Here is a 288358-nt window from a genome sequence, read left to right as displayed (position 1 = left end):
TGCAAAGAGTGCAAGTTCGAGGAATGAAGTCAAACCTATTCAAAATTTCACAAGTTTAATGTAAAATACAATCAATGCAAATTTGGAAAATGTCACGGGATGTAGTGGAAAATATGTCATGACATTTTTAGTTTCATTATTTCCTGTTCGCATTACCATCCATGAGCATCAACAATCAATAGTAATGGTTAGTTATGGAAAAGTTCAGGGTTATTCTGTCCGTCACTGCAGGTACCCAGCATCATTATCTGATTGAGACCTTCAATGAAGGAAAACGCTACCATAAGCTCTGTTTCCAATTCAATCACAAATGGACAATCGTTGTTAGGTCCAATGCTCCAGTGTGCCCGTTGATGCTCGTTATTGGACAACGTTGATGTCCAAGACTGCCATCGAGGAGTGCCAAATCATTCCCATTTGTACTGCTTCTCTATGGTTACGGTTCCCATTCATCTTGGTCGTACGTCGAAACAACGCCGGTTGGATGACACGCGACACCGTCCTCCATACATATGTATGTGTAGGTGGATGGCGGTGATTAGTGACGATGATAACGGTTCTAGGTCGCGATATAATTGTTTCGCATCTGTTGGATCGTTTGTGTCATTCGAGGAGGTGGGAAGCCAGCAGCCATATGATACGTTGGACACAGACAGTAGGGAATGACATTGTTACCGTTCTACTAACGATGCCTGGAGAGTGAAACACTAATGATTTGTAAGGTTCCCCCGAAACGAAATGCTAAATTTTAACAGAAGTTTTGGTACTTTTCAGAAATTTATTCTACTTATCAACATCGTATTACGTTAGAAATGTGAAAGTTTGATTCAAAAATCTGATAATATTATAATTATCACACAACCAAGACTGTATGACATGCATTACAACAAAAAACATTGATTATTTCATCTATTCTCCAGCAAAAGATAAACAGTCTCTTTCAAAGAATATGCGCTCGTCAAAGAAATTCAGAGGGAAGAACTTCTTGAAAAAGGCAATAACACCTAGTGGCGTCGTGGAGGTTACTCCAAGTTACTAACTGAGTAACCGGCTCTTGAGGAAAAAAAAAACAAAATTTATTTCCTACCAATATGTGCGTCTATGGATAACTCCACGAAATTCCCCAGAAAATCTATCAAAGATAAATACATGCAAAGATTGCCTCAGAAATTTATCCATGATCATGAATTTCTTTAGAAATCCTTTGAAAGAATCCTCCAGACATATGTGAAAGGATGCATTTGGAGAACAATACAAGGATATCTTCAGACCAGGGATGCCACATGATTTTTTGAAAAATCTGTATCACTCTTTTCAAAAATCTGTATCCCATACAAAAATAAAATGGCCCCTCTAGTTCAAAAATCTGTATTTCATATAAAAAGAAATCTGTACGGGTGCTCAAAAATCTGTATAATACAGAAAAATCTGTATATATGGCATCCCTGCTTCAGACATTACTCCATAGATTCCTTTAAAAAAATCCTTCCCAAAGCGATTCCTTCAGAAAATTTTCCAGATAATTTAATTTAAAAAAAATGCTTCGGAAATTTCTTCTTTGATTCCATTAGAAAACATTTTTACTAAAATTCTTTCAGAAAGTCTTACTGATTCTTTTTGAAAGTTTTATTTAGAACATCTGTCATGGACTTCTTCAGAAATTGCTCAAGAATTTCATTAAGTATTACCATTGAAGGTTCTCCAAAAAAATTTCCAAAAACCTTTCTATAAATCCTTCTATGGGTTTTCTCAGAAATTCCACTATCAATTCTTTCGAATTTCCGTACGAGAATTCTTTCAGGAAATCATCCTCGGATTTGTTCAGGAATACTTTCAGCTTTTCCTTCATAAAATCAAAAGTTCAGAACTCCTCAGGAAATAGCCTTTACAGAAGCTTATCTAGGTGTTTCTTTTCTCAAATATTTTTTACAGGACATATTTCAGAAAAAAGTTCACAAATTGCTTCAGGGACACATTTAGAAATTCTTTCAACAATTTCTACACATAATCAAAAGCTCAAAATTCGTCCTGAAATTTTTCCATGGATTTCTTTAGAAAATCTTCGACAGATTCCGTTAAGGAATTTTATTAATAAAGTCCTTCGGAAATTTTTCTAAGGATTACTTATTAATACTTACTTCTTCAGAGATCCCGCCCAAGGCTTTTCCGGGAAATTTCTCCAGATACCAAACTTTCTTGCTGGGATTTCTTAAAAAAATTCCCAAAGATTTTTTCAGATATTCTTCTGAAGAAGCATGTGAAAGTTCTTTCTTGAATTTTTACAAAACTTTTACTGGAGATTTCTTCAAATAATCCCACAGATATTTTTTAGAAATTCCCGCTCGGATTTCTTCTGATATTGTGTCAGGGACTCATTCGAATGTATCTTCAAAGATTTCTTCAGAATTCAAGGCATTTCTCCAATAGTTCTTTCGTGGAAATTTACAGAAATTCATCGAAAAGTTTCTTGAAAAATTCCTACACAGATTGTTTTGAAAATTCTTCTAAGGAATCCTCCAAGAATTCCATGAGAAATTATTGCGAAAGACATCTTGGAAGGAAATTCTAAAGAAATCCCTGGCTGATTGCCTGAAGGAATCCCTTTTTTTAAACTCCTTGTTATAGCTTTGAAGTTTCCTAGAAGATACTCCTCAAGATACCTCCTTAATTCCTGAAGAAACTCCTCAAGATACCTCCTTATTACTAGAAAAATCAAGAGAAGCTTCTAGAGGATCTCTGAAAGTGATTTCAAGAAAAAAAAAACTCAATATATTTCTGAGAGGAGTCCTGCAGATGTACGTAAATATATTTCTGAAAGAATCTATTTGAAAGTGTCTGCAAAAATTCCTACAGAAATTGCCTAAAATTACTGGTGGAATTCTTCTATAAATCCATCAATAAATTTCTGAGAGGTCCCTGGAAGAATTTCTGAAGGATCTAAAAAAATTTTTGAGAGTAATCCGGAGTAATTTCTGAAAGAATATCAGAATGAGTTATTGCACGAAAACTTGAAAAAAAAAAACACTGGAAAAAATTAAGAAACCATTGGAGATGCTTCTGACAGAAAATCTTCGGAAGAACCTCTGAAATCTTCTCTGGAAAAATTAATCAATAAAATCCTAGACTGCTGAAGGAATGTTTAATTAAAGGAACTCTTAGAAGCTGTTCAGGAGCAATCCCCCAAGAAATTTTGAGGTAAATTTTTGGAAAAAAATCTTAAGGAATCACTGGAAGAATTTTCGGAAGAGTTTGTAAAGGAATTCCTGGAGTATTTTATTAATAGTATTTTTAAGTAGTATTTTTTTTTTGAATAGTAAGAATCTTTCCAAGAATTTTTAAAGCAATCCATGAAAAAAAAATAACATTTTTCTAATAAATCCTTCGAGAAACTTTTGGAGAAATTTCTAGGAATAACTTCTAACAGAACATATAGAAAATTTTCTGAAAGAATAATAGGAGATTTTCAAATAACTCAACGTACATATATACATATGGGTAAATGGGTATGGATATGGGCTTGTCAAGGGTTGATAAGTGATGGATCGTTTGATTCGAAATTTTCCAAATCATGCGTAGTATCAAGCCAAGTGCAAAGCACGGAGACAAGTACCGAGAGAGTGCATACAACAGATAGTGAGGGACAGGAGAGCTCCAGCACGCGGCAAAGTAAGCGAGCAACACACAACCGATTGCACGTACTAGTCTTCTTCTGGTTTGTTGTGCTGTCTCGTAGCAGTGTGTGCGGCACGCAAAGAGTTTTGAGTCGCACCCTATCCCTGATGCCGAGTCATTAATTGATTCGGTAGCTTAGTTGGTAAAGCACTTGTCTAGCGAATAAGGGTCGTGAGTTCAAATCTCACCTGAGCTGTGAATTTTTTCGGAATTTCACTGATAATTTATCCATCTTTTACACATATATGTATATTTTGAGTTTCATTAAATATCATTATTTGACCACACGGATTAGTATTACCGAAAATTTGCACTTTGAGTGAATCCTAGGAGAGTTTCTGGGAGTCCATATAACATTTAAGATGAAACACATTAAAGGGTTTCAATCCTTGGAGGATGGATGAGAAAATGACAATATCCCTGGAAGAATTTCTGATAACACCAGAAGGCATTTCTATAGAAATTCATATTTTCCAAAGGAACTGCTTATATCCAAAGGAATTTCTTATATTAAAATAAATTTTTCCGAAAAAATCCCTTGAGAGTTTACTGAAAAAACTCGTGAAGGGATTTCTGAAGTTTTCTAGAGAAATTTTCATAATAATTCCTGGCGATATACAGGGAACTTTTTAATTGAAAGCCTCATAAACAAAGACAAATAATAATAATCCGTGGAAGATTTTTTAAAAGGGAATAAATTAAATCAATTAAAATTAATTTAAAAAATCAACGTAACAATTTTAGAAGCAATCATTGGTAGGTTTTCTAAAAACGCTATTGGTTTTAATTCTGGAAAAATGGCTAAAGAAACTTGTGAGGGGTTTTCTGTGGTAGTTCATCAATGTAGAACTTTCTCAAGAAGTCTCTAAAAAAATTCAAAAGAAAACTTTGGACGAATTTTCAAAAAAACGTATGGTGGATTATTGAATCCAAAGCATTTTATAAGCAATATTTAAAGGAGTCCCTGGACTAATTGCTTAAGGAATCCCTGGAAGATTTTTTGACGGAATATGTGGTAGAATTGTTGAATAAAAACGTATGAATTTCTGAAGGATTTACTCAAGCAATTCATAGAGGACTAAGTAAAGAAATCCATGGTAGGTTTATTGAATAAATCCACAGGAAACTCTCTGAAAGAAACTCTGAGGATTTTTAAAAACAAATTCAGAATGAATTTTGGATTGCTTTTTAGCTGAAAGATTTTTTGAAGAAATTTCTGGAGGAATCATCAAACTTATTGTAGAAGAAATCCTCTGAAAACTTTTTGGAAGGAGGGATTTCTGAAAAATATCTGTAGAATTTTCTAAATAATCTCAGGAAATTCCTTAAACAACTTTTTAGGAACCTATTGAGAAATTTTAAGAAAGGAGTCCCTGGAAGAATTTCTGAAACAATCTATGCAAGATTTGCTGAAAGAATTATTTTGTGGAATACCTGGGGAATTTAAGAAAGCCCTGAAACATTTTTTAACCTTTTTCGTGCATTAGCTGACGATCACCAAGCTGAGGTGCTCAGCATGTATGTCTGGGTTATCACAATAGATCTGAAAAAAGGTCCAGTGATAAGATGCCCAACAAAAAAAAATCCCTGTGTGGATCATCATAAGCCCAATGCACGACTAGGGTTGAACAATCTTGCATTTTTTGGAAGATTTTTTGAAGGCACCCGTGAATCCTTCTGGAGGAATTCTTGGTCGGAAGAATGAATCTCAAAAGGAACTTCTGAAATATTTTCTGAATACTCTGTGGAAGAATTCCTAAAGGCATATCTGAAGGATTTTCTCAAATAGTCGCTGCATAGGTTTCTGCAAAAAATATGCAATAAATCTTTGAACGAAATCCTGAAGCAATCCAGAACCCCTAGTGAAATTGCTGGAGAAATTCTAGAAGTTTTTTGAACAATACCCAAAGAAAATTTCCGAATAAATTTGAAGATTAAAAACACCGGGGAGGGATTTCTTGTAGAATATCTGGATGAGGTCTTGGACAAGTTTCTGAAGGAATCCATAGAAGAATTCTTGAAGGAATTTTTGGGTTTTTTTTAAGCAGCAATATTCTAAAATTCAAATACATTTAATGGGAGTAATTTTTGTTTACCATAATTGTTGAAGATCAAATGGTGGTCTAGTGGCTACTGCTTTTGAATCATATGGGGATATTTTTTTATTATCGAACAAATTTGTATGAAGGTTTTCAGAATTTAATGAATTTTTTTATAGGTAAAATTGAAAAAATAAATCAGGGTCTGGAAAACTCCAGTTGAAAACAAACATTTTCCACAGACACCACCTACTTTGAAAAATCATAACTCAAGAATGAAGCATCGTAGACGCAATTTTACTTTTAATGAGAAATTTTTAGTTTTACCGGTACATTTTTAATGAAGTATGGAACGTTTTCAATTATTTATGGGTAACATTGCACATTTTTATGGAACATATGTTCATTCTTTTTTATGTAGCGCTTTTGATTTTGGAGCTTTGATGGAGCTTTTCTATTTGTTTATGGGTGCAATCCTCTGTCAACCAAGTCCCACCAACACTCCGACATTCGCATGAATTTGTGCTGACGCAGAGGAATATTCGGTCAGATGTGGATACAAACAATTGCAATCATCACTTCCTTATCCTTCCTCACTAGAGTGGGTCATCGTTTATATGGAAAACTGAAAAAATCAATGGTATCCCATCAGATCAAAGCTGTTTTGATCCCATTTCAGGACCCAAATAATTGTGCAAAATTTGGGCACGATCGGTTATGTCTAAGTTTTGCGCATCGCGTTTTAAGTTTGTATGGGATTTTACATGGGAAAACACACTTTTTTGCATTTCTTTCATGACAAGCACGATTTTTTCTAAAACCATGTATCCGATAAAGAGAAAACATAGCCTAGGGTGTCCTGAAAAACTTTGTCGAAGACCGCGAAGTGATCTGATGGTTATGAAAAAAGTTATAGCGTTGGCATTGCTTGGCGAAACAGCATGATTTTGTTGCTATTGTTATTCTTTTACATGTTAAAACATAAACACATGCATGCGGTTCGTTGGTTATAACTATTTTCACAAGCATCGGATCGCTTTGCGGTCTTCTACAAAGTTTTTCAGAACAACCTAGGCTATCATTTTACAGTATCGGTTAAAAAGTTTCAGACAAACTTTTTCAACTTATGACAAAAATGCAAAAAAGTATGTTTTCTCATACAAAATCCCATACAAATTTCAATTGCAATGCGCAAAGTGTAGACGCAACCGATCGGGCTACACAGATACTCAGGACCCAAAAGGGAACCAAAAAAGCTTTGATCTGAGAAAACGGTTCCGATGACCCACGCTATTCCTCACATTGACCTGCAAGCTGACGTGGCAGGCGCCATTGTCGCCTAAAAATAGAAGATCCCCAACGATCACACACTGAAGACACCTTCTAGTCCCCGGCAGATATATCTCATTGATTCCTTGTGTACCTGTACCTGATCTGGAATAGCATCTACAGGCGGTCAATCAAGCTCAAGCTTGTAAAAGATCAAATCAGTAACAAATTTTGGAAACGACGTATAATCAATGCTACACCATTGATTATACGTCGTTTACAAAATTTGTTACTGAAATATCATTCGCTACCTAACGAGTACTAAAGGGTTAAATACCAGGCAATCATTCTCATACTCTCAATAGCGATTGCACATCATTCAATCCACCTCTGACGTTTTTGAAATATATTTTTTTTTGTGACACCTTATAACTATTGAATTCCTCATACTCTTCAAGAAATAACTAACCATTCCCATTGATGAATAAGATGTACATCGAACGCATCCATATGTATCCCTGGCTGCATCTGCTCTCTATCATCCATCCATAATACGACCACCGACGACGTCGTCTCCATTCCCCATTCGAAGGCGATGGCATCTGTCACATTCAATTTTCCTTTTTTCCCCGTCGAAGAGAATCCACATTCTTACGATGAACCCGGGTGGGCCATCTTCTTCCGTAGGGGATTGCGTGTGTGTGTGTGTGTGTGTATGTGTGTGAGTGGAGGAAAAATGGAAAACACCACGATTATTTGACGCAAATCCAACGGAATTTATTCCACCACCTTCACCGAACCGGTGCGGTGTGCTGGTATCTATAAACCGACAACGACCGAACTTCCGAGCGGCGGAAGTGGATTTGAACTTTTCTGGCAGCACAGCAGAGGTATTATTGGAAGTGGATGGGCGTATCGTATGGTTGCGGCGGTTTGGGTACAGTGGTGGGTAGAATCGAATGGAAATTAAAAAAAATTGTTCTTTGGTTTCTTAACTGATTCAAAAACATTTTCATTTTTTTTCAATTGGAAAAACGGTCGACGTTATCATGTCACGTGTCGGAAGTAACGTGCGATATTTACGTACGGGTATTTGATAATCCCCCGGAGGTATCTGATGAGGATCTGTCGTCGGTCCTGGGAAAATATGGCAAAATCGAAAGTGTGATCCGTGAAAATTTGCCGCCGAACCATATGATCAACGTATAAGTTGTTGCATAAGATGTTAAAGTGGAGGCGATATGCGTACATTTTGCTTGCGCCGAAATGGAGGCATGCACGCATATGACCTCCAATTTATCATCTTATGCAACGTTTTATACGATTACTGGTTGTCTGAGTTCTGTGCCAACAGGAGGGGTACCGTAGACTCAAAAGGCAAAAGGAGTGGAAGCTGTTTCTAGTAGCTGTGCTAATGCCGTCATGCACGGTAATGCAACACTAGATCAACAGGAAGTTTTTTTTTTCATTCGTTTATTTTTGGCTCATATGTTTAATAAAAAAAAAAACTTTACGGAACCGAGAATCATGATGAACAATTGCTTATTCTAAAAATTCAATACAAACTAATAAAAAGTTTTTCTTGCGCACTTTTTCTTCGGGCGTGAACTTGATCCGGAACTAGAGTGAGAGGCCACAAATTGAGCTCGTCGCTGGTCAGCCTGAGGGTTTCTCATCAACTCCTGAATTGCTTTGGCCGCTTTCTCCACTGTTTCCGCAGTTAACTTACAACTCGTTCTTCCTTGAGAAACACTCGTTCTTAGCTGCTCCTGATCCTCATCTGATGCATTCGATTCCTGCTCGCTTACTTCTTCTTCAGTTATCACTTCAATGATGTCGTTTTCGAATGAATCCAGCGGGATGTCGACCTCTGGTTAACTTATCTTTCTTGCCACTACATTAGCATACGAGGAATCCACTGGTATTTTCTACTGTTCCTTTTGGTGTTTCTTCCGCGCTGGGCGTTGCGGACAAGAATCCTTGAGGTGTCCCTCTCCATGGCACAAAAAGCACGTATTCCTGAGTCCATCATAAAATACTCTTTCTTCTTGTCCAACGACATTGATTGTCGGCGGAATGCTTTTTTTAACATCCATATACACGCCGCGTATGCCAGTGTGCATATGGGCAAGTCCCGAGTCCACTGGAAACTTCTCTCGGATCACACGTTCGACTTTCCCATTATCTTCAAGCACCAGTAATAACCTGTCATCCTCCAGTTCCGGCGACAAGTCGAAAATACGGACGAACCGCATATTTTCACCGGCGATTGACATCCGAACGTCTATCATTTTTCCACTTGAATAGATGAACTTTCGTGAGTCCATATTCTTCTCCTAAGATACTTTCAAAGCATCACTAGAGACAAATTTAATGAACAACGACCGACTATGGACCGTTTTGTATGCCGTTTACATGGTCATAACACCCGTCAATTGCTTTAGAAATCTTGCGGTTTCTATCCAGGTGGGATTTGGACTACCCACAGGGAATCGGAATTGGACCGTATTAATAACATCTCGTTCATAACGATGATAAAATGTTATTTTTTGAGATCAAAATGCAGTACCAAACAATCTACACCCTTAAACGAAAGTCACAGCGAATGAGTAACTTGCGAAAAGACAAAGGATTTTTCACTCATATTTGCGTACGACTGGATCAGCACAAAAAATGTGCTGATCCGGTGTTACACAAATTTGCGTAAAATTCCACACAAGTTTGCATGAAATCTTTTGTCTTTTTGATCGCTGCGTGAAAGTTACTCCTTGCTCTGTGTACATCGATCTTTCCGTGTATTACGCTGCCGACCGAAAAAAAAGCAAGAGCGCGCGACACGAGCACCGGCTGAAACAAAAACTACCTAAAGAGCAAGCGTATTTGCTCGACTACTCCCGACGGCTGTAGCGACTGAACTGTGCAACAGGAAGTTGTAAATGAAGAAAAGCAAATCGTCGAACACGAACAATTGGAGGATGGCGAAGCGGAAAAGGAGAAATAATTGGAAATGACGGAGCCGGCTGAGTATCGAAGCGAATATAAGAAAACTTTGGCGGAAAATTGGGCGAAGCACGACGCGGAGAAGCGTAAAAGACAGGAAGAATTCCGAACATAGGAGAACTCAATGCAGCGGCGATATCAAGAGGATTTACAGGCGAAAGAGAAGGAGCAAAAGGAGCGGTGGGAGAGTATGAAACGGAGCGAAGAAGTAGGCAGGAGAAATATAATCGGGAATCATCTCAAAAGCAGCAAGTACTGGAAAGCAATCTACAGTCTCCACCCAAGAAGATCGCTCACAAGCAGTGATGAAGTTTTTTTTTCTTATGTTATTAAATTATTGATTGTATTTGTATTAATTTACTGATTTCGGCTCCGTTATGCTTCAGAGCGCTTGAGCCTTCCAAAATAAACGAAATAAAAAAAAAAAACCTAGCGTGATTTCTTAACTGATTTCTTCCGGTTTTCTAGGGATTCCATTAGTGATTTTCTGGCAGGATCTTTTCTGGGATTTTTCCCTTGATTATTCATGAATTTGCTTCATGGATTTCTCCTTGGTTCCTGTAGAGCATAGGTTCCCAAACTTTCAGGTCGCGCGACCCTTTTATGCCAGCAGACGTAGTTTTCGCGACCCCCCATAGAAATTCCCTCATTTGTTGTCTGTTACAGTAAAATATTTTACTGTCCCTCGCGACCCCCTGGATATAGGCCGGCGACCCCCCCTGGGGGGTCGCGACCCACAGTTTGGGAATCCATGCTGTAGAGATTCATTCTTCCCTGGATTCTGTCAAAGATTCTATTAGGATTTATTGCTCGAGTTTCGTTAAGAATTTCCGCCAGGATTCTATCATTGATTTCTCCCGGATTCCTTTAGGGATTCTTGTCGGAATCGCCTGATGGATATACTCCAGCATTCCGTCAATTAATGCATTTCTCCATTATTCAATCCAAGAATTAATTTCGCATTGTTTAACGAATTATTACCGGGATTCCCCGAAGGATTGCTTCAGGATTCTAGGATTTGCACCCTGAATTCCTTAAACTATTTCTTCCGGATTTTCATTGACAGTACTCCTAGAATTCTAGCATGGATAACTCCCGGGATTTTTTCATTGATTTTTACCGGATTTCTTTTAAGGATTCTCCTTAAGATTCGCTTAGGTATTCTTTCCGGGATTTTTTCTAACATTACTTCATTGATTTCTTCCGGATGTTTTTTAGGTAATTTCCGAAATCTCATTAGGGATTTCTTCTGGGCTTAGGGGAATTATTCCGGGATTCAGTCATGAATATTTCCTGGAATTTCATCAGTGATTCTCCTGGAAACTCTCCATTGATTTCTCCCGGGATGTATTTAAAGTTTTTTACTGGGACGCCTTTAGGGATTTTCTCGGGCTATCACTGAGGGATCCCTGATAACCTGGAACCCCTGCATCGATTTCCCCGGGAATTCTTTTAGGGATTTTTCTGGGCTTCCTAGAAGGATTTCTTTCGCGATACCTTCAGAAACTCATTCAGGAATTCTTACAATGATTCCTTCAGGAAATTCTGCTAGGCTTCTTTCAACAGGTATTTCCTATCATTACATCAGATATCCCTTCCAGGATTCCTTCAATAACTGATCCTAAAGATTTTTCAAGTTTTATTTTGTCGTTTCGTTCGCCAGGGATTTTCCTAAATATTTTTAGGTTTTTCTGTGGGATTCTTCCTGAAACCTTTCATGGATACCTTTGAACATGTTTGATTCATTTTCGTTTGAATCAGTATTCCCTCGGGATTCCCCTCAGCTTCACCGACAAACGTATTGGAATCTCAGTTTCACATTGCACAAAAGTCTCGAGTGCATAAATTTTATGATGTAAACAACTAACGATGATGGTTTTTCATTTTGTTCTTGTTCACTTGTCATGATCTTCAAACAAGAAGATCCAGTTAACGTTTTTATGAAATATATGCGCTTGATAATGTGTAGGTGTAGGTTTAAGGTCGGCCATTGTTGCGGTCATCTTGGGATTCTAACGAGCTTGTTCTTAACTATTCCTTCGGGGATCCTTTAATTCCTCCTGGACTCTTTTAGGGATTTCAAATGTGAGTTCTTCTGAGACTTCGTCAGGGGTTCCTATTGAGATTCCTATCAGGATTTTCTTAGAGTTTCTTCGGGGATTCTTCCTATGATTTCTACAAGGATTCCTTCTGAGACTCCTTCAGAGTTTCCTTCCGGGATTCCTTTCGGATTTTTTGCTAGGAAATTCTATATTAATTCATTTCAATTCCTTGGAATTCCTCTAGGATTCTTTCAGAGATCTTTCCCGGGATTCCTTCAGGGGCGGCTCCAGAGGCACGCTTTGGGACTTTTGTTTCTTTTGTGTTAAATAATTCCTTCAGATACTTCTAGACCAACATGTGGAAAAGGCGGAACAACCATTGCATACGTCCGGCGTATTTTAAATTATTCTCCCAGGTATGTTTTTTATCTGTATTAACGAGCCCTGGGCTAGTTCATCTCGGGACCCACGCTTTACTTCTCTTCCGAAGGAAGAACTCACATTTTTGTGAGTTTGTCGGGAGTGGGATTCGATCCCAGGTCATCGGTGTGATAGTCAAATATTCTAACCATCACACCAGGTCCGCTCCACTAGGTATATTTTAATTTTTTTGTTCCGTTAGCAGACAGAGGGGAGTCAGCTCTATCTATAACGGGTTAGAAATTTCATGAAAAATTAGAAATGCGCCTAGGAGAAACGGAAGAAGCAGGAGCTCGCAATCGCTGTTACGCCCTTTCCACACGTTATTCTAGACTTCCTCCATGGATTCCTCATGGGATTGCTTCAGAAATTACTTTCGAAATTCCTTCAGAGATTTTTTTTAATTTCTTTGTATTCATGTATTTTAACTTAGAGTTAATTCTTCAACTTCTGGAAGTCCTCCCGAGAGTATTCCGTTGATTCTTCCTTTAAGGAGTGTTTCTAATAACTCTTTAGCATTTAACTGTAATGTAATTCATTTTAAATGTTTTCGGGTCCGTTATACCTAGCGTAAATGAGCCTGCCAAATAAAGACATGGTAAAAAAATTCTCCGGGAATTTGCCAAGAAGATTTCTTCCGGATTATTTTAAGGATTCCTTCAGAGATTTCTACATCATGGTGTTTCCTCTCGGAAATCTTTCGTAAATTTCACTTGGGATTCTTCCAGGATTCTCTGGAGGATTCCTTTTGAGATATGTTTTCAGGGATTACTCCAGGATTCCTTCAGTGATTCGTCTAGGGGATCCCTTCGGCAATCGCTCCGGGCTGGCTTCCCGATTCTCTTCCAGGAAGTACTGGTGAGTCGTTAGGTAAAGGCTGGGTATGCTGCGCAATTCAGATCCCATTGTGATCCACTAGCCTCTGCCCAGTAACTCCTATCCCTACCTCCACGCGGTACCGGCCGGAAACTATGAGCAACCTTAGGGAAGATCGGGTAACCAACCCCGGTGGGAACTTTGGTCGTAGGCTGACAGGGAAGGGGGGGTTTGCTTCGGCAAACCTGAGCGTCTGTTCTCCAGGAGGAGCGGCTCACAACAGCGTCTGATCCCCATGTTAGGGGCGGCTGATTTACGTCCGAGTGCCAGGGAAGGACTCTAAGCTCAACTGTGCACTATGGCCCTCCGGAAAGTAGGGGGTTGGTGTCAGGCCCTACGAGCCAGCCGTAAAAAAACATTGTAACGGAAAATCAGCAACAGAATAATACGAACCGAGACCAACGGCAACGACCCCAGCGAACAAAAAGGACTTGCGATTGGAAACTCGGTACGTGGAACTGCCGATCTCTCAACTTCATTGGGAGCACCCGCATACTCGCCGATCTACTGAAGGACCGCGGGTTCGGCATCGTAGCGCTGCAGGAGGTGTGTTGGACAGGATCCATGGTGCGAACGTTTAGAGGTAATCATACCATCTACCAGAGCTGCGGCAACACACGCGAGCTGGGAACAGCTTTCATCGTGATGGGTGATATCGTGATATGCAGAGGCGCGTGATCGGTTGGTGGCCGATCGACGAAAGATTGTGCAGGTTGAGGATCAAGGGCCGATTCTTCAACTTCAGCATAATAAACGTGCACAGCCCACACTCCGGAAGTACTGATGATGACAAGGACGCATTTTACGCGTAGCTCGAACGCGAGTACGACCGCTGCCCAAGCCACGACGTCAAGATCATCATAGGAGATTTGAACGCTCAGGTAGGCCAGGAGGAGGAATTTAGACCGACGATTGGTAAGTTCAGCGCCCACCAGCAGACGAACGAAAACGGCCTACGACTCATTGATTTCGCCGCCTACAAAAATATGGCCATACGTAGCACTTTTTTCCAACACAGCCTCCCTTATCGTTACACCTGGAGATCACCACAGCAGACGGAATCTCAAATCGACCACGTTCTGATTGACGGACGGCACTTCTCCGACATTATCGACGTCAGGACCTATCGTGGCGCCAACATCGACTCCGACCACTATCTGGTGATGGTCAAACTGCGCCCAAAACTCTCCGTCATCAACAATGTGCGGTACCGGCGACCGCCACGGTACAACCTAGAGCGACTGAAGCAACCGGATGTCGCCTCAGCATACGCGCAGAATCTCGAAGCCGCGTTGCCAGACGAGGGCGAGCTCGATGAGGCACCTCTAGAGGACTGCTGGAGTACAGTGAAAGCAGCCATCAACGACGCAGCCGAGAGCACCATCGGGTACGTGGAACGGAATCGACGGAACGAATGGTTCGACGAAGAGTGCAGAACGGTTTTGGAGGAGAAGAACGCAGCGAGGGCGGTAATGCTGCAGCAAGGGACTCGACAGAACGTGGAACGTTATAAACAGAAGCGGAAACAGCATACCCGCCTCTTTCGGGAGAAAAAGCGCCGCCTGGAAGAAGCGGAGTGTGAAGAAATGGAGCTGCTGTGCCGTTCCCAAGAAACACGGAAGTTCTATCAGAAGCTCAACGCATCCCGCAACGGCTTCGTGCCGCGAGCCGAAATATGCAGGGATAAAGACGGAGGCCTCTTGACGGACGGACGTGAGGTGATCGAAAGGTGGAAGCAGCACTTCGATCAGCACCTGAACGGCGTGGAGAACGTAGGCACGGGAGCCCACGGCAACGGAAGGAACGACGACGCCAGTGCAGCGGAGGACGGAAATGAACCAACTCCCACGCTGAGGGAAGTTAAGGATGCCATTCACCAGCTCAAAACCAACAAAGCAGCTGGTAAGGATGGTATCGCAGCTGAACTCATCAAGATGGGCCCAGAAAAGTTGGCCACCTGTCTGCATCGGCTGATAGTCAGGATCTGGGAAACCGAACAGCTACCGGAGGAGTGGAAGGAAGGGGTAATCTGCCCCATACACAAGAAAGGCGACCATTTGGAATGTGAGAACTTTAGGGCGATCACTATTTTGAATGCTGCCTACAAAGTGCTATCCCAGATCATCTTCCTTCGTCTGTCACCTAAAACAAATGAGTTCGTGGGAAGTTATCAAGCCGGCTTCATCGACGGCCGGTCGACAACGGACCAGATCTTTACCGAACGGCAAATCCTCCAGAAATGCCGTGAATACCAGGTCCCAACGCACCACCTGTTCATCGACTTCAAAGCGGCATACGATAGTATCGACCGCGCAGAGCTATGGAGAATCATGGACGAAAACGGCTTTCCTGGGAAGCTGACTAGACTGATTAAAGCAACGATGGACGGTGTGCAAAACTGCGTAAGGGTTTCGGGTGAACTATCCAGTTCATTCGTATCTCGCCGGGGACTGCGATAAGGTGACGGACTCTCATGTCTACTCTTCAACATCGCGCTGGAAGGTGTGATGCGACGAGCCGGGCTCAACAGCCGGGGAACGATCTTCACAAAATCCGGTCAATTTGTGTGCTTTGCGGACGACATGGACATTATCGCTAGAACATTTGGAACGGTGGCAGAACTGTACACCCGCCTGAAACGCGAAGCAGCAAAGATCGGACTGGTGGTGAATGCCTCAAAAACAAAGTACATGCTGGTAGGTGGAACTGAACACGACCGGATCCGTCTGGGTAGTAATGTTACGATAGACGGGGATACTTTCGAGGTGGTGGAGGAATTCGTCTACCTCGGATCCTTACTGACGGCTGACAACAACGTGAGCCGTGAAATTCGGAGGCGCATCATCAGCGGAAGTCGGGCCTACTACGGGCTCCAGAAGAAACTGCGGTCGAAAAAGATTCACCCACGCACCAAATGCACCATGCACAAAACGCTAATAAGACCGGTGATCCTCTACGGGCACGAGACATGGACCATGCTCGAGGAGGACCTACAAGCACTCGGAGTTTTCGAGCGACGCGTGCTAAGAACGATCTTCGGCGGTGTGCAGGAGAACGGTGTGTGGCGGAGAAGAATGAACCACGAGCTCGCTGCACTTTACGGCGAACCCAGCATCCAGAAGGTGGCCAAAGCCGGAAGGATACGGTGGGCAGGGCATGTTGCAAGAATGTCGGACAACAACCCTGCAAAGCTGGTGTTTGCAACTGATCCGGTTGGCACAAGAAGGCGTGGAGCGCAGAGAGCACGATGGGCGGACCAGGTGGAGCGTGACTTGGCGAGCATTGGGCGCGACCGAGGATGGAGAGCGGCAGCCACAAACCGAGTATTGTGGCGTACTATTGTTGATTATGTCTTGTCTTAATGATGTAGAACAAATAAATGTATGTATGGTGAGTCGTTATTTATCCTCTTTTTGGGCCTAGTGTACACCTGAAATCAAAATGAAAAGGATTTTCTATCAAACTCTTTTTATTCGTGAATTTTAACGTACATACTAATTCTTCACAACGGGATTAAAGGGATACATTACCAGCAGTTTCGCTTTAATACATAGCAGGTTCGAAACGTACTACTTCAGTACACTTCAGAGTTTTGAAAAGTAATACTTTTCGGTACATTTGCTCAAGTATGGAAAAGTAGACTATTTCACTACCTTTTAAACTATGGGAAAATAAGCTTAAAAACATAATTTTGTTCACCACTGTGCGCTGTTGAAAAGATGGTTTCTTTCAAAAGTATGAAAGGATTTGGCACATGTTGATTGAGTGTGCTTTTGCAATTCGAGCTGGCTACGTATGGTAGATATTGAGGTGTATCCAGCCAAAGTGAGTGCGTTTACGTAAGCGCGGAGTGCTGATGGATGTGACAGTACTTTACCGGAATGTGTGTTTTGCTTTGGTGGAAAAAGATAAACTGACAACTGTTAGATGTTGAATAGTAAAATTGAATGTACCATTCAATGGTTCTTGAAAGTGCAATCGAATCCATGGAAGTTATTTTACCATGAAATATTGGTACTTGTGGTACCCTGTGAAACGTTCATATGACTTAAATGGCTAAAGGTTAATACAGTGTGGATTCGATTAAGAGTATTGTACACATTTAAGCATTACTTTGTAGTTAACTCTGCACTTAGGCGTGCGTAGTTGTTGTTTATTTGAAAAGCGCCAAGCTCTGAGCAAAAACCTGTCTTATATCGAGTTACAAAACTTCAGAATAAACTTTATTTAACGATATGCTTCACGGAGAGGATTCCATCAACATCCACATAAATTTACTTACCCAACAAGTCCTTCTCAACGTTGTGTCAGGACCAGCATTAGCACCATAAAGTACCAACATCCATTCTTCCACATTTGGGCTAATGGCCAAAACAGGACCAAATGCAAATTTATGCTGTATTAAACCTTCTAATAGTGACAAATTTACACTTCCATTCCCAGTATACGTGTGAGGAAACGCTACCGCCTGGATGGAGTGGAGATGTGATGGCAGCCGGAAAACTCACCCGGACATGAGGTTGCTAACTTTTTCCTCCACTTTGAGTGCAAAACAAAAGTTCCCCTGCATCAGGAAAACCCCAAAACCCTTTCAGATAACAAATAACGCTCGAGCGGGCGGGCGGTCGGTCGTTCGTTCGTCTCGCTACCAAGAGCAATCCATTTCGCTTTGCATATTTTCCATTTCTCGGTTTTGGGTGGTAAAGTTGTTTCTCAGATCGGTTTTTCATATGCTCTGTGAAACGATACAACAAGTTGAGCCTTTGGCTTTCCGTTCCGCCGGCATCAGTTAACCGCCACAAATGCCAAGCAACCCTCACATCTATGCTTGCTTGCCTTCCCGGAAATAAATGCTCTTTGTGGAGGATGGGGTTTTGGATTTCTAAAGGGCACGGTTCCACACACAAACAGTCAATTGGAGTCCATTTTAGTTTGGTTGACGGTACAGATTATAGTCATGGTGTCAGCCAAGTCGATTGACCGTAGTGTGTAGATGAATGTGCAAAAAATAGGAGTTAGTAGATAAACCCAATGTGGTTTTGTTCACACTTTTCCAGGCATCTTTGACAATTCTTCAGCAGTAAATGCTTTTCAAGTCTGACAGAGCACTTTTTACAGCACAAAACTTACTGAAGCATCAGTTCAACGCGTTTGTGAACAATGCAAGTGTTCAGTGAATCATTATACATATCATTTTATTACAAAAAAAAAAACAGATTAATCCACCTAGTGGTGATAGTGCCTTTCTCGTCGAATACTCATGATCTTTCCGTCGACGTCAGCCAAAATGTTCCTGAGTCCTTCATATAGAAAAGCAACAATTTTAACAAAGTCATCATCGATTTGGAAAACTTATTGGTGGTACATATTCCGATGTTATGTTCAATAGCAAAACTGAGCTAAAAAATATTGCAAAATGCATTTTGATCATTGTGACCCCATTCTATTCACTACGGCAGCGGGGTGAGCGTCAGCTAATGCATGAAGAATGTTAACTTCATTTACTATCACAGATCACATTGTGATCTTTGACAAAGTTTTTTAGCACACTTTAGGCTATATTTTATGTATTATCATTGGTAACACGATCCATGTGAAATTTGACCTCCTTACGAGAAAAATGCAGAAAATGAACATTTTCCATTCAAATTTCAATCGCAATTAAAAGAGCAAGGGCTCAACCAGCCGCACCCAAATTGTGAGCTGTAATTTTAGAAGCAATAGGAGGTTGAGGATTGAAAAAACTTTATTCGGTGTTGATACGATCAAATTATAATTTTTCCATAAAACGTTGATCAATTCTACTATATATTTACACCACAGGAATCTGAAATGGTGTGATTTGATGAGATCGCTTTGGTCACGATTTTGTTCTCTTGCATATATGAAGACTTTCACAATTTCTCAACTTATAATCTTACCCAACGTTTATCGCTTTCACGTTTATTTTGTTCACTTTTATAATTCCAATATTTGATGTGCAGCTTGCATGGGGTTTGTTCTATTTTACGTTTGACCACTTCCGATGGGACCGATTCCGGTTATCTCAAATATGGTCTGACACTATGTTCTTGTCAACTGTCATCGGGTTATCTAAAAAGCCGAATATTATTGTGATCTGAGGCTATTCATTTGCTAACCGTTCGGCAATTTTTATAAAAAGCCACGATTTTAAGAGTCGCATGCATGATTTTGGTTCACTTCTGTTTGATCACTTCCAATGGAACACTCGCAACTGATTCCGAAATACTATTACTAGTTCTAGATGTGGCCTGACAATATTTTCTTGTTGATCGTTCATCAGATTATCAAAAACGCCGCTCTGGTTTGGTCTATATTTTACCACTTCCGGCGGGTTACTCGTCTCATCACCAGCTCTGGAACACTACCATATATGGTCTGTGATTATTTGCTGGCTAACCGTTTATCATGTTACTAAATAAGTCATTGATATGTCGCATGTATTGATTCTCTTTTACATTTGACCATTTCTGGCGGGACACCCGGAATCGGTTCTGTAACACACTGATATGGCTTGCGTCAATTTTTTTTTTTTTTGCAGCTGTTCATCATGTTACCTAAAAAGTCACGATACCTAAATGCATGGGTTTGGTTTGAGCCTATTTGCTTGCTAAGTTTATTAGGCTATCAAAAAAGCCTCGCTTTGCTGTTTCGCATGCAGGGTTTTGTTCAATTTTATATTTAGCCGCTTTAAGTGGAAAACTCGGAACTAGTTTCGGCACTACTGGCAGTCCCTAATGTGGTCTTAGCCTACTTCCTTGATAAGCGGTCATCAAGATGTCGGAAATGTCGTGATTTGATGTACCGCATGCATAAGTTTTGTTCACTTTTATATACGGCCACTTCCAGCGGGACATCCGGAACCGGTTCCGAAACACTACTGGTCCAGATATGGTCTGAGTCTTTTTTAATGCCAACCTTTCATTATCATAAAAGCCGCGCCTTGATATGGCTTATGCATGGATTTGGTTTACTTTTATATTTGGCCACTTCCAGCGGGACATCCGAAACCGGTTTCGGAACATTACCGGTTCAGATACGGTCTGAGACTATACTTGTCAGCTTTCATTAGGTTATCAAAAAAGCCCCGCTTTGATATGTTGCATGCATGGATTATTCTTCCGGCGCGACACCAGGAACCGGTTCCGGAACACAACCGGTTCAGATATGGTCTGAGACTGTTTTCTTGCTAACTGTTCATCAAGTTATCGAAAATGCCGCAGTTTGATGTGTCGCATGCAGTTTTGGATCACTTTTATATTTGGCCACTTCCAGCGGGACATCCGGAACCGGTTCCGGAACATTACCGGCTCAGATATGGTCTGAGATTGTTTTCTTCCAGAGCGTTAATGATTAATCATATATTTAATCGTGATTAATGATTAATGATTAAGATTAATCAAAAATCATCAATCATAATCACAAAAAAATATCGTTTAATCATTAATCATCAATCTTAATCACGTTGCTTTCGCAATTAAATCAGTAATCAGTAATCATAATCATAAGATTTTTTTTAATCAATCATTAATCATTCACCATAAAAATGATTCACCATATAATATATATGATCTAATTTGAATTAGTTTAAATGCTGATCATAATACTTGGGTATTTGTGCCTATCTTAGTCTCATTAAGGATGTGCAACATGAAAAATCACTCACAGCGCAATGTATACGCTTCAAACTTAATGATACAAACCTTTAACACACGTGCTCACTTCCACTGTTGATCCTACGATGCACTAGAGTGGGATTTATCTCCAATATTTGATTTAATTGCGATCACAAATCGCGAGCCACTCGCACCTATCTTCAGCACACTGTAAAATTTTCATCTCATCGCGGTCCACCGGGTGGCCCCTTTTTCATCTCAACAGTATTTACAGCAAATCCACAACCACTCTCACATTTTCTCATCGTAGAGCATTCTGCACTCACCCACTAACGCACTCCCTTTCCCTAGCAGGTGACAGTTTCACTGTGATTGTTTTTCTCTCTCGCAAAGGACAAGTCACAACAATGTGCGGCGCGACGAGTCGTCTATGCTCGCTCCCCACGTTTTGCACTCGCATACAATCACAGCTGATTGGCAAATCAGTGCTGCCGAACTGGATGATAGTTCGTAAAGCTTGAGCGGTAGTGGCATGTTTAGATGAAAACCAAACCAAATATTTTGAAAGAAATGGCGTTGGAAAATGAAATTATAGATCGATTTGCGTAGAAGTTCGATTACCAAGATGTTAAACCAAGAAACGACCATATTCTGATTAAAAAAACATCGTATTTGTAGTGACCAAATCTCATTCAATTAACTACTTGTTTCTTGATGTCTGGCACCGCTGTGATGCTTGCTTTGGTGCTTCGGCAGAGATGTGCGCCGCGGTTAAAACATCATTTTTGGTCGTCGGCGGCGGCGGCGTTAAAAATGAGATTTCAATATTTCGCTCTTTTACATCTCATATAGCGAAACATTTTAACAAACTATACTTTGCATATGAGAATGTAAATACACTAAAACCTCAATTTATGCATGTTATTTTTATGTACCTTTTTTATGACCTGCATAAATTAAGGGAAAGCTACTCAGAACCAATATTGTGCATAAGAATATTTAATAATGACGGTAACTATTGCAACGGCGGCTAAAGGGTGTTTATAAGGATGAGCAAATGGAAGTCACAGGAGAGTTTCAGGGGGTTCCCAGGGGTTTCCGCGAGGTACCAGGAGATCTCCGGGGGGTTTTCGGGGGTCTGAGGGAGTTTTCGAAAGCATTGCAGAGAGTTTCAGAGGATTTTCGACGGGGTTTGGAGGCGTTACAGGTACGTTTTCGGAGATTTCCGAGGACCTCACGTGCGTTAAACGGATGCAAGTGGGTCTTAGATGGATTCGGAGGCGTTAGGCAGGCGTTTTTGGGGGTTCAGATGCGTTACATTGGGTCCGAGGGGATTTTAGAGGGATTTTGGAGGCATTTCAGGATGTTTCAGAGCATTTTTGGCGGGATTCAGAGGCCTTACGGAGGCGTTTTCGGGGGTTTCGGAGCGTCTTATTAAGAGGAATTTTGGGGTTTGGGATTCAGAGGCGTTACGGAGGAGATTTCGGGGGTTTTGGAGCGTCGCAGGTGCGTTACATGGGGTCCGAGGGGGTTTTAGGAGGATTTTCGAGGCATTTCAGGAAGTTTCAGAGCATTTTCGGCGGGATTGAGAGGCGTTACGGAAGCGTTATGGAGGAGTTTTTTTATGCACAAATTTTCCTCATTTTATGCCTTTTTTAATTTATGCACTTCCAGCCATGTGCATACATTGAGGAGTGTAGTAACTTGTAATTGCGCACTCGTATATAGTGCGGCAGACAATTAAACGTTCTATAATAAATAAAAAAAATCCATAAGGCGCAGTCCACAAATTACGTAACGCTCTTGGAGGAGGGGGGTAGTATGGTCAAGCGTTACGGCCCATACAAAAATTTTTGGATTTCCATACAAAAAAGCGTTACGGAGGGGGAGGGGGGTCGCGAAAATATCAATTTTAGCGTTACGTAATAAATGGATGCTGCCTAAATAATTCTTAAGTTATGGCATGAATTGAATTATTAGGACCTGAATTCTTCAGATTTCAAGCTTTCAGGAACTTTTTTAAGATTTTTTTTACGATGATTAAAAAAAACTTATAATAAATCGGAGAAAATTGGGTTGATTTTGAAATTCCTCACAGTTTGTATGTATGTATTGTGGATTTACCGGCTACTTGTATTCTACCGGTTACTTGAGTAGCCGTTTTCATATAAAAATCAACTTGATTGTCAAAAAATGAATATCGCTGAATAGCTCGTGGCAACGAGGAATAGCGCATACAATAAAAATGTTTAAAAACATTTTTTAAGTTGCTCTTTTTATAAAACGGCTACTTCGGATGCCATACTGAAGCGACCGGTAGAATACAAGTAGCCGGTAAATCCACAATAATGAAAATTGACGAAAAATTTCAAACCTCATTTACTCGAAAGTGGGTTTTTGTCACTCACACCCCTTTGCTTCTAACCCCCTCAATTATAAACGAACGTCGTTATGACGTCACGCGGGGAAAAGCATGCATGCTGTCATTGCATGCTTTATACACCATGTGTGAAGAATATGATATTTGCTAGGATTTTTATATGATGATATATAAGTGACTAAAAAGTAACTAAAATCTCAACAGGATCATTGAACGAAATATTTTGTTTATTCGGCAATGAATGCCATGCATTCATTTTGGGAGCGTTTAAACTTAATTCGATTATTTTCTGAAGATTATTGAGGAAATTCCAAGTTCGGCGGCGTGATGAGTTTTAAGCTGGCGGCGTGCTAGAAAATCAAAACATCCGGCGGCGTGAAGTAATAAATCTCGACGGCGCACATCTCTAGTCTTTGAGACAAAATGAGATGAATATAGGTACTAGGCCGAAGAAGGGGGCTTTTACCCTACAACCCTTTTTACGCAGATTATTTCTATGCAATTTCAGTTTATGCATCTTTTTTATGCCCTGTAATGTTGTGTATACAAATGTAATAATGACTATAGCAACGGCGGCTAGGGGGCGTTTATACGCCCAAGCAAAGGTTGATTGCAGGGGGTTAAAAGGGGTTTCAGCGGGGTACCAGGAGATAGCAGGAGTGTTTCAAGGAGGTACCAGGAGATCTCAGGAGCGTTTGAAGAGGTTTTAGAGTCCCATCAAGGGGCTTCAGGGATTCTAGGAGGTCTCAGGAGTGCTTCAGTTGGTCTTAGAGGGATCTAGGGGAGTTTTAACGGGTCTCAGGGCCGTTTCTGGGGCATTCCATGGGGAACCAGAAGGTCTTAGGGGCATTTTAAGGGGGACTCAAGGGGTTTGAAGGGGTCTCATGGGTGTTTCGAAAGATTCAGGGGGTTTCTGGGGGTACTTTGAGGGTAAGGTCATTTTAGGGGGTTCTAGGGGCTTTCACGGAGTCTCAAGGGCGTTTTAGGAGGTCTTAGAAGCGTTTCAGGAGATCCAAAGGGGTTTCAGGGGAGTACCTGGAGGTCACGCTGGGGTTATTGATATTTGGAGCAGGTCTTAGGGGCGTTTCCGGGGTCATTTCAGGAAATACCAAAAGATTTTTGGGGGGGGGGGGGTTCAGAAGTGGATTCAAGGGAATTTCGGAGGCATTTCAGAAAGTTTCAGAGGTTTTGCGGTGGGTTTCAAAGGCATTACGCAGGCACTATCGGGGGTTTCGGAGTGTCTCAGGTACGTTACATGAGGCCGACGGGGTTTCAGGGGATTTCGGGGGCTTTTCAGGAAATTTCAGGTTATTTTTTGCGACTTTTGAAGGCATAACGAAGGTATTTTCGATGCGGGTCTCAGGTGCGTTACATGGGGTTCATCGGCTTTTTAGGTGCTTCGGGGGGTCTCTGATGCGTTACATGGAGACCGAGGGGATTTTATGAGATTTCTGATTATTTTGCTTCCGGACGGTCTGAAACGCCCTTGAAATCTTCATAATTAACTTGAATAAACCCTTAACCCCCTTTGAACGCCTCTGAAACTCTCTGCAATGTTCTTTATACTATTGAAATGCCCATAAACGCCCTTAAAACGCTCCTGAAATCGACTAAAACAACCCAATGAAACACCCCTGAAGACCCTTGGAACTTCCTGGCCCCATTTCAAATTTTCAGGAGAAAGAGCTGTTCTGGCGAAGTACATTCGCTCATAAAAGTCCTGACTTAAGTTATGCACAAATAACCTCTTTTTATGCCCGTTTTAATTTATGCACCCCCAGCCAATACAGAGATACATTTTTAAAGCTAGTTCCTATTTTTACGACCTAAACAAAAAGATAGAACAAGTAATGGGCAAGTATGTAATGATTCCACTTCAAAATAACTTGAGTAGTTCGCAGGCGACAAGCATAGTGTAACATTTGTAATATCTCCCATGCAATTCAAATGGAGCTGTCACTTTTCTTTACGAAAAATAGTCCATTATTCTGTCTATTATTCCGTAAGGAAAAGTAATGTTTCAGTTATCAAAAATACTTGCGGAAAAAGAAGGAACTCTACTTGAGCGCTTTACTTGGGAACAGGAAACTATTTATTTGAAATTTCAAATATATTTTGAATAATTCAGATGTATTTTTTTTTTTCCGAAAAAAAAATACTTTCTCAGTCTTGGACTTTTTAAAACGGCTCGTTTTGCTTTGCCCGACGTTTCGGCTCTTTAATTGGACCTTTTTCAAGGGGATACTATAGATGTAGTGCATGTCGTTGATAATTGCAATAGTGTCTCAGTGTCCCAAAATTGTTAAATTCATGTTCAAAATTGTAAGTCCAGACAAGTTAGAGAAATTTTTATACTTTCACTTTATAAATGTTAATTCATAGGTATATAAGAAGCTCTCCCTCTCAAATTCGGCAAATTTCAATGTAACGAGGAACGGTTAACAGTGTAAGAATGTTATCTGTGTTATATGTTGTGCGATTAGCCTTTTAAAATGTTCTATATTTGTAGTATCCCCTTGAAAAAGGCCCAATAAAAGAGCCGAAACGTCGGGCAAAGCAAAACGAGCCGTTTTGAAAAGTCCAAGACTGAGAAAGCCAGTTTTTTTTTTCGGAATAACAAACACACCAGTTGTACTAATCCAGTTTAATTTTTTAGTTAATCATTTACAGTTTTCTGTGCTTGATTAATCATGACTAATCATGATTTTTAATTAATTATCCATTTTTAATCATTAATCATAATCACTAATCACAGATAGAAGAAAATTTAATCATTAATCTTAATTATTATTCACAGAAATTGAAATTTTAATCATCAATGATTAAGCATGATTAAATTTTTCGTTAATCATGAACGCTCTGTCTTCCTACCTGTTTATCAGGTAATCGAAAACGCCGCAGTTTGATATGGTCGCATGCATGTTTGGCCACTTCCAGTGGGACACCCGGAACCGGTTCCGAAATACTACCGGTTCAAATATGGTCTGAGACTGTTTCCTTGCTACCTGTTTACTAGGTTATCGAAAATGCCGCAGTTTGTTGTGTCCCATGTATGTGCTTGTTACATTTTTATGTATGGCCCCTTCCAAGGGTACTGGTCCGGAACACCTAAATGGCCATAACTCCGGAACGGCTGGACCGATCCGAACCATTTTCAATAGGAAACAATGGGACCAGATTCCGCGTCGAATGAACCATCGGTCATTAAAATCGGTTGAGGTTTCCTGCCAAAAAGTGATGTGAGTTTTTTGTAAACACATACAGACACACATACACACGCACACACATACATACACACATACGTACATACACACACAGACATCACCTCAATTCGTCGAGCTAAGTCGATTGGTATATGTGATTTGACCCTCCGGGCCTTCTATCAAAAAGTAATTTTTGGAGTGAACATATAGCCTTTCCAGTACACTTAGTGTACGAGAAAGGCAAAAAGTGGAAGAAGAAGAAGCTCATTTGAAAATTTGTATAGGACAATATTGATACGGATCATACTGAACAATTTTGTAATGATTCATAACACTATTACGCCAGAAACTCGGTTTGCGGCTACCGCTCTCCATCCTCGATCATGCCCGACGCTCGTTATATTTTCATGAAAGTTTTCATGTCCCCTGCATCAACTTGTCATTATAGTTTTTCTTAAAAGACTGTCATCTTTTGTGCGAACTTTACCACTCTGAGATCAGCTGTCCCGAACAGCAGTCGGTGGTACAAATTACCATTAATGAAGATCATTTACCCAGAAATTTAATTAATATTGCCATCATCAGTCCGCCTCCTTGCCAGCCGCAATCGTCCATTCGGAAAGCCAGATTTTCCATTTTCAGCATAACCCCACAGAGTAGCGGTGCGGTGGTGGCGAGAACGACTTTGATGATAAACCAATCGATTCCCCAATGACATCGATATTTCAGCAATTGCACAGCCTCTCGCCTACCGCTGGCTGGCTGCTTGACGTTGCGTTGGCTGGGCTGCTCGGTGTGCTGCGCAGTCCTCTCCGATTCTCGGAACCATGAATGCAAATCCGACATGCCAAATGGAAATCTGACAGTCCCCCAGATGGAAGCTCCTGGCCGCATATTCATGACCTATCCGGTAGAACACCACTGTTAGGACCCACCCACACCGCACACTCGCACACAGTCAGTGTCGAACAGAACCAGATGTCGAGCTGTAATCAAATTAAGATTTACCGGCATTGGAGGTATTGTCTCTGTCGGTTAGATTCCTTTCTCGTACGGCCCAACTCGAGATTGCACAGGGAGACGTACCTAGGTGGTCATGGTGATAAAATGCCATAACGGGGTTGAATCAGAATCGACATTTGTCTGCTATTTCCCAAACCCGATGAGAGTTTTGCTGGGTTTCTCGTAGGAAGGTGTGTACGACGAACGAAAGGTTTGGAGTAATCACAGGAACTTGGGCGACTGAGAATGCCATTGCTGTGATATATTTCAGGATCAATACGATGTCCGTTAACCAAGCTTTAGTTCGTGAAAAATATTCAGTTATTTCTGAAAATAAAGAGGAAAAATATCCTGAGAAATAAAAATATTGGACTGTTGAGTTAGGCCCTAATAGCCGAAGTGACTATCGCGCGGAGTAAGTCCAAGCTAAGGGTGACGGGGTTGATTTCTGGTTAGTCCAAGAACTTTTTATAATGAAGATCCACGTCATCTTCAGCCAACTTTGCAGGAAGTTGGGTTTGCCGTAGAGTACCGCGAACTCGTGGATTATCCTTCTCCGTCACACACAATTTTCCTGCACACCGCTGAAGATCATCCTTAGCACGCATCGCTCGAAAACTCCGAGTGCTTGCAGGTCCTCTTCGAGCACAATCCAGTCTTGTGTCCGTAGAGGAACAGCACCGGTTTTATTGGCGTTTTGTACATGGTGCATTCGGTGCGAGCGTGAATCTTTTTGGACCGCAGCTTCTTCTGGAGCCCGTAGTAGGAATAATAATGCGTCTTCGAATTTCATGACTGACGTTTTTGTTGGCAGTCGTCAGTTGGAATCTGAGGAAGACGAATTTCTCCACCCCCTCGTAGATATTCGCTTCTATCCTTACACTACAACCTAGATGAATTCGACCGTATTCTGTTCTACCTACTAGCATGATCTTTGTTTTGACGTATAAATCCGACCTTGGCCGCTTCACGTTTTAGCCGATTGTACAGTTCTGCCACCACACCGTTTTAAATTTTGGCGATAATATGCGAGTCGTCCTCAAAGCACACAAATCAACCAGATTTTGTGAAAATCGTACCCCGGCTGTTGAGCTCGGCTAGTCGCATTACACAATTCCAAAGCGAACAGGTTTTACTCTTTGGTTTCCAAGAGTTTCAATTTCTAGGACTTTCAGGGGAGCCTTAAAGTAGAGAGCTATAGGAGATTTCTGGGATATTTTGGGGGATTTGGATCTCCTGGGCCGCACTTTAAAAACCGCATGAAATTCTCTGAGGCCCATTGAAATTACCTGAATCGCCCTGAAGTATTTACTCTTAAGAGACCTTGAAACGCGCCTTCAACGTGAAAAATTTATTTGCATTTCATGAGAATTCCTTAAACGCTTCTGAAATCCACCGGAACTCCCTTGAACACCTAAAAAAAAAAAAGACGCGGACACCGTCTTCAGCCAGAGGCTGTATAGACTGAATGGAACTTAACAAACTAGACAAGGGACACACGGAGCATGCACCAGTGGATACACGGAGAAGAAACTATTCTCACGAAATGTTTCATCGTCCGGAGCGGGAATCGAACCCTCACCTCATAGCATGGTGCGATTAGAAGCTTGGTGACCCTAACCGCACGGCTACGAGGCTCCACAAAACCTTAGATGCACTCAAAAACACTCTGAAAATCCCGTGAACCTCTTGAGAGTCTGAGACCTCCTTCAACGGCCCTGAAATCATCCTAAATTAAAGATTTCCTAAAATACCCTTGATAACCCTCTGAGATGCTCGTGGCCGTGCGGTTTAGGGCGTGGGTAGTTCGGAAAGTGGATTCGATTCCCGCACCAGTCAGTGTAAACTTTTCGTCAAGCGGAAAATCCTCCACTAGACCACTGAGTGTTACGTGTGTTGGGGAGAGCGTTCATAAATAACGTCACGCAAAAATAGCCAATTTTCAACCCCCATACCCCTATGTCACACTTTTTGTATGAGACCTCTGAAATTTTTGTATGGGTTGTCACACTTTACTGACCCCCCCTCACTCCCCCTAAAAGCATGACGTAATTTATGGACGTTCCCTTGTCCGTCGTCTCATATTTGTGATTGTTCAGTCAGGACAATCTCATGTTGAAAACGGTGAAGTGTTTTTTTCTTAGAAACGCTCTGGTAATATTTTGAAAACCTTCTGAGTTCGGCCTAAAAGCGTACCTAAAACCCAATGAAATACTACAATACGTTCCCTAAACGCTACTTAAACCCATCTAAAAAATTTTGAAGCGCTGGGTTTTGACTAGGTTTTACCCTGAAACGCCTTTAAATCTCCAAAATTTCCTTGAGAACTCCTGAGCTCTTCTTGAACCCCTGTTTAGGGAGAAACATCGGAGCATACAAATATGGCTGCAACAATGGCCGACTTGGACCCCTACTCACGTTTTTAAGAGCACCAATCATATCATGAAAATTCGTTAAAAAATGCGGTCGATTTGGAGAAGCTGCCTCTTTTTTTCAAGTGAGCAAAGCCAGGATAAACAAGTGTGACTTGATGTGAGGCTTCGTTCGTCAGATTTGTGCCTCTAAAGTTGAAATGCAAAATAGCTATGGGATTTCTTGATGTTCACCTTAAAAACCCTCTGCATTTGCCTGAGACCTCCTGAGATTGCCTGAAACAGCCAGGAAACCTCTTTAACCGTTTAGAAACATCCAGATTATGCTATAACCTTAAGATTTGCTTGAACACCCCCACATGCTCTCTCCGAAGTCCCTCGAAAACTGGTAAGAAACTCCTTGGGACCTCCTAAAACTCCCTTGAAACGCTACGTAATCCCTCTCAAACGCCCTGAGCTGCCCAAAAACACTCCTGAAAACCCCTAGAATCTCCCTGACCCCCTCTGCAACGCCCCAGAAATGCCTCTGAATTCCCTAGACACCACCCATGACCTCCTGAGATGCTCTTGAAATACTATGAAACGCCTTGAGGCCTGGGTTACGAAGTTTCAACATCAACCGAAATTTAAAGCTAAAATTAGTTCTCCTTTGCTTGAGCACAACGATTATGTACTGGCCACTATTTTTAGCATAAACATGTTTGTTTGACGATTCTCGTTATATCGCACAAGCCCATTGCTCATACCGACGTCAGATTGACAGTTCATGGAGCCTGCGGGACTCATGATCTTCGGTGGGAGCGCCGAGAATCCGTCCGCAATTTGGCCCGAGTTTAATGCGTTATTTCTGATTTTTTTTTATCAGACGGAATTTCGCATTCAATTAAAAAAAAAAAAACCCAGATTGATCCACCTAGTGGTGATAGTGCCTTTCTCGTCGAATATGTACTCGTGATCTTTACGTCAACATTAGCCGATCCTGAGAACACTTATACGCTTAATACGATTCATGCAAAATTTGACCTTCTTGTGCAAAGTAATTTTAGACGCAAAAGGAGATAGGAAAAAAAATATTTAGTGTTGATGCGATCAAATTATAATTTTCCCATAACACGTTGATCCATCCTACTTTTTATTGACACCGCAGGAATTTAAAATGGTTTGATTTGATTAGATTGCTTTAGTCATGATTTCGTTTTCTTGTATATATGAAGATTTTGACCAGTTGCAAATCCATGATCTGAAATACGATGTTGAATTCGGAATTACAAGAACACGAGAGGAGCTAGACCTTTGATGTCAAAGAACGAATTGTAGAACGGAATAGGGGCCACAAATTTGCCTAAGAGAATATTCAAATTTATTACGCATTTTTCAAAGATAATTTACAAAAACAAATAAAAAACAATACCTTGGAGCTTATTTGCTTTAGAAATCTAAGTTGATCCTTTTTGGATAGAAAATTTAATAATCTTTCGAATGAGGGTTAAAAAGCTGTGATAAGATTGACCATTTTCAAGTTATAGCCAGTTTAAGCATGAGCATAGATGACCGCACAATTCGTAGTTGCTACTCCGTGATTGACCAAAGCAATCGAAATTGTACAAGGAACCAATGAATAGGCTTTCAAGCTATAGCCAGTTTGAGGCATGCAAGTCAAAAACATGTTAAGTTCTTCAGAGAGATTTGACCATATGCGTAGAAATTTTGTTTCACCATTTATGATCCTCTATCACTCCTTTAAAAGTTTGCATTCACGAGCCTACCACCCTGTATAATCTGAACCTTGTTTGCTGACGTTCATAAGGTTTATCAAAAAATCCGCGCTTTGCTGTGTCGCATGCATAAGTTTGGTTCAATTTTATATTTGGCCGCTTTTGGAGGGACACCCGGTTCTAGTTCCGGCACTAGCGGCAGTCCCTAATGTGATCTTATCTTACTTCCTTGATAACCAATCATTAAGCCGTTATTCGTTGTATCGCATACATGGGATTGGTTCTCTTTTATATTAGGCTATTTCCGGTGAGACACCCGGTAACAGTTCCGGAACAAGACCGGATCAGATATGGTCTGAGACTATTTTGTTGCTAACCATTAATAAGGATATCGGAAAAGCCGCATGCATGGACTTGGTTCACTATTATATTCGGACTCTTCCGACGGGACATCCGGAACCGGTTCCGGAACACTACCGGTTCAGATATGGTCGGAGTCTAGTTTCTTGCTAACCTTTCATTAGGTTACAAAAAAGCCGCGATTTTATGTGTCGTATGCATGAGTTTGGTTCACTTTTATTATATTTGGCCATTTCCGTCGAGACACGCGGAACTGGTTCCGGAATACAACCGGCAGTCACCAATGTGGTCTGAGCCTACTTCCTTAATAACCGGCTATCAGGTTATTGGAAAAGCCGTGCTTTGATATATCGCATGCTTGGGTTTGGTTTACTTTTATATTTGGCCACTTCCGTCGGGACCCCCGCCGGAACCGGATCCGGAACATTACCGGTTCAGATATGGTCTGACACTAGTTTCCTGCTAACTGTTCATCAGGTTACCGAAAATGCCGCTGCTTGATGTGTTGCATGAATGGGTTATGTTCAGTTTTATATTTGGCAACTTCCGGCGGGACACCCAGAACCGGTTCCGGAACTCTACAAGTTCAGATATGGTCTGAGATCATTTTCCTGCTTACCGTTCATCAGATAATCGGAAATGCCGTGGTTTGATGGGTCGCATGCATGGGTTTGTTGCATTTTCATGTCTGGCCCCTTCCATGGGTACCGATCCGGAACACCTAAATGGCCATAACTCCGGAACGGCTGGACCGATCTGAACCATTTTCAATAGGAAACAATGGGACCAGATTCCGCGTCGAATGAACCATCGGTCATTAAAATCGGTTGAGGTTTACTGCCAAAAAGTGATGTGAGTTTTTTGTACACACACATACACACACACATACACACACACAGACATCACCTCAATTCGTCGAGCTGAGTCGATTGGTATATGTGACTCGACCCTCCGGGCCTTCTATCAGAAAGTCATTTTTGGAGTGAATATATAGCCTTCCCAGTACACTTAGTGTACGAGAAAGGCAAAAATGATTCCATTTGATGGGTACTGTCGTTGGGGGTGAGAATGGGTTGTAACCAGTGGTGTGTTGAAGTGTCCAAGATTTGTGAGATTTTCGTGATTTTGTGTTTCGTTGTTTTGTTATGTAAATCCAAGGAAGTCCTTAAATGTCTAAACTGGACACTACCCAACACCCACTGTGAGGTAACGCAGCCAATAGTTCCGCTACTCACCACCAGGCGTCGCAGAAGGACATGTTGGACGGCCATAGTGGGTGGTGTAAGGGGGGCCATGATGGGGCGAAATTGATGGGCGGATTACAGCACGGTCGAAGGCTTGGAGAATGAACCGCCATCGCTAACCCAGACAATTACGTTGATAATCTCGAGTAGTCAAGACGTGAATTAGCGAAGCTAAATTAAAAAGTGAAATCGTGCTTAAGCAAAGATTTAGGAAGTGACTTTGTTATAAGTCGTGCAGTGGAAGAAGCGATAACAAAATAGCATCCAGGTAATCCAAGATCTACCAAATTACGACCAAGCCCATCATTGACCGCCAAAATCCCCCCCCCCCCTACAGGACCCCTGTGCTAAAGTTTAAAAGCCAGTGCTTACCTGCGAATAGCGCTGTGCCTACTTACCCGCGTATTCTTCCAAGTTTACCCGGAGGATTGCTGGAAGTACGCCTGAACCCTGTGAGAACCAATCGTGGTCCGGAGTTTGGCCCAAACGTTCAAAGCGCCGCTCCGTCGACCGAATAGACCATCGTTGGCCATTCAGACGCCACACAATAGAGGCGCGGCCATTTTGGAAGCGTGTCCTGGAGTTCACGCGCACAACCAACCGTCGCGACTCGGACTGCACCGAACGGCCGCCCAACTCAACGCAACGGAAGACGAGAAGCAGCGAAGTACACAACAGGAGAGACGGAAGAGAAGGTGTAGTAGCGGAACCAGAAGAAGGGGCCCCGCCAAAAGTGAAAAGAAGAGAGAGTAAGGTAGGAGGTAGACAGTAAGAAAGTGGGTGGAAAAGTAGTTAAATAAAGGTACCTGTAGTGCGAAAGTTGAATAAAGTGGGTTTGTGTAAACGTAAAGTGTTTCAGTGTTTCCTTGGCCGCGATAGTCAAGCGCGTACGCCGACCCTGAGGCAGTTGAAGGAGGGGGGTCTCACCAGTGCTGGGCAGGGATCGCCCACTAGTTACACTTGGCGCCCAACTGAAATTTGCGTAGACTATCAGAGCCCGGGTACACTTGAATAGCGATTGCGTGTCTTTGCGGAAGTCTCTGGGAAAACTTCCAGACTTCGCGGACGAACTTGACCAAAGCACACAAAACAGGTAACCGATTGATGAATGGGAGTCAATATAATCGATTCTAAAAGAGGGGTCTTGGATGTGAGTGAACGGTCTGACTAGCTACCAACAATTGAGCAAAACTTAATAAAAGCATACGAACGAAGTCGGAGAGTTTTCGCGGTGAATTCCGGAATCTCGAACAGTGTTGTGTGGTTTTCAGACTGTGAAACAAAACGCCAAACAAGAACGAAACGTTTATTTCAAATAAGCGAGTTAAAACTAGGATTTTTTAAATTATTTGCTTCAATAGGGAGCGTGAACAAATTTTAGTTTTTTTTCAATTTTTTACAGCTTTCAAACTAACGGAAGCATTTTCTAATTAGGATTTTCAAATTTGGTTCAGTGGAGACCCCACTTGAACACCGTTTTAGTTTCTTTTTAAATTTTATTCTGATTTTCTTTGTGGAATGGCATTCGAAGAGATGGCTATGCCCCAGTTCGTGGCGTGGTACCACGCGATGAATCCTGGGCATCTCACCCTCGATGAGCTGGAGCACGAGATGAAAATCAGGGACATTCCTCTGGACGTCTCTCGTAGCGCAGCTGAGCGGACACTGCGTAGCCATCTGAAAGAGGAGAAAGGCAAATCTGATGTTAGAAAGCGGTTTGTAAGTGAATCTGTAGTTGCTGAGTTAGAGGTTTGTGACGATAAGCTAAATGGGATAAAAAACCACCTGGACAAGCGAGTGTCTAAAAAGGCACCAGACCAGCTGTTCAAAACCAGGTTAATTCATATTCTCTTCCGAATGCAGGCATTGAAAGACCACGCAGAGAAGGAAGAGGATTTGAACAGCCTTGCAGTGATTGCTGGTGAGTGTGTGAAACTGCTCAATGTGTACTATTCCGCCACCTCTCACCTCTCAGAAGTGCGAGACGCCGAATTAGCGATTATTAACGAGAGTTTGAACCACATTAGGCGTGAGCATGAGTCAGGTGAGGGCAATGAAGAAGAGAATGACGCGAATGGTAGGACAGATGAAAGGCCGACCGACGAAAGCGTGGTCGAACCTAACAGTAGGAATGCAGAAACGGATAGGGAGAATGCAGGTGGTCAACCCGAGAAAACGACAGATAGTGAGAAAGAGGGATTAGCAGCTGAGATCCGACAATTGACGGCGGTAGTGACTCAACTACTGCAACGCATCACAATTCTTGAGGCTGGTCAACCCGTTGCTCAGTCTCAGAATGTACATGCAGGTACCGCTAACAGCACTCAGATTGAGAAACACGTAGTCGATGAGAGAGATGTAGAAGAGGTTCAGGGAAAATCAGTGGATTTCTTAGGCTGGTTAAAACAGAGGAACGAGTCAATTGAAACGCTGAAAAACTCAGATGAGGGTGAGGTTGTAGGAAACAGACTGAAAGGGAAGAGTGAAAATAGCAGGTCATTGAAGAGTGGGAGCAAGTTTCCCATTCATAAGTGGTCTGTAAGGTATGACGGAATGGATAACGGTAGGAGGTTGAATGAATTCCTGAAGGAGGTGGAATTCAACGCTCGCTCGGAAGGATTTTCTGAAGCGGAGCTGTTGCAGGGTGCTCACCATCTGTTTACGCAGAAGGCGAGATCCTGGTTTATGGAGGTTAGTGGAGAGATAGGGTCGTGGAACGAGCTTGTTAGTGAGTTGAAGAAGGAGTTCTTACCGGTCGACATTGACTATGTCTATGAACGGCAGGCGAATAACCGGAAGCAGGGTCCCAGAGAGAAGTTCCAGGACTTTTACTTGGACATGGTCCGGATCTTCCGCAGCATGTCGAGCCCCTGGGACGAAAAACGAAAGTTTGACGTCCTTTTCCGGAACACTCGTGAAGACTGTAGGATCGCGATGCTGGCAGCCAATGTGAACACGATACCTAAAATGAAAGATTTTGGTAAGCGTTTCGATTCTATAAATTGGCAAATGTATCAACGGAAAGAAAATAGGTTTTCGCGTAGAGAGATAGTTGAAATCGACGAAGTTAGAGGACAGCAGCGGTTTAGAGACAGTCAAGACAGGTATAAGAACCGAACTGAGGATAGAGAGGATTGGAAGAGTAGGAAACAGTTTCGACAAGACACTCAGCAGTTCCCAAAACGTCCTTGGAAGCAACAGCAACCCAACAGCCAGAAATCCGATGAGAAGCAGAAAGAACATGAGAAACCCAAACCAAAGCCTGACAATGCACAACGGCAAAACAACCCAGCTCCTGGAACCAGTGGAACGAACACGCTTCAGCGAATAGTGAACGCGTATGTTCCTCCCGGGAAAAATGTTTGTTTAAATTGCCATGAAAGTGGGCATAGCTTCGAGGATTGCAATAAGCTTGATTCGGAGCGTAAATTGTTTTGTTTCCGTTGTGGGTTTCCAGGTTTCAAAACTAAAAACTGTCCATATTGCCAGTCAAAAAACTTGCCCAAGACTGCCTAGAGAGGCAAGACAGTCTTGCAATGATCTCCACAAGACCTCACACAGAGCCGGCAGTTCCAGACTCTCTCGAACAGCTGGGTTACTCGCGAGTGAGTGGAGATACTGCTGATGAGGCCGAGCTAGCAACAATCCTCGTGACTCTCAGCGATGACCCCAGACCATTCGTGAGAGTGGAAATGCTGGGGATCCCAATAATTGGACTGCTAGACAGTGGAGCAGCTAAAACAGTTTTAGGCATAGGCTGTAAGAAACTAATTAACGCCTTGAAATTAAAATTGAGACCCACGAGAATTGACTTGAAAACCGCTGGAGGGCAAAGTTTAGAGGTTTCTGGGACAACTGACGTTCCAATAACGTTTAACGGAGAAACCAAACTCTTACCAGTTCTGGTCGCTCCAAATCTGAGTCGTCGCTGCATTCTCGGCTACGATTTCTGGCAGGCTTTCGGGATCCGTCCTACGGTATCTCAACATATCGATGCGATCGACGAAGCTGAAAGAGAACCATTAGAGAAATTGAGTGAGTTGAGCGAAGATCAAAAAAGGCAGCTGGAAGAAGTTAAAAGTATGTTTCTCCCAGCAAGTCCAGGCCATTTGGGCAAAACAGGTCTGATTGAGCACCAGATCGAGCTGAAGGACGAATTTGTAAAGGCCGATCCTGTTCGGAAGAACCCGTACCCGTGGAGTCCCGAGATCCAGAAAAAGATCCACCGTGCGTTGGACAATATGATCAGGGACGGAGTAGTCGAACCTTCGAACTCGGATTGGGCTTTACCGGTCGTTCCCGTCAAGAAGCGGGACAGCGATGACGTACGACTGTGTCTCGATGCTCGAAAGCTCAATGAGCGAACAAAGAGAGATGCATATCCTCTCCCACATCAAAATCGCATCCTCAGTCAACTTGGTCCATTCAGGTTCTTAACCACCATTGACCTTTCGCAGGCTTTTCTGCAAGTACCGTTGAACCGTGCATCGAGAAGGTTTACTGCTTTCTCGGTACCGGGGAAAGGTCTCTTTCAGTTTACTAGGTTGCCTTTCGGACTAGTAAATAGCCCGGCAACTCTGAGTAAACTCATGGACAGGGTACTGGGACATGGCGAACTTGAGCCCGCTATATTCGTGTACCTTGACGATATAGTAGTGGCGAGCCACACTTTTGAGGAGCATATCGCGAAGTTGAGGGAATTAGCGCGCAGGTTGAAAGAGGCAAATCTCTTTATCAACCTAGAGAAATCAAAATTCTGCTGCCACGAATTGCCTTATCTGGGATACATCCTTTCCGAGAAAGGATTACGGCCTAACCCGGATCGTGTCCAAGCGATCCTGGGCTTTGAGGCACCCAAATCGATAAGGTCTTTGAGAAGATTCCTCGGTATGGTGAACTATTACCGCAGGTTTATCGCCAAATTCAGTGAACTCACCGCACCTTTGACGGATCTGTTGAAAAACAAACCCAAGAAAGTGCGGTGGAATGAGGCAGCAGAAAACGCGTTCATAGCCATCAAAGAAAAGTTAATTACTGCCCCCGTGATGGCTAACCCTGACTTCGGCGTACCGTTCTGCGTGCAGACGGACGCAAGCGATACGGCACTCGCAGGTGTGCTCACTCAGGTCCACAATGGCGTGGAAAGAGTGATTGCATACCACTCAGAGAAGCTAAAAGGTGCCGAGCTTAATTACCATGCGGCGGAGAAGGAAGGTTTAGCAGCCCTCCGCTGCATCGAAAAATTTCGATGTTACATCGAAGGCACACGCTTCACTCTCGTCACGGATTCGTCGGCACTCTCATTTATCATGAGAGCCAAGTGGAGATCGTCGTCTCGCTTGAGCCGATGGAGCATCACCCTACAGCATTTCGACATGGAAATAAAGCACCGGAAAGGGAAGGAAAATATCGTCCCTGATGCTTTATCCCGGTCTATTGAAGCGCTGGAGGTAGTGGAGTCGGACAAATGGTACCGGAATTTATTTGAATCGGTTGAGAACGATCCCGAAAAATTTATTGATTTCCGGATTCAGGACGGAAAGCTGTTCAAATTTGTAGCCGCACAGTCAGATGTGTTGGACTACAGATTTGAATGGAAAGAGTGTGTACCAGAGTCCGAACGCCAGCGCATCATTAGACAGGAGCACGACGAAATGATGCACATTGGGTTCGAAAAGTGCATCGAAAAGGTCAAGCGTAGGTACTATTGGCCCAGAATGAGTGCTGACGTTAAAAAGCACATTGCAAAGTGTGAGACTTGCAAAGAAAGCAAGCACTCCACCATATCCACTGCGCCGGAGATGGGAAACCAACGGATAGCCAGCAGACCATTCCAGATTGTGTGCATGGACTATATCCAATCACTTCCTCGAAGCAAGCAGGGCAATGCCCACTTATTAGTCGTCTTAGACATCTTTTCTAAGTACTGCCTGCTTGCTCCGGTGAAGAAGATTGCGTCTGGAAACCTGTGCACAACCCTGGAGGAAAGATGGTTCCGTAAGTTGTCCGTTCCGCAGTATGTCATCACCGACAATGCGACGACCTTCCTATCAAAAGAATTTCAGGATTTGTTGAAGAGGTACGAAATTCAACACTGGGCTAATGCACGACACAGAAGCCAAGCCAATCCCGCAGAGCGATTGAACAGGACCATAAATTCGATGATTCGAACGTACGTCCGCACTGATCAAAAGCTCTGGGATACTAAAATTTCAGAAATCGAATTCGTCCTCAACAACACAGTACATGGGTCAACAAAGTTCTCACCTCATAGAATCATCTTCGGGCACGAGATGGTCACCCGTGGTTCGGACCATCGCAGAGAGGCAGAGAGTGAGCTCTCAGGGGATGATCGTGCTGAAATGCTGAAGGGTATCAGCAAAAAGAACTTCGACCTCGTCAAAGAAAACCTAAAAAGAGCATATGAGAACACCAAAAACCAATACAACCTACGTCACAAACGCTACTCACCTACATTTACTGTCGGACAGCGAGTTTTCAAGCGTAGTTTCACTTTGTCCGAAGCAGGTAAAAACTTCAACGCGAAGTTAGGCCCGCAGTACAAGCCGTGCGTCATCGTCGCTAGGAAGGGCAACAGTTCCTATGAAGTAGCCGACATGAACGGCCGGTCGCTGGGAGTGTTCTCCGCAGCAGATCTCAAAGCCTGAAAGAGAATTTTTCATGAATCATAATTGATTCCATTAAAAGCTAGCCTGATTCTTGAGTGAGGGAAGGTCAATTGAGAGGAAAGTGACTGATCCGTAAAAACTCCATTTGGATCAGTCTACTTGAATCCTATTGCGTAATTTCCGCATCGAGGATGGAATCAGGACTAGAATAGGGGATAGGTGTCTGCAGTAAACCTCCCTGAACTAAATGCATTCAACTGAGAAAAAGAAAATCATGTTTTAATGTGTTATGTTAAATTGTTTTGAGAATTTTGTTTCGTGTATAAATGTCCAATCATTTTTTAAGATTTCTATTACATCATTATGCACATTATGCAGTTCACTGACTTGCATGCAATATCGTCATTGATCATTTGAAATTGCATGAGGAGCAGTCGACGATGCAGTGTATGATAGGGTGTGAGAGTGTGAGTGTGCATTGATTAATGAATGGCCTAATCGTAATCAAGACCAAATCCGCACGTACAATATCCATGTAAATCACTTAGTTTTAGCCGGTCCAGGTACATAATTTGTGTCACGTATAAGTTTTAGACACTGTCACCACCATTTTGTACTTACCTTTAGAACATACATGCAATTTTCGTGTTTGATGAACTTTTAGCTAAAATCATTAAGAAATAGGCGATTTTGAGAAAAGAACTATCAAAATGATCAACTGGCCAAATTGTTTTCTTCGACGCGTCATCAAAATGATATTAAATTTCCAAAATACACCTAATTTTAACCGATTTTAACCACAAAGTCATCAAACTAATCCGCACCATACCACGTTTCACCATATTGTAAACACAATAGATTTGACAGTTTGGTTATTCATAGTCATTCGTACGCACACACTGATAAGACCGATAATGTCATCAAAGCCACAGTTGATTTCACTGATGGGCTCTGACTCCGACATAGTGCAACGAAACGTTAGTGAAATATTTCATACCGTACTCTAGAGTAAATTTGTAAATGTTGTAAATATTATTCCGGAATTCTTTTTTTTTAATACCATGGTAGATTTAAGCTTTGCATGATCATTAAAAATGATAAATGCATGTTTCAAAATGTTAGTTTATTTTTTTTAATTTGTTATTATAGTATGTTCGTATATATTTTAATTCGTTTTGCTTCAATGTTGGTCCAAAATTTATGTACAGTTTAATGGGTTCGCTGGAGACCGGAATCGTAAGATGTTGATGGTCAGTAGGAGGCCAAAGCCTCGAAACAGAGTGGAGTTGGAATACCAACGATGAAAACTTATGACCCCGACCCAAAATATGACTGATACTAGTAAAACGCTACTTTTTCCCTAGCTTACAACTTTGATTCGTTATTTTTGAATAGGTTTGAGATTTTCAGGAGTCAATTAGTGTTAAAAAAAGAGTGTGTGAGTAAGTTTTGTTCTGTTTGTGAAGACCCTGGTTCAGAGGTACGCGTCACAAAGTTGTTGTTCTTGTGTATGAAAACAAAAAAAAAAAAATTCGGCTTCACCGAATTTTTTTAACCCGAGCGGGGGGAGAGTGTAACCAGTGGTGTGTTGAAGTGTCCAAGATTTGTGAGATTTTCGTGATTTTGTGTTTCGTTGTTTTGTTATGTAAATCCAAGGAAGTCCTTAAATGTCTAAACTGGACACTACCCAACACCCACTGTGAGGTAACGCAGCCAATAGTTCCGCTACTCACCACCAGGCGTCGCAGAAGGACATGTTGGACGGCCATAGTGGGTGGTGTAAGGGGGGCCATGATGGGGCGAAATTGATGGGCGGATTACAGCACGGTCGAAGGCTTGGAGAATGAACCGCCATCGCTAACCCAGACAATTACGTTGATAATCTCGAGTAGTCAAGACGTGAATTAGCGAAGCTAAATTAAAAAGTGAAATCGTGCTTAAGCAAAGATTTAGGAAGTGACTTTGTTATAAGTCGTGCAGTGGAAGAAGCGATAACAAAATAGCATCCAGGTAATCCAAGATCTACCAAATTACGACCAAGCCCATCATTGACCGCCAAAATCCCCCCCCCCCCCCCCCTACAGGACCCCTGTGCTAAAGTTTAAAAGCCAGTGCTTACCTGCGAATAGCGCTGTGCCTACTTACCCGCGTATTCTTCCAAGTTTACCCGGAGGATTGCTGGAAGTACGCCTGAACCCTGTGAGAACCAATCGTGGTCCGGAGTTTGGCCCAAACGTTCAAAGCGCCGCTCCGTCGACCGAATAGACCATCGTTGGCCATTCAGACGCCACACAATAGAGGCGCGGCCATTTTGGAAGCGTGTCCTGGAGTTCACGCGCACAACCAACCGTCGCGACTCGGACTGCACCGAACGGCCGCCCAACTCAACGCAACGGAAGACGAGAAGCAGCGAAGTACACAACAGGAAAGACGGAAGAGAAGGTGTAGTAGCGGAACCAGAAGAAGGGGCCCCGCCAAAAGTGAAAAGAAGAGAGAGTAAGGTAGGAGGTAGACAGTAAGAAAGTGGGTGGAAAAGTAGTTAAATAAAGGTACCTGTAGTGCGAAAGTTGAATAAAGTGGGTTTGTGTAAACGTAAAGTGTTTCAGTGTTTCCTTGGCCGCGATAGTCAAGCGCGTACGCCGACCCTGAGGCAGTTGAAGGAGGGGGGTCTCACCAGTGCTGGGCAGGGATCGCCCACTAGTTACAGGGTCAAAAAAGAAAACTCCAAGATTATTTGTAAGATAGGGGTAGGCGGGGCATTATGGACACCCGGGGCAGAATGGACACCCTCAATATTTTGAAATATGCGAACTTTTTTGAACTTTTAATGAATGGAGAATATAGTCCATTTGTCTAAAACGTAGTTTCAGGAAATAAACATCCGAAATTCAAATTATACTTGATTTTACACGAAAAAGTTGCGTCCTCCGGTTTTTGTGCATGGAAATTATAATTTTCACACCATCCAAAATAAGATTTAGTGATTAATTTATTGCAGGTCGATTAAAACCTGATATCTCTAGAACACATGTAAGTAGTTTTGCTGTATCTAGATGCTTAACATGTTTATATTTTCTTCTTCATTATATCAGAAATCAAGTTTGGAAATATCTTCTGCTGGCGGGGCAAAATGGACACTCACCTTTTTGAAAGAAGCGTCAAGGGAAAAATATAATCTAAATCACAAACCAACCAAATTCTTCGATTTCAGTATATTTTCGGTTAAATGTTCACAATAGTAGACATAGGGTGAAACAAATTGGTCAAAAAACGTCAGAAGTGGAAAATAGTTGTTCTAGGCACAGCTGTACATGCCGACAAAAACGAAGCTTTATCCAAAACAGCCTGAATTTAAATTAACTGAACAAAAATGAACTACTTCGGCGTATTATTCATCCATAATAGTTGTTTTGTAATGAAATGACTTGATAGGTGTAGATAATGTACGAAATTCGTAAAAGTCTCATGGTGTCCATATTGCCCCATGGGGGTGTCCATTCTGCCCCGTATGCTTGAAGACGGTCATGAAAAACCAACATTTTTAAAAACATTTTTTGAAGTGGATAAATCATTTTTCTTTGTAAGCATTCTTATGCAATAGATGCTAAATAGACTTTAAAAGGATACATGTATCAAAAAACTAAACTTGCTGACATCTTGCCAGGTAAAGTTGGCAAAAACCTTAGGGTGTCCATATTGCCCCGCCTACCCCTAACAATGGCAATTGAAGCCAGAATGTTTTTTTATTTGTTAGGCATACTCTTCTATGTTGTAATGACAGTTTAACGGGAAAGTGCCACATTATATGATTTTTTTAATGATAAACTACACTTACTTGAAATTTGATTCAGTATCACCCCTTAGAGGGGGTGAGAATGAGTCAAAGTATTAGAAGTCGCTTATCTAAGAAGATAAACTAATTATTTTGATCATAGCGAGTAAACATACTTGCAATACAATGTTACCAAGACGAACAAACACTAAGATGATTCTAGAAGATGACTAATCTACCTAGCAGGACTAATGCATTCGAAAAATTATTGAAAATTCGTAACATAGTTTGTGAATATTGTTTGTCATTTTTAGCAATTCATGGTCCTAAAAGATCATAAATTAAAGTTCTTACCTCCTTAAAGGAGGGTGGGGTGGTTTGAAATCTCAATGAAGAGGGGGGAGGTGTTCTTGAGAGATTTCCTAAATGGAAGCATGTTTGGACAAATCCTTACGGTATGAACACTTACGTAGAAAATGATTGGACTTTATATTGCCAAAATAAGTCACTCCGTTTTAAGACAGAGGGTTGTTTAAATATCATGCAACACGCCATTTCACATTTTTAGACCCTCTTTCATAATAGCTTTAAAACGAATTTTTAAATTGATTTTTGTATGAACCGTGGCACTGCAGGAGAACTCTCCTTCCTCCTTTAATGATATGTATTTTATGAATGACCGCTATATGGAATTCTCAATTCATAAAAGTAAAATTCAATATTCAGTAAGCAATCTCGCATGCTTTCCCATTTGCCATTCCACGTTTAATCACTTTCCATATTTATTCATTGATGGCTCACTTGACCCAATCTCACCCCCAATCTTAATGTTAAGACAAAGGTTCGAAAATATTGAATTTTCAAATTAAAAACCAATTGACAGCCATCAATTTTTGATGCATCAACTAGTTAATACCTATAGCATAGCACTTACAAGAAAATTTATGGTATGTTAGTTGTGTGACACATTCCGGAAGACAAATTTTTCCAGTGAGATTCGCTAGTGGGGTCATCATCTATGTTTAGCCATGTATGTAATAAAAACTATTTTTGCTTAAAATATTATGTTGCACTATGACGTGTAAAAATACGTCCACTTTCAAATAAGGTATCCCGGGGCAAGTGAGAATTCGGGGCAAGTGAGACCTACGGCTATAATTTTTTTTATTTTTTATTTTTAAGGCAAACATTCTTCATAGAAAACATAGGTATCACACCAACGGATACTTTGAATTCAAAAATTGCTATTGTTCTCACCATAAAGAGACCATTTATGTTATTGTTGATCATATGTAATTTTCAATTCACTAAGTGAGATTAACGTACGTCGTTTAAAAATAAAATAACAAATAAAGCAAAACTTTTTCGATTTCAGGATAATCTTAAGAGTGCTTGCAAATTATTTTAAGCGAAAAAGCTGTATTTTATTTTCATTTATTACCTTTAGCTAACTGCTCTCACTTGCCCCAGTGCATTTTAGCATCTGGGGCAAGTGAGACCTATGAGAGTAAACAAACACAACTTCATAGTTTGATCTCGCTTTGTTCAGCCTAAGTCGAAATTTACACAAAAGTGAAGTAAAAATCGGCATCTTAAGTAAACAATCGTTGAATTACACTTAATTACTTCTATTCTGATGATGAAGCTATTGTTTAAAATGGTAAAGTCTTGGGTAGAACCGAAATCATCTATTTTTCATATTTTTTTCAAATTCTATTATTTTTTTCGTTTTTTTGCTGCATAATGAGTTTTAATGAATATTAAGGAACCGGTCATAGAGTATGAAAAAAATGGAAAACGACTTATTCAAAGTACACGATTTAAAAATATTTATTTAATGATCATAAAATTATGTTAGGGTAAACATAACATCTGTAAATCTTGAAAAATCTTTTGGCGAGTTTCATCAACTACGTAATATGAAAAGCAAGGTTGAAATCTTTCGGCATTTAACCTTAGGGCGCTTTTTGTATAAATAAAATCAAAACAAAGCACGAGCTGCTGGAGTTTAATCATTTTTTTTCTCAGTGATTCGTTATTATACGTGTTACGTAATTTATGCACGATACCACAAAACTTTTCCAATATAAATTGCTAAACATAGTTATTCGCATAATATATATATATATATATAATTTATGCTACATTACATATATGCAGCAACTTTGCGGGACCTATTCGGAATTTTTGTACAAATGGCTTATTGTACAAAAATTCCGAATAGGTCCCACTTACCCCGTGATACGGTGTAAATGAAGATCTGCTCCACTTTTCATCATATGCATAATATACAGAATTTAAAAATTTTGAAACAGTTTCAATGCCCGTTAATAAGAAGAAATATACCAACAATGTCTTTCAGAACCATTGGAATTATAAAATTATTTATGTTTAGAATTTTTTGGCTTGACAAAACTAAACTAGCATTTTTTTAGGTCCCACTTGCCCCGGGGTACCTTAATATAAAGTTTTCAATAATAATTTACGATGTTTGATTAGATATGTCAAATTTTATGTTTCTCAGTTTTGACCCAATCTCACCCCCCTGGAAACCCACAACTCCTGGAACAACCTGGAACACCTCTGAACACTCTTTGATTCCTGAAATTACCTGAGACCTCTTGAAACACCCCTGAATATCCCCCAAGACTCTCTGTGGCCTCCTGAAACCCCCTGAAATTTTCCGGGGCCTATGAAATCACCTGCAATAATTCTCTTGAGAATATCAGAAATGGCTCTGAAATCAATTGAAACGCTCTAAAACGTCTCTAAAAATGTGCCTGGCCCCTCAGAAAGCCATTGAAATTCCTTGGAACCATTTGAGACCTCCTGAAATGCTCCTGGAAATTTCTTGCATGAATTACTTGCATTATAGTTTAAATGTTCTTTTGAAATAAATGATGTCAAAAAGGAATGTGGTTTAAAACATATTAACATATTTACAATATATTCCTGCAGATTGAAAGAAATTGAGCCATTTTTGTGACTACTTAATGTTTTTTTGAATGAACTTCTGTTTTATAATAAACAGGATACAAAAAATCCGATTCTTCTTGCAGTTCCTTCCCTTTAAAGTCTTTTCAATCATTCAAAACTTCTAGTATTATACATTTATACTACAGAGGCATTGAGATGCACCTTTATACCAACACAGAACTGTTATTTTAAACTTTATCAACCGTATTTTGTTGTTTAACCAACCGAAAACCCAAATACTTAATTTTCTCATGACATTTTACGCAATTACTAAACTATTGCCAACTATTATTATGTGTAATTTTTTTTTTTTCAAAACAACCACTATAGCTGACATTTGAGTGTTTACGATACATAGTTTCCTTGAAGAAATGTATTTATCTCCTTATTGGGACAATTTTATGTCATATTTATCTGAATTAGGAATAAAGTCAATTAATCTTGATAACATGTCATAAACCAGCGTTTCTCAAACTATGGGTCGCGACCCACCGGTGGGTCGCGGGTGGATTTTTGGTGGGTCGCGAAGGCTTGGGCAATATTGCAATAAATGTCTTAATTAACTTATGGCAAATAAAAAGAAAATCGGGTTAAGTACGGTTCCTTTGAATTCCACTAAGAATTTGCATCCTTTGACAGATACGTATTTCGACCTCAACTGTAAGGTCGTCTTCAGTGTCTTGTACTTGACTCGTCAAGTCGAGTCAAGTACAAGACACTGAAGACGACCTTACAGTTGAGGTCGAAATACGTATCTGTCAAAGGATGCAAATTCTTAGTGGAATTCAAAGGAACCGTACTTAACCCGATTTTCTTTTTATTTACAGATATTCCCCTAACAAGCCCAGGTTAATCATCATTATGGCAAATGATATTGCTAGCCATTTTATAATTCACAAATACTCCCTTGGAGAATCAGCGCAGTTATTTCTAGCAATTTGGTTCCTCGTCAATTCTATTGAAAATGTTGTATTATAAGTCTAAGTGTGGAGTATATTGAATATTGAAACTAATGTCTGCATTCGATTCTGAAACTATGAGTCTTTAATCAAAACATTTAGGATTAGGGTAAAATTTTAAATTCCCCATTTGTGTTGTCAAATACTGAGTTCAAGTTGAAGCTTGCAGCTTGCATTTTCAGTTAGATTTACACGCCAAGTTGAGCAGTTTAAATATATAAAATAGAAATACCAATAAATAACAAAAATTTACCAAACTTCGACAAGAAACCATCCATTTACCGAATTTCAGTTTAGCTTTACTTTACTTTACTTTACTTTGTTAAACTTTTGTGGAATTTCGATAAACTTTAATTTTACGGAATTCAGAACAGCTGAAGTGATTTCAATAAAAACAGAAATAAAATGTGTGTATGAAGCATATGACTAGAAAATTCAAAAGGATTCAGCTGACTACCTAGCAGTACTATAATTCTAAAAATTCAATTTGATATTCACCCACTCGTTGTAATCCGATCGTTCATTTCAAAGTAGATTTTAATGTTCTACAGAATCTTAAAATTGCCACTACGAATAACTTGTATGCTTTTCGTTTATTTCTAGAATATGTGATACTTAAAACCTGAAACTTATTTCAATTTTTTTAGACTAAGAGTGCTGAATACTCGGAAACCTTAGCCTTACTTAGTAAATTTCCAAAAAACATTAAGAGCAATATTAAAGATTGCTTTAATTATTTTTTTAATTATTAATTAAAGCAATATTATTAAACCTAAAAAAAACTTTTTTTAGGTTTGCTGCCTAACGTAAGTGTATTAAAACCTAAGAAAGCAAAAATAGTTATTTATGCAACAAGTTGCAAAATGATGATTTTTTCAGCACGAGTCGTACATTTATCCAACGAAGCTTGCCGAGTTGGATAAATACGACGAGTGCTGAAAAAATTGAGTTTTGCAACGAGTTGCATACAACATTTTTTGTAATTACGAATAATACCCATTCAGTATGATCTTTTATCGGTACACAAACATGCATCAGGAGGAACCACGTGCGACCATCCATGCTCGGCAGTGCAGTTTTTTTTTCGATCAGGTAGGCTATGGTATGGTGTGGCCTATGAACGAGATCCCGTTGTCAAACAGTAGTGTGTGAGGTTCGGCAAAAGTCGGAAAAGTAGCTTCAGCAGCTGCTTTTTCGCCCGATTTGCACTCCGGTTAGGAATAAAAACCGTCCAAATTGGGATTCCAGCTGGTCAACTGACGCAATAGCAAGTAGCTGAATCTACGAAGGACACTCAAGTTTGTAAAGTGTGAGCTGGCAAAGGTGCCGAAAAGTGCTACTTTTCAGCACTCTTAAGAGTGCCGAAAAGAATTACTTTTCGGCACACTTGTATTAGTAGTGAGAAGTAGGCCATTTCTGCACACTTCAGGCAATTGAAAAGTGAAACTTTTTACAACGTAATTACAAAAAATGTATTTATTTAAACGATCGTCCAAGTTTAAAAAACATGATGTTTTTTATAAAAAAAAAAAACGTGCTGGTGGGTCGCCAAACTCTATAGAAATCAAAAGTGGGTCGCAAGCTTGAAAAGTTTGAGAACCCCTGTCATAAACTAAACGTCTTGGTGTATATGCTCGAAAAATACTCACAAAATTGCAATAATTCTATAGAAAATTAAATTTTCAGTTACCTCGGCGAATGTCTAGGAAAAAAATGACATTTAAAGGATTTTTACCTTCGTTTTTGTTTCAGTGTATATGTAAGTGTGAAGTATCACCTTCTCATAAAACTGTATTAGATATACTATTACTACGATAAAAGTTTTATCATAAAAACTTTTGTATGGATTTTCTGACACTTTTTTGAATTTTTTTGAGCTTCGGCTAAACGAATGTCTATCGCTGTATGTGTGTATGTACATATGTATATCTGTGCTAAAAAAGAGTTCACTCACTTTTTAGGCACTTCCCATTTGCATATTTTTCGGATTTTAACACGACCTGAGCCAGAATTTCACCGCATTGTTTGCTATTAAAAATGGTCCAGGTCGGTCAAGGCGTTCCGGAGTTATGTCCATTTCAGTGATCCGGACCAACACCGCACAGTGGGAAAAATTGAACCCGAAACACGACTTAATTCATTTTCTCAGCTGGGTAACAGGTTCTGCCAACGGCTGAGACCATTTTCGCTTGGAAAAAGTGTGCTGAATCGATTGGTGGGGGTCTCATTGGCCGGAGGCCTCACCCTGGCCAGCTAGAGGGCCGGAATCAACCCGAGTTCCTTACGGAAAGAAAATCATTGTCATCCAAGAGTACTTTCGCACCAGATATTTATTCTGAAGCCGCAAATCAGAAGTCAACCGCACTCCGGATAATATCAGTTGCATATTATGGTCCAATTGTGGTTCCGGAACAATCCGGGACAACCCGGAACAATGCCAGATAAACGATATGATTTCTGGTGCCATGTAATAGATTTTTGTTAAACGTATAAAAGTGCGATTTTCATCAACATGTCACTTGAGTTTTGTTGAAATGGGTTTTCGAAGGCACGAGAAAGGCGCCATCACCGATAAGTGAATTAATTAGGTTTTTTTTTCTTGGCACGACGTCCTCACTGGGACAAAGCCAGCTTCTCAGCTAAGTGTTCTTTGAGCATTTCCTCATTTATTGCCTGAGAATTTCCTCTGCCAAGGAAGTCAAGGATACTTCCGCTGCGAAAAGTTCCTGGACCGACCGGGAATCGAATCCGTTTCGCTCAGCATGGTCTTGCTGAATACCTGCTGCGGCTATATAAATCTTGACTTAGCCGTGCTAACACATACTCATTTTTTACCGAATAAAAGGAGAACTTTTGGACATGGACAAATTCTTTGAAATTTTACTTACCTGCCATTTCTTCACAGGACATTTCGGACCCGTTTCAGCGAGATTAAAAAGACACAAACAAGCGATCCATTCAATTTCATCCATCCATTCGGAGTGCTCCCTCCAAAGGTGTGTACTTTTATTTAGCATTTTTTTTCTGTTTTTTGTTATCCTCTGTTCTAAACCATAATTGAACGTCGTCGATTTCATTTTTGTTTTTTTTGTTGTGTTCGCGTGAATGTGTTTTTCAGTGAGCCCACTTTAGCTACTCGTTTTAGGTTTTAGTTCTTCACGTTTTCAAGTGAATGTGTGTGAATGTGGATGTGTGTGTTGTTTGTGTGAGTGTTTTAGTTCGTTCTAAAATTTTTCTCTAAGTAACATTTTCCTTTATTTCCTCCGCGTTCTCTGTGTTTTTTTATGTACTTTCTTTTATTTCACATCTTTTATCATAATATTTTCTGTTTTCCAGCCGCGCACACACATCGTCGGCTTGAGACGGGTATAGAAAAACATTACTCGGTAGTGTTGAAATGCAACTGTTTTTTTTTTAACCATTCTGCGTGATTAGTATTTTCTTTCTCTTAAACCCTCCTGCCGTAGCCGTTTGCGTTCTCTGCGTTCACTTATTGTAACACTATATTTACACTAGGATTTTGGTAGTTTCTCGGTTTGTTTTATTTCTCTAGTAATGTAACATCAGTAGTTTTCATTCCGATTTTTTTTTGTTTTGAATTTGCATCTAAAATGTGTGAATGTTTATCTTTTCATCCTTTTTTGTGTGTGTGCTTAGTTGAGTTTGAGTTTGTCTGTTTGGTTTCGTTTTTTTTAGGAATTGAGTTCTATTACCTTACGAGTGTACTCTTACGTCGTGTGTTTTTGCTAACGAAGAGGTTCGTCTTGTACACAAAGTGTTTTTTTCCTGTTGTCTTTTTCGGTTATTGATAAAAAAGATGGATCATCATTTAACTATTTCGGAATTCCCCTATTGCGCGCAGTGTCGGTTTTCTTTTGGTTTTTGGTTGAGTGTAGTTTTCGATGAATACTGGGATGAGTTTATTAGTTGAAATAGGGTTTCCTGCTATGGAAGTGAGATAAGAGTCTGCGTGAATGAGAAGGGATATGTGAGTGTAGGTGTGAGTGTGCGATTGTTACTGTTTTTGGAATGAGAACTGTAGTTGTGAATGTTTTCTAGTGAGTAAGTAGTAAAACAGCAGAAACGGTTTCGTTTCAATGTCGTAGTAATGCAGCTGGTGAAATGAAACTCAATAAACCAATAAAAATGTGAATGAGTGTCGCAAACGGTTAAAATGTGTTCCGTTGTTTTCTATGTTTCGTAATGGCGATTGATTAAATACCTTTCCTAGATTAATGAGCGTACTAATTAATATCGTTTGTTTTTTGTTCTTTTCACCTAAGATAATAATAATAATATTCAATAATACATATTCAGTTTGCTCGTTTACCTCGCACGTAGAGTTGTTTCACGATTTTGTGTTTTTTTTTCTAAATGAAAGAGTGTTTGTGAGTTGTTCGAAGCAACCGTACTTCGTTGGTGTGTGTGTGTGAGTGAATTGTCTATCAGGAAGTGTGAATGTGGGACCTAAGGTATCGGAGTTTTGATGTCAAGCTACCAATATTTACAACAAAGATTGTGAACCAAATATTTCGGAATTCATTGTTCGGATCTGCAGGATGGTTTTCAACATCTGGTTTTATTACACTTTTGCGAATCATTTCGATTCGCGATTCGATCTTAAAATTCGAAACTAAATCACATTGAACGAAAATGTTATAAGAACAAACGTTTACAGTCTTTGGATGTACAATATCATGTCTCGTTAATATTAGCTTACGACATAAATAAATTTACCTTAAAACACTCAAGTGTTCTGCCACGATTTATTTCTGTCAAAATTTCTTTGTTTTTTTTAGCCACACAGTTTAAGATTTATCTGCGCTACATAAAACTTCGCAGTAGATTTCGGCCAATGGATCTTACAGTACCACAAATCCACATTCTGTGCTGTATATTTGATTTACTTAGCTTAGAGTTGCTCTGTGTGACCCCGTACACTAATCGTTAAATTTACGAGCTTATTTTTCGTTATCGTTTTGTTTCAGTGTCTGAAATCTGTGCGAGTTCAAAACACTAATTTTCTGCCAAATCGCTTAGATGGAAAAAATGTTTGACGATTTCGAACTTGCTGTTTTAAAATGTAAGAGCGAGTGTTGTGATGCTCCTCCCAATTTGATGTTTTAGTTTTGTTCTTGTTCCATAGGTCTGTGTATCTTCAGTGTTTGTTTCTAGGCTTACGATGTTTTATAAAAACAATATTTCGAGTCAGTTTTTCCTACTAAAAAACTTTCACTTACTTAAGACGAAAAAACAGGAACAGCGTGTTTGTGGTTGTTTCGGTTAAAATAAAATTCGATACTGAGTGAGTCATTATTAACAAATTAAAACAACGAAACGAATGTAACCAAACTTACATTAAACTATTTATGTTACATTGCGTTACAGCGAGTAAAAACTTCGGTGATGACATATTGTAGAACTCGACTACGTGTGGAGTGAGACACCAACAGAATTCCATTACACATTATTCCCTGAAGTTGCTGAATTTTCTAAACAACTTTCTTAGGATTCTAGACACACACTTTGAAAAACTTCATAATGAATTCACTGAGGAGCTCTTTGAGGAATTCCTCGAGAATCCCCAAAGAAATGCCCCAAGCTATTTTCTGATGATTTCTCTGAAGAATTCTCAAAATAATTATCTAAGAAATTCACTGAGGAATATGCTGAAGAATTATTTGATGAATTCTTTGAGGATTTAATCGTGAAACACTAAGGAATATCCCGAGCAATTTTCTGATAAATTCAGGAATTCCCTTATAATTTCCCTTCAAATATCCTTAAGGAAGTTCTTGAGGAATTCCCAGAAATTATTATTATCATTACTTTATTATAGCGATTTTCAGCCCTCGGGTAGTTCACTTCTTAATTCCCTCAAAGATTTCTTGAGAAATTTCCGGAAAAATTCTCTGAGGAGTCCTTTGATGAGTTCCCTGAGGTATTCACTGAGGAATTTCATGAAAAAATCCCAGAGGAATTCTTCGAACTCACTGATGAATCCTAATAGATTCCTTAAAAACTCTTTAAGAAATTCCTTGGAAAAATTGTCAAATTATTCAGGCAATAACCTGAGGAATGTCTTAATGCGTTTCCTAAGGTATTCCTTGTGGAATTACCTGAGGAATTTCTCAAGGAATTCCCTAAGGAATTCTCTACGAATATTTCAATATCACGGAGAAATTGCCTGTACATATCCTCGAAAAAAATCCGTGAGGAGTTTCATAAAGACTTCCCTTGGTAATTTTTTGAGCAATTCCCCGAGTTATTTTCTGAAGAATTCGCTGAGAAAATCTTTGAAGAAGTGCACGATGAATTCACTGACGGGTTCCTTGAGAAATTCCCTAAAAAACCTAAAGAATTCAGTAAATTACTAGAGGAATTTTCTAAAGAATTCCATGAGGAAGTCTCTGGGGAATTGTCTGATGAATACCATGCGCATTTCCTTGAGGATTTTGTTGATAAATTTCCTGTTGAAGTCCCCAAGGACATCCGTGGGGATATCTTGACAGGGATTTCATTGAATTTCCTGAGAAATTCTTCCTAAAACACCCTAAGGAATATCCTGAGAAATTCTCTCAAAAAATGTATATGAAAAATATCTAGGGGATCAACTGAGAAATTCCCTGAAATTATTATTGAAACTTTATTACGGAGATTTTCAGCCCTCGGCATCTCTCAATTCCCTGAAAGATTTTCTGAGAAATTTCCTCTGAGTAATCCTCTGAGGAATCCTCTGCAGGATTCCCAGAGGTATTCACTGAGGAACTTCCAGAAAAAATCCCAGAGGAATTCTCTGAATTCCATGATGAATCCTAAGAGATTCTCTAAAAAATCTACGAGAAATTCCTTGAAAAATTACTTGTGGAGGAATTCTTTAAGAAAATCCTTCAGAAAATTTTTGAAGAAATCCTTGAGGAATAACCTGAAGAATTCTTTGATGAGTTTCCTAAGGTATTCTTTGAGGAATTTCCTGAGGAATTTCTTAAGGAATTTCCTAAGTAATTTCTCAAATAATCCCCTAAGGAATTCGAATATCTCTAAGCAACATCATTAAGTAATTGCCTGCACAAATCCTCAAAAAAAAAAATCCGTGGGAAATTTCAAAAACACTTCCCTTGGGATTTTTTGAGCAAATCCCCAAGCTATTTTCTGAAATTTTTTTTTAAGAAATTCCGCGATGTATTCTCTGACGAGTTCCTAGAGAAATCCTATAAGCATACCGAAAAAAAAAATCAGTCAGGAATTCCCTGAGGAATTCTCTGGGGAATTGTCGGATAAATTCCATGCGCATTTCCTTGAGGATTTTGTTGATGTATTTCCTGTTGAAGTCCCCAAGGAATTCCTTAGAGATTTCTTGGAATGGGATTTAATTGAATTTCCTGAAGAATTCACTCAAAAAAATTCTGAAAAATAAATATTATTATTTTTCTTTATTTTCGAGATTTTCAGCCCTCGGCTGGTTCATCTCGTTCTGAAAAATATCTAAGGGATCAACTAAGTAATTCCCCAAGGAATTTCTTGAAGAATTGCATTAGAAATTCTTTGAAGAATTCCCTGAGGAATTTCGAGCAGTCCTCTGAGTAGTACATTGACAAATTTTTGGGGAATTCACAGTGAAAGGTCTTGAGGAATTATCTGAGAAATTTCCCGAGAATATCATTGGAAAATCATTTGCTGAGAATGTTCCTGAGGAATTTCCCAAGAAACTCGATGAAACTATTTTCTGAGGAATTGCCTGAGAAGTTTCCTGAGAAAGAGTTTCTTGAGGAATCCCTGCTGAAGGTCTTGAGGAAATTCCATGAGGAATCTCCAATTAAGTTTTATTTTCCTAGGAAAATTAGGAAATCCCCTGAGAAATTTCTTGAGAAATCTTCTGAGAAATTCTCTGAGAATATTATTGAGGAATTTTCTAGGAATGTCCCTGAGGAATTTTCTCAAAAATTCCATGATAAATGTCCTGAAGAAATCCCCGAGAAATATCCTGAGAAATTCCCCGATGCATTGCCTGAAGATTTCCCTGAAACATTTCTTAGAAAAAATTCCTTAAGGAATAAATCAAGAAATTCCCTGAAGAATTTCTCGAGGACTCCTCTGAAGGATGTCAAGGAATTTCCTGAGATTATAATTTGAATTAGACAGTAATACGAAACTTTCTGAAGCCTTTAAACATAGTCAAGTAAAGTTGCTAACGACAATTCGACAGCTCCCAATAGATCAGTCATTAAACTTTTGGCATCAAATTTGTAACATAATGTAACATCGCTATCAAGTGTTTCGGCATTTGAATAAAAATAATAACGAAAATCTCTAATAAATTACTACACCCTAGATTTGTTATGTGTTTCTATCCCGGTTCATCTGTGTATAATTGCGTGTTCGTTTTTTTTGTGTAACTTGTGTTCAGTGTAGGTGTAGGTCTGTCCTGTTCAAGAGTACTCTGTATATCTGTTAGTGTATATGAGCTTGTCTTCTCTCTTCCCTATGTGTAAATTTCACCAAAAAAATCTCCCGAACGAGAACATCACTCATTAAAAACTCGTTGATATAAGTATATAGTTGAATCACCGGAATAATAATAATCTTCTCGCTCAAAACGAGCGAACTGCTCTATCCCCCGCCGCTTGTAGTATGCTGCCACAAGGATGGTCTGTTCAAGGAAGCTTTCCCGGCAGGATAACAGGAGGAACACACAGGGCGGTCTACCCCTCATAGCATTTTTAAGTCATCGTCTTCATTACAGAGCAAGGAGCAGCAACTTCCATGATGAACTTTCTCTCGCGGAAAAAAAATCACTTGATCATATTTCATCGCTCCACCTCCCATTCTCCCACCAGTAAAGCTCCCCGCCCCAATCATCCCTCATCAACGTTAATAATTAAACTTTGGTTTAGCTTTCTTTAGTTGCGCGCGCTATCCCCACCCCACGTTTATCATCGTTTATGGTACAAACCTCCACCCCGTCCCACCTCGTCAGACCGATTCAGATATAAACTGAACTGAAAACCTGCATTTAAAACATAACTTCAATCACCTAGCCTCGGTCCCAGCAGCCGTACGAACTGGCACCATCCCGTGTGATGCTCCTCTGCTTCTTTGTATGGTGTGGTAGGAAGGAGGCAGTCTCTTTCGAAGGAACAACAGATACCCCGGCACACGATGATGGCTCGCGGTTTCCCTCCTTCGATGATGTTCAATTCTTCTGGTTTGGAAATTACATGTGCGCTCTGACTGACTGATTTACCACCGCCGCGGACTCTTTGTATGACTAGCAGCATCAAGAATGGCAAGACTCTAGTTTACCACCCACTTCTCGTCCTCCTCCTCCTCCTCCTCGTCGTACTTACTCACCATTACGCCCTCGCTTAATGTAGCTCGTCGAGCTCGGTCGGATGGTGGTCGCCGTACATGTTGGCCAGCTTATCGAAGCGGGGACCCCACGCGTCCAGGTAATCGAACTCCTGCACCTCGTCGTCGGTACCTGTTGGGGGTGGGAGTGAAAGAAAGACGTATGTTGGTACTCTTTAAGGAAAAAGGGAAAATTTGCGTTGTTTATAGTTTATATCTGTGTGCAATGAAACTTGATCAATATGATACTCATCACGTCCACTGGTGTCCACACCATTTCAACATATTAAGTAACATTACAACGATAAAGTTATTTGTAATGATAACAGGGCCAGGGATGAGAAGTTTCATGAAAATATCATTTTGTAATACGCTAGCCATCGGAAGAAGTGAAATCACCCTCTTTTTATTGATCACATTATGCTTTTTTGTTCAAGGTTTATTTTGCCAAAAAATAAATTTTTCAAGAATTTACAAAATTTTAACCATCCCATTCCTGAATCTGTTCGAGATATTCTTGGAAGTAAACAGTTTCCGATATTCAAATTACTGTATGATTTTTTACTTGAAATTTCTTATACTGTTTGATTCTGCCTTTGTTTTTTTTACTTTTATTTTCAGTGTTCAAAATTCGATTTCGATGACGATTCCTCTTTGCCGGCTTGGTTAGGACATTTGAAGATTCTGGCTTAGTTATGGATTGATTCCGCAAGAGCCTTTAGTTTTAAGTTATTTATTGTAACGTTTTGGAAAAGAAGAAGAGGTTTTGTGCCTCTTTGAGAGAGATTTCAAAGATGGAAATCACTCAAAGGGGTTTTTCCCTCTTCCAAATTTTTAGTTAAAAATAAATAATAATAATAATAATAATAATAAGTGAAATCACAAAATTTGTTCACTCGGAAGTCCTTACATTTTGCAAGGATTTTGTTCAACCGACTGACTCAACTTAAACTGGAAACTTTTGTTCAAAAGTGTTTCCAGCCGGATCTTCCAGCAGGCCAAAAAACTTTGCAGTAGGCCTTGCGAGCCATCCTGAAGGCCGCCGATCCATCCGAACGTCGTCTGTTCAAACTCTTTCTACATTGCTTCCTGAGAATCGCTAGATCATAGTTCCACCAAGAGGTTCCTCTTGTGGTCTTCACAGACCACAGAGGACAAACTTCTTCGAAAGCTTCCATGATGAAGGCCGATGTAGTATCAACGGCATCATCTAAATTACTTATAGCATCAATGGATGGAGAGTATTTTGGCTGCAGTCAAATCAGTAAAAAGATCCCAGATATCATGCAGGTTGGGCGATTGCCTATGTTAGGTAATGCACGATCCGTACTACTTAAGTATCCATCAAACTGAAGCCGCTCAAATTGATGTCTGAGCTGCCCCAGATGATATGGTGAGCACTAGCATCACTGCCAGCTAACAGTTGAAGACCTTTTGAAGTGTAGTACGCGATAACTTGCTTGAGAGCAGCCGTAGGGAATGATTGTTCATGCGGTAAACACACCGAGCAATAGACGTATTTTCTAATGAGGTTTCTAACAGATACGTCAACTGAAATAGCACACACATCTCTGGTGGTTAGTACAGAGATAAGTGTAGCAACGTATGCATTGTTGACAAGCGTACATGCTCGATGCATGACACGTCAGTACTCCATGTCATATTTGCTGAAAATAGCAAACACCTGGGAACCAGGTTTCCTAGTTATAAATGTCCTTTACGAAATTGTGCATAAGTCTGTAAGGATTGATCTTCGCTGTTCTTTTATGCTGTAGATTGATTGAGGCTATCCTAACCGTAGCCACTACCCAAACTATGCTAGATGAAACTCTTCACAATCACATTACAAAAAATAACAGCAGCAATAAAACCAGGTCGGTATCGATTGGAAAAAACCAAAGACTAGGATACACAGAACACAGTGTAAAACGCATAATGCAATACCTAGCAGAAAAAAAAAGTAATCAATGACATCTTCATAATCCCATCCTTACATACATACATTTATTTGTTCAACATCATTAAGAGAAGACATAATCAACAATAGTACGCCACAATACTCGGTTTGTGGCTGCCGCTCTCCATCCTCGGTCGCGCCCAATGCTCGCCAAGTCACGCTCCACCTGGTCCGCCCATCGTGCTCTCTGCGCTCCACGCCTTCTTGTGCCAACCGGATCCGTTGCAAACACCAGCTTTGCAGGGTTGTTGTCCGGCATTCTTGCAACATGCCCTGCCCACCGTATCCTTCCGGCTTTGGCCACCTTCTGGATGCTGGGTTCGCCGTAAAGTGCAGCGAGCTCATGGTTCATCCTTCTCCGCCACACACCGTTCTCCTGCACACCGCCGAAGATCGTTCTTAGCACGCGTCGCTCGAAAACTCCGAGTGCTTGTAGGTCCTCCTCGAGCATGGTCCATGTCTCGTGCCCGTAGAGGATCACCGGTCTTATTAGCGTTTTGTACATTTGGTGCATTTGGTGCGTGGGTGAATCTTTTTCGACCGCAGTTTCTTCTGGAGCCCGTAGTAGGCCCGACTTCCGCTGATGATGCGCCTCCGAATTTCACGGCTCACGTTGTTGTCAGCCGTCAGTAGACGAATTCCTCCACCACCTCGAACGTATCCCCGTCTATCGTAACATTACTACCCAGACGGATCCGGTCGTGTTCGGTTCCGCCTACCAGCATGTACTTTGTTTTTGAGGCATTCACCACCAGTCCGACCTTTGCTGCTTCGCGTTTCAGGCGGGTGTACAGCTCTGACACCGTTCCAAAAGTTCTAGCGATAATGTCCATGTCGTCCACAAAGCACACAAATTGACCGGATTTTGTGAAAATCGTTCCCCGGCTGTTGAGCCCGGCTCGTCGCATCACACCTTCCAGAGCGATGTTGAAGAGTAGACATGAGAGTCCGTCACCTTGTCGCAGTCCCCGGCGAGATACGAATGAACTGGATAGTTCACCCGAAACCCTTACGCAGTTTTGCACACCGTCCATCGTTGCTTTAATCAGTCTAGTCAGCTTCCCAGGAAAGCCGTTTTCGTCCATGATTCTCCATAGCTCTGCGCGGTCGATACTATCGTATGCCGCTTTGAAGTCGATGAACAGGTGGTGCGTTGGGACCTGGTATTCACGGCATTTCTGGAGGATTTGCCGTTCGGTAAAGATCTGGTCCGTTGTCGACCGGCCGTCGATGAAGCCGGCTTGATAACTTCCCACGAACTCATTTGTTTTAGGTGACAGACGACGGAAGATGATCTGGGATAGCACTTTGTAGGCAGCATTCAAAATAGTGATCGCCCTAAAGTTCTCACATTCCAAATGGTCGCCTTTCTTGTGTATGGGGCAGATTACCCCTTCCTTCCACTCCTCCGGTAGCTGTTCGGTTTCCCAGATCCTGACTATCAGCCGATGCAGACAGGTGGCCAACTTTTCTGGGCCCATCTTGATGAGTTCAGCTGCGATACCATCCTTACCAGCTGCTTTGTTGGTTTTGAGCTGGTGAATGGCATCCTTAACTTCCCTCAGCGTGGGAGTTGGTTCATTTCCGTCCTCCGCTGCACTGGCGTCGTCGTTCCTTCCGTTGCCGTGGGCTCCCGTGCCTACGTTCTCCACGCCGTTCAGGTGCTGATCGAAGTGCTGCTTCCACCTTTCGATCACCTCACGTCCGTCCGTCAAGAGGCCTCCGTCTTTATCCCTGCATATTTCGGCTCGCGGCACGAAGCCGTTGCGGGATGCGTTGAGCTTCTGATAGAACTTCCGTGTTTCTTGGGAACGGCACAGCAGTTCCATTTCTTCACACTCCGCTTCTTCCAGGCGGCGCTTTTTCTCCCGAAAGAGGCGGGTCTGCTGTTTCCGCTTCTGTTTATAACGTTCCACGTTCTGTCGAGTCCCTTGCTGCAGCATTACCGCCCTCGCTGCATTCTTCTCCTCCAAAATCGTTGTGTACTCTTCGTCGAACCATTCGTTCCGTCGATTCCGTTCCACGTACCCGATGGTGCTCTCGGCTGCGTCGTTGATGGCTGCTTTCACTGTACTCCAGCAGTCCTCTGGAGGGGCCTCATCGAGCTCGCCCTCGTCTGGCAACGCGGCCTCGAGATTCTGCGCGTATGCTGAGGCGACATCCGGTTGCTTCAGTCACTCTAGGTTGTACCGTGGCGGTCGCCGGTACCGTACATTGTTGATGACGGAGAGTTTTGGGCGCAGTTTGACCATCACCAGATAGTGGTCGGAGTCGATGTTGGCACCACGATAGGTCCTGACGTCGATAATGTCGGAGAAGTGCCGTCCGTCAATCAGAACGTGGTCGATTTGAGATTCCGTCTGCTGTGGTGATCTCCAGGTGTACCGATAAGGGAGGCTGTGTTGGAAAAAGGTGCTACGTATGGCCATATTTTTGGAGGCGGCGAAATCAATGAGTCGTAGGCCGTTTTCGTTCGTTTGCTGGTGGGCGCTAAACTTACCAATCGTCGGTTTGAATTCCTCCTCCTGGCCTACCTGAGCGTTCAAATCTCCTATGATGATCTTGACGTCGTGGCTTGGGCAGCGGTCGTACTCGCGTTCGAGCTGCGCGTAAAATGCGTCCTTGTCATCATCAGTACTTCTGGAGTGTGAGCTGTGCACGTTTATTATGCTGAAGTTGAAGAATCGGCCCTTGATCCTCAACCTGCACATTCTTTCGTCGATCGGCCACCAACCGATCACGCGCCTCTGCATATCACCCATCACGATGAAAGCTGTTCCCAGCTCGCGTGTGTTGCCGCAGCTCTGGTAGATGGTATGTCCAACACACCTCCTGTAGCGCTACGATGCCGAACCCGCGGTCCTTCAGTAGATCGGCGAGTATGCGGATGCTCCCAATGAAGTTGAGAGATCGGCAGTTCCACATACCGAGTTTCCAATCGCAAGTCCTTTTTGTTCGCTGGGGTCGTTGCCGTTGGTCTCGGTTCGTATTATTCTGTTGCTGCTTTCCGTTACAATGGTTTTTTACGGCTGACTCGTAGGGCCTGACACCAACCCCCTACTTTCCGGAGGACCATAGTGCACAGTTGAGTTTAGAGTCCTTCCCTGGCACTCGGACGTAGATCAGCCGCCCCTAACATGGGGATCAGACGCTGTTGTGAGCCGCTCCTCCTGGAGAACAGACGCTCAGGTTTGCCGAAGCAAACCCCCCCTGCCCTGTCAGCCTACGACCAAAGTTCCCACCGGGGTTGTTTACCCGATCTTCCCTAAGGTTGCTCATAGTTTCCGGCCGGTACCGCGTGGAGGTAGGGATAGGAGTTGCTGGGCAGAGGCTAGTGGATCACAATGGGATCTGAATTGCGCAGCATACCCAGCCTTTACCGTGCCATCCTTATTTAGCCTCACGTTTGAGACTAAAGAAAGGCAGGCGATTGTCTCGGAGAAACAAAAAGCCAATGCGCTATTGCTCTGGTTAGCACAGTAAGGGAAAATACTACGAAGGGTGCCCTGGTACTCCACAAGCTTCATTTGCGATTAGGTTTTTATAAAACCCCTCCAATCTAAGTTCATAAGTTCATTCCTAGGCACGGTAAGCAATAAGTATATAGCCGCATCACACCATGAATCAGGGGACTCCTTGGAACAGGCGGTCTTCCTGCGACATCCACAAGCAAACCCGGTTGAACGGGTGATGCGTGAGATTTCCCGATTATGTCGCACATACTGTCAAGAAAATCATTAGACCTGGGCGAATAAAGGCAGTAAATTCGCAGAATTACTGAATGCCGCATGTCACCAGTCAACAAATTGTTCACCGTATGAGCTACAGTTTGGAGTAAAACCAATAGATAACACTGCTCGACAAAATTTTACAAAATTTGGTGTTATGGGATGAGAAAAAAATAACAGGGGTTTGGGACCCTAGAAGTGTCAGTGAAAGATTTTTTGAAAAATATTGGACCGGGCCTTCACAGTTTAAAACCGAAGTTTGTATGGAGAACTTGGGGTGTTCAATGCAATGTTCCAATGCAGTCCATTAGGCCGAATTGTCATGAGAATGAATTGCAATTCAGCAGGAAACTGGAAACGGATCTGTGGCTTATATCTTTTTAACAGCTATTGCCAAAAACTATTTTAGCAATGAAACTAGAAAGAATGCATAGGCTATAAAAGAAGGAAAAATTTGTGATTTAAACTGCTGATTCAGCAGTTTCAGTGCCAAAAATTATTTTGGCAAATATACTAGAAAGAATGATATATGTTTAAATGAAGGAAAAAATCATGCTGAGGGTGGGCACTGGGTTCAATTTTCCGATACAGTAACTTTCCGTAAAGGATATTCTCTTAACTTTTTTGGTAATAGTTTATCTTCGTGCCTGCCGTACGATATACACATACAACATGGTCATTGGCAGCGGAAACTCTCAGCTAATAACTGTGGACGTACTCATAGAAGTTGAGAAGCGGGAATTGTCAAAGTGGGGATGTAACGGCAAACAATAAGACCCAATGACCATCCGGCCTAGTGACCATTCGGCCTAATGACCTTTGGCCGAATGGCCTGACACCGGTACCAACCCGTCCAAAGATGTTGGGAAATTGGTACTTCTTCGAGCCAACCCGATATCCTCTGAGTTCAAAGGAGAAATTAAACAGTTCTTCATGATTTACGAGGGGCAATCGGAGTGGCAGAGATTTGTCAGGAAGATGCCTACGTATTATCCCACCCACAACATGGAAAGGAGAGGTGACGGTTTCATGTGAGCTCAATTAAACCGTACTTCGACCCAACGGGGTCATCCCGTGTAAAAAAATGTATAAGAAAGGAGACAAGCAGTGGCAAAGAATACGAAATCGCAAAACTGCAGAATGTGCCATTCCTAGTATTCGCTGAAAGGGGGAGTTGTAACGGTCCACAATACTATAGTTACCGAAGATGGAACTGAGTTTAGTGGTGGGAGATGATTCGGAGGGGTCCAAAGTTTGAACGGCTTCAACCCTAAATTTTATTTCTTCTGATTGATCCCGATTAGAAACTTTAAAATCTGATGTTTTGACTCTCCCGCTTCCGTGAGAGGGGAGAGGCATTGATTTGAAGTTTTGGAAAATTCATTCGCCATTTGGACTAAGTCACGATATCAAAAAAGTGAAAGGAGTACAATAGGGGTTCCTAAACTTTTTGAAATGACGACTCTCTTGAAAGATTGTCAATTTTCGATGTTTTTCAAAGCTCATTATATTAGTCATAAACGATCAAAATTTCATTGCATTCGGTTCATTGAATCCGGAGATATAACAGCTAAAAGTTGGCTCCCGGGTAGACGAGAATATCTAAATCATATCTCAAATCGAACACTTTTTGCTGTCATAGCTCGATGTGATTTTGATGAGTTATTCAAAAATCTAGTGAATATCTCACGAATAGCTCAAAGTGATATGGTATCAGTTGTTGTTCTTGTCGAAATAGCTGAAAATTTCTACATAAGAACAAGTTAAGCTCTTCTGCACGAAATGGAACACATACACCCATAGAAATGGCTCAATGTTAGTGAAATGCCATGTGCCCCTTTCTGAGCTGTGGATACGAAGAACCGCATGCTCTTATTCCCATGTCAATTACATCAGCGAGCCACAGTTGAGTGGTAAGCATCGCCGCCAGTGAATCTTAAGGTCGTAGGTTCGATGCTCGATGCTGCCGTTTTTTTATTTTTTTTTTCTTATAAAAAGTGACAAGTCTTGTCTGCTATTATTTTGATCTTGTAATATCTTAACGAGCTATTATTGAGTAGTTCACCATATTAGATTTTGCTATTATTTCTGTTCTTTTACCTCTTATATCAATCAAACCAATATCAGTTTTTGCTCTTCAGTAATTCAATCAATCATAACTGAATATGCTATTCATCAGATTTTTCCACCTACTCGGGATATCGGATAATTATACCTTTTTCTATAATCTTTCTAACTTCGTGTAGAATAGCCCGATCTTTTTCAAAATTGGACCACCGATACACAACTAGTTGATGAACTTACAGTAAAAATTTGGGAATATTTGATGCTCTTTTCGAAAAGTTACAGCTAGCTGAACATTTTTTGAAAAGTGAAAATTTTACCTGTCCCAGTTATTTTGAGTATCCTCTGTATATGATTCTATTCGAACAGTGTTGCCATCTAACTTAAGAAATAATGAAGACAGGAACTATCACTGGCTGGTCTTTGTTGTCCTTTCGAACTTAACTGAACATTACACGTGTATATTTAGAAAACTATTCAAGATTTAGAGCAATGACTAAAATGGACGTTCATATAAATAAACGGTCGTGAAATAAGGTCAGATGTATTAGGTTGTTGTGGAACAACATCTATCAAATAATGAACTTTTTAAGGTTTTTTGGATTGCAAATGTGATTTTTATATATATTTTTTATATAAGTTTTTCTGACATATGTAGTTCGGTGGACTTGTAGCAGGCAAGTATATCTCTCAATTCGTGCAATAAGAATCATTTTTCGCTTTAGTGAAATTATGGTTTTTGAAGTTAGGAAATATTTGCCAAAAAAAAAAAAAAAAATAGATTAATTTGGTGCACCTCCTAATTTCAACGATTTTAGCTAAAATTTTGACCTGTTACCTGAAAGTGAACTTGAGAATCAAAGAAAAAGTAAACAGGCCTATTGCACATGTAGTTAGTCTTCTAATGAAAGTATTTGTCTCTCAAGTGATTACTAAGGCATTGTCCAGTTAGAATCCGGACGCAGATAATCACTTATATTTCAGAGCTGGAATAACAAACAGAAAAGGTTAAGCCCTTAAAACAAAGATAATTTACTGTAGTTTCATGGAAAAATATCATTAAAATTATTTAATTTAATTTTTTATACATTTTCTCATTTTTTCCGTGATAACTTCCTTAAAAATCTGCACAATGGTAATAAATTTTAACATCAACCCCTTCGGCGTATTTGTTTAATAATCGGGTCATCTCTGTAGTGTCCTGAGACCCTCTACCAGTCTGATTAGGATTCCAAAGAAACTTTACCAAATATGTATTTTCTTGTGAAATTAAGGGCTTTTCAGTGAATTCCTAAGATGCGAAATTTGAGTGTTTTTTCGTTAATAAACACTATCCAATAGTGATGACACCACTGCACATCTCAGGCTGTCGTGATAGCTCACTAAAGAAGCTCAAACCTCTTCAGATCCCTTGTGGGCATTTTTGAAAAGAGGCACGCGATTCATGAGGTTATCATCTTTGTACACATTTGTTGTCAAAATCGTGATGTGAGAAAACGATGTCCAGAGCTCAAACTTCCTGGCAAATCTTGGAATTCCAAGCGGATTTATCCATGAACATAAACTTCAATCTTCCTTGGACACTTCGTCATGGCATGATTAACAACATCTGAGCACATCACACATAATGGTTTTGGAGATATTAACATTTTTCGCGCCTGTCGTACCTGACCACCCTAAATTTTCAGCGTGTTTGTGCAAGATTTTTTTCCTTCGCATGTCTCCAATCTGAAATAACTTTTTACTCGTAGCAAGAAAATCGATGAAATTTCCACCATCAATGGAGGACTTGTTCATGATCAAACTGCAGTGAAAAATATATGATTATGATCATTTAGAGCGTCACAATAAATTTTCCTTTGCGTCCGGATTCTAACTGGACAATGCTTTAGAACAGATTTCGTCATCAAAACTTCTATACCCAAAACAGAATTTTTGGAAACATTAACGCTTCTCCTAGAAAATTGCAAATTTTCAGGCGTTTTCGCGGATTTTATAAAAAAACCTTAAACTTAACTTAAAAAATATTAACAAAAGTGAATACACCGTCTTCAACCCGAGGTTGCACAGTCTTAACGATTACTATGGGAATCGTAACGACTTGGTATTATTGCAAAGCTTCGATGGATATAAAACACGCCGACCTATGTTTTAATGTAGGCAGGTGATTGTTAGGATATAATTCACTGCAAACTTACTGTCTCATTTTTTCATTTCCCAATCCGTTTCAATTTATCACATGCGCGCTTCCAGGTGAAAGATCAATACACACATATTCTTTCTGAAACTGTGGTGTGCTTAACCCTTCAGGACGCGCGCTGTTGTAAAAAGTACAACACTAGCGAAAAACCTCGCTCGTCGTATACAGTGCGAGCGCGGTGACGTTTCAGCTGCTTGATGGCGCGCGTCCTGAAAGGTTAAATTTTATAGCCTTGCTCTCTAGCTAAATAGGGTATGTGTGCCATCAGTAATCTCATGCTCCCATTTTCATCCTATTCGAAAACAAGCGATTACGGCACCGACTGACTCCGTTCTTTTTGTCTTCATGGGTGCTCACTTCTAACAAAAAATACAAAAATAAGAAACAAAACAAACAGCGCTTCAATCCTTTGTTTTTCGTGGGATGAAAATGGGAGCCACATGCTTAATAAGGGAACCAATACCCTATGTTCACTAAATAAATTCGGAGCAAGTGGTCCTGTACGAATTTCGGCACCACGACGAGGTGATTAGGTGGTGTTGCTCATCACCGCCAGACCGCTGATTATGTTTTGGAACTGGAAACATTATGTCTACCAATAATGATATTCGGGCAATCTTTAGGAGTGTTCATAGTTACCGAAGGAAGAGATTTGTCTCAAAATTATCCTTACATGAGCAGTTAACTTTTCCCGTGATGACGATGACGACGACGCCGCCGTCAAAACGTACACTCGATGCGGGACTAGTGTTGTAAACAAAACATGTCGTAAAAAAGCAAATCCAACTCGCTATGAGTTGTATATGAATTGCCAACTCATCATTAGGTATACTATATATACTTAGGTATACTGTACTATATATCAGTAAAGCATTGTTATAAATGGAATCGCAATGACTTGGAAAAAAATGCAGCCCATTCCTCATATCAGCATTCATGGCAAAGGCAGGCTTCATGGGTGGTTCAGAATGTTGAAGCTTACATTGGTCAACATTTGTGCTCTTCCCTAGGCAGATCAGTTACAATACAATAATGGTATGGGTTTAGACTCACAATCTCGAGGTGCCGTGTTCTAGTCTGGGTGGGTGTCAACTTTTTTATAGCTAATTTCGGACATCGTATTACATATCATACGAGGTCGTATTTTATTCTTTCGATCAATTATTTGGGGCATCGTAATGACTATCATATAAAATCGCACCTCCACTTTGGTACGTAAATAGCAGTTGTGTTCAGTTTATACGATTGAATAGGTTCTTATATAGTACTGTATAACACAAATTAACACAGACCAAAATGTTTACTGGGTGGAGCGGAGATTGAACCCACACTCCGAGGCGCCTAGATTACTGGCACCACTACTCGTACGGCCAAGAGACCCACAATAACTATAAAAAAGTTAGTTTCCCCTTATTTTTAAAAGGATTTTCAATGTGCTTTCAAAGAAAGCCTTTCAGCTAATAATTGTAGAAGCGCTCAGAGAACACTAAGTTGAAGAGAGGCCGGTCAAGTTCCAGTGGGAACGTAGAGCCATAAATAAGGAGAAGAATACTTGACTGAAATCGTTGGTACTATGGCGAATCGATTGTCACTAGGAGTTTCTGTAAACTTTCTGTGTTCATCATGTTGTGCAGTAATGGGGATATTCCTAACATGATTCAGTTGATTTTTCGAGTAGATAGTCATAATTAGTGGTAGAACTCTCTTATTCCAAAGGAAATCGCTTACCCTCAGGAGTTTAAGGAGCATTTCAAAATATACGTTTGTCTTTAAACGGTCTACATATCCACTAGTTGTATCAGTTTTATTGCGTTATTTGAGTTTAGAAGAACAAAATTAAGTGAACATGACAATTTGCTACTCTACAATGCTTTCGAAAGCCCCCTCAGACCCCTGAAAACTCCCCTGTTATCTCCTGGTACTCCACTGATACCCCTTGGGACCCCTGAAACACCCCCTGGCCACCATTATTAACCGTAGTAGGATGTTAGGGTCAATATGGCCCACTACTGGAAGAATTCCGATTCTGATACAAAAAATTAAAATTCATAAAAGATTTCCTTGCTGAAAAAAGTGGGCAAAATTTGACAGTATTCAGTTGCCAATTTCTAGCCAACCACTTGTTGGAGTAAACAGTGAAAAGCTTTTAGAGTGCAGAGGCTGAGTTGACAGCATTGTGTCATTGCAAAGAGAAAGAGATAGAAAAGAAAAGGTGCGCACGACAGGTGCATGTTGTTGTTTTTGTAACCATTTTTCATTAATAAGCATAAGCGTAACTAGGTCATAGCTCTAGGGGGGGCCAAGGCCATTTCGATATAGATTTTTCATACTAAAAAGATACTATTCGCCTGTATTGCGCGATTTTTTATACGGAATGGATTATTCTGGAGGGGGCCAGGCCCCCCCTGGCCACCCCCTTTTTACGCCAATGTTAATAAGCTAACCGTCATTGAAACCAAACCTAATGTGTAAAAAAGTTCTGTTCGGTAGTAGTACTTTTGTAGTTTATTCTTTCGATTGCATAATCCCTCTGAATCGGTAGAAGGCCGACACCATTTCCATGTCGAATTTTCAGGGGAATTTTGAGGGATATTCTTTTAAGAAATTAAGTTATACCTAAAGAAGTAAGACGCCCATAAAAACTATGAACGCCTTATGATAAAGCAGAAGTTTATATTATCATAGGTAGATGAAGTGCTTGATTTTACTGCCCGAAATTCTCTATGCGAAAAAAAAGTCTAACTTTCTACACTAAATTTGAGCAGCTGCATCTCGTTGGGAAATAGGAAACACGTTCCAGTCATAAGATATAGTACCGCAACAATTGTTGTGAGCACCATCATCGCGCAGCTGGTCTCACTGTTCCTAATATCGTTATAAAGATCCCAAAAGATACTGTTCGCAAAACATCAAATGACCCAATATTATTTTAATACTAGCTGTCCCGGCAAACTTTGTCTTGCCGTCTTGTGGTGGTTTGACAACTGTTGAGCTCAGAATTGCACCGCACTCTAGATTGGTTTTATTTTGATCATGTTGATTTCCTTACCAGCTCATGAAAAATCAGTACTTTATCAATTTTCTTACTTTTCTAGTTAATTTTCGTAACTTTTTGTACATATAAACACAGCCACCACCAATACGAATCGAACCGTTCAAGAGCCATGCTGATCGGTTCATTCGTTATTGAGTTTTGTTGCCTCAAAGGAACTTCAAACTCATTTTTATATATATACAGTATGCGGCAGGAAAAAATGCGAAAGTGTTTTTCAACTTCAAACCTCATTTTCGTCCATTTGACATTAACCAATCTATGTTTCAACGTTCCATGATCTATAATAGGCTAGTTTCTGAAAAGTTAATTAAAAAATTTCCCATTTTGGTCACTAACCTTTACAGGGCGGCGCCTGAAGATGAAGACAACCAGAATTTTCAAACCGCAAAAAATCGCACAGGTCGCTAAATTTCGCATCTGATAAAACAAAATTTTTGATTTTCTCTACAATATCATCAAATATATGTACTTATTTCATCTGGTATGTGAAACTACATGAATCTGGATCAGTGTGGTCTGGTTGTTCATCGAATTTGAGCTAATTTTGTTACTGTTATAGTCATTTTGTTTAATGACCATTGGGCGCGCAGTTTATTGATATCCGCTTATTAGGCCTACATTATCACATGTTAAACATCAAATATGTTCATTTTTATTTTTCAGTGCTAGAATATGAACATTGACTGATACACTGTCATGAAAAAATACACATATATATCCTATATTTAGCGTGTAATAGTGCCTTGAACTTTTCGCATTTTTTCCTGCCGCACCCTGTAGATAAGCTACGATTAGGAAAATGTAGCGCCAAAACAAAAAAAAACACTGCTGCAACTTTGGAAAATGATAGGCAGCAAGCCGTGTTGTGTTAATTGTTCAATAAATAAAGAAGTTGTCTTTGACTTTTGCATTGTAGCCGGCCTTTTTCCGTCTTATCCAAAGATCGCAGGATTCAAGACTGTTAGCTAACAAGACTTTGTAACAAGTTTGGGCTGTATAAAAATCTCAACTGCATCACTACAAATAGGCATCTCGATTGTGTAATTTCGACTGTCAACTTCGGTCACACCTACCTGATTGTAGCGAGCTGAGCGAACCGGCCGTACTGCCACCGCCCTCGTACGCATAGTTCCTCAGATCATCGAACGGTGGCGCATTTGGATCGCTGTCCGCCCGTTTCTTGTGCTCCTCGATGAACATACCCACGTTGGGTTCGTGGCCCGGTCCCATCGTCATGACCGGATCTACAGTTTTGGTGCGGCGCAAAGTAAATAGGTAATGGAAAGGAGGAAAATTCAATAAGCATCCAGGGAGAAAAATGCGTTGCTTTTCAGCGGTATCGAACGTCCCAAAGTCCCATTATACTTACACATTAGTGGTGGCATTTTGCACTGCGTCAGCTCCGGCATCGGTCCGATCGGAATCTGCAGCGGTGTAATGTCGTAGGCGGTCATGTCGTCCTCGCCGCCGCCCTCGTCGTCGTAATTGATGATGTTCTCCCGGACGTCGTCATCCGGTCCCGGGTACTTGATGTGCGACTCACGCCTTCGGTTGTACACCACAAACACTAGGACCAGGACTGCTCTCGCCGTGGCCAGGAGTGCAGTTTGCCGATGAACAAGTTCCAAAGGATTACAGTCCAGGTGGAAAAGCGGATTATGGGCAATAAAACAAACCGAAAGAAAATGGACAAGGAAGAGACGGAAGAAATGGTACAGATCAGTACGGTGTGCCAGTTTCGCACCGGTGAAAATTTAAAACTGAAGCTGCTTCCGGTTGCGTCTCCACGCTTGGACGACAGTTCTGACGAGAGCCTAGAGGGCGGTTCAGAGTGCGCTTACGAGCTATATACGTTTATATGTGTGGCTATGAATTGAAACGAACGAAACGAAAGAAGCATTCTTTGTACACACTTCCTCTAGAAAGTGTCCCCATTCTTCGCTAGAGCACAATAGGGAAAACTTGAGTCGAGCACTTAGCTAGGAGTGGCAAGATGGATACAAATACAAAACTAGCAATAACATTCGAATCTATAACGTGAACAGAGGCAATGTGAAAACTGACTCGTTGCGGGTAAATGAAGCAAAAAGGATGAGTTTCTATGTGGGTTACTTGCAATCGACAAAAATAGGGAACTATTTTTCCCCGGAAGATTGGTGTGATGCAGTAGTGTGGGGGTGCTGCTGACGACAATGAAATTGAAGGAAACTGTGACGAACCGGTGCAGAGGAAGCTTCTGTTATGATTACGAAAATTGAACTTCTGGGTGGAGTTATTTCTGTGGAGCTAATGGCGATATAGCTGACAATGATAGGGTGCATTCCAATAGATATTTCCATTACTGTGGCTCATTTGGTATTGGCACGTGGTAGAATGAAATTAAACATAACCATTACTTGACAATTGGTTGTACTTGCAGGATGCATGGCAACTTATTGTCGTCAGACAAGCAAATTAAGCATTATATTTGAAACAGGACTGTAATAATATGCGGATTTGATTAGAAGTCATCTCTACATACAAATTAATTCCTTTTAGGATAATGTATGTAGCTACGAATCACATTCGAATCACATTTTACAACTTAACATACTTGAAACAAAGCATTCGGTATAAATAAATTGAGTATCTACTACAAGTTTTGAGTAGTTAACTCCATATGTTGCTTCTAATGGAGGTGCAGTCATGTTGGGATTCCGATGGAAATTTAAATTTAATTAATGAACTTTTCCAATGAGTTTTCAAAGTTCTATTCCTAATTTCCCTGTTATTTTGTTCCGGGATTACTCAAAGATTTGTTTTGAGATGTCCATTTTTTTCTGGATTTCTGGATTTTTCTCCGGAAATTTCTTACAGGGAATGTAAATGGTTATCACAAGAGTTATCACAATTTCTGGTAGGGAATCCTGAAAGAACTTTTGGAGTAATGCAGGAAAAATCTTCAAAAATTCCAAGAAGGATTGCTGCAAGAAATTCTGAAAAGAAAATCTAAGAAAAGCATGGAGAACTCTCCGATAGAAATCGGGAAGGACTCCTTAGGAAATATCAGCAAAAGTTTTTCCGGAAATTAAAAAAGGAGCTCTAGAAGTATTCCCGGGAAAAAAAAGAAATGGGAGAAAGTACAGGGTAAATTGTTAAAAACTCTGAGTGACATCCCGAGAGTAACACCGGACGCAATATTCTAATAGAAGCCCCGAGAGAAACTCCCCGGAGAAAGTATAGAAGAGAGCTCACGAGGTTTTTTTTTTTTAAGAAAATTTCACGAGAAATTTAGGAAGCAATCCAGGAATAACCTTTGCAAGAAATCCCGGGAAGAACTCCTGCTGTAAAAAATGCGTGAAAAAATCCTCGGATAATAGAAATCTCAGGAATAACTTCTATGAAAATTCCGGACAGAACTTGTGTGGAAATCTTGAGAGAAAAAACAGAAACAATCTATGAAATCAATAAACTGTCTGACAAAGTTTCGATAAGAATTTCTGGTTTAGAAAAAGAAAATAGGTACTAGAACTTAGAAGGAAATGTTGGTGCACAGTTATGTTTTGGTCAATTGTTATATAATGTACATATACTCATAAGAGATTCTCGGAAATTCCGCCAAAAATCCTTCTAATTTTCTTTTTCAATTATGTTTAAAACTTTTTCCAACAAACTGATTGGTAATTTCTACGGATGCAGCTTGGAGGGATTCTTAGGACAGCGTCTCTGTTAATTCCACTATCAATGTTTCACGGGAGTCTTCCAGCAGTTTCAAGAAGAATACCTATGATAATTTCATTGGAACATTCATCAGCAGTCTCTTTGGTTACTGTTGCGAGAACAAAGAGGGGGGATTTTCTCCGATTTCTAATGAGCAGGTCGCAATCTCCGTAGCTCGGGTGCGAAGCAGCTAAAAGCTGTAAAGTTTATTAGATATAGCATTTTAACAGAATTCCATAAATGAGTTTCATTAAACTTACAATTATCGGTTTAGAGCTTGTAGGTTCAGTCCCTTGCCTCAATGTTCATCTTCTTCGTTTGACTACAATATAACGTTAGGTTAATTCAATTACGCTTAGATAAATAACTGTGATTACTCACTGTGATATAGTATTTAAGTTAATGTAGAATTCATTGTAACTACTTTAGATTTAGGATCAATTTTAGTAATAGGTTCAAACACTGCTTTTAAACTGTTTTACACATTTCTGATAGTTCAGTAATAAACGGCAAATACAACTAAATCCACGTTCTTCTTCAGCCATCTCTCTATTCATCACATTGAGACAAAAACCAATCATTTTGTGCGCTTGACATATCCAGTCGTCCGCTGTGATATACGGCAGGCAGTGTTGCCAGCAACAGTTACTTTAAAAAAATACTTGGACAATTTTGTTAATAACTTTAGTTAAATTGAATTATTGAGTATGTTTATTGTTTTTTGAGATTGTGTAGTAGAAAGTAAAAGTTTGGAATTAAATATTTGGAATGTGACACTGCTTCTACTGATTTAAATAAAGAAATGAAATGAAACTAGCTCATCTCACAAATTTATTTAATTTATTTTATGGAAATCCCTTTTTCCGGCCTTTTTTTTCCAATATTTCTCAGAAAATTTCTTAAAAAATTTCTTACACAATTGAGGAGCCAGATGCAAAGGGGTTTAAGTGACTATTTTGTTGATTTTTAGCTGGGCATATAAAAAAAATCTTCAAATTTCTAGCTTTTAGGAACCTTTTTAAAATAGTTTTTACAATAATAAGAAAAATTACAATAAATCGGGGAAAATTGGGTCAATTTAGAAACTACATGTATGGGATGACAAATTGGAGAAAACCTTTAAACCTCATTTACTCGAAAGTGGCTTTTTGTCGCTTACACCCCTTAACTTTTAACCCTCTCGATATCACTAGAAGTTCATTTTGGGAATGCTCAAGTAGATTTGGAAATCTTTCGTAGTTTCCTCCAGCTATTTATCAAGCAATTCCTCAGACAATTTCTTCAAGAATTTCTCAGGGTTTTTTCAAAAAAATCCTTAAGAATTTTATTTTAAATTTTTCTGGCAACTGCTTGAAGATTGCTTCCAGATTTTTTTATAACTTCATCAGCAAGGAATTACTTTTTGTTGGGACTTCCCTGGCCTTTAATCATAGTTTTCTTCATGTAATATTTTATGAAATTTATTAAAAAAAAATGCCTTCATTGATTCTTGATTATTACGGTAACTTTCCAGGGAACTCCTTCGGGAAGTTCTTCGAGTTCGCTCAGAAATTTCTTCGCAATTTTCTTCAGTAATCCATCAGGACATTTCTTCAGGGATTCATCCGACATTTTATCAAGTAACTGTTCTTCATTTTTAGCAGGTCATTCAATATTTCGTGAAGAATGTATTCTTTCGATGTTCGCAGTTGGTCGTGGAGCGTGCGACCGTGCCGAGCTCTCGACGCATACTGAATTAGACACCAGCAAACAGACTGCTTGGTGGCTAGGTATGCGGAGTGCGAGAGTAATTCTCGGCTTCAAATAAACATAATACGCTCTCACTTGTACACCCTTAAATGAAACAACACAGCGCACGAATAACTTTCACGAGAAAAGAAAGAGAGATGGTTCTTGAAAAAGTGAATGTTCATGGTGAGGGCTCGGGTTCAGTTTGGCTTTCTATTTCGCAGAATAATAACCTGTTCTGTGGCTTAGTTGGTTGAAGCACCGGTCTAGCGAATACAGTGTCGTGGGTTCGAATCCCAACAGAACAAACAGAACAACAGAAAAATTCATCTCTCAATTTGAATTAGCAATTCTGTGTTTTCTAACTACAAGTTTTACTGCCGACAGTTTCTATTTCTATAGAAATGCCTCCGCCGTTCTCTGCCATTTTAATAAAGAAAACAAAACAAATGTCTTCGACAAGTATTTTAGAAATTTCTTTAGATATATCACCGAAATTTCCCTTAAGGATTCCTCAGCAACGTTCTACTCGAACTCCTTATGCAATGTATTGGGAAACTTGTCTACTATTTTCTGGATATCCCAAATCATCTTTTTTGGAATCGTTTTTTTTGGGAATTTGCCAGAAGGGTCCCTTGAGAAATTACTGGAGAAATCTACGGAGAAATCTAATTAAATTGCATTAGTAGCTTGGTAGTAAATTGGAACAAGTTACAAGTTACAAAAGAATTCCTAAATAAGAAGTATTTTCTGATGTCAGGCCATTCGGCCGAAGGTCATTAGGCCGAATGGTCATCAGGCCGAATGGTCATTAGGCCGAATGGTCATTGGGTCTTCTTCTTGCCGTTACGTCCCCACTGAGACAAAACCTGCTTCTCAGCTTCCACAGTTCCACAGTTATTAACTGAGAGCTTCCTCTGCATATGACCATTTTGCATGTGTGTATCGTGTGACAGGCACGAAGATACTTTATTGATGCTGAATCTACTGATATTTTACCCATGAATTTTTCCTTCTTTTAAATATAGGCTGTTCTTTCTAGTATCATTGCTAAAATAGTTTTTGGCGCTGAAACTGTTGATATTCAATTCATAAATTTTTCCTTCTTTAAAACATAGGCTATTCTTTCAAGTTTCATTGTTAAACTAGTTTTTGGCAAAAATTGTTGGAAAAGGTAAAATCAACGGCTAACTTTCAATTCGTCCTGATGACCATTCGGCCTAATGACCATTCGGCCTAATGACCTTCGGCCTAATGGCCTTCGGCCTAATGACCCAGCATCGTATTTTCTGTAATATCACAAGGAATTTCAATTTATTTGAAACTATAAAAAACGCATGCAACAAAAAGGTACATAGTGCCACGTTTTTTAAACATTATGGAAATTCCCTTTCCGGCAATTTATTCTTGTCTAAGCAACCACTTCATTAGAATTTCATTGAACAATTCCTCCAGAAGCTGCTTTGGGGAATGCTTAAGTAGATTCGGCAATCTTTCCGTGGTTTACTTTAGCTCAGACATTGCTAAGACAATTTTCTCAAGAATTTGTCAGCAAATTTCTTCAAAATTTCTTCAGTTTTAAAAAATTATTCGGCAACATTTTCTTAGTATTCTTCAACAATTGTGCGGCGATTTCTTCAGGAACTCCTCCGACAGTTTCTCTTACATTTCCTTCCGTAATATATTTAGGTATTCATTCGACAATTTAGAAGCTCCTTTGGGTATTCTTCCAATAAATTGTTTAGAGAACTTTTTAAGAAATTCCTCCGTCAATGTCTTTGAAAATCTTTGCAATAATTGTTTCAGGTCAGGGCTTACTCCCGAAATTGTTTAAGATATTTTTTTAAATAACCTCCCGTACTTTTCATCATAGTTTCTCCAGAGAAGCTTATTAAAAAAATTATCGAAAAACTGCCTCCTAGATTTCTTATTATTTAAGAAATTTCCCGGACAATTCCTGGGTAGTCCTATGGAAATTAACTTCGGAATTTCTTCGCAATTTCCTTTAAGAGTTCATCAGGAAAGTTCTTCAGGTATGCTTTCGGATGTTTTTCAAGGAATTTCTCCTCCTTTTTTAAGAGAACAGCCCACAATTGTCCAAAAATTTCTCAAATAATTTATTTGTTTTTTTTTGAGGAGCAATTTCTTTAGGTTTTTTAACAGTTTTTTTAAGAATACCTCAGGCAATTTCTATAAAAATGCTTCCAGAATGTTCTCTGCCAATTTATTAAGGATATAAGGAACCCAAGTCAGATGTAGCCTTTTGTCATTTCTCCAGAAATTTCATTAGCAATTCCTTCAAAAACCCATAAGAGCTCATCCAAAACTTCCATCTCGAATTTTTCATGCTATTTAAAAAAAATCCTTCTACAATCTCTACCGAATATCCTTAGACTTTGTTAAAAAAAATCCGGAAAATCTACAGAGAATCCTGCTGGCGATTCTTTTGAGAATTTATGTTTTTTTTTTTGTTTGAATGCGTTTGATATGAGGTTAGGAACCAGGCAAGCCCTTAAGGACAGACTTGTTATAATCCCAAAATGGCTGCCACAATGGCCGACTTTGGCAGGTGCTCACGATTTTGAGCGCACAAATCTCTTCGTAAACAAAACCAGCGTACCTGATGTTCTTATTTTAAGTTTATTACAAGTGAGCAAGAGCAGAATAATAAAATGCACTGTTGCTTAAAGCTTGCTTCTTGAGATTTGTGCGTCTGAAGTTCCCATGTACTGCTGAAGCGGGATTTCAAGACGTTTGTCCTTAAGGAATTCCTCCGGCAATTTTTGAATTTTTGATTCTTCTATAGATTCCAATAAAAAAAATAAGTTGTTACACACTTATTTTAGAGTCACTTGTTTGGCTGTTCTATTTTCGGTAAAAGTTCGGATTACCGAAGCTCAGCGCAGTTTTACCGAAAATCAGTTATTTTTTACCGAATATTCGGTAAACATTATCGATTCAGTACAGTTTATCGACCGTTCGGTAATTTTTCGCCGAACTTCGTTAATAATTTGCTGAACATTCGGTAATCCGAACTTTTATCGAAAATAGAACAGCTAAATACGGTATGTTGATGACTTTAATGTTAAAGACTAAAACTAACTTAACATATATGTACAATTGCTATTTCTCAGAAATATTATAATCTACCGTTGACTACACCGAGACTCCTGTGTTTTTATTGACGGTTATTATAATCGCGGAAAACAACCCCTTCAGTACCAGCGCAGTTGGCCCCATACCCAACACGGTACTTTATTTTAAGTGTGTACCACAGAACTTCCTGAAGAAATTGCCGTATTAATCCCCAACAGAAATTCCAAAGCAGTTCCTGAAGAAATTGGTTAGAGGCATCTAAGGAGCAGGGCTGGTTGCAGGAACTGATGGTCAAAATAGTTATTTTAGTGACCAAAATCTCTGAAATAGTGACCAAATAGTGACTTTCAGATGGCAAAAAAAAGTGGCTAAATAGTGACTTTTGGCACAAAAATATGCTTAGTGAGGAAATATTGTAGAACGAATTTGATTCAGAAAACACTGGAGTACCGCATAATGAAAATGTTCAAGAAAAACTTTCATCTTCCATTCCTAAAATTGTACAAAGCTGCATGTATTTACAATTTTAAAGAATACATTGTGCAGAACTAGATGAGCATGGCTTGAAAATTCTGTCAAGAAAAAATAAATAAATTATGAAACTCTTGGAAAACTTGTTGGATGTTTTCTGTCATGAATTTCACCTTGATGGAAACTTAGATAGACAAATGCTTAAAAATGTGCGAATGAATTTGAATAAGAATTTTTCAAATGTGATTTCTTGAATATTTTTGCAAAAATTCTCTCAAAATAAAATAAAATGAATAACAGAAAGTAATTAAGTAATTTTGATGTAATACTTGAAATATTTCTCTACGTACCCCCTTGGAAATTTTCAGAAGAATTACAAGAAGAAAACAACGGTTTTTTTTAATAGCCTATGAAAATGTAATAGAACCCTTAACTTCTTCAAAATGTCCCATATTTACTAATTTATTTGAATTGTCTCATAGTTTCTGGTTAAATTTTCATAGTATGTAGTTACAAGCATTCTGGGAGAATTTGTTAATTTTATTTGGGGACTTAAAATAATGACCAAGCCACTAAATAGTGACTTGCTATTAGGCCTGCACTCTCACCGACGCATCATGGGGCGGCCCCATACAAAATATGTTTGCGTTAGTTTATAAAACTCTCTAAACTTTCCAATATATATAAAAGTTGTTTCGATACACAGTACAGTGATTGGATTCCATGTTGTTTTTTTAAGGCATATGTTTCGAAGATTTCTATAACAGTTTTACTACTTTTAGTTCTACATATGATCTATGTCGTCCCAAAACTCCATGAAATGTAGGTGCAGGATCTACATGCAAAACTAGTACTATACGAATGACTATTCTATACGCCCCAGACCAATGACCCTTTTAACAAGTAAATGGAGTATTATATTGAACTGTATACATGGTACAGATCTTACAAGATCTCCATGGAATATAAGCCTTTGTGTCCAGTCCACAAAACAACCAGTGCTTGTGCAGGTCTGTGAAGGTCTGTAATGTAATAATGTCCGCGAAGGAATTTAGAGGTCCGCCAAGCGCTGTAATGGTCTTTAAAGATTATTCAAGGCCGTGCATGGTTCACTCTCATTATTTGAGGTGTTGTAAACATTTAACCCTCGAGCGATCGCGCTGTTGTATTTTGTACAACACGATGAAAAAATCTCGCTTTTTGTACTAAGCATTAGCGTGGTGCTGACGCAGGTAGTCAACCGCGCGAGTTACGGAAGGTTAAATAAACAATTTTAACACAACAGTTTCAACACTATGAAATTACAAGGGCATTGCTTACTTTTGTAAACTGGAACAGCCATCTTCATGCACAGATAATGAAGATGGCTGTTCCAGTTTACAAAAGAGATTCCAATTCGTAAAAACACTCTTCACTAAGAAATCTAATACCAGATTTAAATTCTGCAATGATTGATCTACCGAGAAAAGCGGTCATGACCAGGGATGGCATTCACCATTTGCAAAGAGTTACATTCACTTGCTGCTATCTCAGTTCATAAGCATGCTATCAAAAAACAATGTATGGATGACTTTTACCTTGTAGTTTTATCTGAAAGTTTGCCGAATAGCATAAGGGTCGCACACGCATGCTTAACTCGTGAGCGAGCTGTAAAAGCAACTCTCCACGCCGTGAATGTAAATTACATTCACGGCGTGGAGAGTTGCTTTCACAGCTCGCTCACGAGTTAAGCATGCGTGTGCGACCTTTATGATATTCGGCAAACTTTCAGATAAAACTACAAGGTAAAAGTCATCCATACATTGTTTTTTGATAGCATGCTTATGAACTGAGATAGTAGCAAGTGAATGTAACTCTTTGCAAATGGTGAATGCCATCCCTGGTCATGACGACCAAATGTTTCCTCAGAGGTATTTTATGGCTAATATGGTAATTTTATGTTGGAATTTCAATCATCGCCGACAACTTGATTGAAATTGCAGGATAGGAGCAAGTAGTAGCCAATTTTCTTTCAATGTCTCCCATGGATCCTAAAGAAAGACATAAAAGTAGTTGCGAAGCGATTTTTTTTTGTATGGAACGGTTTGTATAGGGAAAATTTGACTTTTTTAATGTGACATCATTTGATGGTTTAACATTTTTGAATAGTTTTCAATCCGTATTTTATTAATTTCCCAAAAAAGTTGAAAAAAGTGACTTTTTAGGTGAAAATAGTGACTTTAGTGACCTGACCTTGAAAAAAGAGACTTTTTAGTGACCAATCCAAAAAAAGTGACTAAGTCACTAAAAAGTGACTTGCTACCAGCCCTGAAGGAGGCATCCCAACAAACATTTTTGCTGGATAAGTGATTTGAAAAGCTAACATCCACCGGCCGTCAATCAAGCTCAAGCTTACAAGAAGAACTTGGTAAGTAATACAGATACACTGTGCAGATGGTCTGATCACTATTAGAGGAGAAATCATGAATTCTGAACCGTCAAACAGTGGAGTTGCAGGAAATTCTGAATGTTTTCCTTTTGAATCCCTACTGGAACCGATCCCAGAGTATCCAGAAGTAGTCAGATCCATTTTAGATCATCGGCACAGTTCCTATTGACATCTGGATGAAAAATCATAAATTTTGAGCCGTCGAACGGTGGAGTTGCAAGAAATTCTGAAAATGCTTCCTGGGAGTCGCTATCGGAACCGAATCCGGCCTGATACGTGGCCGGATCATGTCAAGCCAACTCAAAACTGCCCATGTCGATGTGTGCTGAACGTTATCATGCTTTGAGAAGTTTCCCCAAAATGTCTATTTTTGGGTACCCTAGTTTCTTCCGGCCTACATCCGGAACTTTTTTGAAATCTCGTAGCAAACACTGCTTTATAAAGGATATGCTCCGAGAATAAGCCTTGATCAGCCGTTTTGCACTTTTCCTATCTGCTAAGTTTAAGTTTTAACAGGAGCTACCTCATCACAACTTTTTTTATAGTGCTATGTGTAGTATTATGTTATCCGATGTCCAAGCTTATCTTCCTACTTTTTAATCAATATGAAAGCAGCTTCGATTTCAATCAGCCGTACATCACCTCCCTTTCATCACCGTTTAATTATGCCTTTTAATCCACATCACGGTGTCGATCCGCATCAAACCTAACTAAAACCTATAAGGAAAAAACAAAACAAGCCATACTCACGTATCAGCGTACTGACACAGGCAATCAGCGAGATGATGAAACCCCTGGACGGCGTCAGCACTCCGGAGGCCAACAGTTCCAGCTCGCAGTGCATCCCGGTGTAGCCCAGGGGGCACACGCACTCGAACCGCTTCGGCGGGTTGTAGTCGCGACAGCGACCCCCATTCTGGCACGGATGCCACAAGCACTCGTTGCTGTTGACGCACTGGGGGCCCGACTTCTGGTATCCCGTTGGGCATCTACACGCCAACCAGCCCAACGCCAACAACCAAACCCCAACGACCAATTCACGCGCGCCGTGGGTGAAATACGACACAAACACAAACACGGACGGGGAACACAATGTGGTGGGGCGGTGAGTGGTGGTGATGTGTTCATGTGCGTGGGTGATTTTTTTAGAAACGGGTGGTTGGTGATGGAATTGGTGTGTTCATGTTTTTTCATTGTTTGTGGTACAGTTTCGCGCAGGGTAAAATGAAAAAGTTTTTTTTTGTGGTGCCATAAAACGAGAAAAGAAGAAAAGAAAACGAAAAACATGAAACTAGCTATTCTAGGTGCTACTTACCGACCTTAAGGCTAAAGTTTTCTTATCGCATCCCCCAGAGGGTTCGGTTAGTACGAATGTTGTTGTCGTCGTATGTGTGGTAACATTATTTTGAGAAAGAGATTGTTTCGAGCAGGTCTTACGGTTTCGTTGGTATAGAGTATTCAGTTAAAAATGATAATTAGATACAGCAGAGTGAAAATCATGCAAATATGGTGCTCTAAAACTACCAAACAGCTAAGGATACATGTACATATTTACAACTCAAGTGAATCAATAACCAGAGCAAACGGTGTTCCCGTGTTCTTAAAATAAGGAAAAAATGACCGTCTGACGTTTTCTTACAACACAAACAACATTTAATGTATGATTTTATACAGTCTCTCTGACTCCATAGAAATTAGAGGGTTTCGATCCAAAAATAAATAAAAATTCTATGAAAACGACTGACGAACATTTCCTCGACAATATCGGTCCACAAGGAACACCGTGGAGCAGCAACCAGAGAAGCATCAAGACCGAGAAGAGGCTGAAAACCAAGAACTTAAAGAACCGGAAATGCTCACTCAATATGATTAGCAGACACACAAGAATGGCAGCCAGTGCGCCCATGCTCAGCTTCAGCGTCTGGCCCTCCTGGATGAGTTCGCAATTTTCGCCCCAGAATCCGTCCGGGCAGTCGCAACGGTAGCGCAACTTCGGCTCCTGATTGATGCAGATGCCCCCGTTCAGGCAGGGCAGATCCAGACACTCGTTCCGGTCCATGCAGCCTTTGCCGTCGGGCGACATGACCCGGCCTTCACCACAACTGTGTGTTATTTTATTTAGGAAAGGTCGTTAGTTTTAGTTATGGGGGGCGAGGGGAGGTGCGTTAGACGGTTTGTGTTGGGTGTGGGTGGAGTGAGTATCGTTTGGATGAATGAGCGGCCAAACCAAAGCACAGTTCAAGATGATCAGATGAATACCGCGGAAGATGGATGAACGTTAGATGATGATGTTGATGGGAATATGAATGATTGCTTTATGCTAAGGTAAAGAAGTAAAGTGGGAATTTCAATGAGGATTGAAGAAATAGCGCTTTATTATGATGTCATCGTGCTCCGCAGATTTCAAGCCCGTTGAAAAACGATGAAAACTTTAAAACCGCAGCGTAATCACTGTAATCATTAACTTTATTTCGCCCGAAAATTCGGACCACTGTCGAGCTGGGTAATCAAACTCAAGAAAACAGGTCAAATAAAGTTTCACGACCGCACCTTTACAACACCGATTAAAGTCAAGCTCCCGTCCCGTCATTTCAGCAACATCCTTCAAACAATCTCCGTTCAACGAACGATAAGACCCCCGAAAGCCGCTTGACATGTGAACGCACAATTGCCCCTTGAGCCCAGCAATAATCATGAAACGGGTAACCAACAACAGCAGCAGCAACAACAAGAACAACAACAGCCGAAGGTTTGAGTAATAAATTATTCATTGCTGTTCCGTAAATTTCAGATCCCGTTCAGTTCCGAGAGCATAATCGCCCGAATTTGGGCCGGCTTTGTTTGATTTCTACGGGCTCTTTGCGCTCGTCATCGGAACAACAACGGTGACGCACATTTCATGGATGCTTTAAAGGAATTTTAACCTTGCCAACAAATGCTCGGTAGTAAAATGGTAGATACGTTTGGTAATGAACTTGTTGAAGGTGAAGTCTAATAAAGATAACAATAAATAATATTGTTTTGAAAATAGCTGAAAACGCAAAATAATTGCAATGTCCAAGCAAGTATTTCAAGCATTGATGTTGAAAACTTTAACTCGAGTATTAACCAAAAGTTGCAAGTAACGGCAGTTAAAGTTTCCTTTTGTGTTTTGTCACTTCAGATGACATCAACTGACGAAAATGTCCTCTAAAGAAATACATTTTGATTAGGGTTATTCCCGTCTAACTAAGCACCGACTGATAATGATCGAATTTATTCGTGCACCTTGTCTGATGTCTCATCATGGTCAATTTGGAATTAATTACTTTTTTATAAATTAGCGTCCATATCTTGTACTAAATGTTGTAAAAGAACTATAGCTCCTTGAAATAACAAGATTGAATTCTGTTTCCATCTAGTCCACAATCGAAATTCAATTCTCGGCACACTTTCTACAAGACACTTCGGTGCATAGGGTAGTCAAAAACTATGATTTGATTGTAGGTGTTTATTCGAAAAGATGGTAAAATCCGTCGCATTGCAAATCAAATCATGTGTTCAAATTACTTTTGGGCAGAAAGCTTTTAAATTGAGATGAATGTAGCTTTGGAATAACGGTCCAAATAGTTTAATTAATATTGTTTCCCACCAGATCATAACCCAAGAAACAGAACTGGCTGAATAGCAGTTTCTTAAGCTTAAGTTTGCTTAAGAGTAGTTTGTTCCACTCTAATACAGTGAAAATGTTTGTTGGGAATACGCCATTAAAGTGCAACGAAGAAAACTTTCTCAGTGATTATAAATTCTGTGATTTGCTGTGATTTCGTATGCAGAAAATCCACGCACTCATTTACTTGCATCGCTTGCATCTTCCCTAGACAAAGACTACTTATTGCTTACATTTTTTCGACGGGAAAAGAGTGATTTATTCAATTAGTTGAACAGCTTTTGCTACATTCTGAAGCACTGAAATCCAACTTCAAAATGCCCCAGAGCTTCGGCATACACGCAAATCAATACGCGATTCATTATGCTTTTTTTTTTTAATATTCACTCATCACAACAGTGATGCATCGAAAAATAAATTTAAACATGTCGCGATCAACCTTTCAGAACCTGTTATATAAGTGAATATTTGATTTTAAAATTAAAAAAAAAACATAATAATTATTTAACATAATAATAACATCCCTTTCGTGACGGAGCGCAAACAAGCGAAATCTCCATACAAATGGCTCAACTTTGGTTCTTCAGAACTATTAGATTTCCCAACAAAACAACAATTGTTGTTCCTCGTTTGGTAGAACTACTCTTTATCTTTCGATTTCTTGCCTTGACTACCTAGATAAATCGAAAATAAAAAATATGCGACAGATAAAACTTTTTCGTGTTTCACAGTTTTTGTTCACTTTTTGTTTATCTTGATGTGGTAAATCTATTATGCAACATAAAGAAAAGTTGTTTTGCACATATACAAGTATATGTAATGGCTCAATATTTTAAATAATTTACATCACATAAAACAAAGACTAAACAGATGAAAAAAATATGTAAAAATGTTATTGCTTAACAGCACAATTGCGCTGGTTCTTCCCGAAAGGGATATGAAACAAGCTGTGCTAGGCTGTAATTCTCGTTAATAAAATTAATAATTTAGCGTAAGATTTTCAACTGGAAATTCTATGTTTTGGAGGTTTTGGCTTTCTAAGTCTAGAGAATCCAAATGATTAAATTGGCCGTCGGGTAATGCCAATTTAATCATTTGGATTCCGGCCTAATTTATTTGGCCTTTTTACTGGTAAAGCTGTCTTCCCTTTTTTTGTTGTGTTCTATAACTAGTGCCACAGTTTCTTTTGGAGCTTCTTATAGCTTTTCTACAAATGAGTGCAAAAGTGCCAAGTGAGTTGATGAATGTGCAAAGGTAGTGTCTAAGTCCCTTCTAAAATTATGGTAAATATTCGCCTTAAATCTCTATGTGTAGAAATGCTACAAGAAGTTCCAAAAGAACTGTGGCAATAGTTATAGAACACAACAAAAAACGATAGACAGATTTACCCTTGAAAAAGGCCTAAAAAATTAGGCCGAAACGTCGGGCTGAGAAAGCCAAAACCTCAAAAAAAGTAATAATAATAACCATAATAATAATAATGGAGCAAGCTCACCAGTTTACATTATGTTTACCAATGACCAAGCTCTCACGGCATAAATACAATACTCGAGACAATACACACAAACAGCTTGTTCGATACCGTCATGTCGATCAAGTCCCGGCAGCAGGACTATTTTTTTTTGTTTATTTTTTTTTATTAATTTTTGAAAATAACCCAAAATTGCTAAAAGAGATTCCGGAAAAATAATGGAGGGATTCTCTGAGAATTTTCTAAGAAATTCCTAAAATTTTCAATATTCAAAATATGTTCAAATTGCCATAAGTTTTTCTATTTAAAGTTGGAACGGTTCTGGTAAGTTGCAATTGTATCTGATAGCCACTTTAGAGCTGTGTGTCTTCGGGTTGAATGAACCGAATGGAATACAATTTTGAGCATTTAAAATTCATACAAAAAAAAAACGGATAAACCCACCTAGTGGTGATATTGCCTTGCTCATTTAATAAGTACTCAAACATTTTTTTATCCAAAGCCATCATCGAATTTGGAAACATATCGATGGTAGATGGCACATATTCCGACGTTATGTTCAACGTATTGGCAGAACTGGAAAATATCAGACCTCTCAGTTGACTGCTTACCACCATCACTATCACTGGAGGCCGATCAATATCAAGGCGATAATTTCAAGGTTGGGTATAACTTCCTTCCACAATTCCAGGGTATTAAAAAAACTTTGTTCAGGGTTAACGTGATTGAATTTTAATTTTCTCATACAATGTGGACCCTACCTACTTTTTGAATTGTATATGAATATACTCTGAATGGCTGTTACAAAACAGCCGATTAGTTGATCAACTAATGGTGAAAATTTTAAAAATGTCGATATTGGGTTTCTTAAGGTTTAGACTTCTGTAATAACTTGAAAATTCACTGAATTTCCATTTTCCAGCGATATTTCACTCTAGTCAAACTTAATTCATTTATCAATTATGCCACCAATAACCCTATCATGGGCACGAGCAAAGTTTTGAACGTGGGTCGTTGCGAAGTCGCGTGCGAAATTCGGCTGTGATAATAATGAGCTCGTGCAAATGTGGTAATAAACTACACTACCAAAAGTTACGGCTTGTTTAAACATAAAAAAATGAAAATTTTCAAAAATTCCCTGTATGCGTTCGCATCCTGCATTTCGACCTCAAATGTAAGGTCTTCTCCATTGTCTCGTGCATGACTCGAATCAAGTACGAGACACTGAAAACGACCTTTGATGAGGTCGAAATTCGTATCAGGATGCAAATACATAGGTAGTTGGAATTTAACGGAACATTATTCAACTGGATTACAGCTTTCACCTACAAGTATTCCACTAACACGCCCAGGTTTATCAACAAATTTCCTACATAATTCCTTTAGTTAACTTACAATAAATTTCTGACACACATACTAGAGTAGTATTTTTGGTAGAATTTCTGAGATTAAAAGTCCGATTGATTTCTGAAAAGTTTAAGCAGCGTACATAGGGGAATTTGCGAAAAAATGGAAAAATCTATCGTTTCCTTTGACGAATTTTAGAAAAATCTACCTGAAAAAGCATCAGTTTCGGCCAGTCCGAAGTTTTGGCCATAGTGCGGTTTCAGCCTGTAGTGATTAAAATCCGCACTAGTCAATCCTTACAGTTGTGAAAACTAGAGGTTCCATTTCCCGACCATTTTGGTTGTCCCGGGATTCGGGATAAAATTTGTTGCTTGTCCCGGGAATTCCCGGGATCCCGGGATAGTTTTCAATCTGCTTAAAAACACATTTTTGCGAACAGTAATAAATATGTTATAATCATCATATCAAATAAATAAATGGGTCACATCAAGCAACTGGTCTTATCAATTTGAATTCGTTCTCTGAAAATACGACTTCAAGAAGCAAATGTTTTTCATGATTTCATCGAACAGTGAGGGTCGCTTTTTAGAACGGATATATCCGGAGTTCGATTTTAAGATTCGGGGTCAACTTACCATGTAGCTCAAAAAGTGACAACTCTTTCGCAATTACTTTCGAAAATTCAATCATTTCCGAATCAGTCTAAGACGGGTTGCCATATTACTTTATAGCCGATTAGTTTTTCGCGCATGCTCGATGGTGTAATGCATACAAGACAATCCAGCATTCAACTCGGCAGCATCATTATCGGTCTGTCTTTGGCAGTGTCGCAACAATCGAACTCCCAGTTTCTTGATGAACTTAATCATTTGCGTTTTCGATGAGCTTTCCAGTTCTGCTGGCACTTGCGTTGACGACGGAAGACCTTGAAGGAACTTTAGCGCTGTTATTATTTCCTTTTGGCGCCGATTGTTGATTCTTTTCATAATTGCATGGAAGAGGTCGTTCCCAACATTGGAGTTACTTTTTGTAAGCTTCGAATACAAGAAACTCAAGCTGCCTTCCGTAGACAATAGTATAGCATCTCGTCTTCCCAATGCTTCCGAAGCGAGTCTGATTGGCTGAAGAGCTTCCTGATGATTTTTTGCAGCTTCAAAATCATTGTCCATGTCCAACATAAGTCTAGAAAGGCCTATTTCGAAAAATTTCTCTTTGATGCTATCAAAACCATAAATGAAGTGCTCCAGCATTGTTTCAGTCGAGTTTCAACGAGTTTTGTTGAAACACAGTTGAAATGGTTTATGTAACATTTTCGTGACTTTTTGTGGAAAGCGATTTTTGAAAAAAAAATCATGACTCTTCGAATACGCTTCAGAGATTCTCCAAATTCAAATCAAAGCGAAAAATATGTGTAAGAAATGTGCGTCTCGGGAATCCCGGGATTTTCGGGACGGTGAAAAATGTTATCCCGGGATTCGGGAAATCCCGAATTTTTCAAGATCCCGGGATTTTTTGTCCCGGGATATCCCGGGTTGGAACTTCTAGTGAAAACCATAGATTTTGATTTGAAACTGACGGAAAAAATAACTATCTTTATAAAATCCCCTCCTATATATTAGCCAGTGCTATTTTATTGCAAAACACTATTTTTACAGGTTTTTGCTTTATTCCAACAAAACATAGTTTGAAAATTTTTATTTACCATATTCCACAGAACTGCTACTATTATTTTTAATGGTATTCCTGAGATTTTCACATGAAAAAGGTATGTTTTGTGTCAGCCTTTCTTAATCTAGGAGTATTATTTTTTTTTCCCAAAACTGGTTACAACTAGTGCTGAAGATTTTAAAAGCTTTTGAAGAAGGACTTTAAAAAAATTTAAATGAGGATTCTAGATTTTGAAATTCCTTGCGATACCTATCACCAAAAGGAAATTTAGAAATTTTTACTCTGACGCAATTCAAATTTTACTCTGACCACGTAAATGTTAAAACAAAAAGTGTACTGAAAATTGCCAAATATATGGTGAATTCAATTTCGGTGAGCACATGTACGAATTTCTGACATATTCTGTGAAAACAGTTCATAACAGTTTATCAACGAAAACACTAAGGTTTTTTTAATTGTTGATATTACTATATATTATTTAAGTTTCATTAATATTTTCTTGAGGCACGTCTTAGATATTGCCAAAAGTTTTGCGGGGGACTTTTTAAGATAATGAATCAAAAGTGCTGTGATTCCTTTAACACATTATTTCATAAAATGATCAAAGCTGCAGTATGGGCAGGGCACCCAATTCTTCACCAGGAAAGCGATTCTAAACGGTAAAAAATATATATTTAAATAAAACAAACAAAATCAAAATTGAAACACATACACGTTTTAGCCCACCACTCTATTCAATACCGTTGTTAATCTTTTTGGAAAACTTCCTTCTCTAAGATTTCTACAGGAATCTTTCTTGTAAATAGAACTTCTTGTAAATTCGTCTCAAACGAAAATGCTCTGGAATTGCTACTGGAAAATAATACCATTTTCTGAAAGTAGTCCTCGAGAAAAAAAAATCAGACATTTCACCAGCATTTTATTTGTGAATTTGGATTCATTTAAGTTTGGAAATTTGGTTCATTTTGGTGAATAACAAGCTAATTTTTAATTCACAAGGATAATTGGCGTAAAATTGTTCAGAAACTACTACGTAAACTAAGAAGTTCAAGCAAGGCTTATGCTAGAAATTCATTCAGATATGCAATAACGAAACCGCTTTGGAGGGTTTAACGAATGGAAATACCAGAAACATCTGCATGTATTTCATTAGAAGTTTGTATACTTTTTCCAAAATGTATTTCTTAAAAATCGAAAATTTTTGTCAGAAATTATTGAATTGGTTGCAAATAGAGGTTCCATTTCCCGACCGATTTGCTTGTCCCGGGATTCGGGATAAAATTTGTTGCTTGTCCCGGGAAATCCCGGGATCCCGGGAAAATTTCAAAATGCTTAAAAACGCAATTTTGTGGTAAGGAATATGTTTATTCAGCAGTAAAAAAAAATCTATGGTTCAAATCAAGTAACTGGTCTTATCAATTTGAATGCGTTCTCTGAAAATACGACTTCAAAAAACAAATGTTTTTAATGATTTCATCAGACAGTGGGGTTCGCTTTTGAAAACAGACGGAGTTCAAAAAGATGCGCTCGCTATTGGTTAACGTCGGTGTAATTGTCGGATTAAAGTGACAGCTCTTTCGAATTACTTTTACAATTAAATGGTTTCCTTGCCACGACTTCTTTTCTCAATTCTCTGGTTGGACTATAATTGGGGCCGTTACCCTAATCGGTATGTTGCGCGGATGCTATTTTTGTAATCACAAATATTTTCAATTATACATTACACATAAGAAAACTTCTATTCTTGCGTCTACTTACGATATAATCCACTGGCACGGCAGCTTTTCTGGTTATTTTCCCCTGTTTCGGGGCGTACCAAGCACCGGTATTTGCACAGCTAGTGGGAGAAATCCAGGTAAGTATTTGCTAAGTTTCACTAATAATTTACCTTTTTTCTCTACAGGTTTCAACTTACGGACTTTGTATATCAGTTTACACCGCACTCCCACAACTTACGGAAGCACCAATTAGTGTAATTTGGTTACCGAAATAAATTTTAAATAACTTTAATAACTCTAAACTGATTTTCTTTTCCTACTTTTACGATGGCGAAATTCCGTTGTTTTTATCGAATTCTACTTGCACCTCATTCATCTACTTTCCCTCTTATTTCACCTACCACTACTACCGCGCGAGAACTGTCATGCTGCAGTTATGTTGTGGTTAGACGGGTTCATATTTTAGACCGGTTCAAAATGTGCGGCGTCGCAACACCCCAGCCCGTAACATCCGGCATTTTCGGATTTACATTACCTCTTAACGACGCAAGCTTTACCAAGTCCCGTCTCTGCGCCTTACCATCTTCGTCCTCACGTTTGTCTGTCGAGCTCGTCCTTCTGAGACCTTGATGACCGCAGCGATGAAGCTTCATCTGCAAGACTGTCGGGATTTCCCGTCGACCACGAAGAATCGTCGAACCATTGCCAGCCGTTTCCGCTAGTGTCGTTGGTAGGATCTTGCCCAACAACTTGCGCCCCTCATCGAGCGCACGCATCACCCCAAGCTTCTCCTTTCGCCGACCGTTCTTGACTTCCTCCGGTTTTGCGCCACTTGCGACGAGCTTTCTCGACGGCCACTTTTCCTCGTACAACTGCGGCAACAACTCGCCGCGGTGCCTCGTCGAAAAGCGAGTCGAAAACGCCGATCCCCACTTGGATCCCTGACCGCTCCCAGGACTCTCTCCTTCGCCATCAAATGCGTCGGTGTCGTCGGTTTCGCCTCTTCTAGGCTCCGCAAGGCTTCCAGCGAGTTGATCATCCCGTTTCGGATTTCGAACCCGCCTATTTTGTTGTTCAGCCTGTCTTCTTGCGTTCGGGATGAGAACCGCCATGTTCGTGGCGATTTTTTCGGAGCTGTCCGGATGACGACACGTTTTAATTTCTTGTCTCCGGGTCTTCGACAGCGATTCGTCTTCGCAGCGATTGCCGACGAGTTGGGCGGTTCGCTCTCTTATTCGCTGGGCCCATTTCTTCTCCACGGTGCCCCGTGAAATTGTCACCACCGATTCTTTCGACGCATAATGACTCTCGGGCGGCAGATCCTCGTTTGTTACCTGCCGGTGGTAACCGAGATAGTTGTCGGCCGCCGCTGGGGTTTGCTGTCGCGGCCCATAGACCGTCCATCCTAGTTTGGTTCGAACAGCAATCGGTTCCACTGGCGTACCCACCTTTGCCTCCATCGGTGCAAACGCGTGGATATTGTTTACCCCAATCAGCAACTGCGGCTGTCCGTCGTACGATTCAATGGGCAGTCCTCGCATGTGCTCGTACTGTGCTGCAAACTCCTCAGAATCCAACCTTTGATGTGGCAGCATCAGTTTGTCCACCGTGTGCACTGTGTGCAACAGCATCTTGCCGCCGGCTGCAGCGCCTGTTCCCGAAGCCCACAGACTCATTCTTCGGCAATCCTCCACTCTCGACGTGTTTCCCGTCCACCGGATGGTCAATCGCTCTTGTACTCCGACCGCGCCCAGACGGTCGGCGAGCTTTTTTTCCACCAGCGTGACGGAAGCTCCTTCGTCCAGGAACGCTAACACCGAAACTGTTCTGCCTCCGCAGTGCAGCTGTACCGGAACGATCCGGAACAAGACCGTGCAGTTTGTCCTTATGGGTGCACTCAGCCCGACCGTGTTTCCGACCGGATGCATGAGCGAGTTGTGGAACTCTCTGCAGTCGCCGATGTTGCAGCGGATTTTCAATTTGCACTGCCCGTCGTGCTCGTTGAGGCAGACATGGCATAACTTCTCGAGCGTCACCAGCTTCAAACGCTCATCGTACCGCAACTTCTTGAAATCCGCGCAGTGCTGCAGACGATGATCCTTGGATTGGCACATCTTGCACGGTTTCAGCTTACTCTCTTCACTTGTGTTGTAGGTCGAACTGCTGGCTTCGCAGTGACAGTATAGCCCAGCCTCATTCGAACTCTCCTCTTCGGGCTGGGAATCTGATTCAGACGACGGCGATGGATTGAACTCCACGTCAACATTAGCTTCACAGGCGTCTGCCACGATGTCCATAAGGAAATCCGTCAGCGTCCTCAAGGTTGTTTCCCCTCGACCTCGCCGGTAATGGACCCACTCACGCTTTTCCCGATCCGGCAGCTTAGCAACCAGCGACTTTATCAGCAGCGGGTTGACGAGGTGTTGCCGTAGATCCGCTGCCTCCAGATGGCCGCAGAGTTGCTCCACCGTGTTTCCGAATGGAACAAAACTCCTCAGATTGTCCGGCCTCGGGGGTTCCAGCTGGTTCACCTTGTCCAGCAGGCATTGAAGCAATTGTTCCGGGCGGCCGAAGTGCCGGCGCAGCTTCTCGATGACCTGCGGGATGGTTTCGGGAAGTAGTAACTGCCCAGATACCAGTTCGAGGGCATCGCCTTCCAGCGCTTCCTGCAGTCGCATCAGGTTTTCGTGGTTCATGTAGCCGCAGACATCATTGGACGTTTTGTAGGCCGCGTAGAACAATGGCCACTGTGCTGGTTTGCCGGAGAATTTTGGGAGTTTGTAGGTTAACCCCATCCTCGCGGTCAGCTGGGCCTTCGTCGGCCCGGTCTGCTGCTTCCCCAGCCAGTTTTGGCTGGCACTTCCCACTTTCTGGCACGTCTTCCTCAGAGCCCTATCCCTCACCCTCGTTTTCATGGACGAATGCGAACTCTGGGTTGACGGATCGTCGTCCTCGTCTTCTTCGTCGGTGCTCTCGTAGTCTCGTGTTAGCTTCTTCACGTTCGCCTTTCTCAGCTTCAACACGTTTGGGTTGACTTTGCCGGAAGGACCCGCTCGCGAAACGTCCTTGACTACTTCCGGCGCCGGCTTCGACTTTTGACCCGAAAGTTCCGCTAACTCCTCATCCATCGCCGCCATTTGCATCTCGAACGACGACTCCCGGTTCGCCTTCAGCCACTGAATCTGCTCCTTCTTCTTTTGGAGCATCTCCGCTTGCCATGCTCTTTGTTCTTCTTCTTCTTCAGCGCGCATCTGCAGCTCCAACTCCGTCTTTCGCTGCTCGAACGCACGCTGCATCTCCCTTTCCTTCTTCCGCAGCTGCATCTCCACCTCCAGCTCTTCATACTGCCGCTTATGCTTCTCTTCTAGCGCTCGGCGCTTTGCTTCCAAGCTAGACGCAGCTAGACAAGAGCTGACGCTGGGTTTGTCCGACTCGTTGCCGTGTTTCCGGGTGCGAAACTGCTTCTTGGTGTCCTTCTGCTTCTGCCGGTACTCCTGGGCCTTCTCCTGGCAGGCCTTGCTTTGGCAGTACCACTTCTTCGGCAGATTGTCCTCATCGATGTCCACGCAACATGTATGGAACCATTTAGAACATCCGTCACAGCAGACCATCACCTCGTCGCTCGTAGATAGTCCACGAATTGTACACTGAGATGCCGTCAGATCCATGACGGTTTGGTCGTGGGTGGACTCAGCATCGGAAGTCATCTTTTGGCAGGTCCGAACTTCTCACTTGACACTATTACTTCGCAGAAGTTACTTCGCGGGTGTCATTTAATTTTTAAGAATGTTCCCGAGAGGGAAGCCAGGTTTTTAGAGCGGCTCAAGTTTTTTGTAGCAACGCTTAAACTGAAATTTATTAACAAATTCAATAAACACAATTCACAACACAGACTAAAATTACTAACAACTTACAATTAAATGGTTTCCTTGCCACGACTTCTTTTCTCAATTCTCTGGTTGGACTATAATTGGGGCCGTTACCCTAATCGGTATGTTGCGCGGATGCTATTTTTGTAATCACAAATATTTTCAATTATACATTACACATAAGAAAACTTCTATTCTTGCGTCTACTTACGATATAATCCACTGGCACGGCAGCTTTTCTGGTTATTTTCCCCTGTTTCGGGGCGTACCAAGCACCGGTATTTGCACAGCTAGTGGGAGAAATCCAGGTAAGTATTTGCTAAGTTTCACTAATAATTTACCTTTTTTCTCTACAGGTTTCAACTTACGGACTTTGTATATCAGTTTACACCGCACTCCCACAACTTACGGAAGCACCAATTAGTGTAATTTGGTTACCGAAATAAATTTTAAATAACTTTAATAACTCTAAACTGATTTTCTTTTCCTACTTTTACGATGGCGAAATTCCGTTGTTTTTATCGAATTCTACTTGCACCTCATTCATCTACTTTCCCTCTTATTTCACCTACCACTACTACCGCGCGAGAACTGTCATGCTGCAGTTATGTTGTGGTTAGACGGGTTCATATTTTAGACCGGTTCAAAATGTGCGGCGTCGCAACAGGAACAATTAATGATGATCAAATTGGAAGCTAGAATGTGAAAAGGGGTCTCTGAACTATTTTGAACATAATTCGGCCAAGCGACATTAGGCCAAATGCCGGACATCTGAAACACCTGAGCAGCGGATTTTTTCATCGAAAACTTATCCCTGTATACATAAATTGAGCTTATTAAAAATCATGAATTCGTGTGGTCAATTGATGTACCGAAACTTTGCACTTTGAGTAAGTGTGTGGTATTGATTTAAACACCTACAATCACAGTCTTACCTGAAACGAAACCTTTGTTGCATATTGTTTCGCAAGCCATAAAGAGATTGCGTCGTAATGGCAAAAATGGATCTTAGTGTTGATGGTTATTGAAGCACAGCGTAAAACATAGTTTTGTAAAATTAACGCATGCACTAAAATCACTCTATCTTGGTTCCCCGCAAATTCCCGCAAAAAAAGACCGATAGCATCCGAAAAAGAAGAGTGTCAACTAGCTTCCTAGACCAGTTGCATGTCGAACACGGTCGAATACTACTACATTTTGAACAAATTGGCAAATAAACCATAAAATTTGAGTAAATATTGTAAAACTTTAAACTTAAAGATATCGCAATTTGTGCATCAAATATGCAAAATATACTAAATTTACTGGAAATCTTTATCTTTTTCTTCATGGCTCGACATCCCCACTGGGACTTGGCCTTCCTCGCTCCAACTTAGTGTTCTTTGAGCACTTCCACAGTTATAAATTGAAGGGCTTTCTTTGCCTGCCATTGCATGAATTTGTATATTGTGAGGCAAGTACAATGATACACTATGCCCAGGGAGTCGAGAAATTTTTCCCGGCCGGAACCGGGTATCAAACCCGCTGATTCCAGATTGGCGATCCATAGCCCCAACCACTAAGCTAACTGGAGACCCGCTGTTGGGAAATGTAGGCGTTGTATTTGTTGGGCACATTGTTCACCACAAATTACATTTTTCTTAATATTGGTTATAATTGAGAATTTTCGCTTACAAGAAGTTTCTCCATACAAAAAACGATACAATTTTGTTACAAATAAAAAAAAATCAGTCGGCATATAATCAAACATAGCCCAAACAATCATACATATATAAAAATAGATTTATCTAAAAAAAAAACAACTTTTTTGAATTTTGTCGCGAAATTTTGATTTCTGGCCCATAGTGCTATGATTGCAATTTACCGAGCAATTGCTTGCTGTCCGAACTCGCTATCGCTCGTCGGACCTAAAAAAGGGATATCATCTATGTTTGCATTATACCGGGCAAATTCTTGAATCTGTGGTTTGCCTAGAACCGAATCGATGCAGTTGCGGTGCATCGGATATCGGAAACTTCGGCAGCCTTCTGCCGCCTCAGCTCCTCAATCCTCTATGCGGCATCGCCGCATGGTCTATATAATTTTTGGCTCAAAATGCATTTACGTTTATTGCTCGTTTTTTGATATTTATTGATAATTTATTTTTTTGTTATTGCACTTTTTGAATTATTTATTGCTTTTTTGATATTTTTTTATTGTGATTTTTTTAAATTTATTATGGAAAAATCGAATTTATTTATGGAAAATTCGAAGCTTTTTGGTGGGAAAATTGGCTTTTTTTATTGCAACAGTTGAATTATTCATTGCATTTTTGACGTTTTTAATTGCTCAAAAATCATTTATTTATGGAAACTTTTGATTTATTTATGCGTTTTTCTATTTGTTTATGGAACTTTTGTTATTTATTACTGATTACACCCCTGTTTCTTCACTGGGACTTTTGGAATTATTTATGACGAATGATCACTTTCTTATGAGTCGTTTATATTTTAGCCTTCATCTAACTACTATTACCTAGCCGTTCAACTCGAGAACGCATGGCAAGAAGATCGTCGTTGTGATTGTGTTGGTCAACAATGGCCATCTGTTAATTTCAATTTCTCTTATCGCTCGCTTGCGTATCTATCCACCGTATTCTTTTATTACTTTCCTTACTCCCTCTTACTTCGAGTAGTATTCATATCACCGAAAAAAGCCAATTAAAATTAATTATGATTAAGTTAAGGACAAGGTATTTGGAGTACATAGCTCAAAATTTCTAGAGCACCGCTTTTTAGAACCGTTGAATGGAATTGGATGAAAATGCATCACGCTAATTGTTCAGTGGTTGTCAACAGCGTGATGCATTTTAATCCAAATCCATTTAACGGTTCTAAAAAACGGTGCTCCAGAAATTTTTAGCAATGTACTCCAAATACCTTGTCCTTAAGCTAACTTATAAGGTTAATAATTAGTTAATTAATTGAAGATAATAGTTAATAGATAATAGTTAATATATAATAGCTTTACCAGGGAACGGAATTTTATAACCTCTGAAGATATTTAAAACATAGCGCCAAAGTTCGACCAAAAAGCATGTGTTTTCTGGAATAGACCATTTTCTAAATGTTGTGGTTTTTTTCTATCAAAAATAAGAATTTCAAAAGTCATGGGTACATAATTGAACTGCTAGTAATAGTTATTATTTCCCGTTTAGCTACCGGCTTAGAATAGCATTACGGACCCCCTGTTCGGGGGTTAAAGTCGAAAAAAACATGGAACCCCAGTCCAAGGTGTTAGGCGACCCGTGCTGAGGGATGAATGGTTGAGGGGGTTTAAAAGATACTCGATCGTTAGATAGATAAAATCGTTAAAGTTGTGTTTATTTCGAATAGATTACTTTAAAGGCTGTTATGAACAATGAACATTCATAGTTAATTTGCGATACACTCCTTAAGTACTATTTGATGTTGAACCTAAAGTTTGGCTCGATAATCCAAGGGTCATTAGGTCGACACTGCGATGACAATTTTTTATAATATTATTAAGTCGCATAAGATGCTATATTTCAACACAATAGCGCACGTATGTATAAGATATCGCTTCGGATTATCTTGTTAACTTAAGGCTATGGATCGCCAATCCAGAGACGACGGGTTCGATTCCCGTACCGGTCAGGAAAATTTTCTTGACTCCCCGGGCATAGTGTATCACTGTGGTGCTTGCCTCACAGTATACTAATTCATGCATTGGCTGGCGAAGAAAGCCCTTCAATTAATAACTGTGGAAGTGCTCAAAGAACATTAAGTTGGAGAAAGGCAGGCCAAGTTCCAGTGGGAACGTGGTGTCGTACAGAAGAATTAGAAGGTATCGCTTGAAGTCATGTAACTTTATCAATGTCTCCCCAACGCACGTATATTACCTCCATTGTTGTACGTCGAAACTCTTATGAGACATGCGTCTTGCTTGGATGGTAATGAGATATCAGTCAGTCAAACTCCATAGAAGTAAATCAAAACTGAATTCAAGTGGAAAGTACACTGAAAATAACCTTGGACCTTGGTCACTCTGAAAAATTTCATTCAGAACCAGAATAAAGAAGCACAGGTGTCTAAGCTTTCATGTATTACTGTGCACAAGACACATTTCGTAAATCTAGGCCTCAATATCTGACATCAACTCAAACAAAGCGGTTCTTAAAATATGAGAAGAACCCGTTCGAAACATGACAATCTTGATGGAATACCATAATAAAAGCTATAGGTTTACTCCACACATCTAGCACACATGAGCAAGCTCTGATGCACCTCATACCATTACGAGAAGAACGGACGACGATAAGACGGCAAAAACTTTCAATATGTATCCTTTTTATGACGGGCGAAAATCCATCTCCCACTCCCACTCTGACTGCACCACACTGCACTGTTGCAACAGCATCGCCAGATATAATGAATATTTCGGAAGCGCCCAACAATGGCGCGCTAAAACCCCGACACATAAGTAAGTGTATGCAGCTGAAGCAGCATGTTTCATCCGTATGAACGGGGATTACGTGTCGGTGAATTTTCATCATCTTTTGGGCTTTAGAAATCTGGAGCATAATGACGACGTACCTATACCTGGAAATAAGTGGGGAATGCTGTTGTTGAATAGAAAGGGATGAGGAGATTTTTTTCGGAGAAGTAGAGAAAAACCATCACACAAAAGCACACGAAAAAATATTACCACGTGGGAAAATAAGATAAGACAATGGCAGTGGATGGAAAACTATGACGGGTTCGGTGAGGTTAGTTCTGGAGAAGGATAATGAAATGTAGAAGCTTATGAAAATTATTCTCACGAAAATGCAATGTTGAAAAAAATCAAATTATACAGTACGACAATGACTCGAGATATGTGAGGAATGAATGAATATGTGTTTGTCTAAAACTATGTGAACCTGACAACCATGCACGAACATAATTTATTTCAATCCCGAACGGGTCACATTTAGAAGTCATTTTTTAAGTTAACTTTTCATGCTGCTACAAATTTATGCTTCGGAATATACTCTGAACATACTGTAGCGGAATTGGTCATGGATACTCAGTCGCTGCAATTTTCCATCAAAGCTCTAACTCATGTTTATTGAAATAACTACTATTTCCACATGTCCATTATAGTGCAATGAATTACATAGTTTCATGATAGGCACACATTTTTATTATTTATACCGCAATATAATGCGATAGAGCCAATAATGCTTGTAAATCAGTACAAGCAATCAAAGTTATGTTGTTGACTTTTTTTTGTATGTTATCGCCAACCCACCATCATGCTGACATGGATCCTGCCATATTCGCTTAGTCCAACCAAGGACAATGATGGCGGTCGATGGTGGTGGCGGTGGTTAGGGAATAAAAATATGATGAGATTTGTGAGTTCGGCTTCCGCTCGTGGCATCACCCAAACGGCCATAGTTCGTGCATGGTTGATGTGGTTTGAACATCGTCGTCAGTAGCGTGTCATATGTCCCGTCTTTCCGTTGTCCAGCTGAGCTACGATGGTGATGCTCAGCGCATTTTATTATGTATGGGCGATGAGGAAAGACAGTCAGTGCAGTGTCGGTCGGTGGTCGGTTCCGATGGATCCTCGTTTCAATTTGGTTAGTCCCGCACCGACACGGAGCGGACCGTCAGAGCAAGGATGAATAATAAACAAGGATGGAAAGAAGTGTATTTTATGTTCGGATGATGAGTTATGCGATGAAGTCTGATTTATGAGGGGTAGTCTCTTTTTTCTAGTTTTGCACTTGTGAATAGGTGGTGCGAGGATACTTACGTGCACTCGTATTCATTCCACAGATCCACACATTCGAATGGATCCGGACAGATAACGTTGGCACACGGCTTGTTGGACGGACAATTTCGCTCGAGATTACGAGCCATGGTCGCCTGGCCCCACTGCGTTCCATTCATCGCTGGCGGAAGCGGCAAATGTTTGCCCTCAAGTCTGCACGGGGAATGCGGGAAATTAAAATTTATTAGAATTCAGTATTCGGGTATGAACTTTGCTAGAAAGTAGATCAAAAGGCAAATAAAATCCTTATCTATATCATAAGTTTATCGTTTCTAACTCTCAGAATCTACTGAGAGAACTGGTCAAACTATGATGGACTTGGTAGAATAGCCTAATGAAGCCATGCAAGGATTTGAAATAAGGACTTTATCCGTACTGGAACGGACTTCCACTCACCTGATGTCATCCAAACAGCTCTTCTGGTAGTCGGCATAAACTTCAAACGTCCTCACACCAGTGTATTCCGCTTTACCACCAGCATAAACACCTTCCTGTTTGTCCACCAGCAACCACTGATGTCCATCAAACGTGAACGTTTCGTTATACCTCCTGCCTTCACCACCATCCAGCTCTAGCGTTGCTGCTGATCCATGTCGATTCACTCGCACCACATGCCACTGTCCATCATCCACCGCGATCGCATTCAGCCAAATGTCTCGTTCTTCCGTTCGCAACGAGTTCAAGTTGTACCGGAACCTCAACCTAGCATCCTTGATCTCCAGAATTCCGTACTCGCGATTGTGTTGATCGCTCACTCGGAACAATTCGCCGTGTTGCTCTCTCGTTCTGAACCTCAGCTGAACCAGCGTGCTAAATCTATCCGGTTCAAAGCTCAACGCGTACTTAACATAACTCTGCTGTTTGAAGGTCGTTGGTATCGTTGGAATGTTGCAAGCCGGGCCGGTCCATCCGGGTCTACACTGGCATCTGGCTTCCGTGAAACTGCCAACGCAATTGCCATGCTCCCAGCATCGTGAGGTTTGCTCACTCTGACTGCACACTTCCTCTGTCTGCGGACAACCTGCCACACTGTTCCTGGACAACCCCGGATGTGCCAAATCGTACAGTTTACTATTATGCACCAAGTTCTTTATACATCCATCGAATCCTTTACCCATCGGCATGTAGTTCCACCTGTAGTGCGTTGGATCAAACTGCTCCCGATAAAATCCTCCAATCTGCAGAGGAGCATTGACATTCAAGTACTCGTTAAACGGTGGTATCGTCCCCCGTGCCTGACAAGTCGCATCGTCGAACTCCGGAGTTGAGCCGTCTTCCATCTCGTTAACTTCCGCTGATTTGCAGTAATCCACAACCATCCGAACATTCTCCGTATCCCAGAATATGTCCAACCTGTGCCACTCGCCATTGTCCAGGGTAGTTTTGGTCTTGACCCTCAGCTCCAACGTGCCAGAACCAAAATCAATCAGCAGTCTTGGGTAGCCTCTCTCCAACTCAACGGAAATAAAATCAGAAACGAGCAGCTCATCTCGCTCCGGTGGAACAATCGGTCCGTTGTACAACAGCAAACCATCCGACTTCCGCGTAATAAACTCAAAACTCAAATGTGAATCATCGCACATATCCAGCGGAGGGTACCACGCCCATCCGTTACCTCGGAAGCTCCTTGTCGTCTGCTGACACCGTGGTCCCGTGTACCCCGTAGGACACGAGCAGGTCAATCCATAACGCGTTTCCATACACCGGCCGCCATTGTAACACGGAGACGATCGGCACGATTCCGCCTTACTGAAGTTCCTCGCACCGCACGTACACTCCGCCAACACATCTACCCTCACCCCAACCAGCGATGTCTTGTTCGCATTCACCATATAAGGCAGCGAGCTAATGTCCAACGTATTCGTACACGATCCCTCGCACATCTGATTCTCGTACAAGCACTCGTCGATTCCAACCATCGTTATATTAATACCTACGTCCTTCTCAATCTCCTCGCGATGCATCAACACTATTCCATTCAGTCTCACAGGTTTGTAATAAGGTGATCCGTGCGCCGAGAACCGCACATCGGTCAGCGGGGGATGCTTTCTCCTCAGCTGAACGCTAAACACGTCCACGTTCTCCCGATCCGTATTCAACAAATCGGCCAACTTGTCCTTAAACCGATCCAACTTACTCTTGGCCACCGTCTGAGTCCTATAGTTCCACACTCGTATAAAATCTTCGTCCGTTATGCCCGCTATCCGAATCGATCCACTATTGATCACCGCATCGTGAGGAATCTCCCGCACCGTTACCGTAACGTTCGCCGGAACATCCGCCTGCGTATGCTTCCGATCGTACACCTTGAACCGCAAATTGTACCGCCCGTCTTTCGTTCCCGTTCGCATCGTAATCATACCGGTGTCCTCGTCCAGCTTGAACCTCGGATGCTCGTGGTTCGTCTCCCAGTGGAACTTCTTATCCGGAAGATCCCAGTCATCCAGATCGTACACGTAGACCCGTCCTATTTGCGTATCCGGTGCCTGCCCCAAGTAATTATACACGAATATCTCCTTCGCCCCGGGTTGCATCTTATTGTCATTGACGTCGCCTATCACCACCGTCAGCGTGCTGGTACCGGTCATGGCTGGATTGCCGTGATCTTTGATCACGATCGGAATCAGGTACTCTTTCTGCTGCTCGCGGTCGAACGATCGCAGCGAGGACACGATCGCCATACCGTCTCCGTTGGCACCCTTCTGATCCTGTTCGACCTTGAACGAAGCCCGGATGATATCGTCCGCACCGGGGTCCAGACGGAACTGGAACGGCGGTCCGTTGCTCTTGGAGCGATCGTCATCGTCGGTGGCAAGGATTTCCACGACTTTTCGGGGAGGAACATGTTCCGGAAGAACCGGGCGGTAGTCTTTGAGGAACTTCGGGGGGTTATCGTTAATGTCTTGGACTATCACGGTAAGTGTTGCAGTGGCAGTTTTCGGTGGTATTCCGTCATCGATTGCGAGGATCTTGACCTGATGTCTTGGGGTGACTTCACGATCCAGCTGTCGCTGGATGGTGACTGTGCCTTCCTGGTTGATTGAGAACTGTCTCTGCCGATCGGATGATCGATCAATGGCGTAGGAAACTTTGCTGCGGCCACCTTGATCCGGATCGGTGGCTTTGAACGTTTCCAGCGTTTTACCCACGTCGGCGTTCTCGTAAACCGACACTTCTATGTTCGGCCGCTCGAATTGAGGTTTGTTATCATTAATATCTCTAAGTTTCACAACCACCCACGAATATGCTACGTGGTATTTGTCATTATCATTGTCTTCTCCTTTGTCGTTCACCTGAATTCGGAACCTGAACCCATTGCTCTGCAGCTGATCTTCATAATCCAGTGGCTGCACAATCTTCAAGCTTCCCGTACCGTCGTTGTTTCGCACCATGGTGAACTTGTCCGCTCCGTAGCCACTGTTGTCAATTACCTTGTACTGGAACTTGTTCGTTTCGTCCTCGTCGTGAACCGTCACCGTGAGAATGGGCATCTCCGGCAGGTTCGTTCCATCCGTTTCGTCCACCTCGGTGAACCACTCATCCTTGGTAAACTGCGGCGGCATATCGTTTATATCCTTGACGCGTATAGAGGCCGTCCCAGTCCCTTTCAACCCCCCGCCATCCATCGCAACTACTTGTATGGAGTAGTCCGGTGTTCGTTCTCGATCCAGACAGCATACGGCCGTTTTGATAACACCGGTGTCCGCTTCGATTTCGAATATCGGCGATCCGGTTTCCTCTTCTATCACGTTCTTTTCGATCGAATATATCAGCTTGGCGTTTGTACCTGTTGGGAGGTCAAGAAAGTTGCATTTGTGATAAGTACCTACCCTATGGTTACCCAAGTAACCATATAGCACTATTATTCGCCTTGTATGCCAATACAGTGCTAGTGTAGTACTGACCTGCTCTATATTGGACCCTATAAGGTCAAAAAGGCGAAATGTAATGCTAATGGTAACTTAGGTATGTATAACAATGGAAACTCGCAGAAAGGTGTCTAAGTTTACCGAATTTGATCCTGTATGAAGGTCTCCTAAATGGAAAGACATTTTAACATACAATAACGGTCCATTGAAAGAATATGAATATTAAATAAGGGTAAGTTCTCATGAATATGCGTTTCACGAATAACGAAGATCATACTTATAGGGCTGCAAATAATGAGACGAAAACCTGGAGCGACAAACATAGCTCTGGTCGTCAAGCCCGTGCGCAAGGGAGGGGTTTTGGGGGTTAAACCCTTCCCATTTTTGATGTTTCATATAATAGGCGCCCCTCCGCTCTTTGCCAAAATTAGGAAAAAAATCCTCCCTTTTCGCCTTTTCTGTACACCGCCCTGCTGGTCGTCACAAGTTCCTACCTCATGCTTATACGGATCTAACGATGACTAAGACCGCCAGGTGTGCAAGGTCAGTTCTGGCATCCAGCGACTGAGTAAGAAACGCTAAACTGAGTCAGCTATACCTAAGGTGGCAGCCCTACCAACGCGATGTAGGCAGTGCGACTGTAGTCGCCTGTAGAAGCCTCTCTACACTACGAAAAATTCAAGGCGGCGCATCCAGTCACATCATTCAAATATAATATATACGACAGCGGAAGCGATGAGGCAGAACATGCGGTAAGATTCATATTGATCGGGAAACAGATGAAGCGAGTAATGAGGTGTAAGCCGATCAACGAGAGGATCTGCATATTGAGGATATGAGACAAACTCTTTAGCTACAACCTGATCAATGTCAATGCGCCGTTTAACGACAAAACAAATTGCGTAAAGGATGCGTTTTACGAATGCCTGGACTGGACCAATACAGAGTTGGAGAAGTGCAATGGCAGCTCCCTGGTAATGATAATGACAGTTTGTTTGAGTGTTCAAGAGTTTGTTTGAATGTATGTGTGTGTTGACGAAGTGTTCAAGCTGAAGGATTTTGACAATGTATTTATGTTTATGTTATGTTTTAGTCCGTACTAGTTCGTTGACCATTAAACATGTAGAAATAGTAAAGTGCGTTTTACTTTCTCCTGAACATCGCGAATTCCGGGACGTGCACTATCCGGTCGGTTGTCTGGTTGAAAACCGTATCCGTTGCGCCTTGAATTTCAACATATAGAAGGTTTAAACATGACGATAATCAACAATGACAATGGGTGACGCCAACGCGCAGGTCGAAAGAAATGACTTTTTCCGTCCAATCATCGGTACGGAGAGGTATCAGGTATCAGGTGGCCATTAGTAGCACCTACTTAGCACGCATGAATATCCGCAAGCACACCTGAAGACACCATTATTGCGCTTCATAAAGAATTATCTCGTAAAAACCACTTATGCATTCCTTCAATGAGCATTGCTAGAAATCTTTTTAAAATTTCTAGTATATTCTCCGTAGATACCGCTAGAAATTATTTTTGAGGGTTTTTGAGGATTTATCAGAAATTTCCTGAAATGTTGATTAAATAAAAGAAGATTCTCGTAGGATTTCTTAGAATGATTTAAGAATTCCTCTGGAGATTACTCTTAGTATCTATTCAAAATGCATCCCTGTCCATCATTTTTTTTATAAATTTCTCCAGAGATTCCTTCAAAAATTTTCCTAGATATTTCTTCAGGAGTTTCTAGAAATTTCTCGAAAGATTCTTCATGAAACACTGATCCACGGATTTCTTCAGAAATTTCTTCCGAACTTCCTCTTTGGATCCCTTAGGGATTCTATAGGAAATCTCTTCAGATTGCTACATAAGTTCAAGCATGTATTCCTTTATGTAGTTCTTAAAACATATGTGAAGCAATTCCTCCAGAAATATTGTCAGAATTTGCTGCAGGAGTTATTTGGGATTTCTCTAACAATTATTCTGGAAATTTCACTAGAAATTCTATCAAAAATTTTCCAAAATTTTCTCCTAGAATTCTTGAAATTACAGGAGAAGTTTTTTCACAAAGTTTCAGAGATTCTATCAGAAATACCTCTGGGGTTTTTCTTAAGAGATTCAGATATTTTTCCAGAAGTTTTTCAGAAATGAATTTCTCCAGAGGTTCCTTCAGGTATTGATACATTTATTCTGAGAATTTCTTGCGTAGTTTCTCAGAAATTCCTCTAAAAATTTTCAAAAAAAAAATTTTAAAGGCTCCTCTAGGTATTGCTTTGTATTTATTCAGACCTGCCTTCAGGAACTCTTTAAGTTTTTATTTTTCAAAGATAGCCTCAACCATTGCTTTAGAAGTCACTCCGGAATCTATTTCATAACATTTTTCTAGGAATTTTTAAAGAATTTGTTCTATGAATACCTGCAAAGGGTTCTCCAGTTCTTCCAGATATTATTTCCTTCAGAAGTCACTCCAGAATCTATTTCATAACATTTTTCAAGAAATATTTCTATTTTTGTGGGCTTCGTGGCCGTGCAGTTAGTGGCGGCAGTCGTCTAGGCGTATCGTAAGCCACGGAGTGTGGGATCGATTCCCACTCCAGTCGGTGGAAACTTTTCGTCAAACGAAACATTCATCACTGGACCACTGCGTGTTCTGTGTGTTGTCCGTTGTCTAGTGTAAATAATGTGTTTCGAGCACAAATTACTTTGGAAACTGTATAAGACATTTTTTCTGACAATTCTTTCGGAGGTATCTCTAGGGATTCTTTTAAAAATTCCATCTGTAAATCCTCCAGGGATCCCTTAGAAGTTTATTATGGTATTCATTCGCAATACTTTTGTCTGCCATTTCTGCGCACAATTTCAAAGAGATTCTTTTTCGGTTTTTAGCAAGAATCCTTCCAGCATCGCTTCCCAGCCTTCGTTTCACGACAAACCACCCCCCCCCACCAGGCTGCAGCTACGCTTCGACTGTTCTACGAGAAGCGGGAAGCGGGGTGACAACAGACTGGGGGGTCGCGAAAGTCAAAGTTGGGAAACAATTCTCCAAAAGTTTCTCTAGGATTTTTTTCTTGGAATTACTTACAGAGTTTCTCCATTAGTTTCTAATGATTTTGATTTTTGAGAATTATAGAGGTAACTTTATATATTTCGTCAGGTATTCATCCAGGAATTTTTCATCACGAATTTTTGTCCAAGAATTGCTCAAAAAGTTCTTCAAGAATTTCTCCTAGGAGTTTCTAAAGGTTTCAGGGAGCTTTCAGCAATTGCTTCAAGATTCCTTAAGAATTCTTCAGTCTGTTTTGTGGAATTTCTGGAAGAATTTTCAAAAAATTCCCTGCAGAAGCATATGGACAAATTCTGCAGGGATCTCAAAGGACTTCCCAGAATCTGCTTGTGATGGAATCGAAAGAGCAATTTGGGAGCGTCCATAGATGACGTAGCTTTTTAACGAGGAGGGGGAATGAGAAAATATGCTACGAGAGGGGAGGGGTGAGTAAAAAGTCTGCCAAAAAATGCTGCCTCATTTATAACCGTTCCCTTTCTCAGAAAAATCCCTTTTAGGAATTTCTGCAGAAATCGCAAAAGAAAATTTCTGAAAGAAGTTTTGGAAAAACTTGTGAAGAATATCCGAAGCAATCGTCAGATTTGTAAAAAAATAGACGAATTTCTGATAAATTCCATGGAAGAACTTTCGATGAAATATCTTGCTGTAATTCCTAAAGTTCTGAAGAAATCTCTGGAGATAAAAATATCTCCTCAAATTTTTGCTGGATTTTCTTGGTGAATGAATAAAAAAAAATGTCTGCACACATTTATGTGGGAATTTTCAATGGAATCTCTAGAGCAACTACTGAACAAACATCTAGTGGACTTCTTGAAGAAATACCTAAATGAATTTCCGTAATTTATTCTGAAGAAAAATCAGGAAAATTTTCCACTGGAAGTATTTATTAAAAAATCTTTACAAGAATTACTAAGGATATCTCTGTGGAAATTTTGAAGGAATTCCTTAAGTAATTTGCGATGTATTTTTCAAACGAATCCCCAAAATAATTTCTAAAGCGATTCCTGGTGCAGTTTCAGAAGGAACCCATAGAAATCTACCAAAAAGAATAGCTTGAGAAATTCACGAGGGAAGACATTTCTTCAAGAATTGCTGGAGGAATTTTAAAAAAATCGCCGTAGGAGTCTCTTTACGAAACTGTGGTAGTTTTTGATAAATCTTCAGGGAAATTTCTGAAATAATCCCTGGAAGAATTTCGGAAGAAATATTTTTTTTAGAATTTCCGAATTATTATGCGGAAGATCTTCTTCTTAGAGAAGTTTCTGGAGTATTCTACAAAAAATCTATGGAGATATTTTGAGAAAACCCATGGAAGCTCTTCAAAGGAATTTCTGGAGGATCTTCTAACGAAACTTCCGAGGAAAATTATAGAGGAAATTCTGAAGCGATCCATGGAAGATGATCTAAAAAGCTTTCAAACGAAATCTGTGGAAGACTTTCCGAAAGAAATTCCTTTTGGGTATTTAAAGGAACCCACGGAGCAATATTGGAAAGAATCCTGGAAAGGGATTGATAAAAAAGTTTTTGATAATATCTAGGAAACTTTGAAAAAAAAAAAATCTACAGGAAACTAAGAACTTTCTAAAAGAATCAGTGGCAAAATTTCCTGAAGGGTTTCTCAGAAAAATCTTCAATGCCATCCATGGCAGCATAACTTGAAAATTCCCTGGAAGATTTCGGGGTATAGGGAAGCAAGGGTAGCCTAGAAACGAATCCACCGCAAAAGGGAACATAAGGAAAATGTAATTGCTTAGCTGCAAGAGTGTATGGAAATGTGTGGAGTGTACAGTATGCGGCAGGAAAAAATGCGAAAGTGTTTTTCAACTTCAAACCTCATTTTCGTCCATTTGACATTAACCAATCTATGTTTCAACGTTCCATGATCTATAATAGGCTAGTTTTCTGAAAAGTTAATTAAAAAATTACCCATTTTGGTCACTAACCTTTACAGGGCGGCGCCTGAAGATGAAGACAACCAGAATTTTCAAACCGCAGAAAATCGCACAGGTCGCTGAATTTCGCATCTGATAAAACAAAAATTTTGATTTTCTCTACAATATCATCAAATATATCGGCACCAACATTTCAAAAGGGCGTAACTGCTTTTTGAAATAGTGCCTTCTCTCAAAGCTGTGGATCGTATGTTCAATCTTTTGGACAATCTATAAGCACTAAAAGAAAGCTAAAATCCCCCTCTTTCTGATAGTGGGGATGGATTTCATGGGAAATATGAAATACGATCCACAGCTTCAAAAAAAGGCACTGTTTTGAAATGCAGTTACGCCCTTTTGAAATGTAGGTGCCGATATGTACTTATTTCATCTGCTATGTGAAACTACATGGCTCTGGATCAGTGTGGTCTGATTGTTCATCGAATTTGAGCTAATTTTGTTACTGTTATAGTCATTTTGTTTAATGGCCATTGGGCGCGCAGTTTATTGATATCCGCTAATTAGGCCTACATTATCACATGTTAAACATCAAATGTGTTCATTTTTATTTTTCAGTGCTAGAATATAGACATTGACTGATACACTGTCATGAAAAAATAGTCATATATATCCCATATTTAGCGTGTAATAGTGCCTTGAACTTTTCGAAATTTTTCCTACCGCACCCTGTATGGAATGATATGCGAAGGTTTTGCGAAACCAATGACATGCGGAGAAAAACGCCTTTTCCCATAATGTGCAACGACCGTGATGAAAACTTGCCGACAGTCAAAGCAATGGTGGCTGCCAGGTAAAGAGAGAGCACTCTGACACCGTATTATATTGAAGATTAGGGAAGAGCAAGACTGCCTGCTAGTTGGTTCATTTGCGCTCTATACAAGAAAGGACATCGACTGGAGTGCGCAAATTATAGAGGAATAACACTTACTTTTCAATGCAGCGTACAAAATTTTGTCTGGAATTCTGTTTAACAGACTGAGACGGATTGAGAAGTCCTCCGTCAGCGAAAATCAGGTGGGGTTTCGTGAAGGCCGATCAACAACGGATCAGATTCTTGATATATTCCGGGAGTACAACTTGGAGGAGGCATGCGATTCAGTGAAGACAAACGAGTTATGGCAGATAATCAAGTGTACGGGGAGCGAATGGAATTAGTCATCGTTCGTAACCTTAAACGAACTGAAGCGGGATAATACTCTTACTGTTTGTTCAACATAGCACTGGAAGGAGCGATAAGGAGAGCTCCTGTGCAAACCAGGGCGGGACCAATGTCACGCGATCGCATATATTTCTTGACTTCGCGGACGATATCGACTTCATCAAGATCGGCTGTCGGGCCGTGCCCCTCATACCTTTTGAAAGGGAGAATTGGACTTACGATCAACATCACAAAGACCGATTGCTAGTGATCAATGTCGGTCCGGCCGTGGCAGTGTTGACGAAGTGCTGCCAGGTGGTGAAACGTTTGATGTTGTGGACGGATTTGTAAAATACTCTAGTGACGTGTGCGATAATGCTGCTATCCACGAGGTGAGAAGACGGATTACAGCTGCGAATCGGCCCTTTTTCGGACTGCGAAATCAACTGATGTCCCATAGGATACGAACGAAGACAAAACAACGCCAGACTCTGATGTTTCTGGTCATTTTATACTTCCATGAATTGTAGATGTTGAGAGAAGTTGATCGGAGAGTCGGAGAGTATATGAAGAGATGAGTAAAGTGAAGTACAAAAAAACACGGCATGGTGCAGTTGGCTGGGCACGTAGCTCGTATGCTGGAGGGACGACAAGCTAAAATAATATTCAGCAGAGAATTAGGGTTTCAGTAGACCGCGCATAAGTTGGCTTTTTGCAGTTGAGGATGACGTAAGGACCCTAAACGTTCAGGACGACTGAAAGCGTCCCATGATTGAGACCAGTGGAGCTAATTGCTTCATTCGAAGTAGGCTCACCACTACGAGTTGTAGCCTAGCAAGTATTTGTTATGGAAACTTGACGTTTTTCGAAAGTAATGGCGATCAAAAGCATAAAATGACAAAAGAATGCTTAAGAGAAGTGTCACGGAAATCAGGAGAATTTGCAGATTTTACACCTTTCGCTGAATTGCGATTTTCCATTGTCTTTAATCGTTTTCCAAAAGCTGGTAGAAAAAAAAGCTCAACTCACCCTCATTAGGATCGTCATAATCGACGGCCGTCATCGTCATCACAACCATACCGGCCGTTCCGTTCTCGGTAACGTTGCCAAAGTACACACCCTGCGGGAAGATCGGAGCGTTGTCGTTGATATCCTTCAGGTTGACCTGCACGTCCGCGTAGCCGACCAGTCCCTCGCCGCCCTCGTCCTGGGCAAACACCGTGAAGCGCCACTGGGGCCGTCCGTTCGGTTGGTCCCGGTCCAGCGGCTGGAGCGTGTCGATTGCGTGGGTAGAAATGAAAATGAAAAAAATGAGAAGAAAATGGAAAATTAAATCATCGTCGTCTTCGTCGCTTGGTGCTTCGAGTGGGCAGAAGAGCCTGTGATATTATGTCCCGTTCGGTACTTCAGCGACTCGAACTTGACAGCAACGTGCTTTGCATGTTCCCAACATCAAGAAGACGGACGGCCAATCAAAAAAACTTGAGTGCCATCAACTTATTCGCGATAAATTGATACTTAAAGGTGGTGCTCGGAAAGGGGAAAACCGTTAGCGCTGGACATGAAAGTGATTGGTCCTTTGTACCGTTTCATTGAAAGAGTACATAAAATAAGGTCAGGACTGCTAAAGACAATGAATCTCTACGAAATTTAAGCAAAACAGTCGGAATACAAAGTATTTTAGCGTTATTATTATGAACATAGAATCTTAATATGGCTCAGTTGGTAAAGCTTCCGTCTAGCATACATGGGTCGTGATTTCGAATCTCTCTCGTTGCTTTTGTTTTTTTTTTAATAATTTCATGCATGGTTTGTCAACATTTATACATATTTACGCTTAGTTAATTAGCACTCATAATCCACACAGTTTGGGATTTCAGCAAGATTTAAACCAGGATTTAACCGGAAAAAGTCGTTCGTTCTCTACGAAAGTTGTGCATCATTAATCTGTGATTCATCTCAGTTGGTATTGTCAAAAGATTGATCACAATTTCATGACAGATTGGAGAAGCTGTAGCTTATGTTGTAAATTTGTTATATAACGACTCCAAGCTAACTAGCTGAACATAGATTCATTCGAACAAGTATCACGAAGCAATCGTAAACTTTCTGTCCCATCCCACAAACCAATGTCCTATCGTCATAATCGATCGACAAAAGCAAATATCGTAAGTTTACTCCGGCAAAGTCATTGCCAATCCTCCCCCTACACCCATAACGCCTCGTAATGAACATCCCAATAGGCGACTCGGCTAGCTTTACCACCAAGCAAGCGGAAAACTAACTTTTCCATTTCTTGGCTTATCCTCGGGCGTGGCCCGACCATGCTAGGACGACAGCATATCCTATGCAAAGAGACAGCCAGAGAAGGCTTTTCTTCTTACATACTGCTCCCCGAACCGAGATGACAGCAGCCCATCATCAACCATTATCAAGATCCGTTCCCGAGCTGCACAATTTTCTGCCATAGACTTTCACTCGCAAACACTCACACACACAGTTACTCGCGCCGGCAATCCCCGAGATAAATTGCATAAGTTTCGTGATTTATGATAGCGCGTTCGACTGCCGTTCCTGCAGTTCCCCCACGTCCTCAGGGTATTAAGCTTCCTCTCGGTGGGACAATATTTACTCTACAAGCCGTTTAGCGCCTGATTTTATTTTTTTCCTTCAGTTGTCCCAAGAACTCGAGCTCGAAGATTTCTGCCGCCTTCACGCCAATCAGTGTGCGCGACAAAGACGTTGATCGGATGAAAAATCAATTTTTATTAGCTGGCAGTTGCACCCACACCGACCGTTTATCGTAACTTAGCGTCAATGGGGCCGCCACCGCGCCGCTGCCCGAGTGTTTAAAAGACTCTGCAGACAGTCTTAAGGTGGGAGGTAATCAGACCAACTTAGCGAGGGTGGTGCATTTTTTTTTTCCAGCTCTCCGGAAGCCGCCCGTACTGAGCCGAATTTTCCTAGAAGCATTTAAGAAGCGGCATGGAAGCTTTTCAGAAGTGTTCACTGAGCTTCGCCAAAATATTTATGATGCTGATGATGTGCTGCTATGAACTTCCTAGAAGCATTTTGGAAGCTTTTACCAGAAACTGGTATTAGTGGTATGGAATATGTATGATAAAATTGCTTGTTCCTCGGGCTATAAAGATATCTTCAAATACATTGATAGTTGCTGTAATTGAGAGTAACAAAGAAAAAGTTGAATAACGGATTCAACTCATTTCTATTGTGGAAGAATAGAAGAAAAAAGTATGAGGATGTAGAGTACTGCGCCATAATCAATGAACTAAGAACGTTGAACTTTGGCGGAGTTTTACAAACATCCTTCTATATTTCCATTTAAATTTAGAATAAACTTGAAGAACACTATTTTTTCCAAAGTTTCGTCAAATATGAGTTTTTGAGGATTTAATTTATTTTTGTCTTCTTTATACAAAAAAAATATATAACTTTAGGAAACGATAATTTTTTAACCGCCTGACCAATTTCAAATCTTTTGGCTGTGCTTTTGTAGATATTTTTGTTGCCTAAGAGTGCTGTGAATAGTACCGTTAACTGTTCAAAAATTTAAAAAGAAAACGTATTTTACAAGATAAATGAGAATTTTGGCAAATATTTAGTTCTTTTCAATTTCGGGCTCATAGTGAAAAATTTGTTCTAACTAATCATATTGAGGCCTCAAACTTCAATTTTTTGTGTTTCCAGAATTAAAAATATTTTCATGTTTTAAATAAGAGGACATTTTTTTTAAAGACCTTTACTGTGCTCCATATCCCTAAACACGATGCTTAGTATCAGGTATTTAGATTCATAAAAAAGATGGAAAATCGGTTGAAAACTGAAAAATTTGTGACACCTGAAGTGAAAACGCCTTTTAATTACTCAAAAATTTAACTTTGAGGCGATTTTTTGACTCAAACTCAGAGGTTTCTCTTTTCAGGTAGATTTTAACAACTTTAGAAAAATAAGCCGCAGCCTAATGCTCATGGAGTAGAATTGGAATATGGCGTCGTTTTTCTAATTGTAGGAAAAACTCTACGCTACAGGTTTCCGAACAACACATTGTAGTCCCAACTAATATTTATTGTGAATGTAAACGCCAACAAAGCGTCCTCAATACGGCTTGATGCTGAGTTACTGTGTTGTACATATAGACGGTAGCTTCTATGCAAACCCTATACCAACGAATCTAGCGAACTTAATCCACATGTATATGCTGTGCGAGCAGCTTCTATGCCACCAAGTCATAGCTTTTTTCTCAGCTCCTATGTAACTACTAACTGAATACCATCTTGAGAAGGCGCTTTTTCAACCTCTTCACAGTTACTGAAATGAATCGAATAAATATAATTAGGTTATGGATACCGTGAAGAAAAACATGTGGAACTGGAACTATCACTTTTAAAATTGAATAATTGAAGTACTTGCCGCTACTTGGAATCGAACTCCCGATCTCCGTATCCACTGGTCCCGATGATGTCCTCGCTGCCACACTGCTATATATAAATAGCATAGAAAATAGCTCGTTTTGTTTTACTCCAGAAAAGGCTTTTTAATTGTGCCACAAGAAACCTTACCCAAATTAATCTTGCTGCAAAAGCTTGTGAAACGTCAAACGCAATAATGTTTACATTGTACAAGCTGTGTGGTTGCGCCAGTAGGATCTTAGTCATCTTCCTCACAACGTTCTGGAAGAAATTGACACCAACGATGTTCGCCATTGTGATATTTGGAGGTAGCTATCGACTGAGGAATCTGGAAACCTGGGACGATTTTCGGCTTGGCAGTCGCAATTGCAATCAAACGATCAGATATTCTCCTTCATCCGACGTTTCGATGTTTATTACATCTTCTTCAGGGAATTCTATATTTGAGACAAGATAATTTTACTATATATACTAAACATAAAACATTAAAAAGAGGCTTACAGAAGTGTTAATCGCTTTCGTTCTGAAAAGCTTTGTGAAAGCATAATCCGTCTAAAACAATATTTAAAAAAAACGTTGGGATCCACTCTGAAATACATATAGCATCAGTAACATTCTTAAGCATATATGATAAACTAATTATGTACTCTAGAACACTAATAATATTCGCAGAATTCGGTTCGCGCTTCTAACAACACTACCAACGGCCAATTTGTTTAAGCTAAGTGGTGAATATTTGTGGAACCTAAGTGGGTACAACGTGGTTTGATTCGCTTTGGTAACTATTGGGTATTTCTGTTATTGTTGCTGTGTTGGTACCTTTAGATTGTTTTGTGTGGAGTGTGTGGAATATGCCTGCATACATAGAACTCAAACATTCGATATCTGATCTCTTGTTGATGGTGTGAGGTGTGTTTAGAATGTGACAAACCTCGAGAATTGGAAGAGCTGTTTGCCTTCTGTGTTGGTCTAGGATTTGAGTTTTTTCTAAATCAAAACGATGTTGCTCATCAATGCTGTGTTGCAGGAGTGCTGTTTTTTCCCTCAATCGTTCCAATTCGAATTTCGTCCTGGGGCTGTCGCTGTTCTAAACACACCTCACACCATCAACAAGAGATCAGATATCGAATGTTTGAGTTCTATGTATGCAGGCATATTCCACACACTCCACACAAAACAATCTAAAGGTACCAACACAGCAACAATAACAGAAATACCCAATAGTTACCAAAGCGAATCAAACCACGTTGTACCCACTGAGGTTCCACAAATATTCACCACTTAGCTTAAACAAATTGGCCGTTGGTAGTGTTGTTAGAAGCGCGAACCGAATTCTGCGAATATTATTAGTGTTCTAGAGTACATAATTAGTTTATCATATATGCTTAAGAATGTTACTGATGCTATATGTATTTCAGAGTGGATCCCAACGTTTTTTTTTAAATATTGTTTTAGACGCATTATGCTTTCACAAAGCTTTTCAGAACGAAAGCGATTAACACTTCTGTAAGCCTCTTTTTAATGTTTTATGTTTAGTATATATATAGTAAAATTATCTTGTCTCAAATATAGAATTCCCTGAAGAAGATGTAATAAACATCGAAACGTCGGATGAAGGAGAATATCTGATCGTTTGATTGCAATTGCGACTGCCAAGCCGAAAATCGTCCCAGGTTTCCAGATTCCTCAGTCGATAGCTACCTCCAAATATCACAATGGCGAACTTCCTCACAACTTCTAGCTGAAAGAAAGTTCTTTGAAAAGCTACGACGCGCTGTTGTTTTGTGTATCTGGCAACTTTACAAAACGTACTGTATATAAAAGCAGCTGTTTTATTGGTTGGGACTCTTATTCGATTTGTACATCTTCCTGCAAATCTTCCGGAGTTGGATTAAAGTGCAATAAAAGCAACTCAAATAATTTTACAGCATAGAGATGGATAGCTGTAAAGTATTTGTGTAGTAGCTATATATCCCGCTTAAAGTGTGTTTTGACAATAATGTTTACATTACAGTCTCTAGCTGTAATGATATCGCATAACGGCCTTCAAAGCGCTGCTGGTTTGTGGATTTGTCAATATTACGAATTGTACTGTATAGTAGAAGCTGTTTTGTTAGTGGGGACTCCTATTCGATTTGTTCATGTTTTCACATCTTCCGGAGTTGGAATAGAGTACAGTAAAGGCAGCTCCAGTGACAAGTGATTGATTTTTGAAAACCGAGTTTGGTAGCTGCCCAGACAACCAGTAATCGTACAGGATGTTGCATAAAATGATAAAGTGGAGGCCATATGCGTGCATGCCTCCATTTAGGCGCATGTAAAATGTACGCATATCGCCTCCACTTTAGCATCTTATGCAACATCCTATACGATCACTGGTGTATGTTTTGCAGCCATGTATTAGCTTATGGTTTACATTTGACAAGCTTCCCTTTTGTTCAGCGTTGACTGCTTCCATTTGATCGTTACACAACATCTTCTGAACTGAGTTATAAATGAGTTTGTTTACAAAAAGCATCTAGGCCTTATCACGCATTAGGCTAGAAATACTATAGGGAATAACGTAAAGGATTCATGAAGAAATTTTGAAGGCGAACGGATTTTTTGAAGAATTTCTAATGAAATGCCTGGATTATTTCTCGAAGGAATCAATGACCAAACCCACAAATATTTTTTCTCAAATTCTTTGGTGTAAATTGGCTCTGACGGCAGCAAAAATGCACTCACTCCAATGGGAAATCCCATTTGTATCAGTCATCGTGTGCGTTTGAAGTATAAACAAACGTGTTTTGTCTCGTTTTTTCCACGTTTGCCATACGGTGGCAGCCATCAAGGCCTATAAAAACAACCTTAAAAGAATTTCCATAGATTTCCTTGGAGGAATTTGTGTAGGAGACATTGGGAAAATTTCTCTAGGATCCCCTGAGCAAATTTGTGCAGGAATCTTTTGAAGGATTATCGGAAGGAAAACTTTGGGAAATCTCTGAAGGGATCTTTGAAATATAACTTGAAATCCTTACTGTAGTTTATTAAAGGATTCTTGAACGAATTGTGAAAAAACAATTATTGGAGGAGTTTCTGATGAAATCCCAGCAGGTATAACTAAAGAAATGTTTGAACAAATTCCTGAGAAATCCTAGAAAGAACTTTTATAAAAATCATTTGGGGCATTGCAAAAAGAACACTTGAAGAAATTTACAAAAAAAAAATCTCAAAAGAATTCCTCAAGAGTACCTCTGGTGAATTGTTGAAGGGATCATATGGAGTTGCCCAAAATAATCGTTTTTGGACATATTTAAGAATCTTCTTATGGAATTCTTAGATTTTTTTTTTATTCATTAATGACACTTTACACACAGAAATTCTTGAAGGTATTGCTAAAGAAATTCCCCTAGGAACGCTTTTGGAGTTCCAGAACCAATCGCTGGAGCAACTTTTGAAGGGAATCTTGGAGAAACTTGCAAAAGAAGTTCTTGATGTAATTTCTAGATAAATCGTAAAAGATATCCAAGAAAGAATTCTTGAAGATCCTTACTTGAAAAAATGCTTAATGAAATGATTAGAAAAAAAATCGTGAAGCAAATCCTGACAAATGCTTGGTGTTATCGCTAAAGAAATCTTTGAAGGTATCAACATAAGAATTCCCGATGAGAACTTTGGAAGGACACCTAAAGGAATCATTGAATTAACTCCAGTCTTGGAGGAATTTTTGCGAAAATTCTTGAAAGAACTCTTCCATTTTTTATTTGAATTTCTGAAATATTAATTGGCGGAATTTCTAAATCCTTGATAGGCTTATTGGTGGAATTTCTAATGTATTTCTAGCAATAACATTCAAAGGATCCCCAATAAGAAATCCTATAAAAATTCCTAGAGGAATTTGTGTAAGAATCTCCAAAACAAAAACGAATAACTATTATGAAAGTATTTCTTGTGCATAGTTATTCAGCCATACCATAGAAAAACGATATAGTGCATCTCCGATTGTCGTGAAACTTGGTGGGCTTGAAGTTCTTCGGAAATAATTAGACCCGTATTTTTTTTTATTTCGTCATTAGGGTGACCAATTTTCATATAGGGTGGTCCAACTTAAAATTTTCAAAAAATCGTAACTTTTGAACCATTTGACCGATTTTAAACATTTTTTTTTGTTTGAAAGCTATTGAATTGTAGTTTTCAGGTAAAATACGTTTTTCACGTTTTCATGATCTCGGAACCAAAGACCTGGTTTTATATTTTTATCAGAAAATTCAGGAAATTTGGCGTAACATATCAAAAAATCAGAGATGTATGTTTTTAGTTTTTGAGGTATGATTTTTTGTAAATAAAAGGTCAAATTTTCCCATACAAGACACTTTTTTAAATTTGATTATATTTAGATTCCTTATAATATTATGGATACCAAAACCACCAGGAATCACTTTAAAAAGCAATACTATGCATAGTTTTATGAGAATTTGTAATTTCAAGCAATTTTAGAGTAGCTAGTACTAAAATATATGATGCTCTATATTCAAAAAAAATATATCTCAAAAACAAAACAACATACATTTCTGATTTTTTGAATGTTACGCCAAATTTCCTGAATTTTCTGATAAAAATATAAAACTAGGGTACCTCTTTGGTCCCGAGACCATGAAAACGTGAAAAAAAACTAATATATTTGCAAATTTTATAGTACTCTTTACATTTTAGCCCCCTTAACGTATTTTTCCTGAAAAACACCAATTCAATAGCTTTCAAACAAAAAAAAAAAGAAGTTCAAAATCGGTCAAATGGTTCAAAAGTTACGATTTTTTGAAAATTTTTAGTTTTGAAAAAGCTTGATTTTTTGGACCACCCCATATGAAAATTGGTCACCCTAATGACAAAATAAAAAAAAATACGAGTCTAATTATTTCCGAAGAACTACAAGCCCACCAAATTTCACGACAATCGGAGATGCACTATATCGTTTTTCTATGGAATGGCTGTATTGTTAATATTCATGGGAAAAACATGTAAAAACATATTTTGGAATACTTGGAGAATCAATAGGTGAAATCATTTTAAGAATTTTTAAGAGAATACTTGACTAAAAATTTTTAGGGGCCCAAATAGCCGAGGCGGTAAACGCACGGGTATTCAGCATGACCATGCTGAGGGTGACGGGTTCGATTCCCGGTCGGTCCAGGATCTTTTCGTAAAGGAAATTTCCTTGACTTCCTTGGGCATAAAGTATCTTCGTGCCTTTCACACGATATACGCATGCAAAATGGTCATTGCCAGAGGAAGCTCTCAGTTAATAACTGTGGAAGTGCTCATAGAACACTAAGCTGAGATGCAGGCTTTGTCCCAATGAGGAAGTTACGCCAAGAAGAGAGAGAGAATTGACTAAATTCAGAATGGATCTTTGGAAAAATCGCAAAGGTATTTATTGGATGAACTACTGCAGAAATTTTTGGAAAAATTTCTGAAGGATATTTTGGAGGAATTTCTAAGGCATCTTAGAATGAATTCCCGTAGAATTTCGAAAAAAAATCTTGGTAGAATTTCTAAAGCATTTCCAGGAAAAATCCCAAAAGTTATCCTCGGTAGAATCCTTGGAGAAATCATTAATAAATCAAACAAGAAATCTGTGGATAATTTGCAAAAGATTTTTTGGAAGAAATATTCAAGAAATCCTTGGAAACATTCCCGTAGAAATTCTTGAAGCAATACCTGAAGAACTAAAGCGTTTCTCCTGATGGATATCCTCTATGAAATCTTACCCTTGCATTAATCATTTAAAGAATATATCTAGACAATAGACATTCTTGAAGAATTCCTGACTAAAGTGACAAAACAGTCTCCGAAGGAGTTCCTAAAGGAATCCTTGGAGAAATTCGTTAAAAAATAATTCTTATTTTTAACCTTTCTAATTCATCACGTTGGCAACAACCCGCTGACGTACTGCACGGTTTGGTTGAAAAATTACTCTAATGCACAAGGAGGGTAGTATAGATTATCTGTTCCTTTACTAAGCATACACGCTTCCATTTTCATCCTTCTCAAAATTAAGGAAAGCACTATGAAAAATAATGAAAAATCGCAATCGAATGTTTTAGAAGAGTTTCTAGATGAATGCTAGCAAAAATTCATGAAGGAATCTTTGAAAGTATCGCTAGAGTACATGGATTTTAAGGAGTTCTCTGGAACAATTCCAGAAAGATTTTTCGAAAGAAATCTTATATTTTTTTAAGGGAACTCCTGTAGTAATCTTTTGAGAAATTCTTGAATCATTATCGAATGGATTTTTTTTTCATTTCCTGGGAGAATTCTAGGATGAATATCTTAGCAAAACCTTGCAGAAATATGTCGAAGAAATCGTTGCAGTAATTGTTGGAGGAACCCTTGAAAATTTTCTGAAGAAGTTCTTTTAATTTTTTTTAAGAAATTATTAGAAGAACGACAAGATGAATGATGAATGCTTGGGCAAATGTCAAGATAAATCCTTGGAGAAATCTCTGAAAGATTTATATAAGGGAATGACTGAGGAATCCTTGAAAATTTGTTGGCAAAACACTTTACGTCCATGGAAAAAATCATTAAATATCTCATCCCATTGGAGGATCTCCTGAAAGAAACCATTAGGGAATGTTTGAAGAAACGCTTGAAGAACTACTCTTCCTCTGACGGAATTTCGATGTAAATCCTTGGAAGAATATCTGGATCCAAAGGAATCATTGAAGAATTGTTTAAAGTAGTTCATTCTGGAATTTCTTAAGAAACTCTTTGGATAATGTTCTAGATTAATCTACAGAAACAAGAGAGACAAACAAATTATGTTCAAAATAACTGAAAATCGTGACTTTTTAACAGATCAAGCAACTTCAGTTACAATGTCTTGAAAATAAGTATTTTCTAGTGACAGACCCGAAAATAATCTGGTGGGATTTGTTTCAACAAATTTCCAAATCTCAAGAACGGACACGATAACCAATTACGCCACAGAACAGGTAACGAACGGTTCCGGGTCATTTGGCCGAACGCCATTTGGCCGAAAGAGTCAATGGCCGGATGCCATTTGGTCAAATGCCGTTTGGCCGAAAAATTAATTATGAACTTGATTGCCCATGCCACTGTTCGCCGCATCAATATGACTCGAAAGAACAGCCTATGTTTCAAAGAAGGAAAAATATTTGATAAAATTTTGACAGTTTCAACGCCAATTAATTCCAGATTGTCAAAATTAGAAAGAATAGCCTATGATTAAAAGAAGGAAATATTTGTGATGATCATAATGGTAGTGAGACTGTCAAAACTTCCTCTGAATTCATATAATCATTATTCGGCCAAACGACCCATTCGGCCAGATGGCATTCGGCCAAATGATGTTCGGCCAAACGGTATTCGGCCAAATGGCCGGACACCTTCCTACCCTTGGGTTCTTAGAGTATTGCATTGAAAATTCTCACAGTGAGAGCATGTTTCCCGTTGAATCATTACCGTGGAATAGTTGGTGAAAGCTCTCTAGAGAATTGATGAGTCGTGGGTTCCAATACTACCAAGGCTATGGTAAAATAATTATTATGTTTCAGATCGTCTGAGTTTTTTCTTTTCAAATGCATTTATGTATTATGGTTAAAACTTTTGCATACTACTTTGGTGAAAATATTGGAAGAATATTTTTTCTTTAAAACAAATATGTATACAAATAAATATTGTCTAACGTTATTCCTACGAGAATGTTTACCTATTTGAATGATTGAAGTTACTTCCGAAATAATATCCAAAGACTTTCTGGCAGAAAAACATCCTGCATTAGTATTAGTAAACGTTTTAAAAACTTCTTGAGAAATTGAGTCTATTTCTCCAGATTCTTTGAATAATTCTTTCAGGAATATTTGCACATTTTCTTTGGACCTTTTTTCAGGAACTCCTTTGATGCTGTCTATAAACTACGTAGACTAATTTTGGCCATCTCAGACCCCCTTACCCCTCCATAGACTTTTGTCCGTAAAAAAAAAATAAAAATTTGTATGGGGCGTAGACTTTTGCCAGAACCTCCGTAGTTTATGGACAGGCTCTTTGTGGATTCCTCAAACATCGACTTCTTCAAATTGTCTGCAAAGATTCCTTCTAAAAATCCTCAAGCGTTTGTTCAAAAAAATCTCTTGAGATTTCACATAGATTCCACTAGAAAAGCTTCCAAATGTTTTCTTGGAGTTTGTTCTGAAGTTATTCCAAAGATTTGTCTTGCAACTTTTAGAACTAATGTAGGAAGCTATGAAACTGTTGCTAAAACAATCTAGTTGGCAAATCTTGGAAAAATCAATCCTCAAGTAAATTCAGAAAAATACATTCAGGGAACATTGCAGGAAGAATCTGTAGAAGAATTGCTAGAAAAGGATTTGTGTAAATTTTCTGAGCAATGTCTGAAGCATTGCTGGAGCAAATCATTGACGAATATGTTTTAGAATTTTAAAAGCACTGAAACCTCCTAAATCCTTCTGAGATCCCCTGTCAAAACCTCTACATCTTCTCTGAAACCCCCCACTAAAACAAACTGAAACTTCTTTGTAACTCTCATTGAAACTCGCAAAACAAAATAATTGTGAGACGTTTTTGACCACCTCAACTTTATAAAATCTGCTTAGGGTCCTAAAATACCCATGATGTCCCGCATGACCTTCCCTTAAAATTTCCTTACCACCCACCTTCAGCAGCATTTACACAAAGAATCAACAGATTGAACTTGGGATTGAACTCATTCTCGATTCGTAAGGGCTGGCATCCCAATACTTTTCAATAAGCAAAGCCAGCGCCAAATGAAGGTCAGGTGAGCGTGGGGAAGGAAGTGCTGACATGAAATTCGCTTGACCAATAACCGAATACAGTCAGGTTTTTTTTTACTGGGGGGATACGTACCGCGTAAAAAAAACTCAGTTCAAAATTTAAAAAAAAAACGCGTAAAAAAGTCTCACCATTTCTCGCCGAATCATGCAAAAATAAGACGATGGTTTTTTTTTGTATGGAGTTTTCATTTACGAGGCCGCGTAAATGAAAACCGCGTAAAAAAAACCTGACTGTAGTTCTCTTCGCTACTACGGGAAATCAATAGGAATTTGAATAGAAGAAAGGAGATGTGTTCCTCGAATTCTCATTATTCCTTTCTGCTACCTTGATCACCTTTAATTCTGGATTTCAAAACTCTTTTGTTGGAATATTTAGTCTTTTTAGAGGATTCTACCCTCTTCACTGAAACTATCTGCTTATTCTCAACAGACTTTTCTGGCAGAACCGTGGGGGAATTCCAGCAGGAGGCAATGGGAAGATTTGTTTAGTTTTTTTAGATATATTTTGAGGTATCTCTGGATGGTAACCTGGATACCTAGAAGAATCAATGGACGATTTCAATAAGAGTTTCAGTAATTCTTTAAAGAATAGCTATTTGAGGAACCTCCGATACAGTTTATAAAAAATTGAAATATAGAATCCCGTATGACCATCTTTTAAGCTCTTCTTGTCAGCTTCTCTTCTTAAACGCCCTTGAAACTCTCCTGAAACCTCCCCTTTTTAATCTACTCTCCCTTCAACTCCCATTGCCTCTCTTCCAACCCTATAAACCCCCCTCGTGGAAACCTGTTAAAGCACCTCTCCTGAAACCGTCACAAAAACCCTTAAAATCTAGTAAACACTCATTGGCCGTCTGCCGAAGCTCTCCTGACCTCTACTCTCTTAAAATTTCTACTTTTGAATCTCCATTGAAATTATATCTTCTTCTGCTCCCTGAAACTCCCATTGTGATTCCTCTGAAAATTCTTTTGAACATCTTTCTACACTTCTCACACTTTCATCACCCTCTTCTCACCTAATCTCTCCTGTATAACACTAAAACACCCTTGAAAACACGCCTAAAACTTCTCAAAAGCCCCATGAAACAACCTCTCGCCAATTCTCTTCTTTCCTCACCAAACTCCGCTTTGTTCCGCTTATTTAGAAACCTACTGGAAACACTCTAAATCACATCACTACCATCTTCCTTGAAACCACTCTTGCACCCCTCCTCCACCCTTAAAGATAGTCACACCTTTTACCTCCCTGGAAACTCCATGAAATCCCTCCGAAATCCAGCCTGAAATTGCCCTGGAACCTTCTGAAATCCCCAGAACCCCTCCTTAACCAGTTTCTCTTACCCCTTTCATAGAAATCCGACTTGCACACCTTCGAATGCTCCTCCTCTTTACGTTATTACACTTTCTCTCCTTTCCGCCTCTCTTAAACTTTTCTTGCTACACAACCCCCTTCCCATCCTAAAACCCTTTAGAAACTTCTCCGAAACCATTCAGATACGAATCCGAATCGTTTCTGAAGCCTCCAGAGCACCTCCGACTTTCTTAAACATTGATAAAATTGGTCAGGAGCACGAGGCTCAGCATCACCCCCTGAAAACTCCTTCGCAACCTCTGAATTTCCCTTGCTCTTACCCTTTGAAATTCTACTGCAACACTTCCGAAAGTTCCCTTGTACCTCCAGCTTTCTCCTTATCCACCCCTAAGCTTATCACTGAATCATTCACTGCATCACTCCTATACTAAACCGTACCTAATCTCCACCAGAACTTACTTTATGTCCCCTTAGAACTCCATCTTAGAAGCCATTCCTTAAACTCTCTCGTATCCCTCGTAAAAGTAATAAGTTGACTCAATTTAAATATAAATCTTTTTATTCACCCCTGACTCATCACTTTAATGAAGGTTTTGGTGCTGGAATCTCATTCTTAGTCGGTATGTAAAGATGGGCCTAGGCTATAAAATATTTTCGACCAATTACCGCTCTTAAAAGCATTTCAAACTTCTATATTTCACTAAACAAAGTTTGTCGTCTGCTGTTGTTGGGAAACATCTGCAGGGTCTAACAATATTCCGAAAAACTATAAACTGTCAATCGAGTTATTTCCAAGCACTCTCCGTCACACTTTCCGGAGGAATGCCTCACCCTTCCAACAATTAGTTCCACCTACCTTCAGCACAAAGATGTCCCCGCTGGTTCGATTGATGTCGAACTTGCTGTTGGCCGGGTTGTCCGGATCGATACCCTGCCCGGTCAGGAAGTACACGATGTTCTGCGGTCGGTCCTTGTCGCCATCGGTTGCCGTAACCTGTTTTCGGTTTTGTCCATCCCGAGAAAAGGAAAGTTTCGCCGAAACCATCCGGTGGGGGGCCGATGCCGGTGTCCGTGACCGTGGTATGGTGCGGCAAAAAAGTGAGAAAAAGGGAAAATTTAATTAATACCTTGCGGAAATTATTATTTTAGAGATACGACGACACTCGTCGTGATGTAAACGACTAGGTACTTGCTCGACGTTGCACTTCCGGGAATTGTCCGGTAGCCGGGAGCCGGGAGTGCACTTCATCATTGTTCCGTAGCTCGTTGTCGAGCAGAGCTAGGGGGAACGCAAACCGATACCGACTGACGAAGTGGAACTAACATAAATTAATCTTCAAATTAGATTGTTCTTCCGTTATCACACCCGGTGCAGGCCCGGTGGTGCGTCGGGTTGAAGGAGTTCGTAAACGTACCTACGTTTACATCACGCGCCGTGCCGTATTACTATTGATGGTTGAGAGAGGGTCAATGTGAGTAACAAACGAGCGCATGCATGGTTCTCAAAAGCATATTACACTTACTTACATCATAGGAAGGATATGTACATGCACGTTTATGTATGTCAAACACCGAAAAGAAGCTTACATTACTAAAAGCTACTACAGACAGACCAACCATAAGGATTTGGACGTAGCTAGAAGGCAAGCACACGTGCGCTGGTTGCACGATGAAAACAGCTGAGCTAAATGATGTGGCTAGTAGAGGACCTGATGCTCTCTATGGGATAGGAATTAGGCGTAGCATGCGGATGGAATGGAGATTAATTCGTGTGGCCTACGAACGAAAAGCTTCCAGGAATATCGGGAAGGCCAAGCAATCATGCTCGCATATTTACTCATAACATGAGCTATTCATTATGTGAAACAATATTGCTCTATGCATAAGAGGGGATTAGCATTGGAGGGGTTTATTTATGGGGCTGTCCATCAATTACGTAAGGGTTTATAGGGGGAGGAGGGGTTTGAGAAATCTTACGCGCCATACAAAAATATTTGGCTTTCCATACAAAAAATCTTACAAGGGGGGGAGGGGGTGTCGAAAAATCGCAAAAATTCCCTTACGTAATTAATGGACAGCCCCTATGTTGTACCATTGAAGCATTCCTATTGGGAATTTCTTACTTTTGGTTGCATTCCTCTCGAAAACTGAACTTGGGATTATGTTTTTTTTTATATCTATGACACTATTATGAAAGTGATGATTTCTTTTTTTCGGGTGATAATTGCCCATGTCCAATTCGCCTTAGGGATTTATAGCACGTAGATTAAATTTCCGGAGCAGTTGGTTTTGTGCATGTTTTGCGATTGGTACTGATAAGGAATTTAAAGCAAATCTAACTAGGAACTATCGAAGTTTGGAACGAGTAACTCTCCAAGTAATCAAAACTTTTGAATTCAGGTTCTGAAGTGTGAACCTGGGAGTTCGAGTTTGGAAAAATAGGTTCTATCGTACATTAAAGGAAATTTTAGAGCACACTGGAAGATTCCTACTCATTTTGAAATTATTATCGAAATGGTTCCGGGTCATTTGGCCAAACGCCATTTGGCCGAATGCTGTTTGGCCGAATGCCATTTTGCCGAAATGGTCATTTGGCTGAATGCCATTTATCCGAATGCCGTTTGGCCGAAAAATGAATGATGGACTTAAGTGATCATGCCGATGTTCCCCGCATCAGTATAACTCGAAAGAACAGCCTATGGATCGAAGAAGGAATAATCTTTGATAAAATATTAGCAGTTTCAGTGCCAATTAATCCCTCAATGTCAAAACTAGGAAGAATAGCCTATGTTTAAAAGAAGGAAATATTTCCTCTGATCATATTGGTAGTTAGAATGTTGAAAAATTCCTATGAATTCTTTCGATAATTATTCGGCCAAACGACATTCGACCAAACGGCATTTGGCCAAATGGCCGGACACTCGAAATTTGGCTTCGATTTCCATCATCAGTTTCATCAGTTTTTAAAAAGTAGTATGCGCGACACAAGACTGAGTTTGTACAATGATAGACAAGGAAATTTACTGACAGGCAAGATAATAGTGGCAACCAATAACCATAACATGTATACACTGGAACCTCCATAGGTAGAATCTATTAACACCTAAACGACCATTATCATTTTTGGCAACGCCAAATTGAAAAATTCATAAATTTGTTGAATTTCAATCAATCCTGATGAAATGCTGAGACAAGATCCAGTTTCTATTGTAGTTTTGATCAAATGGGATACGAAATCAGAATTTATGGTATTTGGGTACCAGTGTTATGGTATTTGGGGTATTCAAATCAGAACTTGAGTTTTCACTATGATTTTTTTTTGAAAGCTTTTGAATAATAGAATCTTTATCTAAGCTGATTCTAACGGCAAATTTTCTGAATATCTTGAGTATGTTCCAAAAGCCTCTGGGATATCTCCGGGAGAACCGGATCAAGGAAACATTTACATTTTTACTCCAAATAAAGTTTTTTTTCTCTCTTTTTACTGGCTAAGACCTTTTGATCCATAAAGCTAAAAATAAAGTTATGCTTTACACAGTTATGTACTGGCAAGTGGGTAGTTTTTTTAGTATCTGGAAGTGAAGCTCAAAGAGCTTCTTTAAGGAAAGGAATCTACAAGCATCAGTGCTTGAAATCGAGTGAATATGAATGGTACGATCAGTCATCAGCGCCAACCATCACTACGAACGAACACGCACAGGGAGCAAAAAGATATCGAACCAACCGCGACCACTATTCCTCATCGGTCGGTTGGCTGGTGAAGCATATTGACTGGTAACGATTATTTCTCACTTGCTGCTGTGAGGCTAAAGATGCGTAAATGATTCAGTGGATTTATTTTTTGCTCAAAACTTGTAAAAACAATCAATTTGTCCATAAGAGAATGATGGACGTGACTATTATAATCGATTTAATTCGAGTTTATGTCATTTGCACTGTAATAACGAGATAAAAATAAAGTATATTCATTGCCGTATACACCGGCGAAGAGAGATTCAGAGAGCCGCATGGCGCTGAATCGTCGTTCCTCACTCTCATTTATATTTTTTATTGCTCCCGCTCCCACTTGCTTCAGAAGCATGTTAGCCAATAAAAGCATATTGCTACCGCTTTGGGTTGAAAAGCGCCGGTCAAAGAAGAACAAATTTTGATTCGTCTGAGGTAAAACGCTTCAATTTTCAAGCGCTGACAAGCATAATCAGTCTGATACGTCTTGAATCTTTTATAAAACCGCCTAAAAACCTTATCAAATCTTTTAAAGCACCTCTGAAATCCCCCTGAAGCTCACCTAAGTAATGTGTGACATTTCAGGAAGAGGGTTCTAAATGTCATTGAAACCTTCTTAAACCCACTGTATTCACTGTATTCCCACTGTATGTAGATTCCTAAAAATCCCTCTACAGCACCCCTGAAATCCTCTGAAACACTCCTTAAGTCCTCTGTACTGTTACTAAAACCAACATAACATAACATTCTCCGAAACCCCCTTGATGTCCTCTGTAACGTCTTTGACATCCTCTCAAACCCTCCAAAACGCCCCTGAAATCTGTTGAAACCACCTGTGACACCTTTGGAATCTGCTGAAAATTATCTAAATCTTCCAGAAAATCTCCCGAAATCTGAATCCCCCTCGAACCCCAAGTAACACAGCTGACATTTTCCAAAACCGTCAAAAACGCCATGTAACGCCTCGGAAATCCAATGAAAATCCTCTCAATCTTACTGAAATTCCACCGGAAACCCTTTGAAACCCCCTCCGATCCGGTGTAACGCACTTGAGAACTTCCCAAACCTCAAAAACCCCCCTTTCAGTAGGTTTGAGAGGCGTGACTCTTAAACCTACTGAAAATTATCTAAAATTTACTGAAATATTTTCAAAAATCCTCTGAAACCTCATCGGAATTATGCTCAAGGCAAAAAAACATTCTCGTTTCGAATGTAGCGTAAATGTAGCGTGTGATGGCATTATATATGGTGTATTAGCCATGACGTTCAAAGCATAACGACGATAACAAAATAATATATTGTACGTCCTGAAAGCCAGCTCCCTAAAACCCCTTTGAAGCTTCTTCCCGACCAGAAGCACATACTTACCTTACTTACCGGTCAGGCTAAGGCCGGGGTGGCCTCTGCTGTACATAGTAGCTGCCTCCATTCCACTCGGTCCATGGCTGTTTGTCTCCAGTTCCGCACTCTGCGTAGGGTCCGCAGATCGTCCTCCACTTGGTCGACCCACCTAGCTCGCTGCGCTCCACGTCTTCTTGTACCGGTCGGATGCCTCTCGAGAACCATTTTAGTCGGGTTGCTATCCGACATCCTGATGACGTGACCCGCCCACCGTAGCCTCCCGATTTTCGCTGTATGGACGATGGTTGGTTCTCTCAGCAGCTGATGCAGCTCGTGGTTCATTCGCCTTCTCCAAGTCACGTCTTCCATCTGCACTCCGCCGTAGATGGTACGCAACACCTTCCGTTCGAAAACTCCAAGGGCGCGTTGGTCCTCTGCACGTAGGGTCCATGTTTCGTGCCCATAGAGGAAGACCGGTCTAATCAGATCTGTAGATGGTTAACTTCGTGTTACGGCGAACTTTATTCGATCGTAGAGTTCTGTGGAGTCCAAAGTAAGCACGATTTCCTGCCACAATGCGCCTCTGAATTTCTCTGCTGGTGTCGTTGTCGGCGATCACCAGTGAGCCCAAGTACACAAATTCTTCAACCGCCTCGATTTCATCACCGTCGATATGAATCCGGGGTGGCGGGCGCGGTGATTCCTCCCTGGAGCCCTTTGCCATCATGTACTTTGTCTTCGACACATTAATGACAAATCCGATTCGCTTGGCTTCACTCTTTAGTCGGATGTACGTTTCCGCCATCGTCTCAAATTTACGAGCAATAATATCAATATCATCGGCGAAACCAAGCAGCTGAACGGACTTCGTGAAAATCGTCCCACTCGTGTTTATCCCCGCTCTTCTTATTACACCCTCCAAAGCAATGTTGAACAGCAAGCACGAAAGACCATCACCTTGCCGTAATCCTCTGCGAGATTCGAAGGGACTCGAGAGTGTCCCTGATACTCGAACTACGCACATCACTCGATCCATCGTCGCCTTGATCAACCGTATCAGTTTATCCGGGAATCCGTATTCGTGCATAATCTGCCATAGCTGTTCTCGATCGATTGTATCATACGCCGATTTGAAAACGATGAACAAGTGATGTGTGGGCACGTTGTATTCGCGGCATTTCTGCAACAACTGGTGGATGGCGAACATCTGGTCCGTTGTAGCGCGTTCACCCATAAATCCAGCCTGATATTGCCCCACGAACTCTCTTGCAATCGGTGATAGACGGCGGCATAAAATTTGAGAGAGTATCTTGTAGGCAGCGCTCAGTGGTGTGATCGCACGGTAGTTCCCGCAATCCAACTTGTCGCCCTTTTTGTAGATGGGACACACGATACCTTCCATCCATTCCTCCGGTAATACTTCCTCCTCCCAAATCTTGGTAATGACCCAGTGTAGTGCTCTCACCAGTGCTTCTCCACCGTATTTTAGAAGCTCGCTTGGTAGTTGATCTGCTCCAGCGGCTTTGTTGTTTTTCAACCGGCCAACCTCCTCCTCAATCTCTTGAAGGTCAGGGGCCGGAAGTATTTCGTCCTGTGCACATACTCCTAGATCTGTTACCACGCCACCTTCGGTACTTGCAACGTCGCCATTGAGGTTCTCATCGTAATGCTGCGCCACCTCTCGACCACCTCACGCTCGCTCGTGAGAATATTCCCGTGATTATCTCGGCACATGTCGGCTTGTGGCACAAAGCCTCTGCGCGAGCGGTTCAGCTTCTCGTAGAACTTTCGTGTGTCCTTAGCACGGTACAGCTCTTCCATCGCTTCGCGATCTCGTTCTTCCTGCTGGCGCTTCTTCATCCGGAAGACTGAGTTCTGCCTGTTCCGCGCCTGTTTGTAACGTGCCTCATTCGCTCTCGTACGGTGTTGCAGCATTCTCGCCCATGCTGCATTCTTCTCGTTTTTCAACTGTTCACATTCGCCGCCGTACCAGTCGTTTCTGTGATTCGGAGTCGCAAAGCCTAGTGCTGTAGCCGAGGTACTACCTATGGCGGATCTGATGTCCCTCCAGCCATCTTCAAGTGTAGCTGCGCCAAGCTGCTCTTCCGTTGGTAGGGCCACTGCCAACTGCTGCGCGTAGTCTTGAGCCACTTCTACGTTACGAAGTTGCTCGATGTTGAGCCGCGGCGTTCGACTTCGACGCGTGGTGATAACTGTCGAAAGTTTTGAGCGCATGCATACAGCGACTAAGTAGTGATCCGAATCTATATTCGCACTGCGGTATGTGCGGACGTTGGTTATATCCGAGAAGAAATTACCGTCGATTAGAACGTGGTTGATTTGGTTTTCTGTTTGATGGTCGGGTGATCTCCAGGTGGCTTTGTGGATATCTTTGTGGGGGAAGAAGGTGCTTCGGACTACCATACCACGGGAGGCTGCAAAGTTTACGCATCGCAGAAGCCACCAGAAGCACATAACAAGACCATTACAAAATTATGACAACTGTTGTTAGAAATAACAATAGTTGATATGATTCTCTTAAAAGGATTTTTCCAGGTGAATATCCATAACGAAAATATGTTAACATTTGTTATTATTTTGAGTAACTAAATTATAACAAAACTTGTTTAATTTATTCAAACAGATGTATAAGAACACTTGTTTTATTATGTATTATAATATAATTGCTTGTTATATTATGCAAATAACATAATTTCGTAACATCTTTATTGCTTTCTTTGTTGTATTTTTCAAAACAAAATTAATTCAAAATTTATAAGATTTTTTGTGTTGTCGCGAAAAAGATTGATATTTTTTTTGTTATTTTGGTCACTCGAGCCAAGAGATTCATAACAAAATTTGTAACAAATTTTGATATAATCTTGTTATGATTATATCTCAACTTGTTATACTTTTGTTTTCATTGGAACGAGTTTTGTTAGAATTTGTGTTATTTTAACTACTTACGGTACATGTTTTATAACAAACCTTGTTATAACAATTATTGTAACAAAATAACGCAACTTGTAATAATTTTGTTTTTCCCATCTTGTCGGGTTGAAACGCCCTGGAATGTTTTTAAAGCTTCTTTAAAACCTCCCCCTCTCTCAAAACTTCCATGAAAGACCTCTGAACCTCCGCCTGACCGTCCTCGTTTAGCAACCTAGAAATCCATTTAATTAATAAACTGAATCCATTTAGGAAAACCCAAATCATTATTTATATAGAGATTCCAGAGTGGTGATCCTCCATAACCCGAATACCGGAAGATGGTAGGCGGACTCACCGAACGCCGTACAGGTAACTCCGGATAGAGGGGATCGAAGTGATTGGACAGGGCTTGATTTTTGGCAGGTAACGACTGGGTGGATGTAATCAGTGACCAGGCAGGACAGCGAGCTTGATCTACTTCACGAGACCGACGGTTGATCGTTGGATGGAAACACGTTGATGGAAAGGAATGGAAATAGGGCAGGACAGCAGGCTCGACCAACAGTAATGAATGCCGGCCAGGGTCGTAAGCCTAATGCTTGACGAACAGCTACAGGATTTGATATTCGATAAGTGACCATCAGATGAACAGGAACTGGGATCAGACACTTGAACATTGACTTGACGCCAACCGGGCATAAAACGGGAACCACACGAAGCAACGGGATTATCTTGTAGAACTGGTAATTAATAAGAGATTTTGTTACGGTGTGCCAGCAGGTTATGTTATACACAGCAAAAAAAAATCTTGTGATATCACACCATTTTCGCGGCACATCAGTCGCGTCGTAAAAGTTATGTAAACAATTACATCATTTTCATGCAACAAATTAGCCGCCGCAGCTTGAGAGTGGGTCTAGCAATCGCTAGAACCGGAACTTAAGATGAAACATATATACATAAGTAAAATATTGGCATGGATTCGTACACTGATCCGTTGATTGTGAGGCATATCCCTTACCACTCAGCTATTTCTCCGAGTTAGAAGAAAGGTGATAAATGTTGATACTGCTTCTAGGTATCTGCTGGAATGGGTTTGTTGATACTTTCCGGTGCCAACTAGGGTGTGCATGGTGAGTGTGATAATTGTTGGAAAACGATGTAACCGAGTGAGATTACGTTCGAAAATGAATACATCACCAGAAATTACGCGCCTGGATATTACAAAATTATTTGCTGTGTAATGTTATAATTAGCTTAGAAATATTTGAAGGCCTCTAAAACATTTCTAAATTTGAGTCGTTATCAATATGAGCTCGGGAACGTTCAAGAGCACGTGCCCAATGTACGTCTTTATCCCAAGCATACTGAAGCTTTAAAGAGCGACTAGTTAGCTGTTGGGAAATTTTCAAATATTTAGGTCAACAAAAGCATCCTGGAATAGGGCACTGCATGAAATACTCTCCTTGTTTTTCACTCTTACAGAAATTTTGTAAACAACAAGGCCAAGAAACGTCAAAATCCCATACAAAATCAAAACAGTGCAGTTCCCTATAAAGAACTTAATTACCACGATTAGTGATAGCTAGCATCAGTAGGGTTATGGGGTGCGGAAGTTGTTTCAATGAGGTTCCAGGGTTATTTCAGAGGAAATTATTCAATACGTTTCGGTGGGTTTCTGAGGGGTTTGGGAGATTTAAGATGTATTCTGAGGAGTTGTCGGGGGCTTCAATAGGATTTGAAAAGAGTTTCAATGCCTTTCAGAGATGTTCCGCATGGTTTGGGGGAGTTTCGGGGCGGTTTCAGGGGGTGTTATTAGAAATGGTTTCCGGAGGGTTTTTGAATCTTTCAGTGAGGTTCAGGGATGTTTAAGCATTGTTGAAGCAGTTCTTATAGGGATTTCAAGGGAGTTTCAGAGGGGGTTTCGAAGGGCTTTCAAACAGTAAGGCGTTTCGGGAGGTGTCGGAACACCTCTGAACCCCCATGGAACCCTATAAAACACCATGGAATATCCTGGAAAAGCTCGAAACACCCCAGATGCGAACCTGATAACATTTGGAACGTTCCTGAAAACCCTTGAAATCACATGGAACGCCTATGAAAATCCATAAATTCCTCCTGAAACCTCCTTAGATTCTCTGGTACGCTCTTGAAACTCTCAAAAATTCTCTAGAACACCCTTGCAACCTCCTAGAGCACCCATGGAACATTAGCAGTATGCCTCTGAAACCCAAAGGAACGCTCTTGAACTTCCTTCAAGCCCTCTAGAACGCACATGAAACGCTCTTGAAACCCCCCAAAACTCCTATAACGCTGGTGAAACCTTTTGAATATTCTGGAACGTCTCTAGCAGGTTCCTGAAACCAAGCCCCTGCACAAGGTGGAGGGAGGTGGGAAGTTTGGGTGTTAAACCCCCTTCCGCCTTTTGCCCAAATTGGAAAAAAACGCCTCCCTTGGCTCCACTTCTGTGAAACCCTACCATACGAACCTGAAACTTCAAAAAGTCACCTAGGACGCCCCTGAAACTCCCAGAAATACGAACAAGAAACACTGGAACGCCACTCACTGATCTTCTCTGGAATGCCCGTGAAATCCAATGCAATAATAGTGGCACTCATACAAGAAAATCAAATGAATTAATGTATTGGAACTTTGAGAAAATATTTTTGGAGATTTCCAAAATTTTAAATGTAAACTTTGGGAAAAATTAGGTGTCCAATAAAAATTCCTGAAGAAATTCACTGGAAAAATATATAAGTTTATTGAAGAATTACATACAAATTCTAAGAAAGTTTATAGCGTATAAGTGAATAGCAAATCATAAAACACTTGAGTGATTTAAAAATGTTCAACAACAGTTTCCATCAAATGTCCGAGGCCTGCAATCGAAAACTTTTCCGCCCCAAGTATGATGTAACGTTGACTTTCCCCATCATGGAACATTGACTCATGTCGTTGTCTGCCCGCGTTTATTGCTCAATTAGGATCCATTGGATTATGCTGGCTCAAGCAGGCGGAAGTCCGCTTTTGTTCGTTTTGCACAGCCAGCCGGTCACCGTTGTTTCCGCAGAATGATGGGTTCGGCTTATAGCTGGACCCGAAACCCAAAATGTACCGTTTCAACAACCTTAATCGTAATTCAAGAACCAGAGAGCGGCTTTTTTCTTGCTGTCGTTGTCGTCGTCATCGTCATCGTCCTTTCTAAACGATCAAGAGATTTCATCTTGTACTTGTTACTTGTAGCCAGGCACCATCACTGCACATACACTGTAGTGCTTTCCCAACCCACCGTATCCCATCAGTCGTTGTTGTCCTTCTGCGAAACAGATTACAGAACGGGGCCACGAGAATTGGAATTAAATTGATAATGTTCTTTATGTTTTTGCTGGTAGGTCTCGGGCAGAAACGACACGGCCGGAAATCAAAATTGAAAATGGATGGGGAGAGTGTTGAAAAACAGCAGCAAATTGAGCTATCTCGTTTTTTAGAAGATAACATTGATAGACGATATTCAGTAAAGTATAAAAATTTATACAATGTTCGAAGAATATTGAAAGTTTTTTAGAATGTTTTGTTAAAAAAACATTGAAAGGTGGTAGTGAGATAATTGCAAACACAGCGCAACATAAGATCGTAGAAGCGATTACTTGAAGAAAAATTTCGCAGTTTATTAGTTTGAAAATGAAGCAAAAAATATGTCAAAATCTATGCTTGTTCTCGTTACAGTTCAGCAAGGAGAGGTTTATTTAAACAAAAATATAAAACAGAAGAGCTCATTCGGTACAACTTCCCCAATCTTGTTTGGTCCGGGCTTCCGAGAAACGGACCTTACCAGCAAAAGAGCGCGATTGCACCATTAAATGGCGACGACCAGAAGTGAGCAAAGCGTGCTGGTGGTGAACAATGAAACCTCGGGCTGAAGTATGGGACTGAACGAGGCCACGCGACGGCGGAGGTTCATGGTGGGTTGAGGTGGTGTTCATAAAAATCGGAGATACCAATCAGCAGCAGTCCGCACAATGCTGGGTGTTCTTTTTATTTTCTTTGCTTGTCCAGATCTTGCCGGGAAGGAAGCCCTCCTGCTGCGCCGAGAATACTGCGGGAAAATCGAAGAAAATGTAAAATCTTCTAAAGAACATAACGTCAGATTAGCGGGACGTTAATTAAGTTTTATTGTGCTGTGATAAGTGAAATTGGTGTCGGAGATCGGACTGCGCAGGAGATGGCCGATGCTCCGTTTAGCGGCTCAGCAACAAGCTGCTTGGTGGAAGCATTTGCAGCTTCTTATTTCGGATGTTTTTATGGGCATCTATCGTTGATAATCTTCAAGAGCTTCCTATAGCTTTAAACTGATACTGCTACCTTTGCAAAGGTAAGCTTCATTAAAGACGAAAAATGTTGTCGTCCCTTCGGTGCAGGTTTATACTTGATGCATATTCTTGAACCCCCTTCCAATTAAGTAATATTTGGATGACCTCTATAAATATTTTGCTAACTTTTAAATATCGGAAATGTAAGGAATCATTCTAGTTCATAGCCAGGTGTCTAGCACTTTTACGATAATCATCTTCAAGTAAAAACTCTGAGACATTTAACAATGTTTCTGGCACAATTGTTGGAAAGATTTATTTCATGACTGTGTGCCAGGCAAATTCAAGATTTCAATGGATATAATTGATCAACGCAGTTGGTTTATAATGTTTGATCATTTTTTCACAAACAGATCTAAAGAACAGTACTTCTTGATGTGCGGAACAAACGCAGTTCCGAAATTGCTTCCGACCATCATCTCCTAATCGACGAGATCCGGCTACGCATCGACAGGATCCATCAACACCAGGAGAGAATCGCGCGCCGGTTCAACACACGCCGACTGGAAGACGCTGCGGTGAAAAGGTCCTTCATCGAGAAGCTGGAGAACCGTGCTGTTGATATTTTGGAAGAAAGCGTAGAAGATCAATAGAGTGCCATCAAGAACGCTTTCATCGCCACCGGTGAGAATTATTTTGGTGAGCTATGCACCCAGAGCAAGCAATGGGATCATAGATGACACCTGTAGGAAGATAGAGGAGCGATAGCGTTGGGCAATGTTGAATCGATGTTCGCAACATCGATGTTTTTGTTCCGACTATTCGATTTTTTGAATCGATGTTGAAGCCCAACGAAATGGACTAAATCGATTTTTTACATTCGATTTTTCTTTCGATTCAAAAATATTAAATTTCTTTTTTTTTCAGAACGATTCCGAAATGAATCCCTCTCAGGATTCTAGATAAATGTTTCTTAATAATGTGGAAGTCTTAGGAACCCTCTCAAGGTTATGGGCCAATCTCAGGGGGTTCTAATAGGTTGTCTTCCAATACTGCAGGAGAATTTTTCTCAGGATTCTAGGAGAATCCCTCTCAGGATTCTGGAAGAATCCGTCAGCGAGCTCTAGGAATATCCGTCTAAGCATTCTGGGAGAATCCCGAGGAAAAACTTCTCTCGGGATTCTGAGGGAATCCATCACAGGATTCTGAAGGAATCGATCACAGGATTCTGAGGGAATCCATCACAGGATTCCAGGAGAATCCATCACAGGATTCCAGGAGAATCCATCTCGGGAATCCCCAGGATTCCAGAAGAATTCCTCTTAAGATTTTGAGAACAACCGTTTAAGAAAACTGGAGTAATCTCTCCCAGAATTCTAGGGAAACCCTAATAGAATTCAGGGAGAAGTCTTATTGGAAAAGTTTTTCTCTCTTTTCTGGGATATGGTCTCTTAGGATGCTGGTGTGATAATTTTCAGCATTTTGAAGGAATGTCTCACAGAATTTTAGAGTAATCCTCAGAATTATGGAAGAGTCTCTTTAAAAAAAAAAAACCTGGAGGATTTTTTTTCAACAGTATTATATGGGAATACCTATCAGAATTCTAGGGGAATTCATTTCAGGATTTTGAGGTATTCCCTGTCAAGGCTGCCTACCAAGGGTGAAATCCCTTTCAGGATTATAAGAGATTCCTGGATGATCTGGACTGATTCCTCTAAGGGTTTTGGAAGACCCTCACTTAGGATCCCACTCAGAATTCTGAGGAAATCATTCTCAGCATTATCAGCAACTCCTCTCAGACTTCTTGAGAATTATACTCAGCATTCTCAGAATTGTGGCGAAATTCCTCTCAGAATTCTGGGGCAATATTTCCTAGGACTCTGAGGAAATCCCACGCAGGATCACTAGAATCCTTCTCAGGATTCGGCGTTTGATCCTTTAAAATTTTGGGGGAATATCACTGAGTATTCTGCGGGTACTCTTCCCCATATTCTTTGAAAATTCGGCATTCTGGGGTAATCCCGGTCAGGATTCCAGGGAAATTTCTCTCAAGATTCTGAAAAACTTGTCTCATGCTTCTGGAGAAATCCTTGGCATTCTGGGCTATATTTTTCAAGATTCTATGGCACTTTTTTCACAATTATTATTTATTAAAGAATCTCTCACGAGATTTTGGGCAGAATTCTATAGATATTTGGATTTTGGAAAATCCCTCACATAGATTTTGTGATTCCTCTTAGGGTTCGGAAGAAATACTTCTCAGCATTCTACGAGAATTCCAGTAGAGTTTTGTTTTCTGTGTTCTGGAATAGTTGCTCCCAGAAATCCCTTGCCGGATTCCTGGAGAATCTATCTTAGTAATCAAGGAAAACCCCTGACAGTACTCTTTATGGGAAAATTATCTTAAGATTCTGTTGTAATAAAGGGTGAGTCGTTAATTATTGTGCCACCCTACCTTCAACTGATTCGCAAATTGTCTACAGTTAACGAAATGAAACCAATTTTTTACAGTAGTTTAGTATATGTTTGTATTTCAACTTTTTGGTATAGGTTTAAATTTAGGATGCGTTTTAGTGAAATTCACGACATTTTCAATTAACGCCCTCCATGTGGACATGTTCAGGCTCCACTTGAAACAAATAATTAAAGCTCTCTGGTTTGTTTATGCGCATCGTGTCTGATTTCCACCCAGCTCCAAGCTTATGTTTCACTGACAATTATTCGTGAAACCTATTGACGAACATTAAGATGATCCGATAATGTATAATCATTAATTGTTCCAAGGCACGATACCATGATTGTTGATTTTAGCATGAGATTGTACAACATCTTTTTTAGAACTGTTAACTAAATTTATTCTATGTAGACCAAAATCTCACTGATAACTGCTCAATTCATTATATGTAAACAATAGACTATAAGGAGAAACTGTGCAAAATTTGGTTGATTTTGGTGAAGTAGGAAAAAAGTTACGTTAGTTTGAAAATGGCACAATAATTATCGACTCACCCTTTAGTTTAAAGAATTCTAGAGGAATCACTCTCAGAGTTCTGGGATAATCCCTTTCAGAAGTTTAGGAGAGTCCTTTCAAAGATTCTAGGGAAATGTCTTTCAGGAATCTGCGCTAATTTTTTATTTTATGTGAGAATACCTCTCAGAATTCCAGATAATCCTTCTCAAGATGCTAGTGAAGTCATTAGAAGTTTCGTAATCCCTTCCAGGGAAAATCCTTATCAGATTTTCGAAAAAATCTCTCTTAGTTATCTAGATATATTTTTCTCAAGCATCTCGAATTACTCCTCTTATGATCTCTCTAAAGTTGCTGGGGAATCACTTGTAGAATTCTGAGGAATACCTTTCGGGATTCTGGCAGAATTATTCTCAGCATTCTAATGGATTCCACCCAGGATATTTTGGGAATTCTGGGAGAAAACTTAAAAGGATTCTGGGGGAATTCTTCTCAAGATTATGGGGTCCTATCTACCAGAATTCCGCGAGAGTATATCTCAGGTTTCTTTGGCAATCTCGCCCAGTATTTTGAGGGAACCTTTCTCAGGATTCTGGAGTAATCCTTCTTAGGGTTCTTAACTATCCTTTTCAGGATACGGGGTCATTTCTTTTAAGTTTCTTGGGGAATCCTTAACCGTTATGTGTCCGACAAACTTTTTGCTTTTTTCTACACCGTGCTTTTTAAATGGGCGCTGGGTACCCGGGTACCCTGTCGGACACATAAGGGTTAATAAAATTCAGGGAGAATTCCTACCCTACCGCAAGAGTCTTGCTTTCTTTTCTAGATGAAGTCGCTCAGGTTTCTGGTGTATTTTCAGCATTCTGAAAAAATCTCTCTCATAATTCAAGAGGAGCCCCTTTCACAATTCTTAAGAAGTCTTTTTAAAGATTCTGGTGGAATTTCCCTCAGCAGTCTGCGGGAATTTATCCCAGTGCTCTATGAGAAATCTCAGGATCTCAGGATGTTTCTTTCGATTTAAAAATATTATTTTTTTTCCAGAATGCATTATCTCAACATTATATCCATTTTTGAATCAGATTCGCAATGTGTTGTATGTGCAATCTCAAATTTTTATATTGAATTTATTTAGACAAATAAAACATACAAGCAAACGAATTATTTTATAGTTTTGTAATATTTTATAATATCGAATCGATGTGAAAACATCGATTCAAAGCATTCGATGTTCCCCGATGCTGATCCGATTCGAATCGATTCACAAAAATCGATGTCTCAGCCAGATTTGCTCAATACTAGAGCGAAGGAACGCCAAAGACGCGATAGAGCGAGCGAAAACACGAGGAGCCAAAGCCGTAGCCTGTCAGCGCTCTTCGGCTGTCGAGAAGGAAGTGAAACGTTCATGTAGTAGACGGGACAGAAGAGCGTGGGCGGAGTCCTTATCCGATGAAGGCGAGAAAACCGCAAAGACCGGCGACATTCGTTTCCTCTACGATGTTTCACGTCACCTTAGTGGGACTAAGATGAATGCTACTATGCCCGTGAAAGACACGTCTGGACAGTTACTGACCGACCCGGCTGAGTTGAAACGCTGGTTCGAGCTTTTTGGAAACCTTTTTCATGTGTCGGCCACGACAACAACACTTCGGCATGATCCGCCAAGTGTTCGACGCATTACCCGTAGCATGAAATCGAACAGGGTCCCAAGAGTCGATCGTATATCAGCTGAGATGCTCAAAGCTGACCCCGTAGTCTCTCTACCTAGTGTTCATTGATTACGAAAAAGCTTTCGACCGTTTCAACCACGGAAACATATGGGAAGCCCTCAGGCGCAAGGGTGTCCCTGAGAAAATCATCGGCCTCATTGAAGCATAGTACAGGGCATTTACGTGCAGAGTACTGCACAACGGTGTTTTGTCCGATCCCATCCGGGTCGTTGCTGGAATGAGGCAAGGATGTATACTATCACCGCAACTGTTCCTCATCGTAATCGACGAGATTCTGGTTGGTGCGATTGACCGTGAACCAAATCGTGGATTACTGTGGCAACCCATTACTATGGAGCACCTAAATGACTTCGAATTAGCTGATGACATTGCTCTCCTAGCTCAACGGCGTTCTGATATGCAGAGCAAGCTCGATGATCTGGCCAATCGCTCCTCAGTGGCAGGTCTTACCATCAACGTCAACAAGACCAAATCGTTGAATGTAAACACGGTAAACCCTTCAGCTTTACGGTAACTGGGCAATCAGTGGAGAATGCGGAAAGCTTCGAATATCGTGGTAGCCAAAAAGCGGCCGATGGTGACACCAAAATTGACACGGATCAAGAAGTATGTATTACAAGTGTATGGAAAAACAACCAGATTATTCGCGCACTAAAATCCGAATTATCAACTCAAACGTGTAATCTATGCTGCTGTATGCCAGTGAAACGTAGTGTGTATCAGTGGAGAACACTCAACGACTAAAAGTCCTCATCAATAGATGCCTGCAGTATATACCTGGGGTATAAGGATATGTTATGGAGCCGTTTCTGGAATCATTGTCACGGTTTTAAAATGTGTTTTTGATTAGCAGATTCCTTTGACATTAAAACGACCTTATCACATCAAAATCATTGATTTCATTCCCATTAAAACGAGATGTATTTTTTAGATAACTATGACTAATCTCATCAATCAAACTGACAACGTGATTTCGGAATCCAGAACATACTTACACGTAATCGATTGATCTGCGAAGTGCTTATTCGAAAATGAATACATACATTTCTAATTACCTAGCTCTGTTGGTTGATACACGCAGTACTTCGTTTCACGTCCACCCGGCAAAAGCACTTCCTCCATACAGGCAAATACACAGCTGGCACGTCTCACCGAGCATAAATTGTTAATTACATGAACTGTTTCCGTATACTAGGGCGTTAGTTTGCAAAGCTGTACAGATGAAATATTTACCGAATCACTCAATCCATTAGGCTTGGAAAACGCTGCTGCTGGTACGGATTAACACCAAGGATTAAACACGAGTGCAATCGTAGTCCACTTCGCGACTACTGCCAGCTCCAGCTAGTGCCGTGGTGGAGCCAGATGTTAGTTACGAGTTACGAGAGAGAGATAGAAAGAGGGGTTAGCAACGAGGAGACACCGATATACAACCACCATAACCGCCACCACTGTGACCGCAAAATCTACAACATTAGTGGGAAATAATGTACGCGCAATCAAGCAGCGGACACACGAACGAGGAGTTAATCCACCGAAAAGAGCAACCAGCGCTACGCTGGAAAAGCGACCAGAAGGACCCAACCAGATCACCAGAACACCAGACCTGCATGATGCGAAAGGGAACATCCAGCTCCTCGTCCATGGTACGTTCGTACAGCTGCTGCGGGAAAACCGGCGGCATATCGTTCACGTCCTTGACGTTGATTACGATAATCGTTTTGCCTTCGTTCAGACTATCGGAAGCCACCAACGTTAAATTGTACTGGAGGGGGCGGGCGGTGGTTGGTCCGGGTTGATGACGATCATTTTGGGTGAAGAACGAGGCACGCCGATTGCGAGGGGGGAAGAGAAGAAAGTGATAATTTGATTAATATAGAGCTTGTTCGACGACAATAAATGCGGCGAGTTTTGAGGCAAATCGATTTCCTTGCACTCTAGAAACGATTCTGAGATTGCGATATCTTTTGATATAAGTTCGCGAAGAGTCGTTGATGATGATGATAAAGTCATGTACCATGATTTTCTGATGAATAGAGATGTTGTCTCAACTGTCAAGACATATCAGATGCCCAGTCATTTGATGGAGTCAATGTAAACTTGAAATATGTCCAACTATAAGCGGTATCACAATTACGGATACAATTGATAAATTATTGATTTCAAGTATAAAACGGAACCCGTTCGACTTTTTGGTAGCTTGTTCTCTCCATCCTCCAAGATGTACTTATTACATCCAAATCCTTTTTACCAGAGATCCTTAGATTTGTGGATCGATTTATAATGCACACATTGATAAACTTTTAGGCTGTTCGACATGATGCCGTTCGGGGCTAGAACATAATAATAGAAATAATCAACTGGAAATTTCATGCTGCTAAGTACAAAATCAGCTGAGTGATAAACCCGATGAATCTTTTGAAATGTGGAATAAACAAACGGAAATGAAAGCTAGGTGTTGTAGTATGTAAACAATAACTACTATAAGGGACTAGACACAAACACGCAGGAAACAGTAATGAGAAGAAAAACAAAGAAAAAATAAAATAAAACACATGCAAAACGAGCAACATGTTAACAGTGAATCATATAGCTGAATCTATTGGACCTGCAGGATGCGTTTGGGCAGATTCCGATCATCCTCCTCGGTGATCTGCGCTTGGTACGTTGGCCGGCCGAACACCGGTGGGTTATCGTTAACGTCCTTGACGTGAATGACGACGGTGGTGTAGTTTTCCTTCAGGTTATCTGATGCGGCTAGACGAAGCTCGTACTGTGTTTGGTAGTGGCAGCGTGTGAGAAAAAGAGTAAATTTTACAGGGACGTAATGTGGTTAGTAAGCAACATATGTAGCTGGACAACATTTGAAATCCTTAGACAACAAGATTTATTAACTTTTGACAAAGAGATTAGGAACACAGGTATTTTAAAATGTCAGGCTCACAATGATGAAGGCTTTTTGCGTGCTACTACCAGTAGAATTAAAACCTGTATGCTCAAATCTATCCATTTTAATGAATGTACCCCAGTGATTTAAAACATACATACGGAATTTTCCCAAGCATTATTATGGAATTTTTTCTACGTTTTTCTCTAGTTTTGGTGGTTAACAGCATAAACGGTAGAATATTATGCAGAATTTTTTTTTGGTTATCCTAGGTCATCCAAACTATTCTTGAGTTTGAATCCCAAAATCTACATGTGTAATGGTAACTTGTTTCATTATACAAGCAACGATTTGTAATCTATCATGTCCTGTAAGTCTTCTGAAAGGTTAATAGACAATATAAGATCAGTCGGGATATCTTAGGTCATCCAAACTGTTCTTGAGCTTAGATCCTAAAGTTCACGGGTAAGTTCAGTAACTTATTTCATTAAAAACTACGATTTGTAATCTATTATGTCCAGTAAGTCTTCTGAAAGTTACAGTTGTTTTTATCAACTAAGCTTCATAACAGTAAGGAAGCCCATGATATCCCAAAAGTATATAACAACGTTTATTCTCTCTTCAACTACTTTGGTAAGTACAGTGGATTATGTAATACTACGTAACGTAGTGGCAAGAGCTATTATCACAAGACCTGAAGCTGTGGTCTCCGGTGTAGTGTTGTTGATCTGGAACATCTCAAAACTATATTGAAATGACTCATGATATGCCAAGGGATTATACATAGCCGAGGGCCCATATAGCCGAGGCGGTAAACGCACGGGTATTCAGCATGACCATGCTGAGGGTGACGGGTTCGATTCCCGGTCGGTCCAGGATCTTTCCGTAAAGGAAATTTCCTTGACTTCCTTGGGCATAGAGTATCTTCGTGCCTGCCACACGATATACACATGCAAAATGGTCATTGGCAGAGGAAGCTCTCAGTTAAAAACTGTGGAAGTGCTCATTAAACACTAAGCTGAGAAGCAGGCTTTGTCCCAGTGAGGACGTTACGCCAAGAAGATGAGATGAGATGATGATGCCAAGGGATTACAGATTACAGTGTAAAGTTCATTGTGAGAAAAACTACTGTTACTGATCTAATCTTCAGGATAGTTTGGACGACCCTCAAGGTCCCAAAGGTTTGTAATAATATATAGTAGGCTACACTATTAACAGGTTGGTCCAGTCATCGCGATTGATTATTAAACGTTACTCAATATGTCAAATATAGCTGATGTTACGAATGTAGACTTGAAGTTCTGAACTCAAAGATAAACTATCTGCTGACCTGGAACATTCCCATAGTGTCTCTAAATGACATTTGAGATTTCAAGAGCTTCACGGATTTCAGAAGATTATGCAATACTATTATTTATGGTTAAAACACACTTCAGATTGGTCCAGTCACCACGAATAAACATGCAACTTACTCAATATAGGAGATATGCCTATTATTACGAGTGTAGACCTGAAGTCCGGAACTCCACAGTAGTTTGGCTCAACTGGAATATCCTTGTAGTGTCTCTAAATGACATTCGAGATTTCAAGAGCTTTTCGGATTCCAGCAGATTATGCAATACTATTATGTATGACGAAAATACATAAAGTTCTTCTTGTAGTTTTGAAGGACTTCATTATAGAACAGTTTGGACTCCAGATTGCTCCAGTAACTGCGGTTGATTATGCAACGTTACTCAGTATAACAGATATAGCTACTGTTACGAGTATAGACCTGAAGTTCTGAATTCCAAGATAGTTTGGCTGATCTGGAATATCTCTATAGTGTCTATAATGAACAGTGTAGATGTTAAGAGTTTCACGGACCTCAGTAAGTTATGCAATGCTATAATTTGTGAATAAAATACATGAAATTATTCTTGTAGATTTGAAGGCCTCAACTATAGGACAGTTTCGAACACCTAAAACATCCCAGAATATAAAACACTTTTTTTTACGTTCTTGATAAAGGCTGAATGAATACATATTAACGTAACGCACATCCAAGTTCAACTTTAGGAAAAACTGGTATGTCAATTATGTCGTTTTTCCAAATTTCATGGTGTTCAGGATGTACTAGGTTATCAATGAAGTCCCAAACACAAATATTCCCATTTTTCCCTTATCTTCTTCTTCTTTGTGGCTCTACGTCCCCTCTGGGACTTGGTCTGCCTCGCTTCAACTTAGTGGTCCTTGAGCATATCCACAGTTATTAATTGAAGGGCTTTCTTTACCTGCCATTGCATGAATTTGTATATTGTGAGCAGAGATGCCAAATATACAGATTTTTCTTTATTACATATACAGATTTTTGACCTTCTATACAGATAAGATACAGAGTACAGAAAAATACAGATTTTTTAAATGTGATACAGATTTCTCCAGAGAGCATAGAATTTGAAGTTATTTTCAATAAACTTTATGGAAGCTTTATAAAATGCTGCTTAAACTTCAAAACAATTATGAAAATTTGTACATTTTCACACATGTGTTGGAAAAATAAATGCGCGAAAATTTAAAACTGTCAAAAAGTAGTACATTTTTGTTAATTTCTATTGAAATATAGTACTCTTGGTGTCTGCTATACCCTCAAATACGGCGATACAGAAAAATCTGTATCGATACAGATTTTTGGTAAAAAAAATCTGGCATCTCTGCCTGGGAGGGATTCTCCCAGAAAGCTGGAAGGGATTCTCCCAGAATCCTGGGAGGGATTCTCCCAGAATCCTGGGAAGAATTCTCCCAGAATCCTGAGAGGGATTATCCCAGAACCCTGAGAGGGATTATCCCAGAAACCTGAGAGGGATTATCCCAGAATCCTGGCAGGGATTCTTCCAAAACCCTGACATGGATTCTTCCAGAATCCTGACAGGGATTCTCCCAGAATCCTGGGAGGGGTTTCTCCCAGAATCCAGGGAGGAATTCTCCCAGAATTCTGGGAGGAATTCTTCCAGAACCCTGAGAGGAATTCTCCCAGACTTCTGGGAGGGATTCTCCCAGACTTCTGGGAGGGATTCTCTCATAATCCTGGGCGGGATTCTCCCAGAATCCTAGAAGGGATTCTCCCAGAATCCTGGGAGGGATTCTCCCAGAATCCTTAGAGGGATTCTCCCAGAATCCTGGGAGGGATTCTCCCAGAATCCTTAGAGGGATTCTCCCAGAATCCTGGGAGGGATTCTCCCAGATTCCTGGGAGGGATTCTCCCAGAATCCTGGGAGGGATTCTCCCAGAATCCTGGGAGGGATTCTCCCAGAATCCTGGGAGGGATTCTCCCAGAATCCTGGGAGGGATTCTCCCAGAATCCTGGGAGGGATTCTCCCAGAATCCTGGGAGGGATTCTCCCAGAATCCTGGGAGGGATTCTCCCAGAATCTTGGGAGGGATTCTCCCAGAATCCTGGGAGGAATTCTCCCAGAATCCTGGGAGGGATTCTCCCAGAATCCTGGGAGGGATTCTCCCAGAATCCTGGGAGGGATTCTCCCAGAATCCTGGGAGGGATTCTCCCAGAATCCTGGGAGGGATTCTCCCAGAATCCTGGGAGGGATTCTCCCAGAATCCTGGGAGGGATTCTCCCAGAATCCTGGGAGGGATTCTCCCAGAATCCTGGGAGGGATTCTCCCAGAATCCTGGGAGGGATTCTCCCAGAATCCTGGAAGGGATTCTCCCAGAATCCTGGGAGGGATTTTCCCAGAATCCTGGGAGGGATTCTCCCAGAATCCTGGAAGGGATTCTCCCAGAATCCTGGGAGGGGTTCTCCCAGAATCCTGGGAGGGGTTCTCCCAGAATCCTGGGAGGGATTTTCCCAGAATCCTGGGAGGGATTCTCCCAGAATCCTGGGAGGGATTCTCCCAGAATCCTGGGAGGGATTCTCCCAGAATCCTGGGAGGGATTCTCCCAGAATCCTGGGAGGGATTCTCCCAGAATCCTGGGAGGGATTCTCCCAGAATCCTGGGAGGGATTCTCCCAGAATCCTGGGAGGGATTCTCCCAGAATCCTGGGAGGGATTCTCCCAGAATCCTGGGAGGGATTCTCCCAGAATCCTGGGAGGGATTCTCCCAGAATCCTGGGAGGGATTCTCCCAGAATCCTGGGAGGGATTCTCCCAGAATCCTGGGAGGGATTCTCCCAGAATCCTGGGAGGGATTCTCCCAGAATCCTGGGAGGGATTCTCCCAGAATCCTGGGAGGGATTCTCCCAGAATCCTGGGAGGGATTCTCCCAGAATCCTGGGAGGGATTCTCCCAGAATCCTGGGAGGGATTCTCCCAGAATCCTGGGAGGGATTCTCCCAGAATCCTGGGAGGGATTCTCCCAGAATCCTGGGAGGGATTCTCCCAGAATCCTGGAAGGGATTCTCCCAGAATCCTGGGAGGGGTTCTCCCAGAATCCTGGGAGGGATTTTCCCAGAATCCTGGGAGGGATTCTCCCAGAATCCTGGAAGGGATTCTCCCAGAATCCTGGGAAGAATTCTCCCAGAATCCTGAGAGGGATTATCCCAGAACCCTGAGAGGGATTATCCCAGAAACCTGAGAGGGATTATCCCAGAATCCTGGCAGGGATTCTTCCAAAACCCTGACATGGATTCTTCCAGAATCCTGACAGGGATTCTCCCAGAATCCTGGGAGGGGTTTCTCCCAGAATCCAGGGAGGAATTCTCCCAGAATTCTGGGAGGAATTCTTCCAGAACCCTGAGAGGAATTCTCCCAGACTTCTGGGAGGGATTCTCCCAGACTTCTGGGAGGGATTCTCTCATAATCCTGGGCGGGATTCTCCCAGAATCCTAGAAGGGATTCTCCCAGAATCCTGGGAGGGATTCTCCCAGAATCCTTAGAGGGATTCTCCCAGAATCCTGGGAGGGATTCTCCCAGAATCCTGGGAGGGATTCTCCCAGAATCCTGGGAGGGATTCTCCCAGAATCCTGGGAGGGATTCTCCCAGAATCCTGGGAGGGATTCTCCCAGAATCCTGGAAGGGATTCTCCCAGAATCCTGGGAGGGATTCTCCCAGAATCCTGGGAGGGATTCTCCCAGAATCCTGGGAGGGATTCTCCCAGAATTCTGACAGGAATTCTCCCAGAATTCTGACAGGGATTCTCCCAGAATCCTGACAGGGATTCTCCCAGAATCCTGACAGGGATTCTCCCAGAATCCTGACAGGGATTCTCCCAGAATCCTGACAGGGATTCTCCCAGAATCCTGACAGGGATTCTCCCAGAATCCTGACAGGGATTCTCCCAGAATCCTGACAGGGATTCTCCCATAAATATTCCATAAAAAAACTCCCACAGGAATTCAGTTAGAAAACCCTAACAACATCCAGAGCGAATTCCTAGAGAAACTCCAGAAGGAACTCCTAGTCCCTGGAGGAATCTCAAATGGAAGTCCGGAACGAATTCCTAAAGGAATCCTGGAAAGTATTCCCAAAGAAATCCGGGATTAACTGCAAGAAACCTTCTTAGTAGAAATTTCGGGTAATCTCAGGAGAAAATCCAATCCAACTATGGGAGAGACCCATGAGGGAACTCCTTCAAGAATTCTACGAAGAGGTCCTGGAGAATTCCCGGAAGAAGTTCCAGGAATAATCCCGAAAATATTTTCGGGATGGATCTTATGAATAATTCCTGGAAAAAGCCCAGAAGACATTTCTGTACTATTCTGGAAATTCTATTTTTTTTTCCTTTTTTATGATTAAAATTTTTGAAATTTCTGCAGGAGATCCTTCCGGATTCTTCCACATGTTTCTCTTAAGATCCTGTCAGGATTTCTGCAGATTTTCATTCGGAGATCGACTAGGATTCCTTAATAAGTTCCTTCTCACATTCCTTCAGAAGTTCCTTTAGGGACTTCTCAGGGAGTTCTTTTTTCTTCATCTGAGCTTTTTAAAGGAGCGATTTCTGGTAACTTTCCAGAAATTCCTTCTAGGGCTCACTGGAAGACATTTCTGGAGGTATCCCAGAACTCGTGGAGGAATCCTGAAACTCTTGAAGGAATCCCGAACTCTTGGAGAATTCTTAGAAGGAGAAATCTTTGAAGGAATTACGGTGGGAATCCCAGAACGAATTCCTTGAAGAATCTCGGAACGAAATCTTGGAGAAATCTCGGAACGAGGAATCCTGCAACATCCGGAAGAATCTCAAAAGGAATTATTGAATAAATTCCGGAAGGAATCTCTGGAGAAATCTCTGAAAAAGTACCTGGAGAAATCTCTGAAAAAGTACCTGGAGGAATCCTGAATGAAAGGACTCCTAAACATAGCACCTAGAAGAGTCCCAGGTAGAATTTCTGGAGAAATCTCGTAAGAAATTTCTAAAAGAAACTCGAAAAAAGTTTCCGGAGACCTCCCGGAAATAATCCCTGAGGCATCGTGGAAGAAATTCCTGGAGAATTCTCAGGAAGAATACCCGGGGTGAATCTCAGAATGTTTTCATGAAGAAATTCCTGAGGGAGTCCCGTATGGAACAACCAAAGGAATCTCAGAAGGAGCTGCCGAGAGAACCCCAACAACAAGTCACATAAATAAGAACACTGCTCAACACACGTCAATCCACATTTTGAATTCAATCACACTAACTTATCTTGAGATTCATTAGAATTTTATCATTCGTTTCGGCATATTTTAGGCTTCACTATGTCATCCTTACCCAAGTAACAATTAATTCTGAACAGTGAGAGTATTAGTTTGTCGGGATGAACATGCCTACGGCAGAAAATCCCTAACTAAAAAAGAAAAAAAAAGAGTATTAGCTTAACATTGGTTGGTTAATGGTATCAGTGGCAGAACACAATACTAGCTATATCTAGAATATTGGTCAGGAGTGCGGCTTGTTCAACCTCTTTAATCAGCATTACGTGAATGACTAAATATTAAATTGAATAGAATATTATTCATCAGTGTAACCAGCTTTTAAACAGACACCAACATGCAGAATTATTCATCTGTTGTTCAACCTTCAATCAAATAATTTTTCGACAGCCGATCAAAACAATGTGTTCGTAGAGTCCACGTAGCTTCTTCAGCTTCAATACAGGCTTAGTTCAAATTAAATCAGAAGGTCCGAGTTCAATTCCCAGCTTTTCCATAGATTAATTTATACATTTCTAAACATCTTTGGAAATAGTAAGCTGCAAATGGTAAGCAATATGTAGGACGAAAGTGTTTTATTTTTATTTTTAATCAAAATATTTTTTTTTTGATTACTGATTCAGTGCATATCAAGCCTTAAATCAGCCTTTCAATGCACTTCAAATCAATAGATTGAATAAAATCACCAAAATTAGATGTTTAGGAGCTGAAAAAAGGATTGCACCACTTTCGCTCATCTTTTGTTCAAATAAAGGCTGCTTTAAAATAGCTGAGAAAACGTTTGTACAGCATCGTTGTTACCAGGGAAGTTACATTTTTTAAGACAATCTCAAAACCTATATGTGAAAAAAGCAATATAGTACGTTTTCCCATTTTAAAACTCATACAAATTTCAATTGCAATATAGAAACGCAACAATTTTTTCACATTTTTTGCAATTTTCTTCAATACATATTTTGTGACAATAATTTATACAATCAAATTAAATCAATCAAGATTGAAATCGGGATTGAAACGTGAATCCCTAAAAAACATACATATACACACTAATGAGTATTTAATAATTATAATTATTCCTATCGGTTCGCATGGCAATTTCATCCGAATGTAATCCATATGAACAATCACATATAATTACGGTATTGATTTCTCACTCATTCAAACGGAACACCCACCACCGCTCCGTATGATAGCCTGAAACACAGTAATAATTTTTCTTTTTTTTCCTGCTTTTGCTGCTCATCGCTTCATCTAGCTTGGTTTAATTAAAAGGGATCTCAATAATAATGGGGCGGCGATATATACTTACTCGCTTTCTCGTCTCGTAATCCAGGGCGCCAGCGACGTAGATGGCACCCGTCATATTTTTCACTGCAAAGGCACCGCCTATGTTACCGCTCGTGATCTCATATCGAATACGCGAGGCTGTGAGGGGGCGAGATGGGAAGAAAAACGGAAGTGATATGCAGGTTAGTGACGTGCACATACGGTAGAGACCATAGAATGTAGACAATGCAATAGGAGACTTTCGAGGATTACGCCACGTTTACTAGTTTCTCTTTACCCCAGCATAATGATGACATTCAATCTCTAAAGGTTTTGAATGGAGCTTTTCTGAAGATGCTCTCCTCCAAAAAACGTGACGTGATCTATGAAACTCCCCATGAAGAACTCCTTTTATGTGTGCCCAAGGGGTCTTTTCCGATACGGACCAAATGAGACCAATTAAAACCCCTCCTTCACCCACTGGTACTACCGTACCGTACTACTACGATGGTCACCCTCAGGCCCCCATGTGATAAATTTGTATCTAAAATTTAACTCGTATCGTAAACCACACCAGAGAAATGGAGTCAAATTTCACGTACGAGGAAAACAACCAGAACAACCTTCACCAGTTTGACCTTCCCTTGGCTAGATAGCTAGGAAGTAGCCAGGCACACGCTTGTTAGCTCCAATTTTGAGTTGCATCAATTTGGGGAAGGGAACCGAAACACGCAGGTCATGCACGCTTTTCAAAACGACGACAAGCCTTATACCAAATACATCGAACATTCGTTAGCCCTCTGCGTCCGTGTATGACTTCTAGCCTTTCGTACGTGCCTATGAAACCGGACTGACTTTTCGACGCCCAAGCCAAAAACTAAGAAACGGTACGGTCCCCCTCTCTCCCCACCTTCCAAAAACCATGCTCCAGTTATCGGAAGCATAAATGTCAACAATAATTTATCTCCCCCTGTTCGAGTGCATCCTCCGTGTCCGTAATGTGTGTGCGAGTGTGTGTGCGTGTGTATGCGGTTTCATGCGCTCCGGGGGTTTCTCCTTTTTTGTGATTTCCAGTTTCTGGTCTGATGCCCTCCTTACTTGCCGATTGTGGCTTCGACTCTGGGCAGGACATTTTCCAGCATTACAAAATAACAAAGAACAGACAGGAGGTGAACACCCAGCTGTCCGAGTAATGGGAAATGACTGGAATGGGGCAAATTAGAAAACCCTTGAGAAATTCCTGGAACTCAGAAGAATAATTTGAGAAATTTCCAGAGATATTTCCTAAGGAATTCCCAGAGGGATCCCTTGAAGAGTTCTCCGAATGATTCCCTGAAAAATTCTCAGAGGGATTCCAAGAGGAATTCTTTGAGGAACTCACAGAGGAATTCTTTGCGGAATTTCTCGAGAAACTACCAGGGTGATTTCTTGAGAATTCCCAGAGGGATTCTAAGAGGAATTTTGAGAGGGTTTCCTTGAGAAATTCCCAGAGGGTTTCCTTGAGAAATTCACAGAGGGTTTCCCTAAAGAATACCCTGATGGATACCCTAAGGAATTCCCAGAGGGGCTCCCTGAGGAATTCCCAGGAATTCCAGATGGAATTCTCAAGAATTGCAGATGGTTTTTCAGAGGAATTCCCAGAGGAATTTCCAGAGGGATTTCCAGAGAAATTCCCAGAGGGATTCCCAGAGGAATTCCCAGAGGGATTCCCAGAGAAATTCCCAGAGGGATTCCCAGAGGGATTCCCAGAGGGATACCCAGAGGGATACCCAGAGGGATTCCCAGAGGGATTCCCAGAGGAATTCCCACAGGGATTCCCAGAGGAATTCCCAGAGGGATTCCCAGAGGAATTCCCAGAGGGATTCATTCCCAGAGGAATTTCCAGAGGGATTCCCAGAGGAATTCGCAGAGGGATTCCCAGACGAATTCCCAAAGGGATTCCCAGAGGAATTACCAGTGGAATTCGTTTAGGAATTCCCATAGGAGTATTCCCCGAAGAATTTCTATAGGGTTCCTTGAGAAAATCCTTGAGTTTTAGCTGAGACACTTTCAGAGAAATGCCCTGAAGTGTTTCCCGAGTGATCACATTACCAACTCCTGCTCGGGTATTTCGTATGTCGGAATGTGTACTGAATGGGTGCTTCTTTCCAGTTTCGGTGCTTTTGTCACTAGGAAGGAAACAGCATGAATATCTGGCCATGCTCTTTCATAAGCAATAGATTGCCATGACAGCTCAGAGTTATTTTTTCATCATTTGAAGAGAGACAGACAAAAAAAAAGAGAGAGAAGGAGTGAGTTTTTGTCCTCACCAAACTGTATATTTTCCGTTCGCCCAACATTCGTATTCTCCATACACAAGAAGCCATTACCATGAATTAAATAAAACCAGACCGCCAGAACAGATGTGTGTTTCAGCATAATATAACACCTTCACCTCGTTATACGTTTTTCGAATGCGCAAATATTTGCCAGCCTCAAACGGAAAACGTGAGCCCATAAAAGCCTGGAGACTGCGACTGCTTGTCCCGGTGGCAAGGTCAAACGGTGCCATGCCACCGTATTGTAACCTCTCATACACCACATGGTAACTACCCACCCAGCCAGTCAGTTGCTATTAATTTCCATCTTCTGGAGAGTGCTCGGCAACGCTAACTCTCGATCAAATGGCTTTCCGGAATCCTGGATTATACCGTACCTGTGCGATGCTGCTGCCACATCAAAAGAGCAGCAGCACCATCAAGAGCTCCCGGGATTCCACAGTCTACGATGGGACGACGTCGTCGACGTAGCCTGAACCATAAGAGAAGAGAAACAAACGGCTTTCAAGTGAACGGGCCGTGAAAGGCAACCAAGCCGCCGTGCCATGCCGCGCCGGTACGGCTTTAGATTTATGCCACATTTAGGAAAATGAGGCTGACGGACGAAGTTGGCGACAAAAGTACGTGGCTTGTTTTCCATTTTCCATTTGGACCGGCCCCGTAATGGAAGCCTTTGAAACGGGGCTTGGTGAGGAAACAGTAGGTACTCTGCGGGTATCCAATTGGCTCGTTCTTTGACGCAAACGACGGAACGTGAATGTGGGAAATGAGGCAAATGGCAAACAAGACATTAATTACAAACATTTAACAAAATATTGAAACAAAAAATGTTGAAGGGATTTATTCCTAAAGGAATCCCTGGAATTATTTCTGAAGAAATCTTCGGAGGTATTCCTGAAGGAATCTCCGCAGGTATTCCTGAAGGAATCCCCGGAGCCATTCCTGAAGGAACCCCCAGAGGTATTCCTGAAGGAATCCCCGGAGGAATTCCTGAAGGAATCCCTGAAGGATTCCCAGAGGGTCCTGCAGAGGGTTTCCCAAAGGAATTCCCTGAGGAATTCACAGACCGAATCTCCTAGGTATTCCCAGAGGATTTTTTTGAGGAATTCCCAAAGGAATTCTCAGAGCAATCCCCAGAGGGATGCCCTGAGGAATTCCCAGAGAAATTCACAGAGGAATTCCCAGAGGAACTTCCAAAGGAACTCTCAGAGGAATTCCCAGAGGAAATTTCTAAGGAATTCACAGAGAAACTCCCAGAGAAGTTCCCAGAGCAATTCTCAGAGAAATTCCCTGAGAAATTCCCAGAGGAATTCACTGAGGAATTCCCAGAGAAATTTGCTGAGAAATTCCCGGAGAAATTCGCTGAGGAATTCCCGGAGGAATTTTCTGATGAATTTCCCAAGGAAACTCAAAAGAAATTTCGTAAGGAATTCGCTGATAAATTCCCAGAGGAATTTCCAAAATAATTCCAAGAAATATTCCCAGAGAAATTTCCAGAGGAATTCCCGGAGGAGTTCCCGGAGGAATTCTCTGAGAAATTACTTGTGGATTTTTCTACGGAATTCTCAGAGGAATTCTCAGTGGAATTCTCAGAGGAATTCTCAGAGGAATTCCCAGAGGAATTCTGAAGGATTCTCTGACAAGTTCCCAGAGGGATGTGCTGAGGAATTGCCAGACGGATTCCCTAAGGAATTTCCAGAAAAATTCCCGGAGGAGTTCTCAGAGGAATTCCCGGAGAAATTCCCAGAGGAAGTCCCGGAGGAATTACTAGAGCAATTCTCGGAGGAATTACCAGAGGAATTCCTGGAGGAATTCCTAGAGGAAAGGTATTCCCTGAGGAATTCACAGACCGAATCTCCAAGGAATTCCCAGAGGAATTTTTAGAGGAATTCCCAAAGGAATTCTCAGAGAAATTCCCAGAGGGATTCCCTGAGGAATTCCCAGAGAAATTTACAGAGGAATTCCCGGAGGAACTTCCAGAGGAACTCTCAGAGGAATTCCCAGAGGAATTTTCTAAGGAATTCACAGAGGAACTCTCAGAGAAATTCCCAGAGCAATTCTTAGAGAAATTCCCTGAGGAATTTCCAGAGGAATTTCCTGAGGAATTCCCTGAAGAATTTCCTAAGGAATTTCCTTAGAAATTCACAGAGATATTCGTTGAGAAATTCCCGGGAAAATTCGCTGAGGCATTTTCTGAGGAATGTGCTGATGAATTTGCAAAGGAATTTCAAGAGAAAATTCGTAAGGAATTCGCTGAGAAATTATCAGAGGAATTCCTGGAAGAATTCCCAGAGGAATTCGCTGAGAAATTCCTTGAGGATTTTCCTAAGGAATTCCCAGAGGAATTCTCAGAGGAATTCCCAGAGGAATTTTCAAAATAATTCCCAGAGGAATTCATAGAGAAATTCCCAGAGGAATTCCCAGAGGAATTCCCAGAGGAGTTCCTGGAAGAATTCTCTGAAAAATTTCTTGGGGATTTTTCTACGGAATTTCCAGAGAAATTCTCAGAGGAATTCTCAAAGGAATCCCCAGAGAAATTCCTTGAAGAGTTCTCTGAAGGATTCTTTGACAAATTCCCAGAGGGATGTCCTGAGGAATATTCAGAAGAATTTCGTGAGGAATTTACAGAAAAATTCCCGGAGGAGTTCTCAGAGGAATTCCGGGAGAAATCCCCAGAGGCATTCCCGAAGGAATTCCCTGACAAATTCTCTGACGGATTCTATGATCAATTCACAGAGGGTTTCCCTGAAGAAATCCCAGAATTACTAGAGGAAATCCCAGAGGAATTTCCAGAGCAATTTCCAGAGGAATTCCAAGAGGAATTCCCAAAGGATTTCCCAGAGGAATTCCTAGACGAATTCTTGAAGGAATTACCAGAAGGAATTCCTGGATTGATTCCCAGAAGAATTCCCAGAGGGATTCTCAGAGGAATTCCCTGGAAAATTCACAGAAGGATTCCCAGAGGGTTTTGCAGAGGGTTTCTCAAAGGAATTCTCTGAGGAATTCACAGACAGAATCTTTGAGAAATTCCCAGAGGAATTTCAAGAGGAATTCTCAGAGAAATTCACAGAGGAATTCCCGGAGGAATTCCCTGGCAAATGCTCTGACGGATTTGCTGATCAATTCCCAGAGGGGATTCCCTGAAGAAATCCCAGAAGTATTTCCAGAGGAATTCTATGAGAGATTCCCTGAGGATTCACGGAGGTATTTCTGACGGAATCCCTGGAGATATTCCTGAAGGAATCCCTGGAGATATTCCTGGAGTACTCCCTGGAGATATTCCTGAAGGAATCCCTGGAGATATCCCTGGGGGAATCCCTGGAGATATTCCTGAAGGAATCCCTGGAGATATTCCTGAAGAAATCCCTGGAGATTTTCTTTAAGGAATCTCTGGAGATATTCCTGAAGGAATATCTGGAGATATTCCTGAAGGAATATCTGGAGATATTCCTGAAGGAATCACTGGAGATATTCCTGAAAGAATCCCCGGAGATATTCCTGAAAGAATCTCCGGAGATATTCCTGAAGGAATCCCTGGAGAAATTCGTGAACGAATCCTTGGAGAATTTAATGAAGGAATCCCCGGAGGAATTCCTGAAGGAATCCCCGGAGGTATTCCTGAACGAATCCCCGGAGGAATTCCTGAAGGAATCCCCGGAGGTATTCCTGGAGGAATCCCCGGAGGTATTCCTGAAGGAATCCCCGGAGGTATTCCTGAAGGAATCCCCGGAGGTATTCCTGAAGGAATCCCCGGAGGTATTCCTGAAGGAATCCCCGAAGTTATTCCTGAAGGAATCCCAGAAGGTATTCCTGAAGGAATCCCCGAAGGTATTCCTGAAGGAATCCCCGAAGGTATTCCTGAAGGAATCCCCGAAGGTATTCCTGAAGGAATCCCCGAAGGTATTCCTGAAGGAATCCCCGAAGGTATTCCTGAAGGAATCCCCGAAGGTATTCCTGAAGGAATCCCCGAAGGTATTGCTGAAGGAATCCCCGAAGATATTCCTGAAGGAATCCCCGAAGATATTCCTGAAGGAACCCCTGAAGGTTTTCCTGAAGGAGTTCTCGGAGGTATTCCTGAAGGTATTCCCGGAGGTAATTCTGAAGGAATCTCCGGAGGTATTCCTGAAGGAAGCCCTGGAGGTATTCCTGAAGGAATCTTCGGAAGTATTCCTGAAAGAATATGCGGAGGTATTCCTGAAGAAATCTTCGGAGGTATTCCTGAAGGACTCTCCGAAGGTATTCCTGAAGGAAGCCCTGGAGGTAATTCTGAAGGAATCCCCGGAGGTATTCCTAAAGGAATCCCCGGAGGTATTCCTGAAGAAATCTCCGGAGATATTCCTGACGGAATCCCCGGAGGTATTCCTGAAGGCATCCCCGGAGGTATTCCTGAAGGAATCCCCGGAGGTATACCTGAAGGAATCCCCAGAGGTATTCCTAAAGGAATCCCCGGAGGTATTTCTAAAGGAATCCCCGGAGGTATTCCTAAAGGAATCCCCGGAGGTATTCCTAAAGGAATCCCCGGAGGTATTCCTAAAGGAATCCCCGGAGGTATTCCTAAAGGAATCCCCGGAGGTATTCCTGAAGGAATCTCCGGAGGTATTCCTAAAGGAATTCCCGGAGGTATTCCTAAAGGAATCCCCGGAGGTATTCCTAAAGGAATCCCCGGAGGTATTCCTAAAGGAATCCCCGGAGGTATTCCTAAAGGAATCCCCTGAGGTATTCCTAAAGGAATCCCTGGAGGTATTCCTGAAGGAATTCTCGGAGGTATTCCTGAAGGAATTCTCGGAGGTATTCCTGAAGGAATTCTCGGAGGTATTCCTAAAAGAATCCCCGGAGGTATTCGAGAAGGAATCCCCTGACCCGAAGGAATCCCCGGAGGTAGGTTTTCTTAAGGCATTCCTGGAGGTATTCCTGAAGGAATTCTCAGAGGTATTCCTGAAGGAATTCTCGGAGGTATGCCTGAAGGAATTCTCAGAGGTATTCCTGAAGGAATCCCCGGAGGTATTCAAGAAGGAATACCCTGAGATATTCCTGAAGGAATCCCCGGAGGTAGGTTTTCTTAAGGCATTCCTGAAAGAATCCCCGAAGGTTTCTTGAAGGAATTCGTGAGGGTAGTCCTAGTAGATATTCATCCTGATATGCTTGTTTTCGGAGCGTTTTATTCAAATCAGTAACTTATCCTTGAACAAAACGGCCTGCAACAGAAGGGCAACCAATTCAAATTCTCCAAACTGTATAAGTTTCTAAAGATCAAACTTCCTGTCCATAATGATAGTTCATCGTAGTTTCTTGTACTCTAATCTCAACGAACTACAATCGAAAGCATCAAACCTTCAATGAACCACCAGAAAAATAGTCTCATCAAAGATTTGCATCCAGTATTTTCCCTGGTACACCCTCAAACGCTAACGCTCCATTCCCCATGCCAAGTGGTCCACACAGTTCGAGTTCCATTTCCTGGGTCTGGGCTGAGACGAGACGAGCGACGACGAGCTGTCTTTCTGTGGTCTTTTTGCGTTCAACCGCATACCAACCGAACCGGAAGCATCCGCGTAAGAAAAAGGACACCGCAGTAGCAGCAAAACGATGCGCGCGGTGCGGCGCTGCAGCAGCCAGCACAATTCATATGTGGGCTATTATTGTCCGGAAAGTCGGCACTACGCGCGGCAGCGCGCTCTGTTATTTCCCCATTCGACATGGAGGAAGGTGACCGGCCATTATTGTCCTTGCAAACAGTATAGTGCCGAAGTGGAACGATAAATGAATTTCAGTTTTGTGCGATATTTTTTTTTCGTTTTCGTTATGGAAGCTAAATTTGGACCGGGTGAGTAAAGGGTGCATGTCGGTGCCGTTTGTTGAAAACTTCAGAACAACAAATTTCAACATCATAAAGTGTGTGTGTTTTGATGTGCCGCTGGGCCTTAGGGGTTCTTCACAGGGAGAAGTTTTTGTTTTGGTTCGCTTGTTGGGCGAATTTATGTTTGACAATTGTTTGAGGATTTACGCGCGGTAGTTGCGGCACTATTTTTGGCAAACGATGCGATGCTTGTGCCTTCAGGTGCTACTGTGCTACTAAATACTTACACTCATCGTGATCCTTGGCGGTGACGGTGAGGACCGTGTGCTGGATGTCCTCGTTTTCGTCAACCTCCGCCTCGTAGAGGGCCTTGTCGAAGTACGGTGGATTGTCATTCTTGTCGGCAATTCCGATACGGATGAATTTGGTAACTGTGGAGGATAAGAAAGGGGAAAAAAGGTGTTAATTGATTCTAAGATAACGATTTTAGTTATGCACTGCAATGAGGAAAGATTAGATTGTTCACTGAAGAAATCCATTGGATTCTAACTGGGAATATGTCAAGAATATTGATAGAAAAACGTCCAAATAACTTTTCCAGAAACTCGTTAGGAATCTGGAATGAATACATTAAAGATGTAGATAAGTAGTGTCGGTAGCGGTTGATTCGACTGACTAAGACTTACATAAAATTAAATGCTTGTTTTGGAATTCTGCACCTAGTGGTCGTGAGCTGTCGCATATCGTATCGTTTGCTTGACAATCTGATATAGTTCCTGTAGTGCAATTTGGCATCTAAATGTTGATGGTGCCTCTAGCGAACAAGTTACCAACTAATCATTTGAACCAAAGTTTTATATGGTAGATCTTTTGACGAAGAGAGCATTGCGCTATGTCTTAACATACATAAGCGCCCCCCGATCAGTGATCTTATAGGAGTCTCGACTGTACATTCCTAGAGGAGTTCTTGCAGAAGTTCATTCCTGCTGGAATTCCAAAAATAATTTTTGGAGAAATCCCAGCTATAGTCACTGAAGAAATACCAAGAAAAAATTGTGGAGGGATCACATAAAGATTTTTATAGAAATATCTGAAGAGATTTTTAAAGAAATCTCCGGAACAATGCCTGGAGAAACAACAGCAGAAATTTCAAAAAAAAATCCCGCAGAAATTCGTGGAGGAAACGCAAAAAGAACTTCTGGAGAAATCCCACCAGAAAGTCTAAGACGAATCCATACAGGTATTCCTACAAAAATCATTAGAGGAATTCCAGAACAAGTCTGTGGAGTAAATCTATAAGAATCTCCACTAATTTATTTTAGATTTTCTCCCTACTGAACCCCTACAAAATTTCCTACAAATATTCAACTCATGTTTAATATGTTCATAGTCATCGCTTGAACCAGAAATGGTTGAAAAGCCGTTTCTCTTCCAACTTTCACAGCACAGTGTCAATATATCAGATAACGCATACGTGTTATGCAATCAAGCGAACTGTGCCGCATTAGCTTCACATGCACCAATGTGTGAACCCTCTGTCAACCATATCCCACCAACACTCTAACATCCGCATGAATTTGTGCAGACGCAGTGAGGTATATTCGGTCTGCTGTGGATACAAACGATTGCAATCATCACTCGTTTCTCCTTCCCCACATTGACCTGCAATCTGACGTGGCAGGCGCCATTGCCGCCTAAAAATAGAAGATCACCATCGCTCACACACTGAAGATGTCTGCTGGTCCCCGGCAGAGATCTCATTGGTTCCTTGTGTGAGTGTAGCTAGTCTGGCGATACTGGAGTAGCATCCACGGGTGGTCAATCGAGCTCAAGCTCAAGCAATCTGCAGCATTACACCAGCACACCATTGTTTTTGTACACAGAACGTAACGGAAACGTAACTAAGAAAAGGTTTTTTTTATCAATTTGAAACGATTAAACCTTTTAAATTTGATGAGGGTCAAACATCCATTTCAAGCGAGTTGGCGGTTTTTCAGTAAGGCGTAGAGAAAAATCTACAAAAAGAACACTGTAAACTAGTACAAGTAGGAAGAGAAACACATGTCTAAAATTTAAAAGAAAAGCAAAGTGAACGTAGGTACTTTACGCTGGCTTTGAGTTCAGCTTCAGTTCAAAGAGAACCTTCACTGTTGCAGTTGGACGAAAATATTCCACAAAGTACTTTCCAAACCTGAGAAACACTTCTGCACCTTATAAGCATAAATAATCGCTTTTACCGTTTCACATTTTTTTTTTCGTTTATAGCACCGTAAGCACTCAGCGCCACTCGGCAGGAAATAATGCAATTTCCTACGATTGAAATCACATGACTTAGGAGGGGATGCTTACGCTGCAGTTTCCTGCGACTATTTGGGTAGCAAAGTGAGCAGTAGCAGCATTCCGTAAAAAATATTAAACCTCAATTCGTGGGAAAAGTAAATCCATTTATCGGGTCTCTCCAGCAGTTCGTGCAGCTTGGAACAGACCATAGTTTATATTTACCTATAAGGGCTTGTTTCAATTTGCAGCCTGGAATTTATGTGCCAAGACCAAGAAAGCTTTCGTGCGGTGTTCTAACTAGCCATTGAAGGCTGGCAAATTTATGATAAGTCCATTAGATAGGCACAACACAGACAGAGGATCCTTTACCACCAGACCGCAACGCAACGAAGAAAAAGTGAACATCCGGATGTGTTGCCGGACCACAAAGTGTTGACTTTGTGCCAATCTTCTGACACGATTCCGATGCCGATGCCAATAGAAGGAAACCCATTTGTGTGAATAAGTTTACTGGAGGGGTCCGGAACAGAGGCCACCGGTCAGGAATATTTAATCGACGGCAATTTATGATCGGCCATAATGGATGGTGGTAGCACACTACTGAATGCAGTGGTGATTGCAATTTTTATGCTATTACCTTGGATACCTTACTAGGATTGGAAGGAACGAGAGGCTATGCGATTGTATATATTCTTTGTTCGAACGTACCGGAAAATTTATGAGCAGTGATATGTCTTGGCTGCAGGCGCCGTACCATGGCAAACAAACGGAAATTGATTCCGTTTGTATGTAACACAGAAAGAGAGACCGAATGTATTTGGACATCACAATGTTTTCCAGAACTTTTATGGCTTAGAGATGCATTTTAATTAAACAGCGGGGAAAGACTTCATTTCGATTTTTACGCTTCCGAAACTCGAACAATTAAATTGAGTACAGTTCTGGGAAATCATGCTCCAGCAGACATACCCTTTTTGGTTTGGAAATATCTGAACTGAACAAAAAATCGACTGGCATTGGTGTAGGAGTTTCGTACGAAGTCACCGAATAGCATTTATTATCCTTTTCCAGAGCTCGTGTCTGTCTGGGAAATTTCCCAGGAATGCTCTCTTCAGTATTTGGTTTCATTTCATTCGAATGAACCGATGCCATGGGTTGCAAACATGCATGCTAGTTGGAACTGTTTACACTCTAAGACAGACATCATGACTTTCATGGGAATGTGTAGGCATAACGGAGGAATTCCGACTGAACAGTTCCTCTTCATAAGCGTAATCAAAGTTCGAAGAAGTTGTGCTTCATTTGTATCGAAGCTTGATCTTTTAACACATACTGCGATACTTAGGATATACTACTGGCCCAAGATAGCCAAAAGTTACAGATATTCCAACTACCCCTTGCTAATGACCTCCCACTGGAAATCGAAAAATTACGCGAAATTTCACGTTTCAATTTCACTCCACTTACAAGATGAAATTTTTTCGAAGAATTTGACCGAATTTTCGAATAAGCACCTACGGCCAAATCAGAATTTTTGACCATATGCCGAAAACTAAATTCAGGTTGTACGAAATCTAATGGACTAGACGGAAACAGAATTCGAGGGACAATTATTCAATTATACTATTTTAAGGAAAATGTAGTTATTTCACAATATTTTTTTACCTGATCCGGAAACTAATTAATAAATTAGTAATTGAAACCAAATTGGCCATGAGGCATTGAATGAGATGCCAGATTAAACTCGATCATTATCGGTCGGTGCTTAGCTAGACGGGAATTAGATAAAATCTCTAGTTTTGATTTTGTTTCTGTGGCCACTAGAAGTTTTTGCGTCTTTTCACACTTTCTTGAAGTTTAAAGCCTGACTTCAGCCGACTTTATAAAATATGAAAAAAAAGGAAAACAATTGGCAGAAAGTCAGTGTTCGTTGTGGGATTTCTTTTGAAATTCGTTTTGCGATTCCTCCAAAAATTTCTGTTTCATCAGATTTTTCCCTAAGATTTTTTAGAGGCATTCTTCACACGGGAAAAAATCCGCTGCTTGAAACCTGCTAAATGAGTCATGATTTCGCGTAAAATGTGTGTTTTCATGTTATAAATATACACCACAAAAAAGATAATAATTTCATGACTCATGTTGCCGTAACATCACCTTGGCGTTACGTTTTTCATATTTATTGACAAAAATTTGTAAGTTAAGTCATGATATCATGCCCATGAATACCAGAACTATTAACTAGATTCATAAAACCAGAAGCGGTATTCATAGAACTAGTAGTTGTCATTTTTGGTTCCAGTTTTATTAGCGAAATTTGGTAAGTCGGTTCATATTATCATGAAGTACGTACTCACACTATGAACTAAATTTATGAAAGCTTGAGCATTACTCATGGTGCAAGTATTTGTCATTTATGGTACTGGATCGATTTGCGAAAAATGGTAGTACTGGTCATGTTATCATAAAGCATGTTCTAAATTTATTACCTAATGTTATAAAAACATAAGCAGTATGCATGATTCTAGTATTTGTAATTTATACTATCGGATTAATTGGTGCAAAGTGGCATTTAAGGTCATGTTATCGTGAAGCACGCACTCTGAAATCATGAACAAGGTTCCTGAATATTGAAGTAATTTTAATGATTCTGGTATTTGTCAATAATGATGCCCGTTTTATTAGCAAAATGCCGTACATAGAGTCATGATACTATGAAGCATGCATGCTGTAATCATGATTCGCCTTCATGGAATAAGAAGTACTCATGATTATGATATTTCACCCTCATTCTTGTTTACGAATGTATCCACTTTCGATCGAATTTGATTAGTTCTTGAGCTTGATTGTTCTGCTGCTGATGAAGCTGGCCGGAGTTTTGTGCCGCAATATGGAGTTTTTTCACTTTCAACTTCTGGAATGTAGTTCAATAATTATATAGTTTACTACTATTTAAGTAAAAACAATTCACTACACTTTTTCGAGAACCAAAAAAAAAATCTCACCGGAAAACACTGCCGCTCACAAAAGGCGCCTTGACAGAAGTGACAAAAATGGCGTAGGTGATTCTGCGCGAGAGTTTGCGTAACGCTTACAGTGCCCAAATTCGTTTGTTGTGATTCATGATTTTATGACTCTGCGTTATGTTTATACGACTCAGCGTCTGGTTGAGATGACTCAGCGTCATAGTTTTATGACTCAGAGCCATGCTACCATGACTGAGTTTTATGGTATTCAATTTATGAAAACGAGCGTTTTCATAACGCTTTTGACGGCCATGGCTTTTGTTCATGGAATCAGTTATTATTATTCATGATAATCGTTGCTAACGTCACGATATCATGACTTGCAGTTACAATATCATGAAGCGACAAGTTTTATGATTTCATAACATTTTAGTCATGGATCCGGCAACGAATTTTTTCCCGTGCATGTAGTATCTCTGGAATTCATCCAGAATCTCCTGCTGGGATTTCTGTAGAAATTCTTGTTGGTATTCTTACATGACTTTTTCTAGAAATTTCTACGTGAAGTGTTCTAGGGATGGTTAATAGTCAAATGGAAAATGTTGTTTATTAATAAATCTCGGCACTCCTTAAGATGATAGGTTACTCATTATCTTAAGAAGTGCCGAGATTTTTTAATAAATAACAGTAACTTTCAATCCCGTAATTAAACAAGAAAAGATGATTAATTAAACTTAAGGTGTAGACTACGAGAGACTCAGACTGCAGTAAATTCTGACTCGAAGAGGTGACTGCCGAAGTTGATAGCAACTATAAAAAGCCAATCTTCGGAATCGTTTTAGTCTGCTCAATAATATGCAGCTTATTGAACGTGGGAAGAGAAAGAGAAAACAGAGCACCTGAGGATTCTGTTGGCTATGTTCGGCCCGATAGGATGTGCTCGTGGACGATGGCGCCTAAATAGAAACCAAGCCGGGAAATGTCCGCCAAATGGCACGACATACCGGATATTTCTAGAATTTTGTTTCAGATATTTCACCAGAAATAACACAAAAAACATGTACTACTCGGATGATTTCTCCAGGGCTTTTCTCTGGATTTACTTATGAGATACCTTCTGTGGATTTCTCGGGGGTTCCTCTTGTTATTCCTTCAAAAAATATCTCTTGGCATTGCTTCAGGAATTCCTCTTATGATTTCGTCCGTTATTCCTGTATGGATTCTTCTAGAAATTATTTCTAGGAATTCCACTGCAATTAAAGCTAGAATTTCTCAAACCATTTCTGCTGAGTTGCAAAATGGTGAGTTGATAAGGAGCGTCCGACATAGCTCTGGTCACCAAAAGTTCCTACCTCATACTTACACGAGTCAATCGATGACATAGACCGCAAGCTAAGTGTTGTCTGCAGCATGGGCACTGTTGTTCTTCTGTGTTCAGTTAGATTGAGAAGGAACTTCCCGAGCGTCTGTCCACCGAGGAAATGCGGCTCAACAAACCATTAAGAAATCAACAGAGAAAGATCATTGTTTCTACTGGGACTCCACCATGAATACTCCCCATGTTTTCCCGGTGTTCTCAGAACTTTTTTCCGGAATTTCTCCTGGGATTTCTCAAGGAATTTCATCCGGAATCCTAACATCTAAGATCGGCATAGGGGCGGTACATGCATCAAGAAGGCAAGAGTTGCTTTTGCGAGGTTAAAAAATATATAGAAAAACAACCAAATTAGTCGACGTACTTCAGTGAAACTTGGTGTGTATCAGCGGAGAACGTTCAACTGCTGCAGGTCTCCATCAATAGATGCTTGCGGCATATAATTCGAGCATGGTGGCCTCACAACAGTATCTTCAACGTGGCGTCCCATCATCAATGTCATCAAAGGCCGAATACAACAGAAATTTGGGAGCGGAAGCGGATGTGGATCAGCCATACTCTACGCAGGTGCGGAAACGAATATGCAAGCAAGCGTTAGATTGGAACCCAGCAGAACATCGCAGCAGAGGATGATCCAGATGTTCATGGCAGTGCAGCCTCAACAGCGAAATAAAGTAATTCGACAGAAATTTGACCTAACCACAGGTCAAGACGCTGGCGAGCAAGGGGCAAGATCTTTCAATTCGGTCCTCTGTACCACCGTAGGTGCTCAGGATAGAAAGTTTGTATTTCGCAATCGTTGCCAACTGTTCCTTATTGGAAAGTAAGAGGAAAACAAGAGAAATAAGAAATAATAACAAGCTGCGATCTCTACACACCGTGCACTGAAGTGTTTGTTTACTTATGGAACCAAAAAATAACCAAAATCACCTCATAACTTCTCATAATCCGAACAATCTTTTTCCTCCCATTTGCGACCGCCGAAAAAAACAACGTTTCTCACACAAAACCATAACGTTCCAGATTTCCATATTCGCTGCAGTTCGCAATTTTCTCGTTCTTGGTTAAGGCACTGCCACCAGCAGCAGCAACACACATATTGCCAACTTGGCACAATAAACTTCAATAAATGATTACTCCCGAAATGCTGGCAAACGGCGATAAGAACTTCCGAATCGTTCGAGCTGGGTTGGATAGCGCGCTGTCTGTGTTGCGCTGCGCTGGTGGTTCTTTTCTCCTTATGGCGTGGTAGGCTTCGCTTCCTTGCAGGTCCGAGTCCGCCGCAAGCCAGTCGACCAGCAGCAGCATCAGAAGCGGAAGAACGAACGGAACGTTTAATAATGGAACCGAGTCAACCGCACCCAATATCGTCCTCCCAACAACCAACCAACGTGTGTCTGTTCTGCCCATGCTGGGGGTTTGGGAATTTGGTTTACCAGGAACCTTTATGGTTTGAATTTTCTATCCTCCGACTTCCGTTTAAATTTTGCTTCGCAACCTAATCACAACACTTCGCAGAAATAAACGGGTGGGAAACAATTCAGGAGCAGCTGTTCTGATGGCAGTCTGATTCGTTTAGGCTCTAACCTCAGACTGGTGTTCATGATTGTCTGGATCGGAATTTATTGTTGTGTTGAAAAATCGTTAACGTTTGAGAAATATGTCGCATTGAAAACTTTAAAATGTTCTTAATTTTATTCTATGAATAGTTTAAGATTGAATACAGAAAAAATATTCAAACCGCAGTGCTGATATTTAGAATCTTCTCGCTTTGAAAACGGAATAGATGTCATTAGGCATAAAGTATCTTTGGGCTTATCAACCATCAGCGAGAGATGCATGAGTTGCAAAGGATTCGTCTTTCAAAGCAGAGAAACTCTTTTCTACACATAGTCCATATAGCTGTAGTGGTGGAATTACTCTCCTCATGAAGCAATTCGCGAGTGTAAAGCCAACACAAGGCTTACTCACGATTCCGAGAGTAAACAGTGTGCGATTTTATTCGCATCCGCCTGTTTCGTGAGTAAGAAGCAAAACAAAAACAGAAACACTCATGAGCTTTTATTCATGAAGAACTAGTGGAGGTGCGGGAAGTGCATTTTGTTGTGGTTATAATAGCAAATCAAGTGATTATCCAACATAAACTAAAGCTTTATGCTTCATTGTTCCTGAAAAGCAGCACTGTCAGTCGTTAAAATGCGTTTTTCGTCAAAATGCAAAAAACACACGAAGCTTCGTGAATCACATGCGAGTGCTGACCAGCTTCGTTTACTCACGAATAAAGAAGTGCGAGTATTCTCGGGGCCTTGTTGTTCACGAGTTTGTTTGTTTTGGTTTGTGTCTGCTCAGCTGCAATCTTCATCATTTTCCATCCCTGGGTCCTGGAACTTTTCGTTATGGAAATTCCCTTGACTTTCTTGGGCAAATTGTCTCTGTGTCCGATATACGCATGTATTACAACGGTCATCAACAGAGGAAGCTCTAAGTTTATAATTGTGAAAGTTCTCGTAAAACGCTTAGCTAAGAATCAGGATTTGTCCCAAGATTTGCCAAGAAGGGAGAGCGATAAACTCATATTTAAACACAAGCCGTTTTTAATCCATTTCCTGTGAGCTCATTATTTCAAGTAGCGTGTACTACGCTCGTCTAGTGATTTCAAATCAAATTGATACGAGTGTTTATCATGTTTTCTTTTGATAGGGGGGACGATTTGAAAGAAGAAAGAATGGTAAAAGGTTATTGCGGCCATAATAATTACAAAATGCACCATAGGAAAATCAAAATGCACCATAAATAATTAAGCAATGTACCGACAAAATGCACAGCTTTCTCCATAAATAAATAGAAATGTTCCATAATAAATTAAAAATGTAGCGGTAAACCAAAAGATTTTCTAGTTAAAAATGAAACATTGTATCAATAAAAAATTAAATAAAACACCATAAACAAATAAGTTTGCTCCATAAAAAATAATAAAAATACCCATAAATAATGAACATTTGCTCCATAACTATACCATATTTGCTCCATAAAAAATTAAAATTGCACCATAAATATCATCAAATTGCACCATTAACAAACTATAAATTTTACCTCAAAGAATGCAAAATCTACAAAAATTAATCAAATTCTGCATCATTAGCAGTATTTCAATGGCTAGTAGCACTGGAAATATGTAAGTATATAGTAATATGTGGAATTTAAAAGGCTATATTCTGCACCTTCTGCCTAAATTAAAAAAAAAATCAAATCTGACTATACATGTCAATGGTTGCTCCTCCGTGATTGATCTGAGCTGGTACCAATTGCACTGGGATCCAAATTCATAAGGGCTGGGACACTCCACTTATTCTAAAAGTGCAATTTAAGCAGCTCATACATTCTTGATCAATAACGGCGCCGGCCACGTCCTTATAGTCAGTTAGGAAGGGAAAGGAATGTTCTAACATTCTAGTGTGCTGGTTGTTGCTACTAAAGACCGAGATCACCTCTGCATCCCCACAACCAGCACGGATGTGATCCATGAATAGGGGTTATTTTTATAGTGTTCGTGATAGATTGTGTGGTGAATAAGGTGAATAAGGTCAAGCGGCACAGCACGCTTTGGTTGCATAACTTGTAGGCGTTATATATACTGTGCTGTGAGAAGAAGTTGGAAATGAGGGAAACGACTTTTTTCCAATTCGTTTCTGGTTCTAGTGAAGACTATGAACATATGAATATACATTAGTTGTATATGTAGAGAAGAGAGAGCGAGAGAAAGTGGATAGAAAGATATAAAGTAGGATGAAAGGAACGGGCCAGGGATTGAACCCATGACCTTCTGCATACGAATCAGAAGCGGTAGCCACTAGACCACCAAACCCGTTATCTGCTCCTCCTGATAATCTAAAAAGAATCTAATAAAAAGAACGTCAGTTGTTATCAGGATACTTAGTTTATTTTATAATTATATAAAACATGGATTCATTTTTTGATCATTTTTCCGATCAAATTGAAATCATTAATAAATATAATATATTTACATTACATATTATGTAAACTCCAAGGGTTAACCCTTCTTTCAAAATGCGGATTCTTTTAATACATGCGGCGTAGCCTGTGGATGCGTTGTAACTGTGTCGATTCGGTTATAGGTAATCCACAAATCCATGAAATTGCCCGGTATAATGCAAACGGAGATGTTATCCCGTGAGCGTTAGCGAGTTCGAACAGCAAGCGATTATCCGGTAAATTGCATTCATAGTGTTTCCATCTTTTAAGTCGTTCTATCATAGATGCGTGCTTCGGTACATGGTTTCTGTTTATTTTCTTCTTACTTTTCATATTAACATTATCCCACCCACATCCTAAAACTATATGTCGTTGGACACTGCAGCAATGGTACAATAAGATTAAATTTATGTAGCTTTTACATTCTTTGTGGTGAAATTTACAATTTGTTTATGGTGCAATTTGATTATATTGATGGTGCAATTTCATTTTTTTATGGAGCAAATATGGTATAATTATGGAGCAAATGTTCATTATTTATGGATGTTTTTATTATTTTTTATGGAGCAAACTTATTTGTTTATGGTGTTTTATTTAATTTTTTATTGATACAATGTTTCATTTTTAACTAGAAATTTTTTTGGTTTACCGCTACATTTTTAATTTATTATGGAACATTTATATTTATTTATGGAGAATGCTGTGCATTTTATCGGTACATTACTTAATTATTTATGGTGCATTTTTGTTTTTCTATGGTGCACTTTCGTTATCTATGGGTGCATTAAATAGGCTGCCAGAAAGAATATTACTGCTCATGTACAGTGTTGGTAAAAAACTCAAATTCTCAAAACTCATGGTTGAGTTGTTTCACGCGCGATTCTTGACTCGCCAAACTCACCGCCGAAAAAATCATGCATGAGTTGACTCATGATTTCACTCATTGGTTTATTTCTTGGTGCTCTTAATATTTATATCGAAGTATTTAGGATTGTATGATAGAACAAAAGCAAATCTAGCGTACAACACCATTAAATGTCGTTCAAATTGATTTGGATTCGTTTTACAAGCGAACGAGATTTCGGCGCTTGACTCGTGAGAGCGAGATTTTGCATGAAATTCTCGCGCGTGAGAAAATGATTCAGAATCGCATGCGAGTTTGCTCACGCAGGAGCGGTTCATGAGTGTGCTTTGAGTGTGAGTTTACCAACACTGCTCATGTATCTCTGTTCTCAGTGCCAGAATGACAAAGTGAGGAATCAAATCGATGATCCAATCTAACTGAGTGCTGCGATTTCATTTGAGATGAATGTTGTATGACGGCTGTGCTTTGATTGGAAATATGAGTCTTTCTCGCAAGAATTAGGTTCTTAAATTGAGTACTGTAGCTTCCAAAATCAAATTGAAGAAAAGTTGGGAGCTCCATGAACATAATAGAATATATACATCACCAACAGGAAGAGTTCTTTTTTTTTAAAAAAAAAAAAGGTTTCTAGAGGCACGCCGAGGGACGTAGAACCTCTCCCATCACTGTGCGCACAATTGTCTCGCGTCTATATGGAAGCACGATGCGTTTGCGCGGATAACGACAGTTCACTAGCCTTTGGATAGGATAGAAAACGTAATCCTTAAGAAGCATTCCACCAGCCGTGCACGGAAAATGTCGTCCGGTAAGACGCTGTTGCATACTGGCTCAGAAGGTTACGGTAGATGGTGTGAAAGTTTCGGTTTTGTCACATGGTTGATTTTATAGGGTAGCGAACCACTTGGGCAGCGGTCGGTATTTTGGGCACTCTTCGCTGTAACTCAGTCAATTCCAAACCAATTGACTTGAAATTTTGTACACGGTTAGATACTATACGTATCTCATTGCGTTCCAAAAAGTGTGACAATTGGTTCATAATTGACTGAGTTATAGCAGAAAAGTGCCCAAAATAGGACTCCTGCCGAGATGGTTCCACTTCCTTATCTGAGATATTTTTGATAAAAAAAAATCCTGTGAAATTCCCTTGAAAATCCGAAACAGTTTTTCGAATGAATTCCTAGAACCCGGAATAGCCGGCGGAATTTCTGATGAAATCTACGTGTGAATTTCTGTAGGAATTTCTGCAAGAATGTCTTCTAGCCTTTCCGTAAAAATCTGACAGAATTCTTGGAGGATTTTCTACGAGTTTCTTAAGAAATCCTTGGAAGAGAAATGTCTTGACGAAATATCTAAGGGAATGTGAAGAAATGTTGGAAATTTCCTTAATAATCTCTTGTAGAATTTCTAAAGCATTTTTTTAGAAAGCTTCAGAAAAAAATTGAAGGGGTTCTGAATTTCTGATTCCTAATGAATCCGTGAATCATTTTCTAAAAAATAAATCCAAGAATTTTTGAGAAAATTCATGATAGGTATTCAAAATTATTGCGTTGAAAAAAATCTGGAGCAATCTTTATTAAAAAAAATTGAAGAAATTCGTAGATGAATTTCTGGGTGTCCGGCCATTTGGCCGAACGCCGTTTGGCCGAATGCCGTTTGGCCGAACGCCATTTGGCCGAATGCCATCTGGCCGAATGCCGGTTGGCCGAATCAAAAGAAATCAGAAGAAGTTTTCGACATTCCAATTGCCAATATGATCATCAGAAATATTTCCTTCTTTTAATAATAGGCTATTCTTTCTAGTTTTGATATTCAGGGCTTAGTTGTCGTTGAAACTGCCTATATTTTATCAAAGATTTTTCCTTCTTTGACTCATAGGCTGTTATTTCAAGTTATACTGAGGCTGAGAACGGTGGCATGGTCACTTAAGCTCATCATTCATTTTTCGAACAAACGGCATTCGGCCAAATGACCCTTTCGGCCAAATGGCGTTCGGCCAAACGGCATTCGGCCAAATGGCATTCGGCCAAATGGCGTTCGGCCAAATGACCCGGAACCGAATTTGTGCAACAATCTATGCAAGGTTTCGAAGTTGTGGGCTTTGCAGACGATATAGTCATAATAGTGAGAGGAAAGTATGACGAAACTGTTTCGGAGTGAATGCAAAGGGCCCTAAACTATACACATTCATGGTGTATTAAGGAGGGCCTTAGCATCAACCCGTCAAAAGTCGTAATTGTCCCTTTCACTAGGAGAAGGAAGATCAACCTTAAAGCTTTTCGGCTTGGAGGGATACAAATTCATCCTAGTGATCGAGTCAAATACTTAGGTTTGATACTGGATGCTAAACTGAACTGGAATGCTCAAATTGAGTCCGTGATCGGTAAGGCAACAAGTGCGTTCTGGTTATGCTCCAAAACTATTGGCAGGAAGTGGGGCTTGAAACCAAAAATGATAATGTGGATTTATACTGCCATAATCCGCCCAAAAGTGACGTATGCTTCGTTTGTCTGGTGGCCAAAAACAAAAGAGGCTACCACACAATCGAATCTTGCGAAAATTCAACGTCTTGCGTCCATTGCTGTTACAGGAGCGATGCGAAGCACTCCATCAAAAGCTTTAGATGCGATTCTCAATCTGCTACCTTTGCACGAGTACGTGCAATTAGAAGCAGAAAAGGAATTGCTGAGACTTGAACGAGTTGAAAAGTTTATGCCAGGTGATCTTGTAGGTCACCTGAGCATTTCACAATACTTCCAAAATAGGCCAGTAATGAAAATGATTAAAGACTGGATGAAACCTGTGGAGAACCATGATGTTCCTTACAAGTTGCACGAAACAACTCGTGCAGATTGGGAAGTCGGAGGTCCCACTGTTCGTCAAGGGTCAATCAAATTCTTTACAGATGGCTCAAAAGTTGGAATAAAAACGGGAGCAGGAATCTACGGCCCTGGAATACAAATTTCAGTGGCGATGGGACACTATCCTACGGTGTTTCAAGCAGAGATTCTTGCTATTTTGAAATGCGCAAATATCTGCCTTGAGAGAAAATACAGATATGCAAATATTTGTATTTTCTCAGATAGTCAAGCTGCGCTAAAAGCATTGTGCGCTTACAAATGTACTTCAAAGCTTGTCTGGGAATGCATTCTTTCACTGCGCAGGCTGTGCCAAGGGAATTCAGTAAACTTATACTGGGTTCCAGGTCACTGTGGCATTGAAGGAAATGAAATGACAGACGGGCTTGCTAAAAGTGGTTCCAATTTACAGTTTGCTGGCCCAGAACCATTCTGTGGTATATCAAACTGTACAAATAAAATGGATCTGAAACGCTGGGCTGAGCAGAGGGTGATATCCAATTGGATGGACGTCAAAAATTGCAATCAGTCAAAACGATTTATAACACCAAATGCTTATAAAACCAAAAAGCTCTTAGAGCTCAACAAAAGAGCTCTATGTACATACACTGGCCTAGTAACTGGACACTGCCCGAGCAGGTATCACTTGAAAAATATTGGCCATATTCAGAGTGATATCTGTCGTTTCTGTAATACGGAACGTGAAACCTCGGAACATCTGCTTTGCAGTTGTGGTGCTTTATACACGCGCAGGCAAAGATTTCTAAATAGTGGTTGCTTGCAACCCAGTGAGATCTGGTCTGCAAAACCTGGGAAGGTCTTGGAGTTTATCAATTCCATTGCACCTGACTGGGAGACGACGCGTCGTGGCAGTAGCTGATTACTTGACACATGGTAATTAGCTGGCTAGATGCGAATATCAAAACGGGACATGCCACAATAGTTCAGCCTATTGGACGCAGCGGCTTAATTCCCCCAACAGGGGAGGAAAAAAAATGCAAGATTTTTGGAAAAGAATTCTTAAAGTATTTTCTAAAGGAATCTATGCAACATTTTTGAAACCTATCCGTGCAAGACTTCCTTAAGGCGAAACTGGATCCATTTCCTCACTTTTTGGTTTTTGATTTTTTTTCATAAAATAACGAAGCAATATTTTCAAAATCAGTTTTCGTACACATGTAGAGTATGGATCAAATGCTTCCAGTTTCGCCTTAAGGAGTACTTGGAAAAATTTCTGGAGGACATTCTAAAGCCTTTAGACTTTGACGAAGATTTTTTGAAAGGTTGTCTGACTGAATTTATTTAGGATTTGCTGAATGTTTTTTAAAGTAAATCTACGAGCAGGTTCTAAAGGAGAATTCTTAAAGAATCCCTGGGAGATTTTTTCGGGAGCTCGTGGAAGGTTTTTTTAAATGAATCCTAGGATGGACTTAAGCAAGAGTCCTCGAAAGAATTATCGAAAAATAGTGATTTTTTTTTAAAGTAATCCTCGGAGAAATTTGTCAAGAAATCTTTGGAAGAAAATCTGGAGACATTTCGCATTCTAATTATTAGAAACTATTAGTCGAAGTAATAATAAAACCTATGGCATATTTTCTGAAAGAATTCCCAAAAAAAAAATGTGAAGGAACCCCTAGGGCAGTTTTAATAGGAATCTCTGCAGAAAATTCCCGAATGGATCTCACATTTTTTTAAGAGAACCTGAAATCCCTGGTGGAATTTATGCAGAAACTCACACACAGCTCACTTTTGGAACCCCGAGTGAAATTTCTGGAGAAATTGGAAGTTGCTGTGGGAATTTCTGGAGAAATCTTTGGAAGAATTTACCTTAGTACAAAAATTGAAGGGACTTGTGAAGCATTTCCTGAAAAAACGCTGGATTGATTTTTGAAGGCTTCGCTGAAACTTTTATTAAAGGAATGACTGAGTTTTATTCCACAATAAATGTTCAAAAAAATTACCGAAGAAATCTCGGAACGATTTAAAAAAAAACTCCCTGGAGGATTTTCTGCTCAAATTCATGAATGAATGGAGGAATTTCAGTAAGTAAATCATGCAAGATGCTTTGAAAAAAATCTTTGTGTAATTTGTAAAATAGGAGGAATTTCTAAACAAATTCCAGAAGAAAATCTTTTAGAAATTTCCAAAGATAGTTTTAAAAGAATTCGTGAGGGATTTTTCGTCCGAATACTGGAACAAATTTCTGAAAAAGAAATAAAAAAAAGTTTTTTTTTAATTTCCGAAGAATTTTTTGGTAGATTTTCTAATGGAACGTCCAACAGATTTCACAAACAAATGCCTAGAGAAATTTCTAAATAAATATCTAGAGAAATTTCAATTCTTGAAGTAATTCCTCTGCAAATTTCTCAAACAATCTCTGAAATAATTTGTGAACAATAATGGAGGAAATGGTGAAGCATTTTTTTTTTAGGACACGGACACGTCTGGTAATTCATGCCAGATTTCGTGAAATAATTCTCTGCGACACTTTTGGAGGAACACATGGAAGATTTTCTGAAATGATCTGTAACATGATGATTAGATTTGGGAAGTTTTCTTCGGAGACCGTTGTAGAAAAGTTGAAAATTCTGGGTTTATTTACTTTTATTTAACACCGCAGAATTGCAACAAAAGGCGACCGAGAAGAGAGCTGTACAATCCTCCATTATTCGCACAGAAAGATCGTTCGGCAAATGCAGCTATAGCAGCCACGCTATATCAAGTGCTTGTCACGGATCCTTAAATTTCCATGGAACCCTCCAACTGTCGGACATTATCCCGTAGATGGACTGCATCGAGCCCGAAACCGGTCGGCATAATGGTAATTTTTTTTAATTATTTTGACGGATGTAAGAACCATAAGTGTCGTGTCTTATCTCGCGTCGCGTTTCGTGAATGTCGTGATTATTCTTACGTTAGCACTAAATACGCCAATTGATAGTGACTCCAGGAGCTACTTTTGGAAATCCTCCAGGAGTTATTCCCGCTAATCATCCAGGATTTCTTCTGGGCCTTTCCTGATGTTCCTTGTAGAAATTTTCCATTGAGTATATTGTGCTAATCCATTGAGTATATTGTGCTAATCCCAAGCCTCAACTATTGGTTCTCTGTGCAATTTCGCTAGCTCTGGTCAATCACGGAATAGCAACTACGAAGTGTACGGTCACCAATGCCCATGCTAATGCTCATGCATCAAACAGAAATAAAATTACTTTTTTTGAAATTTGAGTGTTGTTTTCTATATAGTCTGTTTTTGCACATGAGAAATTTATGAATTTCTTTAAAAGCTTCTCCGGCGATTGGTCGAGAAACTTACTCGGTAAATATTCAACAAATTGTTCCAGAAATTCCCTCAGATATCTCTCCTCCCCAAAACTTCATTCCTTAACGATTTCTCCACAATTGTCCTGAGATTTTCATCAAGAACTCCTTTTGAGAGTTTCCTCATAATCCAGGAATATCTTCATGCTAGGAGCTACTCCAGTGATTCACAGGAAACTTAAAGAAATTTCTTCAGGAGTTCGGTTTATTATTCTTGAAGAAGTTTATAGATGGAATTTAGAAGTTCCTCCGAAAAATCCACTTCAAGTTTTTTTTTTGCCAGATTTCAGGAGAGAAAATTGTATCTAATTTAGTACCTAATTTAACAAATTACTCCAGAAAACGCTTTATTGTATTCTAAATGGACAAATACTTTCTAGTGTTTCCTCAGCATTTACAGTTTAAAGATGAGTACATGTGATGAGTTTCATCTCGAGGCTACATTTTCTCGCCACTTCAAGATTCTCCCCCAGCACAAAGCCCATCTTTTCCCACCACACATGAAAGGGTCAGCTGATAAATGAATTATATATTTTTTTTTATTCTTCAATCACTTGACCTAATTTACAGCTCTATTGTTCACTAGGGCACTGCGTGAGCTGGAAGCTGTACATACACTTTGTACAGCGTCGAAATGTATTCTATTCTAATTGTACTACATCGAACTGGTTGTCGTTGCGCTGTTTTCACTTTCTACCCTATCATGGTAGAATAATGAGTACGAGGATGTTGATGTGTGGCTGTTGGTTGTTCCTGTTTCCAGTCCGACTGGGGGTCCATTAAGGGTTGCTGTTCGCCGATGTCCAAGTATCCGGATTCATTTGAGATATGGGCTCAGAAGAGGGTCAGTGTCAGCTGCTCTCAGGGGGAAAGAGCAACTGACGAAAGTGCCGGAGCTGGGATCGAACCCATGACCATCTGCTTATGAAGCAAACATGTAGCCAATACGCCACGGGCCCCGGCAATATATTTTTTTTCTCGTAAGCAAGTTTAGTGAGAACAAGTTGTTGGAGAAACTGACAAAAACACACACAACACACGTTGCCATCAGCCAGTAGTTGTAGAGTTGCTTGCCGGGAGGTTATTCTGTCTGGTTACCATCAAAAGTGCCATCAATCATCATTTTGGTGGAGCTTCGGGGTTTGGGTAGATCGTGCTGTGATGATCTTTCACGTTTCCATAAATCTCTACATGTGTTCTGTCCGGGATGTGCATGAAAGGGCATCAGCAGTGTGTTAATCATATTCACATTACCCATGATGGGTCACCACGTGTCACCGACTCGGAAAACTTTAAACGAGGATTGAATTCCAGGTGGAAGTATGCTTCATCTGGAGTTTCTAATAAAAGTTGATGAGATTGAAAGAATGTCTACTTCAACGACGGTCAAACTCTAGAAGAGGTAACATACTATCGCATATATAAGAAGTTTCCAACGATTATGAAACTGCTGGCTCTTCAGCAACCGAAACGGTCACTAAAAGTTTGCCAATAATGTTGTGTCGAATCGCATCCCACTCATAAGGGCTCCAAGCACCGCAAAATGGTCCAACCGAAAATGAGACCGTTAGAATGCAGCACAGCTCGCATCGAATCCCTTCATTCTCCCCCACTATAGTGCGCGCAGTAAATAGCCATAAAAGCCAACCGATTAAACGCCTCACTCGGTCGGTAGCGCTTCATAATCTCTGCAGGCAGCAGCCTAGCAGCGAGAATGGCCATCATTACACAAAGCACGAAACTTTTTCCACTCGACATAATACGTTGCCGTTGCCACATTTCTCTAGCACCTTTTTTTTTGGAAAAGTCAGGTGCAGACTACATGATAGGAAGACGGGGTAAGAAGGCCCGCCGGGGTAAGACGGACCACCTGCAGTTCACCATGAAAATGCCGTTTTCTATAAACTTTCACCTAGTACTCTGTTGAAGTAAAAAATATTTGTCATTTTGAGCCATTTTGTGCAATGTTTATATTGAGATTTTCAAAACAAATAAACAAAACAAAGATTTTGCTCCATGATGATGTATTTGATCTAATTTTGTCGCATACAACCTTAAGGATTTTGATTCGGAATAACGTTTTCAAACCAAAAAAGTAACCCGTTAATAACTTACCAGGAATGTTAACAAAACATAAGAGGAACGGGATTGAGATTGAAAACAAAAATCCTTATGAACTACCCTCATAAGTAAAATTTGCCCAAGCGGGGTAAAAGCGACCACCTCGAACGGGGTAAGACGGCCACCCCCTATATCATAGAATAATATGGCTGCACCCAATTCATCGACAATTGTTAGTTGAAAATATGCCATTTCACATAAATAAACTCATATTTGCGTTGTCTGCGCTGGACGTAACCAGAAACATCATTTTTGTGATGTAAATGAGTGTTTGAATATCCATATTTACGATACCCCAATAAAAATAATAAATGGTAACCCCCGGACAATTATGTTAATCAATTTTCCATGGGAGGGACTTAAGGGAGTCATATCTTATTTCAACGTATGAAATTCAAACATTTCTAATCACTATTATTCAAAAAAAATAGTGATGGTCCTTCTTACCCCGCTGGTGGGCCGTCTTACCCCGTCGTCAAAAAATAAAGTGCTTTTTAATCACATTTTCAAATGACTTAAAAATATAAAAGTTTCAACAGCACGAACCGAAAATTAATTTTCTTCCATGCCCAACACTTTGAAAAGTGATATGCTGTGTTGAAACTAGTGTAATTCATTGTCAGTGCTGGGCTATGATTTTTTTGGCTTAGGGTGGCCGTCTTACCCCGTCTTCCCCTAGAGTAGAATGGGGCGGCAAGGTGAGAGACTTTGAGCCCATTAAAAGTGGGTTTATAGGACTGACAAGTCGTTTGAGCAGACATTTACTCACGAAATATTCGTGACATTCCCTGGAATAATTATGTTTAAAACGTTGCGTTGTATGTAATTTAAAACGACTGATCTTACTTTGAAGGCTGCTGTATAACTTTGATAAAACCACAAATACAGTTGTTTGTTATGTTTGTTATGTTTTCCCGACTGTTTTGAATAAGATTGAATTCACATTTTAGATGCGATAAGAATGAAACTTATGATGTTATGTTATTGGTTGAAAAACAAGCTAGACTTTGCAGTGGGTGTAGATCCTCAACCGTACTCCATACTTGGATAATTTTCACCCCATCTTACCCTTCCACTTATTTGTTCATTGAGAAAAAACCACAATGTTATAGCAGATGCTCGCTGAGCGAAGCTACTTTACCTAGATACGTGCTGTTTGTGAGTACCCAGAAGATTTTAAGTGGATCTACCATCACTTCCGGCAGCTGAACAGGGTGGAGGCGTTGGACGTAGAACAGCAGCAACAACAGCAACAGTGATGACACCGGCACTAGTCACCAAGCTTGTAGTGGTAAAAACACCTTCGCCCGACAGGGGACCACTTGCGCCCAAACTACAAACAGCGATAATAGTAACAACAACAGCAATCGCAGCACTGACGAGATCCTGCACTTTAAAGGTGACCACTTCCCAGGTACCAGCGAGCACATTACAAATACCACCCATGAGAGCTCATTCGGTTTCATCGCAGCACCGAGGTTTGGGCTTTGGATCACCCAAAAGCATACCAAGGCGACACTGTTGCCGTTGGTCCACTACCAATCTTCACACACTCTTTGCTCGGCCACTTCCGGGAACAGCTAAGCCGTTAGGGAACACTTTATCAACCTCCAAAGCTGATTCCAATCTCACTGCTCTCCGCCCACTACGCCCATTTAATTAAAACCACGCGCGGAAGCACCAGCACCAATCGGATAACGGTAATCCTTTTCTTGTAGCTAATCCTCTGATCTGTGTTTGGACACACGCTGGACTGGCTGCATGCAATCAGCTCTCTACGTCAAGTAAAAACAACTCCACGCCTCCCCGTTCCACGGATTCTCGTCCACCAATTTCCCCCTTGGAGGAGGTTTAGCAAACATACACGAGAGATATTCCAATCGTCACAGTGCTTAATCTGCTGAACAAACACGTAAGGTTCGGAATACGCGCGCGAATACCCGGATACCAATTCTACAACCCTATTACTTCTCCGACTAACAACCAATCGAACTGACCATGGACACGTGCCGTTTGCAACTAATCAAGGCAGCTGGAGGAATCCGCGAACGACGCGACGCAGATGTACTCGGAGACGACCACGACGACGACGCCGTCGGGTGGGAACTCATTCTCTCTGCTGCTGCCACGGAAGCTGTGAGTGGGTCACACGACTACGGTCGGTGCATCCGAGTGACACGGTGACACACTTGCTGCAGGCAAACGGGTGGGTGGCATCCTTCTTGGTGGCGTCGATGGCGGGGTGAAAAGTAATCAAAACAAAACGGCACTCACGTTCTGTGGGATCGAGTGCAACCGGCAGATGTGGGTGATGAGTCATGCGCAGTGTCAAGGCAAGCGTTCACGCGCTCCATGCAGGGGTGGTAGATCCTACCCTCTACGCCCACCCAAACATGCCCACCTGCGCGCCATCTGCTGTTGGTTCTAATTTGTAAACATCTTTTGTTTAGTTGTTTATAAACATCAACAATAGTAAAAACATTGGCGTATTTCTCTTCCTTTCGGTGCTGATGCTCAGTTTTTTAAGTAATTATTGAAATTTCTTGAGTTGTAGTGTTAAATTATCCTCATATCAAAGCACCAGAACCGCTCTGGGAGTTTTCAATTTTCAACCGATTTCCGCACTCCAAACAAAACGAAAACAAAAACAAGCGAGAGTATAGGCAAATATTTCATAATGGCGAAAACAAAACTCTGATTTTTTTTAGAATAAAATTTTTCAATATAATCTAAATAAAATGTGTGGGATTATGCTTGAATCACATGCTGACTTGCTTTTAGCATGATAAAACGGTGTTAAAATCAATTTTGCGAACGAAAATAGATATTTTCTTGGTTGGCCGTTACGTCCTTGTAATGGTACTAAAATTGAATAGAGGGTAGGCGCAAGTTGTTCCCAGTTGACAGCCAGCTTACTCCCCTGGCTCCATGCAGATGAACAGCCAAGTTCATGCAGGGGAAAGTAGTACAAGTTGAATAAACGGAGGTGAGGTCCGGATAGTGGATCAATGAGGTACAGATACAGGTGGCGCAGATAAACATTGCAAACCACTGGTTGTCTCTTTTGTTCTCCCGCTGGCTGATCAAATGCAACTCAATTAGTGACGTCACAATAGAAGATAAAATATGGATACAGACACAGACACAGATGGATCAATCAGATGATTGGGAACGACGTGAATCTGAAAATTGAAACCTGGTTTTTCTTCAGCACTTCATGAGTATTATGTTTTGAAATAAGCGTTAGGCAGCACTCTCCTTCATTAGAAAGGTAAACAAAACATTCAAATTATATCTTGGTAAATACTTTGGCCGGCTTTTTGGAAGGTCTAAAGTCGTATATTGTATAATACGGTACGACTCCGAGTGAGGATCGGTGGTAGTAAAGTCATTTGAACGCAGCAGGTCGTAGTTTTTCGTAACATTCGATTGATTTAGATGTGCGGTTTGATCAAACAGTTGTGTAGGAGATTGAACCAATTGTTTGATCGGATGGTTTTTAGTGAGAAGAGTTCGCGTCCGCGAGGAAATAAGAAAAATAGTTCTCATTGCGGTGGCAAGTTGCTTTGCAAAAATTTTGCATATGGTACCGACCAATCCAGCATAAAACAAGAAGTTAAGAAGAGCTGACGTCGAAAAAAAAATTCTAATAGTGTATACAGATGTGAAGAGAAATATTAGTTAAGTAAATGGTTAAGAAAAGAAAGAGTAAATTTAAAAGAGAATATACTAAGAACAATATAAGACCGTTTAAAAGGAAACTAGAATAAGAAGATAACAATCCACTAGTGTGCTAAAAAGTATGGTTGCAACAGAAGCGGTGAGTAAAACGTTAACGATTCAAAAATCCAACACGGATACAAGAAGCAAAACAATAACTAGGGTATGTGTGCCATCAGTAATCTCACGTTCCCATATTCATCTTATTCGAAAACAAGTGATTACGGCACCGATTGATTTCGTTCTTTTTGTTTTCATGCTTGCTCACTTCTAACAAAAAATACAAAAATATGAAACAAAACAAACAACGCTTCAATCCTTTGTTTTTCGTAGGATGAAAATGGGAGCCACATGCTTAATAAGGGAACCAATACCCTACCTACAAATCATGCCAAAAGTGGCGTACATCGAGTCGCTAGACGTCGAAAAGTAGTTTGCCGGAAAGATCCTCGCGCAGAAAGGTTTTACCAGGCAAAAATATGTCATCAAGGAAAAGCAACCGCGTTTCAAAGCTATTCTAAAGTGGAAAGCGCATTATTCACAAATGGAGAAGATTCTGAAGTCGATGTTGCAGTTCAACTGCTTCGTGTAGGCGTAGGGTATGCCCAAAGACAAGGAACAGATCCAGAGGAAACTGGCGACCAGCTCGCCGATCATCAAGGTGGAAAGAATCATGAAGCGAAGTTAACATGGAACGGAAGAACTCGTGCCAGCAATGATTGTGAAGGTTGTCGTTAAAGGAGGAAATAAGGTTGCTGAATCGTTTCAAATATACGAACTTCCGGTCAGAACTGCCCAAGTAACCACAAGCATTATATCATTGCACGAATTAGACTGAATATCAACCTTTGCAATGAGACATGCAGTAATTCCACACTTGTCATGCAATAATCCTTTAGATTGGCATTATCAGTGTAATGATGCATTGCATTTTTCTTTACATTAGGGTTCATTAAATGGTGATATAAGATACTTCAATAATTCAACACTGCAAAAACTGAACAAATGCAATGCACAAACTAGCAAAGTTTGCTCTAACAATACAATTATAAAAGCTTGACTCTAATGGTAAACAAATGAAATCAAGAAGATTGAACAACTTTACGGTCAACTCAAGCGGTCTTCAACGATTCTGGTTCGACTCCTGGCCAACTTAATCCCCGTTTGAGCCACCGAACGACGACAGCAAAACCATTTTAGAGATGACCTTTTCTCTTTTCTGTAGGCTGCTATCACATGCCAATAATGATGGAAACCACAATTAGCATATGAGCAGTATGCGAAGCGAAGGGTGTTTTAATCGTGCTTTTAATTGTCTTATATTGATTAAATATCTTCAAAAATGCATTATGTATTTATCAGTAATTTATCAGATTGTGATAAATTTCTGTATTCTATTACATATAACATAGTCATTTTACCCTCTACTGCAATGATTGAGACAGAAGAACAGTTTCCTTTAAGGCGAAACTGGAAGCATTTCCTCACTTTTTGGTTTTTGATTTTTTATTAAATAACGAAGCAATATTTTCAAAATCGGTTTTCGTGCACATGTAGAGTATGGATCAAGGTATCTTTTGAATTTTTTTTGTAGTGGAAAATGTTTTTCGTTTTTGCAGAAACCATTTTTGAACAAAATTTCACAAAAAAATGGTTTCTGCAAAAATAGATAACATTTTCCACCTCAAAAAAATTCAGAAGATACCTTGATCCACACTCTACATGTGCACGAAAACCAATTTTGAAAATATTGCTTCGTTATTTAATAAAAAATCAAAAACCGAAAAAATGAGAAAATGCTTCCAGTTTCGCCTTAAGTTAATGAAATATCTGTTGTAATCACTGCAACAGAAACGGTCCAAGGCACCAGCGCGTATGGAACTCATCTAGTGGTCTTCAACACTTCTGGTTCGACTCCCGACCCGGCGACAAAAAAAATAATGATCAAAACATTCATGTGGGCATCAGTACCGTCGATAACGAAACCGGTGCTAAAAATAGATTTTTGTTTTGGTTTTTCTAGTTGCACGTATCAAGCATGTGCAAATGCAAATGTACAGCACATGCATTTATGTTACTTTAGCAATGGCTGTCAGCGTGCTGCAATATGTGGCACTAATTGGATTTTAGTGAGGCCCTTTTCGACTTCAATATTGCTTCAATGAGGTGTTTAAAGTAATGCAGCATTATATTCACAATTTTAATTATCAATATATGGCAAAATTGGTGCACTTATATACGGCTTCATGGTTACTTGAGTGGGCTCCACGTGTTCCCGGTAAAACAGTGCTAGAGATTTGGGCCCACCCAAAAGTTTTGTAGACGGAAAAGTCGAACACCTACTTTGCGCACCCTCAAGGAACTCCCTACTCAATAAACGACAAATGTGCCAACTGTGGAGGAGACCATAAACAAGCGATAAGGTTTGTGCAGAATGGGTAAGAAGGAAGAAAATCCTAAAAACAATAACGAGGACGGAGAAAGTGACGACTTCATTTCTCAAGGATGAGCAACAGATTCGACATTAATGATATCAAATCGGACGGTGGATTCCTGGAGATGGAAGAAAGTGAAGGGAAGATAAGAGAGAAAGGTAGAACAGTGGAGAAAGAAAGTGGAGTTAGGTCAGTTTACGGTCCAAGATGAGGCAATCAACCAGACAGGATAAAGCGGATGACCCAATGTGACAAGAATCAGGAACAAATGAGTGACTGGAACAATGGAGAGCAGGAACGAGATACGCGAGGATACGATGTCATCACCGTAAAGATGACAGTCGAAAGGCTGCAGCAGTATTTGATCGAGCAGGTTAGAGTTTGAAGACTAATTCCTTCCCTTCTCATCCCTTGTCCTATTCTCCCTCAGGTGGATGATGAAATAGGCTTATATGTATGGCGGTGGCACAAATGTCCCAAATGGAGGATAACGTGTCTCTGGAGCCGGCCTTCTGATACCTGATACCAGGAGCCCGGATTTTCGTGAATGCTCCAAGAAAAATAGGTGAATCAGTTCAACATGGGTTCCAAATTGATCCTAACTGTTAAATTAAGTATGATGAGGGGTTCCAAAAATGCAAAGTGATTCAGAAAAACGAGCATAAAAACCGTTGCTGTTCATCCCAGAGGTGCCAAAGGACCTCACTGACGAAGATCTTGCGAATGAAGAAAAATAACCAGGCCGGTAATCTGGTTAATACGGAGAACATCAAGGATACCGTGCAGTGTAAGGCAGAACAGTTCCCAAGATGGTTGAAATCTTCATCGCTAGCCTCCTTGGAACAGCTGCCCGTTCTTCCAGTGAAACAGTGTAAGGGGCTGTCCATAAACCACGTGGTCATTTTTTGGGACTTTTCAAACCCCCCCCCCCCCTCATGACCACGTGGTTTATGGACAGCCCCTAACCTGTGCTGGATGTACGGACTCAGAAAGATGAGCTTCAAAGGGAAGGCGAAATATGTGCACTAACTGCCAGAGCACGGAGCGTGCAGTAAGGGATGTCCAGAGTGTCCGGGAATATTCAGCACAATGCAAAGGGATCGATTTTTTTAGGGGAAGCAGAGAAGGCCTTTCACAAGACATCCAACAGGTTTGCCGAGCTGATGACTGAAGAGAGTATTCCCGAGCAGGATGGATTTGGGCTGGCAGACGCTTATCTCGCACAGATGTGTTGTGCCGAGGAGCCGTTGTGGCCAGAGAAGTTGTTTATAAAAAGAAGCGCGATGACTGAAACCATACACACTTAGAATAAATTACAGTATTCGGTGAAAAAAATCACCGAAACTGGTCTGTAAACAAGCAAACTACAGTATTACGGCGAAATCGATGAAATTGCTGGAGAAAATCGGTGAAATTTAAGAAATCACCGAAGAACCGGTGAAATCAGACAAATTTACAGAAGTCCTGTAAATATTTTATCGAACAGATCGGTGATGGGACTATTTTACCGTACTACTGTAAAATGCGTTTGACAGCCACGTCGGCAGCTTCGAGTATCAGTTCTATTACAATTTGCACATCATCTCCATGCAAGACTCTCTTGTATTGTGAATTTAGCACCAAATTGATGTAGGAAGTAACTTCATTGACTTCCGCTGACTTTCCTGTGCGTTAAACATAACGTCGGAAGTAGTGCGCTGTATAGCGAATCTGATGCTCTATTCAGCGCACTACTTCCGACGTTATGTTTAACGTACAGGAAAGCCAGCGGAAGTCAATGAAGTTATTTCCGACACCAATTTGGTGCTAAATCCACAATACAGTGGCAGCAAGTGTGGTTCCTGATCAGAAGGTCATGTATTCAATCCCATCATCGACGTTTTTTATGAAAATATTGGTTTTTTGTGCTCGCATAAAATCGCCGTAAATTTGTAAAATTTACCGTACGTTCAGTGATTTTCAGAATTCATTTGTAAACAAACATACCGAGCGTTCTGCGATTTTTACGGTAAATTTGTAAAAAGTACCGAACGTTCCGGTAATTTTGACAGATGCATTTTCCTGAGATTCACAGTGCGTTCGGTGGTTTGAAAAATCACCGAACTTTTTACCGTACGTTCAGCTGTTGAGATTACGGTAAAATTTTACCGTAATCCGTCATTTTTTCTAAGTGTGTAAGGTTCCAATTGAACCGTCAAACGCGGTTCCAATCTAGCAAATTCAAGGAAATTGAACAACAGAGAACAACATGGTAACTCTCTGGTTGTGGCAGCACTACGCGAGTGCTGGTTGCCAAACGGCATACTTTGGGCGATGCGGCAGAGAAAGTTATTCTTAACAAGTGATTGATTGAGAAGAGAGAAAGAGAGAGATCGAGAGAGACATAAGTCCTGTTCAAAGAGGTAGGTTGAACTTGCTCGAAGTTGCTGCATCCTACTCTTACCCATTTCAGGCCAAACATTTCAATAGGTCCTATCTGCATTTGAGAGGCTCTCTTTGTTCACTTTCTCTTTCAATTATTGCAATGTAATGGTACATATTTCAACTATTTTTGCAGTACAAATCAAAAGACGATTGTTTTGACCATCGTTCAATGCAAGGAGACAATCATAATACAAATAAACAGCTGAGATATTAACGAAAGAGAGGGAAACCAAAGAGAGCCTCTCTTCTGCAGATAGGACCTTTAGACATGTTTGGCCTGATTTGTCAACAAACGGGAAAGAGTGGGATGGAGCAAGGTCGAGCAAGTTCAACCTACGTCGTTGAACAGGACTATATACCGCATTTAGTTCACCACTGGACTGCGCACTGAGTCTTCATAAGTGCGAAAACGTGAATAAAACTGCGCGATTGCATCAAATCAAATTGATGTCTTCGGCGCACTATTTCTTCGATGTATGCTGAATAAGTGCTCTGAAGACACCAAGTTGATTGGATGCAATCTCGCACTTTTATTTGCGTTTTCGCACTCGTGAAAACTAGTGCGATAGTCCAGTGGTGAACTAAATGCGCTATAATTTCGCAAACAATATTGTAAATAAAAACATAGGAAGTAGCGTAGCGTAAATAAAATGAATCCCTTGTGTACAAAGTCTAACGATTAATTTAAAAAAGAATTGGATGTTTGATTGGAAGTAATGTAATTGATAGATTTGGTAGATTTGTTAGACGCAAGCGACGGGACAGAGGTTCAACGACATAGTGTATTGTTTGAAAGATAAGCTTACTATGTCCAAAACTTGTAAGTCGTGCCATTTTTTGACGCGTTCCTTTTTCGAAAGTAGGGAGAAAAGCCAGGAAGGAGAAAAATTAAACATTAACTGCGAGTTTACATGAACTTTTTATAATTATTCTTGTTAGATGTTATGCTGGTTCGACTATGATTGGATATCAAATATAGTTTTTTTCTGTTTAGTGGAACAAACTATTTAATTTTGTCCGACGTTTCGTCGCCGGGTTCAGCGTATTCTTCAGTGACAAAATTGTAATTGTTCTTTCTCTTAGCGGATGATTGTTCTGTTACGGTCAGATATGGATTCAACATTCAATAGTACCCGAAAACAGACACAGAATATGGAGTTGTAGACATTCCTACCAGAGGTGTGGTACCCCAACGCAGTCTATCAAGGAATCGTCAGCGGCGCAGGATCAGCGAGGGTATAAGAAGTGATAGTCGAGGCTGCTAAAGGTGGGTACTATTATCTAAAAAGAATAAACAATTCGGTATCACGAACCCCAGAGGGCTACACAGGAAAACCGTAGAAAGCCATGGACTTCAAGTGGTTCATAAGCCTGGATGGCTAAACATGCAGTTCTGTTCAGAAGATGTGTGGATGGTCCCCATAATTGAGCTATCCAGCTAGATAGAATGCAGAATACAGCTGGAAAGAACCGAAAACGGTATGGACCAGCAACTGGTACAAGTCAGCATGGAGTTGATGAAAACAATAGAAAAAAGAACGACACCAGAAATGGCGCCACAAAATCAGCAGCATTGCTGCCAAAATGGCCAATAAAGCCCTAATGCTGATTCATTTGCTTCGATTTCAAAGAACACAAATTTTACTCCACAAAACAAACTGCACGATTACGGAGGAGCAGGAATCCTGATTGCAGACTCTTTTAGCGGTGTACATATAGATCTTCCAAAATTCGAGAATTTGATTCCCATCACTAAAAAGAATGTTCATCACCAACGAGATAAACGATGAACTGACAACATTCTTTGACTACGTGAACGGTCTAAACGGAGAGGCGATTGTAGGAACAGACGTCAACGTACTACATGTGTCCTGAAGTCCAGAGTTTCCGTCATGTAACAGAGGTGAGACATTAAACGAGGTGATCTGATGGTCAACATGGTACCATTGAACGGTGGCAAGAAAACAATGATTTTGCTCCGGAGTGTTGATAATCTACCATTATTGAGCTCCTTAGTTTCAAGTGTAGTGGGTAGGAGGGTCTCCAGTTAGCCTAGTGGTTAAGGCTATGGATCGCCAATCCGGAGACGGCGAGTTCGATTCTCGTTCCGGTCGGGAAAATTTTCTCGACTCCCTGGGCATAGTGTATCATTGTACTTGCCTCACAATATACAAATTCATGCAATTCTTTATTACACCAACGAACCTAACCTCAAAATGACTGACAATTCTCAGGTCATTTTGACAGATGTAGCATAAGCATGAAGAGGACGGCAACAAGATCGATAAAGTAGAATATATGTTCCGTCTTTTTCGTGCATGTGTGTGGTCTGTCAAAATGACCTGTGAAGTGTCAAACATTTTCATGGCTAGCTTTGTTGGTGTAATGAAGAATGGCAGGCAAAGATAGCCCTTTAATTAAGGCCTAGTCCCAGTGGGGACGTCGAGCCACAAAGAAGAAGAAGAAGAAGGGTAGGAAATACGAACATTTCCATCGAGGTCAATGGTAACATTTCCATGGTAGAGCGAACAGTACCCAGGGTCAACCGAAACAAACTTTGTAGTAGAAGAACTGAACAACAGTCTCAGTTCATATACTCTCCGGAGGAAAGGTGGACGTCTCCAAGGAAGCTGCCAAAATAAGCGTCATTCAAGAACTTCACTTTTGGGATCAATTCCGAGGATCTGGGAGCCTGTAAAATGTACGAACTCGTATAATCAAAAAACGAAATTTTAATCTTAGCAGCACCCCGGTGATGATAACAGCTAGAAGAAATAAGCTAGACGAAAGAAATAAGATAGAAGAAAGAAGATAGAAGATAGAATATAGAAGACAGACGATAGAAGATAGAAGATAAAAGATAAAAGATAAAAGATAAAAGATAAAAGATAAAAGATAAAAGATAAAAGATAAAAGATAAAAGATAAAAGATAAAAGATAAAAGATAGAAGATAGAGAAGATAAAAGATAGAGAAGATTGAAGACAGAAGATAAAAAGTTGAACATAGAGAGTAGTAACACTTTTCTACGTATTATTATTTTCCTTTCATTCTCAGCCAAATCACTGGAACTTCCAGTACCAAAATAAAGGCGCAAATTGCAGTAATCGTCCCTTAAACGCACAAATTCCAACCAAACAGAAAACTTTCCAGGAAAAACTGAATGTCAAGGTTTCAATTTCTAGATCATTTGCTGTAATTGGGTTAGCATGGTACCTGTTTGCCACCACCGCACCGCCACCATCGTCGTTACGATGCTTGCCAAAGTAAAGTGTGTCATCAAGTCGCAAAGTTTTCCTTTTGATGCAATGCTGGAGGAAATTACTCGATTGCAAAGATGCTGCAGAAAATGGTTCCCAGAATCTATATGCGCCACCGACCGTACGACGATTCACATCTTCCCGAAAGGAAAACCAGTAGGAACATAACCTCGAATCCGCGTATGTAGTAGTAGGTACTGGTGCGGTGGTCGCTTTTAATTAAAAGTTTTTCCATCTGACTCGCTAACAGCGCGATAAATGACACCTATTCTCGACACCATTGCATCGCTGTCTTCGTCGTGTCGCCGTCGACAGAGAAACAGAAGGAGATTCAACAACAAACAGCGCAAGTAATACACTTTGTCAACTTTCAATGAACTCTGCTGGTGGTGCTGCTGCTGCTGCCGCCGCTTTCGACAGAGAACAATGTTGTTTGATTGAAAGTTGAGGAGAAAGGATGGCTTCTGGAAGAAATTTTTTGATTTATCTGCCGGATGGTGTTCTCCCGTACTTTGATGCCGACCAAATTAGGTAAGTTTTAGATGGGCACTGACCCTGTTGGGTTGTGAGATCTGTTGTTTTAAAGTTTTAGTACATGTTCACTAGCGTTTTTATTATGATATCATAATTTGAGAAATGGTTTGTGTAGAAAGTGAATCAGTAAAAAATCTATGAATTGGGATTTTCAAATTTGTTTATGCCTTAACCCACTACTAAGGATCAAATAATCTGACTCTAATCCTTATACTGATGCCCAATAAACGCTAGCACGAAGAGAGTGTGATTGTACAAGCGAAGGGAAGTATGGATCGGAACGATATGCTGAGGTTTTATGCAAAATAAATGATGTACAGTAAAAGACTGCGTCAGTGCAGGCAAATGGATGCTGCAATTATCTAGTATATATGATAAAAAGAAGCTGAAAATATCACGCTGAAAATGTCATATGTTGATGACATTATCAACAGAAAAGAGCTCAGAGAAGCGCAGAATAGAATAACTCCCAGAATTTGTAAAAAGTCAAACTTTATTGCAACTGCACAGTTCTAATGGCAACAAAAACTTGGTTCTTCCCGAATAGCACTCCAGAGGGCAACTTTTTCACATGCGTTCCCCCAATATAGTCACAACCGCTCGACGAATCTAAATCACAACCTCAATGCTCCCTGTTGACTTTGGTCGGTGTTGGTGTGAAAGTGATTTTTTTTTCAGTTCAAATTCGAGTGTTAGCTCTTCGCGTCAAAACTTTCCACTTGTGCGCTTCGTTAAGGGAAGATTCAAATATTACGTCCATAGTTTTTCGAGTTTTCCAGACCCCCCCTCCCCCCTCTGTCACGCAATTTTCCTATACCCAATACACGTACTGTCACACTTTTCTAGACCCCCCCCTCCCCCAAATGATGGACGTAATTTTTGAACGTTCCCTAACACCAATCAACACAAGCACCGACTCTGTCTGGTTGAGTCCGATTGCGGATGGGGGACTTCCATTTCGATCCCGAATAAATTCCATCCATCCTGCTGCGCTTGGAAAACTTTGCGCTCAGAAATGTGTGCGATCCTTCTGTTCCCATAGTGGGGTGAAAGGGGCTAGCTGGGCATCTCTATGTTGTTCCTCTTAATTTAAACGTTATTTTTTCTATTTTTGACAATATTTGCCTTTTAAAAATGAATGACTAAAGACTATTTGGTAGAAAAAACATTTCTTAAAGCTTCAATTTTGGACTTTCCTCAAGAACAGAACCCATCATACCCCGATCAACCCTCCACCCATCCGCAGAGTGTCAAGCGAACGAAAAGTTTCCAGCACTGTTTTTCTTCCCGGAAAATTTTCGCTTTTTATTGGGGTTTCGATTCTTTTTTGATACACGCCCGCCCAAGTGGATGAGCAAGGGACACGTATAAAATCTCCAACTTTGAAAAAGCGTTAGAGTTGAGCCCGGATCGCGTAGTGCACTTTATTGCCAGCAAAACTCGGCATCAGTCGTACATTTCTGACACTTGTTGAATGAATGATGATAGCAGCCAGCGCTCTCTGCCATAGAAGCGTGGAGCAATGGACGCGCTATGCCACTGAAAATGAATGAAAGTTTTGATGAATTATTGACGACTGCTGCACCAACGCCAACGGGGGGTGTTGCGGTGCTAAGTGCTCTTGCGCCAAACTTGTGGTGAAGAAAGGTTATCATTTCAATTAAAGATGGTAACGACGGGGTATGATTGCTGGGGATAAATATTTAACTTTCATTTTAAACAAGAATCTCAAATTTACGCAAAATGAAAACTGAGTTTCCAGCTTTTATAACTTCTTCGGAAGAAGAACGACCAGAAGTAGCTTTGAGGAATGTACAGCGTATATATATCTTCTCCTTCTCCAGGGCGTGATACCTGAAAAACCCAAGAAAACCAGAAATCATCAGATAATTTAATTTTACCTGGAAAAGGAAATTTAGGATTCCATCAGGGAATTTTGGGTTGTAAGGAATTCCATAGAAAAATTATTCTTCAATTTCCTAGATCTCTTAAAGGTCTCTAGGATTTTCTTCTTCTTGGGGTAACGTCCCAAGTGAGACAAAGCCTGCTCCCCACAGTTGTCAGCTTAATGTTCTAAGGACTGTATCGGAAATTAACTATAAATGTTCAAAATGCTTTATCTCGAAGCACCGGTGGTCTTTTTATTAGTTTTATATAGTTAAGTTAGTTAAGTTAAGAACTGCTTGAAAAAAAATGGTAAATGTTTATTATCGTTGAAAATATGGCTCTATGAGTATACCACACAAAATAACAATCTGCACAAACTGCATTACCATTAAAATTTTTAAATTTTTCAATAATTTGTTGCGCAAAAAAATTGTACGGGGAAAAATCTGGGAAATAATGATTATTACTAGCAGTTATGTGCACATAACATATCACTGAATACCAATTTTTAAAATTCTCATTTTGGATAGAAAAACCTGGATAGAAAAAGGGTCTATCCCAAAAACACCTACTTTTTGGTAAAACTTTGATGCTCTGTTTTAAATATCTTCAAAGGTTATATAATTCCGTTATCTGGTAAAACTACCTCTTCAATAAATTTAAATACATTCCCAATTGAAAAACAATGCAAACTTTCAACTTTATGTATTTTTTATTTGTGTAATCGTTCTTTGAAGACGCATGAAAAAGAGTTCCTCGAAAAATAACCTTATTTTCATCTACTCACTCAAAGTGCAAATTTTCGGTAATACCAATCCGTGTGGTCAATTATGAATTTCAAATAACTCAACGTACATATGTACAGATGGGTAAATTATTGGTTAAATTGGGAAAAAATCCACAGCTCAGGTGAGATTTGAACTCACGACCCTTATTCGCTAGACAAGTGCTTTACCAACTAAGCTACCGAGCCACCCGTTACCTGTAGTTACTGAGCTGTGGATTTTTTTCCCAATTTAACCAATAATTTACCCATCTGTACATATGTACGTTGAGTTATTTGAAATTCTTATTTTCATTTTTAAGAACTGCGGAGGTAATTTTTCTTGAAAAAAAAATCATTTCCCTATATGTATCATGAGCATTCTGGAAAAGAATATATTTGAGCAAAAATATGATAAAAATTGGATATTTTCCCATAGTTTTCGCAATTTCAAATATTTAGGAGGTGTCCAAAATTTTAAAAACATATGTGCAATCTTTGAGATACATAAGTGACCCGATTTTGTCAGCCCCTTTCCGGAACACATTTTTTGCTCCACTCAAAAATTTAAACAGATAATCATACCTTTTATCCCTCTATGTTCTACCTTTCAGCAGTAGTTTGATGATGATCTTAAATGCATTGGTCAATATTTGACCGTTAGATGATGAGAGCAAAAAGTTCGTCGCAAAATGGGGCTGACAAAATCGGGTCCGTACTGTAAAAGTCCAAGTTAAATAATTATTTTCTGAAGTCAGAAATGCCTTTCGATATTTAAAAGATTTTTATAGTACCTATCTCCAAAAATAAAGTTATGTTTGTTTCAAACAGATTATTTTTTAGGCAATTGTGAACGTTCATAGTTGATTTCCAATACAGTCCTTATGAGCTCTTACCATCACACAACTGTGGACAGTTATTATCTGAGAGCTTCCACTATCAATGATCGTTTTACATGTGGATATCTTGAGGCAGGCACGCAGATACTCTATGCCAAAGAAAGTCAAACAATTTTTCTATATCCCTTTCGGGACGGAGCTGAAACAAGGGAAATCCCTTGGATTTCCCCACAAAACAGTTTTTTTTTTCATTTCAAAGAACTACTCTTTATCTTTCGTTTTCTTGCTTTGACTATCTAGAAAAAACGGAAATAAAAAAATATGCGTCAGATAAAACTTTTTTCATGTTTTAAAATTTTTTTTACCACTTTTTGTTTACTTTGTTGTGGTAAATCTCACAAGCAACGTAAACAAAAGTTTGTTTGCACACATACAGAGGATAAACAAAATGATCGAGACAGGCATTTTTTTCATTATATAAGTCATAATTGTTAAAAATTTCATTGGATTCGGTTCATTGAATCCGGAGATATAACAGCTCAAAGTTAGCTACCGGCTAATTATATCTTTTTTCTAGACTCTTTATAACTTCCTGTAAAATTTAAGGATATTTGTTGCACTTTTCGAAAAGTTACAGCTAGTTGAACATTTTTTGGAAAGTGAAAATTTTGCCTTACCCGATCATTTTGTCTATCCCCAGTACCAGGAAAGTAACGACACATAAAACCAAGTCAAAATAGATGGAAAAATATGCAAAAACAGTTACCGCTCAACAGCACAATTGTGCTAGTTCGTCACGAATGGGATATGGAAAGTTTTTAGATCGATCAGTCACCCTAAGCATGATCTTACCAGCGGCGTCATGGTTACATTTTTTTTTCCGTAGTCAAGTTCGCAGATTGTTACACGGAAAGAATGAGTTTGGAATCGATTTATCTGTTATGTATTGGACAAACTTTCTGTTTTTTTTTTCCTTTTTGCCCTGCTTCTTAAATGAATGGTGGGTACCCGGGTGTCCTGTAGGTCACATAAGAATAAATCCTCGAGAGAAATTTCTTATGGAAGCTTCAAAAAATTTATCTACTTTTGCTTGAGTCTGTATATTAAAAGCAACCCAGTCAACCAGTGATCGTATAAGATGCTGAATATAATGTTAAAGTGGAGGCGATATGCATACATTTTACATGCGCCTAAATGGAGGCATACACGCATATGGCCTCCACTTTATCATCTTATGCAACAGCTTATACAGTTACTGGCTGTCTGGGTAGGCCAAAGGTCATTAAGATGAAATCAACAGTTATAAAAATGCAAACGAAACGGTTTTTAAATCTGTTAGAAATTCCAGTAACTAGAGTTACAATACAAATTATTTCCTATGGTTTTTACTATTTTCAACGATAGGCGCAAAAACAACAAACCGTGAAACTAAAAAGAATAACCTATGCTTAAAAGAAGGGAATCCATTTAGGCGCATGTAAAATGTACGCATATCGCCTCCACTTTAACAATATCTTATGCGATCACTGGTTGACTGCGTAATGTCTTTCGGGATAATGACCCAGCATCGAATAGCAAGCACATTGATACACTGCGCCCAGAAAGCAGTGGAAATTTCTCGATCGCAAGGGAAGGCCCATTGGGCGACGACTTAGCCTTGAGAAACGTATCCCATATTTTGACACGATTATGTTTTATTTAAAAATTTAAAAATTTTGGCCCGTAGTCTAACAATTGTGTTGTTTAACCCTTCTTCTTCTTCTTCTTCTTCTTCTTCTTTATGGCTCTACGTCCGCACTGGTACTTGGCTAGCCTCGCTTCAACATAGTGTTCCTTGAGCACTTCCACAGTTATTAATTGAAGGGCTTCCTTTGCCTGCCATTGCATGAATTTGTATATTGTGAGGCAAGTACAATGATACACTATGCCCAGGGAGTCGAGAAAGTTTTCCCGACTGGAACGGGAATAGAACCCGCCGTCTCCGGATTGGCGATCCAAAGCCTTAACCACTAGGCTAACTGGAGACCCCTCTAATACCTAAATTCTGATTTTGATCTAAATATCATTTTTCGTGATCTAAAATCGATTTAAACAAGTTTTGGAAGATGATTCATTTTTATTCTCAATTTTGTGAATTTCAGTTTTTGATTTTTCTAATTTTTATTTTTGAACATCCCCACACTTTTATATTTTTCCTCAAAGCCTATTTGGGATACGGATTTTTTGACATGAAAACATTTCGAGATTTTATGATAATTGTTGAAATATAATTATTTTAAATTTTTTCCATGTAAAATTTTATTTTCCGTGTAATTTTAAGGAAAATCATTTAAGAGTGTATTCGATTCCCTTAAACTATTTTATTATGATAGATTGATTTGGGAAAAATTTAAAATATGTTATTTATAGCGATTCAATACAAAATAATCAATGACTTCTGAAAGGTGACTAAACAATAATTTTAAAGAAATCTGAATACGCTTTGAAAGACAATAAAACTATTTTGAGATATACAGAGCAGTCCTACATATCAGCCAAAAATATAAAAAAATGATTATCCACAAAACAAAAATTACAAAAATGCTCTACCTATACCCCGTCTAAAGGCGGGGTTGGGTATTAGAGGGTTTGTTACTTATCATCGCTGACGTTTCGGTTAGGTTATTGAACCATATGCATCGGTATGTAGTACCCGTGAACCAGATAGGGGTTTCCCAAACCTCCATTGAATTTCATTATTGATGTTTTATCTTCATATGTGTAGGAAAAACAATAACAAAGATAAGTTACACTTTGCCTTGAGTATAATTTTTATCACAAGAGTTTTTGACAAAGTTGAATGGCATATAGTAACCTATCTTCAAATAAAAAGTGTTAAAGTGCTTACAGTGCCAACTAGCGGAAAAGCTATGTTTTTGAAAAACACTACATTGTCTTCAACCAGAGGTTGCACAGACTAAACGATTACTAACATTAGACAACGGACAACACACGAAACACCCACAGTGCCAGTGGCCCAGTGGAGAGTTTTCCTTTCGACGATAAGTTTTCACCGATTGGAGCGGGAATCAAACCCTCGTTTCGAGGAGACTTACAAATCGGCTAGATGACTGACGCCCCTAACCGCACGGCAACGAAGCCCATCAACTTCCTTACAAACTTCAAGTTGAGTATGCCCTTATGGAATTAAACCCAAATTTTACTGGAGGTTATGAATGAGAAATGGAGCAAATTCAGAATTTGATCCTTTAAAAATAGTAAACGATCCATAGAGAATAAGAAACAGGAGTCATTTCCTAAAATTTACGGATAATTATTAATACTTTATGGATCATTTTCTATATTTTATAAATCATTCTTTGAATTTAATCAGTCATTTCATGCATCAGTTTTTAAAATCTAGAATTTCGTAGTGATAAACTATCACGAAATGAAAAGACCATTCAATGGATGCAAATTACTGCTTAATAGGTTTGTGGTATGTATCCAAGAAATTAAAAAATATATGAATGACAATTTTTCATGGAGTTCATCAGAAAATCTTCCACAGACATTATTCAATAATTTCTCCAGAGATTCCTTTGGAAATTTCGACGGAGATTCCTCCATGATTCCTACATAAATTTGTATTTTTTTTGTGAAATTTTATTCAAAAATGGTTTCTGCAAAAACGAAAAACATTTTCCACTACGAAAAAAAATCAGGAGATACCTTGAACCATGCTCTACATGTGCACGAAAACCGATTTTGAAAATATTGCTTCGTTATTTTATAAAAAATTAAAATCCAAAAAGTGAGGAAATGGATCCAGTTTCGCCTTAAGAAATGACTCTAGAAATTTGGTCTTCAGAAACTCCTCCAGCGTTTTTTTTTTCAGAAATTCTGCCATACAGTCTTCAAGAAATTTCTCCAGCGCTTCAGATATTCACCAATCATTTCTCCAGAAAATTCCCCAAGATGTCTTTTATATTCATGGGATCCTTCTGAAACTCCAAGTTGGAGTACTTTGGAATTTTTTCTAAAGATAAGTTTTTTAGATCCTTTTATATTTTTTCCAGTGATTTCTTCAAAAAATCTTCCAGCGAATACTTCAGACATTCGAACAGATATTACTTCAAAAAGTCCAGCAGAGATTTGCTCAGGAATTGCTCTAGGGATTCCATTGAAAATTCCTGCAATTAATATGATTTAAAATTTCTTCAGGAATTCTTGCAGAAAATCCACAGGAATTCTACCAAAAATCTAGCTTTATTACTTTCAGTGGTTCAGGCAGGAATTCCTCCAAAAAAATCCAACAGAGATTTCTTGATGTTTTTTTTTTTCAAATATTCCTCCATTTATTTTCCCATATAAATAACTATAAGAATTACATTCAGTAGTACTTTCAGAAAATCCTTCAGGAATTCAAAGAAAGGACTGCTTCAGAAATTATGTAAAAGTTCCTCAATAAACTTTTCTGGGAATTCTACCAGAAAATCCTCCTGGGATTCCTTCAGTATTTTCCCTGGCATTTCTTCAGATTTTCCTCGAGATTCATCCACGAGTTCTTCTTGAGATTTTTACAGCGATTCTACTGGTTGACACAAATGCACTCTTAGTGTAAAATGTCATAAATAAAAAAAGTTTCTACTGGACATTGCTTGGGAAATTGCATTAGGGATTCTCTGAAATCTTTGAAAGAATACTCGGAAGAACTAGAGAACCCTCTGTAGGTATTCAGAATTTTTCGAAAAAAAAACGCCAAAGAATAGATTCTATCCTATCCTAATTCTATGCAATCCCTGGAGAAAATTTTGAAGAAACCCGTGGATGAACTTGCAGACGAATCTCCTGAGAATTTTGATAAACAATTTCTTAGTCTGGGAGAATCCCCTGATATATGGAGTACCACCTGAAGGAATCTCTGGAGGAATTCCAATAATAATTTTTGAAATAGTTCATGAAAAAATCTGAATTTCTACACCAGAACCCTTTAAAAGCTTTTTTCAAGAATCTCAGAAAGAATGTCCGAATCTCCGTGCCAAAAATACCTGGAATTGCGTCTTTTCGTCTTTTCAAAACATCTTCAGAGGAATTTCTGAAGTAACTTCTGGAAAAAAAAATAATTCCTTGATCAATTTCTTTATAAGTTCCTGGAAAAATAAAAACATATGGATTTAAATCTGAAAATATGTTTGGAGGTATTCCTTTAGAAATGTTTTAAAAAAAAGTATGCTTCGGTGGTAATACTTGAAAGAATTTCTAGAAGAATTTCTGAAGAAATGCCAGGAGAAATTTGTGAGTTGTTTTAAGAATAATCGTTTGTAAATATTTTTTTAAAAACTCCTGAATTAGTGAAACAACCTTGGGAAGAATCCTTGGAGAAAATAAAAAAAAAACACATGGACAGGAATAGACTCTAGACTCTAAGAATTTTTGCTGAAATCATTCTCGGAAATCCCGCATAAATCTTGTTACTATGCAAATTCTTGAAAATTTGATAAATTTCGAAAAAAAAATCCCTAAAGAAGTCTCTAACGGCGTCTCTCGAAGTTATCTTTTGAAGTTATCAAACCTCGCACACTTAATTTTAAAATATAGCAAACATCGATGTTTCGACCATATATTCAATGCTTTTGAAAAAAAAATCTCCAGGAAAAGATCATGAATCATTCTGAATATAGAGCCAATACAACTTCCAAATGATATTGTTAAAAAAAAAGAAATAATAAAAAATGTGACAGTTTGATTTACTAATTTAGAAATGGCAAGTTGGCTCCCTGACTCCTTGTCACAAATACTGTAGAATATGTCCATTAAAAGAACTTCTATTCTCCATTTTTATATTTTTTTTAAATTTTCAGTCGCAGCAGCTTGATAACTATGAAATGAACACATCGCTGTGGATATCCAAATGCGAGAAGCTTTTTTTTTATCTTCATGTGCATTGACGCCGAAGCGTGTAAATATTTACAACCATTATCAGAGAGCTTTCGAAAGCTTTGGAAAAATAAAAATGAATTTAAGTCCAAACATGTTTCCCCTAACGTATGCGGAGAAGCAATTCATTGCAATCGCCGTCCAAGTATTTCTTAGATGGAGTTCATTCAAGGGGCGGAAAAATAGTTGACATGCGCAGACCATGCTACCCAAGTTCCTGTCTTGCAATGGGAATGACAGTATTTCCATTATGGTAAACTATAACTGTTTCGAAAATAGCATAAGGAGCAAGAGTTACTATTTCTGATTGTACTAAAATGAAAATCGAGGGAATTCCCTACACGATCCACTATCGATGTTCTCAGAAACGAACATTTTATGGTTGGAGTTGCAGCCATAAAATTCCCTTCATATGACATGAACACAACAAGTGAATCCACTCGAGTTCCCATTTTAAATATTTTCTGGGAATAGGTTTCAATTTGGAAACGTTGGATCCATTATCCAGCAGTTTTATAGCACCTTGATAGTAAGACTATACAGTTTACCACTAGGTGGCAAATGTTCACGTTGAACTGCATACGATATGAGTGATAATGATACAACAAAAATTAAAATAAATACTGAATATATATCAGAAGACTGTACTGACTGTAGAAGACATTACTGTGTTGTGGCCAATTTTCAAAAAAAAAAAAATAAATTCAAATTCACTGACTTTGTTGGTTTTAAAATACGATGCGTTTAAAGTGCGTTTCTCATGCAATTCCGTTCTCGCCTACCAAAGGGAATAAATAGAGGATCTTCAAGTAGGTTTATTTTTTATCTGGAATAAATAAATAAACAACCTTCTATCCTCAATATCCTCACTAGGACAATGTCTGCTTCTCAGCTTAGTGTTCTATGAGCACTTGGACAGTTATTAACTGTGAACTTTTTCTGTCAATGACCATTTTGCATGTGTATATCGTGTGACAGGCACGAAGATACTTTATGCTCAAGGAAGTCGAGGTTAATGAACCTGAACAAACATGATTTAAGTATTTACAGTGGACTAGGCCACTGCCCTTGCAAATATTACCTAAATATAATTAGGCAATTACAAGATAGCAAATGTCGTTTCTGTAAATTTGAGAGCGAAAGCTCTGAACATTTACTGTGTGAGTGTGCTGCACTTTATCAAAAGGGAAATCTGGCCCTCTCATCCCAAGCAGGTATTGAATTTCATACGAACATCCCAAACAGGTATTGAATTTCATACGAAATGCAGTTCCTGATTGGGAAACACGCCAATAGCTGTGAGGATGATCATTCCTCCATAGTGATGAGTCTTTTCAGTACGGCAATAATAAAGAGGATGACACCACAATAGATCAAATTAATGATCACAGTGGTACTATGTCCCCAACAGGAAAAAAAGTCGAGGAAATTTTCTTCACGAAAAGTTCCTGGACCGAATTGGAATCGGTCACCCTTAGCACGGTCTTGCTGAATACTCGTGCATTTATCACTGGGGCTATTAAGCGCTTATAATTTCAGTTTTTTTTATTTTTTATTTTTTTTTCTAATTATCAAAAAGATATGAGGTAAAAGTTTAGGTTTAATTTTCTCAAAAACAAAACTTCGGCATATATTTGCCACAGTTTTTTGATCATACATTATATTATTTTTATAATTTTTTTGGAAAAAATAGTTGACAAAACCCAGCTTTCCAATATTTGTATAAATGATTTCCTCAAATTTCTTAGTAAAATTTGTTTGAACATTATCCTTTATCGTCAATACTTTAAAGCTATTCTTCCATAGTTTCCATTATAGCATTTTTTCCTAAGATTAGTCAGAAATTTATCTGTGAAAATATCTAAAAGCTCCGTTGGTCATTTATTGAGGAATTTAATTGGGATTTCTTAGGGTGATTAGCAAAATCACAAGCTTGACATCATATAAGAACCAAATTGATGATTCTTCAGGAAACTCAAAATCGTTTGGATACTTTTCTCTGGAAAAGAACAATCAGGCATTCTATGCCTTCAAAAACCAAGCGTCGAAAGTATTCTGAAGTGCTTTACATACCATTTCAATGAAGCATTCAACGATCGTCTCTTACCTGCAAATGAAAAAAGGAAGAACAAATATTAGCCAAACAAACATACATATTTGAAGATGTAGGATGCACAAGCACCGAAATGGATTTCTCGGCCAATCATCGCCGCCACTCCTCCACCGGTACCCACAGGATTGGCTCGTCATTTGGCCAGTGCTGTTCCCACATACACAAACACACATCTGCACCCGTTCATTCCAGGTTAGGAAATGCAATTAGTTTCCAATCAATATCCTATTCCGATATCCGTGTCTGTCTTTCAAGCCCCCGTAGTATGCAACTCGATTGGATTAAAGCCGGACTTTGGTCCGAAGGAGACGAATGAATACATGTGTTTGGGGAGATTTGGAACCCGATTTTGAAGCTTTACGGAGAAAAGTGGGACGACAGGGACTTCTGCTGGCTGGATAAGGTTGTTTCAACAGCCTTGCAGGAGAGAGATCAACTGTAAATGGGCAGTCAGTACCTAGGATGCAACAAACAAAGAGCAAATCCACTTATTGTGAGCCACATCTCTAATGTAAACAAGCACACTTAACATAATGTTCTTGAAAGTGTGGTAGCAACATGATGGAAACAGCAACTCTTTTTCTTACGTTTGAAACTTGGGTTCGGAGGAGGTGGATGGGTTAGTTCAATATTGATATATTCGATATTTAATCAAACCAGTGTCATCTGTCATACGAACAGCAGTGATTGGTGCTAGAAAACCAAGGATTCCAAGCATAACTGAGAAACGGTGTAGCATTGGGCGATATTTTTCAAAATAGCGATATGTTAGAACTTTAGTATCAAAAGTTTCATAGCTCACTCTAATGATTTGTGAGACAGTAGACGACCTTCAATAGTATCAAAACATCATTCGATTGTGTAACACCCAATGCTACTGGACTCCTTCTAACCAGACTCGAGCGTACTGCTCGTGTACTGATGATGTTACTCCAGCATGATGATAAACTTCAGCATGTTTAATGGGATTCCCACGAAAGGGTCTTGTTGCTGTTGCTACAAGTCAGAGTCCAGGAATAAGTGGTTGTCATCTTTATTGCTTTTTGAATGACTTGGGGCTTCAAACCAAATTGCTGTCATGTTGTTGGGTTTCCACCAACCGCAACGTCGTCGACGTCGTTAACGTTCGGTTTAGTGGCATCCACATTGGATCGTTATACTGAAGGAGCATGTGAGCTAACGCAGTCAGTCAGCGAGGTAACCAAGTTTTGTTGAGTGCATCTCGGATCGGGTAGCTTTGTGGGGTGCACTAATAGTGCATTTGTTTTCATATCTACGTGGCCGAGAGAGCATTATCATCTTCATCATGGTTGATGGTTTGTAGTTTCAGTTAAAAAAAACTCGTGATATGATGCATTGTCAATACGATTCGTTGACATGAAGCATCATCGCCATATTTAACCGCAACCCTTTGAGAAGATGCTTGAGACAGAATGACAGGCCGTTCATCATTTCCAGATTTATGTTAAACTCCTTGTGCTTAATTTATTTTTAAATATTTTTTTTCAGTCATAATTTATTTTCTCTATTCGCGTGTTTTTTTTATATTTTTTATTTTTTATTCTTCTACCCAACAGATTCCATTTTTTTGCTTGCTTCTTTTTCATTATGTATTTGACTATTCTATTTTGAAACATTAGACAAGAATGGCAAAATGAAGATGTTTTTTACATTTTTAATATTTTATCAAACTTACGCAGAAAAAAAGAAAAATGGTTCACTTTTTTTCTTATTTTATCTGTATTAGCGTGATTTTAAGCCCTAGGCTTGTACATCTCGGCACCCAACTGGATCATGTTGCAACTGAAATGAGTTGCATAATAATAAATAATTGCATAATGTTCATAATGCAACTCATTTGAGTTGCATTATGAGCATTATGCATCTCAAATGTGTTGTATAATGAAAAAAATCATTGCATAACATTTTTTATGCAATTCAGTATCAAAATTTATATTTTATCTAACTCATTTTGGTATCATAATGGCCATTTTTTCCAAACTGTTTCATTATGCAACTGAAATGAGTTGTATAATGAAAAATAGTTGCATTATGGAAAAATCATTGCATAAAATTTTGTATGGAACTCGTTGCAAAACTCGCTTTTTTCAGCACTCTTCGTATTCATCCAACTCGGTAAGCCTCGTTGAATAAATGTACGACTAGTGCTGAAAAGAACAATTTTTTGCAACTCGTTACATAAATAACTAATAAATGTTCAATAAAAAAATGAGTCTTTCCAGCAGATGGTGATTATGTCCCCAATATGATCGATCGTGCACTGCCAGACGGCCCATCATCCTCAGAGAGCCGATAAACAATCCATATTCGTTTCACGAAAATCGCATTCCTTCCCATAATTGGGAACACCTACCCCAACCAATATCCAAAATGAAATCACAATCCCCTTCTCCGAATGGCACCAATTTCTTCAAATAATGTTTCGTACATCTTCATCCGTTTCTCGTCCTCGAATTCTACCTCACGCCACCCCGATCAGGGGGAGGCGGGGGCTTCCATTTCACACCCGGTTCTGCATAATTTTGCACGAACCAAACGAGAAATTGAATCCACCGCCGCAACCGTTTCTGGAGCGATGATGGCTGGCTGGCTGACTGCTAGCAGACTCGTTGGTGACAGGCTTTTTGAAGCATAAATACTTCCTATATTTATTTTCCAGCGAATTTGTGCGTTCCGCGTATGGAGGCGTTGCGAAGGCTGCCTTCCGGGGCAATAGCAATGTACAGCACAGTATTGCTCTGTAATCGCGGTGGTTCACAAAGAGCAAACACCGACCAGACGTTTGGCTGGCTGGATTTAATCTTGAAGGGGGCGTTTGACTTGCAATGTCGGAAAGAGAAGTGAGAATGTAAAGAAAGTCGTCGATTTGATGATGGCGATGAAGCCATCATACGGGTGGGTAGGGCATGAAGCGGAAAACTGCCCAAAGGGGATGAGCTTCTTTTGCATATGCTTGCTTATCCTTGGAAGCTTGAGAGTATTACACACGGTGTGAGAAACAATCTGAACAATGAATTACATAGGATTACTAAGTGAGCTGGAGTACCGTGGAGCAAAATTTGGGTGAGCTTCGCACCCAGAGAAAAGCGGTGGATCACAGATGACACCTGGAGGAAGATGGAGGAGCGAAGGAACGCCAAAGTCACGATAGAGCGAGCGAAAACAAAAGGAGCCAAAGCCCTAGCCCATTCGGCATTCGAGAAGGAAATGAAGCGTTCCTGTACACGGGACAAAAGAGCGTGTGCTGATTTCCTAGCCACCGGAGGCGATAAACCCGCCAGATTTACTGAACATTTTCTTAGGGTCGAAACGGAAATACCAATGCTAACTAGTGCTTTTGAAGAACTTCTTTAAAATGTTAACAACTTAAACGATAACATCTAACATCTATTTTTATATTGTTATGAACTTTTGCGCTAAAAATTAATTAAATTTTATATATTTAAGAGATTCCTATGGGATTTCCATCAAAAAAAAAAAATTTAAACCGTTTCTGTTGGTAATCCATACATGATTATTTAAGATTTAACCAGTTTTAGAAGAAAACCGTTCTGAAGTTACCCCAGAAGTTTCACAACAATGTTCTAATAATTAGATACTTTTCTGTGATCCAATTCACAAATGCTGAGGATAATGTTTCCTTTCAAACCAGTCTCCCTCAAAAAAATATTTATTTGTTCATTAACTCATCCGACGCTACATGAATATGGAAACTACTACCCTAGTTATATAGAACTAAGTAATGGAAATGAAATGAATATGAAGAAAACACTCATCTTAGATGACACCTATGACTGAATCGAATTTCCAGGGACCTTACCTGAATTGTTCCTCCGGGGGTTCTCCAGAACTGTTATACTAGCTCCGTTTTGAATTACACTTATGCTTTTTCAAATGTTTTCAAAACAGTTTCATAGGACTGTGAAGAATCAGACATCAAGGCAAGATTGTTTTTATTTACCCAATTTTTGATTTTTTATAAATAACGGAGCAATTTTTTAAAAGCAGTTTTCATACACAGTCATTGGAAGGATGCAGGTATATCTAGAATTATCTTCATGATGGAAAATGTGTTTCAGTTTTACAAAAAAAAAAAAATAAATAAAAAAAATAAATTTTGAAAATAAAAAGTTTTTGTAAGTCTGATAAATATTTTCCATTATGAATTCCTCCTCAAACTGTAATTAAAAAAAATCCAAAATATTGCTTTGTTATTTTATAATAAACAAATACCAATAAATGAGGACATGTACCTAGTGTTGACGAACAAGATAGCTACCCTACACATTACTCAGCCAAGCACGATAATCTGTCGGACAAGGCGAGTCACTCGATTAGTCACTCAACGGTTGGAACGATCTCACCAATTTGGATGACCAGTCGACTGATGATGACCAGGAGATGCTGGGAAGAGATCGAGAGAGTTTAGTTGTCCACTACCACTGCTCGCGATCGGTCACCGGAGGGCGAACCTCCGTCCGTTTAAATGTTGTTTAAATGTTCGTGAATCGTAGTTTAAGAATAAATGTTAGAAGTAAGAATAAAGTGTAGTTTTGAAAGTCCTGTGAATAAAGTGTCGTTATTATGTAAACCCTGTGTGTGCTGGTGTATCGAGAAGAAAGTCCTTAGTGATAGTTGACTGGAGAATCCCTGAAGCCCGGAAATACAGTACACCGATTAGAAGCAGCAAATGCAACCGGTGAAGGTCACACAGAGGACGGCGAAGGCGAAGAATTCGAAAGGTATCCCAACACCTAGTTTAGCCAAAAGGCAAAACTAAATGCACAGTTTTTTTTCCTGGCAGAAAATCTTTTTCGTTTTTTGCAAAAGCCACGTTTGAACGAAATTTCGAAAAACTGGGTTTTGCAAAAATACATGTACTAGGAAAAAAATCAAGAGATACCTTGATCCTCCCTCTACATGGGTATGAATATTTATTTTAAAAATATTGCTCTGTTATCTAGTAAAAAACCAAAAACCAAAAAATGAGAAAATACTTCCAGTTTCGCCTTAAGTTAAAGACACGGACACCGTCTTCAGCCAGCGGCTGTACAGACTGATCGAAACTTTACACTAGACAACGGACACATGCCACCAGTGGATACGGAGAAGAAACTATTCTTGCGAAAAGTTTCATCGGCCGGAGCGGGAATCGAACCCTCACCCCATAGCATGGTGCGATTAGAAGCTTGGTGACTCTAACCGCACGGCTACGAGGCTCCGCAAAAAAAAAGTTTAATCAATATAAAAGTATCTTCCGAATTTTTTATGTTTGTTTTTTTTTACAGGTACATCTTAAGAAAGTTCAGTGAAGATTAATCCATATGTTTGAATGGATTTTCATCATAAACTTATCCAGGTATGGATATGGGAAACTTTCAGGAATTCAATCAAGGAGGGGATCTCTTCTTCGAAGAAATCATTCTGGATTTCATAAAACTAGTTTACAAAATAAAAAGAAAATAATGTATTTTGTATTAATGTATCTGATTTGAGACTGTGCCTAATAATCAATCAGAACAGTTTTAAAGTTTTTGCTAAAAATTCGTGTAATTAATCAAAAATCAAATATCTTGCTTTGCAATCAACAAATCTTAAATATTGGGTGCACATAGAAAGCTTATTATAACATGCATCGATCATCTGAAGACAATTTTTGCATCAGATCCAAGTTGAATTATTTGTGAGTATATGGGACAATCTCCTTAAATTTCAGAAAAAGAAATCAAAAAATAAAGTTTTTTTTAATAAGAAACCCAATTTAATAATTCTTCCCCATCATTCATTTAATATGAAAGATGTCAGCGAATTGCAGTGAAAATATCACTTTCATCACTCCGTATCCAATGGATAGTGAATGTATAAAGTAAGATTTTTTTTCTTAAAAATAGAACAATAATCAATTTCAAATCGCCAACTTTCTATGATTACTCAGAAAATTTCAGCTCTAAAGAGCTTTAGCTGCATACAATATTTTTCTCCTTCACGTTTTTTCACGTTTTCGGACTCAGGGCTTGATTCTTCACTAAAATGACTATCATCTTACCGAGTTCAAAAATCCAGTAACAAGTGTAAAAGAACTTCTCTCTTCCAAAAAAAAAAATCTCGTAGGACCGCTTCGTGCTTTTTCATCGTATTTTTCAAGTGTTTCTCCATTCTAGCTACAGAAGTTTATCCAAGGGTTTAAATGGCATTCCATCAGTGATTTTGCCAGCAACTCTTTGAAGGACTCTCTAAGGAAGAACCTCCTGAAGTTCATTCGAGAATCTCAAGAAGATTCAGTTTTTCAGGATTGTTTAAAAGAAGTTTAAGGTTGATTTGGAAGATTCTTCAAAAGTTTTTCCAGGAGCTTTACAAGGATGTCCTCCAGGAGCTCCTCCAGGAACTTTTTGGAGTTTCGCCGCAAATATTCCGTCAAAAACTTTTTAAGGATATTTTCAGTGAATTAATAAAGAATTACTTTTTTATTTGTATTAACGAGATTTTTAGCCTTAGGCTAGTTCATCTCGGGACCCACGCTTTACTTCCCTTCCGAAGGAAGAACTCACATTTTGCGAGTTTGTCGGGAGTGGGATTCGATCCCAGGTCCTCGGCGTGATAGTGTTCTAACCATCACAGCAGGTCCGCTCCACAATAAAGAATTCTTAAAGATGAGTATCCAATATTTTTCAGGCAATTGATTCTCTTCATTCACGAATATCACAAAAAAAACTGCGAAAATTTTACCAAGTAGGTAAGTGTACCAATTATGGCTATAGTACCAATTATTCGTCATAGTTGATTCTCACCCTTAAACGAAGTAAATCGACATGAAAAAAAATGTGAACAACAGATCACGTTCATAAAAGATGGTTGCACTCATTTAAAATCCACATTTTGCTCAAATTATGGTAGAAATAAATCATTTTCCTTAAAATTTCGGCCTCCTTGCACCCTTTTTCGCCATAGTGTACCAGTTATGGCTAATCTCATAATGAATGCATGCAAATAGTGCGAAAAGGAAACGAAGTTAAAAAATGTATCCATAACTGGTACAGGGTTGACGCTGTAAGAAATACTAAATATATTGGCATACGCTGTAATAAATACTAAAAGTAGCTCACTTGAAGTGCAAATTTTCGGTAATACCAATCCGTGTGGTCAAATTATGAAATTCAAATAACTCATCGTACATATGTACAGATGGGTACAGCTCAGGTGAGCTGTGGATTTTTTCCCAATTTAACCAATAATTTACCCATCTGTACATATGTACGTTGAGTTATTTGAATTTCATAATTTGACCACACGGATTGGTATTACCGAAAATTTGCACTTCAAGTGAGTCATTTTCGAGCATCTACCTCTACGTAGTTACCCGTCGTATCAAATAGAATGCGAACGACGCGTTTGATCGTAGCATAATCAAAATTTTACTAATAATATTAGTCTTGTAGCTTGTAACTTGAAATTTTCTGTTGCATAAAAATACTACAAGTACAAGTTACAAGTCCAATACTACAAGTCGGTTGGACTAATATTATTAGTAGAATTTACAAGTGTATGTTGCATAAACAAACTACAAGTATAAAATATTAGCTATGACTTGTACTTTTGATTACAAGTCTCAAATGTCTTGTAAAATAATTTACAAGTTAGATTTAAAGTATTGCAGAAGTCATATTTAGTTTTGAATGTATCGATTAATCATATTGATGAACTCAACAGGTATTATTTATCTAACATGTCAACCGTAATTCCAGTTTTCGACGATTAAATTTGGCAATATGTATTCGAAACTCATTGAAGAGAAAATTGCGTTGATGTACACTTTGTATCCAAAATATAATTTCTGCTGAGTCTCTCAAGTTCTCCAAAGTTTCTACAATACCCATCTTTGATTGGAGGTTCTTGTTAAAGTTGCAGATGCGAAATAAATTTGAATCAATTGCTTGTATTGCGCATCATTAAACTAATCAAGAGCTACAATATACATACACTAACTCGAATCGAGTTGCGACATATAAAAGTAGGTAAAAGCTCAATTTTTGCATCCCAGATCACTTTGGATTTTAACAAGAAGCATAATACATGTTGCTAAATCTTTATACATTGTTTTTAAACCAGTACTATTAAATCTTTGGGACATTTTACTAAAAATCTAGGTACTTGCAGTGCCATACTTTGTAAAAAAATATTTCGTCAGAGCGGTCGAAAATAATCCAAACAGCACATGCTTTTCTTCATGTATCGTATAAAGAATGCAAAACTTCGGAATAAATGAAGTTATTTCCGGATGTGACACGGAAAATGCAGAAAATAAACAAACATCAACTGCCATTTCAAATTAATAGTGAACTGTCGGATGAATTTTGACAGGTAAATGAACCAAAACAACTTGTATTTTCATTGTCACTAATATTACAAGTGCTAATAATATTAGTGGAAAATTGAGCCTTTATGCAACACAAAGGCTCATCATGCCATTTCAAATTAATAGTGAACTGTCGGATGAATTTTGACAGGTAAATGAACCAAAACAACTTGTATTTTCATTGTCACTAATATTACAAGTGCTAATAATATTAGTGGAAAATTGAGCCTTTATGCAACACAAATTATTAGCACTTGTAATATTAGTACTTGTAACTTGTAACTTGTAGCTAATATTTTTAGCCCGATTATGCTACATGGCCCAGGTAGCATTGTTCTTCCTCTACAAGTGGTTGAGGAAGCGTTGCCTGTACGATAGGCAAACAGTTTCAAACAATAAACAAATCGCTTTCGCTCTTCGTACACGGGAAAAAATTCGTTGCCGGATCCATGACTAAAATGTTATGAAATCATAAAACTTGTCGCTTCATGATATTGTAACTACAAGTCATGATATCGTGACGTTAACAACGATTATCATGAATAATAATAACTAATTCCATCAACAAAAGCCATGGCCGTCAAAAGCGTTATGAAAAAATTAAGCTCGTTTTCATAAATTGAATACCATAAAGCTGAGTCATGGTAGCATGGCTCTGAGTCATAAAACTATGACGCTGAGTCATCTCAACCAGACGCTGAGTCGTATGAACATAACGCAGTTTCATAAAATCATGAATCACAACAAACGAATCTGGGCACTGTAAGCGTTACGCAAACCCTCGCGCAGAACCACCTACGCCATTTTTGTCAATTCTGTCAAGGCGCCTTTTGTGAGCGGCAGTGTTTTTCGGTGAGATTTTTTTTTGGTTTTCGAAAAAGTGTAGTGAATTGTTCTTACTTAAATAGTAGTAAACTATATAATTATTGAACTACCGTCAAGGCACCATTCACCGTGGGGGCTCCATTCAATGTTGTATTGGTGAAATTGAAGGGAAATTGTCATATTATTCAATCATAATATAAAAATAATGAAAAAAATATTCGAAGGCACACGGTGATTGGAGCCCCCACGGTGAATGGCGCCTTGACGGTATATTCCAGAAGTTGAAAGTGAAAAAACTCCATATTCCGGCACAAAACTCCGGCCAGCTTCATCAGCAGCAATCAAGCTCACGCACAATTCCGGCACAAAAATTTAGCCAGCTTCATCAGCAGAAGAAAAATACGGTATTATTGACAAATACCAGAATCATAAAAATTACTTCAATATTCAGGAACCTTGTTCATGATTTCAGAGTGCGTGCTTCACGATAACATGACCTTAAATGCCACTTTGCACCAATTAATCCGATAGTATAAATTACAAATACTAGAATCATGCATACTGCTTATGTTTTTATAACATTAGGTAATAAATTTAGAACATGCTTTATGATAACATGACCAGTACTACAATTTTTCGCAAATCGATCCAGTACCATAAATGACAAATACTTGCACCATGAGTAATGCTCAAGCTTTCATAAATTTAGTTCATAGTTTGAGTACGTACTTCATGATAATATGAACCGACTTACCAAATTTCGCTAATAAAACTGGAACCATAAATGACAACTACTAGTTCTATGAATACCGCTTCTGGTTGTATGAATCTAGTTAATAGTTCTGGTATTCATGGGCATGATATCATGACTTAACTTACAAATTTTTGTCAATAAATATGAAAAACGTAACGCTAAGGTGACGTTACGGCAACATGAGTCATGAAATTATGACCTTTTTTTGTGGTGTATATTTATAACATGAAAACATACATTTTACGCGAAATCATGACTCATTTAGCAGGTTTCAAGCAGCGGATTTTTTCCCGTGTACATATGTACAACAGAGATGGTTATATTTGCGGTTTAGGGGAAGATGATATAGATCGATGAGATTAGAATTGAACCTTATGACAACTAAGTTCCCGGGTCATTAATTGGCTCGGTAGCTTAGTTGGTAAAGCACTTGTCTAGCGAATAAGGGTCGTGATCTCACCTGAGCTGTGGATTTTTTACTGATACGGTGCAACATCCTACAGGTCCTTAGAGCATAGTTCTATAGAGACGTAGTTTTCAAAGATATTCTAGGACCTCCAGAACTTCTAGGGCATCCAAGAACTTCCGCTTGTCAAGGCCTTAATTATATATAAAAAAAAAGACACTACACCGTCTTCAACCAGAGGTTGTACAGACTGAACAAGCACTAACATATGACAACGGACAACACACATAACAACCAGTGGCCCAGTGGAGAATTTTCCGTTTGACGAAAAGTTTTCCGCGACTGGAGCGGGAATCGAACTCACGCTGCGAGGCTTACGAAACGTCTAGATGACTACCGCCTCTAGCCGCACAGCCACGAAGCCCACAAACTGATGCAGTGTATGATCCTGTAGGCAGTGGTGGAAAGCATCATGCGCTTGACGTGTTTTTTGGTTCGCATCAAACACAATCTTTGCTCACGCGCTCGCGAACCCAAAAAGAGAGAACGGTTCACGATTTCCCGGATCGACGAACCAACACAAAACAAATGTCGAACGAGCAGAATCGCAGTTGGTTCGCCAGAAAGATCACAATGTAGAACACTTGGTTTGTTGCCATTTTTTGTACACTTAAAGGTAATTAGTTGGGTGTTTTTTGATTATACTGGCCAGGTACCAGTCCAATAAATTATATCGACGAAAAAGTTTACCAACATTTGATTTCATTACAGAAATATCGGCCGCGAACCTCTAAAATTAAAAAGCATCGCGCTTGCAAAAGATGCGATGCACTCGTTGGCGTTCGTGTCGTACGAGCGTGAGCCACAGACGTACGAACACCATCGCACAGCAAAGGTTTGCGATGCGATGGCATTTTTTTGTAGCGCGTAAGCACACGTTCGCGATCAATTTCCACCACTGCCTGTAGGTCCATGGAGCATGGTTCTGTAAATAACTTGGCCCATGGTTCTGTAAGTGTGTTCTGGGTCATCCAAGAACTTCCGCAAGGGGCTGTCCATAAACCACGTGGTCATTAGGGGGGGGGGGGGGGGTTTCGGCCATTGACCATTTTGTATGGACAAATAAAATTTTTTGTATGGACTAATGACCACGAGGGGGGGGGGGGGGTGGTTGAAAAGTACCAAAAAAATGACCACGTGGTTTATGGACAGCCCCAAGTATAGAACTGAAGATTTTTTTTTAAACGGTACGTATCCCCCGTGTAAAAAATGCCTTAGTGTACAAGATCATGAGTCTACGTTGCACTGGCGTAGTCATTTCCTCTGTTACCTTGGTCTCCCATGCCGTTATCCGCGCCGTTTAGATTCTCATCGAAGTGCTGCTTCCACCTTTCAATCCCCTTACGTCCATTGGCCAAGATGCCTTCGTGTTTATCCCTGCACATTTCAGCTCACAACACAAAGTTATTGTGATGAGACTCACACTCGTTCGGGTTAATTTAAAGCTTTAATATTCTATGTATTGCATTTCCAATTCGAGTGCATCAGTTATAGTCTTTTGAAACTCAAACTTTTCCCTTTTTTCAAAAACCAACAAAAATCCCAAAGAATCGAGTAAAACTAAAAATTCTTAGCAATTCAATAAGTCCACTACCACTTTTCACCGGAACATTCCTGCCTATTCAGCTATGGAAATAATCTGATTTCAATCCTGAATCCATCAACTCAGAAAGCCCCCAAAAAAATCTTCGCTCAAAGCAAACAACTCTCATCGCACTTCATTCCGATGACGAGATTACATTTCCGCCTACCTTTTCACCGTTTGGCTTTTCGGTCCCAAGGAAAAAAAATGCTTTCACACGATGGCTAAAATTTCTCCGGAACCCTGCCTTGCCTCACCACACCACGCACTGGCTGACTGGTGGTGGAAGCCAAACAAAATTTGTGTATGGTCCTTAGACGAGTGCTGTTATTTACGGAGAAATACCCTCACCGAACGTTACGTTGCCAAGGGCGTTCGGGATTTTTCTCCTACAAAGTGTGTAAGTGAAGCGAACAATTTCGACAGTCAGTCAGTTCGTCCTTTCGACGAAAAGAGCTTGCAACCAGCTTTGCACCTTTTTGAAATGCACTCAATGCCAACACGACCGACTGCCTAGCCTACCACCCCAGAAGTGCCCGCGTGCATCATCCGATAGTAGGTTCCTGGGTAGCAATTCAAAAAGTGGGTGAAAAATCATCTCTGCTGCGCCGCGCTATCTAGCTTCGCAAGTGAAAGGTTCGTCACTCGTCGTCGTTCCGAAGAATAACGGTGCTCCACTCCAGCGAGAGAAAAACATCCCAACAATAGAAACGTCCTCCGACTGAGAACAGAAGATCCATTGTAGGACGGGGAGGTGTACATGCATAGCATATGGAAATGGTGTATTCTCGGGCAATCTTGCTTCATCAGCCGGCCTGGAGCAGTCGGAACGTCTCAATGAAGTGTGAAAATCTGCATTTCTCGTCGACCACTGACCCACCGTTCGTTGTTCACGGTTGCCGCGCCGGCCGGTGATATATTCATTGCACAACAACGTGAAGCGGCTTTGCGACCTGACGATGACAGAGCGCCGGATGAGAAACACATATAGGAGTACGATGATGGATTTTTTGGTTTAATTTCATCCACTTCAGTAAAAAATCAACGTGACGTTTACAATTAAACTATCGCTGAAAAACTACCAAACTGGTTACAGAGCGATTTGTGAAGAGATGTTTAAAAACGTTCAGAAACTACTCGAGAGAAGCACTGCTGCACAAAATAACTTTAAATGTTCAAAAAGAAATTATTAAACCATTGATTCATTTATATTTTGTTTCAATGGTATGTCTGTAAAGACACGTTTTATTGACAATCGATAAATATTCCAATAAACGATCTAAACGTTTATGTTTACACATTTTCTATAGACTTGTTTGTTTGTACCTATAATGTTTGATGATTTGATTGAATCTACCAAATTTTCTCCAGAGTTTTCACTAGAAAACCGAGCCTAATTTGTCAATTTCTTCTTCTTCTTTATGGCTCTACGTCCCCACTGGGACTTGGCCTGCCTCGCTTCAACTTAGTGTTCTTTGAGCACTTCCACAGTTATTAATTGAAGGGCTTTCTTTGCCTGCCATTGCATGAGTTTGTATATTGTGAGGCAAGTACAATGATACTCTATGCCCAGGGAGTCGAGAAAATTTTCCCGACTGGAACGGGAATCGAACCCGCCGTCTCCGGATTGGCGATGACAAATACCTACTGCCAAAACATGTACGCCTCACTGACACACCTTAATAGAAAAAAACTACGATTTAAATATTTCCATTTCCAATTTCCATTTGTTTGTCTTGTGATTCCTAAGCATCCTCCTAGCTTTCTCCTGGGATTTCTTCTTGGATTCATTCAAAGATCTGAGATTTCCCCCGTGATTCTATTATGGATCTCTTCTTTTTTTCCTTGGATTCCTTTAGCGGTTTCTTCTATGATATTAAGATTATTTTCGAAATGCCTTCATTTTTCATTTCCTGTTTTCCTTTAGTGATTTTGTCTAGGATTCCTGGAGGAATTATTTCTGGAACTCCGTTAGGAAGTTTTCTCGAGATTGTTCATTGGTTACACTCGGTTTTCCTTTTGAAATTCCACCCAGGATGCTTCCAGGGATTTCTTTCAGGATTCCTTCAGGGATGTTTTCCGGAATTCCCTCAGAAATTCCTCCATTAAATACTCTCGAGGTTCCTTCTGGGATTATTCTACGAAGTATTCCAAAGATCGGCAGGGTCTCTCCTAGGAGATTTCTTAGGTTTTCCTCCAGGATTCTTTTACGGATTCATCCCGGACCTCCTTCCAGATTTTTTTTTTTTGAATGCATGCTGGCATTTCGGGATTCCTAACGGAAATCTTCCCAGGATTCCAATGGGCATTTCTCTACAATTCCTCCACTGATTTCTACTAGATTCTCTTTAGAAATTCATCCAGCAATTCATTGAGAAATTCTTTAAAGGACTCATCCTGCAACACGTTTTGCATGGATTCTTTCTGGTATTTATTTTGGTGTTCCTCTCGAGACTTATTCATTTTCTATGGGAATTCCAGCTGAAATTTTTGAGGGATTCCTTCAGAACTGTCTTCCTTGATTCCTGCACTGATTCTCCGTACTTCCTTGAGGAATCAAGCCTGATATCCCTTTGGGATTTCAGGATTTTTTTAATGATTTATTAGGGAATCCTAGAGGAACCCATCATCCTCCCTTTTAAAGATTTCTCCTTGGATTTCTTAAGGGAATTCTTCCGGGATTCCTTTAAGGATTCCTCTGGAAATATCTCAGATATCCCCCGGGATTTTTCTGAGATATCTCTAGGATATACAAAGGAACTTCAATGGAGATTCTTCCAAAGATTTGTATATTCTCCAGAAGAACCAAGCTTTTCGGTAGTTCTCTCTCTCTCTCTCTTCTTGGCGTAACGTCCTCATTGGGACAAAGCCTGCTTCTCAGCTTAGTGTTGTTCTATGAGCACTTCCACAGTAATTAACTGGGAGCTTCCTCTGCCAATGACCATTTTGCATGTGTATATCGTGTGGCAGGCACGAAGATACTCTATGCCCAAGGAAGTCAAGGAAATTTCCTTTACGAAAAGATCCTGGACCGACCGGGAATCGAACCGATCACCCTCAGCTTGGTCTTGCTGAATACCCGTGCGTTTACCGCCTCGGCTATATGGGCCCTTTCGGTAGTTATGGCATATAAATCTGTTATTTCTAACGAACACTCGCTCGGTTTCAATCAACAAAACATCGCAAACATACCGAAAACCTCGGTTTATCAGTTGCAACCGATTATGTTCGTTCAAAAACTGAATCGAGTTCGATATTAAAAACTAAGTTACTGTGTTACCTGTGATCTTCAATAGTACCTATTAGGCAACCAAAACAATTTGCTTTTTTTATAATTTTTCACCTGCATTTTTAACCATCCACCCCTCTGTGCCAAAAGAAGTTTTATTTGTTGACGAGAAAAATCCGTAGCAAACGATTTCAAATCCGGTAGCATGTTCCACTAAAGTCACACCAATGCAATATGGCAATGGAATCCACTACCGACTGGTTACCTAGTTGACTGATGGATGGAAGAATGGATGTGTGCGCACTTCTAGCACATAACTTGGACAGGATTTGGCCGCAAGGCACAACGGGACGCAGCACACACATCAAGCATCCCGCCTCGCTCGACTTCGAGTGGATACCTACCTACGAATGGATGGCTGTGCAACATCCTGGCGATATGCGACTGTTACGTAACATCAAAGGGATTAAGGCTCTAGTCTACGGTCTACGGTACTGCAACTGCAGCAGCAGGAGCACATTGGCCAAGTCGTGCACGAGTTGTGCGCGGCGCGCCAGGCTGTGTGCTCAGTGAAGTGTAATTGGTTCCGCTCGCGCTGTGAGTGTGTGTGGTGCTTGGCTCTTCACCTAAAGCGCGCCGGGTGACACGACGCACGGTGGTGACAGACGACGACGATGACGGCGGCCGGATTTCTTGAACAAGATGCATTCAGCCGTGTTATCCGCTTTGGGTAGTTCTTTGACGAACTGTGAGCGACGACGACGACGGTTGTCGGAAATTATTTTGACCATGCATATTGAAATGTTGACGAAGGGACCTTTGATCACCTTAATGTATTGGTGTAATAATGGTTTGAGTGGTTTTGTGAAACAGGAGAAACTTGAACGCTTTTGTGCTAAGTACGATTCCAGCTCTCTTAAACGATGTGTCCATTACACAGAAATGTGCCTTTTCGGTCAACACAGATATGACTTAAGTGCAAAGTCTTTAGTATACCAATCCGTGTGATCAATTTATGCTTTTTCAATAAACTCAATGTACATTAACAGATACATAGATAAATTATTAGTGAAATTAAGAAAAAGTCCACAGCTTAGATGAGATTTAAACTCACGACCATTATACGCAAGACAAGTGCTTTTCAAACTTAGCAACCAAGCCAATTAATGACACGGCATTTTGGTTGTTAAGGACAAACGCCTTGAAATCCCGTCGTGAAATGTACAGTGCATCAGAACTTCAGACGCATAAATTTCAAGAAGCAAGCTTCAAACCAGTATGTATTTTATTATTCTCTTCTTGCTCACTTGTAATAAGCTTGAATTCAAAATCTCAGGGGCGTAGGTGTTGTTTACGAAGAGATTTGTGCGCTTGAAATCTTTAGTAGGAGTCGAAGTCGGCCATTTTCGGATTCTTACAAGTCTGTCCTTAAAAGGTCATTCACATCTTATCGATCATGCTCCATCATTCCCTTATTCTCTCCCCGTTTGCAAGGAAAGCAGCGGTGTTGAGCATTTTCGTAATATTTTCACTTTCTGGCAGCAAAATGGCAAGGCTTCGCGGAAGATTAGCCAAATTTTCAGTAAAATTCCTAGTAAACTCACTTTGAGATGCTTCATTGATCCCTTGGGCATCCATGACTAATTACTGTGAAAAAAATTATGATATATGGGACACAAGATAAGCAGGCATTTGCAATGGTTGTTATGATCTTTTCTAATGCTAGTCCTTATATTTTCCGCGCTCTTGATTACCTACATTATCCAAAAGCCGCCTTCATACAAAGCAGATTCGGTAGTCATCACACCACTGAACACGCATGATAGAATTTTTTTTATAGTTATTCTGTAGGGCAAAATAGCATTCACTTCAACAATGAAGCCGTTCTTGTCTCCCACATGTTATAGTATAACTGCTATCAGCATGGAACATAACTGCAGTTTAATCTTGAGTACTGGCGCAACAGATATAGAGGGTTGGAGAAACAATGTGGATTCAGGGACGACATTAATAAATAATTGAACTAATCTCCGTATGATTGAGATGATAAGTCAAATATGAGCAAAAGCACGTTTCAATTGATTTTTTCGATCTGATCTGATCTGATCATACAATCAAAAAATAATAAAAATACAAATCCATTTTGTTTTTTTTTTAATATTTGTAGTAGATCCCCATCGACATCCACAATCGCAAAATATATGCATTCTCCCACACAAACCCTTCGAATCTGGGTTCAATGCGAAAAATTTGCGCTTTCCCCGCTAAGCCCACATAATTTATGTCATCGCTATCAATCGAACAAAAAATCCCCTGGGATTCCTGTCCCTGCACGCTAGTTTGGGCCCAGCTCGGACGGACATATCCCCCCAAAGCGATCCTGTCAATCATAAATTTGGCTCACTCTTCCAGGCCCCTAGTCCTAGTTCAATCGACTCAGTGTACAGCAAGCAAACGCGCGCTACTGCGCTGCGATGCGATACGAAGTGATGGCTCTATTCGTCTACGGCGTTGATGACCGGCTACAGCGCTTTTCCAACCGGGCCAACAGTTGTTCGTTCCATAAGGCGAAAGGGGTTTGCGACGGTTAGAAAACAAATGTACAGCATAACAAAAAAAAGGAAAATAAACAAGTTTGGCTTTAATAAACGATTAAATTTACGGACATAGAATAAAAACTTTTGAACTCAAAAGAACACATTATTTTAAGCAGTCATGATTTTTTTCTACATTTTCGAACGTGTTGTTGATACCTCACATCAGGTTCAAATAGGCTTTTATTTCACCTTTTGACAGCTGCTCAAATTTTTGCATACAGCATCAGAAAATTGTTTTATCCAGATACCGCTAATCTAGAACCCTGAACCTTTTGTTGGATTTATAAGCTTCGCGGCTGGGGCAGCGGGGACAGTAGTCCAGGGGCTTGACGAAACCCCCCCCCCCCCTTCTGCGAGTCAGCCGTATAGCTGCCGGCTTAGAATAGCACGACGGACCCTCTGTTCCGGGGGTAAAAGTCCACCAAACAGGGAACCCCAATCCAAGGTGTCAGGTGACCCGTGCTGATGGATGAATGGTTGAGGGGGTTTAAAAGATGCTCGATGTTTAACGGAGCCTGTAGCGCAGGTAGATCACCCTTTTTGTTGCGTTACGGTGATAGATCTACCAATTGAACCCTAGTCCTAACTGCTTCCAACTATGGAACAGCATATTTTAGTAATTATAGGAAAAACCTTGGTCCTTATAACATTTCATACCTTGGTCAAAGTGAAAGGTCTCGGTTTGCCTCTGGCCAAGATGGATCTTAGAACAAGGAAAACAGGATTAGTATTCCTAATCTTGTTTTCTGTGTTCACTGGTTCCGATGCATGGTCAATATCGGTATCATGTCTTAACTTTTTCGTTAAGGGATCCAATTTTGACTGAAAAAGGAGCGTGTTAAAGCGGGACCTATCAATAAGAATCCATCCTCCCGCGATTAAGTTGAAAATGGCTACTGAAACAAAACCGAATACTTTATTACTACTCAATAGTGATGAAGTAACACGGCATGCACTACACAAAGGGCACGGGATATACCACAATAGATCAAATATTGGTCGCAGTGGTTATGCCCCGAACAGGAAAAAAAAGCTTCGCGGCTGTTTCGAGATTAAGGATAATACAAATTTTAAATTGAGAAGGAGAGATTCAGGAGTCTTAAACTAAATTGTTATACTAAACACATTGATGGAACAAAATGTCCTGATCTGTAACGGAATATTTGAAGTTTTTGTGGGTACTTCGGCAGGTAATGAACTCTGGTAGCTGCGTAGGGTCTTCTAGCACCATGTTGAAGCATTCAGCCATCCGCCCATGAATCACCGTGAGTTTTTCTACCAATAATTGTGCACAAAATCGGGTCCTGGTGCAGCGAAATTTTTGGTATACTGGGTAGCCTAACGTTTGTATGTCCTGGGCGGTTTTCCCATAGATTGGCCCAGAACTGTGTGACGTAGCTAATCTCCGGAAGGTCTTGTCCATAATCAGGCTTGTTGTTTCGGATGCAGCTGTCAATGTTGAACATCTTGTTGTTTCACAAGAGCACTCAATCGCTGTACATGGGTGTCGAGAAACTCCTTAATGTTGACTTCTGTGAGATCTCGGAGTTCTTCGGGCTTCACAATTTCAGCAACATAACGAACTAGCCTTGTTGATCGGTTCCCCTGCTTGTTCTATGTTAATCGACCAATCTTGGTCCACAATGGAGCGATCCGGTTCTCCAAACGTCGAATCCACGCGGGTTTTTGTGTGCTGATACGTGTACGAACTTGACCATCTCCTTGCGGGGGTGTCCGTAATCCCAGCGTCTTGTCAACAGCCACCGAAGCTGAATACACAGTAAACTGCAGATCTGCGAGGTTCTGTACGGCCTCCAATTACTGTGGTAAAATATCCTGGTTTAGGATGCTAGCTGCTCTTGAACCAATAGGAATTCCACAGCTTCGGTATTCGGTGCCGGGACATGGGGTCTGTCCCATGGAACTGCGTGACTGCTGTGGCCATGTGGATTGCTAGTTCATCTCGTAGTTGCTATCGTTGTATTATCCGCTGTTGGCCCTGAAGCAGTGCGTGCAGTCCAATCACGACTCTCACTAGCGTTCGATGCATCTAGCCCAACACAATTCTTTCTCGACGTATTACTCGATGTTGTCCTCTTCTCTCTCAATTCTCTCTACGCTTCCAGCTTGATGTACTCCACTTCTGCAGCTGTGAGCATATTATGAGACATAATTGCTCGCTGCCGTGTGTACAGCATGTTGGTTCAAGTCAAGCTGGTTCGCAAAGCGAGGGAATCTCTCGTTGTAGAAATGCACCCAGTCAAAATGCACCGATAATGCCTCCAGGAATTATCTCTTGGATTTCCTCCAGAAATAATCCTGAAGTTCAGCCATGATTTCCTGATGGAGTTACTCATGAAATGTCTAATCCTGGAATTCTTCAAGAATTCCTTCAGAGATTGTTTTCAAGGATCCTTTACACTAGGCTATTCTGCTAGAATCCGCTTCAAAAACTCTGTGATTTCTTCAGAGGTTTTTTTTTTCAGAGATTCCTTAGGAAGTTTTCTTCTGAGATTCACCGGTAATTCTTTCGAAAATTTCTGAAAGGATTACAGAAATACCTGGTGAAATTCCAAAAAGAGCTTTTTCAGAGATTCCTTCACTGATTCCTGATTGGATATTGCCAGGAATCTCTTTCATTTCATCTCTTATATGGAAAACCAAACCCTGAACCATCTCAATCGAAGAACATCGATACAAGAAGAGGTTACGGCTCTCGCGAGCTGGCTCTTAAAGCGAATAATTACACGATTTTTACTTGTTTCATCCTTTTATACAGTATCCATGAAGTATAAACTCATCATTAACGGAATTGTTGACGTCAGGGCACTTAGGGGAACAGAGACCAAAATGCCAAGATGGGGTAAAATGGCCCAACGCATAAAATCATTCCTGTGTGGGACTTGATCATTACCATAGGTGAACGGTGTCAAGATATGTTTACATTAAACATTCTTCTAGAAGCTAGACGATCAAACCCACGGAAAATCTTTTGATTTCCCAATAAAATTGGCAACTTCCGGTTTTTTGTGCTTGCAATTAAGGTTTTCGAGTGATTTTATTACCAGCCATGTTGTTCCAAGAGGATTGAGGCACACATGGAGACGCATGGTTGTTGATGTCTACGCCATGCCGGTTGGGTCATTTAGCAGGGAGAGAGTGATGCTCCATGCGTTGAGTATGCGAAAAAAGTGTGACAGAGGGGGGAAAGGGAGTCGGAAATGCCCAAAAAATGTTAGACGTAATTTATGAATGTTTTCATGAAGTGGCATCTTACCCCATGGCAGATGGCCTTTTTGCACCACTTGCGTTTTACGAAACAGTTTTTGAAATCGCTGAAAATCGATGAAAATGCAACAGTTTAGTGAATATTTTTGCTTAACTTTGAAAGCCTAACAAATGAGGCTATTATCAATTGTGTGTTTGGCTATTATCCATTGAAAGTTTGAAAAAAATGGCATCTTACGCCACTTGCCCCTACACTCCGTGTGGTACATAATCCTCTCAGCTGCCGCGACGATCGATCGACGATGACGACGACGATGATGGCAATTACACCACAGTAGTTGCACGGTACCGTTTCGAAGAGTTTCGAAAAGGGAGTGTCCATAAATTACGTCACGCAAAAATTGCCCATTTTCAACCCCCCCTCCCCCCCATGTCACACTTTTTGTATGACAACTCTGAAATTTTTGTATGGGTTGTCACACTCTACTGAACCCCCCCTCCCCCCTAAAAGCGTGACGTAATTTATGGACGTTCCCAAACGCGGTTCGGTCGAAAACTTTAAGCGGTACGCTTCCCTTGAAAGCAAGTTTAAAAACTTGGTCAAGGCGAAGAAAATCGGTTACTGGCGTCGGTTCGTCGAGGGTTTGTCGCGCGAGACATCGATGAGAACTCTTTGGAACGTCGGGAGAAGAATGCGTAACACGTCGTCGGTTGACGAGGATCGAGAAAACTTTCCTCGGTGGATTCTCAAGTTCCCAAAAAAAGTTTGTCCAGATTCCGTACCCGTGGAGCAAATAATTCGTGATGTTTCCTAGGATAGGGACGACATGGATAGGCCATTTTCGATGGTTGAATTCTCACTTGCTCTTCTTTAATGCAACAATCCTGCTTCAGGAATGGATCGAATTAATTTCAGCTTGCTTAAAAACCTCCACGACGTCGCTAAGAGGCGCTTGTTGAACTTGTTCAATCAGTTCCTGGATAACAACATCGTTCCGGATGATTGGAGACAAGTGAGAGTGATAGATATTCAAAAACCCCGGGAAACCCGCGTCGGATCATAATTCGTACCGCTCAATCGCGATGTTGTCTTGCCTACGGAAGTTGCTGGAGAAGATGATTCTCTTTCGACTGGACAAATGGGTTGAATCGAGTGGCATGTTGTCAGATACACAATTTGGTTTCCGCAGAGGCAAAGGAACGAACGACTGTCTTGCGTTGCTTACTTCAGAAATTCTGCTTGCTTTTGCTCAAATGCAGCAAATGGGCTCAGTGTTCTTGGATATTAAGGGAGCTTCTGATTCAGTTTGTGTCGATGTTCTTACCGACAAACTACTCGAAAGTGGCCTTTCACCAATTCTGAACAACTTTTTGTATAATTTGCTGTTTGAGAAGCAGATTAGATTTTCTCACGGTGACTTTACAGTTTCACGAATTAGCTACATGAGTCTCCTCTAGGGTTTATGTCTAAGCCCCCTACTTTACAACTTTTATGTTAGAGACATATATGATTATCTCATGAAAAATTGCACGTTAAGACAGCTTGCGGATGACTGTATTGTTTCTGTAACAGGATCAATAGCAGTCGATCTGCAAGGGCCACTACAGGATACTTTGGACAATTTGTCTACTTGGGCTCTCAAGCTGGGTATCGAATTCTCTCCGGAGAAAACTGAGATGGATGTCTTTTCTTAAAAAAAAAAAACATAAACCGGCTAAGTTTCCGCTCGTTGTGATGGGTAAGACAATCACTCATAGCATGTCTTCACAATACCTCGGCGTCTAGTTCGACTCCAAATGCACCTGGGGGAAGCACATCTGATCTGATCTGATCTGTATCTGATACAGAAATGCCAAAAACGAATCAACTTTATGCGAACTGTTACCAGAACATTGTGGAGAGCGCACCCGGAAGCTCAGATCAGGCTGCACCAAACAACCATTCTGTCTGTTTTAGAATTTTTTGTTTTCAATCCGCGGCGAAAACACTTGCTGAAGCTTCAACGGGTTCAGTACCGTTGCCTTCGGATCGCGTTAGGTTGCATGAACTCGATTCACACAATGAGTTTAGAGGTACTTGCTGGAGTACAGCCTCTGACAGACCGCTTTGCGGAGTTGTCGTTCCGGTTCCTCATCCGATGCGAGGTTTTAAATCCGTTAGTCATAGAAAACTTCGAAAAGCTGCTCGAACAAAATCCCCAAACTCGTGTTATGAATGTGTACTACTGGTACATGACGCTGGAGGTAAGCCCATCTCCGGTCAACACCAATTGTGACAACTTCTCAGACTTTGACAGCTCCTCTGTGGATTTTGATCTCTCATTGAAAGATGAGATCACCGGCATACAGGAATCTTTTCGTTCCATAGGTGTTCCACAAATTTACGCAAGTAAGTTCGGGCATGTTAGCAGGGACAGACAGACAATTCTCAGATGGTTCCAAAACCGATGATTCGACTGGATTTGGTGTCTACAACGAATTTCATAGCGCCACCTTCATGCTTCAAAAACCCTGCTCTGTATACGTAGCTGAGCTAGCGGCTATATACTACACCTAAGAGTACATTCGCACTCTTCCACCTGAGCACTACTTCATTTTTACCGACAGTCTAAGTTCTCTGGAGGCTGCTCGGTCAATGAAACTGATGAAGCACTAAGCGTACTTCCTGAATGGAATACGCCAAGTATTGAGTGCTTTGACGAAACGCTCATACACCATCACCATAGCTTGGGTCCCTTCACATTGTTCGATTCCGGGCAATGAGAAAGCGGACTCTCTGGCTAAGGTGGGCGCTAGCGAAGGCGATATTTATGAGCGTCAAATCGCCTTCGACGATTTTTTGCATTGGCCCGTCAGGAGACCTTGATCAGCTGGCAACACAAATGGAGAGATGGGTAGATGGTTGCACTCCATCATTCCACAGGTGTCGAAGAAGCCATGGTTCAAAGGGTTGGATTTAGGCCGCGATTTCATTCGTGCAATGCCCGAAGAAAACAAATGAAACCCGTTAGAGAAGTGTTGGCAGGCCTTGGTTTGGAATACATGAATCTCATATATCAGTTTTTGAAACGTGTTGATGTCGGAGTTTGATATAGTATGTTTCTTGTTTTCGTTGTCCGCCATTTGGTTTTGCCGTCGTCCCTGTCTGTCGCCTAGGGTGGCCCACACTTATATGAAAAACAAAAAATTCGAAAAATGTCAAGTCTTACCTCCTCAATCAGTTGTTTTGGACTCCCAGAAGCTACGTTCAAAATTTGAGCAAAATCGGTTGAGCCTAAGGGGGCGCTCAAATCGCTTGAAGTTTGTAAGGGAAAACTTGGCCAAATGTATGCAGAAATTTTAAGTTTTCGAATTTTGCCGCTAGGTGACGCTGTAAGCGTTCAATAATTAATGTAGGTGACTATATGCCAAACAACTTTGTCGAAGACCGCGAAGTGATCCGACGACTGTGAAAAAAGTTATACCCTAGGCAAGGTGAGGCAAAGTTTTGAGATTTCATTATTGATATTATTCCTTTACATGTATTGGAAAAATAACAATAAAGTTTATCCTCACTTTACCTAGAGTATAACTTTTTTCACAGACGTTGGATCACTTTGCGGTCTTCGACAAAGTTGTTTGGCATATAGTCACCTACAATAATACCAAAGGGTTTGATTATTGAACGCTAACAGCGCTACCTAGCGGCAAAATTCGAAAACTTAAAATTTCTGCATACATTTGGCCAAGTTTTCCCATACAAACTTCAAGCGATTTGAGCGCCCCCTTAGGCTTAACCGATTTTGCTCAAATTTTGAACGTAGCTTCTGGGAGTCCGAAACAACTGATTGAGGAGGTAAGACTTGGCATTTTCCGAAATTTTTGTTTTTCATATAAGTGTGGGCCACCTTACGTCGCCCCCTCCTCGCCCTCCTTTCCGTTTGTCCTCTTCTTGTTGATAATTAACCATGGCTTGTTAGGGGAATATCTGTAAGTAAAAAGAAAATCGGGTTAAGTACTGTTCCTTTGAATTCCACTAAGAATTTGCATCCTTTGACAGATACGTATTTCGACCTCAACTGTAAGGTCGTCTTCAGTGTCTTGTACTTCAGTCGAGTCAAGTACAAGACACTGAAGACGACCTTACAGTTGAGGTCGAAATACGTATCTGTCAAAGGATGCAAATTCTTAGTGGAATTCAAAGGAACAGTACTTAACCCGATTTTCTCTTCTTGTTGTTGTCTACCGATAAAGTATTTTCTTTTTTGTACCGTTTCAGATAAGGACATTTTGTACCATCAATGTTTTAGTATAAGTTAGCAAATCATTTAGTTTAAGACCCCTAAACCCAGTTAAGCCCATGAGGCGCCCGAGCCTTCCAAATAAACGAATGAGTAAAAAAATTGGTTTTAAAGAAGTCTAGTAACATATTTCTATGCATAATAGAATGCGTTTTGTACGAGCGCATTCAGCTGGCTGCTACTCACCACCTCTCCCGCTACACCCGCTACACGGGTGATCATAGGCGCCAACTTAGGGGGGGCAAGCATGGTTTTGCCCCCCCAATATTTGACGATTTTTTAATTTTCCCATACAAAAAATCAGAAAAAACAAGCTCTGCCCCCCCAATAATTTGACCAAGTTGGCGCCCCTGCGGGTGATGCACCGTAGCTTAAATTATGATTTATGGCAGTCAGTGTGGGATTCATTCCAGCGGCGGCGGCGGCGGCCCCGACAAAGATCGGTATCGGAGCGGAAAAACTTCCGATCCGGACAGTGCCCCCGTGCTTAGGGATGGAAATGCATCGGGAACCGCACCCACACCGGAACGTAACGCTGATATAGTGGGTGGGCACTGACTGGGTAGCTAGCTGGGCTGGTGCCGGTCATCAGTCGTTTCCGAAAGCGGACGAACGTGGGCGGCTGTGGACATAAACTTTAGAACGATGGCCAGTCGGAGGACTGATGCTGGGGGTGATTACTGATTGCCGTTCGTCGCGTAATGCATTTGCGACTGATTTTTTTGGGATGCAGAATTTTGGGGATCAATTCCGACAGGAAGCACCCCGGAAGCCGGCTGGCCGGTGTCTGCTGATTGGGAAATGGGGTTCGCGTATTCAGGTATGGGACTGGGTCTGTCCAGTATCCGGTCGACCGCTGATGGAGGGAAAGAAGAATTCTGCTGGGTGTCATAAATCATGTTTGTGGTTTTCAATTAGTAGTTTCGGGGTCGTTACCGAGTTGTTGTGGAAACGAAAGACACACGCGTTTTAAGGGACGCAAACGATGGTGGCGGAATTTAGGTCAGCTTAATGACTAAAATATATTGGTATCTCAAAATAGCAAATATAAAAACTTTCTGAGATTTTGATACTTGAAAGATTCTATCAGTTCCATTCAAGTGTTGGTCATAGTATTCCTTTCGGCTTTCAATAATCACTTTAACTTTTCGTCTTTTATAGCGTTTTCGTTCTTATTACTGCTCATATGGTTAAGCAGAACCGACTCGGTTGAATCCCTCGAAAAGCTATCTCTCAACCACCCCCAACATAAACAATAAATGCTCAACAAGCCCAAGCGGTGACGGCCACCAGCGGTCAGCGATCCCCGCGCTATTCCGAGATCAAATTGACAACAATGACACGAACAAACCGCAAAAATAGATCCCAACCGACCAGTCGCCACGACGCGGATTCATTTCAGAAATGCCACAATGGAGTCAACCGCCGGCCGACAGGACCTCCCTTCCTCTCGCCATGGGTGCTGAATATTGCGGTTGGTCATTGCGGTTTAATTAGTGTGACGGTTGGTTGTCCAGTAACTAGAACGCAAAAAAAAATGTTGGTTTCGCGTGTGCGCCAAATTCCAAAATCCTGGAATTTGCACCGAATAACCCCAACCAACAGACAATTTTTACTCCGGTGAACCCTTGGGTGGACCGTTTGGCAACAACACAGTTTAATTCAGTGGCAAACAATTCCTGGGAAACAGTTGTTTTGTTCCCATCAACTTGATTGATACGTTTGTATTAGCGGGGGTTTAGAGGCTGACAGTTGGCTGTAGTCAGGAAGGTGCAATCGTGTGCTGTATTTTATGGTAGTCTCTTTAGATAGATACCTGCAATACAATCAATGTTGGATGCTCACCGATGGACAGTAAAGCTATTCTAGGAAGCTGGGATGATTGATTCTGGGTAACTTATTTCAGGTAACCTTGATAAGTCAAACTGAGGGAAATTTGATGGGGCTGAAATGGTGAGCTCGTTTCATTCTGCATAATTTTTATTTTTCTCTGAGATTTTATTTATTTTTTGATAATATACTTTCAATGATGTTATATTTGTACAAGTGCTTCATTTATCAAAAAGAATGTCGTATCTTTATCGAGACTATGCAACTAGATGCTTTTTTAACTCTAGTTATCTTCTTCCTATTCTTCTTTATGGCTCTACGTCTCATCAGTATCAGGGACACTCTCGAGTCCCTTCGAATCTCGCAGAGGGTTACGGCAAGGTGATGGTCTTTCGTGTTTGCTGTTCAACATTGCACTTTGGGAGATGGCTTAGCAGTCTTGGAGGAAATTGAAAACTAGTTGTTTAAATCTTTCCCGACGTTTCGATCCGTTTGGGATCTTTTTCAAGGGTTCTAAAATAGTTTAATTATCGTATTATAAAATAATGTTACATTGGTATAATTTGACTTCAAGTTACCGATTTGCTACTGCTTATTTTTCGTCAAGATTGGTTTTGTATAACGTGAAAATGTCATATGAAAAAATGGTCTGTTTCTGGAAGAGTCAATAGTTAATTCTAGATTTTCGTGGTCACGTTTTTCTCAGTGTACTCACTTCGACTTGGTCCGACTAAGTTTGACGGTTTGTGCGTCGGATAATCCGCAATATTCTGCGCTGGTCGAATTCGGGCACACTGTTTTGCTGTTTTCCACCATTGCTTTTCATATTTCATTTCAACGTCATTGTGTGTGTCAGGGTGTTTTACATTAGTGTTTGTGTTCACAATTTTTGAGTATTTCTTCAAGTTTGTTTTGATCATGTGGAGTGCAGAAGGAAGAAGGGACTTGGAGAAGGCGAATGAACCACGAGCTGCATCAGCTGCTGAGAGAACTACCGCGAAAATCGGGAGGCTACGGTGGGCGGGTCACGGCATCAGGATGTCGGATAGCAATCCGACTAAAATGGTTCTCGAGAGTCATCCGACCGGTACAATAAGACGTGGAGCGCAGCGAGCTAGGTGGGTCGACCAAGTGGAGGACGATCTGCGGACCCTACGCAGAGTGCGGAACTGGAGACAAACAGTCATGGATCGAATGGAATGGAGACGGCTACTATGTATAGCAGAGGCCACCCCGGCCTTCGCCTGATCGGTAAGGTAAGGTAAGGCTCTACGTCTCACTGGGACTTGGCCTGCCTCACTTCAAGTTAGTGTTCTTTGAGCACTTCCACAGTTATTAATTGAAGGCCTTTCTTTGCCTGAAATTGCATGAATTTGTATATTGTGAGGCAAGCACAATGATACATTATGCCCAGGGAGTCGAGAAAATTTTCCCGACTGGAACGGGAATCCATCCCGCCGTCTCCGGATTGGCGATTCATAGCCTTAGTGGTATTAAGTAGAGTGGCTAAGTAGAGACTTTAGTTATCATTGATGTCATTATGACCCAGACAGGCACGGTGAGCGTACACTACACAGATAAAAATAATGATATTTACACGTAATGTAAACTAAATTTCAGTCATGTAAACTTAATGTTATGATGGTTTACATGATATATCATGTAAATTTGTGTTATATGTCATGTAAATACTCAGAGTCATGTTGAATTACATGACATATAATGGAAGTTTACATGATATTTTATGACTTTTACATGATATGTCATGTAAACTTCTGTGATATCCCACGCTCTAATCATGTGCATCATATGTCACAGAATTTTACACTCTTTTTTCGATCTGTGAACGTAAGCGGGGACAGCGTCAGTTAATGCTCGAAAAAGGTTAATATCAATCACAATAACTTTTTCCTATATATAGGCTACAGTAATTCAACAACGATGCAAAAAAAAAAACCAAGAAAAATTTCCCTTCTTCAGTTCGAAGAAACTTTCCTAGTGAATCTTGTTAACGTTGTGTCGACATCCCATCCAGGGTAGCATATGCGTTACCTCATCCGTTCCACCCGCCAACGCAACGCAACGTGTCGATGACAAGTGGCGACAAGAACTATTCATTGCAAAAGGTACGCGGCTTGGATGAACATGCTCGTGAACCAGTAGCTACAAGTCCGTCCTAGTCCTGGGAAGTTCTGACGAAGAACGAAGAGAGAAAAGAAAAAAAAAACTTTGGAATCTGTTTCACTTCGCATACATGTGCTCCACCATCTACCTATGTTCTTCTCTCTGTCTTGGGCTTAGGCACTCCATGGGTCGTTGGGGCAATAAGTTCTTTCGACGGGGAAAAAAGTTTACCATTCTAATTCGTTCGTTCCCATAGTTTGTTTTTTCTGCTTACTCTGCGTCTGGCATGCAAATCTACCTTAAGGCAGTTTTACTAACCGATTGCACTTATTTGCCACAACGTCTGTACTTGGTCGCCAAATTGCATAAAAATTATGAGAAAACAACAAAACCTTGGCAATGCAATGAAATCGTAGGCCCAATGATTCGTTTCCATTTGAAGGATAAGCATTTTTCGATTAACTGTAAAAAAAGCTACAGGGGCTGGCCAAAATGTTTGGGATAGGCAGGTTTTTTTTTCTCTCACAAAAATTTCAACATGCTGTAACTTTTCATAGAGTGCATCAAAAATACTAAAATTTTAACTGTTTGTCAACCTTTTATATGTACATCATTGACACGAATTTGAGCTCGATTGGTTAATCTCTCACGAAGTTAGAACCCTTCTCGTAATTTCAACATGCACAAAGGCTCTGGAAAAAAAATCCTTCCTCCACAATTATTCTTAAACATTTTAAAGTATTTCAAGTTTTTCGTTTGTTTTATTCTTCAAGTATCATCAAGTACTGGGAAAACTTGAAAATCAGAAGACACAGAATGATGATGATTTGGCAAATGAATTGATAAAATTGTTAAAAAAACGCATCGTGGTGGGATTTGAACCCACGACTCTATATTCGCTAGACCGGAGTTTTAACCAACTAATCCACAGAACAGGTAACAATTCTGCGTAATAAAAATCCTATATGACTTCGAGCCCACAGCATAGGCATCCCTATTTTTTACAATTCCGTATCTATTTCGGCTTAGATGCCAATCTCCCAACACGCTTGCGGTTGTACCTTCTAATGATTACAGCGAGAGCCGAAAGAAAGATAGTATTGTGAAAAATAAGAGAGTTCATAGTGTGGGCTCAGAGTTAGTTTGGCTTTGTATTCCGCAGAAACGAACGAAAAACACAACGCGTTTTTTTACAATTTCAAATCTAAATTCGCCAAATCATCTACGTTCTGTGTCTTCTAATTTTCTAGTTTTTTTCCAATACGTTCCAACGTACCAGCGAATTGGTGCATTCATTTAAAAGCCAACATAGATAATATCAAGTATTTTCAAATATTTTTTCAAGTAATCCACTGGAAAATTCTTCAGAAGTGAAAGTGAAGTCAGGCATGAACTCATCGATGAGCTCGATCACAAATTACTTTATGAATTCCTTTTGGATTTCCTTCAGGAATTCCTCAGATTTTCCTCCAAGCGTTCCTTCAGGTGTTTTTTCATGAATCTTTCTATGAGTTCTGTCAAGAATACCTCTAGGAGTTTCTTAAGGAATTATTCCAACATCAACTTTTAAAATTCTTCCATTAGTTGTTTCAAAACTTTTTTTTCAAATTCTTAAATGCAACATTTCTCTAAAAGTTTCATCTGCATATATTCCCGGGAGTTTCTTTAGGAGATACCTTAGAAACACCTTTGGCAATCCCCTGCAAAAATACTCTAATAGTTTCTTCCGACTTTTTCCAGCAGTTCCTTCATAAATGCCTTTAGGTGTTCTTACAGGAATTAATTTTAGAACTATGAAATTCCTACAATAATTTTTGAGTTTCCCTAAGAATAAATACTCGAATTTCCCCAGAAGTGTCATCTCTCTGGGGATTCCGTCAAAAAATACTGGAAAAGTTCCGTCAGAAATTATTCCAGAAAATCCTCTAAGAGACACTTTAGAAACTTCTGCAAAAAATCAGAATTTCCTTCAGCTATTCATGTACGACTTTCTTCAGAAGTTCCTGCGGAATTTCCCTTAGGAGCTCTATAAGGAATTCCTGGTGGAATTTCTTCTCGTGCTCTTTCTGGAGTTTATCTATATATACCTAGAGACATTTCCCTAGCAGTTTTTTTTCAGGAAAGTTCCGCAAGGTTCCTTCAGGAGTTTCACCAGGAGTTTTTGCAATATAAACATCTCTGGAAGGACAAAAAAATCTTCAAAAGTTCCTTCAGCAAATATTCCAGGAGTTTCTTTATGAGATACTTTAGAAACTCCTCTAGCAGTTCCTGTAAAAAATCTTCTTTTTTTTCTTCAGAATTTTTACTAGCAGTTCCATTGAAAATCCCTCTTGGCGTTTCTTCAGTAAATTCTTTTGCATTATATTGGGAATTTCCAGCAGGAGTTCCTTTTTAAATTTTCATTGGAGTTTATTTAGGAAATAATCGGAAGGTTTCTTCAGGAATTTCTTCAGGAGGGTTTGCAATAATCCCTGGGAATACCTTCTAGAATTCCTTCCTTCTAAAGTTCCTTCACGAATTATTTCAAAAAATCCTCTGAAATATACATTAGAAACAACGCATTTAGAAGTTTTTGCTATGCTTTCTGGAATTTGTCTACATGTCCCTTGAAAAGTTTTCCTTGGAGTTCATTGAAGAAATTGTTGCACGGCTCCTTCAGGAATTTCTTCAGGAGTTTTAGCAATAATCGCTTTGGAAAGACAAACGTTTCTCTAAAAATTTCTTCTGCAAATATCCTGAGGTGTTCCTTTAGGAGATATTTCAGAAACTCCTGTAGCAATTACAGCAACAATGCCTCTAATAGTTTCTTAGAAATACTTTCAACCAGTTACTTCAAAATTCTCTAGGCGTTACTATTTGGAAAATACTCACAAAGTTCCTTCAGCAGCTTCTCCAGTAGTTTTTTGCCTTTCTCGTACACCAAATTGTACTGAAAGGCTATATGTTCACTCAAAAAAATGAATTTTCGATAGAAGGCTCGGAGAGTCAAGTCACATATACCAATCAACTCAGTTCGACGAATTGAGACCATGTTTGTATGTGTGTATGTGAGTATGTATGTCTGTGTACAAAATAAGGTCACTCACTTTTAAGGCACTTCCCATTGACCGATTTTACGGATTTTAGTACGAATCGAACCGGAATTTTACCGGAATTGTTTGCTATTGAAAATGGTTAGTATCGGTCAAGGCGTTCCCGAGTTATGGCCATTTTAGTGATCCGGACCAACACCGGTGGAACTGGTCATAGGGGAACTGCGTATACCTTCTTCTTCTTCTTCTTTATGGCTCGACATCCCCACTGGGACTTGGCCTGCCTCGCTTCAACTTAGTGTTCTTTGAGCACTTCCACAGTTAATAATTGAAGGGCTATCATTGCCTGCCATTGCATGAATCTGTATATTGTGAGGCAAGTACAATGATACACTATGCCCAGGGAGTCGAGAAAATTTTCCCGACTGGAACGGGAATCGAACCCGCCGTCTCCGGATTGGCGATCCATAGCCTTAACCACTAGGCTAACGTATACCTATAGGTTAAAACTGAACCAAGCTCCATCATGCGACACATCAAGCTACGCCGATTTTTGTAACATTTAGCATGGTTAACGAATTCTGTGCGGAAATAAATACTGGAGACCAGAAAATCCCCAATATCTGCCCAATATTCACGATGGCGACCAGAATATCCAAGACGGCGGTCTAAAATACAAGATGGCGGTTGAAAATTTTGGTCCTGAAACCATGCAATATGGGTATATTTGGTATGAGGAAGATCCCCGGAACTCAAAAACGGCCCCCTGAATATCAAAGATGGTGGTCAAATATCCAAGATGGCAGCTCTTTAATGGAGTATTAGGCCCCAAACCATGCAATATGGGTATATGTGGTATGGAGAAGATGTGCAATACGGGTATATTTGGTATGGAGAAGATGTCCGAAGTCCAAACGTGGCGACCAGAATATCCAAGATGGCGGTCTAAAACCCAAGATGGCGGCTCAAAATTCTAGATGACGGCGTTTGAAGGAGTTTTAGGCCCAAAATCATGCAATTTTCCGGAGTCCAAAAATAGCGGTCAGAATATCCAAGACGGCAGTCTAAAATCCAAGATGGCGGCTCCAAATTCAAGATGGCGGTTGTTTAATGGAGTTTATGACCCTAAAACCATGCAATAATGAGTATATTTGGTGTGGGGAAAGTGTCCGGAGTTCAAAAATGGCGGTCAAAATATCTAAGCTGGCGGTCTAAAATCCAAGATGGCGGTTATTTAATGTAGTTTAGGCCCTAAAGCCAAGCAATATGGGTATATTTGGTATGAGAAAGATGTCGGGAGTCCAAAAATGAAGACCAGAATATTCAAGATGACAGTCTAAAATCTAAGTTGGCGGCTGAATATTCAAGATGGCTGCTATTCAATGGAGTTTTAGGTCCTAAATCCATGATATATGGATGTATGTATTTGGTATGGGGAAAATGTCCGGAGTCCAAAAAATGGCGACCAGAATATCCAAGATGGCGGTCTAATATCCAAGATGGCGGCTTTTTCATGTAGTTTTTTGGCCTGAAACAATGCAATATGGATATATTTGGTATGAGGAAGATATCGGGAGTCCAAAAAAGGCGTCCAGAATATCCAAGATGTAAAAACTGTGCAATATGGGTATGTTTGGTATGGGGAAGATGTACGGAGTTCATAAACAGCAGTCAAAATATCCAAAATGGCAGTCTAAAATCCAAGATGGCGGCTCAACATTCAAGATGGCGGTTGTTTAATGGAATTTAAGGCCTTTAATCCTTGCAACATGGGGTAACATATGAAAGTGCTATACAGTTTCTTACCAATTTTGGCAACACCCGTTTTTGTCTACTCCCAATTTTGGCAACACCCGTTTTGGCAACAATTTCTTACCGATTTTGGCAACATTTTTTTTACCGATTTTGGCAACACAAATGTTTGACATTTTTTTATCGCAAAATCATCTTAAATACACGTTTTTGGCTTTACCTCTATAAAAAAATATAAATTCATTAAGTTTTCGAAAACGACATTTTTTTTTAAATCATGACGTAATTTATGAACGTCACCCAAGGGGAGCGTTTTGTAACTTGTGAATAGTCCATATTTAAGTCAAAATATCGCAAAAAAGTTGTAAAATCAATTTTTTTATCGGTTTCAACATAAAATTCACCTCGTGTTGCCAAAATCGGTAAGAAACTGTTTTCAGCAACATGTCTTTTGAGTTTTATTGAAATGGCTTTTCGAAGGCACGAGAAAGGCGCCAACACCGTGGTGGATTAACAATGTTTTTTATAATAATCTGTGGGAATTCTTTCAAAAGTTTCTCTAAAAGTTCTTTCACGAAATGTTCCAGCAGATCCTCTAAGAGATACTTTAGGATTAGTAACTTCTCTAGCAATTCCAGCATAAAAAATCAGAAATACCTCCTGTTGTTAATGTCTTACTATTTCCTGGAGCTTCTAGAAGAGAAGGTGGTTCAAAATTTTAGCAATAATATATCCTGGAAATCTTAAAGAAATGTATCTATTTTCTTAGGAGTTCTCGCAATGTTCCTTCAAGAATGTCTACAAGAGTTTTTTTGCAATAATCTCTGTAAAAGTTCCTTCAAAAATCTCTCTTAAAATTTTACAAATGCTTCAAGAGCTTCTTTAGGAAAAAAGAAAAAAAAAAATGAACAAAATCTTAAAAACGCGTATATTGTGTGACTTTGAGAAAATACCAGGTTCTACAAGTTTGTTTGATAAACAATTTGAGAGAGATTTATGGAAAAAAAAAATCAAAATCGAAATTCAACGTTGAGACGTTTGCGTATGTCATTTGATAAAGAAAAACTTACGAATTCCATATTTCAACAACTCTTGAAAACTAAGCCGCAGCTTTTTGGAATGAGGAAGACTGCGACTAGAATATCCTAGACGGTGTTCTGAAATCCACGATTGCGGTCCAAAATTCCAAATGATGGCCTAAAATGGAGGATGGAGAAAGTTTTACGGAGGTATAGGATATTATATAACAACCTTAAATCCAAGATGGCAGCCTAATTTCAAGATGAGGGTGTTTAATGAAGTTTAGGCTCTTAAACCATACCATATGGGTAAATTTGGAATAGAGAAGATGTCTGATGTCTTAAACATCCAAGATAAAGGTTTATTAACATTAGAGTGCTGTTCTCTATGACCAACTGATGTCACTGTGTAGTTTTGCTTGAATTATATTCCGTTTCGAGTGACCGTAAAAAAATCAACTGTTTCATGAGTCAAAATTACATCCTGGCAGCATCTGGCTGAATCGTCCATAAAACACAAATTAAAGCTCTTCCGTTTGATTGCTCCATTCGTAGCTATAACCCAACTTGGTTTCACAAACCATTTCACAAACCATGTGAAATCGCCAGGACTCCAGTCACAAATCAACACTTTTCTACTCTCGTGTGCCGTCCCATCGTTCCAAACCGGGAGTGAAGCGCAGCTGTTCGCAATTCCATAGAAACATTTCGTTAATTACAAACAACGGGATGGGAGTTGCACGACTTCTGTCATGTCCTTCACCGCGCAGTGACTACTACAGTCCGTATATCTAAGAAGCGGTCGGAAAATTCCGAAATTTTACGGCATTCAATCAAGGAGTAGCTTCACACAACCGCCACACGTTGATGCATCATCAAGCCCGCCCGCCTCATCCGGATGGTGAATTTTATAATCTTAGAGCTTCGCGGTAAATCACTCTCCGCGCTGCTGGTGCACGACCAAATCAATTCCAGAAGCCACTAAAATCCACTTCACCCTGCTGCTGCTGCTGCTGCTGCTGCTGTATCGGAGTCCTTGGGCTTTGCGATGACAAAGCTGCTGGTTGTTCCGCCCGAAATTGATGTCATTTAAGCGGAATATTCTCTTCTAATAACTTTTAATAGCACACCGACTGCGACGATGACGATGACAAAGGCGACGCCGACGACCGTCAACAGAATTAATTATACCACGCCCAACCATTCGGGAGGAGCCAAAAACCCCTTTTCCGTTACGCGTGAATTGTGGTGCGTTTGAGTGTGCTTGAGGCGGTAAAGCTTGTAAATCAAGAAACTCCTTCGCTTACTGCCACCGGTGCCATCCGCAGACCTGAGAAGTCTAAATTTGAAATTTCGGAATCGAGCGTCGCACCGCAACCCTGTCGTCGCAATGTCGTTTTAGATAGACATTAGGATATAGCCCACACCATACTTCTGTTCGATGTTTGGGGGTAAAATTCTTATCAGTCAGACTGACTGCTCTCAATCAAGAGGAACACACCCCTGTAACGGCGGAACCATCAGCATGGCATCGGTGCGGTGTATTCTCGCGTGGGGACGGCGGCGTGACTTCGTGTTCAAAAGCGGCTGCGGCCTTATTTTATCGCTCTGCTGGCTGGTTGGCTGGCTGGTGAAGTTTTCTTGACAAGAGTCACACAAAATGATCAATGGAGCTTTCTGGCGAGGAAGATTACAAGGAGATTCTCCGATGATGGAAGCGTAATGAGCTTGGCTAATGGTATGGGGCTGGGGGGCTGGGATGTGGCTTTTGTGGTGAGTTGATGGTATTTGGAAATTTAAAATTAATGGTTGAATAATAAAATGCTCAAATAGGTTTAAGGTCTTCGTACAATTGATCTTGATGGAGTTGTTTGACATTAGGCTGACTTTTATGTCTGTAACCCCTTCGAATTTAATATTTAGTTATTCAAACAAATTTGAAGGAACTCTTCCAGAAATATTGTCAATAGGTATGTTTTCCATGAGATTTTCTTTTAGACTTCTTTCGAAAATTCTTCTGGAAAATTTTCCGAGAGTTTCTGTAGGAATTCTTCCCAAAGGTTCTTCAAAACATGCAATTCCAGGAGGATTTTTTTTTTTCACACAGAATCAGAGATTCTTTTAGACATTAGAGACACATGTGTTTTTCCTGAAACTTTTTCAGAAATTATTGCTAGAATTTCTGTAGACGTTCCTTCAGGTATTATTTCAATTATTCGGGCATTTATTTGAAAATACCTTTAGAAAATTCCCAAGACATTCTTCTGGATGTTTCTCTAAGGGATTCTACAACAGTTTCTTAAGGTAGTTTTCCTGGCATTACTTTGGATTGATTCAGACTTTCCTTTGGAATGTTCTTTCTAAGATTATCTTAACAGTTCTTACAGAATTTATTCCAGAAAACATTCCTTAGCACTTTGCATGGAATTTTATAAGAAACTAGCTGTTCCGGCAAACTTTGTCTTACCCACTTGTGGTGGTTTGACAACTGTTGAGGTTATTGCAGCACCGCCTTCGAAATTCGTTTTATTTCGGCCATGTTGAATTTCTTCTTAGCTCATAAAAACAGTAACTTTAGGGTCTGTTCCAATTGGAGAATTAAATTAATTTTCACTTAAACTTGACAGTTCGATAATTATTTCCTTAGAAGAACCGTCAAGTTTATCTGACGAACTGTCAAATTTAATTAATTAAAATTAATTTTAATTCGCCAATTGGAATAGACCCTTAATGTTTTCATACTTTTCAAGATAATTTTGTTAACTTTTTCAACATATAACACACAACCACCCTAAAGACGAATCGAATGGTGCATAAACCCTGCGGATCGGCTCATCTGTTCGTGAGTTTTATTGCCTCAAAGGGAATACATACATCTAGAGATTTTTCTATGAATTTCTACAGAGGGTTGTCCAGTTCGTACAGATATTATTTCAAAGAAACTTTCAAAATTTATTTTATTTGTTGTTTCCTGAAGAATTCCTCCAGTTTTTTTTATTGTTTCTGCAGGATTTTATTGAAAATTTTCTACAGGTCTACTTACCTGTACAAATCCTCTAAGAAATTATATAAGAAATTCCTTCAGACTCCTGACGATACGAGTTCTTTCAAAGATTCGCTCAGAAATTCCTCCAGAGATCCCTCGGAAATTTATTGAATCATTTTTTCAAGAATTCCACTAGCGATTTTTTCAGACATTTTTTTAAGAGATTCCACCTGAATTTCCTCTACGGATTTTTGCGGTAATCCTTCCAGAGGTTTCTCAAACATTTTCCTTGGAATTACCTGCAGAGTTTGTCCATGAGTATTTATTAATTTTTCCAGAGAATAAAGGGAGTATCTTCAGGTATGCTCCAAAGTAGTATCCGTGGCATTCATTTAGGAATTGCTCACAAGATAACTTGAGGAATTGCTTCAGGAATTTTTGTCTAGGAAATACTCCAAAAAATTTTCAAGAATTTTTTCTGGGAGTTCCTAGAGACATCTCTAGGAGTTTTGTGTGGCGGATTGCTTGAGACAATCCGCCAGAGATTTCCTTGTACTTCTGGAGAAGCTTCTGAAAAACTTTAGGGGAATATCTGAACAAGTTCTGCAGAGATATCTGAAAACATCCCAGGAGATATTTCTAATAGAACGGCAAGAACAATTTCTTTAAAAAAACAATGTTAGGAATTTCTACAGAAATCACTGAAGGAATGGCTCAAATAATTCTTGGAGAAACCCTGGGAAGAATTCCCGAAGCAATCCCTTCAGAAATTTTAGACAAGAAATAAATAAATTTCAGAAAAAAATCTGAAATACTCGTTGGAAGAACTTTCGAAAAAATCCCTTGCTTAAATTCGTGAAGAAATCCCGAAAATCTGTAGAATTCTGTAGGTACAATAAAAAAAAATCAGAAGGGATAATTAATGAAAGATATCCTGAGGAGTTGATCAAGAAGGCATTCCTGAATCATCAGCTTGAATCCCTCATTCTAGGTACGTATGAGTGCACCTCAGCAAAACTTCAGAGTAAATTAAATGCTACGGCTGATTTCATATTCTCCGCATCGACCAATGAGGCGCAAGCTTTTATTAGCGAAAAATCTTGAAAAAGTAAATCGTTAAAATATTGTATAGCAAATAGCATCTTAAGACGAATTTCACGCAGTGGAGCACAATATTTGAGAAAGTATTTTGTAGCGCTTGTGCACAATGATGACCGCATCGATGCCTATCAAATATGTTTTCGCTTTTTATTACGAGAAATTTGAGTTTAGATGCTTTTTGGCATACCACATGAAATGATTTTATTCCTGTTGAAAACTATTAACGTGCCCCATGTGGGTAATCCATTAAGTGCAAGGATTTATGGAGGCAAAGAAATCTTCAGTAAAATCCCTGTACGAATCTTAGGAAGTACTTTGAATCTCCGGAAAAATATCTGAAAAAAAATCCCCGGCAAATTCTGAAAGTAAACCCAGGAGGAGTTGATTAAGAACTTTCTGGAGAAACTTCTTTATACATTTTTGTGGAATCCCTACAAAGAAGAAAAGAGGACTTTCAAGACAAAGTCCTGAAGAAATCTTTCAATAATATTCTTGGAGGATTTTCGAAAAGTATCATTGGAAAAGTTTAAGGACGAATTTCTGAGAAACAAAATCCTGAATGCTTTCGAGATGTTTCAAATGAAATTTCCATAGAAATTCCCAGAAAATATTTTTGAACAATTTTCTTAAAGAATCCGTCGAAAATTATTGAAATTATACTTAGATGCAATGCCGGATAAATGTCTGAGATGCGTCATGAAATATCTGAAGGAAATCCAAAAGGAATCTCTGTATTCCTGAGCCACTTAAAGAAATAATGAAAGAAAATCAGGAGGAATTTCTGCAGGATTTTCTGGATGAACTCTGAAAGACATTTTCGAACACATTCGTGTGGAACTTTCAATAGATTTTCCCAGACCATTTGCTGCACAAATATTTGTTAGAATTTCTGAAGGAATATCTGGAAAATATTGATGAACTTCATGAGCAATCCTTGTTGAAAATTTAAGTTTCAGAAGAAACCAGAGAGAGAATTCTCGGAGAGCTTGGAATATCTTAAGGAAGCCCTGGAGAAAATTCTTAGAGGATTCCAAGACGAATTTCTGAGAAAAACAAAAACCCAGAGTTTCTGCTAAAAACCCTTGTTTATTTCAGGAATGAATTCTTAGAGTAATTTCTGAAGGATTGCATGGATTAATTTTGGAAGAAGTTTTTCTTGGATTTTGAATTCTTTGACAAATTTATGGAGAAATCGCATAAGAAGTTTTTGAAGGAATCTCAAAGAAATCTTTAAACGAATCCATGGGAGATTTTTTTTTTTTTGCAAAATGGAATCTTTGAAAAATTTTCATAAATCTTAAATCCTTGGAGAAACTTCTGGAAGAACCATTGATTTTCTTGAAGAATCGCTTAATGAAGGTTATATTTAAGAAAACCCATGGAAACTTTTCTAAAGGATTTTTTTTTGAGAAATTACAGTAAGATCCTTTAATGAAAATTCCGATGAAGATTCAAAAAAAAAATCTGAAGCGATGCATGGAAGATTTTTTAAAGACTTCAAAACATCTGTGGAAGATTTTTGATGTAAGGAAGTTTTGGAGACATTTTTAATTAAACTTAGGAAGCAATATATCGAAAGGAATTTAGGGTGGGTTTTATAAGAAAAAAAATGCAAATTAATTTCTGGCATACTCTTTAACAAACTATGAAGAGAACTCAAAAGGAAACTAAGAATTTTCTTAAGGAATGAACTGAATAATTTGGTGGTTTTCCCAGAGAAACCTTTGAAAGCATTTATTACTGAATTTTATCAAAATTCCCTGAAAGATTTTCTAAAAAAAAAACGCTGGGGGAATTTCTAGAGACGCAAGATGTTTCTGGAGAAAATTTCCGAATAAAGCTTTACAAAAATTATTGAGAAATTCCATGACGAATTTCTGAATAACTCAACAAATTATTTCTATTGTTTGTAGAGATTTCTAAAGGAATCCCTGGAAGAAGTCCCAATATCACAGTTTTTTACACGTGTGAGGTCACAGAAAATGCATAGACGGTTTCTTATATTAGGAAGCAGAAATTTCCATTACGTATGGCGAAACAAAAACTGTAATATTCACATTAATTATTACTCTAGGTTTGCGAAAGTCCAGAAGTAAGGACTGTTCAATTTATAAAACGGACAACTTTCTTGTGCGATATCTTTTTTATTTTTCAATAAAATCATTATCAGTTTTTTGCATAACTTTCTATAGCTATTCTCAAATGTAGGAAAAATATAACATTGAACAAAATGTTCTTTATTGTGTAACTGATGCGGTTTTCGTAAAAAAATCAATAAAACCCCATTTCTCAAAATTCGACATTACTTTCCACATACTTATCATGCACATTTTCATGAAGTTTTTAATGTATTGGAATCTTGTAGCATCCTATTAAAGGTAAAGCTCAATAGTTGGTCAGTAATAAAGCACCAATCAGTCTCCAGCTTGATATAGTGAGTTGCCTTGTTTTCATAGAAATTATTAAAAAGTGTTCATTTAAGTGCTATGTTTCAATAGCATCATTGATTCGGCTAAAAATTTGTCCAGAGTAGTAGAATATTGATCTCTGAATAATGCAGAAGAAAAAATTACTTTTAATTGCATTTTTCATCAAAAAATTAATCCATAAAGATGGTCATATTAGTAAATTTCATACTTTTTGCTCCATTGATGCAGATTTTCGACTCTAGCGAATCTTGTTATTATTTATTTTCAACAAAGTTGGTCCTATGTTATTGTACACCTTATTTAATAATAATCGGATGCAAAGTTTTTATTTCCAACATCATTGTTACGCAAAATTTGCATTAGGTTGCATTGGTATTTGGAAGAACCTTCAAAGAACGAAGCGGTTTTGATTACTGTGTCTGTCATGGCGCACAGTAACCAAACCAGCAATGCTATTAAGAAGCAGTTTTCTGCACTTAAAACCTTATCATTCCCACTTTCGACTGGATGCATAAAAAAATTGATTATTTAATATATTCATGCCCTTTTTGCTTTACAATTGAATTTTATTCAAAAAATCGAATCTCACTTGAGACTTCAATATCTCAACACCTAATTTCCCGATTGAGTTTAAATTTTGCCAGAATGTTTATTAATCATGCAGCTGCAGCATGGCACATACTTTTCTGGTATTAAAAACGATATACCATAAGTAAACAGTGATTTTATATATATTTTCAATTTTCAGCAATCGAAAAATTCATTCCATTTAACACCTGGCCGATTTTCTATGAAATAAAACTATTTTTATTCGATTCAAAAATGATTACTATAATGAAAGATGATGTACTGAACAACGAAACAAGGGTGGTTAAATTTGAACAAAGCGTCTTCTTTTTATAGCCTTGTAAAGTTGTCCGTTTTATAAATTGAACAGTCCTTATTAAGAAAACAAGGGGAAATAAAAATGTCCTAGTACATAAATACCTATGAAAAAGGTTTTCTTTTCCTCCAAATTATAGGGAAGCACGAAATTTTGAAAAAATGGCAAGGTAACTTTCGTGGGGTGAGGGTTCGATTCCCGCTCCGGGCGATGAAACTGTTCGTGAGAATAGTTTCTTCTCCGTATCCACTGGTGCATGTTCCATGTGTTCCTTGTCTAGTGTTGAGTTTCATTCAGTCTGTGCAGCCGTTGGCTGAAGACGGTGTCCGCGTCTTTTTATATTTATAATACCACACATTAGTTCGTAAAAAATTACATGAACAATCAATAACGACAATGGCCTTCCCGCCTTTCCAAAATATTAAAGCTGCTTTGTTTCTTACACGATTAGTAATGGGCAGAGAAGAAAATTGTCAGACAAGAGAGACACAAAACAAGCAACAAGGAAGACGCGACGATCACTCTTGATCTCAACTGGTTTCAGATAATGACATGATCTCGATATTGTTTGTTGCGGACAAAACAGAAGCTGAATTTGTTACGTATTTTTCAACTCGTGAATAATCAACTATTACTGACCCAAAACCGAAACTGTTTGATCGTAAATCATCAACAGCTTTGTAGTTCCTCTATATGAGATCGGGGAGCCCGTATCCAAGGAAGAGGGTTTTTTTTCACCCTTAGAGCTAATTACTCAGTGAATAACTTGGAGTGGTCTCGATGACACCACTGATTAGTTTAAAATTAAAAACGCTTAAAAACTAAAAACTACTCTATAACAAACCATATTTCTCTTTGACAAAACCTGAACGATCAAATAAAACCCCCATTCAACTCATCCACACACAATAGGAAAATTATTCAACACACTTTCAATTTGTCGCTTCTTCAAACGACGAAGGACCCTCTCCATCTCGAGTTCGATGTTGATACTTCCTGTCACTTCCGCCACGTCATCACCACCATCGTCATTGTGTCTATCGCTTTCGAGAATGTTTCTATTTGGCTCGTTCAGAGTAGGAAAATCATCGTCCTTCAGAAAACCGACCAACCGGCCGATGAGCCATCCATCGCCATTCGCCAGCCATCAGAGCAGAACTCGCCGCGCCGTCCAATTTCAGGCCTACGTTACCAACCGAAACCAGTCCGTGGCACCACAGCAGCTCCTTCCGGTTAATTGTGTTTACGGAAGCCTTCTCAAAAGAGGCACTTCTTTGCACAGAGGTATCGACCGACCACTGGATCCGACGGCGATTCCTAGGACAACGCCTAGGACGACGACGGACGACCACTGTTATTGTTATCTTTTCATTCTTGTGATCAAAGGTGACGGAAGGCCAGCTCGTTGACAACCCAACCAACGTTGAAGAGTAGCCACCAGAACCGTTTGAATACCGACGACGGCAAGGACGCAGCTATTGCCACCACACTTGACCAAAGTATGTCGATGAATAATATTGTTACCCACGCGTTCAGCTCGTGCCCAACAATGTGAATCTGCTGCGGCCGAGGAGATGTTTCTCTGTGATGTGCTGCAATCCGTTTTGCGAGGCATTACCTAGTGAGACAACAACTGGGAAGCTCTTTGGAGTTTTGAACCCGCACGGTAATGCATGAGAAGCACCAGGAAGGCTGACGTGCATTGGCATTTACGGTGTTCTGATACATGATAGGCTCCCGTTTGGAGTCTCATCCATAATCATTTTTTTTCTGTAGCCTCAAGTATTGACTCTAGCGGTATGGTGTCTTAGAAGATTTTTTTCTATATAATAATTACTTCATTTTGGAATTGTCACCTTTATGACTTATCAATTACAGCCACAAGTATAGGCAGCTTTTTTTTTTTAAGCGAGCGAAAACACGAGGAGCCCAAGCCGTAGCCCGTCAGCGCTATTTGGCTCTCGAGAAGGAGGCGTCGGCTATGCCACCAACACCCACTACGCACTACCCATGTAAACACCGTAGCATGAAATCACGAAAACATGTAAGAAGCCCTCAGGCACAAGGGCGTCCCTGAGAAAATCATCGGCCTCATTGAAGCATTTTCGTGCAGAGTGGCATAACGGTGTTTTGTCCGATCCCATCCGGGTCGTTGCTGAAGTGAGGCAAGGATGTATACTATCACCTACTGTTCCTCATCGTAATCGACGAGATCCTGGTAGGTGTGATTGATCGTGAACCAAATCGTGGGTTTCTGAGGCAGCCCATTACCATGGAATACCTAAATGACTTCGAACTTCAACGTCAACAAGACTAAATCATTGGATGTAAACAAGGTCAACCCTTCTAGCTTCACGGTAGCTGGGGAAGCACTAAAAATGTTGAAAGCTTCCAATATCTTGGTAATCAAATGGCTGTCGATAGTGGCACCAAGATCGACAAGGTGCACGCATCAAAATTCGAATTTTCAACTCAAACGTGAAATCTGTGTTGCCAGTGAAACCTGGTGTGTATCAGTGGAGATCACTCAACGACTGCAGGGCTTCATCAATTGATGCCTGCGGTATATGATTCGTGAATGGTGGCCTCACTTAAAGATCTCCAACGTGGAGCTCCATCGTCGATGTCATCAAAAGCCGATGACTTTTGAAATCGCCTAGGATGGAGATCTTTCAATTCGGCCCTCTGCCCCACCATGGATGCTCAGCACTGAGAGTAGTAGTAGTAGTAGTAGGCAAATTCCATTTTAAGTTTTTCAGTAATTTATCTCTAAATGTGTGAATAAACAAAGGAATAGTAGAAAATAAAAAATAATCCGATATTTATGAACCGCCGAATGAATTTCATTGTAAATGATGGAAAAAAAAACCCGAAAGAATAACCAACCGATTCTCAAAGGAGTTTACAAAGTGGTTTCCATTCGAATTGCAGAACAAATTTTGTAAAAGAATAACTATACATTTTCAAAAGCAGTTACCAAATCAAACCACAAAGTAATTCCCACAGCAATTCCCAATTTTTTTTTTCGAGAGGAATTCAAAGGCCATTTCCAAAGTAAATTTCACAGGATTTTCAAAGGAACTGCCAAATAAATTCCCTCAAAACTTGCAGAAGTCTGCAGAGTTCTGAAATACCTATGGTATTGTTGATGAATTTCTAAAAGAAATTGCCCAATAAATTTTAAAAGATATTTCTGAAGAATGAGTCAAAGTCATTGTCGACAAATTTCCTATAAAAATTTCGATGGAATTTTCTGAAAATTTGTAAAAAAAAAATTCCATCAGATCACTTTTCATCAAAATTAAAAAAAAAATCTAAGTAAAAATGCCAAACGAACTTTCAAAAGTAATTTTCGTAATGATTATCAAAGAAATTTCCAAAGCTGCTTCCATAGTAATTTATGGGTAAGTTTCCATCGAAAATAATTACCTGCTGGGAATTCTCCTGGAATTCTTGGAGGACTTCCAAGAGCAATGATTATAGAAATCCCAGCTAAAATGCTTAAGAATTCTTAAAAAAAAATCCTAGATGGAATATCCACTAATACTCTTAAGAGGATTATCATAGGAGTATGTAAAGAAATCTCTGGAGGAATCACATAAAGGATAAGTAAAGGAATCCTTTAAAAAAAACCTGAACAATTCGAAAAAGAATGTTTAAGCTTTAGGGATATCCCACCAGGCATTTCTGGAGGAAATTCCAAAGATTTCTCTGGGAATGTCAGGGGGAATGCATTTTAGGATGCTTCAGAAATACCTTCTGGGTATACCCCAAAAAATTCTCCTGTGATTCCTCCTGTGGTTTGTCTAAGGATTTCTCCAAGACTTTCCCTTAGTTTCTCCAGGAGTTTTTTCCAAGAATATCCACAGTAGTTCTCCAGTGATTTCCAAGAATAATCCAAGAATACTTTCAGATATTATATATCTCGAAAATCCTCCAGAAATTCCATCTGTGATTACTTCAGAGTTTTTTTTAACGATTCCTCCTGGAATTCCTCTTGAGCTTCCTTCAAAAATTTCTGCAAGGATTCATCTAAGAGTTCTTCTGGAATTACCTTCTGGAAGAACCTTCCTGAGATTACATTAGGAACTGCTGCTGTGATTACTCCTGGACTACTACTGAAATTCCTCTATATATTTCTGACAGAAGTTCTCCAGTTTTTTTTTGGGCTTCACATGCAGCACTTGATAATCGTCCATGAATTTCTGGCGAAACTTCAGGAGCAATACTTGGAGATATTTTTGCTGAAAATGCTTGAGAAATCTCAGAAATAATTCCCGAAGAAATTCTAGTAGGACCCACTGGGAAAAATTCACGTAGGTATTATTAGAATACAAGGAACAATTTCTCGAGGAATTCTTGAAGACATCTCTGAAGGAATCATAGCAAGAATTCCTGGAAATACTTCAAGAGTACTTCCTTGAGGAATCCCTGAAGGATATCCTGGGGGGACCCCTGCAGACATCCCTAGAGAAATTCTAAGACGAATTGCTTGAGATATCTTTTGAGAAATCCCTTTTAAAAATTCTCCAGGAATGCTTGATGAGCTACTAGAAATTTTAACTGAGATTCTTCCCTGGATTTCTCCAAGGATTCCTTCGACAATTACTGCTGTTTTTGCTCTTAGGAGTCCTCCAGGAATTCCTAGTGAATTTTCTGCAGGAATTAGTTGAAGAATCCCAGCAAGACTTCTTCTTGATAATTGCCTGGAAAAATCCCATCCGAAATTCTCAAAATTCTCCTGAAGAGGATTTCTTGTAGGAACACGAAGAGAAATTCCCGAAGGATCCCTAATGGAATTCCGAAGGAATCACCGAAAGAAAAAAAAATCTAGCTGAATTTCTGGAGGAATCCAGAGAGAAGTTACGGCAAGGATTGCTAGATGAATCCCTTCAAGATTAATTATAGAAATCCAAGCAAGAATAAATATGTGGAGGTAATTCAAGAAGGAATTCCTGTGGGAATCCTTGAGAAAATATGTGGACGAGCCATTTGAAGATTTTTTCTGGAGGAAACCCAACAGGCATTCTCAGGAAATTTCCAAAAGAAATTTGTGAAGGAATATTTTTGAAAAAATCCCCCTGAAATCACAAAAGGAACTTCTGCAGGAATCACAGTTCGCAAAGGAACAAAAAGAAGCTCTTAAGGGGCCATTAGACTGTTTGTCGTTATGACAAATATTTGTCATTGAAGCCCGACATTCATCCAAGGTTGCTATGATTCACGTTGTGTTGGCCATTTGTTGGGCTTGTTTGGCCAAATATTTGGTCGGGGTTCTGCTAAACCGAACCAAAGACCATTTTTAAAAAAAATGAGTTTTCTTAACCATTGGATGAAGAATATGATGATCTACCTTCAGTGTAAAAATCCAGTAAGTCTTACAGCTCTTCGTTGAGTAAATTCACAATTTCTGTTTGGCAGAACATACAAAAAATTAAATTGCACCCAGCCAGAGTGAACTGTAAACCATTTCATAGAATCAGCGAAATATTTTAGTATTGATCTAGATGATGAACATTTCAAGTTTTCCTCATCGCCGTCAGATTTCTACCTTCTAACCGACTCATAGTAACAATCTGTGAGAGAATTGAACACGTAATTAGAAATACGGGTGTTGGAGGATCTAATTATATGTCGATGAACCTGATCGCCGTTTTTCCAAATCACATTCAGCCAGAGTGAACCAAATCCACTGCATTTAAGAATCAATTTATTCTCAACAATTAAAAAAACATCTGGTTTTGAATATCTGCGTTATGATGACACACCTTATACTGATACTTTAACACAGGAGCCGTCATTGAACAACAAGGATAATATGAATAATAAAGATTGAAAAAAATCAAACACTTGGTTCGCTTTGGCTGATCGAAAAATGGCGTTTTCACGAAAACCATTCTTTAGAAGAATGTTTAGAACTTGATTCTGACTTAACGACTGACCTTCAGCTAGGTAAAATGACCTAGGGGTAACGCGCTTGGTTATCACTCAAATGATCCAAGTTCGAATCTCTTTCGTATTTTTGAAATTTGCTTTGTCTTGGTTCACTTTGGCAGAACATTTTCATGGTTTTCTTCGACCAGCATAAATTTGAAGTACACAAATTGCTCTACTTTCACATCTCAGGACGTTAGGACATGCAAGGACATCATTTGACATAATCACTCTTGCTCTGTGCCTGCACAATGTATGGCCTATGAAAAAAAAAACATGGGTGGCAATTGCTGAGCTGGGGGGAGGGCGTCCGCCGTTCATATTTCAAACTATTTTGAGACCTCCGTGCTACTGTATATTTACTTCAACTTCAGGCGATGAGCAACCGAGATTTTTTTTCACAATCCGACTGGTTTTCTGTGAAACAAAGAAACACAGTCAGCCACACTGAACTATATACCATATTCCAATGTTTTTGTTCAGCCAGAGTGAACTGAGTGCAAAGTACTGAGAAATCAAATGTAATTATATCAATGATTTCAAATATTTTACATGTATTCTTCATCTCTGATGGTTAATAAAGGCTTGTAAGTTACATGTGTGCGAAAAAGTTTCAAATTATCTTAGCTGTTGTTTATTTGTGAGTTGTTGAACTTTAATCTTAATTATCTCGGAATAAACTTTTTGGTGCTTAGTTCGGTTTAGCAGAACCCCGGCCATTTGTCATGTCTAATGGGACCTTTAGAGAAATCCGCAGAGAAATGACAAGAGGAACTCTTTGATGAATATATAAAGTAATCTCTGTAAAATCTTCATGGAATTGCTCCACATGGGAAATTCTTGCCGAGATTACTTCACAGTTTTCTCCAAGTATTCCTATACAATTCCTCTCTGTGATTGCTCCGAGAATCGCTTTAGAAATTCCTCTCGAGATTTTTCCACATTTATCAGGGTTTTCTCTTGAAATAGAAGCAGAAATGCCTGCTGGGATTCCTTCAGATATCCCTATTTAAGATTCAGAATTTCTTGCTGAGATTTTTCAAACAGTTTCAGCTGGGATTTCTTCAGTAATTGCTCTAAGGAGTCCTCCAAGTATTTCTGGGGGATTGCTAAAAGGAAAAACCTGAGGAATCTTAGCGAGATGTCCTTTTGGTGTATTCTACCAAAAATTCCTAAATAAATACCAGCAACATTGCCGGAGAAAATCGCTACAAGAATTCCTGGAGAATTGTCAAGTCGATTTCCAGCTATTACTTAGCATATTCTAAGATAAACATGCTGAAGGTATCCTTGAAGAAATTCCTGTAGGAATCACAGTAGGAATATCTGGAGGAATCTCAGCAGGTTTTGTTTTTTTTTTTGCAAAAACCTCAGCTGTAATTGTATAGGGAATTTCAGCCACACTTTCAGGAAAAGTTTCAATACTACTCCAGGATTTCCTCTATTTTTTTCCTGTGATTCCTCCTTGGATTTACAAGGACCACATGCAGATAATGCTGTACTTGGAGCTTTATTCCAATAACAATCAGGCAGAAGTAGGTGTATTTCATCACAGAGTAAAACCTTGTAGAACACGTGAAAATTCCCAAAGATCACTCGAAAATTACTTTTTTAAGGGGTCTTCAAGTTTGTCGGGAGTGGGATTCGATCCCAGGTCCCCGGCGTGATTTTCACGTGCTTTAACCATCACACCAGGTCCGCTTCCAGTTGCTGATTTAATCATGCTGTTTAGTGCCATGGCGTCTTCGAGGAAGTTTTTCCCTTTGATAACGCGCTTCTTTTTAACTATTGGGAAAAATGATCAATCCCCCTAAAAGTGAAATAGTGAATTTAATTTTTATTTTTTTTCAAGATAAAAGGGTGACGTTTTCACAAGAGTTGTAGAAAATGTTGTTCTGAATAACTTTGTCGAGTTCGTAACTCCATTACATTTTAACAGGGACGAAAACACTCACATGTACTCATATACACTCATTTGCTATTTTCTCAGCTCAGAAGCTTGCAATAAAAAAAGAGTGTATGGAGAAGTTTTACTTTGTGGTTTTATCTAAAAGTTTGTCGAACAAAGTAGGGGTCGCACACGAATACCAAAATCATGGCCGAGCTATGAATGCGACTCTCTACGGAATGAGCATAATTTGCATTCATCGTGGCCCCTTCATTGCTTTCTTACGGCTTCAATATACGTTTGCGTCCCTTACTCTATTGGGCGAACTTTTAAATAAAACTGCATGGTAGAAGTCCTCCATGCACCATTTTTTTGCTTGCAGGCTTCTGAGTTGAGATAATAGCAAGTGAGTGGTTCCATTCCTGCTTTTTAACCCACGAGCGATCGCGCTGTTGTATTTTGTACAACACGTTGAAAAAATCTCGCTTCTTGTACTCAGCATTAGCGTGGTGCTGACGCAGGTAGTCAACCGCGCGAGTTACGGAAGGTTAAGATACGGCTAAAATATAAACGACTCATAAGAAAGTGATCATTCGTCATAAATAATTCCTAAAGTCCCAGTGAAGAAGCAGGGGTGTAAGCAGTAATAAATAACAAAAGTTCCATAAACAAATAGAAAAATGCATAAATAAATCAGAAGTTTCCATAAATAATTGATTTTTGAGCAATTAAAAACGTCAAAAATGCAATGAATAATTCAACTGTTGCAATAAAAAAAGCCAATTTTCCCACCAAAAAACTTCGAATTTTCCATAAATAAATCCGATTTTTCCATGATAAATTAGAAAAATCACAATAAAAAAATATCTAAAAAGCAATAAATAATTCAAAAAGTGCAATAAGCGGAAAACTAAATTATCAATAAATGTCAAAAAACGAGCAATAAACGTAAATGCATCTTAGGCCAAAAAAATACATAGACTATGCGGTGAAGCCGCATAGAGGATTGAGGAACTGAGGCGGCAGAAGGCTGCCGAAGTTTCCGATATCCGATGCACCGCAACTGCATCGTTTCGGTTCTAGGCAAACCACAGATCCAAGAATTTGCCCGGTATAATGCAAACATAGATGTTATCCCTTTTTTAGGTCCGACGAGCGATAGCGAGTTCGAACAGCAAGCAATTGCTCGGTAAATTACAATCATAGTTACGCAAGCTTTTCAGTTGTTTCAGTAATATCAGTGCGATTCAGCATTTCACTGTCTCATAATTTCCTGCAATTGTTTTTCATGGGTGATTTCGTCATTTTTTATTGCATTTTTTTAATTTTTTATTGCTTTTTCGATATTTTTTATTGTGAATTTTCTAATTTATTATGGAAAAATCGGATTTATTTATGGAAAATTCGAAGTTATTTGGTGGGAAAATTGGCTTTTTTTATTGCAACAGTTGATTTATTCATTGCATTTTTGACGTTTTTATTTGCTCAAAAATCAATTATTTATGGAAAGTTTTGATTTATTTATGCATTTTCCTATTTGTTTAAGGAACTTTTGTTATTTATTACTGCTTTCACCCCTGTTTCTTCACTGGGACTTTTGGTATTATTTATGGGAAATTTTGTGTTTATTATGGAACGTTTAATTGTCTGCCGTTAAGATACTTCAAGGTCTCAGGGGCTTATCAGGAAGAGCCAGGGCGTTTCAGAAGTGTTCCAGAGGCGTTTAAAGGGAGCATTTTGATGGCTCAAGATCGGTTCAGGGGGTTTCAGGGGTGTTAAGGAGTATCACGGGTTTCAGGGGGTCTTTGAGGCACTTAAGGTTGTTCCAGGTGCGTTCCAGAATGTCTCAGGGGCTTTTAAGGGGTCTCAGGGGCATGCCCTTTAAAAGGTTCCAGAAACCCCGTGAAAATTCCTTGAAGCACCACTGAAACGCCCCTGAAACATCTCGGAACACCCTTAAAACGTTGCTGAAACAGCCTGAAACTTACTGAAATGTCTAGAAACGTCCCCGGGGCTCCCTGCAATGCCTTTTCAAGGCTTTTGGAATACCTCCTCCCCCTTATTTATCCTAAAAACACCTCGAAACGTACCTACAACTCGCGTAATACTTTTTTATCAGTATTAACGAGATATTCAGCCCTAGGCTAGTTCATCTCGGGACCTACGCTTTACATCCGTTCCGAAGGAAGAACTCAGATTTTGCGAATTGTCGGGATTCGATCCCATGTCCTCGGCGGGATAGTCACGTGCTTTAACCGTCACACCAGATCCGCTCCACTCGCGTAATACTTTGAAACGTTCCTGAAATCTCCGCAATCCCATTGAAAAGCCAACGAAACCTGTCGGAACGACTTTAAAAGGCCCCTAAAATCCGCTAAAATAACCCCCTGAAACATCTTTGATCCCTAATTTGTAGGGCTCTCTAGGAACTCCTTGGAAACCCATTGGTAATGTCTCAAATGCCAAGGTGCAACATTTGTTCTCGCGAACCAAGAATTCATTAAAGCCCTGACTTAATTAATGCACATAATTCCTTATTTTTATGTGCTTTTTAATTCATACACCCTCTTCCATGGCATAAAACGAGGTTTCTTGTGATTCGGAATTCCGGAATGTTTCGCAAACATTATCCTAATGCTTCAGTAACATCAAGTTGAAGTGCTGAAACTGTTCGTAAAAAGACAAAATAGGAACAGTGATTCTCCAATCCATCATTCCGAACATCATTCATTAGGTTTGCCAAAAAAATAATCTGCTGAAGCACGCAAGCATTTCGTGCACCAAAGGCCTGCGCCTCCAGAAAATGATCACTCTTAAATCCTCAATTAACTCTTCCATGAATAAACACCGCTGAAATGTACATTTCTCTTTGTCCAACGACGAATCCCTTCGCCACTTCACCCAAATTCGCACCCAAAATGACAAATGCTCTTCGCGGCTCGTTGCGTTCGTGCCATTTCCATACGCAAACAGAAAGACTGGTACAGCCGTCCAGCGAAAGCTGGTTACACTAGTTTACAAAATAAAACGAAAGTCGTGAACTTCCGCCAACGACCAAAATTTTTGAAGCATACTTAAGCGCTGATTTCGAAACAGTGCTTCGAAAAATTTAAAGTAGAACAGTTTTTGAGTTTTAGCTCAATATCAAGTTTTACAATTTTTAAAATATGGAATTTAATAAAATTAAAAAATCTTGCGTTTTGTTTAACCAAATTTAAATCTTTTTTCATAAATTAAAAGCTGAATATAATACAATTCGATCATCTGAATGCAGGTTTTGCGTCAGATTGATGGAATTCAAGATATTAGCGAGTTTTGGGGATGATCTCCTTAAATTTTAGCAAATTTTCCAAAAATATATGAAGAAATGTATTTTTTTCAATAAGAATAAAACAATTTAAAAATTCTTTCTCGACGTTTATTTGACATATCATATGTAGGCGAGTTACAGTAAAAAATTCAGCTCAATCGGAGCATTGATTACGGAGAATGAGATGTGTGATGTGAGCGACGTTGCTTAAAAATAGAACAAAAATTGATTTCAAATCATCAACCTTCTATGGAAAGTCGGAAAAATTTCCGCTCTACTGTAATGTTTTTCCTTTGCGTTTTCGAACTCAGGGCATGATTCTACGCCAAAAACGATCATCAGCTTACCGAGTTCAAAATTGCTGTAAACTAGTGTTATCATCACACATTCATAACCGGGAGCCTTTCCCATTACCGACCGCCAGCCCCGCTTTCGAGCATCCTCTGGGCCACTGGCACTGGCGATGAGGGAGTCATGTCCGGCGGAATGTAAATTTCGATAATGTAAAATTTATGCTCCGCGCACGCTAATTGTCCCATGTGCCAGTTGGTGAGTGTGCGTGCGGATGGGTTGGGTAGGGGATCATTGCCTCAGGGAAAATCGACCATCGCCATCGGGCGACGACGACGACGACGACAACAATTCGCCCCACCATCCACCCACTCACACCCAAAGGATAACCAATCCTTGGCCGTGGCAGTGGATGGTGGTTTTGTGCATTTTTGCTCCTGCAGTCAAATTATTGCACAGTCCATGAAGTTGGAGAGCTTATTTTTCATGCTTGCGGAGCTCATTCAACGCGCGTTGGTGGAATGCTTCTTTGTATATTTAAATTTTCATAATTTATTTACGTATGTTGATTGTTGCTTGCACGCAGAATTGAGTGCTGGGAAAAAAAGCGAGGAGTTGGTAAACAGAAGTGGCAACACACAGAGTCAATAGGGACAGTTGGGGTGGGAACCGAGGGGGGAAGGAATCTCCCATGCAAGGGAATTGTGGATAACGTGCGGGGGTGGTTGGCTGGCAGCAGAAATGCCACCATGGCAACAACGGGAGGATGAATCAACAGTGTGATGAATAATATTTGCAATCTCTTCCATCGAAACGTGCTTGTTTGGGCTTGTTTTTTGGGGTGTTTGCTGATTTAACGGTCATTCAGTGAATGCCCCAAACTACTTATGTGTACGAACGGTTTTATGCAGCAAAGTATGATGGTTGAGATGTGACAAAGTTCAAGAAAACTTGCAATTATAAGGTACACAATGTTGTGAATTGACACATTGAGAGATGAATATATGGAAAAGGATTTCGTTCTAGTGGGATTCGAACCCACGACTCCGTATTCGCTAGACCGGGTGGTTTAACCAACTAAGCTAAAAATAGATAATGATTCTGCGGAATAGAAAGCCCTCTTCGCGTCATTACTTCATTTTTGATTCATTTGAGACTGTTACATTTGAGAGCAATGGTTCATCTTTTCTTCAAGATGAATGTTAACAGCGTATTCTGCAACGTTAATATTGATAATGCGTATTGGTTTTGTAGAATATTTAAAAGCATTTTTGAAAAGGGGCGTGATAAAATCGGAATAATACTGTATGGAACCTTCTGCATATAATTTGGATGTTTTTCCCAATCTGGTTGAGATTTTTCACCAAAAGAAATGACGAAATAGGTTACTAAAGTTTACGCATGAATAATTTCTGAAATTTTTGTTGGAATTCCTCGAGAGCTTCCTTCATTTCTATATACATCCAGGGTTCTTTTTAGCATTTCTTCAGGCAATTCTTTAGGAACTTCCTCCAAGGAGTTTCCCAGAAGTTTCTCAAATGATCCTCTAGATCAGGGTTTTTCAGGCCTCTTGTCGCACGGTGAACTTTTTAAAAATAAATTGCTGCCCGGTGCACTTGCCCTGATTTGTCATATTTAGAAATTAGAACGCCAAGAAGAGGAGAAGAGGAGGAGTCTGTTTTAGAACAATTTCAGATTCTTTGGCCAACTCATGAGAGATCTGAGGAAAATCCCCAAAAAGTCATAAGAAAACTTCTATAAAGTAGCTTCCTTAATTACTTGAAAAAATATTGATAGACCCCTTTTGAGATTCCCAGATATGCAAGCCAGAATCTTCTTGAGATTTTTAGTGAAGTTCTCGAAGATATCATAAGTCCCTGCATTTATTATGGATTCCACAGCATATTTGTCTATGGACTAGGAATTGTTTGCAGCAGTAGTGTTTTGCCATCATTTTCATGGAGGTATCCAAGGAGGTATCCTACATTTAATATATCAACTATAACATTGCTATCAGTCGCCCAAGTTATAAAACACATATTTAAAAAATATTATTATTGTTCATCAAACTAAGTAAGTTTACAACTCTTCCGGAGAGCTTTCGCGGTGCACTTGGTAAAGCTTCACGGTGCACCAAGTACACCGCGGTGCACGTTCTGAAAACCCCTGCTCTAGATAGTGCATCATAAACATATCTGCGGATTTATTGCGACTTTTTTTTGGGAATTATTTAAGGAAACTTTTCAGGATTTTTTAGTAATCCCTTCAGATATTGTTTCAGAAATTCCGTCAGAAATATTTTCAGGGTTTGTTTCTTTGTGCTTCTCCATGAATATCTCATGATTTTTTTTCTTGGAACTACTGCAGAACATCCTCCAACTTTTCTGGAAATCCTTAAAATTTTCATTTTTCTTGTGATTTTTTTCAATATTTTTGGCAAATGTCCTGGATGACTACGACTGGAATATATTGATTCCGGAATGCTGGCTTTCTCAGTCTTGGGTAAATCAAAACGGCAAGTTTTGCTTTTCCCGACGTTTCGGCTGTTTATTAAGCTTACCCCTTGAAAAATGCTTAATAAAAAGCCGAAACGTCGGGAAAAGCAAAACTTGCCGTTTTGATTTACCCAAGACTGAGAAAGCCAGCATTCCGGAATTTTTGGCAAATTTGTTTTAAATTTCTGCTGGGTCTCGTACAAAAATTTCTCTAGGAAATTGATGGCTCTTACAAATTTTGTTCACCAATACCATCAGATATTCTTCCAGAAATCACTTTAACAATTCTTTCAGATGTACAGAAGGATAGAAAGAATGATCGGGTTAGGCCAATTTCCTACTTTTCAAAAAATGGTCAAACTTTTCGAAAAGTGCATCATAAATTCCGCGTTCACAATTTTAAGTTAATTCAAACGTTTTTCAAAGCTCATAGGAAAAGTCATACAAACTTAAAGTTTCATTGCTTTCAGTTCATTAAGTCCGGAGATTTAACAGTCCAAAGTTGGCTATCGGATAGCATTGTTTTTTTTCTACAAGATTTTTAACTTTATGTTGAATAGCCCGATAAGTCTGAACCATTGATAGACAACTAGTTAACCAACTTACAGTAAAAATATGAGAATTTTTGATGCACTTTTCAAAAAGCTACAACTAGTTGACCATTTGTGAAAAGCCAAGTGTGAAAATTATGCCTGTCCCGATAATTTTGTCTGTCCTCTGTAACTCCAGGAGTTCTTTCAGGGTTTGCTTCAGAAAATAGTTGGAAAAGACAGAAAAACTATTTAATAAGTCCGGGAAAATTAAAAAAAAAAACAACATTTTTGGAAGGGAAATACAGAAGCCAAGTTCTGTGAAATTTTCAAGATGTGTTTTTTCTCCGGTCCTGAGTTATGACCAATTTTGTGGAAATTGCCCAGATGTGCTTAATGAACCTTTTGTTTAAGAAATCATAACTCAAGAACGAAGCATCGTAGACACCATGTTTATTTGTGAAATCGTAAGCAAATTGTCTCAGCAATTCAAAAAAAAAAATACAAAATGAGAACTGTTTTCCATAAAATTTTCCACCGTTGAGGAAAATCGGTTGAAGAAGTCTGAAAAACTATTTAGGAAGTCTGGAAAATTCTCAAAAAAATATTTTTGGAACGGAACTATATAAGCTAGGGTAAGTGTACCAATTATGGCTATAGTACCAATTATTCGCCATAGTAAATTTTCATCCTTTAACGATGTAAATCAACAAGAAAAACCTTGTGAACAACAGATCACGTTCACAAAAGATAGGCGCTCTCATTTAAAATCCACATTGAACATTTTGGCTTCCTTGCTTGCACCCTTTTTCGCCATAGTTTACCAGTTATGGCTAACCCCATAAGGAATGCATGCAAATAGTGCGAAAAGGAACCGAAGTTAAAAAATGTAACCATAACTGGTACAGGGTTCCTATCATTGGCACACGCTGTAATCAATACTAAAAGTAGTTTTGGCTCCGTTTCTTTATTTTTCCTGTAACTTATTGATGACATTCGTTGGTCTTCTCGTTATTTTTGAGTAAATAGTAGTACCCATGGTTGGTACATGCACCCTATATTCCGTGAAATTTTTAGGGTGTTTTTTTTTTCGTTCCTGAGTAATAACCAATTTTGTGGAAGTTCCCCACATTTTTTCTACGAGCTTTTGTCTTAAGTTATGATTTTTTAAACAAACGGCTCATATAGCACATCTGGACAATTTCCACAAAATTGGTCATAGCTTAGGAACGGAGAAAACCCACATTTTGAAAATTTCACAAAATATAGCTTATGTAATTTCCTTTCAAAACATTTTTTTTTAGATTTTTTCCGGACTTTCGAAATATATTTCCGACTTTTCATTTTGTGCTTTTTTAATTGTTGGGAAAATTTTTAGAATATTTTCTAGGAACCCTTTATGCATCCCTTCAGAAATCACTTCAGGATTGACTTTTGGTGCTTCTTTTTCTAGAATTACTGCAGAGTATCCTCCGGCTTTTCAGACAGCCTTTCGAAAACTGAATTCACTTTATTATTATTTTTTTATTTTTTTTATTTTAAGAACTCTTTCAGATTTGTGAGTCTTTAGAAAATCCTCTGGGATCTACTTCAGAAAATACTTTAGGGCTCACTTCAGAACATTTTGCAGCAATCATTTCAGAAAATTATTTAGAGACCACAATGTTCAGAAATCTTTTTTTGGAAATTTTATATAATTGTTTCTTTGAATCTCCAGAGGTATGTATCTTCAAGCATTCTTTAGATTTTTTTTTTCAGAAATCAGCAACCCTTGAAGAAATTTTCCAGAGGATTCCTGGAAGAAGAATCATCGAAGAATTTATTTAAAAAACCTCTAGTCTCGATCAATTTCTAAAAAAATCCATGGAAAATTTTCTGAAAAAATCACTTGCCAACATTCATGAACAAATCTTTGCAATACTGAAGGAATCTATGGAGATATTGCTGAAGGAATTCCTGAAGAAGCTTTACAAGGAATCCGTGGAGAAAATAATGAAAGATTTCCTAGAGGATTAAAAAAATCTTCTGTCTAATTCTGCTTACCCAGATTATCTGAAAGATTTCAGGGGAATTCCTGAAGAAATCTTAAAAGGAGAACCTCTTTGCGCTGAAGAATTTATTTTTAAAAAATCTCCAGATGTGTTTCTAACTAAAAATCCATCGAAAATTTCTGAAGAAATCCCTTGTAAACATTCATGATCAAATATTTAACTACTGAAGGAATCTCTGGATTAGAGTTGGGAAAACTGATTCAATATTGAGAGTGAATCGCTCTCGATTCACTCTCAAAAAAGAGTCGATTCTTTTGATCGATTCAGCAACTCATTTCCGGGATTTGAAGAAAATGTTGATTTTCGATGAGAGCCAACTCATTTTTGTACGGATCTATCCAGTTTTCGAGAAAATTCAATTGCATGTTATAAATATTGACGATCTGCACAAACGTCTGAGCATAACGTAGTAAAATGCAGGATTCGTAGGTTTTCGATAATTTCTCCGAAGAATCGAATCGTTGGTACGAGCCGCCCACATAATATAAGTATGAAAACAAAATTAATTGTCAAGGATTGCAATGTTCTGCGTCGAATCATCATTAAGTGCGCAGTCATACCAACTCTTTTAGCAATCGTAATGGACATCAGTGAATCGTAACTCTTTTGAAAAGAGTCATGGCTCACTCACTCGGTTTAGCGAATCGATTCTTTGAGTCGATTCGCGAGTGAGTTACCCATCTCTACTCTGGATATATTTCTGAAGGAATTCACGAAGGAGAGAATTTTATTAGAAATATTGAAGGATTTTTTAAAATAAACCTTATGTCTAATTAATGTAGAAAACCTTAAAGATATTATAAAAAATATACCTGGAGATATATCCGAAGAATCGCAGGATATATATCTGAAGTAACCACATAAGCTATTTAGAAAGATACCATCTATAAATTTCTTCAGATGTATCGATAAAATTTTCCAGAGGATTTTTGGAGGAATAATCGCTGAAGAATTTATTGAACAGATGAATTTATAGAAAATAATCCATGGAAGCATTTCTGAAGAAATCCTTTGCCAACATTTATGAATAAATCTTTAAAGTACTGAAGAGTCTCTGGATGTATTTCTGAAAGAATTCCTGAAGGAGCTAAGGAATCCGTGGCAAAATGTCTAAAAAAAACTCGGAGAATTTTGTAAATAAATTACCTGTCTAATTCCTTTAGAAATCCCTGAAGATACTCTTAAAAGTATACTTGACGGAATATATGAAAGAATCTCAGAGAAATTCCTGAAACAAAATCCTAGGAAGTACTAATTCCTAGGGAACCTCCTTGCGTATTTCTTGGTGGCATTCCTATAAGAATGTATAAGGAAATATTTGGAAAACTTCCTGGAAAATCCATTACCAAAATTCATGAAGGATTTTATTTTTTGAAAGAATGCCAGAAAAAAAAATTGAATTTCTGTAAAGATTCCTAGAGAAACCTCATGAGAAATTTCCGAAGGAGTTCCTGTGGAAGTTTGTAAATTAATTAAAAAATGTATCCTTGAAAGGAATCCTGAAGAAAAAAAAACTTATGTAAAAAAACACGGAGAAGCTCCTAAAGGAATTCCTCTATGAATTTCAGCATGAATTTCTGGAGGAATACCTCCAGGTAAAAATAGCTTGAAATTGAAATACACATAAAAAATGAAAAAAGCTGCTGAAGCATCTAAAAAAATATAAATGATCTTCTGCGGGAATTCTTGTAGACTTTCCTGTGGGAATTTTCATTAGAATCCCAGGAGCAATGACTGAAAAATTATCTGGAAAAGTTCGTAAAATAAATCTGTATTCCTGAATAAATTCCTGGTAGACTTTCTGAAGAAACCTGAACATCACTGGAGATCTCTAAAAGAAAAGATATAAAAAAATCTCTTGAAGATTTTTTGAAGTAATCTTTTGAAGGAATACTTGCATAAATTTATGGAAGAATCACTGAAAGAGTTCATAAAGGAGCCGATTGAGGAATTCCTGGAACAATCATTGTATTTCTTTGAAAAGGAACTGCTCGAGTTTTTTTTTTTGAAGGGGGAGCGTCTAAAATTTATAGACGCTTTGAAGAAAGAGGGACATACAAATTGCAGAGGTCAAATATAAAATGCGTTTCTAAGGGAATTCTATAAGGAATCAATAGAAGGTTCTCTTCAGAAATTCTTTGAGGAATTCATGAAGTAATCTCTGGATTTTTTTAAATAAATGTCTGGAAGTATTTCTAAAAAGAACTTTTTTGGAAATTTCTCACGTTGCTTCTGATCCTCATCTCCTAATTGGAGAATTCTGGCGGCCCATTGCTAGGCTCGTCTTTTATCTCAACGCCTTTTCCCCATCTTTAAGCTTCAATATCGATTGGATCCATTTTTCCAATATCCATCAAACATTTCCTAATGATGAGGATTAAACAAAGTACTTATATCACCTTGAATACGTTACAGACACAGAGCATTAATTACTCACTCTCATTCACTCATGGCCGAGTCGTCCAACTCGTAGACACACTTTCCACCGCAGAGACATACCTGAAACGAAACGAAAACAGAACAGCTTTGAATAATTTATCGCAAAATTATTTATGTCAGTAAACACACCCGAACAGGATAAGCCCCGGATTAAAGTAACACTTCGCCCAACTTCAGATTCCATCGAAATGTTTGTGTGAGCAGCAGCCAGCAGTAGCCTCCACTCGCATTTGGCCGGCGTAAACCCCATGTCACGCCACATTACCGATGCAAGAATGATGTAATTTTGCTGCTCTGGCTCTGGTCGTAGTCGTCGTCGAAGCGTCTGCTTTTGTGCGGGTTCCTTCCAATCTATTTGCATTATTAATTTGATTCATCGAAAGCAGCACCCTTTTGATTGGAATCTCCCGCAAGAACGGTGGTATTCCGGGACCAAACCTGGCTGGGAGGCCCTCAAGTGATGAATAGCGATGACCGAGAGAAGCTATTCAGTCAGTGTGGGAAGACGGTTTCTAGGAAAAGCTCAATATTCTTCCAGTGGCTTGACTTATTTACCATTGAAGCATTAAGCGAGGTCAGTAGATGAGCAGTCCCTGAATTGTGGTGGAGTAAAGGGGAAAGCTTTCCACCAACAGTTTGGGTTGGTTTGGGTGGTGAAATTGGAGGTAAACGGGACGGAGACTCTTTTATTAGCCATTCATGCGTTCCATTTTCTCGACCGAATGGTCAAAACCTCGACAAAAGACCAATGCCGGAGAAATCTTTTGCCTGGTTAGATCCTAAGGACGCTCTTGTTCGTGTAGGTTGATCGATTTGCTTGTGTGCCATCCATAATGGCCAATCAGACTAGTTAGGGGAAACCTGAACAAATTGAAGGTGTATGGGAAAATATTCAGTTTTTTTTTTCTATGATTCTATTAGTTTTGTAGCGTTGCAATTGTAAGCGATGATAATTATGGAAAACCATTAGAAAGGCGCAGAAAAGTTGCTGCTTCAGCGCAAATTATACAAATATTTGCTCCAAATAAGCGTCTTGGAACAATCTCCCCCATTACCTCAACAGTCCTATTAGTGTGTCCAGTTGTCTCGGATCTCCTCTGCACCCGGCAGAAAACAATAACTATATGCAAGCAGCCCAGAAAGTCATATCGGTTTCGGTCAGTTGTAGTGGTCAGCAGTGGTACAAATGGCACGTGTAATTCTGGTTAGTGCACCCAAAGCTCTTGAGTAAAATTAAATTCATTAGATGTATGTATTTCCGGCACATCCTGCCTGGCCGGTTCTGTTTGAATTGGATAGTTCAATATATTAAAATTAAATCCCATCGAACCGATCGTTAAGGGGAATCCGTTGTTTAGTATGTGAGCCCGGCTGCTGCGCTGGGCCTTGGGGAAAGGAAGACGAATTTAATTGAAAGATATCGGTGTAAACAGACCGTATGGAGTTGAGCGTTTCCTGAATAGAAATGGATTAAAATTGCAATCATCTTCGCCGGAACGGGACCCAACAATGGAGACGCTTGGATTGGGAGGTGGGTTACACACATGTTGAATGTGTTCTGGGAATATGCATGAAAAGATGATTTACTATAATAATACGACCAATTAAAATTAATGGTAATTGAATTTATTGAAAAAGAGGCTTGTTTATAGCTACTCAAAGTAAGGTGCATTCTAGGATGCAAAACATTGTCGACATGTTTACACAGTTACAATAAAATGGAAGCATATTACTCGACACCGTAGACTAAACATGATTTTTTTTAAATTTTGTTACCTTAGGAATTATTCATCTCCGCCTGGGATGAGCGTGGACCGATATGAGAGCTGGCAGAGCACGTGTTATGCCTGAGTACTCGTTCCCAGAATGCCAGAAGCATCTCAATTTTAATCAATGAGTGTTGGATTAAAGCGATACAAAGTTTTAAGAAAAATGGTTCACGATGTGCATCGGTCCAGTATGTTTTCGAAATGGAAATTTTCTTGATTCTTGATCGATCAACGATCAAACGATCAAATCTGACTATACATGTCAATGGTTGCTACTGCGTGATTGATCTGAGCTGGTACCAATTGCACTGAGATCCAAATGAATAAGGGATGGGACACTCCACTTATTCTCAAAGTGCAATTCTAGCAGCTCATACATTTTTGGATCAATAATGGCGCCGGCCACGTCCTTATAGTCAGTTGGGAAGGGAGAGGAATGTTAGAGTGTGCTGGTTGTTGCTACTAAAGACCGAGATCACCTCTGCATCCCCACAACCAGCACGGACTGGGGTATTTGTTAGACGGAAAGGATGGGAGATCTGGGAGTCACCGTTGGGTCGGTGATGCGATCCATGGATAGGGGGTTATTTATAGTGTTCGTAAGGTGATAGATTGTGTGGTGAATGAGGTGAATAAGGCGCCATCCACAAATTACGTAACGCTGTAGGGGGAGGGGGGAGTATGGCCAAGCGTTACGGCCCATACAAAATTTTCCGGGTTTTCATACAAAAAAGCGTTACGGAGGGGGGAGGGGGGGTCGAAAAATGACGATTTTAGCGTTACGTAATAAATGGATGCCGCCTAAGGGTCAAGCGGCACAGCACGCTTTGGTTGCATAACTTGTAGGCGGTTATATACACCGTGCTGTGAGTGGAAATTGGAAGGGAGGGAAACGACTTTTTTACAATTCGTTTCTGGTTCTAGCGATGGCTTTGAACATATGAATATACACTGTGGTGCATAATTGATCGGACAAACGCCGATTTTCATACAAAATGGCCAAGTTTGAGATGCTGTAACTATGGTTTGCTTTGTTGGATTGAGCTCAATTTTCGACACGGAACTACAAATATGCTGAATTTTGTGTATACAAAGTATAAAATGTTTTCGTTCACAGGTCTGGGCGTGGCAAGGCGTTGAAAAAATTGCAAAAGTGATCGGACAGCGGCACGCGTGTAAATCAAAGGGGTACCGCTGTCCGATCACTTTTGCAATATTTTCAACGCCTTGCCACGCCCAGACCTGTGAACGAAAACATTTTATACTTTGTATACACAAAATTCAGCATATTTGTAGTTAAACGTCAAAAATTGAGCTCAATCCAACAAAGCAAACCATAGTTACAGCATCTTAAACTTGGCCATTTTGTATGAAAATCGGCGTTTGTCCGATCAATTATGCACCACAGTGTACATAAGTTGTATATGTAGAGAAGAGAGAGAGAGGAAGTGGATAGAAAGATACAAAGTAGGATGAAAGGGACGGGCCAGGGATTGAACCCATGACCTTCTGCATACGAATCAGAAGCGGTAGCCACTAGACCACCAAGCCCGTCGGAAATCTTCTTGATTCTTGAGTATAAAAAGTATTTTCAGCTCAACACACGAACCGCGTACAAAGAATCTTTTTCAATTCAAATGAAATTTTAATGATGTAAGAGCTTCTATCTGATTTTTTTTTCATATGATTTGTTTTTGCAATGTTCAGCTAAATTTTGAAAAGGGCGTATAAAAAAAAACACATTTTTTCTTAAAAACTTATAACTCGAAAACGGTTTGTTGGATTGATATGATATTTTCGAAGATGTTTGAGGATATTTGAATGACTTTAAGAAAAAAAAAACACGCAAACCAGTGATATATGTCATATAACTTCAATTTTCCAAAAACCTAACCATTCGATGTTTTTAATGATTTTCCTGTAGAAAGCAGATTTCCTCAAAATTTGCCAGTAGCCCAGGATGAGCAATGGCTCTAACTATGTTTTATTGCCGTTTTTTTTTAAATTTTTCATCAATTTTTAAAATGGGCCAAAGGATATTTTTTTTTTTTAAATCATAGATAGATTCTACGCAGGTACAAGTTCTAATGAATGAACTACGTATATTTTATTTCCTTTATCTAACCATTCTTAAGTTACAGTAAATTCATAATATAAGAATTAAAAAAGACAATAATTGGACCTTGTTAAATGGTATTCGAGACTTACTGAAAATTTACATATCTGAGAAATATTTGATGCTCTTTTGATAAAAACCGTAAAACAGAAAAAAAGTCTCGAAAAACATTCCAGAAGGTTCTATACATTTTCCATATTTTTTTTCAAATTCGCTATCTGCCCAGTCTGCATTGGGTTACGGTCGCGCGTCGTCGGTCGGTTAGGGTAGTTGGAGAGAAAAAGTTTATTTTTTTGGGTTCGACTGCGATGCCAGCAGTAGGATGGCATCCAGTCTGTATTGGGTTCGGGTCTCGCGACGTCGCACAGTGAGACGAATTTAAAATAAAGTGGGTTTTGCGCCAAAACTATTGATTATAGCCATTAGATGTCTTCGGAAGATCTTCATAATTGTTCAAGTACACTCTAACCTCCATTTAGGTCGAATCCATTCAGGTAAAATCTATTTATGTCCCTCCATTTAGGTAACGTTATCTAAATGTAATCTGATTGTGTTCAGAGCAGTTGGAGTGTTTTAGTTTAGAGATAAGATTGGTTTAAGGGAATTATGTTGCAAGGGGAGTTCAGGGAATGCTCAGGGAGGGGGGGGGGGGGATGGTGGAGGCGCAATGAGAGGAGATGGGGTTGGTTTGGGACTGTTTAAGGTTTCCTATGAACTTTCTTGAGCATTAGTCATCGAATCTACACGTATAACTTGTGTGCTTAAATGATTGAATAAAAGTCATGCTTATACAGCCTCATGCCTCACGCAACACCGAAAACGCCTTCGTAACGCTTGAGTAACGCCTCTGAAACTCACCAAAAATCATCTGAAGCTTTCTAAAAGGCCTTCGTAATCCCCCTAAAACGCCCTTGGAGCCCATGTCACGCACTTGAGACCCTCAGAAACCACCGAAAACGACTGAGTAACGCCTCTGAAACTCGCCAAAAATCATCTAAAGCTTTCTGAAAGGCCTTCATAATCGTCATCTTCAGGGGAAATTAACTTGGTCGTCCCCCTGAAGAAGACACTAATCCCGTGTCGAAACATTGGGCCGTTATAAATATCGTTTCGCCGTTAAAAGACTACGTAGCCGTTTCTAAAAGAAAGTTGAAACCCTACAGTCGAGTCATACTAGCATACTATCAGCCATAATACCAAATCAATAACATAATTTACAATCATATCAAAACATGTTATCATTTTGACAATCTTCTTGCTATTATTTTGTTATTCAATGGCAAAATCAGTTGTTCTTTAGTTGTTATGCCATAGATATTATTTTTCAAACAAACTAAAAGCAAGTTTTGCCATTCAAACATTATTTTTTATGGTAAAATATGCCATTCATTTGCCATTTCGCTCTAAAGTTGTATAAAAAGCTTTTCTGGATGGTGTAAAACTATATCTCATTGTTTTAAGGTAGTGTGACCATTTTTTTCACTTTTTTAGTGCAAACTTCCAAAATGTGCAATTTTTAAAGAAGTAGGGTAATTCGCCAATGGTTGAACGGTTAGTACTGAGATTTTTGTGTTAACTTTTTTCTCCGTGCATGATTCCACTTGAGTTGAAAAATTTGCAGTGAACGTCTCGATCTACCCATTTCTTATGCTTCCCATTGAATTTACATTTTCATTAATTCAATTTTCTAGGAGAAAATAACACATTTGTATGGGAAGTCTGTAACCCAAATGTTGAATGTTTTCTACTCATCCTAATGTTGGACGATTGTCGCTAATTTTTGAGCGGTTCAAGCTTTGCTCGTAATTGATAACGTATAATCCGACAGAAACCTTTCAGTCACCTGTTTTTATTTTTGCCACCAAACCCAACATAGAGCCAACAATTATCCGATGTGGGTCCAACAGTGGTCCAACATTTAATCAAATTTCACCCGACATCCGAAAATTTTTCTTTCTGGCAGATTTTTTTACGGGTTTTTCGCTCAAAAAGGGGGCATCCATTAAGTACGTCACGGTCCAAGGGGGGAGGGGGGGTTTGTGAAAGTGTGACATGCAATGTATTAAGTATAGGAAAAACCCGTACGAAGGGGGGAGGGGGGTTGAAAATTCCCAATTTTAGCGTGACGTACTTAATGGATGCTCCCAAAGTACTTTTCACAATGTTGTTGTATTGCAAAGGTCAGTGGTTCTCAATCTGAGGTCACTGGCCAGAAGAATTTCTCAAAAACTGAAAGTGTTAGGAATTGTTGTTTCGAATTGATCATCTTCTCATCATCATCATCATCATCTTGATCAGTGTCTCTAAAATGAATATGTTGAAAAAAATAGTTGCTTCCAATGATGATCACGGGCCACGTGAATATCTCAAGAACCGCAAGAGTGGTGTAGAAATGAAAATGTTCTTCGGATTTTAGCCTTTGGATCGACTTACTTGAATATAGCCCAGTGGTTCCCAATATGACGTCAAGGGCCACGGGAATTTCTGAAGAACCGGAAGCGCTAGAGAGTAGTGCAAATGTTTTTCGGATTGTGCATCTCAAGGAGCACTTGAAATACAGATGCATTTCAAAGATCAATGGTTTCCAATGCTTCGGCATGAGACAAGAAAATTGAGCATGAGCATGAGCATGAGCATGATTGACCGCCCGCGGTTGCTCCTCTGTTATTGCAAGGACATCTGCATTTACACAAAGAACCAACAGATGATGCTTGGGACTAGCCTCCTCTTCATTGTGTAAATGCTGAAATCCCAATACTTTTCAATGTGCAATACCAGCGCCGGCCGCGTCCGAATGCAGGTCAATTGAGGATAGAGAAGGAAGTGATGACGTAGTTCTCGCTTAGGCCAATAACCGAGGAATTCTCTGCGTTACTACGAGAAACCACTAGGAGTTTGGATATGAGAAGGAAACGTTGAGGGTTTTGTCTTGGTAAACAAATTGCAACAATCACCATGTTTTGCTATGAACGATGCACTCGCGAAAAGTTCCCTTTGAATTCGTCCCCACATACGCGTCACTTTCAGGGATTATTAACATTGTTTAAAGAATTTCATACTTTGGTAACGAAAATCGAATTATTGCATCTTCCGGAAGTATAACAGCTTGACAATCCCAACTAAAGTAAAAGTACTTGAACATAATTACTCAACGAAATAGTGTGGCCAACACCGTAAGGTGGCAGACTGTACAAAAATATAGCTAAATTGTATCAAAATAAAATAGGAATACTAAAAATTTGGGCCGACACTAGAAGTGACGAAATTTGCAGATCTTGTTTTGTAAATATATAAAGGAGACCGAATGTCACAGAGTGTAATTTTTCGCCACCTACACGTAAAACGAAGTCACAACATTTTCCGGCACTAATTTCGGATTTCACGGTCGCGCCCCCACCAGCCCATCGCGAAATACGAAGCGAATGCGCGACACTTAATCCGGATTTCATACTCCAACAAGAAAAAATGTAGTATACTAAACACTAAAATATCCGCGCATCTCGTTTCCGCGCGAGAACAATGACAAACGCGATTGATTATACTACGATACTCACCTTGCATGAGCGATGTATGCACAGCAAGAAACAACAAATACCTACTCGCTTCGTCTTCAAAGCGCCAGACGAGTTTACAGAGCCCACGTAAATCTTCCGAAAATGATCTTCAACGGCTACGCTTCCAAACGGATCCAAAAAGGAGTACTCTTACTGGGATGAATAGTTCTTGCACTTGCACGGAGAAGGAGAGGGAGGGCTGGGCGCTCAGCCAAAATTTCCGATTGACTCCAGAGAAAACGTCCACGGCAAAGCTTTCTCCCGGAACAACGTTTCAAATCTCAGCCAACGGATCGACCAGTTTCAACAGCTACACTAGCCCCCAGGAGCAAACCAAACGTAGAGGCAAGTTTTCTTCCGACTTCAAATCCGCAATCCTTGAAAAATTTTCACTCTGAAAGGGGAAAAAAATGTCAGACGCGGACAAAAATCAACCTTTCCAGGTCAAGGCCTGCTACAGACTCCTCGCTTCGGCATGAGACAAGCAAATTTTTCAAAAACATTAAAATTCTAGAATGATTTTTTTAATTCACGCCTTACGGAGCACTGATTAAAATATAGTTGTGATGTAAAACTCAGTTGTTTTCAATCTGTGTTCACAAGCCACCAGAACTTCGCAAAAACAAAAAAAAAAAAACAAATAAGGAAGCAGTAAACATGGTTTTCGGATTGGTCATCTCAAGAAGAAGTATCATCAATATAGATGTGTTGCAAATATCAGTGGTTTTCAATGCATGTTCGCGGACCACGCGAATTTCTTAAGAACCGAAACTGTGAGAACGGGATAAAATTATTTTACGGGAGGTCGCTAGTGATTTCAGAAGTCTTATGGGGTCCAGTAGGCCTTAGAAGCGTATAAAGGGGTCTCAATGTCATTTCAGGGGTTCTCACGGAGTTCCAGAGGGATTTAGTGTCATTACAGGGGCTCTCAGGGGGTTGCAGAAGCTCACAAGGGGCGTTCCATGCGGTCTAATGGGTGGAGTTACAACAGGGGCTCCAAGGGTCTCAGAGGCGTTTCAGAATTTCTCGAAAGCTTCTGAGGTTCTCGGGGGTTTCCAGGGGCTTTATCGGAGGGGTCCAGATGGAGTTCCAGGAGGTCCCAGCGGGGTTTCAGAGGGTCATGGGCTCAGAGCGTTGTAGAAATTCTCAGGAGGTTTCAAGGGGTGTTCCAGGAGGTCCCAGAATCATTACAGGAAGTTTCTGGGGATCTCAGGGGCGTTTCAGAGAGATCTCAAGAGGCCTCATGGACGCTCCAGGGGGACGAGGGGCATCTGAATGGCCAAAATTTGGTCTACGTGGTTTATGAACAGACCCACACTAGATTACTATACGCCAAACAGACCGTTACCTCAGTTTGTAAACCACTAAGCTTTGTTACAAGGATCACTTCCTTGAGGACTTCTAGAACTTTCGGTTCTTGCGAAGTTAACATGACCCGTGACTGGGTTTTAGTGTATTGTCATATATTGAATCAGAATTGTAGAATAATATGTATAATTGTATATTTGTTGACAATAATTATGATTGTGATAAAATGTATTTCATTCCAAATAAAATTCTAAATTCGATTTCAATTCATATAGGGTAAACGCTCCCTTAGTGGTGGTAGTACTCAAAAGTGTGACAAGTAATGTATTAGATATAGGAAAACCAAGACGAAGGGGGCAGCGGGTTTTAATTGCCAAAATTAGGCATGGCGTACTTCGGCAATACAGAATACAATCTGTCGGTACCTATCATGTTGTCGATAAGACAGTCCAAATGCAGTTCACATCATCCGCTCATTATTTAAGCAACAATTTTGCCGATTCATTTCAGAGTGACAACCGTATTCCAGTGTCGAAATAATTGCGAATTCGAGCTTTATGTAGAGAAAGAAATTCAGTAGGTTTAGCTGTTAGTATACAGGATCAAATAATTGTCTAAAAAGAAACTAATGCTCAAAAATCTTGTATGACTCGATCGAATTTTCATTACTGTCAAACAGATGTAATTTTTCGAGTTTTTGTTAAATATTTGACCCTGTGTACTTCAGGCCTCTGTTAACTTGTAGGGTGACGTTGGGTACTATCGGCAGGTTTGTTCTCTTGGTCATGAGGGGGTTTTGTCGGCCAAATTTCTTGAAACTTTGTCGTATAGTTCAGCTTGGTTGAGAAGGATTTGAGGCCAACTCTGTGTTCAACAGCTCTTAAAAAACTCAAAACAGAGAGATCAAAACTGTTGAAAATACTCAATTTTGCCTGCAATAAATCATGTAAGTTTGTGGATTCTTACAATAATAATTATTTAAACAGTTATATAAACAATAATTAAATAACACTGCTCGACACAATTTTACAAAATTTGGTGTTATGGGATGAGAAAAAAAATAACAGGGGTTTGGGACCCAAGAAGCGTCACAGTGAAGAATTTTAAAAAAATATTGGACCGGGCCCTCACAGTTTAAAACCGAAGTTTGTATGGAGAACTTGGGGTGTTCAATTGATATGTGCATTAGAACGTGTCCTGCATATTTTTAGGCGTTTGCAGTATTTGAGTTAGTTTCGTTATTGACTAACGCCTAAAGATATGCACAGCGCGTTCTAATGCACATATCAATTGAACACCCCAAGTTCTCCATACAAACTTCGGTTTTAAACTGTGTAGGCCCGGTCCAATATTTTTCAAAATCTTTTTCACTATGACAATTCTAGGGTCCCAAACCTCTGTTATTTTTTTTCTCATCGCATAACAAATTTAGTTGAACGGTGTAATAAATTAATTATTTAAATAATTAATTGTTTAAAGTATGTAAATATGTAAATTTGATTCAGACGAAAAAGCAATAAGAACAATGCTGTCGTGTGCATCATAGTTTTCCCATGTTAATAGGAATTCCAGAACATGAGGCAACTATGCTGCACACGGTAGTATACTAACAAAGAAACCCGAATTTCCTGGGATACAAATTCTACCAGCGATGTTTGGAAACCCCACGTTCACCCCTCAGCTTACATTCAGTCCATCAAATTGACCATCACATCACCATCAAATTGACCATCACAACTCTATAAAACGCGAACAAGACCGATAGTCCTCTACAATCATAACACTTTGAACTTTGTCGTGGATTATTTGGAAGCAAATGGAGTTTTCATTCGACTTTGCTATAAATATTCACAAGAGTTTTACTGCTTTATTCTTTGAGAACTGCGCCAGTTTGTGTGTTTTGATTTTAGAATGTTTGAGTTTGAAATTGAGATTGAAAATTCTTTATGGCTCTACGTCCCCACTGGGGCTTGGCCTGCCTCGCTTCAACTTAGTGTTCTATGAGCACTTCCACAGTTATTAATTGTGAAGGGCTTTCTTTGCCTGCCATTGCTTGAATTTGTATATTGTGAGGCAAGTACAATGATACACTATGCCCAGGGAGTCGAGAAAACTTTCCCGACCGGAACGGGAATCGAACCCGCCGTCTTCGGATTGGCGATCCATAGCCTTAACCACTAGGCTAACTGGAGACCCACGAATTTCAGATGTCTCCAAGTCAAATCTTCTATTTTTTTTCTTGTGTCAGAGTTCTGATGCTATAACTCACTGACAATACAAGGTCTCACTCAAGCGTTGTGTTTTCGAGACTATCGGCTGCTTCACGCATTTTATCGGAAATGAATCTGGTTGCGTTATCAAACAAATCAATTTATTCTAGGTTTCCCACTCATTCGTCATCATGACGACGATTTCTTATCAATTAAAAATTTTTCCGCTTGAAAAAGCACATTTATTTGCCGGTCAAATCGCGTTTGCCAGTTTCGCCGCCCATGCCAGAGCAACAAATTTTTCCAATTTCCATCGTTTTCTGTGTCGCTTCAACTACTGAAGCGAATCGTGCACAACATTTCGTTTGTGTTTTTTTTTCTTCCTCCAGTCGGCATTTTCATTCACACATATTATCTAGCAAAAACAAGCTTCTGCCAGAATCGCCGGAACAACTAAAATCCAAACCCCGTCATGCATTGACGAACCGTCCACCCGGCTTCTCTCCGGGACCGGAGGGACAATTTCCAACCGAGCAAATTCGACATCCCGTCGCATTTGGTTAGGTACCTACAAGACGGTTGCCAGCGTGTGGAGGAGATTTCGTTATTTATCCGAAACGGAAACTAGCCTGTAAACATGGTGCCTGAAACATTGCACATTTTGGAGAGCTAAATATATAAACTATATTTGTGTGCCGTGTGGCGTCCGGCCACACCCTACCCAGGATGTATGGTGAATGTTTGTACACGCTTTTCAGCAGCAATCACGTGTCGGTCTCCAGATATGCTTTCGCCGTCGAGTGTGTAGGAGGCGTTCACGAGTGCCAGCAACGAGTGCGCTTTCAAAGCTCGAAAATTGTCGAGAGGCCACCCAAACCCATCGCCGGGGTCCACCGTCCACAGGGGACGACCGGGACGATCCACGGGGGGACGGGAAAACGAGAGCATTTTCATGGATTTGTGACTGTGATGGGAGTTTTGGGTCCACTTCTTGTCATGGCTACCCGTCCGGTCCGGTCCGGAGTTCCTCTCGATGGACAGACATGAAGGTTTACAGTTGTGAGTGGGAGCAAAACATTGCGAAATTGCGAACTGGCTCCCGGGGGGTGTGGGAAATTCTGTCGAATCGAGGAAATCTTCATTAAAAGCGGACATTGCACATGATGCAGCACGGATCGTTCAATGTGGCTGGGTGCTTTGGCCGGCTTTGGATGGGCCTTGTTAGGAGGAATGTTTTACAAATGTCGAAAACGTCAAGTACTGTGTTGGTCGACGGAAGCTCGGGACTACATCTATATTTGCTTCAGTTTGGGGGGAATTAGTTGAGGATGTTGTTTGGCCATTTGGTAAGTGTTCAAACTGCATCGAGCAGAGGCTCTGCGAATGGAAGGGGAGTTTCTTGGTCATGTAAGAACCAATTATAGCTGCATTGATGGTATGTATTCATGCAATGCCTTAAAAGCTCTCTTTCGCAATGAATGTTTTGTTATGGAGCGATAAACAACATAACTGATGGGCTCTGCTTCACATAACGTTTGGAGTTTAGAAAAGAGTGGTTCATGCAAAAACTCTCTAGTAACGCCTAGACGAGAGGAGCGCTGTTTGGGATTTAATGAATAAAGAGGATTCAGCTTGTGCCGGCGGAAAATGCTATACCATTTTTGAAATGTGAAATTTTTCAGCATACTTAATCACCTGTTCATCGTTCAACCCTTTGAAGCTGGATTTTTTTCCAAGCGTCATTGTAAAGTATTTCTACGTTTTTCTGTAGTATTGGTGCTCAACAGCACAAAAAGGGTAAACTATGATAAAGAATATTTTTTCTGGAAACCTTAGTGTCGTAAACGAATCCGCCATAGCTCAAAACGCACACGCGATCTCACACCAAACCATCCGTCTCAAAACTCTTCATCAGACTGAAAAAGCACACTCACAGATCTAGAGTCGAACGCCCGCGATCAATGCAAACATCTCCTCTTTCCTTCTTTCCATCGTCCAGCAACGTCTTTTTACTCACGCATGCCTTCTCATTCATGCACAGTTTAGACGCACGGAAAAATAATAAAACCCAAAGAATAAGTTTTAAAAACTCAAATTTGGCTAAACTGCTTTTAGTTTTAACTCAAAGTTGGGTTGTTTTCTCCCTCGCCCCACCGCAATGTTGTCAAAAACAAAGAGAGAAGCACCGACGCATCCGCTGCTCTTCCGTGGAAGAAGCCAAATTTGGGTTTTCTTGAGTAAACCCAAATTTGCGTCATTTGAGGCCTCCGTTGGGTGAAAATAACTTACCAGTGGGTTAATTTTTTTGCCGCTCTCAAACGAGAACTACATACTCACCACTTTCGCTGTTTGACGCAAATTTGAGTTATTCCACGGAAGACCGGGATTGCGTCAAAACAACTTAAATTTGGGTTGATTTGTAGTTCCGTGCGGTGTTGCTAGATGGATTCTGCATCACACAAATGACTGTCAAGCTAAAGGGCTTTCCAATAATCGCTGCTCGAATGTACACGCTAAACTAATCCTACTTATCCCAACCAACCCGTATACACCACATCCTTCCCCATCTCTACTCTGCTGTTATTGCTGTTTCCAATATTTGAAGCAAAATTGATTATTTCCTAACGAATCGTAGTGATATGACAATCAGCATATTTTCTTTTATGTCAAAACTCCATTATTGTTTGAACATTATATATGAATAAGGTTCTCTATGATTTGTCTATGCCATTCATTTGAAATTTTACATCAATATGTTTATATTGTATCCAAACGTAGTTTACTGCCTAATCCGAAACTAACTCCTTGTTTAACTATGTATATCGTTTAAATCATAAATCTCAATCAATCTTTAATCCAATCCAAACTTATCCTCACCTATCTAGTCTTAACGAATTCGAAAATAAATCATAATGCAAATCCGGCCTTATCCACGTTAAATATAAATTCTATTCAAGTATTTTTTTTTTAATTCAGTGTAAGTTCAATAGAGTTCTACATCAAAACCCCTGAATCAAATTTCAGCCATCGCACAACAATAAAGACAATGTCGCAACCTGAATTTGTGGTTACATTTGTTTGTCCCAACTTGAGCAGAATAGGATAGAGATCGTTCTTCACGAGTTTTGAGATTTTTATGTTTCGCATCGCGATTTTCGAGAAGTAACTTCGAGTTGGTAAACACTGCAACACTGTTCAAAATCTATCATCTAACAGTTTTGATTTTGAGTGAGTAATAATCGATTATTCACGAGTTGAAAAGTACGCAACAAATTAAGTTTTTGTTTTGTCCCCAACAAAAAATTTCGAAATCATATCATTATCTGTTACACAGTGTTGGGATAGAGAGTAAATGCTACGCAATCTTTGTTGCTTGTTTTGTGTCTCTCTGATCAAAACTAAATCAAATCCATTGTGAAATATATTTAAATTTAAATTATAAACCTACCTGAATGATTTGCAAATTTAATTAGAATTCGCTCTGCATACAATACATGCTCAATTAAAATGTTACAAATGAGCCATCACTATCAAACTGTAATATGAGTTCAACCAAATCTAAATCCATTAGAGTAAGGTGGGGCAAAAGTTTGACCTTAGTTGAAAATTCAACTTTTTTCAAGAAATCGAAGCAGATAAAAATAAATGAATACCGTGTGGTAATTCTACCATCCATGAGCCAAACATTTGCTGAACAAAGTTACGCCAAATGTCTTTTCAATTTTGAGTTACAACACTTTTTGTATGTGTGTGTCTAATTCGAACTCTTGCCCCACAATTCGAACTTTTGCCTCACTATGTGTAAAATATGATTTCCAAATCTTTTTTGCAAAAAGTTATACATGCTAAAGCATCTTCAAAATATACCTAGCTACGCCCCAAAATAAAATATCGAATTCGATTTCATTACAATTCCATTCCATGTTTTGGAAGGACCATCGCATATTACAATTTTTTTTTATCAAAAACCAACATTTTGTCATAAATTTTCGAATTATTGAACAATTTTCATAATTTTTGGAGTGAAACACTCTTTTTCAAAAAGGCTTCGAACAACCTTGACACCCGAAAGAAATAATTTAAATTGAGCTCAAAAACTTCAAAAGAAACTCTTGCCCCACTCGAACTTTTGCCCCACTTTACTCTACAACTGCTTTTGAATTTCAGTTGAAATACATTTCGATTTAGGACCAATTTCAAATTAACTTTATCACATTCAACTCAATTCAAACCGATCTCGGTCCCAAATCAAAACTAATTTTAGTCAAACCAGAAATCAATGCCAATTCGATGAAAAGCGTTTTTAATCGACTTAATGTTTACGCAACCCTAATGCCAGCATGATTTTCCTCATTGAAATACAAATCAAACCCTACTCCTGACCAATCAAAATCAAATCAAATCCAATTCAAATTCAAACCTATATTTTAAACTTGATGCGAACAAATTTGAAATATAATTTGAATGCAGTCCAATTCAGGATCTTAATTCAATTGGAATCCGACTCAAATTTAATCAGAATCAGTTCGGTGCAAATCCTATCCTTTTTCAATCTAATCCGATCCGAAGTATATCCAAATGTAGACCGAATCAAAACTACACCTTCTTATTTCTGGGAAACAGACACCGTTTGGTATCCATTGTAGGTTTCCGCCGCTATTTATATTATACATAGACGGTCACCCTATACATATATCAAACCCATTAATGTATGAGTCGGGACCAACGGCTTTATTCCCATCCGAAAGAAACCGATTGGGAGATACTTATTTATATTGACCACTACACAACCGACACCGCTTAAAACTACTCCAGGTTTAATACAAATCAGTTGTTTATCTGTAAATCTCTCACATATGAAATCATACCGTGACCTCTCGCACGCTTGATTTGTTTTTTTGCTCTTCTCACAATCATATTTATCGTGATCTTGCTCGCGCACAGTAAATCCACAATCATGTACCATCGTGACCTCTCGCACGGTAAAACTGAAATCTATTCTTCGTGACCTCTCGCACGGTAAAGCTAAATCAATTCCATCGTGACCTCTCGCACGGTAAAACAAAAATTATTTCATCGTGGCCTCTCGCACGGTCTTCAGGATACATCGTGACCTCTCGCACGGTATTTACATCCTTGCAGCATCCTTACAGCCTCTCGCTCCGCATGCCGTTCAGAATCAATGAACGAATCGAACCTTAAAAAAAACACCACTAATTTAGATGACTGCTCACGAACGACAATTTTTATTTACAGACCATAGTCTGTATGTTTCGAACGAAAAAAAAATTACAAAAACATTCTTTGACTTTGTCTTATTTCCTACCGACCATGCCATGTCGTAAACGAATCCGCCATAGCTCAAAACGCACACGCGATCTCACACCAAACCATCCGTCTCAAAACTCTTCATCAGACTGAAAAAGCACACTCACAGATCTAGAGTCGAACGCCCGCGATCAATGCAAACATCTCCTCTTTCCTTCTTTCCATCGTCCAGCAACGTCTTTTTACTCACGCATGCCTTCTCATTCATGCACAGTTTAGACGGTGTTGCTAGATGGATTCTGCATCACACAAATGACTGTCAAGCTAAAGGGCTTTCCAATAATCGCTGCTCGAATGTACACGCTAAACTAATCCTACTTATCCCAACCAACCCGTATACACCACACTTAGGTCATCCAAACTGTTTTTGAGTTTAGATCCTAAGGTTTATGGATGTAACGGTAACTCTTTCATTATACAATACTAAGATTTGTAATATATCACAGAACAGACGGGACGTCCTAGGCCTTCCAAATTGTGCTTGAGTTCAGATCCTTAAGTCTACGGGTATAACGGTAACTTCCAGTAAGTCTCCTAATATTTAAAATCCAGTATTGGATCCGTCGGGATATCCTAGGTCATCCAGATTGTTCTTGAATTCAGATCTCAAAGTCTACGGTTGTAACGGTAACTTATTTCATTATACAAAGATATGATTTGTAATCTTTCGTGTTCAGTAAGTCTTCTGAAAGTTCAATGGATCACCGAACTTCTTTCATTATGCAAAACTAAGAGTTGTAATATAGCACAGATCACACGGGACATCCTAGGCCTTCCAAATTGTTCTTGAGCTCAGATCCTTAAGTCTACGTATGTAACGGTAACTTCTTTCATTATACAAACTTACGATTTGTAAACTATCATGTTCAGTAAGGCTTATGAAAGTTCAATAAACAGTATAAGATCAGTTGGTATACCCTAGGTCATCTGAACTGTTCTTGTGCCTACTAGTCTTTGAAGAATATTAGTAAATATGATTAATTATGTATCATTATTTAATGTAGCAGGCTAGCATTCCAAGTGTTGATTTAAAGTTGTGTAAACCATGAAAGATAGGATGACCTGAATTATCAAAAATATATCATGGAATGACCCTTGAGAGTAAAGAGGTTCCTGGATCCTATTTGGCTTTGTAACATTACTATATAAAACGAAATAACCAGTGATTGTTTCTATCAACTATGCTCCATATCAGAGAGGAAGACCCATAATATCCGAAAAATATATAACAATGCTTATTGTTTCTCAAACTACTTGGTAAATAAAGTTGATTTTGTAACACTACTTAACGTAGGGGCAAAAGCTAATATCAGTTTAGACATGAAGTTATGATCTCCGGAGTAGCTTGGTTGATCTCAAATGTATCTTGGAATGACTCATGGAATGCCAAGGGATTGCAGATTACAGTTGGATGTGTAATGTTACTGTTCATTGTGAGAATAACTGCCGTTACCATCAAGAGCTAAACTACAGGACATTTTGGATGGCTCTAAATGCCTCTCAGGTTTATAATAATATGTGATAGATTTCAGGTGAGTTCAGTGAACGCGATTGATTTTGCTACGTTATTCAGTATATCAGGTATGGCTGCTTTACCAGTGTAGATCTGAAGTTCTCAACTCTAAGGTAGTTTGGCTAATCTGGGATATCCCCATAGTGTCTAAATGATATGTTTGATTTCATAAGCTTCATAGATCCCAGCAAAGCTATTGTTTGTGGTGGAAACACATAAAGTTTATCTTGTAGATTTGAAGGACTTCATTATAGGACAGTTTGGACTACCCTGAATGTCCCAAAGGTTTAAAAAAATATCCAGATACTTCGGATTGGTCCAGCAACTGCGGTTTATTATGCAACGTTACTCGAAATAACAGATATTGCTACTGTTACGAATGTAGACCTGAAGTTTTGAGCTCTATGGTAATATAGCTGACCAGGAATAATCCTATAGTGATTATAAATGACATTTGGTATTTCAAGCGCTTCACAGATCCCAGCAGATTATGCAATGCTATTTTTTATGGCGTAAGCACATAAAGTTATCCTTGTAGATTTGAAGGACTTCATTAAAGGATAGTTTGGATGACCCTGAATGTCCCAAGGATTATAATAATATCCAGATACTTCAGATTGGTCCAGCTTTGGTTGATTACGGAATGTTACTCCGTATAAAATATATGGCTACTGTTACGAGTGTAGACCTGAAGTGCCGAACTCCAAGGTAGTTTGGCTGACCTGGAATATCCCTGTAGTGTCTATAAATAGCATTATAAACTTCAAGAGCTTGACGGATCCCAATTGATTATGCAATGCTGTTATTTATGGCGAAAACACATAACATTATTCTTGTACATTTGAAGGACTTCAAAAAGGCTAGTTTGGAACACTAGAACATCCCAGAATATAAAACATTTGTTGATATTCTTGATGAAGGTTTAGTGAGTACATATGAACGTAATTCATATCCAAATTCAGCTTTAAGAACAACTGGTATGTCAATTGTGTCGTTCCCCCAAACTTCGTGTTGTTCAAGATGTTCTAGATTGTCAGTAAAATCTCAAATACAAATATTCCCATTTTTCCTTAACAGAAGACTCAATTTACAACTACTTCGCCGTATACAATGTTCTGTTTTATTAAATGTGTAAATTTATACAGCCGTTACTATGTTGGGTTCATATATGACCCTTTCGGCTCTAAAGGGTTAAATAGAAGAATTTTTCAGGCGAGACCTCCTTGTTTCAAAGGATTTTGCACTTGCTTTGTGAGATGATGATCAATTTGTCATGAGTACAATTTCCATTCTGTCACCGCCAGCTTTTCGTTAAGCTGACTTAATTCGTCGATCTTTACTGACTCTTTACTGTCGCTTCTAGCGAATTGTATGTATACTAAATAATTGGAATACTTATTGTCAGGCTCTCAGTATATTTTCCAGACAACCAGCAATCGCATAAGGATGCACGCTGTACATCGTATAAAGTACTATTTTAAGTCACTATCACATATATGTACGGCTGAGGGACAATTTTCATCGCATATGATCTTATTTTTTGAACTTACTGCGATGTATCTGGCAAAATCATATAAGAGTGCAAATTAACTTTTATAATGCATGACTACATCGTAGTAGACGACATTCCGATGTTTTGTTGCGACGAACTTTGCTTATTCGCAAAAGCATTCGAGTGAACTCGCAAAGTGTCAATTGAATTCGCATAATTGCGTACTGCGATGATTATACGACTTCGCTTGGTGCTTTTCTAATTATGTCAGTTTAACTCGCATTGGTGTACAAACTCAATCGCATAAAAGTGAAAATAAACTCGTTCAAATGTACATACAAACTCGCATAAGCTAGAATCATTAACGTTGGCATATTGCGATGTGATATGTGATAACAATGAAAGAGGTGCTGTTGGAGTGCCAGAAAGTTAAAAGAAAGTGAAAAGTCATCATTATGGTTACAAAACAAGTTACAAAGTCATTATTTTTGTTTTGTTGACCTTATAATTAACAATGGGTGGTGCTAGCAAGAGAGGAGTAGTGGTAACTGTGCGGGAAATCATGCTACATCATTTTGATTTCCAAAGAGCCTGCCGAACACGTACAGCGCACGGAAACCAAGTGCATTCCAACGAGCACTGAGGTGAGTTAGAATGTCATGACATTTAATCAGTGTGTTTCATAAGTAGTGTTTGGTGCTAAGTGTAAAGTGCGGCTCGATAATCCAAAGGTTATTAGGGTATCGCGCTACTTGGGCGGTGGTTTTCTTCGTCTGTTATTTCCGTCTGTTTTCCACTGTAACTCGGTCAATTTTGAACCGATTGACTTGAAATTTTGTACACGGGTAGATACTATACCTATCTCACCGCATTCCAAGAATTGTGTCAATTGGTTCAAGATTGACTGAGTTATAGTGGAAAACAGACGAATATAGAAGCCACCGCCCAAGTAGCGCGATTCCCTAGTTCGATACTTAGGTGACAAGATTTTTTTATTTCAAATATTTTAAGTCGCATAAGGTACTATATTACGTCGCAATAGTGCATACCGTACATCGCATAAGATATCGCTTCAAATCATATAGCGTCATTATTTTCTCGTCAATGCACGTATAGCGCCTCTACTTTTGTACACATAAGGCACTTTTACTGCATTTTATGCGATGTAACTTTACCGTATGAAAGTACGTATAACATGAACATAAACTTTATTATACGTGCAAATTGGTTGTCTGGGTTGTAATGCGTTGATCTTATTGAAAAAGAGCTATAAGTAGGTTAAAAAATACCCTTTAGGAAAAAAAAACGCCCCCACAAGATTGTGGCCTTGGCTCCCACATTCGCTTATCTAGCCCCGTCTGTCGGCTGAAGGAGTTTAAAATACAATAACTGCTGGAGCTCTCGCAGTTCGATCAAGATATCGTGACAATCGTATTGCGTCTACTCGCAGCATTCAGAGTATTTCTATCGTGGTAGAAATCTACTTCGTCATAGGTATTAATTTCCGTCATATCAGAAGAGGAAATAGCCAATTATTACAGATATTCCAACTTAAAGCACTGACAATGGATTAGTTATGCGAAATGTCACGCTTCAATTTTTACTCCACTTAAGAGTTGATTTTTTTTCTCGTTTTGCGTACGACGAAGGCAACCCCATCAAGGCAGCAACTAGCCGAATTGTTCATCATCACCGTTCAATTTTTCTTTCGTCAGATTTATTTGTTAAACCAACCTTCAATTCACACCCCTCAAAAGCTCTGTGGTACTTCAAAATTGGATTTCACTGCTGCAGAATGCCGCAATGTCAAGTTAATCAAATCAATCGCTTTTCCCGCCGGTTAAATGTTTGCCTACAGTTTTCTTCGCCTAGTGAGGATGCTAGCAAATGTGTACGTGGATTTTCTGCATACGAAAAATCGTACATATTTCGGAGCCACAGAGAAAGATTTCTTCGTTGCACTGTGATGGCGTATCATAATCTGGTGGGCAAAATATGAATTGAAATATTTTTGGCGATATTCTAAAGCTACATCCATCTCAATTTTAAACTTTCGGCTCAATCCAGGGCCAAATCGTACATTGAATACATAAGTTGATGCGGATTGTTATGAATTTGACCGACTACGGTCAAATTAATTTTTTTTACCATACCATAGTGTCATGTAGAAGGTGTGCCGGGAATTGAATTCAGGTTTGCCCAAAATATACGTGGACTAGACGGAAACAGAATTCGAGGGACAATTATTCAATATTATTATTCTAAGCAAACTGTAGTTCTTTTACAATATGATACGGAAGCTAATTTACAAATTAGTAATTGATACCAAATGGGCCTACGACACAACGATAGAATGTTTAGCAGATTGGAAATGAGCACCCTGACCCTTAAGCTCTCGCATTCAGTCACTGATCGTTGGGAGTCCGTCCGTCAATTTGTTCATTGAAACCGAGAAGAACCTCCCACTAGTGTTGGTACAGTGAGTACGCAAACATAATCATATTAATTTCGGCAATGATTGCTACTAGGTATACATATCGGATTCCGCCGAATTTCGTGGTTTGCATCAAGCAAGCTATAAATTAATTTCGCGAATGTGTGGCTGACCATAGCAATTCAATTTC

General features: G+C 39.9%; 3 protein-coding genes across 7 annotated transcripts; all 3 read right to left on the bottom strand.

The window, feature by feature from the left end:
• Positions 1-34675: 34675 nt before the first annotated feature.
• LOC134287615 (uncharacterized) lies at positions 34676-39929 on the bottom strand. 2 transcript variants are annotated; one of them, XM_062849757.1, is made up of 5 exons: positions 39703-39929; positions 39499-39641; positions 37129-37239; positions 35984-36193; positions 34676-34908 (listed from the first exon to the last, which is right to left on the bottom strand). In XM_062849757.1, the coding sequence occupies exons 2-5, from the start codon at positions 39546-39548 to the stop codon at positions 34728-34730; spliced, it is 552 nt and encodes a 183-aa protein (XP_062705741.1). In that variant the 5' UTR covers positions 39549-39641; positions 39703-39929; the 3' UTR covers positions 34676-34727. The 2 variants fall into 2 exon arrangements, with proteins under 2 accessions (XP_062705741.1, XP_062705742.1); XM_062849758.1 differs by lacking the exon at positions 39499-39641 and having other exon boundaries at positions 34677-34908; positions 39703-39928.
• Positions 39930-50524: 10595 nt separating this feature from the next.
• On the bottom strand, positions 50525-183175 carry LOC109419321 (neural-cadherin). The gene is made up of 12 exons (XM_019693557.3): positions 182264-183175; positions 161637-161780; positions 153278-153393; positions 145074-145238; positions 126319-126456; positions 111934-112171; positions 101280-104670; positions 100866-101036; positions 83202-83443; positions 71289-71498; positions 70993-71163; positions 50525-57048 (listed from the first exon to the last, which is right to left on the bottom strand). Exons 1-12 carry the CDS (start codon positions 182313-182315, stop codon positions 56933-56935), a joined length of 5154 nt encoding a protein of 1717 aa, XP_019549102.1. The 5' UTR covers positions 182316-183175; the 3' UTR covers positions 50525-56932.
• On the bottom strand, positions 83461-97852 carry LOC134287613 (uncharacterized). 4 transcript variants are annotated; one of them, XR_009997407.1, is made up of 3 exons: positions 91392-97852; positions 91235-91313; positions 83461-91161 (listed from the first exon to the last, which is right to left on the bottom strand). XR_009997407.1 is itself a non-coding variant. In XM_062849756.1 (3 exons), the coding sequence occupies exon 3, from the start codon at positions 94899-94901 to the stop codon at positions 91650-91652; it is 3252 nt and encodes a 1083-aa protein (XP_062705740.1). In that variant the 5' UTR covers positions 94902-95201; positions 95275-95353; positions 95432-97852; the 3' UTR covers positions 83462-91649. The 4 variants fall into 4 exon arrangements, 1 of the variants encoding a protein (XP_062705740.1); XM_062849756.1 differs by having other exon boundaries at positions 83462-95201; positions 95275-95353; positions 95432-97852; XR_009997405.1 differs by having other exon boundaries at positions 91235-97852.
• Positions 183176-288358: the final 105183 nt, after the last annotated feature.

Source organism: Aedes albopictus, chromosome 2 (genome assembly GCF_035046485.1).
Source record: "Aedes albopictus strain Foshan chromosome 2, AalbF5, whole genome shotgun sequence".
NCBI classification, from domain to species: domain Eukaryota; kingdom Metazoa; phylum Arthropoda; class Insecta; order Diptera; family Culicidae; genus Aedes; species Aedes albopictus.
The sequence above is the reverse complement of the archived record's forward strand: the minus strand, read 5'-3'. Positions and strand labels throughout refer to the sequence as shown.

Excerpts from the sequence above, each read along its gene's own strand:
- LOC134287615 (XM_062849757.1), bottom strand. The coding sequence starts at position 39,548 with ATGGTCCGAACCACGGGTGACCATCTCGTGCCCGAAGATGATTCTATG. Across the intron at positions 37,240-39,498 it reads CCCGAAGATGATTCTATGAG|CTTCGTCGATCGCATCGATA; the intron begins GTGAGAACTTTG and ends GTTCTCTTTCAG. Across the intron at positions 36,194-37,128 it reads ATTTGGAGCGACCAGAACTG|GTATCGTGTTCACATTGGCT; the intron begins GTAAGAGTTTGG and ends CTTTCATTTTAG.
- LOC134287613 (XM_062849756.1), bottom strand. The coding sequence starts at position 94,901 with ATGACTTCCGATGCTGAGTCCACCCACGACCAAACCGTCATGGATCTG.
- LOC109419321 (XM_019693557.3), bottom strand. The coding sequence starts at position 182,315 with ATGGTAGATCCACTTAAAATCTTCTGGGTACTCACAAACAGCACGTAT. Across the intron at positions 101,037-101,279 it reads AGCTGTTTGGATGACATCAG|ACTTGAGGGCAAACATTTGC; the intron begins GTGAGTGGAAGT and ends TTCCCCGTGCAG. Across the intron at positions 71,164-71,288 it reads CAAAATGCCACCACTAATGT|ATCCGGTCATGACGATGGGA; the intron begins GTAAGTATAATG and ends CCAAAACTGTAG.